Consider the following 242448-nt stretch of genomic DNA (forward strand, 5'->3'; position numbering starts at 1 on the left):
TTAATATGGAAATTATACTTATTTTGAGGAAAAAACACATATTGTTCTAAGCATACTATTTGTTTTAATACATCTGGAGGGGACCATTAATGAAGCATTTCAATACCCCAAAAAATATAATTCTTCTAAATTTGTCCCGGTAAATCGGTGTCTTGGTATCAATTCTGGTGTATACTTTGTAGATATTTGCCTCACTATACAACTGATGCCTGATTATTTAAAGAAAGACTGTAATACACAGACAATAGGTCAAGTGTGTGTCTGTGTGGTCACTTCCAGCAACTGAAAAGGAAGTAGGTAAAGTGTAGTAAAATAAAGCAGCTCAATGAGGCATGGCATAAGAATATTACTCATTTGTAATTTTAAATATTCTCTTATTTATATACAAATACATTTTAAATGTAGTATGTGTAAAATGTGTTAGACTCAGACTGAGCTAATTGAAAGCCAGTCTCTACTAATAAATACAATGTTAAAGTAGTGTAAGTATGCATTTTTAAAACAGTATTTGGGAGGCCTTTGCATTTATTACTTCTGGTATTGATATTATTTATGTTATTATGTATGGTAACCAATATTAACTGGAATTAATGGTTTGACAGTGATTACAGGTCAATATAATAATCCTTATTTATAGCAAATATGATTATAAATGCTGAACGGATGTAAAAGAGGGTGAGAAAAGAAAGACACGTGTACCAATGTACTAGCAGGGAGCAAAATCAGTATGATTTATTGTGACCCTATTATTGATCCTGATCCAAGAGATTAGACAGTTTCTCCATCCAAACAGCAACCAAAGATGGCTCCTCTAGCAGTCATAAATTATCATTATCAATAATACTAATATAATATAATATATATTGGTTTATTGGGTCACAGTTTTCCTGTCTTGTTTGTTCAAGCCACGTAGCCCAGTTACTGCTTTTTATGGCAGATGATTTGCATAATTGTGAGGCTGTTCTGTTCCTGGCCTTCATTGGTCATAAAAGACAGGAGGTTATACATAAACCCAAGACAGACGGAGAGCCAAGGGTCGGTGAGAGTTGATCGGAAAAGATACACAGAAAAAGTGATATTTTCCTTTTGGATCAACCATAATCATGTCATACCATGAAGATACGATCAAGAAAATGCTCCCGAAGGTAAAAAAAAAAAAATCATCAACAATCGAAAGAAGAATTATCTCTAAATCAAACATAAACAATGAATTGCATGTATATATTTTATTCAGTGTTTGTTTTTTATCCTTTTGTTTTGAAGGCATATCTTCGCAAACATGTGGCCCATGAAATATACGTTACGTTGACTCACTTCAAAAATCTTGAGCCTGTGATGGATGAATACGGTAAGAAGCCAAATAACAGCTAACAATCTGTTGCTGAACTTATTCAACATGTGGAAAATGTCAACAAGACCTCTAAATGATACAGTCATTGTTTCATTCTTTTTTTTGCAGTTTACAATGATGGATCCACAAAGGACTTGATGAGTCTCACCGGAACCATTCCTGTCATGTTTCATGGTAACAATGACTTAGCATTTTACATTGTGTGACTCTATTAAACAACTTTGGTCATGAATCCTGATCAATTCAAATCCAAACTGAGAAAGATAAAGCTCATAATCTCTCAGAATGTGCCAGATAAAATATATTTTTCTTATACGAGACCAGACCTACAACATCCCGGTGTGCCTGTGGATTGAGGAAACCTACCCCCAAACTGCTCCCATCTGCTATGTGAGACCCACGCGTGAGATGATGGTCCTCAGAGGAAAGTATGTCTCCAGCGACGGTGAAGTCGTGCTGCCTTACCTGGAGGAGTGGAATGTGAGAATTGAAACTTTATCTTGTATTCTTTGACAGAGCAGCATGTAAAAAGACACAGACAGTGGCATCAGGGTTAAGCACTGATATTTGCTGGCACCGACATCTACAGCAAGGTGTGGTTTAGAGTTTACAGCTGTGTTACGTTGATGTGCCTTTTTCTTTTGCCTATCAGGGCAAGTGTGACCTAGTGAGCCTACTGCAGGTGATGGTTGTCATGTTCGGCGACTTCCCTCCCGTATGTATGCAGCCTCATCCAGAGCCCGAACAAGCCTCTTGTAAGTAACACTCACACAGGCAGAAAGCCAGCCTCCATGTGTTTTCAAGACAACACTTGCGTCTATGCCCTAGATACAAGTCGATGTTGATAAGACAGATCCAAGATTCATTTCTAGGCCACACCTGATTTAAGTTTGAATGTAGGTTCATCCTAGGGCTGGAAATACCTTTCCCTTTTCAGCATGTTTATGTATTCATTGTGACTCTTCATTCTTCTTTTAGGTTGGCTGCAGTTCCACAGAGAAGCAGAGGCGCGTTCAAAGACAGATGGAAGTTTGTATCTGTATTTAGCCAGAGAAGACGGTCAACCTTTCCAGCAAGAAAATGAAACCAACTGTTAGTCTTTTGTGGAATTTGACAATGATTTGTGTAAAAACTGTTTGTGTGCTGCCTGTGAAGTGTTTTATCCACAGTGTCAGATGGTATCCATTGATAAGTTTCATTGATTGATCATTTCAGACAAATAAGATGCTGTATGTCTTATTTTTCAAATGATTTAGACTAAATGTCAAGCAGCACCTGATGAAAACATATTGACTGTGTTTGGTGTGAATGTATTGCATTTTTTTTTTAATGGTTTGAAATGTTTTGCAAATGCATATGAACATAACAAACTAATTTGGCGTTTGAATCTCTGTGTGAACAGACACAAATTGCTTTACAAGCAGCTCATAAAACTGTAGCTTAACTGCTCCCAAAGGCCAGTTTGTTGTGTTCTTATCCACAAATGCTTTGGACTTTTGACCAGGTGATACCCATTAAAGCATGCTATATTATAGAAGACTGCAGCTTATTTCATTTTGACAGAAACTATAGAACTGAAATTCTGATCTTTCATTGTCTTTCATTAAAAGTTTCAGTGGACGCATAACTAAAACCTACATTAATCACACACTTTCACATGGAGTCAAAAGTCAAAACACAAAGACAGGACTATTAATTGACAACACAATACATATAATAGTGACTCATTCATTGATTCATTAGTGTAAATAAAGAGCTGTATTAAACAAGTTTGTACATATTACTGTGGGAACCACTTTCAATAGAACTGCCAAACAAACAGTATTTTTTATAATTACTGAGTAAACTTTTGATTTTGCCCTATTATGTCATGTGTAAAGGAAACTCATCTAATGGGGTGTAGACATTGAATATCCTTTTCAGCAGATGTCCTGTGCTGTTTATCCTTCAACTCTAAGTGTTTTTACATTATATCTGTCTTTCTTGTTCTTCTGAGATGTGTCATTGCCGAGCTTTTTGGACAGTGTTCCTTAAATTGCTTTTTTTTTATCCAATCATCATAGTTTTAGAAATTATTTCTCTACTTTTATGTGGGTTAATACAGTAAGTGATAGAAATGGACTGCATCTGTAAAAAACAAACAAACATGTTTTTAAGGCCACTGTTGATTTTTATTCTGAATCATTTTTAAAACATACAGCAATACATCAGCAGGAACCAGGAAAGAAGTATGATATCATGATAATATGATGTTTATCAAAATAAAATACATTATTGCTGTACTTCCAGTGTAACTGTACTAGGTAACATAGTGGGCGTCACAGGTCCCCGGACCTCACCTTGGGAACCGCTCGGCTAACTGCTCACGTCACATGCTTACCGGAAGCAGTCAGGTGGAATGCCGGAAATTCCTTTTGTTGACTGTCGGATATTTGTTTTTCGGCCTCTTTTTAAGAACCATTGATTAACTGTTTTTGTCTGTTTTCTATTTCTTACTTAGTTTGTTTATATCGGCGTATCAACAACAAGAGCTTACTCGTGTTGGACTGAAGGGTTTCATGTAGACACCAAATCATTGTCTTAACTGTAGTCGGGCCCGAGACTGGGCTAACTTTAGCCTAGCATTCACTGTCCTGCGAGCTAGCGTTAGCTTGTATTAACGTTAGCTGTCACTCCGGCTGGCTTAAAATCAGCTACTCACTCACTTAACTCATTAATAAGAACGATTAAAACAAACACTCAACAACCATGGCAGTTGTCAATGAAGGTGCCCTGAAGAAAATGCTGAAGGTAAGCTGCCAAACTGTTGTGGCACTTGCTGATCAACAGTAGCAAGTAAGCTAATGTTACCGATACCAAACATGTCACTATACGTTAGCTTTAGCTGCTTAACATTTCCTGGAGTGGGTAATACTTTATAAACGGCCCGTTTTCCCTTCAAGTTTAGACCGTTAAGCATTTGGTTTTGTTATAAGTATCACTATTGTGATCCATTTAACCAAGAGCCCTCGTACAAATATTTGTGTTGTGTTTTACAATCTAGCATAACCACCTAGCTAACATCACTTATATATTGACTATAAACATAGATTTACATATGGCTGTTTTTCACATTGCGTTTTTACTACAATGATCCCACATGCTAATGCTGGTGTACAACCTAGTTATAGAACTGTTTTCGACGGTTGCTATCTTGTTGAAGAAGATGCTAATTTGTTGAGTATTTGTACTTGTATTAAGTATAAAATATGTATGTTTCTCAATGTAAAAGGCCGGTCACCGGTTCATGCTAAAATAGAGAATTTCTCTCAAACGTTAGAAACAAACATTACAGATGCCGACAGGATCAGAATGAAAATTAATAACTCAGATTCAGTTGTAAGTTTAAGTGACATATGTGAACCAGCCTGGGTAGATCTGTGAGTGATAGCAGGTTCCAGCCCTGAGTTTTGACGTTAATTGTGAGGCTACAGTTTTTCACATTCAAAACCACAGATTTTGCCTTTAAGGATCTGGTATAAAAGTAGCAAGTAAACAATTGCAAACTATGGGCCATGCCAAAATGACTAAGTAAATAACCAAAGTTTGTGTCAGCTCATTTTAAACGTGTTACCTGAGTGTCAGCAATTGTGTCTAAACCGTCAATATACTAACATACATGACTTTTTCTCCTCTCCTTTTGTTGTCAATGTCCAGCAATACAAATACAGAGATCTGACTGTTCGTGAGATAACCAATGTCATCTCCCAGTACAAGGACTTGAAGCCACTTATGGATGCTTATGGTAAATTGACTGACACTGATCTCCTGTTTTTGACTGTCTGGTCTCAGTTATATATTCTATGCTTATTATATGTTATATGTCCAACTTGTGATGATAGTTGAGATGGGATCTTCTTGTATTTCAGTGTTTAATGATGGCTCCACAAGAGACCTGATGAGCTTGACAGGAACTGTCCCAGTGAGCTACAGAGGTAAAGGATGTACATCCAACAAATGTAACATAATATCTTCTAACAGAACATCCTATAGTGAGCTTCAAGCCAAACCAATAGGCTTGGATATATTTGTTTGATATATAGTAATTTCAGTTTACAATATGTAGAGGTACCATCATGTTCTCCTGAAAACAGAATGCAAAAGTGTGCCTCGAAATAACAGTTAGAGTAGAGAGTAGAGTTATTACAAACAAATGTAAACGGTGGAGTGATGAAAATGTTGAGATGTCATATTATAACTGTGTGTGTGTGTGTGTGTGTGTGTGTGTGTGTGTGTGTTTCCTACAGGCAATGTCTACAACATCCCAGTGTGTCTGTGGTTGCTAGACACATATCCCTACAATCCTCCCATATGTTTTGTCAAACCTACCAGTGCCATGATGATCAAAACTGGCAAGCACATCGATGCCAACGGCAAGATCTACCTGCCATATCTACATGAGTGGAAGCATGTAAGTGTGACATCTTCATAGACGATTGTATTTTTAATTATAGAGTAGTTTATTCAGGCAATGACAAATTACTAAATGTGTGAAAAACATAGACTGAACATGGATAATAAAAAAAAAACAATACAAAAGCGTGGCTGTAAAATATAACACTACCTGCAGCATAACAGTTTGTTAAATGGTAGCTCTCTGGAATAATTTGGATGTCAGTCAGCGCAAACTGGTGCAATAATGAGGGCCATAAAAGGAACTGTGGGTCTAGATAATATTTGAACATTGGCTTGCCTGTTGATCATTTGATTCTGCATTTGTTGCCTTGGTTAATAAAACATTCCCTTCACTTTCTTACAGCCTCAGTCAGACCTGTATGGTCTGATTCAGGTGATGATTGTGGTGTTTGGAGAGGAGCCCCCTGTGTTTTCTCGCCCCACCGCACAAGCCCCCTTCCAAGCCTTCCAAGCAGCTGGACCCCCTAACCGTGAGTGGCATACATTTTTGTTGTAAACAGGGTGATCTAAATGGCCCTTTGTTTGGAAGTGATCCACAGACTGCTTTCATACAAAGTGATATGGTGCAATTTACATACTGAACACCTCATTACACTGAAAGGTGTTTCTAATATTTCACCCACCCCATTTATATCAATGATGGGAGACTAAATATTAGAAACAATGCAATCCATAAGCACCACACCTGCCTGTAGCTTACTATTTTGAATATTGTAATTCTTAAAACACTAGGTTTAGCATGGCCATATATGCCTGTGTATGCATTTACCCTTAAAGTAATTTTTAGACTTTTAGTTCAATTAATTATCTCTTCCGTAAGAAGTGGTGTCTCTTTTCATGTTTTTTTCTTATATGTTACATACCCACAGTAGTTTCAAGTTCTATAGGTCATCCACGTACTGTGTAAAATCAATAATCCAGAGTGTGCCTTTCGTATTGTTAACGAATTGTCAAGGCTAAACCACTGCTGCAGTATGAAAATGTTGCGGCAGTGGTTTAGCCTTTAGCTAGTTTCACATCAAAATGTCAGCAATCATCTTTTGACTTCAATATATTGTCTCAGTGGAGGGTTTATATTATTGCTGTTGTATATTGGTACACGTGCCTTGTTATTGCATCATGCTTTAAGTGATGCATTTATTTCCATAAGCACTAGATGGAGCTCATTTACCACTACAGCACACCATGGAAAAATGAAAGTGAATGTGTCTTTGTGATAACAAGAGAGATAAAGAATATTTTGACTGGCATGGCCTCAGATATGATTGTTTCCCTATTTCTCTGTACCTCAGCTTCCTACATGCCTGGCATGCCTGCGGTCTCACCCTATGGCCCAAATCCTAACCCAGGGTAAGATGTTTACCAAACAGTTTTCAAGCTCTCCTCCAGCTAACACTCGTATACTGTATTTCCCAGCAAACCTGTCCTAGCATGTTTGTTTTCGTGGTTTCTTCAGCAGCGTATTACACAGAAGCATATTTATTATTGAAACACTGCACAACTGGTTCAGTTACATTTATAGCTAAAAGTTAAAAATAGATGTCTGAAGGAAAATATTAAGCATTAGCTCTTTGTTATTTGCAGAGGCTATCCAGGATACCAGTACCCAGGGGGCAACTCCTACCCGGCCACTGCTGGACCTGCACACTACCCCACCCAGACTCCAGTTTCCACAGTGGGTATGTATCACATTCAGTGTCTGGGGTGCTTTATTTCTCTTTATCATGGGTACATTTGAAAGTTTAAAATAAGCACACGTTCCAAATGTTTTTTTTACAAATGGCACAAGCACAGCAAAATACTGATAAATATGCGATGAATGAATACAAGCCAAGGCTTAATCCAAAAAACAATACATTTCCTCCTTTCCATGGTCTTTAGTAAACCCTGAATTAAGACATTTGACCTTTTGACTCAAACTCTCTCACCCTCTGTGTGACTTCGGTGGCGCGCTGAGCCGCCAGTGAAAGGTCGTTAGTGTAACCAGAGTGGGGAGCATTAAAGGCCAAAGGGTAGGATGGACCTGAAGTGAAAGGAACAGTCCCCCCTCCAGCCCTCATACAGAAGCACACAGTGCTATATTTAGGATGAACAGTAATTCCACACAAAGACAGACCTATGATCAGGGGACCCATCTGCTGTCCCAACATCAGTTTGCACTAGTGATATGCTGGTCCTTGGAGGAGCTTTCGCTGTCTCCTATATTTAGTAAAGGAGAAGAAATGGGTTTGCCCGTAGACTGCTCAGCTCTCAAGGCTGAATCAACCCTGACATTTGTAGTGCTGACTCCAGACTGCACATGAGGTGGTCTGGACTGTCAAGACATCCATCAGTGCCATTTCACTTACATAACCTGGAATTCAGCTTTTGAGGCTTTAGTTTGTGATGGTGTTTTATTGACTGATATTTTATTATTGTCATTCCCATGTACATATACATTGGAACAAAACATTAGAAACACCTGAAGCAAAATACATGTGACAAATTTTTTTTTTATATATATATAATACCTGTCAGTGTCACACAATCCCATAAAACATCACCATAACCTACAGCCAAAAACTTCAGAAAGGTAGTGTTTACTGCTGAAATGTTCTATTGGATGGCATTAGTACAGTGTACAAGGGTCCCCATTTTAGTATAAAATTGTTAAATTGTGTCATAAGCATCCAACTTCTGTTTTCGCAACCACCAACTTTTTAGGGGCACTCTGATGACGCTTGTCATCTTGGATGCCACTCAAGCTAAAACCTAAATGAATGAGCATCTAATGTCAGCTAATTACTGATGGATGGTACATTTAAGGAAAAGCTCAATGGTTGGAGACACATAACAGAGGCAGATGCTTCCATACAGAGCACGAGAGGTCACTGACTGGTTTCAGTGTGAAAATGATGTGAATCATTTGCTATGCCATTCACATTTACTAGATCTCAACCCAACTGAACACCTATGGGACATTTTTGAGCAAAGTTTTAAACAACGCTCTCCACCGCCATCTTTAAAACATCAAATGAGAGAATATTATTTGGAAGAATGGTGGTCATCCCTCGTGTAGCAAAATTAGAGAATCTATGCCAAGAAGCATTGATACTGTTGTGGGGCCTCATGGTGGCCACTTTACAAAGACACTTAATGTTGGTTTTTCCTGTCATTTGTTACACGTCAGCTCATCTTGATGCTGGTGATGTCTCTGTGGTGCTTCTTTGCATTGGCTCTAGATACCTGTTGTCTAGTTCAATATTGCTTAATACTTCATATATTCAGTGGCTTGTCAGGAGATACGGGGTCGTACACGACAAGCATAACAATTCCACATTGTACAGCTCTGTCTGTATGTATTCCTCTTAAGGCCCGAGCAGAGATGGGACCATTGGTGAGGACACCATCCGCGCATCTCTGATTTCAGCTGTGAGTGACAAGCTTCGCTGGAGGATGAAGGAGGAGATGGACAGAGCTCAGGCGGAGCTGGACGCCCTGAAGCGGACTGAGGAGGACCTGAAGAAAGGACATCAGAAACTGGAGGAGATGGTCTCAAGACTGGACCAGGAAGTGGTGAGAGATCCTCCTCTTTTTCAATGTTATATCTGTATTTCTTTCTGTCCTCTATGGTTTTCTTCTCTCTGATACTGTTATTTTTCCATAATAACAAAAATTATATGATTGTTATCTTGTGTTTCCACTAGACTGAGGTTGACAGGAATATCGAGCTGCTGAAGAGAAAGGACGAGGAACTGAGTGAGGCCTTGGAGAAGATGGAGAACCAGTCAGAGAACAATGACATTGATGACGTCATTGTGCCCACAGCTCCGCTGTACAAACAGATCCTGAACCTATATGCTGAAGAAAATGCAATCGAGGACACTATCTTCTACCTGGGAGAGGCCCTCCGCAGGGGCGTCATAGACCTGGAGGTTTTTCTCAAGGTGACCACATCAACACAATTGCCACTATTGCATAACATAATGTCTACACAGCCTACATAGTGAAAGCAGCACGTTGGCAGAGCAGCAGCTTCAGTCGTCTGTCTGTGTCTACACAGGATGTGTTCAGGCACAGTGGTGAGTAAAAAGCAAATCTGCGCAGGCTGTGTGGACACTTGCTCGGGTTAAAATAGAAGCGTTCTGTCAGAAGGATGAATGAAAAACGCAGCTGAAGCGCCTCCTGTGTAGACAGGCCTTAAGAGACACAGACATACACTCACTCGAGTCCTCTGTGATTTTAGCCATATTGACCTCTTATTCTCTTTTGTTACAGCATGTACGCCTTCTTTCCAGGAAGCAATTCCAGCTTCGTGCCCTCATGCAGAAAGCCCGCAAGACAGCAGGCCTTAGTGACCTCTACTGATCCACAATGACTACCTGGAAACATTCATATCTTTGTGCCCTCTTACCCTCTTCTCTTCCTCCTCTGTTTTATTCCCTTTTTAATGTCTTCTTGTAGTTCAAACATCTGCCCACTTTTTAATCTCCAGGAAATCTGTTCTTGTGGGACAGAAATCTGAACAGCAACAAGAAAGAACCCCTCAAAATGCAACATTGAAGAATTGGGCTGTCTCGTTAAGCGCAGTGACATTTCTAACTGTGTGGCCACAGTTCTAGTAGGACATCATTTGTATTTTGATCTGACCAAATACTTCTTTGAGATCATTATGCATTCATGTCCCAGTCATGACCCATTTGCAACACATGGCAATATTATATTTGTGCCCCAGTATTAAATAAAAACCACTGTGGTTGACACAAAAACATGCTTAACACACATGCCATATTGGTTAAAGTGACGTGCAAGTCTATTCAGTTTTTGTAACTTAGTGTGTTGACCTGTATATGTTGCACTGCAGGGTAGCCCACAGGTTCATTTAGCAATCCCTTTGCCAGACAAAGTCATTTGGCTAGTAAGCACAAATTGTTGGGGGCTAGCAGAGAGGGGCTTTGTAGAGAGCCCCATATGTCCACACCCTTCATAATGAAAAGGTTAGGCTCTGATATGAATACCCAGGGCAACCTTTCAGGAAGGACAGGGGTTCAGCCTCAGGATTTAATGCTGTATGAGGTCTGGGTCATGTTCATGGAGTCAACGTAATCGCTTTTCATACAGTAGAGGTGACGATGAACATGGACCTGAACTGTGTTTCTTCACTGTCTATTCAAGAGCTAAATTTTGAGCTCCCATGCCACTTGTCCACACTATCTGTTTCCCCTGATCTGTGTATGTGTCTTTACAATGGCGTGAGTGAGTTTCTTTGATTTGTTGTCAGCTGCTCAGGTCTACCCTCCAGTCTGACTGCATTAACCAGTCAATCATGTACATTGGTTGTTTTACTCTGTACAGTGTCTCTGTTTAAGATGGACGACAGTCTTGACATAGTTATTTCTAAGGTATTACAAAGGAAATTCTCTATTTCTTTCTTCACTTTTCTGTTTTCTTTGTACTGTCGACTCATTCTCAGTCCTGTTGAGAGGTTTTGCTTTTCATTAAACGCAAGGAAAAAGTTGTGAATAAAGCTGGAGTGTACAAGGGTACAAAAATAAAAACTATACTAATCAAAACATTAACTTATGTAAAGTTTGCAAACAGGTCTCATTTAAATTAGCCTTTTACTAAATGCACTTTGAATTGTATGATAGAATATTTACTGTTATTTTTTCTTGTTTCCAATTCAACCATAGACCACCTGTTCTTTTATATCTGTAGATTTATGTAAATCAGTACAAATAAAATAAATCTGATTTAATGGATCTCCTTTGTGATCATTTCAGTGTTTTCATAGTTGTTTGATGGGTTATTAATCATGGAAAAGTAACATCTAGTGGTGTTTTCTCTGTCGCACGCCTGTTGGACTCAAAACTACAGAAAGTACTTCAGCAACATTTGTGACTAGCTTTAATCAACAGTATTTTAGTTCTCGCTGATCAAACACTTAAAATACTGGTATTCGTCAGCAGGTGCAGCAGTATCTACCTAGGTGTACATGTTCACCTTGCCATGATGTCACATAGAGAACCTAGTGACCACATTTTGATCTCCTGCATAAAAACCATGTGCTGACCCATAGCTGTGCACTGAGGGCGGCTGAGTCAGCTGCCCTGTAAACACATACGAACCGCCTTTCGCTAGGTTGGATAGCAAACACAGGAAAGGACAAAGGACAGACTTGTAGCATTATCCTGGCAGATTTATTTGATGTTACGGCAAATAAAAATCAATAATCCAGCTGCCATAACAGGTACAGTTCCTCAGTGAGTCAGGTGATTGATAGACCATATCTAATGTAGTAACATTAATACATAAACAGATCTTAACAGTATTAACAGTTATAAATAATACCATCATTTTTCTCTTGACCTTTTATTCTACTCCACCTGAGCCAGATGGAGTAGAATAAATACAAAACCCTTTGAGGGTATTTCGGGTGCGCAAGCAGACAGCACCTTCTTCAGGATTGTTACCTTCTGTTACGATTCATAACCTGGCCCTTGGTCATGATTGTAGCTGAATCTTTCCCATTGGCTCTCTGTTATCTCTTTGCTGAGTTAAATCATGGCAAGCCACCTTGGTGGCAACCCCTTTAATTCTCTCAGATGTAACCATTGTTGCATCTTGCCAGTTCTTTTAAGCCTTTTTAAGTTTTTCTGTCAGTGCACTTGTGGTTAGGTTTGTTTACAAAGGCTTCAATGCCAACAAGTAGACGTAGCATTGCTTTTCTCAAATGATAAGGTACTTTGGTATCAATGGATTTTGGCCCAGTGATATATGCAGCGGTGTTGTTATGACTGTAGGTGGATAGGAAGCCCTCCTCATAGAGAATGGAATGTCTCCATTATACTCCAAATAAAAAAATAAACAGAGATCACCAAGTGGAAAAAAACAACTCACAACAATCACAGAATACACACAATAAATACAAACTACGAACAAGGAGTGTACAGAAGCGGCAACCAAACACAGTAACATACAGTACATAGAATTTATACGCTCAATATGCAAAGGACTTACTTTTCTTGTGTAGTCAGGACAACAAATAGATTCCCCTCTCTCCAACACCTGCTAAGCTCAAATGCTAAAGGCATGAATTATGTTTCCAAGAATTCAGTCATGGAGGGAGGGGGACGGATGGGAGGCAGCAGAGGAAAATGACACCCATGTGTGAATATCTGAAGGTAAAATCTAGCTTTCAATGGTTTAGCTACAAACACTTGGCCTTTTTTAAGATATTCAAAAGGTTTCATTCGGCGGTCGCCGTGTGGGACACAGGAGGTACGGTAGAAGGGAGGCAACCACGGAGTGTTGAGTGTGGTTTTAAGAGTGGATTGGTGAATTCAGAGGAGCGCTCTTCACAGGGTGAGCTCCTTCTGTACGCCCCACAGGGTCTCAGCGCTCTTCACAAGCTGCTTCTCCTCTTCGGGCTTCAGCGTCATGTGAATCACATCTGTCAAGCCACTGTTGCCAAGGACACAAGGGACACTCAGGAAGACCTCATCCTTCACTCCATGCATGCCCTATCCAATGAAGGGGGCACAACAAGGTCAGGGTTAGCATCTCTGAATATTTGAACAATGTACAGTATGTTTGTACAAACTCATCAAAACGATGAATTTCATCATGTGGGATTTGCCAAATAGCTAGTTTGGCTTGCTCCCAATGCACTCACCTTGACCAGAGTAGACACAGGGTGCACTTTGTGCAGGTTCTTAATGACGCTCTCCACCAGGTCAGCAACAGACATACCAATGGCCCAGGAAGTGTAGCCCTTCAGCTTGATAACCTCATAAGCTCTGCAATGCACACACACAATAAGAAAACACATTAAAATTGAGAACAGCATGGACTGAAGAGAAAATCAAGCTGTCAGTCTGCTTTGGTATTAGGGACTGTGTCAGCTCCAACTTTGTCATTTTCCTCTAATATCCCTCATCCATCTTCTTTCCAGATATTTTCATGCTGAGAATCCAGCTGTTTATCACCACGACAGAAGCACGAAATTGATTGACGCCTGCATGTTTGTTCGGTATCTAATGCTGTTTTGTGGGGGAAGTTTATAATCACTCCCCAGTCTCTGCTGTGCCGTGCTTAGTGTATGCATGTATACAGAGTGACAAAAGAATACATCTGGTCCATGGGAGTTAGCTGACTGAACTTAAGAGGAAGGTAGTGCACCATAAACTCAAATCTATTACTAAATCTGGACATATACACTACAGTTTCATAAGTATGCATTCAAAATAACTCTGACGACAAATGTGAACAGACAAGGATGTCTTCCTGTTTCATACATTTAAAAAATGTCAAACATGTCTATTTAAAATAAGGCCTCTCCTCTATGTTCTCTGTTAAGACATCCATTGTGTACATTTACCCCATGTCTTTGTCCCTCTTTTGAAATCTTTTATTTCATACCTGAAACCTTTGCAAACATCTCTGATAAATCGGCTATTGTGTTGTACATGGTTGACCTCCCTAAACACCTAGCTATTGTGAGATTAGTGAGGTTAACTGGCTGATAATGAAATACTGGTACAATATGAACGTTTACAAGGCTTACAAGGAATGACACAACTTCATAACACAAAGTCTGACAGACATTAAGTAACAAATATAGCCATGCTGATTAGGTAACATGGAAAGGTCATTTAAAGTTAATGTAATTTAAGGCAAACCCGTCTTTGCTCAGGATTTAATATTGTAATTCATTAATGCAGATCCGGGACTGTAAATGAGGTCATGACAACTACTGTGCAGTATTATATTACAGGCAGTAGCATAGCTTTTGTGTTTGCATTGGCTGCCAGGCTCTAGTGAGCCCTTTACACCGTAGTGTTCTGTGTACCGGCCTCTGCTTGCCTTTTGGCTCAGAGCCCTGGTCAAATTCCTCACCAGTGCTTGTCAGCTCCACTGGATTCAATTGTGCCCATTGGGACTTTTAGTCTTTATGTTAATAGACGATGGTGCCGTGGGCCATTAAACCCCAAAGATCAGTTTCAATAAACCATAATATTTATGGCTCCCACCTCCGTCAGACAGATGGCCTGTATGCACATGGCTGATTGCTTTGCAGATTACATGATGATTGACTGAGTATGAAAGAGAAAAAGAGGTTTGCAGGGTAGTTCAGGGAATCCTTTCACCTCATTGGTGGATTACTGGAAAATAATTTGCACTCACCCATCAACCACCATCTTGTGAACCTCCTTCCAGTTCTCAGTGTCACCATCAGCCCCCATCTGTGGGTTGAGGCCCTGCAGGGAAACTCCGGCAACATTCACACCGCTCCACACAGGCACTATGAGAAACAGACAGACATATAATAGAGAGAAATAAGTTCATCTTGAATACAAAATGTATTCACAAAGGCAATAATGGCAACATAAAACATGCAACAATGCTGTATTACACGTCTTCCACAGACCAACAAACAGGTACAGTGGAAGGCTGGCAGAGATTTTATTTTTAGTCAGAGCTGCATACCACTGGAGTCTCCGTGCTCTCCGATGATCCAGCCGTGGCAGCTGGAAGGGTGGAGGTGGAGCTTCTCTCCCATGAGGTGGCGGAAACGGGCAGAGTCCAGGTTGGTGCCAGAGCCAATGACGCGGTGACGAGGGAAACCGCTCAGCTTCCAGGCCACGTAGGTCAGGATGTCCACTGGAAGGGTCAAGTATGAGAGGGGATAACTCTTAAAAATTATAATTTTAGCTACAGGTGTATCTATATATACATAGACTATAGTTTAGACATAGTTTTCTTCAGTACCCCCTCAATACTATTTCAAGCCACACCACACCTTCTCTCTTCACATTTCCCTCCTCCCTCACTCATTCACACCCCCGTCTGTCTAACCTGGGTTGGAAACCACCATCAGGATGCAGTTGGGGCTGTACTTGACGATGTTTGGGATGATGAACTTGAAGATGTTGACATTGCGCTGCACCAGGTTAAGACGGCTCTCGCCCTCCTGCTGGCGGGCACCAGCAGTCACGACCACCACTTTGGAGTTAGCTGTCACACTGTAGTCTGACAAATTGACAAAAGAAGAAGCAACAGAATAATCGTTTCAGCAAGGGTCACTCAGTGAGGGTCAAGTGACGTACCAGAATACAAAACACGTTTTTCAAGAATCAGAGGTTGTAGTTATTTTTGTGCGTTCTCACCTTTGTCGGCCACAATCTTGTGTGTCTTCAGGAAGAGGGATCCGTGCTGCAGGTCCATGACCTCACCCTTCAACTTGTCCTCCATCACATCAACCAGGGCCAGCTCATCGCACAAGTCCTAATCATATACATACAATAAGTAATTCTGACAACTCACTTTATTACGTGGTTGAAGCTACAGTGAGGCTGACCTCCGAGTTATTTCCAGTAAATAACATAAAAGCGAGGAACAACACCATTCATCCCTGCCTTGACTATTCAGCATCATTGTTTACTGTAAGACCCCTGACCTGGTTTCTCTTAGCCTCTGTTGTTCCTCAGCTGGCACAGATCAAGCTACATCATTGTGAATGGAGCAGGACAATATAGAGGAAGCACAATGTTTCCTGTCCAGCTTTGTATAATAAGGTAGCATGCAGGTCAACACAACCTCAAAGCCTCTTTGACCGCAGCTCTTGGAGGTTTCTGAGTTCAGAGACTATTTTGCAAATCATTATTATTCCATTTGTAACAGTATAATAGTAGCAATGCCCTGGATTTACTCATTCATATCTAAATCGGTACTTTTCAGTCTTCATCTAGGTTCATATTTTTCAAAGGTTTATCTAAAGGCCCTTATACCCACCCATGAGTTCACTTTTGCTTCTTGTACAGTAATAACTCTGTACTATCACCAATTTACCTTTTAAGCTGGCCTCCCATCTATCACCTACCTTCTCTTTGTTCATTCAAACACACTTCACTGATACACACACAACCACACACATCACCCCGGCTTTGTTTCTGTCTCACCTTGAGCAGCACACTGATGGCAGAGGCCATGCCCACCATGCCGACACCCACCACCGTCACCTTGTTCCTGCTGCCAACAGGCTCCTCCTTCATCACATGGCTGATCAGCTTTTCCTTGGTGGACATCTGTGGAAAGTAAAGAGGCGTGAGAAGAACGTGAGGTATAGACAAAGACATGTGCGTGACATGGAAGACAAGAGGAGAATGGAACTGAGGGGGAGGATGTGATGGGAAAGAGGTGTTAGGTAAGTAGGTAAAAGTAGGTAAGCAGGTACGTAGGGTATAAAGGGGAAAAAGGAGGGTCAGAATGGAATGAGAGAGGCTGTAAAGTAGTGCTGCATAATGCACAGACCCACACAAGGGTGTACGTGATGGCTTTCTCATCCGACAATGACTGAGCCAAACTTGGATTTCCCTTTTCATCTCAGTTACAGAACTGAAAGTGTGACCTTTTTCATAACCCCAGAAACATGACCTAACAACCACAAGTTCCAGTTTTAGTCTTGTCTGTCACTCTTAATCATGTTTGCTTCCATAAATGGTTTATGGACAGTAATTCTTGCTTCACAGCGCCTGACTGGGTCTCCATGGCAACCACTGCCTGGGAAAGAACTGCAGCCTGTCTCCGTGCAGCACAGACCATCCCCGGCTGACGTCACACACACTACTATTTATGTTTCCTGGTTGGGCAGGCATGGGAGCACTCACGCTTGCAGGCGTTTACATCACCAGTATGACTCGGCTGAGTCTCTGGGATGTGGAGACAAGCACGTAGTGGAGTACCCGACAGGATTAATACACTTTAATACCTTCCTTGAGAGGATATTTAAGACCTCTCCATGGCGAGTTTGCACACAATAGTAGGATATAGTAAGTGGGACAGTCATACCTAATATCCCTTTATCCAATTATCTCTCACTCAGAGGTGAAAGCTGAAAGCTGACTAAATACCAGGAACTGGCCTTGAGGTGAGCTGGGTTTGCGCTTTACAAGGGGACCCTTTGTTAGCTTACAGTAAAGGATTACTGTATATATTCAATACTGGCCAGTTTCCTTCTTTACTGTTGAAACATGCTGTACAAACAAGCCAAATTACTACTGTAGCATGACCGAATGAGGATTACAAGAAGGATTATTAGTATCTGAAAGAACTTAATGCGATATAGTTAGAAAGAGAGAGGGAGAAGGAAGTTTTGTTTCAAGCTTCGGATTATGTGAGCTTCTGGGACTAAAATAAAAATAAGTAGCTGTTGCACACAACAGGGAAAACTAAAAATGTTTTATGCATGCGTGTATTATCATATTTCCCAGTGCACTGTGACATTTACTTAATTTGATCACCAACAGGTCAGTGGGGGTTCACAGAGCTCTGATGCGGTGTCAGGTATCCCGGCTGAGGTTTAGTATCTGGCCTTTCATATTACAATTTTGCAGGCGCCCGTGAATACATCTTGTTCCTGCATTTCAGTGATCAGACAAAACATCTATCCTATTTTATTTGCCTTTAAAATTCCACATGCCGGACGAATTTTACCAGCAGGAAAAAAATGGAGTTTGTTTCCACTGTGCATTCATTTAATGTAGTTGGACAGCTGCCAACAGGATGCAGCTGACATATATTCATGTATTCAAGTATGGCCTTAGTTCGATTAATCAGAAAATGTAAGCTACACAAAGTTCAATGGTAAATATATATTTTGAATAGTTGATGTGATTGTAAAACAAGACATTCATGCCCACCAGGCATAGCACTGAAACACCAGTGATAATATATCTGCAGCACCAGCACTGCTCTCACTATGATCCTCCTCCCCATGGGCCAGCATGTAGATGCAGTGTACTTCCTGTGCCAGGTTCGCCAAGACTGCTGTCTGGATGATGGTCGCCACCAACAGTAGAGGGCATGCGTAACCGCTTGTGTAACACTGCGTAAATTACATCAACGCAAACCATCTGATGTAATGATAGAAACACATTGAAAGCACCAGCACTTTAGGGTTGTTATATTAACCTAATCATATTAGCACGCCTATATTTCCTCTATTGTGGCCTATTTTTTATTCGCGTGGGCCCCATGATAAAAGTAATTTCTTGTGCATAATCTATAACCTCAAACTTAAAACTCATTAATTTAACTAATATGAGTGTTATTGCAACATGTAGGAAACTAAACTTACAGGCCAACATCCTGTTGCTCCTGTTACTCTGTTTCACACCCTCATTTCACAAATGGAACAAATGGAACCTTCTATCAAACTGAAGCTGGTGCCAGTCTCATTCACAACCAATCAACACTATCGACATTGACCGGCGACACGCCCCTCTCTGTGTGTCCTCGTAAAATGCGCATCAGGTTGGCGAAGCCCCTCGTTTAACTACTGTAATCAATGTACACGGAAATGACTCAAAATGAATGATCATCTGGATAAGCCTGCAGCGCGCAGGCGATACGCTGTCGACTCTTTTAGTCAGACGGGCTGTCTTACCTTTAGGCTTCAGTTAAAAAGGTGGAAAAACGAGCTGGAATGTGTCTGCTCCTCCTGAGTGCAGCTTTTCCGCAGAAGTGGTGCTACGGAGGAGGCGTCTGTCGGTATTTAAAGACAGCCCCCTCTGTAGACGTTACGTGCGTACATACTAATGAGCTCGGGTGGGTCAGTGGCCGCTGCGCGTGTTGTGTGTCACGTACGAGGCAGGATGCGGCAGTGAGACCGTGCGCGTCTTGTGTGTCTCTACTTCCTTTTAATACTTAAAGCCTGTTTTTCTAACAGTAAAATTTTGATCCTGTCCTACCTGTCCTAGAGTCTTAATGTTCTCACCATGAACAGCTGTGTGCTCCATAGCTGCCCACGTGACAGTGTAATGAAATATTACATCAACAGATAGCTACAACTTAATTAGCAGACTGTCTGTCACTTAGAAAAGATGTAGTTCAAAGATGGTGGAAAAGATTAACGACGAACAAGAAGCTCTCAGAGCCTGTTTGCCGGTCTCTTCCGCAAGTCTACCGTCTACAATTACAGTACACGACCCGGATTTTGTTGTAATTTATAATTTTATTTAACATCACTTTGTATAATTTCGCTGTTACGGCTCAGTTGCCGGATACAAGACATAGTAGTGTAATAATCCACGTGTAGTGGGGATTTCTAACAGATGAGTTTTATGTGACTCATAGCGGTTTCAACTTGAACTTCAACTGCCTCATGTGTCACATCTGATAAAGTGTAAAATATAGCCTAGTGGAACAGTAATGTACAGTTTTTAAATTGTTGCTGTCCTATTTCGTTTGGCCGTTGATGTAAGACTAACACACCAGGTTACGGCTCAGTTTTACACTGACACACTAAAAGGAAATGGCCACTTCAGAAGAACATGGGGAGTTTGTATGTTACCTTATTATGTCATCATTCTTCCAGAGCAACAGCATTTTAGCGCCCCCTCCTGTCTAATTTAAGTTATTACAATACAAAGCCCTATTACTCAACTCATCTCAATGAGTCCCAGTCATTTGTGTTGCCTATCTGAGGAATTTTCTTGATAGAGCAGATTGGACTGACAAAAGACATGTTGCATATCTGTTACAACATAGCATTTCCATTGTTTTCATTGCTCTGGTTCAACCATTTGGCTTACACTGGGACCAAACATTCGTGCTCTTCGTGCTGTCCATTTCCAGTTATACTGTAGGCTACTATTTACACCTGGATGTTCTTTGAGCATCTCTATTCAGGGATACGTGAAGTTATGTGATTTTAACGTGATTATGTGATTTTTCTTTATTGAGTTATCCACCATTTACAAAAAAAACCTTTCACAGATGGGACTCTTTGTATTTGCGCAACATAAAGTACTGACTGTTTAGTCATGACTCACAATATCCTATATGATGAAACACCCACATAAATTGACAAAAAGGGTCAAAGCAAGCAAACAGTTAAATCAGCTCTCTGATCAGTTTAATATCTATGATACTCTGAAGAGTAAACCTTTGCCAGTAACTTTTTTGGCAATAGGTGTAAAATAACATCCCATTCCAGTCTGCTTTAATAACCAAATGTTGAAGTGAAACACTAGCTTTGTGTTTACTCTAATGTTGTGGGTTGTAAATCCTTTGAGAAGCAAATCCAAGCAGATTAGCACTTCCATCATGCAAATAGATGCGCTCAGTTTAGAGCAAACCACAGGTGTGGAGTTAAAAACCAGCCTTCAGTTTCAAATATTTTGCACTTAATTGAATACACATTAATGTCATAATAGATTCAACTCCCACTTACATCTCCATTCCTTCTGTTTTAATTCTTTGGTTTTAAATAGGTGATGGATATGTTTTTTAAGAAGTGTTTTTTTCAGAAACACATTCTCTTTGATTTGTCCGCCTTCACAGACAGGTCAGATTGCAGCCACAGATGGTTTGGCACTTTGCTCAAGGACACCTCAGCGGGCCAGATATTTACTGACAGGGTGGTTTGAATCCCAGTCCTCTAGATGATGTATATGATTTTCATACTCCATAAGACACCCTCCTGCACCATTATTAGTCATCATGATAGATTTCCTCTAATGGAGTCCAGATGTGGTGACTGATAGAATGCCCAAATCAATCCCATTGCTATAAAAGAAAACACAACGTATGTAATGTATTATATTTTCAAGTATACTAGTTGCTTATACTAAGTAGTGTGTTGCCTGCCATCCTAATGTACAAAAATGACAAAGGTGTCTGATATCATGAGGTTATTAGTCATGAGCCTTCAAACTACCATCCCTGCTTTATTAACATGTGATGATTTCACATCCTGCTATGTGCAGATGTCCCTTTTCATACAAACCTGTGTAGTGTTTGAGCATTCTGCAGTGGCTGTACATTAGGTAATCTAATAACATCTAATGATGTTTACCTAATCAGCTGGCATGTGAGGTTAGCCTTTGGCAGGGTGGGTTTCTATCAGAGCACAACATCCTGAACTGCCTCCCATTGTAGCATTATACTGATAATCTGGGCATTCTTCAGTCATATTCTGACATAAAATGCAATACAGTAGAAATGAAAAGTAAATGGTTGGATGATACAAATAAAACTACTTCCTTGCCTTTCTGAACCACTGCAAGTCTTCATTAACTCAACGTCAACTTGAGTCTATTGCTGCTCTCACGTGACACCCCTCGCTAACTCACAATATACATCCAGTGCACCCTCTGCAGTTTAGTGGTGTGTTTAAGGCGTCAGTGATGTAGTAACTCTTTTGCTCTGCTCCTGCGTATGAACTGCTCACCTGAAAGATATGCTGTAACAGCTGCAGCTGCTTGCTGCCGCTTCTGCTGTTCACAGAGTATTTCACAAGCTCCAACCTTTAGGAGTGATGAGGTCAAAGCCTAGATGCCAAATGACAATCCATCCCATATGATTTGGCTGACCGAACTGTGTCAGTCAGTTGTTTTGTTTTGTAAAACGAATCTTGGCTCTGATCAATGAGATTACCACAGAAGACTTCAGATCAGAATAAAAGCTATTTTAATAGCAGATACAGTTGCGGTTATGGTGAATTCCAGTTGATATGATGTTACACAAAAAAGAAGGGTCTGTGCAATATAATAAATAAATAAATAAAAAACTTTTCAGCCACTTGGTCAATACAAGCAGCTCACCAGCAGGAGGTGCTATCATAAAGGCTGTAGAACAACCTCCCTGCTCTTCTCTACACAGATAACATTGCCACATGGACTTGAATTCTAATTTGAGCACCAGTTTCTACTTGGATAACATGACGCATTACCTGATAGCGAAGGCAGTCAGGATTCTGCATCCCTCATCCCACAGTGCATACTGAAATCACAAAGATAAATCCGTCTAACAAGATCATAGAATATTTATCACATTTAAACTTAAATGCCAAATTAATCAATGACATGTACAGTGCGTACATATATACTGTGTAAACATCAGGCCAAGTAGTTGCTGTTGTAGATCCCCAGGAGTCCTCTAGGTTATCACAGTGGATGAAAGCTGAAGAAAATTGGTTTCACTTCACAGTTTTGAGGTAGACATAGTACTGCAATGTATACTTCTATATCAATGTATCTATATCTTACAATACTGTATTGAATTAAAGGTAGCAAATTATCCACTCAGATCCACAGGCCAATTCTCCTCAAATGGCAGCCCCAGCTCTTCAGTTTAAACAATATCTATCAGATGGGCCCTGACTTGAAAAATAATGAAAACTTCAGTGTGTGACCGTGACAGTATAAAACACTGCTGGAGACAGATGAAGTTTCATTAGATGTGTGTGAAATCATGCTTCATCTCCCGTTGTTTAATGTCCTCAGTTTGCCTACAGCGATGTACCGCAAACTTTCCCCCGACTCTAAGCAACTTCTTCTTGTCCTTGCTACTGAATTACTCGTCTTTGTCTCCATCTTCCACCAGCTCTTTCAATGGTCTCTGGAGCGTGTGCCAATTCAATCACTGCTCGCCCCCCAGTGGAATAAAGAAACACTAGTTTGTCGTGTAAGCTTCCCCTCTCACACCACCAGGTCAGTTGCCAACACGCTGTTATTGCACAGGGCATTGGGACCGAGGTGTGTCTGCTGTGGGTGATATCCTACCTGTCTCAGCCTGCCGCGTAATGGAGAGGAATCTAATCACCTCGCCACAGCCTCCTCCTCCTCCAGCTTCTGTTTAGAAATAGAACTGAGGCCGAGGAACAAGGCCACATCAATCATAAAAGGATTCTCAGGGGAGCGAGATCACTCTCACAACTCTGTCAGAACAACATCCAGCCCACTGCTGTTACCTTACTTTACCTCTGACAGACACATCCTGAACCACAAACATTTGAAACCCACAATCCTGTCTGATTTCAACTTTTTTCCTTGCTAACTTGTCCTTCCCTGTCTTTCAGCATGCATCAAACACGCTTATTCCTCTTTCCCTTTCATCCCACAGTCACTTCTCACCTTCCTTTCCTTCATATCTTTCCCCCTTTCTTTCCCCGCTCCCAGCCCTCCCTCTCCTTCCTTTTCCTGGCTTCCAGTTTCGCTCCATGCACACCTTCTGTCTACGATTGATAACATCCCTGATGGAGCTCCTTTATTAGCCACCCACAGGCAGATTAACCAGAGCAATAATACACCAATCAACAGCAATTATGCACTGATAAGCCCAGGGAGAGCTCTGCTGGGTGCGGGAAAGGATGTGCCAGTTGTAGAGTGATTGGGAGTGTTTTAGTACAGAATTAAAGGTTGTGTGTCTGTGCATACATTTACGTGTTATACAAGTATATCTAATTGAGTGTACTTTGTTTTTTTGCCTGCAGCCTTAATCTCTTCATAGGGCATATTATTATAATCAGATGTGGAATCAGTCCTAGTCCCATGGTCCTTATCAGGCACTAATTGAAGCCATGATCAGGCAGGCTGTACTTTCATATGTGTAGTCTCCAAGTTGTTATTGAAAGTACAAGCATGAGTGCAGCAAACCAGCTGAATGAATACAGGTTTTGAATCAATATAGTGTATCATTACTCTGTCTGAGTGTATTATGGTGTGTATTATGGTTGAAGACATCCCTTCTCCCATCATTACAGCATATTAAAACAATTCAGTTCCAATGCTGGCACTTGTTCATTTTTGGACTTGACTGCCTAAACAGCAGCCTGGCATTGTTATAGAGCAGCTAAATGATGATGAAAACGAGTGGAAGGGTAGATATGAGTTTCCGGCCTGCAGGCATCCACACACCAGCCAAGTCTGATTTCAAGAACAGCTGTGTGGATTTAACCTCCCCCTCCCTCTCTGTTTTTTTGCCCTCACAAACACGCATTTATGCGGATGCAAGTACACACACCGGTGTGTGCACACGCCTATGTGCTTGCACACACATAGAAACACACAAGCAGGAGCTACTTTTTAATGGCAGACCAAAGACCCTGTAAGCTGTTTACTGCTGTGCGACTGGGACGGCCACCAATCTTTCAATTCCAGATTTGCTTTATACCCGCGAACTTGCCAAACTGTGCGCGCATCAGATTAGTCCCCCCAACTGGTTTCAGAAACAATGATCCAACTCTCTTATCAAAGGGGGTCTCTAATTATACATTGCTTATTTCGTTTGGCTCTTTTAAGATTTCAAGCACAGCGCAGCAGATTTTGATTAATTCTTGCAATTTCAGTGTCAAAAGCCTGCGCATGTAATTCTGGAAATTGGCACAGAGAAACTCTCAGACACTAAATGTGTGTGTGTGTGTGTGTGTGTGTGTGTGTGTGTTTCATCATCTTCCTTTCGCCTTAGTTTCTCTGAACATGTATGTATCCTCCAACCTTGAGGTGTCTCAGCCCATGACCTCCAAAAGTTAATCCTGGTGCAGAAAATGAAGCAGACATTTACCATTTCTTCGAGCATGAAATTAAATATATTTCCGTTGGCTGTCCCAGCTCTAATTATTTCAGAGGATTTATGACTGTGTCTCTGTTATTTGTTTAAGAACAGTGTATACACTGTGTTGTAGACTGCGGCAGGTAGCCTCTCATGCTTTTACATGTCGCTGGAGAAGCTTCTGTCTCCCAGTCCAGTGACCTTAACACCTGTGATTGATACAGGAGGGGAGATGTGTGTGTGCAGGCATGGTCTACCCGGGGTGTGTGTGTGTGTGTGCGCATGTGCGCATGGATGCGTGTGAAGGGGTAAGGTTAATTGAAGTTGTTAGAGTGAAAATGATTCCCTCAGGGGAGGACATAGCAGGTGGAGGCGGTGGGTGCGTTTAGCAGTGGGTGACGGAGAGAGACCATGAGAGAGGGAGGAGATGGTGAGGTAAAGGGAAGGGGGGTGGGTGGGATGGTGGGGGGTCAAAGGGATTGCTCCTCACCCCCAGTGCTCAGAGGCAGTGATACATGAGGACGGAGAGATGAAATGATTCATCTAAAGGTCATGTGTGTCTGTCCTTCCCTCCCTCTGACCCCTCACCCATCTCAGCCTTTGTCTTTGATCCCCCGGTCTTTCGCTGCCTGTTTTTCTTCAGCTAAATTTCTTCACAGTATGTCCAATTAATTTACACAATAACCTTTACTAAACTAATCTGCGTGCCCCTTCCCTCTTCTCCCTGTCTCACACGTTCCTCTCTATCTCTCGTTCGGTCTGTCTGTCCCCTCCTGTGGCCTTTCCCCTCTTCTCCCATACTAGCCTTCATTTCACAGATGACAGGTTGGCCGACTGTAATCCAACAGATGCTGGGGCGGGGAGGCCTGACCAACTGTTTTAACTCCAATCAGCTTTTATTGCTCTCCGGAGGAACCCCACACAACCCCCTGCCAGCCTGGCATTTCAGAGAGCAGGAGAGAGTAGGAAAGAAAATAGCCCATACATATGTGTATATGTATCCGTGTGTACATGTGTGACTATGTGTGTGTGTTGATTAAGGCAGGGGGCTGATGGGAAAAAAAAGGGTGACAGTCATTACCCCCTGTGCCTGGTGTGGGGCCAAACCGCTGGCTTCAATCAACTTGGACGCATGTGTTTGTGCTCGTGTACATGTGTGTGTGTGACAGAGAAGAGAGTCCGGCATCAGCAGGGATGGAGATGTCGCTGGTAATGCATCTGCCACTGCTGCTCGTCCCCGACAGCCTGAGCCACCCCTGCATCGCCCACGTCTGTCGCCTCCGTCCTATTCTCCATCCATCTCTCTCTCTTCACCCCACCTCCATTCTCCACCCTCAGCCAACCCTCCATCCCTCCATCCCTCCCTCTGAGACAAAGACAACAGCCACCGCAAGTTACTACAGTATGACTTTGAAGCTGTTGTTAAAACAAGATGATGCTATATTGCTGTTTTGTGTCATCTGAACAGTCTCCGGTCTAAACTGCTGTGCCTCCAGAGTCTCCTGAAATGCCGTTGTACAAATAGTTATTATGAAGATGTTTACCACATTACCTGAAGTAGCAACAACATTGTTTTTGAATTATTATTATTATTACTTGAGGATCTTTCAAAGGAGGAGTAGCCACATTTCCTAGACATTATGCAGGCAATTTTATGCCATAATCATACTACCCCTGTGACAACTATAATGCAGTTATTTTAAACGATGAGTAATGGCAAAGGTGTAGGGGGGAGTAATTCAAGCTAAGTAATTTGGCTGAGATTTGTGTTTGGATGTAGCTTCTGGTAATTTAACCTAGTGTCCTGTGTGGACTGTAAATGGGACACCTCATAGTTTGTGAAGAAATAAATACAGTAAAAGCTATATAACTATAGCCATATAACTGTAACTAAATTCTCTGACACACAGAGGTGTTCAAATGGCGTTCTGCTCTCTGACTGTCAACACATCTACAAACCCTCATTTTGTTCAGTTCAACTGCACAATAGCAAACATCCAGAAGCCATCAGTCATTTGATAAAAAAGGTACCTCTGTTTGTCGGATGATTAATGGGGTTTTAGCGCTCTCTGTAGAGCTGTGGGCCACTTGAACTCTGCAGCCTGACCTGCAGGCTACTATTTGGTGGGGGGGGTAATAACTTTTACTGCTGCTGCCGCAAAGAGGTGATGTGACCTTGGCCGTGGCACATGCAGACATCTTTTCAAACATGTCCATGATCATGTTCATGTAAGAAACACACACAGTGCGTGCTGACACTTTCTGTCAACACTAACTGTACTTACAGTATGTCTGTCCAGCTTAGTGTACAATCAAGAATGATATGTTATATCTTTATGTAACTGATAATGCATAAACTAATGCATAAATGCACTCCCTAAAAATATGTTTTCGCCTACTACATGACTAATAACCAGAATATATGCCTAGTGCTGTTAGCTCATATCACCCACATTTTCTCATTTCTGAGTTATTGTATTTCTCCTCATAGATTAAACCTCATGAGATTCATGTCGTATACAGTAAAGGCTGTCCTTGGCTATCAGTGTCTTAGTATTTTGGCACAAGTTGATTAAATATCTTTGCGACTGGGTTCAACTCCAGATGAGAGGTCTGCAGCCTTGGCAATGAAGTGATTGGTGGTTTTCTCACTAAGTGTGTTGCAGTAAGTTTAAATTTTAATATTGCGCACTAATATTAACGTGTAGGCCTACTGATTCATTGCACCTCTCTAGACTTAAAATTGGCAGGAGCGGAGCTCAGTATTTGGCAGCAGCAGAGCTCAGTATTTTACAGTAGAGCTCAGTATTTGGCAGCAGCAGAGCTCAGTAATTTACAATAGCATTTAGTATTTGGAGGTAGTGGAGCTCAGTATTTGGCAGCAGAGGAGCTCAGTATTTGGCAGTAGCGGAGCTCAGTATTTCGCAGCAGTGGAGCTCAATATTTCGCAGCAGCAGAGCTCAGTATTTCGCAGTAAAGGAGCTCAGTATTTTACAGAAAGCTCAGTAATTGGCAGCAGCAGAGCTCAGTATTTTACAGAAGAGAAAAGAACATTAGCTATTTTTAGGAGCAAAGCATGGCTTTGGTCAAACTAAAGTATCAATGTGGTCTCCACACAAGTGACTGATGTTTTGAAGCGACCAGTAATAAAATACCAGTAATAAAGCTGCCTTCACACAGCATCTTTAGGGAAGATTCCTTGACTGGCTCATATGGCTCATAGGAACGAGGCCTGAGCATTGGAGGTTCTCATTGTGGGACAGAGGGGTACACAATCAGCCATCATCCCCTCTCTCTCTTTAGGAAATATTTTGCTTTTATTATCCTCTCAGTAATTACAAGACAGGATGAATGTCCTCAAGGAACATTTTGTAGGATATCTGCAAATGAGTCATGTCATATCTTCTGACGTAACTCATTGACCACCTCCCTTATAGTGATTCATTTTTGAGTGTAAAAATGGAAAACATTTTAGGTTATTGTTCTGTGCACTGCTCTGTTTCTTCAACATGTGTGAGCTGACAAGTATCCCTCGCAAATGGGACAGAGAGTTGAGGAATGAGTATAAGGAAGATGATTAGAGATGGTAAAAGGCTAGCGGCCTGGCTTTGGGAGTGGGGGAAAAATCAGGCTACATGCACTGCAATGTACATGATACATGATGTGTCATATGTTTTTCTCTCAAGTAAGTCCATTAGATCATGTAGCTAGCACACATAGGGAGGCTGGAGCGAATGACATTGCCGGAAGCAGATTTCAAATTGGCTAGAGAGGAACGCTTGCTTTAGTATGTGTGTGAGCCATTTTCAAGGGTACACAACCAGTGTACAACAGGGAAAGGTCACCTATGTAGCCAGTCCCACAAGCAACTGCTCTTAATAGTGACTAAATTGTTATTGGCAAATAGTCAGTGCTTTTAAAAATCACTGTGTTTTCTTTTGTCAGGTCAGGAATCTACAAAATATATGTAATAGGGTCTAAAGTAGGAGCGGTGGAGGGTCAGTTAGGGGATTAACTAGGGGTAAAGTGGGGAAAAACATGAATGAATGGTGCCTACAGTTCATATGGGTACAGTAACAACTCCAGCAAATGTGCAGGAGACTGATGCATATCTAGTGTTTAAGATACATGACACAAATGTACAGCAAAGGATGCTGCTGATATATTCTGATGCAGCTTACACCATGGAGTGATCACAGAAGAGGATACTGTTATATTCTTGTACTTCATATGTGTTGTGTTTCTCTAAACTCAGACTGATAATGAGCCAGAGACAACAGGGACTGTGTATGCTGAATGAGTGATCAGTGAATTTATTATAGCTAAATGTAGTTGTTTTAGTCCTTCACCCCACGCTGCCAATTATCCAACGCCACAGCCAAACCCTCTACATGATTACTAACAGTTTGCTTCCTATACCACAATTATGTTCTTTGCAATGGCAAAAAAAGCTATGATTAAAGAGGAAATGCTTGCTTTGTGTGTGCGTCTGTGTGTGTGTGTATTTCTTTTGTAAGTGTTCAGGTATCTACGTGAATGCATATGTGGATGAATACTAACAAATATGGTTTTGCTGTAATCTTTCAAAACCAACCACATCAGCTGCAGACCCAGTGTCCACCTCTCTCTGTGTCACTGTAAAAAATAAAAGTCATTTTCAGGGTTTGTTGGAGTGGGTCTTCGCCATGTGGTACAGGGATCCAATTTTCTGTCTTAAGACTCTCAACAGGACGGAGAAATCCACCTTTATTCTAGAGCACATTAATTCCTGCTGTTAACAGAGCTGTTCAGGGCTTGAAGGCTGCAGCACCACAGAGAAGAAACAGAAGTAAACTGGGTCAGATGACTGTGGTTGTGATTTCATGATGTCAGTAGAGAGAGGGGTGAGATGTGCGAGACTGTGTGAGATGTGAGAAAATCCAAGACGGGAGTCTCTGTTGCTCTGCCGAGATCTCGTGTGACAGGACAGAATTTAAATAAAAGTGTGTATTGTCATAACTGCAGAGCAACAATCAGTGTTTACATATCCTATTATTAGAGCATTATGGATGTCCCTGTGGGGGAGGTTGGGGGTTTCGGGAGTGGGGATGTAGTGAAAGAATGTGCATTTTTGTAACCAGCAGGGGGCAGTGGAGCTGCAGCTGTGCGCATATGTATCTGTGTGTGTGTGTGTGTGTGTGTGTGTGTGTGTGTGTGTGTGTGTGAGGGAGAAGCTTATTCCCTCTGGTGAGTATTCCCTTTACAGCCTCACTCATGGACATGTCAGTGTCCAACCAGCATACTGTAGTGACATTTGAAATGAACACCAGCCGACCACTGATGGTGAAACATAATATGTGTGTGTGTGTCTGTGCTCGTGTGTGTTTATGTGATCCCTCTCATTTGCATACAGAAGTGGCAAGGGCTCAAGTGTCCCACACTCCAAAGTCCTCATGCAGACTCGGAGATGTGCCCAAGTGTCCTCCAGTCTGGATAATTATGAGATTTTACCCCCACATACACGTGACTATAAGACACATTCCTGGTCTGCACATGGACCCATCCTTCTTGTCTTACCTTAAAAGCTACATCTTTGTTGAGTATGTGGATTTGATTACCCTTTCTATTTATGATGCACCTTTTGTTTCCTTGAGAGTAGCTTTGCAGACAAAACTTACATTTATTCTCACTTACATGCATGTGAGGGATGGAAATGAGAGCCCTGCTGTGTGACTATGGAAAGAGTAACCTGTCCTATTGTTTCCCTTAGGTGCGCCCTTCTTGACGTCCCTGAAACCTTTGTGTCTGCAGTGGGAGGGTAAGCTATCTGTATCATGAGAAACAGCATCACCAGGAAAAGTATGAACAGATCCTTTCTCTTTCTCTCCTTGGCTGTCACTTTTTCTGTCCCTGATGCCTTTTGCCTTTCTTTTAATTTTACGCCCCTTTCCTTTCATTAGTTTGTGTGTTGCACTCAAGCTCAAAAAGCCAACAGATGACTCTTATGTTTGTCGGGAAGAGGTCTGGACATCCCAAAAAAACCCACCTTCATTGCCCTCTCAGTCATTTCTCTCCCTGCCAGTTTTTGAAATGTTTGCAGATGAACACTAATAGTCTCCTCTGTATGTGGATGACACGCTAATTAATCAAGCACACCACGCTGGCCAATCCGCTAACAGCCAACAGCTTCCAGCACGCAGCTAACTGGCAATAACCAGTTTGTACAACCCTGATGGGCTGTGAGTTCACATGTACAGTATGTGTTTGTGTGTAGCAGTTGTTCCTGGTTGGAGACATTGTTAATACCACCAGTTTGTGGATTTGTGCGCGGCGCATGCGTTTTTGTGTGTGCACACATTTAGTGTAATGTAATGTGTTTACGGCCCCCTTGTTGAATTGGTCAGACTCTGCTATGAAGCTATTCATTATATGGTAGTATGGTGGAGCTATTATGCAGTCTGGGCTCCCTCTCACGTCCAGAGGTTATTGGGCTCTTGCCACACATCAAATATGTTCCACTTTTTTGGCAAATCTCTCTATCTCTCCCTCTGTTTCATTTCTCTCTAGCACAGCTCATTGTCATCACACCTCTCTCTGGCAAACAGAGTTTTGTTATAAAACAAACATGATAATAATCTCTATCAAAGAGGTCTTGCACTGTACACAATTATTCCACGGTTTCTAGCCTTTCATTACAGCATTGTTTAGTTTGATCAGTTGTTTGGGAAGAGACTATTAGTATGCACATCCTGTGGACACAAGACTTCTCATTAATTTCTTTGCAGGGAAGAGGGAGAGAGGGATGCACGTTGCAAAGGAGTGGAGAAGGATTGATGGGAAGCAGGGAGGTACAGGCAAGGTGATTAAAAACGCAGGCTACAGATGTTTCTGGAACACTTCAAAGTGGTGCGCCTGCCAGTGCCAGGGCTGGGCATGATGCATTATTGAGATGGTGCCCACCTGGCACCTGGCGCTGACATCACATGCCCGGTCCACCTGGCACCATGCAGTCACGTGGGTGACACTCTGGGTCACACCTCCCTGCACAAACCCAGCTCCCAGAGTGATGAAGGGCATCAGGGGAAACGGCACACATGCTCAACACAGACCTCAAAGGCACTAAACTGGGGCAGGTGCAGTTTGTAAACTTAGCTTCATGAATGAAAAGTAAGGGGGCAGGACACGTTCTTGTGAAGCATCGGAATGCATTTCCTCTCTCACTTTGCTTGTATATTGAGTAAGACATTTCTAAGCGTGAATATTTCTCTCCTACATATAGGACTGATGCCTTAGATAGAGTTTTATTTCCACACTTGGCTTGTAACTGCCTGTTTAAGTTTATAACACAGCACAGTTGTGTAATGTTTAAGCAATATTGTGTTTTGTTGTGTGTGCAGAGGGAAGATGAATGGAAATTAGATTATGCACTACAACAATGTAATTTCGTATCCAATAAATTATTGAAATGCAATGACGATAAGTCGAGACCGCATTATTAGGAATATTAAGAGGAAAGAGAGTCTTTCCGGAATGTCTTTGGCTGTGAAGTAGCTTACAGTGTGGTGTTGATGCAATTCTCTCTGCTTAATATTTCAGCAGCTCCCTCAACCTTGTGTTCTGTTAAAGAATATTTAGAGGTCACGTTGTGTTTTTGTGTGTGTGCATGAATATCTGTGTGTGCTTCTCCTGCATGTGTCCCCTGACACCTGTACTCTCTCAGGGTGTGAGGAACAGACAGAGGCCAGAGCCACAGTCACAGGTCTCAGACCAGTGGGGTGTGAAATGAATCAGAGGGGCCAACACACTCTCCCCCCGCTGCACACACACACGCAGACACACACACACTCTGTGAGAGAAAGAGGGGTAAGAAAGAAGAGCGCTGGGAAAGCACACAGAAAAAGAAAGACGAGGGGACAGAGACAAGAAACTCTCCCACAATTCTTTGCTGCAATAAAAGCACCTCAGTAAATAAAGTCCATATAAATATATGTGAATGTTCACTTTCACTTTCTGGTGAGAGATGGTGTTTGGCGTAATGGTGGTTTAGCTTCAACACTTTGATTTAGCTCTGTCTTTATTGTCCTCAAGACCGGATTACCAGCTGTACAAAGAGGGAACTGCCCTGGCGCTCCAGACCCCCAGGGTCACCAGGTTCACTGCATTTCAATTGCTTTAGGTAATTTGATTAATTTGGAATTTGCTCTACTAAAGTACAGGGACCTAGCTTAATGGGCTTTGTTGGTTTATTTCCTAATGTGAGCACATGATGTATATTCATAAATAAAGTTGTATTTAAACGACCACAAATTAACTCTCTTTATGGACTTTATGGGAATTTGGAGGCGACGGGGTACATTTAGATTGAACAGAGGGCAGTAGTAAATTTTTGCTCTAGGCCCCCCTAACAGGTTAATCTGGCCACAATTGTCTGACATGGGAAATTTGGCTTGCAGCATAGCAAAACCAGAAAACATCCAACAGTAAAACAGAATAAAAAAAGAAAAACTCACACATGGTAAAACTTTGTGCTGCTTATTGTTACTTCACTCGGATATTTGATCCTTCATTGTGCAGAATGATGTATGTGCAGAGTTTAATACTACAAAAAACCTATAAATAACCTGTTATAAACAAGATGAGTTTGTGACTACACAGCTAGTTTGGAAGCCAATGATGGTCCAAAAAAACTTGAAATGTGAAACCTGCAGTGCTCACACACTGAGAATGGACTTTTCAGTGAAGTAGGAGACATCTTATGTTCAGCAGTTAAACTTTTGAAGTGACGGTATGTGCATATTCATAGATTCTGGGTTTTGCATTGAGGGAGAAAGAGTTTTCTAGAATTTCTAAGAAGGTAATTTAACTTTTTTGAGGAAAAAACACATCAGCCATAATTCAGAAGAGTATTCTTATATGTCTTACAACACGTCAGGAGGGGACACATTTAAAAAAAAATGTGTCAACATCTCGACATTGATTCAACTTCTACTGGTGAAAAACAGTGAACAAAAAATCATTTGTCAAAAAGTCCTTAATTCATGATTCATGCTCTTGAATGTGTTATTGTCGACTTTTAAAAAATATGTTAAAAGTAAAATGACTTTGTGTGGGTTGAAACTCTCTTGAGCACAACCTGCAACTTTTTCTGGAAAAATCAAAAAAATGCTCCAGCAACAAGAAACAAGGTAGCGTGGAGGGTATTCGGCTCTCTTGTTGGCTGGATCAGCTGTCAGTTACCCCCCCCCGACGGCTCCGCAGCACCTCCCACAGACGCACAGCGGCAGCGCAGCTTCCACCGACGATGATATTCAAGGCACTTGCGGCTCGTCTGCAGCGATAGGAGAAAAGAAGAGAGACAGAGAGAACCTCACCTCCTCAAAAAGCGAGTGAGGTAGGGGGGAAAGAGCCAGAGAGCGGCAGAGGAAGAGCGAGAGGAAGAGAAGAGGCTCTGGAGTAAAAAGAAAAAGACCACAGCGGCTTGGACCTCCAGAGACGGAGTGTTTAATTGTCTGCGCTTTATTGTGAAGTGTCTTCCACACAGATTCGACATGTCATCGTCCGGTAAAGACAACAGCGGTGCCCAACACGCCAATTACGTGGGACCTTACCGTTTGGAGAAGACACTCGGGAAAGGACAGACAGGTTAGTTGGGACAGCTTGCTCACTGCATCCCTTTTAATTGCACTATTTATTTTCGGAGCGCTCCGCAGCGAGTTGAGATTTGGCCGGCTGGGTGTCTGCAGGTGATAAATAACTCACCGCTTAGTTACTAACACCTGCCAAGCCGTGTGGAGATTTTTTTTTTTGGGGGGTGTGTGTGTGTGTGTGTGTGTTATTTCTTCGATGAGCTGACATAATCATTGTTCAAACTGCGGGACGAGGGGGGCGATTTAGGTGATGTTGCTTTACATTGGTTTGTTGGTTGTGCGTTGGCGTTGGGCTGGGTGTGTGTGTATCCAGGAACAGAGCAACGTGGAAACCGTCCAACATAAAAAAAAAGACAGTGTGATGGGCTATGAAAATGAACTTTTTGTGTCCTGACTCTCCTGTTTGTGTGTGTGTGTCCTGTGATTGGAGCACAGCGCCGTTAATCCCGGTTTGCCTGATACATTGATCTATTCTTAGTCCGCAGGCAGGCAGGCAGGCAAGGAGGCAGGCGTTTCTCCTATAGGCTCTGACTGCAATACGTGGGTTTCCTCCGATATGGAGAAGAGGGTCCCACCTTGACAGATTACACCATGAGCTGCTGCTCACAGAGCTGGGAAATAAGGGCTACACTGATCTATATTCATATACCTCAGGGGATGTAACTGGGCTTCCTGAATAATGAGCACATGCTTTATCTCAGCACGGACAGCAATGACACTGCAGTTTGTTAAAGTTGCATAGCACATGCAGTTAATGGTAAAAGAGGACTTTCATTCTCTTAATATTTCATGCTATTTCAGGTGATGCTTGTATGTTGGTGCGGCTTGTTTGTGTGTGAGTACTGCACAGTAGTTCAGCCCTGTTGTTGTCAGCGTTGGTAACTGTACAGTGGGAATCCGCTGCAAGTCAACTACATGCAGGCAGTGGAGCCATGTGAAAGGAGAGGCAGGCACAGCCCTGTGTAGGCAGAGATGGCAGGAGTGATGCAGCATGCTCTGTAAACTCACCACCCCTAAAGAGAGAGAGAGAGAGAGAGTCAGAGACTTTTCCTCTCCTCTCTGCCGAGAGATTTTCCTCCCATCTGTTGTCTAAAACGGCTACAATAGGCGTTACTTCTCCTACCCGGTCCAGCTGGTCCTGCTGAGCAGCCGTGTGCGCGAGTAAATGTTTGTGTGTTCTCTCAGACAGTATGCTTTCTTGAAATATTCTCCTGGTCACTTCATTCACCTGGCGCGTCCCCAGTGTTCATTAATGGAGTTTGACTCTTTGCCTTCCGCATGGTGTCGGTGTATGTGTGCCTTCATAACTGGTGCCCCTCTTGGACTGCAGGACAGTACAGGACTTTAAAGGGTTTCAAATACATACACAAAACATGTTGCATCCATAGGCAGTGTAGGATATCTACTCTACTATCTGCAGGGTGATGACTGTAGTATGATCTAGCAATGAAAATTGATGTTGCAGGCTGTGTTCCAGTTGGTTCTCTCATAACAGATTAATATCAAATGCAGCATTAAAAACACCTTGGCTAGTCTCCCTTTCTCCTGCTACTCATATTTAATCATTTGTGTTTGCAGGAGGATCTCTCTCTCACTCACAGCCAGGCTCAGCTTCCTTTCAGATCGCTCTCAGGAGTGTCTAATGGCTGTTTATAGCGGTATAGAGCTGCTGCTGGGTACAGCCGTTTAATAATACGGTGTCTTTGAGATCATCCACGGCTCAGTATTTGTTTGTGTGAGTGTTGAGGCAGATTGGGATGCATTTTTTTTTTGCCAGCCTCAGATGTCAGCCCCATGGAAGCGCAATAAGCTACAGGTCAGCCTGGATCATGACTTGGCCCTCACATGTAAAACTCATTTGACTTTCAATTAGGAGCATTTTAACGATGTTTCACTTAGAGAGAAATTTCTAATTAAATGATATGTATTCATTTTGAATGCTTTTGGCCTGGTTTTTCCAATTACAATTTCATGTTTCAAATGTGCAGCAATAACAGAGCCCAGTGTTATGTGTGTGTGTGTGTGTGTTCTGTGTTAGAAAAATCATTTGGTTACTGGCGGCTGTGTAGCTAGTCCATGCCAAACCTATTTTAGATTAATGACAGTGCATAATATCCCATTCGCCCATTAACCATTCGTTAATCCGTCAGATCTCTTTCCCAGGCCCCACGGAAAGGGTTGGCCTGGCAACTGTGAGCGCCCAATGGGCCGGCCTCGATCATGAGTGGCAGCTGGGACCGTCCAGTGGGCTAAATCCCCCTGTGAGCTTTCCCAGGCTGCGGTTGGCTGGTATTATTAGAGGGGAGAAAGCGGAAGGCCTCTGGTTGATCTGGCTGTCCTGCTCAGAGGAGTGGTGCTGTTCCATGTTCATTAAGTGATTAGGCCTTGTCCTGACACACACTCTCACACACACACACACACACACACATGGCCACCACAATGGTTCTGATTTGGCTTCCTGATCTAATCCCCCTACACAGCCAAAGTCTCCTCGGCTCTCACTCACGCACTCACGTGGCCCAAAGGTAACATGGGCCCACTCTAGCTCATTAACATAGCAATTTATTAGTAGAAATTCAAATGCATAGGGCAGGTTACATGTACAGCTCTGCTACAATGTCACATGCACAGTGTAAACAGTAGGTTGCATCTTTTTACAGTCTGCTTTCGAGTCAGAACACATTGAGAATGTATTTGCTTGTCTGTCTGTCTGTCTTTGATATGACCGATATCGCTCTTCACTTGTTTTCCTTCAGTTTTATTGCTTTCTCTCCGGTTTCTGCAGATCATGTGCACAATTCCTTCTTTGTCAGGTGTGTGTTGGGTTTATAGATTGGGTGTGTAGATATGGAGTGTCTGCATGGCTGGCTACTGATTGAGGCTAAACTCACAGAAGCATGGAGTTATTGTGCTTGAATGGAGGAACCTGCCCAGGGCATTGTGTCTGTGAGATGGTTGGTATAAGTCTTGTGCTGTATAGGGTATCTGTGTGTGAATGCGTCAACAGCTACGTCTTAGCAGGTTCCTCATAACTCTTGCACTGTCACACTGCGAAATTGCCAATCTGCTTCTTTTTCCATCAAACACTGAATTAGTCCCATGTGTCGTCTGTTAGGTTGTATAATGTTCTATATTGGCCTCACAAGCCTCTAATTGACGTCACAATGTTACGGCAGCTTGACAACTGAGGTAACATGTATTCAGATGTAGAATTCCCTTCGAATGTCTCCTTCACAGTAGGGTTTTGGAGTAACATCCTTCTTGTATTTCAGAATCTTGAAGCTTTGTTTGACAAAGCTGAAGATTGTGGATTTGTGTTTTTGCCAGTGCAATGACTTAAGGCTGGCTGAATCACCGCTCTGTTCCACTAATGTGACGGAAAACACTGCCGTGCTTCGCCTTAACTTTGTTCCTGAAGGCTGTTGATTAGTGGAATAGAGGCCTATTGTCTGAAAAACACTGCCTGTTAATCCAGCGCAAGTCCTTGTTTTTTTGCGAGACTTGGATATTGACAGGCTACGAGTTGGAGGTTGATGTGTAGGCTCCTTGATTCTTTGATTGACGTTTAGAAAGTGAAATCATCTGTGCTTCAGGGGCTTTCATATTGACTGTTCAGCTGCCTGTGATGTTGTGTCTTGCTCTCTCCTTCTCTGTGTAGCTCTCTCTGTTTCTGTCTATCTGCTGGAGAGTTCTTGTTCTGGGTTCACCGGGCTCACAAGGCATTTAAGTGAGCATCCAGCTGTTTTTGTTGTCTCCATGTCAGCAAAGGGCTGGCCAGTTTGTAGCTCTTACCGTGGGTTTCACTGTTGCAATGTTTGGTTGTGTTTGTGTGTGTCCATGTATGGGAGGGTGAAAGAAAAGCTCTCATTTGTCTTTCTTTTCATATATTTACACATGCACACACACACACACACACACATTAACTAGACCTTTCTGGGAGTCTGGTGCGTTGCACGGTAACATAAAACCGTTAATTCGACGTTGATTGATAGCTGGTGAGCCAGGGGGTGGTTGATTCAGATCAATGGGCACTCCCAAAGATTTCCTGTCTGGTGGAAGAGATCCATACTGTTTCACAGCACATGATATTCCTTATGATGACAAGTGAGGAGGGAATGCTCAGTCGATGCTGTCAATGAAAAACCACTTGGCAAATCCACCGAAACTAAACGCATCTGTGTGCATATATACGTGTGTGTTGCTTGTGAGTGGTGCAGGTGCTCAAACTCTCGGTGACCCGTAGCCCCTGTCCCGTTAAAATAATCTTGATACCTGTGTTGAGCTCAAACACAGGTGTCTATCTCCCCTGTGGTCGCAAGATTACCCAGAAAAAGCTATGACCTAAAATTGGAGAGTGTGGGAAATAATGAGAGCCTGCGATGATAGACCCATGTTTCAGCGGTCAGAGGAGCCCCAACCCAATGGCTGTGCCGTGCTGCTCCCAGCTGGGTAGCGCCCTGTGTTAGCAAGCTGGATCAGAGCTGTGGAGCAGGAAGCCAAGCCTGCATGGTCTCAGCTGTTTGCTCCCTCAGCCCTGAAATGTATCCTAAATGGTGGGAGTGTGTGTGCGCGTGTGTCTGTGCCACCACGGCTGATACATATGTTGTCTATTTGTGAGCTATTATGAATATATACCTTCTAATGTGTATGCCTGGGTGTAGGAGCACTCTTGCATCAGTGTTAACGGTCATTTCTGGACAATACATGCAGGCACTGAAACTATGTCTTAAGTAAATCAACAGAGCCTGCTGTCTTTTCACCGTCTGTGACTTTGACTGAGGTTATATAATGATGATGGCCTCTGTCATTTAGTGCTCCTCTCCTCTCATCCGCCTCACCCACCCCTGTCCCTCTTCCCCTGGCCAGTCAAGATTCATACAGGGATTCAGCCATGTGGTAAATCAGACAAGACCTCGGTGGAATTGCATCGATTGGGAGGAATGTATGTAGCCAACGATTTTCAGAGATTAATGATGAGGAAAGAGGTGGAGAACTGGGGGGGAGGAGAGAGAAGGATAAAGGCAAGGAGGAGGAGGAGTAGTAGAAGAAAAGAAAAAAAAAAAACCTTGAGCTGAGACAGCATGAAGCAGTCTTGAACGTTGTGACTGCAGTGGAGGTTATTAATTAAGGCAAAGTATTGATCATTCTCTTCATTATTCTCCCCTCCTCCCTGATTTTCATCTCTCTATTGCTGACCCCCGGAGGAGAAAAAGGGCGCAATCTTTAGATGGGAGGTCAGTAAATAAGTGAGGGATTGCTGGAATAGTCTCTGTGGGCGATCATGAACGAGTGTGTGTATTTATGTGTGTATTTTTGTGGACAGGCCCCATCGCATCCTATTTGGGTTTCATCCTAACTCCACTGCCAGTGTTTCTCTGCCGTGTCATACAGCGTGGAGAATCAGGTTAGGTCGACATGGTTCTAGGGTCTATTTCCCCCCATTTATACCAGGACACAGTACACACACATCCATGCTCATACAAACACAATATTTTCCCCACACTGTGTCCATCTCTTTCTCTCTAGCGCTGAGGCTGCCCTGTTCGGCTGTTTCGTGTAATGTGTTATCGCCTCGTGCTATTTAGAATTTCATCGTGCTAGTTTCCCAGCGCAGCAGAGAGAATGCAAACAGAGACGCACCATTTCTCCTTTCGCCGGTGCTCCAAATTGTTACATTTATATATGACTTCACACTGTTGCTTCAATAAAATACATGTGTTGCTATACTTGCCTGTACCAGCCCCAGTCTTTGTGCACTTTTAATGCTACCAGTCAGCCTTCGGGCGGTCACTAAGTCAGCTGCCACGTCTTTTGGTCTTCGTCAACATGGGGCATTTAAGACGTGCAGTATAATAAACGTCTGTGCACAGAGCAGTAGGCTTAATCAGCCTGTTTCTGTCTCTCTCTCCTCTCTCACCCAGCTCAGATTAACCCTTGCTGAGCTGCCTGTCTGGCTCTGACTGTGAGAACGCTGGGTTGGTTGTCTGGTTGTCATGGTTTCCCTGCTTCTTGCTGGTTCCCAGTATGCCCTCATGATGAAAGAAAGGGAACGCTCTCTCGCTCTTTAAGTGGCTGCAGTCTGAAGTTAACATCATCCTCTGTCGCTTCCCATGCGTGCACAAGTTTGTCTTTATCTGACTTGTTTACATGTGACTGTGGAAGTGAGTATGTGAATGAATGTATGACACGTGCGCTGCATGAGTATGTGTGTGCATGCCTGCGCAGGCCGTGTGTTTGTGCGTGTGCTCAGACATACGGTCATGGATCAGACAGGCTTGCTCTGCTCTGTGCTCTGCGCTGTGTGCTGTGTTCCCATTTAAATCTGGGAGATTAGCACATGTGGGGAGCCTCGGCTTTAGTTGCTGTCAGCTCAGCTAGCCTTGGCAGGCTGTCCTCAGATCAGGGGGGAAGCTCTGTGCTCATCCCCCCATTGCTGTCTGCCCTGCTGTACCTTATCCATTAACAAATAGATGGGTGGGCCAGTGACCTTGACTTTGGTACAGTTTTCTAACTGCTGCAGCACACTTATAGAATTCACACGGCAGTATTTGTCACAGGCCTGCCTCACAGGTTACACATTTAAATAATAAAGTTTACAATGTGGTGAATAGATATTATTTTTTTCTTTCTCATTCTGTTCAAAAAACGTATTATGTCTTATTAATTCTGGTACTTAAACTGCCCCAATGGCTAATATTTCCAGTAAGACGTTCCAGTTGCTATATTTAAAATGGACAGCATTTTGTGAATGTTCCCCTTCCAACTGTTTTTTAAATTGAATATTCATTCACATAGAGGGATAACATGTTGTATTGAGAAAATGCACAATAAACAAACAGTTTTTGTTCTTAATAGATACAATGTAAATCAAGTGTACTTGATTTTCATTTTTAATGTTTAGTATCAAAGTATAGACCTGAAATTAACATATTTAGCCAAATTGGCCATTTCACTTGGGATGCCTTGCCATTAAGAAAATATCAGTCTGCAAAGTTTTACTCACTGAAGTCTTATTGCATTTCCAATGTGAATACAGTGAATGAATGACTTTTAATTGACATGAAACAGTGCCTTTGCTTCAGCAGACCTGCTGGCAACTCCCCTTGGACTGTTTTCCAAGAAAAAGTGCATGAATGAAAATGTGCGCTCATTTACTGTGTGCGGCGCATCCCAGATGGCAGGGACAGGGTAATTGTGATGCTTTCAGAGTTTTTGCTGCCACTCCGCTCTGTTGTCTGCACTTTAGGCTATGAAGCACAATGTCGCCCATGCCTGAAACACCTGAGATGTGGCTTGGCATGTGAATTGAAGCAGACAGCCCTCAATGAGATTAGGTTAGATGAGCATGACTGGTCACAAACCAACAACCTGTGCTGGCTGCTTGTGGCAGCGACTTCTGACACTTGGCCAGACTAAAGAGAATTAGCACTATGTTAGCCAGCTCGACTTATTTTATCTCAGTTGGGAACATCAAGGAGTCTGTTATTCATCGGGAGAGGAAGGAGGGCAGGTTCAGTTTGCTATTCTGATGACGCTGGGCAGTGTTGTTGCCAGTTTACAGAAAAACCACCTGGATCACAGGTGTTACTGCATCAGTTGTCCGGCCAAGACAAACAGTTTCTTCTGTTTGCTTTTCCTGTATTGCCACTTCATCAGAGAATGGGTCAGCGCTTTGAGTCTGCTGCCAGGCCAAATCCTCTGTCATGACTATGTATTAGGATGAAATCGGATCACAGGAAGATGTTATATTCGAGGCAGTGAGTCCTGAATCAGTCTTTGTGTTTTTTCCCCCATCTGGCCTGAATTGTAGGTTCAGCCTGTGCTACTTTCCTCCAGATCTCTGGCCTTGTAGTGCCGTACCGGTCTGTGAAAGTATTTCAGCATAAATCTTTTAATACGGCAAGCACGCTCTCCCATTTGGATTTTGCCGTATTTCTATTGGCTCACGGTTCGCCAACAGGCATTCAGCTTTCTGCCTGTATTGTGCTGCAACCCCTTTTTTTAATATGAGTCTGCAGTATACAGAGAGCTCTATAAACATCTAAAGATCAGGTGCTGGATTCATAATGTATTATGCATCACCAAACTATTTCCACTTTACTTCAAGTTCTATATGCTCTCCTGTGACCTGAAATATGACATCAGTTCTGCTATCATTCCATCATTTTGTAATGAATAATAAGTTTGCTCTTCCCTTCAATAGGCTAAAAATCTGACTCCGTAAATCCAATTCCATGCTATGCTTTAGGTGTCAAAACAAATTTGATCTCTTTCTTTCTTCCTTTTTATTGTCTTGTATTCTTGCTTTTTTTCTTAACTTGCTTTTTTTTGCTCCGTCTTTTCTTACGTCTTCTCTTTTTGTACTCTTTCCTGACTAATGGAACAGTTGATGGGATGATAAAGGGAACGAGTGACGAAGGGGGGGAAGGTTTCATCTCTTTATCCCAGATGGTTGACTTTTTTTTATTCATCACTAAAAGCTGCTTATTTCTGAGGTGGCTGCTGATGTTGCTGCTGTGTTTCGTGCTGCAGTGTGCGTGTGTGTGTATATATATGTGTGTATACTTGTCTGAGTGCTAGTGTGTCAGTGTGCACCACGGTGCTTCTGTTTTACGGGCTCTCTGCCGATACATAACAGCGACTGAGGGCTGTAACTCATGGGACGGGGATGAACATGAGAGAGACGGGGAGTGGCGGGGGGAGACAGTTTCTGAGTGAGAAAAAGAGTCACAGCAGTAAAGCATCTTTCAGGGTCAGTGCCTCTATTATCATTCAAATCCAGCACACACAACCACACAGAAGCACCGTTGCACCCTCACATGATGCAAAAACGGGGGCACACACACACACACACACACACACACACACACAGAGGAATGTGCTGTGCAGCAGTAGAGTGGATGGTTTTTAGTTTCTACAGGAATCCCAGCTCTCCCTGTCACTGCAGCAGAGCTCTGACGTCATCACTGGGGGAAACGCAGCCACAGCAGGAAGAAATGCTCACAGTACGGAGCCTGAGGACACACACACACACACACACACACACACACACACACACACACACACGCACCCATGCCTTTAGGACATTTAGGAATCTTGTTCCTCTACTCTTCAATCCTGTCCTCTGTTTAACCTCAGAAGAGTTTACCTGTCAATAGAGGAAGTTTGCAAAGAGTTTCATACAGTCAGTATATAGAAAACTTTTATTGATGTAGCTGCTGTAGTGACTTGCACATGTATGCGTTTTTTATAGTCTCAGTGCTTTGATGTTGAAGGGTCAGTAGCCATAGCAACACAGAGACACATTTTCATGTGCCGTTTTGCATGCTGAAAGCATGAGCGTGGCTCTGCTAAGAGTGAGTTGTTATTTTGGTTGGTCAGCTGCTGTCCTCAGTGCTGTTTTGATGTATTATGGTTTGTATAATGAGTGCATGAGTGTGAGCCAACAGTGTCCATGTCCATTTGTCTGTGTCAGTGTCTCTGCGCACACAAGCCTGTGTGGGTTTTAGAAAAACTGACGACATATGCAGCCCTGCGTGTGTCTCACCGCATGATTCATGTGAGTGTGTCATTATGATCATTATGACAGTTACTTTTCTCTATGTGTAATGCACTCTCCACCTGTTTGCTTTGTTGGACATGCAGTAGCAGCTTCCTCTGGGTTTATTTTGGAAGTAGGGCTGTATTAAAACATTTTTGAGCTGCATCTGCTCACTGCATCTTTTTGTGTTTTTTGTCTTTATTTCAGCTGAGTGCTTCTCTCAAGAAAAATATGGTCATGGTGCCTCTGGGAAACATTTAGATCATAGCTTATCACTCAAACAAACAGTAAAGACATTGTTTTAGGCTTGTGACTTGAGGATGACACTCATTCAATAGTTGATGTAACTGGCTTCCTGCCTTTAAATTAAGAATTTATTTAAATTTATTGCAGATCATTTGAATAGAAAACAGGTTTGATAGCACAAAGAACATTGAGAAGAACATCAACCATATTGGCTGGTATTCCTGGCTGGTACAAAATGACCTGATATTACAGCCAAACTACTTTCCTTTCTATGAATCTAATCTCTGAAAGTGTTTACTGTGGTTACCTTAATAGACACACCAAAACCTACTCCCTCTTTTCTATTTCTGTATCCATTACCCCTCTTCCTCCTGCTCCCCTGTTTCCTTGCTTTGTGTCTAATGGAGGTATTCCCCTGCAGCCTCCAGGCCCCGCACTGCCATTCTGCTCAGGTAGGGCTCATTTCATGCAGGTGAGATCTCACTGGCAGCAAATCAGGGCTTGATAAGACAATGTTGTGGGCCTGCACAATAGCAAAAGGAATTCAATTAAATCTTTACAAATACTCCCTAGCAGTATATACCATGCAAGGGCATAACACATACACTATGCACGCACACTCATTCAGTTTCTCACACTCACATTCACAAGTATGAATGTAAATGCCCCCCCCCCGTTCGTCTATCTCACATCTTTCCCACTGGGATGGAAAGGAAAAAAAAAACATTTGTAGCATTAAAAATAGTAAATCACACACATGACCGTGTGTGTGTGTGTGTGTGTGTGTGTGTGTAAATGGGCTCATTTAAATGTCATAGTATGTCTAATGGAAGAAGCGTATTTTGTGTTGGCTTTATGGGCCGGAGCTGGTAATTGCTTGTAAAGACTGATTTGAACAGAATGTATCATCATACCTCATGTAACCAAACCACAGGGGAAGATGGCAATAGTAATTGGAGACTGATATAAGTAAAAACTGTGTGTGTGTGCAATTTTCATGGGCTTCTCACATTTTATCATCCGTCATTACAAGGTAGAGAATAACATAATTGAAGCATTGGTAAATGCTACCAAAAGCTGCACAGGATATACCGACGCTGGTGCAGGTGAAAATGAATGATGAGTTTTATTGTATGTATCAGTGCTGCAACAAATTATTTTCATTTTCAGTAAATCTGTCAATTATTTTTTTCGATCAACTGATTAAGTCTATAAAAAAAAGTGAAAAATGCCCATCACAACTGTCCCAAGGTGATGTTTTAAATATCTTGTTTTGTGCGACCAGCAGCTCAAAGAAAGAAAGAAAAGCAGCAAATCCTCAAATTAGAGCAGCAAGCATGCTGGATTTGCTTGATAAAGCTCTTAAACGGTTAATCGATGGACAAAAGTTTGACGATTTTGTTTTATAACATTCGTGTTATGTTTAATTTGTCTATTACATGATGGCTGTTGTTTTCATGTTTGAAATTTTTAATTTAAATTCAAGTCCTTGGTCTTAAATACAGGTGCAATGCTCTACTCTAGTTGATGGGAAATTTAGAGGGATACCTGTTTTTTTATTAGGAAAAATAAAGATCTTTAAAAGTCGAACTGAGGAGATGCCTCGTATTCTGAGCTACAAATGGGGAACATTTGGTGTTGTTGGCTCATGTTTCTAATACCCTTAAGCTTGTGATTGTGTCTGTACAACTCGGGCTGAATAGGCTTGCATAGGACCTGAATTTATTACCCTGTCTTCGCCTGTGTCATTATACTTCAACCTCTTATATTCACTCCTTAATGAGACTTTATGAAATATTCAGACCTTTACCTGGAGGAGCTCCGTGTGTGTGTGTGTGTGTGTGTGTGTGTGTGTGTGTGTGTGTGTGTGTGTGTCTGTGTGTGTGTGTCTGTGTCTGTGTCTGTGTGTCTGTGTGTGTGTCCAGCTCTGTATTCTTGCATTTCCCTGAGTGTGTATCAGCACTTTTTGATCTCTCTCTCAGCACTGACAAATACAGCACGACAAGAGACAGACACAGGAATACATTTACACACACCTGCAGACAGACATGATTTGAGTTGGCGTAATGATTTGTTATTCCAGAATTCACCTACCCAGCTGATGATGAGTCCGGGCTAGATCAGGCTCATTAAGCCAGAGAGAGAGAGAGAGAGAGAGAGAGAGATGTGCTTATTGGCTGGGTGAGTGTTAGCCTTACTCTGGGCCTCCTCTCTTCTTATTTCACTCCTGCTCTCTCCCTCTTCCTTTCTCTGACTGTCTCTCCCTGAGCACAACATTAAATCAAGCAGGCCTTTTAATTAAAAGACACATTTTCTCTGCCCTAAACCCTCTATAAAGAGGCTGAGATGGACACAAACACAAATGCACGCACACAACACACAGAACCTGTCGCCTCTTCTTCTAAAACATGTACTGTAGACTGTATATCAAACGCAATGAAAGGAGGGCTGATCTTTGAAAACCACCTGATTCCTCCTTAATTCTCCCACTTGTCCGGGAGAGGTGGTTAATATACCCCCCTCGTCTTATTTGACTTTAGGAAAAGACCCTCCCTCCTGCCCTTGTCCCCTTTTGAAGAGCTCTTTAATGAAGTGCTCTTGTTCCCTGTGAATTATGCTGTAGCAGTTTCTATGTCACGTATGAGAAGTCCCATATATGAGGGCATAGGGATGAGAGATGAGTACAGAGAGCTCACCGAGGCCCTCTCCTGGGGCCCCGGGTTGTGTGTCCAGACTACGGAGTGATTCATTTAGTGAGTCCCAGGATTCACATCAGACCGCCCTCTGGTTCACACAGACTCTCTCTGCTCTATGTGGCCCTTGCCTTTACATGCACCTCACACACATGGCGACCTCTGATGTCTTACGGGGAGGCTAAGAGTGTTTGGAGGAGAGGTGGAGAAGGGTCCTCCATCTATCCGGCCTTATATAAGCAGTCCTGCATAAAGTGATTACTGATCTCCCTTCGGGCACTTTCACAGTTTAATGGCTAAAGCGAACTGAATGGTACTCTTTTGAAAAACAGCTTCTGGGCAGCTTGTGTTGTGTTTTTAATGTTGTCTGAATGTGTTTTAAATGTATTTTAACGATGGAAAAGGAGGGGGTTTGTATTAGCGTGGATGTCAGTGTGTGTATAGTGACTATTCGTTCTAACCTCAAACACAGAGGTTGCATTGCACCTACAGCCACTTTGCAGCCCTTTGAAAAATTCACATTCAATTTACAGTACACACACTCACATACCCCCCCCCCCTGCACAGATGTGTACATGCATGCAGATGCTTACTATGTGGGGGTTAATTAAGGCCGGATTATTCAGTGCTAGGGATCTGATAAACTGGATGAGGCTGCTTTGGCGGTAATGCTGTTTCCTAATCACACTCAGATGAGCCAAACACACATGCACAACGCTCCATAATGACTTCCGTGGCGCAGAGAGAGAGAATACACATATGAATATAGACATGGCACACATTTTTTTCAAATCAGTGTTAGTCTGTGTGTGATTAATCTCTGAGGGCCAGAGGTGATGGGGTCAGAATGGAGGTGCCTGTGGAGCTAATGACAGTGATTTAAGCTGAGGGGTTGGAGGGGCTTAACCTTCAACAGGATCTCCTCTTCAACATGCTGTCCCCCCTCAGGACATCAGTAACCTTATCAGTGATGAGAAGATGAGCAGAGCACTGCTGAGAAGAAACCAGCGGACATGTTCCATCTAAAATGGAAGCCATAATAACTGGACCTACAGTAGGAACAGACTTTCTTCTCCTCTTCTCTGTCCTGGAATCTCTGTCTCCAGGTTAATGGCTGATAACACTGTGACTGCATGGATGAGTGTCGTCGTTTCTTTCACACCAACCGTTCACATTATTTTGCATGTTTTAAGTGAGTCTATTTGAAATAAAGTGTGTTCTATAATACAGTAGCATGCTCCCAAAGGATAGCTCTTGTTAATTTTAAACTTGCACAGCTAGTTATTTAAACAGTCAAATATGTGGCTATTAGCAAAAGCATTAGGTGATGGATCGCCTCATTTAGCTGTGCAGTGTGTTGCAGGGCAAGTTTAAATGTGCCTTAAAGCCTCTGTTGGCTGTTCACCATATTAGTTGAAACTGCCGTGTTTGCTTTTATATATTTCTCTCATAATATATGAGCCTTTGTCATTTTACAAGGCTGTTATTAAATTCTATGACCCTAAACCTCAAAAATAGTCTCTAGTGACACATGACAATAGCTGCCTTGTCCGTGATGGGAGAGGAAAATCTTGTGTTTGCATTATCTGACAAAAGCAATGTTTAACTTCCAAAGTCGCCAACTGTTAATCATCTGGATGAGTGATTAGTCCAATTATAATAACACAAATAATGGTCTGCGTTTATATTAGTTCAGGCAGTTAGTAAAAACAAGTTAATTAAGACAAGCCACATTAGTCTACAAGATGTGATTTTATTTGGACATGTAATAGCTTTTAAATTGCCTGACTGCTCACATATTTCCAATCAAAAATTGCAAATGATCCCCATCATATTAAAATCACTGGTAGCCTTGCTTTAATAGGGGTTCCCCAAATTCCCCAAGCCTGTCGTGATATATGAGTTAAATCCACATCTTCAGCCCAGCGCCGGGGTGAGACTGAACTAAGAGCTGAGGTCTTTTTAATGGGTTTTACTAACCTCTTTCTTTTTCAGAGGGGCTTTTTGCTGCTCCGCTCGCTTTCCCTTTTTCCATCAGCTTCTTCCTCGCTCCCCTCACCCCTCCCTTCATTTTCATGCTCTGCTCCTGTCCTCAGCCTCTCTCATCACTTTCCCTGGGCCTTTTCAGGTTCACCCTGCTATTTCTTTCTTCCTCCATCTCTCTGTATTACCCTTTCTCAGTCTAATGGGATCACCAGTGAACATGTCTCCCTCTCTAGCTTTGCTCTACGATATCCTCACTTATCGCTGTGAAGTTAATGAAATGGAGTACAGGAGTGACCCCTTCCTTCGTTTGCTTCCTTACCTATAGTATCTTCATCCCTTCATCCCAACCCCCTCTCTTTCTAAACATCTTTATTCTTGTGTCCTTGCTGTACCGCCCCCCTGACTTTGAATCTTTTATTTTTTGTGGTTCAAAAGACTGAAAGATTATTTTACTTTTCTCTCTCCTGTCTCTGACTCTTAAATCCTATTCTTCACACACAATCAATAAAGCTGTAAATGCATTTCTTCCCTTTCATCAGTATTGTTATCTCCCACAATCCTTTTTAAATTTCTGTATTCTGCAGCCTTACCTAATATTGGACTTAATAAAAGTGGAAAGGCCTGGACACACATAATGTTGTGTGCTCGGTAAGCACAAACACCTCCTGCCTGCCCACTCCCCCGGTCTTCTTTTAATGCTTTCTTTTCTCTCGCAGGCAACATTAGGCTTTTATCAGTGACCCAGAGTCTTTTTGTATAGGCTGTAATGTACAGAGTGAGAGGAGGTCTGTGTGTGTGTGTGTGTGTGTGTGTGTGTGTGTTGGTGGGTGTGTGCTTATCATCTCAAACCTCTCTACCTGTCAGAAATGTCACATATGGTGCTGCCCACACAGATGGCTTTGTTGGTGGGCTGTGCATGCGTATGATGCTGTCACCGCTTGTGTGTGTGTGTGTGTGTGTGTGTGTGTGTGTGTGTGTGTGTGTGTGTGTGTGTGTGTGTGTGTGTGTGTGTGTGAGAGTTTTCGCCATCTGACTGGTCTCTCAGTGTAATGCAGAAATGCTGCCTGTAGCCTTGCTCATGGGTTAGTCAATAAGGAAAATACATCTGTGCTCTGGAGAAATTTTCTGTCACAAAGCTACTTTACTGATGCTGAATATAGTCACTGTCGCACACGCACGCACCAAGCACATGCAGGCATGCCACATGTGCTGGCACACCTGGTGAGTTCAGACAGCATGTCAGTATCTCACAGTGAGTGGTTCCAATCAAGCAAGAGATGCTGAAGTCAGACCCCCCTCTGCTTGTATTCAGTCACCCTCCCATGACCCCACCCGCCCACACAAACACACATGCACATTGATATATGTACTTGAGTGGAAGAAGATGCTGTTTTTGATATGTATTTTTTTGCAGGAGCATATGCTGGTTGGAGAGTGGGAGTGCCAGTCATTTATGTACCCTGTGTGTGTGTGTATTACTGTACCTGTTTGCTTCTGTACCTGGTTGCCCTCATTGGTGGACACCATTATAGTCACATATGGTCACCATGGTAACTGACATACTGAATATCTGTATGGTCATATGACTCCACTTGTAATCGCATAGATGCTTGCTGACGATCTTTCTACTCAAAATGCTTTCATTGCTCCTTTCTTTCGTTTCTTTCTAAAATGTCTTGATATTACCATACAGGGTTCATAATTTTTCCCCAATAGCTGTGATCAAAGAGAGAGGCAAAGATAGAAAGACCTCTAGAAGAGAGACAGGTGAGGCTGTTGCTCCGGGCTTTGATGATGCTCCTCATTCACTCATCCACTGCACATTTCACTGGGCCTTTGAAACTCCAGGCCACATTACACTGGGGGACTGCCTCTAATTTAAGGGAATGTTTTGTCATCAAAGGCCCATGAGGCAATGGCGCAGGTTCCACAGAGAAGATCAGAGTCCAGGGCTGCAGCTAACCTTTATTTTTTATTATCAGTTAATCCGTCATTTATTGGTCGATTTAGTGATAAATCGTTTGGTCAGAAAATTGTGAACAATGGCCGTTTTCAATTTCCCAGAGCTCAAGGTGGCACCTTCATATTATCCGTTTTGTTTGACCAACTGAAAAACCAAAACCAAAAGATATTTACAATGACGGGTGCTGGTAAAAATCAGCAAATTCTCACATATGGGAAGCTGGAACCAACAAATGTTTTACATTTTTTCTTGATAAGTTAAAGGATTGATCCATTATTAAATTTGTTGAATTAATTTTATGTCCATCAAGTAATTATTCAGCACTATCAGAGTCCATAATGTCGGTGAGGTCCATTCTGAGTGAAGGGAGATGTTTTTGGAGCATACGGGGATGAGGATCTGTGCAGTGTTAAAGGAAAGTGTGATTTTACTTTGGGAGAAGTAAGTGGAAGGAAATATATGGAAAAAGAAGAAAGCGAGTCTAGAGGAAAGGAAAGAATAGATGGATAGATAACCTATGAGAGAAAAAGAGAGGGAGTTTATCTACAAGGATTAAATCTCATTTTGGCCTGGCCCTGCGAGATTACCAACTTGCCCACTCGAGTGCTATGAAATCGCAGGCAGATTAGGCACACACACGTGTGTGCACACCCACGTGCATGCACATAAACACACAAACAATATAGTGGATTAGGCCTCACTGCTAACCCAAGGGCCAGGGTGAAGCAGATGGCTGCCCTTCGTATTATTATGTAATTTTACTGAGAACCAGTCCACATGCAAACGCAACGCTTTTTCCTGGCGCACGTACACACAAACTACACTGTACAACATAATATTTTATGTATACTTTCTCCAGTGTAAGTGTTTGGGTTGCCAGATTAGACTTTGAAAAAGTGCGAGGGATGAGTGGAGTAACAGAGAAGAAATGGAGAAAGAAGACATACGGACCGTCAAGTAGTGGGAGGGCAGTGGCACAGTGCCAGGAGGTTTGGAGAAGTGCCAGATAGGCATGCTCACACACACATACGTACACACTGAACACACACACACCCAAAACACTCCCAGTAGGGTGCTGGGGCGAGCCAAGGTGACCTGACTAGGTGATGGAAGGGTCACCATGCCAACGGGGCTGACTGATGTCACCGTGGCAATCTATGTCAGAGGCCACTGAAAGAGAGGGAAGGGGGTGAGGGGCCAGGGGCTTGTGTTTGTGTGTGTGTGTGTGTGTGTGTGTGTTATGGTGGCAGGACCTGTGTGTCCTGGGGAGTTGGGTGGAGTCAGGCCCTCAGAGTACTCACTGACAAGCTGACATTGAGAAAGTCTGTATTGTACAATATGGGGCGGTTGTAGGGCAAGAAACCCATTAACTGTGGTTGGTCTTTGTGCTTCTCTGAGACAGAGATACATAGGTACACCATACATATCAGGATCAGACCAGCACCTTTTTAAAGGAATAGTTCCGCATTGTGTGAAATACACTTATTCTCGCTTTCTGGCGGAGAGTTAGATGAGAAGATTGATGCCACTCTCATATCTGTCCGTTTGATACAAGGCTACATCAGCAGCCTATTAGCTTAGCTTAGCACAAAGACTGGAAACAGGTATAAAACAGCAAGTTTGGCTCTGTCCGAAAGTAAACATAATCCACCTACCAGCAACTCTGAAGCTTGCTAAATAAATCTTGTTTGTTTAATCCAAAAAGTGTAAGAAAGATTATTTGCCGTTTTACAGGTGGAAGGTGCAGGACTATTTCTTGGCTGCCAGACAACCAGCGGAGACTGTGCTTTAAGCCAAGAAATAGAAAACTGGAAAACTAGAAAAATAGAATATGCTTATTTCCCAAAATGTCAAATTTTGTCAAAGATTGCTGTAAAAGCTTACTACCATATTGTCTACCCTGAAAGTAAAATGTTTTTAATTTTGAATAATACGTATGTATGTAGTTTTACATAAAGAAAATATTGCAAACTGTATATTGTACATGCATAATTATTGCATATGTTATTTGTGGTGTACTGTATATACAAAATGGGGGTCAGTTCGAAAATCTATGCTTTTTTTTTTCTTGAAATTTTGAAATATGAAAACCTTTTGAGACCACAACAATTTGACAGTTCTCAGATGTCAAAACACGTTTTCTGTAATAACTCACTCCTTGTCAGTGTAGACTGCTGCCGTGAGAGACTTTTCTCTTTAGAGGAAATAATTTGTCAGTATGGGCCTCAGTGGTCGTTTGCTGTGAATCACCTATGTCTTTCTTCCACCCGCTTCAGCCTGTATATATTTGAAGCCATGATTCATTCAGGAAGGTCTCTGTCAGTCTTGGAGAGATTCTTTGTCTCGCTGTCACCCTGCTGTCCCTTGTATGCCTCATTATTAGCAGCTAGTTTGGTGGCAAGGGGCTCATAAACCCCTTCCCTCCTCAGTCCCCTGTCCTTGCTCCCTCAAGAATGAGACTGCAGACAACACAGGAAACTAATTACCCACAATGATTCACTGGTTTCCATTACACACTACAGAGGCAGACAGATAGACAGAAGGGTGATCTAACCAATCCCTCTGGGTCTTGATGACACCACACTCATTTGTATATTCGCACTAACACACATAACACAAAGGAACTCAAGCATCTATACACTCAGATGCGCATCATGTTCAGTGTCATTTTCACACAAAATAGTCGCTCATCATTTCTCCGAGCCTGTACCCTGTCATAGAGATATACACTACCTTTGTGCCATTTGAAGGAAATAATAAGGCACAGTATGCCCTTTTAAGAAGCTGCTTTACGTTTGTTGCACTTGAGCCAGGATTTCAGTCATTTTTTTGTAGACTTAAGTGCTGCATTTTAATCTGTAGTGTAGCGCCAAGAGGTGCGAATGGAAATTCAGCCATGCTGACAAAGTGAAGGATCCCAAGGGGGGAAAAAAAAAAAACAAGATATGGGGGGATAAAGAAGGCTTAGACAGAATTACTGTCAGAAGAAACCAGGAAGTAGTGTTTGAATGTGACCCAGAAGTTGGAAGCTTTCTATTGATTTTTTACTCACTACTAGAAGGCCTTTGATAGCTCATTGGGGAATGCAGTGTTTATGTGGAGTGCTTCTATGAACAAGCTCTAAGTAAAAGTTTACATATCATATTTTTACAAAGTTCATTGCCCAGCAGTTTTCAACAGCTGTAGTGTTTAAAGATATTGACTAAAACTGGTTTGGGTGATAAAAACCCTATGAAGTGATAAATCAAATAGGCCAGATTGAGAGAGGAGAGCGGCCATTTCTAGTGTTTTATAGAACCAACAGCTGACTGACGATACACTGTTTGGCCGTCAATGCAGCAAAGGTTACTCTAAGGTTAGCTCACAATCTCTGGCTCGTCTCAGTGTGAGGCTTTTCCTGGGAAACAAGTATTCAGCATCTGCTGTTTCTCTCACTCTGTCAGACTCGTGACTGCTATTAGTTTCTGGTTTTAGTTAATCTCTTATACTGTATGTACATATCTCTCTGGATGATCGGGGCTCCTATCACTTACTGTGGAGAGTGAAGGAGGGAGGGGGTAGCGCACAACAACCTCGAGGCAGCCAGGTGAGTGAGGTTAGCCTGAAATCTGGGTGACACTCGCACGGAAACATGCGTTGCATATATACACGCATATGCGCTCACATGCGCACATTGAAACTCCTTCGCAGACAGAGTGATGATAATAATAGCCTAGTATCCATTCATTTTTTTGTGAGAACAGTCATTACTGTCATCACTGTTCCTCTCTGAATCACTTACTGTCAGAGCGCACACACACAAACACAAAGACCCACTCTCACTCACGTTGGATGTTACTTACCCTTTCAACCTTTGCTTCTGTATTTCTATTTTTCTTCCACCTCCCCTGCTACTGGTGAATCCCTGACATGACAGAGCCCCCCTCTAGTTCGGCCCCCCATGGCTGCCTGTCAGCCAGCAGACAATAGGGACCGGGGCGCATTTGCCTTTATAAAGAGGCAGTGCTGCTTCGCCCTTCCCCTCTCTCTCTCCTTGTCTTCCTCCTCGCTCTATCTTCGCTTTCTGTCAGCTGTGATAACTCATTAATATGTCACAGACCTGTGTGTGTGTGTGTGTCTTCCTGGGTGTGTTACAGGAGGCCTATCAGTGTGAGAGAACCAGCGAGCTATGTGATTGGGTTAAACACAGGGACTCGAGTGAGGTAAAGGCCAACAATGTTCTCTCATGTGACCAGACTCATCACTGTGTATGTGCCAGATAACAAAGATAAAGGTCAGAAATAGGTAGAGCAAGCACCCACAAACCCAATGTTGTTTTTCTATTAACAGCATGTGTGACATGCTGAGGAAGGCAGAACCGTAATATCTATATGTATGTGGAGTTTAGCTATTGATTTCATAAAAGAAAAGCTGCAAGAGGAACATTTGTGAGTTCTGGCCCTATCTGTTCGTAAATTGTATGGATCTTTGTTCATGGCTGCTAGCATCTGAAGGACTTTAGTTTGACCATTTTGGGACATGCGCTTGTTCCCTGTATTTCCCAACGTTAGATGCGAAGATTGACACCACTCTAAAGTATGTAAATATGAAGCTACCGCTAGCAGCCAAGCTGGCTGTTTCCACCTGTTTCTAGTCTTTATGCTAAGCTAACCTTAACCTTCATGTTTGCCCTATAGACATGAGAATGATATGGATCTTCTCATCTAAAGCTCTGCAAAAAAGCGAGTAAGCATATTTCCCAAAATGTCAAACTATTCCTTTAATATAAACACAACAAACAGAGCCTGTTTCATTCTTTGTTTAGCATACAGTATGTAAAAAGACATGGTTTTCTACTTTAACCTCAAATATTTGTTTATCCAGGCACTTGCAAGAACATCTAGACTACATGACTTATTTTTTCAAGGTGTGATTTAGATTTTTATTGGGAGAATGAAAGAGAGGAGGCAAGAGAGAGAGAGAAAGGTTAAAACACACAAAGAGGAAGGCACATCGAGATGCTCCTCTAGCACCCCTGCCCCCTCCCCTGGGAGGACAGATTTATGTTTAAAACATCACTCTGACTGAGCCAGGTTCAGCTAGAGTTAAATGCTTTGATCAACATGCTCTTTGTGCCGTGCGTCGGACCTGTGTATGCCTTAACCAGGGATTCTGAAGGGTGGATGCTGCTCAGCATGGGGACTCGGCAGTCGTGCAAACCGAGCTCTGCTCCGCTTTAGGCTGGGTCTTGAGTGTGTGTGTGCCGCGGGCGCTTCTTCCTGAGTGGTCCCCGGGTGCTCCTCAAACTGACATAACAAACATGCACACACACACACACACACACACACACACACACACACACACACACACACACACACACACTCAAGCAGTTCAACAAGCACACCTGGGGATTGACATATGCATGCACGCGCAATACACACATGTATGCATGCATCGGTAATGCTTAGACAAATGTGCACTCACACACACACACACACACACACACACACACACACCCACACATAACAGACAGACAGGCATGCACAGTATGGCCCCAGGCAGTGGGGATCAGTGAGGTGCTTAGGAAGGCTGAGGGAAGGGTGAAGACAGGGTGAATACAACTTATCACTGCAGAGTATCATTTCAGGTCACGGCTCCAAACACTTCACACTCACCACAGTGGACTACTGATCTACACTTGCAGCATATATAGTATAAAATGCTCCTGCAAATGATCCAACAGATCAGATACAACTACCTTTTTTTCTAATATGGTGACTTGTGGCTACTGATTGACGCGTCATCCTTTTAGTGCACTTGAACCGATGATGTATTTTCATCATTAGACCGCAGTTTGATGGGGACGAATCCTCTTGTCGTGGATTTGCTTTTTTGGCCTAGATCAGGGCTGCCAGCGCTGGTGGAAGGGGGTGGGGATGTATGTGTGTTGGTGTGTGTGTGTGTGTGTATGTGTGTGTGCTACAGAACTGCAGAGCCCCAGTGAAGTTGATTCCTGTCAAGCCCGTAGCACCACACTCAGACAGGGCTTGACCAAGCATTTAAACACTGCTCTAGGATTTCCCGCTACTATGGGCTGAGTGGAAGTGTCAGTCAGTGAGATGTGTGCGTGTGTGTGTGTGTAGAATTGGCAGAATCGAGGGGTGTTGGCAGTTCAGGGACGCCAAAAAGGTTTTGAAGGCTAGCTTTTGGCACCAGAGACAAAGAGCATGAGAGAAGTCGGGTTTGATTAAAATCCCGAGGTCAATTGTAGCAGGGTGAAGCATGAACAAGAGTCAGGGCCCTATTTTGGTGGCGGTGCAACAACCAGCGCAAGTAGCACTCAGACAGTTTGGTATTTGGTATTTTCCTGACCTTTGAAATCTGTTTTGCCCATCTGTGTGGTATTTTGGCGCATGGTGCACAGGTGGGAGGAGAGGTGCAAACAGGTGGGAGGTTCATTCAAATGAGGCAGCGCAAAGCGAGTTGTTGGTATTTTGGTGGAAAATGTGACTTAGAAGTTGCACTGAGAATAGACGTCTCAGAACCACGTCTGCTTCTGCCGCAGCTTCCACTTTGGTGATTTTGTCAACAACAGCAAACTAAATAAACAATTTGAATGAAACACTTTCTAGCCAGTTGATGTGTTTAAATCAGCATCAAAAAATGACATTTTAATGAGGTTAAAACAGGAACGCTGGTTAAGCGGACTGCTCTTTTGGTCAGATATTGTTGGTTATCTTTTAAAGCCAGCATAACTTTCACAAGCTCAATTTTTACTGCCACTGAGGATCTGTGAGCCTGGCAGATTGATGACAGACTAATCAGTGGCCCATTTCTTACCAAAGTACATGTCATTTTGTAGACAATTTAGATGAAATTTATTAGTATTTTCTGAAGAGTTGGCATGTCCAGTTTGAAAACCTTAAGTAACGTAGGTGCAGACGGGATTCATGTTGTCATGTCATTTTACCAAAAGAGCAGTGCTTATTAGGCATCCATTGGTCGGTAAAACTAATTGCACTCAGAATGGCGTTATTACTTAGATTGACATTATTTCTAGTACATTGAATTCCTCATTTTGCTGGGAAAGCTCCGGAACCCACACCAGGACCTCTGGGAGTTTTTGGCTCCATTTTACAAACCAGTGCTTGAAATGAGCTCCCACATACAGTACGTACAGGCACACACACACACACACACACTTATATTGAGTCAGGTGATGCTTATGTCCACCGCTAAGCAATAGGCCTGAGAGATGGGTAATGGAAGTCTCAAGAGAGGATGCTGGTGAGCTGACCGGAGAGACAGAGGAATGATGGGATGAAAGGATAGTGAGGTGGTGAGAGAGTGATTGGACTGGGCAGATGTGGTGTTGCTATGGGTGATGGGCAGGGCAGGTGGTTAATGACTGGCAACACGAGCAGGGTGGCGGTGTGTGTGTGTGTGTGTGTGTGTGTGTGTGTGATGGGAGGTCAGTCTGATCTCTGTGGCTGGGCAATCTGGTGTGGGGCTTTGAGATTTCGAGGAAATGTGTGTATGTATGTGTGAGTCTTTTGTGCCTCTGTGTTCTTGAAGTCCCATTAAAGCAGGGGAGGGGTGGGGGGTGGGTGGACTTGTCACTTCAGAGGGGCGGCTGTGATGCGGCGGTGGAGAACGGGAGGGATTGACTGTGTGAGTTGGCCTTGAGGGAGCTGAAGCCTTGGGAACATCAGTCGCAAAGTGTGACAAAAGAACAGTTTTGTGTGTGTGTGTGCGTGTGTGTGTGTGTGACAAAGCTGATGAAAGTCCAAGCATGCAAATGTTTATTTGTTTTGTGTGTGTGTGTGTGTGTGTGTGTGTGTGTGTGTGTGTGTGTTAATGTGACTTTTTTAAATTGGGCTGCAACTGCAAGATTTAAATGATAATGGATCTATTGACCCTGAGAAATGCTGCATTTGCGAGTGTGCAGTTTTGTGACCGTGATGGGGGGAAAAAAGGGGGCAGCCAGTGAATTCACTGTTTTTGTGTGTGTGCGTCTGTGTGTGTGTGTGTGTGTGTGTATTTGTATATGTGGGCTTTCCTGTGCTGGTCTGCTTTGTACTCACTCCCAGTTGAAATGGACTGAATGAGGAGATGGGAGGTGAACTTTTTGTCTGGTGTGGATGTTTGTTTATTTTGGTGAAATGTGTTTTCCTGTTTTGACTGTGCGCAGGCTTAAGAAGGGACAACAAAACACACACACACACACACACACACACACACATACACACACATTCACACTCACTTGGCTTTTATTGGAGCAGACAAAGCACACAGTCAACCAGCTGGCTGCACGACAGCCACAATAACATTAATGAAACACTTATCTATCCAAACATATTAGCAGGCACTTGGAAATAGTGCGTTTGACTGCATCCTTGTGTGTGTTTCTGCTGCTGTTTGTGTATTGGTGTGTGTGTGGAGTCGCACAGTCCTATAGTCCAAGGTCAAAGTGTTTTTTCTTTCTCTCTGCCATCTTCACTCACGGTCTTTCTGTCAATCTGCCAATTTCTCTGGTACATGTACCTTCTCCGTCTCATCTCTTTTCCACGTTTGGCCTTTTGCGCTCTCTATTTCGCTTCCTCTTGTCTCTTTATCTCCTTTTTCATCTGTCTGTTTCTCTCAGCATGTCTTTCCATATGCTTCTGGCTACAGGACAGCCACCTCTCTTTGGCTATTCCTTTTCTTTATCTGTGCTGCACCTTTTTATTTCCTTTCGTCCTTGCCTCTTTACCCTCTGTTTCCCCCACTTCTACCTCTTTCCCTCTCTTTGTTTCTCTCCCTTTTCTCTCTCTCTTTTTCTGTCGCCCCCCCTCTATTGTCCTGGTTAATCTGGCCTGCTCTGCGGCTGTGCCCTCGTGTCCAAATGATGCATTAATCCAGGTTACCCCATCCCATTGTTTATGCTGTACACCACACAATGCTCTCTCTCTCTCTCTCTCTCTCTCTCTCTCTCTCTCTCTCTCTCTCTCTCTCTCTCTCTCTCTCTCTCTCTCTCTCTCTCTCTCTCTCTCTCTCTCTCTCACACACACACGCACATATACACATGCTCCCCTTGTGTTGTCACATCATGCAGGCTCAACACATGACAGACAAACAATAGCCCGATGATGCTCTTGACATTGTTGAATGTAATCTCAGATCCTTAAACACTAGGCGTCACTGACAATGAATGAAGCCATCATTTCAATTCACAGCCAATTGGAATCACCGTGATAAATTCATGGACTGTTTTTGTGTGATTAATCACTCTGGACGTGTGCCTCGGTGACCTGCGACCCATGTGTTGCTCAATGCATATATCTGGCTGTTATCGCACTGAAATGCTCATTGCCTCCAGGCTGCTTTGATTCAGTTTACTTTTGCCCTGCATCCTGAGATCTCCTTCCATAGAAATCCGCATCCAATTCAAAATACTGCATCAGTCTTCTCGATTTGGATTATAAATGTCTGGTGTGATAAACCTTGATAAAGGTCATATAGATCAGAGACTCTGGGCTTTGCTGTTTGATCAATCATAAATTCCACCTTCGCTAATATTCTCATTTAGTCCCTGGGGTATTTAGAAATGTATTTAACTTATATTATTTGCAACAGTGATTAATTTCCCTAGGAGGTAGATCTGAGACGGTTGGATGTTACTGTGTGTGTGTGCGTGTGTGTGTGTGTGTGTGTGTGTAAAAGACACTGTGTCCTTGAACAGGCTTATTGCTGCAGCTGGAACATCATACGCTCTCCCCTCTCCAACAGTTCTCTCTCACTGTTACACACACACACACACACACACACAAATGTACAACACCCCCCTACACACACACACACACACACACACACACACACACACACACACACATATATTACTGCCAGTCTTTCCAACTTATTCTCCCCCTCTCTCCCATTTTTCCCAGCTTAGCAGAAGATGGCGAAGGCGTGAGATGGAGGTTGGTGGTGAAGGAGGGCCACTAAAGAGTCGACACATACCAGAAGTTTATCCTCATTGCATTGTTTTCTCTTACAAATGGAGCAGAGATGGAGGGATAATGAGCCAGACAGAGTCGAGGATCTAACTGTGATGAGACTAAGACTTTCTTGTTACAATTGAGGAAAGACAAATATGTTTGGCAGTTTTTAGACCATCAAAAAGTCATTGGGAAATATCAGCAGCTTGATTGGGTTCTTAGCAAAAAAGCATTAATTTTATTCAGCTCTTCGTTGCTCTTAGTGCTCTAAATCTCAACTATTAGAAATACTTTTCGAAAAGATCCCCCAAAACAGAAGTGTAAGTGTAAAAAACAAAATCCCCTGCCAGACCCTAATAATAATAATGATCAGCACCTACAGATTTCACATAGTCACAAGTCTCACACACTCTCTGGTAAAATGTGTATGAACAGATTTGTTCTATTATGGTCTTGTTTCATCATTACATTTGGGTTTTACTTGCTCTTTCTCTCTGTTTCCTGTGCCTTTCCATGCCTGGGAGAGGTGCAGAAGAAGCCTGGGGCTGGAAGAACACTGTTCCCATTCTCTCTATCGCATACTCACACATGCATATACGTACACACACACTTGCTTCAGGCCCCTTTGCTTTTAGCTGCAGGTCAATCCTTACGAAATACTGTGAAATAATTTCTCAACTTCATGCTCTTTTACAATCGCTGCATAGATTTATAATGTAGTCGGGTCTGACCAAAGAACTTAAGCAAGTCTTAGCAAATTGAGTAACTTTTTATCCTTGATTTCTTTCTCTTCACCTTCTTTCTTACGAAGGTTATTATAAAAGTGATTTGGCTTTAAAACGACATTTTCAACATGAGCTGCTACACACAGCGTCTGGCACTGCCGAACAGCCGCTGTATCTCTGGTGTGCGTGTCTAACGGCGTGATTTCACTGTGTTTTGTGCACGCCGGGGTGAATTTCTCGTCTCTTGTCTTTCTTGCAAGCGCAAGATGTTCCTATGATTCCATTTTGCAAGCGAATCATTTCATGGGTGTCACTACAACTTGTGTTTTCTGCTTGAGCAAAGATATTGAAAAAATCTTCCACTACATCCATTTGTGGATTATTGTCCAATCTGTTTGATGTCAGTCTCCATTCCAGTCTCTCTCTAGTGCTTCTCCTTCCTGTCTTGCTCTCTTTCTCGCTCCCTCTCATGACACCCTGTCTTTACTTTTGCTGTTATTATCTCAACCCTGCATACCTTAACAACTCCCTCACTTCATTAGGTGTTCACATGGAGAACATCCTTTTTATTCATGCCTCAATGGAGGGATAAACCAAAGCGATGAAAGGAAAGGAAAAGGGTTCACGGGCCGTGCGTCCTCCACTAAAGGAAACTTGACGGCTAATAATTGTATGTCTGTTCTCAGCAGCTCTCCAGAGGCACTGTTCTTGGTATGGGCTGGCTGTGGCTTGGTTGGGCGGACAATATGAGCATGAGCAGGAAGGGGAAAGCCCTCTTAGAGCTCTGGCTGAACTTTGACTCTGTAAGGAAACGAAGGGAGGAAGAGGAGGTTAGTTTTACTTGGAGTCTCTTGGCTTGATGGGTTTTGCAGTCTCTCTTTCCAATCTCTTATTCTCTAACTCTGCACAAGCTTGCTGAGTAGCAAGTGAAACATTTTTAGAGTAAGACATAGCTATTTCTGCTTTGGCTATGCCTAAAAATCAATAGGAATATTCCTGAAAAAGCTACGCTGTGTCCCTGCGTAGCTTCCTAACCCTCTGTACCCAAAACCAGTCTTATCTGCCTCTCCCAGCTGGGCCTATGAGCATCAGAAATGTCGAGTGGTACAAAGCTTGGATAAAAAAGCTTTAGATTCTGTGTGCATGTGTTGTGTGAGTGTGTTTTTAGAGAGCGGGTGAGAGTGTGGGTGCACAGGTTTTTATGCAGCATATGTGTTTTTATATGTGTAGTATATCTGTGTGTGTGTGTCTTTACTGTATGTGTGTGGTCATAAACATGTCAGTGGCACTCAGGAATTGAAGGTGTGATGATCTTCCCCAGCTGCTGCTGCAGCGGCAGCTGTCAAAGTCACATATACCTTGTTTCCGGACCATGATGCATCGTGGTCTGAACAGTGTAGTCTCTGACAGTTCAGAACGAAGGATGGAGAAGGACAATTTGTCACAGACAAATACTACATGGTCAGTGGAGCCTACTCTAGAGGCTTAGACTATAGAGGCTGCCATTCTCCCTTAGTTTCAGTCTTTTTTTCTCTCTGCCTCCTAAATGAATTGCCTTGTTGTTATCTTTTATGTGTGTTGCCTGCAAAGTGGGTTTCCAATGGGTCTCAAAGAGAATTGACAGAAATAGAAAAATCCACTGGGACATGTTATACCCCCGGCGGTATGTACATTACAGGCACAATTATGTCAAAAAAGAGCAGTTCTGCTCAGTGTTCGACTAAACAGGCCTTCAAGTGGGAAATGACTCTGGTTTCAACAGAGGTTCCAGAAACAGCACAGCCAATCCTTATGAGGATGAAGCACTTCTTTGATCATTACTTAAGAGGCAAAAAGACCTTCTCTCCGTTTTAATTTCTGCCCGTCTTACCTGGGACCGGAGGCTAGAGCACAGCCAGGGAGGCAGCAGTAGAAAAGGCGGTGCACTTTGAAGTTATTGAAATGAGGGGAAGAACGGACGGGAAATACCAGGGAGAGCTAAGTAAAGAACTTTACTGAGAGCTGCTGGAGAGGTTCACCCAAAATGTCCCCTCAGCTCTCTGTCTCTGTAGTACTTTTTGGGACTTGAAAGTGAGAATATTTGATGTGATTTGAAGCTTTGTGTCTCGTCTAGTAAATATATTGTGCATTTTTCACCATGCGTCGGATGCATACCTGTGCTGAAGTAAAAACCAACAGTTGCAAATGTCAGAGCAGCATTTCTGTCATGGCCATGCATTCCCTCTAATGAGACATGTCTGCTTGTGTTAACCTGTTTGCTAACTCAATATGGTATGGTTTATTCAGCAGTCGAGTGAGAAGCTGTCAGAATCCATTGATTCCTTGGATGAGAAATCCAGCAACAGCCATCACCCTGGGAGGCGTGTTGCACTTCTCTTAACCCTTGAGAGAATGGCTGTTCCTGACAGGGTCAGACTGATGTCATCTGCGAGCAGGCAGGACTGACACCAGTGATAAGCGTAGAGAGAGCCTCTGAATAGAGCCATGGGCATTGATGATGTTCAGCCTGTCAGGTTGTGGCAGAACGTGGAAGCTTCTAGATCTGCATCCTCAAAGGAAAGAGAAAGGGAGCTGCGACGTCAGGGTCAGCTTGAGCCAGTCGTAACTGAGGCCTGAGAATACATAAAGAGCACGAGGGGAGGGAGACATGGAAAAGACAAGACCGTGGCTGACCTCCATCTGTCCAACAGAGCAGAATATTCTTCATAGCCAAAATAACAGTATTGGGTTTGTTCATTCTGTCTGTGGCATTTCTGTTGTGCATATAGATTGGACTTAAGATTAACTTGTGGTAGGTGAGGATGTGAATGTGGTGCACAGGTGGCACAGAGAGGTGTCTTATTCTTTTGTGTGCAGGTGGACCTCATGCAATTTTGAGCAGGGGACATGAATGATACAATTACCATGTCCCAGGGTGCAAGCCAAAACCTATTTCCACCATAACACAGGAAATAGCAGCTTCATCATTCAGAAAGAGTTGATTTTTTTTGTTTCATGAGCGTTGCACACTTTCTCCCTTTCGCTGGGAATGAAAGCAAAGTGGACTAAATGTATTCAGATCTTCGAATTGAATACAATATGTCATTTCTTTATGTATGCATGTAATACAAATTGGGAAAAAATACAATCCGTCCTTGTGTCTGCCTTCAGGGACGGAAAGAATATATTTACTCAAATTCAGCAGTTTTCACACACACACATGCTAGTATTTAGCACATGCTAGAAGACTAGGACTTGACTTGCTAATTCCCTATAAATTAGGGTGTAGATGATTTGCACCTCTCCCAGATCCCTTCATGGCTTAATTTGAGTACTAGATCTGATAAGTGTTCTCCCATTACTCTACTACTCCCTGCTTAATATTTTGTGTGTGTTTGTGCATGCGCCTGTGTGTGTGGAAGGGGCGTTATAGTGGCCTGGAAGGAGTTAGATTCGTCTATGAATGTGTGTGTGTTTTACAAAAGCCATAAACACCCCCCATCATTATGCAGAAGAATGGCTGCATACAGCTCTCAGGCAATCTATTGTGACTTTGCAATTCTACTCCAAATATTGGCTCCGGCCCGCATGATGAAATGCTAACACGTTTTTTAACCACTTTTCTGTTTGATTCTTAGCTGCGCTGACAGGTGCACATCACACAGCTGTAATATGGGGGGCATCAGCAGAAATATTCCCGGGCTAGATTTGCAGAACCTGAGGGTGCAGTAAAGACTTCAGGCGCAATTTACATGGTTAATATGCCATTGAAAGCTGCGCAGGGCTTCTGTGATTGTGTGTGCATGTGTGTGTGTTTGTGTGTGTGTGTATGTGTACATGTGAAAGCAGGATTGCTGCGGAACATTAATTAGTCCTGATATGTTTCCCATTTCATCCACAGCTGAACGTTCCCTGTTCACAAACCTTGATCAATGTTCATTCATTTTAGCCCATTACCCCCCCCCCCCCCCCCCCCCCCCCCCCCACACACACACACACAGACAAACACTCTCTCTCTCTCTCTCTTCCTTTCTGTCTGTCTGTCTCTCCCTTCCTCAGCTTGTAGATGTGTTAGCCATTACCCCGCTAATTTACACTGCGATGGGGAGCGGGGGGAAATGAGCGGAGGGAGTCGAGGAGGAGAACACAGAGCCTTGGCGCTCTCTTTCCTTGTGTCTGTCTGTTCTTCCTAATAGCTAAATGTTTTCTGCAGCTTGTTCATGTAACGCCAGCTTGAGAAGCTCTCGTTGACAAAGAGGTTTAAGGATGAAATATAGCAAATTAAGTATGCTTAATCTGGCTTTCTGAGTAAAATAATAGAACTTTAAATGATGGATCATGGGTTTTTTGGGAGCCTACCACCACATTAGCTGTCAAAATGTGTTGACGTTAAACAGCCCAGGTGTGCACTGATTGGGACTTATTCAAATTGGCTGACAATTGCTTGTTTCAAGTGTGACTAATCAGAGTTTGCTCCCACCCTAATTCTTTGATATGGCTGTTTGCTGTCAGTTATTTATTCTGTTATGTGTGTATGTGTCTTGGAAAAGATTACATTAAAATTATAATAGATTAAAGACAGTCATGCTGTTTTTTAAGTTGAGATGGTCCAAATGAAAAAGGAAAATTGTCCACTCCCATTTTACTGAAAATTACATTTCAGGCTCTTCCAGAATTATGTTGCTCACCTGACCTACTTGTACTGAGACCTTCTAATAATGATAACATGACTTATTCTGAAATTTTTGCTTCAGCAGATGTTTTAACAATTTCTTTGCCATGTTTTAGCAGTATGACACATACTAGGAAAAACAAAATTCAGCCATCATGAATGCTTAATTTGTGGTAAAAATTAATACTATTATTATTTACACAAGAATAGCATCATTAACAATACAATATTAATAAAAGAACTATAATAAAAACAACCACCCAGTGATAACATTATACATGAACAGCTTTTAAATAATTTGCTCCCTTATTCACAGGCAGAAAGTAGGCCATTGTGATCCTATAGAGTAGATGTAATTGTCACATTGCGCCACACACACACACACCCGCACACACACACACACACACACATACACACACACACACACACACATACACACACACACACACTGCTGTCCCAGTCATTCTCAAGGTCACGGCCCTCCCATCCTCCTCTCTGTTCGTCCCCATTTATCCTGTGTATAATGGGAAGTGCTGACTGGTTTAGGACGTTCATTTTACACCCCTGCCCCCCTCTGCCCATACAGGCTGTTGTATGTGTAAAAACCCCTGCATGGCTGCATTCACTTTTGTATTTGAAGTTTTGTATGTGTTTTGATTGTCATCCAGCAATAATCAATCCCATTCAGCATAAAACATAGTAGTGTGAAAGACTGAATACAGTATTTTAACATCATTGAAACTTAATTTCTGCTTTCAATTGAAACCATTTATTGTACAATGAAAGCATACTAGTGCAAAATAGGTCTGAGGGAGAACATAGAGGTCAACAGTAGTGGTGGATGTACTTGTGTTTTACCTCTTCCTTCCTCTTTCAAGGAAGAAAGAAATTAAAAATGGGTAGGTGCAGTGAGCCTTACCGACACATTCATATTTATTGTGCCTTCCTGGACTGAAACTGTCTTGCTGTGTGTGTGTGTGTGTGTGTGTGTGTGTGTGTGTGTTGGGCAAATAGTCAAGTCAGTTTTATTTATATAGCCCAATATCACAAATCACAATTTGCCTCAGGGGGCTTTACAATCTGTACAGCATACGACACCCTCTATCCTTAGACCCCAAATATAGGGTTAACGACTCCTGATGCCTGAGGTCTATAGCTGCCGTAACCCTGTCAGTTAGTGAGGCCAGGTAATTACCTGAGAATGACAGGTCTGGAGGGCTGTGTGTGTGTGTGTGTGTGTGTGTGTGTGTGTGTGTGTGTGTGTGTGTGTGTGTGTGTGTGTGTGTGTGTGTGTGTGTGTGTGTGTGCGCGCGCACTGGATGCACTTGGGTGTACAGTAAATGTGCACAGATAAGTGCATATATATGTATATGCTTGCAGGTTTGTGCTTGCATGTGTTTATATGTGCATATGAAAGTGTGCACATGCATTGTGTGTGTGTGTGTGTTTGCAGGTTATTTGGGGGGCGGGGTGGAGATGGGAGATGGATGGGGAGCGGCAGCATTTCTTATCCCATTCAATTAGACAGGATATATTGACGTGCGCAGAGGACCACCTGCTTGCGTATGCAAAACACACAGCAAGGGGCTTCACTTGACAGCTACACCCAACTGCACCCCTCCTCTAAGATCAGCACATATTGTTGGCGCATAGATATCATTTTCCACCAAACAGACCTCTCCTCTCCCCTTCTCTCCACTCCTCTCTGTTAGTTTTAGATGGAGTCTCAACACTCACGCTCTACCGATTTATTGAATCATGTCTTGAGTGAATACACACTGTAGTGTTACCGTAGTTACATACATTTCTCCCTCTCTTAGGCATTTTTCACTGTTCTTCACTGTCTACTGTTTGTCAACGGGCATTCATTTCATATAACCAATATACAGTTTTTCATCTACATGTGTTTTCAGTGTACAGTTTTACAGTTTTTCAGTGTGTATGCATTCATCTCCAGTTCTTGTGGAGCAAAGTCAGGCTTCCAGAGTAGCGGCCGTTGTTACAAATAAAGTGATGAGGCTCAAAGGGGTAGATGACAAGACAAGAGTTTTGTTGCCATGCTTCTTCTAATGATCACAGGCATTTCCTTAACAGCCTCTCCACTTATCTGTCCCCAGGGCGTTTGTTTCTTGTCCATGCTACACACTCATCTCATTTCTCCCCCTTTCTATGCATCCTCTGTCCATGTCAGTGGTGTTTTTCTGTACAGTGTGTGTGTGTGTGTGTGTGTGTGTGTGTGTGTGTGTGTGTGTGTGTGTGTGTGTGTGTGTGGGTAGGTGTACACCCCGAAATGTTTATTGTATGCGTTTGTGTCCCCGGAGATTTAAGCTACTCAGCTCCCGTCATGGTTCCACCACTGAGGTGGGATTTATCCAAGTATGTGTTCAAAACGACGCCCTCAGCGCAGCATATTACATCGCCTTAATCCTCAGTGGGTTATACAGAGGAGGAGAGGAAGAAGAGAAAGATTGAGGACAGAGAGGACAAGAATAAAGGTGCAGGAACAAAGGCAAGGAGCAGGATGTAGAGGAGGGGGGGGGGGGGGGGGCATAGAAGGTTGGAAGATTTGGACAGAATCAGAGAGAATAGCTACAGAAGTTAAAGCTGGATTACATGTTGTGTAGATCTAGTCATCAGAGACTGTTAGCGGCATTACTGCAGTACCACTACTCCAGACAGGGAAACCTCTATAAAGGGTGGGAAGTTTGAACTTTGAATTTGTTTGGTCTTTGATTGATAGTGTTTGGCAGAAAAAACATGTTGCTCAGCAGGAGCCTAAATATTTGGCTGGTTTTGGATCATTAGAGCAGTTTTCTAAATTGATGACAAGGTGTAAAAAAGAGGTAAAGGAACACTCATTTGACCTGTTTCGCAGCAGTATGCTTGTCTTTTTACGCACATGTGAGTGTTTGTAAAAAAGCTTTTTGTTCATTTTCTCATATCGTGGATTGTGGGGGCTGGAAACCAGATGTAGTCACTGATTTACACAAGCCACATGATATCTTGTTGGATGTTGGAGCCTGAATCTTGGACCTTGATTCAGAAAATAGGAGTGACAGATAATGTTGTGGACAAGTAATAGAGGAGCTTATTAGGTGTTCTCTAGTACAGGGAGTGTAGAGTGCTACTGTTGTGTGGTCTTTGTTGTAAATCTAATTTGGGAACAATATGGACAGAAATGGAACAATTATTAGGCTAAACACTGTCTCTTTTGAGGCTTTTAGTAGAATAGCAGCGCCTCTTCCTTAAAACATACAGTGCTGCATCATTTTTGTATAAAGATTTTAAGAATTGGGCCGCAGAAACTAAAGAATGAAGAATGAGAGAGAGAAAAACACCGGATTTGGAGGAGAGGTCAGGTCAGGTCTATAGGCAGAGATAAGGTGAGGCAGGGCTTTGTAAAGTTTTGTGTCCGCCTTCTTGCTTGATCCCACTATGTCTTTGCTCTCAGTCCTGCATTTAGTCCCATATTACTCAACACAGTGCACAGACAGAAGATTGATTTTGGTCGATTCTGCAAAACCAGAGATTACTTTCAATAAATGTTTTTGAATGTTCGGTGCCAATTTTTTAGTCCTACACGATCTATGCTTGGCGTTGGATGTAAATTCTGTGTTGAATAGTTGTCCAGAATATGAGCATAATTCCTGGGGAGACTGGACTGGTATTCCTCCTCACCCTCCTCCATCCCCCATTCTCTCCTCCCTCAACCCTCTCCCGTCTTCATCCTGTCCTCTTTTCTGCCTGTTGAGTTTGTGAGAAAGATATCTCTCCTGACCACACGTCATGCTTTAATCTCATTCATGCTCCCTTTTTTCATAGCAGCTTCTGAGTTGGCAGTCACTGGTCTGGAGTACTTGCAGTACTTTTGCAATTCCCCCTGGGCTTGAACTTTTTGGGCTCAAATTCTGTTTGTCACCACCTCTAGTCTCATGTTCACAATAAGGGAAACTCATTTAAAGTGCTTCCAAGTGTAATCTTTTAAGCTACACCTCTACTCCATAATACCTCTCTTGTGATTGCCTTTGAGGGGGGCTATTTAAGATGCTTGTTTCTGGGACTTAGACATTTCATAATCACTCTATGATCTTGTTTCATGGGCTTAGGCTTATTTTATTCAGTGGGGCTCTGGCAGGGTGGAGCAGCAGGTTTCATATCAATGTTTAGCATCAAGCACAAGAGTGGTCTTTAATATATAAGAATGCAAATCTTGTAAAAACAAACAAATAAACAAACAAACATGGTCTATATTTACAATTTTACTCTCCTCCTCCATGTTTTCTTGTCACTCCTGCGGCCCATGATTCTGACTTTTTCTTAGCTGGGAGCAGTAACTTCCTGAAGTCTCCACTGGCACCATCACGGTGACAACAGCTCACAAAAATTAGTGCTCCCAGCCAAGAAATGCCGACAAACAAATATAATGTGTTCATTAGTGAACTTTAGAGGTGCTGGTAGGCAGATTTTGTCACCTCTGGACAGAGCCAAGCTAGCTCCCCCCCCCCCCCATTTATGGTAAAATATGTCTTTATGCTAAGCTAAGCTAACTGGCTGCTGGCTGTAGCCATATATTTACCAGACAGACAGAACAGTGTATTCTTAACTTTCATCTAGAATACAAATAAGGGTAAACCCCAAAATGTCTAACAATTCCTTCAAGTTTCATTTTCCGAAGAGCTGAGAAGATGTTATTATGGAGACATGTCATCTGTTAACTGTAGAGTTGTGGGATTTTTGTCACCATTTGTTTATGATGACTGTAAATGCAAAGATGTATACATAATCGTTGGGGGAATGTGTAAGCTAGCTGCTTTCAGTGGGGATGAGAGGTTGGCTTGCTGCAAAATGAGTCACATCACATCCTGTAATAAATGTGGGGCCGGAGCTGAGGCAAAGAGAGAAATGAAAAGGGGGTTTTATTTTTGGAAAAAAAAGAGAGGGGATCTAATCCAGTGCAATACTCCCCGTTCTCACTCATTGCTGCTTCCCCAGACAGATTACTTTGAAGGCGCCCTCTGCAGAGGCAGATTTTTAAAATGGGGGCCATTGGATGGGATAGAGAGGGGGGTGTTGGATATAACTCAGAGAGGGAGATTAGTATTGCTGCGGTGAGTGTCCGTGTGTGTGTGTGTGTGTGTGTGTGTGTGTGTGTGAAGGGTGGGGCTGTCAGACAAAGAGTGACAGAATGAATAGTTTGAGTCTTTATCAGTGTATGTTGGAGTACTGTATGTTCCCATGTGCAGGTGTTTATTCAAAGTGATAAACGTTTGAATGGTATGACAGCGCAGTCTCAGCCGCTGTCACCCATCCCCTCATTTCTCTTCACCGTCCTCATCTTCCATCTCCCCCCTTGCTTCTTCCTTCCCTCCTTCCTCCTGTTCCATTCCCCTGTGACGTGGTATAGTTATAATCCACTCAGACATGTTCTGATGTTTTGTTTTTTTCTTGCTTTCTGTTGAGTGTTGGCACTCACCCACACACTCTCTTCCACTCCCTCTCTCTAAATCCCTCACTCTGACCATTTCTACTTTCCCCAGAGAGAAAGAGAAAGAGAGAGAGAGGAGCTACTGTATGGTCTGCCGTTTCTGTGGCAGCCATTATGTGAATCTGCTGTTTGTTTATTTGTTTGTCTTTGTTTGTTTGTTCATCTCTGTATCTAGTAAAGATGGCATGACAACGTGTGTCTGTGTGTTTGTGCTGGCACATGCACATCCATCTGAGTATATGTATTTTGTCAGATAGAGAGTAAATATTGTATCTCTGTGGTGTTATGTTCATGTATGACTGTGTATCCTTGTATGTAGGAGTTTGTCTGTGTGTCTGCTGGGTGCTGTGTGGTCCACAGTGGGTGCTCCTTGTTCACTGCAGGCCAGGTGTCTCTCCTCTCTGCTCCTTTGCTTCCCAGAGCTGTTTGATCTCAGGACGAGCTGCGAGTGTGTTCTGACGGTGCATACGTAGTGTGTTTTGCCTGCCAGTTAAATCCAATAGAGTATCAGGAGGCCAATGTTGAAGGAATACACTTAATTGATAAACCAACAAACACCACCATCATCCACACGTGTTTCTCCAGTGATCAGTCCTAACAGATTTTATGATAACATTATATTGGATTTAGGGCTGGGTGGCAAACCTCAATACCAAATACCAAGCAAGATCTGTCTGTAGCACAGAGTAGACTATACTACTATAAGACTATATGTGACTATAAGTCCAGCTGTTTTTGTGCAGCACATTGGTAAAACCTAAAATATTATTACCTGGTTCTTCACCTGTTAATGTACGAAGTGACTGTGATTGTTGATAAGGAAACCCTTTGGAGCTACAATAAGTAATGACTTTGTGCCTGTCAACATGCCTACGAAGCATGCCTATATTACTGTACTGTAACCTACATTTACCTAAATCTATGAATCTATGGTCCATATAAATGAATGTCACTGTGAGGTACAGTATTTTCAGGATGCGCTATAGTATAGAGCTATGGTACCATGTATTCTCTGTTGTCATGTTTAATGTTTTTCAAGCCTCTGCTGCCATTTTTGCATCTTTGGATGCAAAGTTAGATTCAGCCAACAGTCACACAATAGATTAGACGTGTGTTGTGGGCGCTGACGTCATGTATCTGTCCGATTGCAAATGTTTTCCTTTTATTGCTGTGTGATCTACTGTGTGACTACCAATGAATGGATTAGCAGATTTAGGTCACACTTCAGTTCTGTCATTTTGGGTTCCGTTCTTGTTGGTTATCCATTCATTGTGGCTGAATCAAATCTAAACACCAATGTCTTGCTTTACTGAGTGAGCCATACCTCCCAGGCGTGAGAATACCCACAATGCAGCACTCTGCGTTGCTAATCCTATTGGCTGCTGACGAATCACAGACATTCTGCAGTATGCGTCACTGCCGAGCCGAGTGCCAGAACAAGGAGAGGCTAAATGCTTAACTACACCTTAAGCTTGTCAGATATGAATGAGCTGGAGGACACAGAATGGAACTGGGCCTAGATTAGTGGGTTTTTGTTCGTGTGTGTGGTTCCCTGCACATGTGTGTGTCTCTGCAGTATGCTAGTATGAGGGACTGTGCGGGTGCTGTTTGAGGGGAGAACCTCCTCTCTCCTCCAGTGAAGTTGAATTAGCAGAGCTTATGGAACGATTTCATGTTAATGCGGCCAAATACAGTTCTTTAATCTCCCGTGATTCCCTATGCAGCATGCTCTTACTGCTTAAGAATACTCTGATTACTCTTCTATCACATACATACTGGAGAGCTGAACAGACCCAAAGGGAAGGGAAGTTAAAGAGAGACACTGTACTACAGAAGAAGAGAATAGAAGGATGGATTGCAACGGAGAGACCGCTGCTTCAAAAACCATTAATAAACTAACAGCTAATTGGTGGTGGTGTTTTTTTCCCCATAGTAATAAACACAACAGTACCCATGATCTGCACTAACTGCACCAACATGCAAAACCCCCAGAAAGCAGCCAGGCATTATGATTCCCATTTAAGAACAAACACATGAAAAAAAAAAGCATCATTTACCTCCATTGACTTGGTTACATGGGTATGGTGGTGGTGGGGGAGGGTGTGAAGAACAAGACAACGAGGGGCAGAGGCGAAGGAAGGGGTTCAGGGCCCAGGATTTAATTTCCGCTTTGCAATGTGAGATAAGTCAAACTTAATGAGCTGACAGAGAGAGATGGAGGGAGCAGGGGAGCTATGAGAGCCGGGGCACAGAGAACAGGGGAGTGAAGAGGAGAAGGAAGGGCGGGAAGGGAGGAGGTGGCGGAGGGTAAGCGATTGTGGAAAGAGGGGGTATCCTGCAGTTTCTGTCTGGCTGGATGCACGAAGAGAGGAGAGCAACAGAGGGAGAGTTGATGAAGGAGAGGGGGGTAAAAGTCAAGTCTTCTGTCAGCCCTGAGATCCTTTTCTCTCTATATATATGTGTGTGTGTGTGTGTGTGTGTGTGTGTGTGTGTGTGTGTGTGTGTGTGTGTGAGAGAGAGAGAGAGAAATGCATTATGTCAAAAATCCAAAGTGTAGATAGCCCGTATTCACGCAATCCTCAGGAAGGTGATGAGCGATTTAAATGTTGCTTGTCTGTGTGTGTGTGTGTGTGTGTGTGTGTGTGTGTGTCTGTGTGTGTGTGTGTGTGTGTGTGTGTCTACAGAGACTCTCAGATGAATCCTGGTGATCCCTAATATGCTGACAATAGCTTCAGGACTTTTGCTGACAGCAGCTTATTTACTCAGTGTGTTTTTTTTTTTTTTTTTTCTCTTGTGTGTCTCTTGTGCTTGCTTCTGTTCTTAAGAGATTTTATGGTTATATAGTTCCTGCTTGTAATATTGATTGAAATTATACACAAATGTTACATTGGAGAGAAATGTAAACTGACTTGGGACACTGTGTTTCTGCTCTTTCCTTTATCAATGTGTCTGTGTCTACTCAGCTGGCTGATCTAAGCAATCCTGGCTTGGGCTGAATTAGTTTTTCCTCCTCTGCGATTACTACTGGCCTGTTTTTTTTTTTTTTAATCATGTGGAGGGCAAAAATTCTAACAGATAGGAAATGAACAGGTAAAGACTTGAGGCTAGAAGTTGACGGCTGTGGGGAATTAAGGAAAAGTACTAGCTTGAAAGCGGGTGAAAGGTCACTTATGGAGACTTAAAGGGAGCTGTCCCGGTGCTGTTTGCATAAGCTGACACTAGGAGCTCTCCGTGGTGCTGAAGGGAGCCTCCACTCACAGTCCTTCCCTCTTTTAAGACAATTTCTGAGCTGTATTGACGTCGCTTCACATTATTGCAAGGTGCCAATAAATCCTGCCTTTATTAGACCTCGTCTATTGATCCATTTTTTTCCCTCCCCTCAGATCTCAACTCTCTCTGCCCATTGCTGCTTAATCCCTGCTATTTTTTCTCCCTCCTGTGTTCTCCTTCTTCTTCATTCAGCAGGAAATGTCAAGCTCTATCTCCCTGAGCTCTGTAGAGAAAGGGAGGGGGGCAATCTGAGGGGGGAGGGGTGGGGGGATGTCATGACCCCCTTCTCTGGGGCTTAAAGTGAGAGATTTGCCTAAATGCCAGCAAGGCTTTGAAGGTGGTATCGATATGATTGAAGCAAAGGGAATGATATTTACGTTTTCACTATTATGGTCTCATCATAGTCAGACAGAGTTGCAGCTAATTATTGCTGGGCCAACAGTGTCGATAGTTTGTGCATTCATGCTGTGTGATGCTGTGTGTCTCTTTGAACGCATACATTTGTGAATAAATGCTTTTCTTTGTGTTGCTTGATACTGATATGATGCCGCATGCACACAGGCACGTATCTGAAAATGCTAAACAGGTGGGAGATAAGCTTGAATGATTTGCTGTGTGCACACGCGTGTGTGCACCTGTGATAATGTTCCCCCAAGATGTGACTCCCGATGTGTGATGATTTGTGGAAACGTGTGTGTGTGTGTGTGTGTGTGTGTGTGTGTGTGTGAGAAGGTGTAGGTGTGATGTTAATCAGGCTGTCACGCTAAGACAGAGTCCTGCAGGGAAAAGCCTGTTGTGTCTGGAGTTCTCCACAGGACACCCCTTCACAAACATACAGAGCACACACAAACATATATACACACACTCGTTTTCTCTTTGGCTTTGTTTTCCCTTTTTCTCCCGAGCCTGTGTGCTGAGCTGGCCTTTGTAGTACACAGGAACTCTGGTCTTGAAAGTTAACGCCAAGTATCAGAAAGTGTCGGTCAGGTCTTTCTGCATAAGTAGGTCTGTAAGGTTGTCTGTTGGTCCACCACTTTGGTCCAGACTGTATCTCAACAACTATTATATGGATTGATATGAAATTAATGATCCCCAGAGGATGAATGTTACTGACTGTGGTGATCCCCTGACTTTTCCTCTGGTACCATTATGAGGTTGACATTTGAGGTTTTGAGTGAAATATTGGATGGATTGCCATTCCATCTGGCAGAGACATTAACGCCTCCCTTGAATTGTAATAACTTTGGTGACCTTGTGACTTGTTAGCACTTGTGAGCATGTTAGCATGCTGATGTTAGCATTTAGCTCAAAGCACCGCAGTGCCTAAGTACAGCCTCACAAAGCTGTTATCATGGCTTTAGGCTCTTAGAAACACGTCAGTTTGAACCGATTTTACATCCCCATGTACAGTATTCAGATGTCTTCTTGCTGTCAAGAACACACTGACCATTGTAGTAAACAAGGTCACTTGTAACAAGTACAGGTCAAAATATGATGAAAGTGAGGAGAAAAATGGGGAAACAGTTGTAGGTTAAACTACAGAATAGCAACATCACAATGGTATTATTAAATCTTCTTGTAATTGATTTGTTTAATTCTATTTTAACTTGCATTTATTCAAATTACTAATAAAATCTCTGATTTTTCAACCAAAAATAATGAGCCCTATGTTCATATAATAAATGATTGTAGTGAATGAAATATGAAGATAAGAGAAAAAAGAAAAAGAAAGCAAGTGAGAAAAAAGAGGAGGAGGGGAGAACAGGGGTTCACCACAGCATGTTATAGAGGAGTTACGGCTTCTTTCACCACCTATTCTCACACGTACCACAGCTGTCTGCGATTTTCACGCTGTGCACATCTGTACACACACACACACACACACACACAGAGCCCAGAAGGACTTTGTCACACATGTAGTTACACATGCTCTAACTGGTAAAGCCACTCACACACTAACACTCCCTCTAACACTTACACATCGTACATTTTTCTTCATGGTCACGCAGGCACAAACACATGAACCCTCACAATGTGCACACAGACTCGCACACTAACTGACCTCAGGGCTGTAATTTGTCTTGTGTTATCCATTAGTGCAGGTGGACTGAGCGAACGGCAGAGGCGGGAAACGGCAAAAGAGAGAGAGGAAGTCAGAAAGAGATATAGATTGTTGTCGGTAGCTGCAGGATAGAGAAGTATGACACAGAAAGAAGATATCATAGGATGTCTGTGTGCTGCATATGCGTTATCCTCAGCATGTTTTCATTTTTTTCACTCCGTGTGCCCTCCTGTGTAAAAGCGAGTGGAAACAGACAGCATGCCCTGAGGCTGTAAAGGCCAGTGAACCCTCGGCATTTGCATTATTAGATGTCCGCTTGTATCTTCTTTACAGCTGTCAGGGTTACGCTGTCGAGAGTAGACCGTGGCATTTCTGACTGTCCAGTTAGCCTTGACCTCACATATTTTTTTCTCGCTTACTGCATCCCTACATCAACCGCACGCACACACGCACACCTGGTAGGGGACCATTTCGGCTCCAGAGAAGACTTCCTTTTGTGTTTAGCTTCAGTTGTTGGAGTTGCTTGCACCCTTGAAGCTCTGTTTGATTTATATCTCCAGTGGGAATGTTCCACATAGATATGCAGCATTCTGTTGGGCAAAGAAATATCAGATCAACTACGAAAGTGAGCACATTTACATTTGCTTTCAAAGAGTCAACAACACTGACATCGTTGTCATCAAAGGGGCTACTGGGACGGATTCGCACTCCGGAGAGCAGTGCATGGTGGGAGAAGGTCACCCTGTTCTGAGAATCGGCTGCTTCATTTCCCAGAGTGCTGCTTGAGTGACTGTGTGTGTGTGTGTGTGTGTGTGGATGTGAGTTGTTGAGTGAGTGATGTCAGGGCCCTGAGAGGACAGCCTTTTTTCAGCTGCTGTTAATCACACTCCATCTCTGACAGAAGAAGTGCTCAGGCCTTTACTGTACTCTCTGCCTTCTCCGTCCAACTCCTCAGGCAGCTCTTTGTCTGTTCCTCTACTGGGCCTCCATTCCTCAGCTGCTTGTTTTTGTCCCCCACAATCACACGGATCAATGATGGACTCATTCATTTATATATATATATATATATATATATATATAAAACTAGATACAGCGTCACTCTTTGGGGACTTCTGTTGTGCCTTTTTTTGCTATTTTATTACATTTTATTAACTGAACAATTAGGCGGCAATGATGATGTTTGTATTTTTAACTTGACTTGTTTCAGTTTTTCAGGGATGTCTTTCCCTTTCTCTTTCTCTCCAAACACTGGCTCAGACACACAAACAAACATAACCACACACACACGCACACACAGGTTACACTGAAGACACTGCACTACTGGTCATGAGGGACGACTACTTGTTAACTTGACAGGCTCGTAGAGCAGCTGCCCATACGCCATATGGCACCGGGACACAGACGAACACAGTTACAGAGGGAGGGATTGATATATAGAAGGAGATTCAGTAATAGTGAGCGGGAGAGAGAACGTAGGACTTGATAATATCATTATAGCGCAGCGAGTCTCTCACAGCAATGGGCAGCAGCACACGTAAAGCTGATAGAATGTGATGGCTGACCTTCTCAACAGTTAATGCAGTTTAGATACACATTCATTCACACGCAGTTAATACGCCCACAGTCCCCGAATAGCTACATGCCCAAATTTAATTTCTCTCATGCACTCATTTGTAAGGAAATGAACATTGTCCGCTATTGATATCACGAAAAGGTCACTGCAACGTCTCAAAATAGTTTTCAGATGTTTTTTTTTTCTTTTTAAACAAAGTTTTGTGTATTACTTCAGCTCCACACTTTCTGTGAACTCCCCCCCCCCCCCCCCCCCCTCCTCCTTCAGCCCCAGCCCCCGGCCTCTCTTTAGTGCCAGATGGTGCAGCCCATCACTGTTAACAGGCAGAGATGGGGAGAAGGAAAGAATAGTGAGATGGGGATAGCCGGGCAGGCAGTCCATGTATTATTAATTATGAGTAATAGAGGCTTGTATGGTTGTATACATTATTGAGGCCAGGTCCTTCCGAGGGCAGTTAAGCTGAAGTGGCGCTTGGTTTAATGGATTGGGACAGAGTCAGGCTGAGAGCACATTTACCAAGTGCCTGGTGTAAAGTTAACACCTGTTTATGCCACGCTGCAGATGTATAATGCTGAAAATTCAAATGACTTCACACCAGTGTTGGGCAAATGTGTGGTGAAACAAGCTGGCAAAGTTTGAAGATACACCACTGATTACAGTTAAAAATAAGAAATGTACACATTTAACACATTGTGGATCAAATTACTATGTCTAATCTAAAAAGCGTCCCTTTTAGAGACAAACCAAGAGAATTATCATCCGTCTCTGCTCTTCAGAGACTTTTTGTGGTTTTCCGGCCCACAACTTTACCGTTTGATTCAGTCTCATCGCTCTCAGATTAACCAGGCAGCCGGTCTCAGCAAAAAGCTCCAAAAACCCTCTGTACAGTACACTTCCTGCTCAGCACTAAATGGCAAAGAGACAAAGTTAGCGACAAGCTGGTGAACATAGTGGAGCATTTATCAGCTCGAGTCTAATGAATAGAAACACGACTCCAAATGACTGTCAATGTTGCTCTGTTTCTGCTGGATGTGTAAATTGGCAACTGTTTGCTTACACGTTCGCCAGACCAACTTTAAGGTACTGATATGTCAATGTTGTGTTTTCAGCTTGTTACATTGCCCTCATGCAGCCAAAAAATAAATTAATGCAGCTGGCAAAATTCTGTAGAGGCTTGTATGTGGTCTGCTGCTGATGTGCTCTCATGGAAAACTGGTACCGGTATTTTTCTTGTGTGTGTGTGTGTGTGTGTATGTGTATGTGTATGTGTGTGTGTTAGCTGGCAAATGCTGAACCTGAAGCCGGGTATTGTTGAAAAAGTTTTGAAATCAGTGCAAATACCATACCAGAATTTTGGTATTGATACAAAAATCATCAAGATGATACAAACTTCTCAAATACATTTAGCCTAAATAAAGATACAGATTACAATGAACACAATTCTACTTGTTTACAATATGTAATTATTCCGCCTCTAGGCTATGATTAAGTGCCAACATAAGTACTCTTTGGCCGACACTCAGAAAGGACTGAGGTTTGATACCCAGCACTAGCTAAACCTGAATCACAGCACACTTGGCTGTCTGTCAGCTCTGCATGAAGAACCCTATTCATATTGTGCTGCTCCTGAACGCACACACAACCACCTACATTGGAATTGTGTGCTCTCAGCTGAAGTACACATTCAGGGCCGCGCATTACGTCTGGATAAATTCTTTACATGAGACTTGGCGAACTGTTGAGCTGTAGAGATAATCTGTCATATTTACCGTCTGATACGATCTGTCCGCTGTTTATATTGTGTGGTCTTAATATTGCTGCAGATATCTGCCTACCTTTCACAGCAGAGATCTAATCTGATATTATTAGTATTGTTTTCTGGCCTGCATTAGCATGCAGTGTCTGCTTTCCTCCTGCTTCATGTGTAGGTGTATAAAAACATGACACTGATACAGACAATCTGATATGAGGGCTGTTGAGAATCTTAATGTGTTTGCTGTTGCATAAGCAATCTTATACTTCATCTGTATCGGCTGACTTCACACACACACACACACCACACCACACACACACACACACACACACACACGCATGCACGCACGCACGCACACACACACACACACACACACACACACACACACACACACACACACAGAGCTGTTGGACTGTGCAGCTTGGAGAAGTGTGAATGTTGGTTTGAGTGGGAGGAGTGTCGGGTGATCCTCTCAGCTCGGTGGCATGTCCTGTCATTGGAAAGAACAGTATCACTCTGCATTTACATTGATCCTTATTAGCCCTGGAGATTAAACCCCTTGCAAGTGCGAGCTAGCACAGCGCCTTGGAGTTTCACCGTGTGCCATTCCTACATACGCCTAAACACACACACACACACACACTCTCAGTCACTCAAGCAGTCATGCTTCGGTGTTAATCTAGGACACAGTCACCAGGAGACGTTTCTCTGTCTGAACCTTTTTTTTCATGTGGATATTCTAATTCATACTTTCACATCAAGTCACTGTTTCTTGTGATATATTTGGCTTGCAGGAATTCCAGCTCATGCGATTCAGTTTTTTTTGTAATCAGCAAAAGTTGACTTTAGAATATTATCAATTAATGAAAGCATCAGGTGTTTTTTTCACATTCATTCTCATTTATCCCTTTTTATTTCTTAACTATCTTTTATTTCTACAAGTAGCAGCCACCAATCATAGCGCTCCATCCTTTCAGAGAGGAGGAGGTGTGTGCAGCTGAGTATGATGGGATGGATGGAGGTCTCCAGGGTAACAGGACAGGTCATGCAGTGTTGTCATGTCGTACACTTTCCAATTATATTATGGGCTGTTTGTTTCCTAACCCTGCGACGGGGTGTCACCCTGGCAACTGGCCAGCGATGCAGAGCACAGGACCGCAACATCCAGAGCACCTGTGTTTGTGTGTGTGTGTGTGTGTTAGTACTTGTGTTTGCGTGTGAGTCACACAGAAGACCAACATGAGAGCAAAGAATAGTGAAGGTGTGGAAAGGGACCAAATACACTTATAGATACACACACACACACACACACACACACACACACACACACACACACACACACACACACAGCCTCAAGCACAAACAACATCATTTTTGACCTTACAAATTTCCATATCCATTAAAATTCCTATGCACTCTGCGACATAAGAGGCTTTAAAAGTGAGATGACTTTCAATTGACAGTTAGGGAGCCATCCAAACCTGCCTTTGAGCACCTTTCACATTATCAGCTCACATCATATTGTCTGTGCTGTTCCACTGAATATGGATGGAACTGCTGGTGCTGTTTAAGCAGAGGAGATATGTGCACACCGCAAATAAATGTGCATGTGACTGCTATTAAGTGTTATCTGTCTGCCTCTCAGAATACCTCTCTGTACTGATAATGTAGGGTTTATACATTCCCTTCCGCATAGGGACAAGAGACTAAAATCACAGGGAATATACTGTATATGCACACTTACATCACAGGGACATGGAGAGAAATAAAGAAGGAGACTGACAAGAGAGAGAGGGAGAGCGAATATCATTTGCTGGACATCTCACGTTGTGTATTCTACAGAGGAGCGGAGAGATAGGAATCAGGGTGTGTTTCTGTTCTGATATGGACGAAGAGCCGCAGAGCACAGACCAGAGCACAGATAGGGGGTGGGAGGGAGGGGGAGTCATGAGGGCAGGGAAGGAGGGGAGGAAAAGAGGGAGCAAGGCGAGGGAGAGCGTCGGGGAGATACAGATCAGGACCTGGAAGCTGTTCTCCTGTGTCCTGTCATAGATGAGAGGCGAGGTGATAAGGAGGAAGAGGAAAGGACAGAGAGAAGAGGGCATGGAAACGTAGGGAAGAAGAAAGGGCAACACAAGGGATTTTACTACTTGTTCTCAAATGGAGCAGTGGGTGAAGGGGATGAGAGCGAGGGAAGAATGTCAGAGTCGCTACAGTGTATAATGGAGAACAAGAAAGTTCAGCGGAGACACATTCGGTTCAAATGTTCTTTTTCTGCATCATGCAACTCCCAAATGGTGTTTCTCTATTGGCATAGCTATTTCAGAGCAATGTAAATGTGAATGCAGCGTGAAAGCAGCAACATTTAAATGCAATGATCATCAGAAGATGCCTCATTGACTACCATATAAGCTCATGCAGAATGTTTGCAGTTTAATGTGACATCTTTTTCCTACAGCTCAATTCAAAATGTCAGAACTGACTTAGAAGCCACACCGAATACATATTTGTTTCTTGACATACGAAGTTTTATCACACTTAAAAATATAGTGTAGCATTTGTCCCTAAGTATAGACATTCCTTACAGAATCATCTTCTCTGTAATACATGGTAAGAGTGTGTAGCTGAAGTGTGTGTGACATTTAGCATTACACCTCTCCATAGTGTGAAATCGGCCATGCTGTTGCCCGGTAACGCATGACGCCTGCTTCGTGTTTGCTTTGACAATAATGTTGCTGTGATTGAGCTGTCCAGTGATGGACCAGTGAATTCATCATCCATCCATCCATCCTCCTCTCACCATGTGCTCATAGGCACCTAGTGTGACGGCAATGAAGTGGCACAATCGGCCAGTAACGCCTAGCTGTATTTTTCTCTTAGGCAGTAAAACATTTTATGTTACTGCCATATTGGATGTGGGTGTGTTATGAATGCATTTCTTATGATTTTCACTAATGTATTTCTGCTAACTGATAGCTGAACAGGATGCACAGATTGACCTTTCAAAATAAACTGTAATAATATTTCAAAGAAGCCCAATAGTGAAAACATAAAATGTTGAATATAGCTACAACAGATAGTGTATCACTATATGATATCATGCATAAAGAAACGATGTACTCGGAAGTCACAAGTTATAAATGCAGTGCTTTGTGACAGAGAACTGTTATGCATTTTGAATGTACACTGACAGAATAATAATTAGACAGAATAAGTTTAAATATGAAAATGTCCCTGTAAAGTCACTAAACCCTAACAAATACTGTCTAAGTCCTTGTAAGGTTCTTATAGGAATATTATACACAGCTTGAAATGATTCACCAAGTGAACATAGTGCTGTGGAATTATTTCTTTTAATGTTTCAGTACTGTTAATGGCATTTCCCCACAGCATATTGCTTGCCTCTAACACACACTGAACCAGCAGGCTATAAAGTTTATTCAAGTGTAGCCACTTTGTTTTGTTTCTATAAAAACCTCTTTACATCCTTGATGGATAAATCAAGTAGTCTTAATAGCTCTCCATTATTTGGACATTTGGCTATTAAGGTTATGGGTTAGTGATGGTGAGTGAAATTAAGTTTTTAATGCAGTTCTGCTGTATAATAGAATACATCTCTTGCCACTTTCAGAACACAGAATCAAAAATGAAGTTCACACTTTAATGTAATTCTTTATACAGGATGAAATGGAATTGGTTACATAAGATATTTTAGAAACAAATAAATGTAAATGACACAATTTGAAGGTGCAAGAGAGACATTTCCTCGTTTTTAAGATGACTACTGGAGTCTCCGCTGGTTGCCTGGCAACCTCATGGTAATGACAAGACTTCAGGAAGTCACTGCTCCTGGCCAAGAAATAGTCTCACAACCCCTGCAAAACCAGAATTTGTTGTTGATTATGTTACCTTTGGACAAAGCCAGGCTAGCTGTTTCCAGTCCTTTGCTAAGCTAAGCTAACCAGCTGCTTGCTGTAGCCAGGAAAACAAATACCTGCATTTCCCAAAATGTTCAACTATTCCTTTAACCCATCGTCCCCCTTGGATAGCTGTCCAGTAGTTGTTTAATTAGTTCTGTCCAGAGGCTGATAGATGCTGATAGACCTCATTGATGGACTGATGCTTTACCTATCCGAACGGAGAGGAGGTGAGAGGTGACAGTGGAATTAAAGACAGAGCAGTAAATTGAGAGCTTCTTTTAGTGGCTTAGGTTGATCCAATACTTGTCACAGCGTTTCCCAAGGTTAAAAAGTGTGCATAGACTATTTGTTGAGCAGTGAGAACATTTTTGTGATAATGACATTTTCCTTTCCAAACAATGTGCATGTGTGTTTCTAACTCAATGTGTTTAGAACGGTCCTTTTCTATTGGTAGAGCATTCTCATACAAGATTGGATTTTAAACAAACATTTGAGAGCATGAGCCATGCACAATACTGCTTTTATTTGCATAGACACACACACACACACACACACACACACACACACACACACACACACACACACGCACACACACACTCTCGCATGAAGAATCAGCATTGCTGGGTATCACCCTGACACCTCATTGCTGTTATTATCAGCCTGTTGCCCAGGAGACCGACAGCCTGTAGCTGCAGGTGGGTGCAGAGGTGGGTGTTGATGCCTTCCTGCCTCCCGTTGGAGCTCAAGGTCTGAAGATCACATGCCGACATCAAACAAAGGATTTGTCCTCAGGCACAGTCACAGGCTCATAGGACTATACACAATATGGTACAGTGGGTCGTGGCCGAAACATTGGTCCTCTTTCTCAGCTTATTGTCCCTTGTCGCTTCCTGAGCCAGTTTTTTTAGCAGTACATCATTCTTTCTCTCTGTATACCTGTTAGGATCCCTCACTCTCTTTTTCTTTCTCTCTCGCTCGCTCTCTGCCTCTCCTCTCTGTGTTCAGCATGATTATGTTACTAAGCAGAAGTCTCCTATCAGAATGTTCATTGGTGGAGCTCATCTTTGGCTGGTATTACATAACAACTCCCTTCTCATCTCAGCGTTGACTTACTTGGATCGTAAGATAAACGCCAGTTAAGTGGAAGCAGGAAACTCTGTGAACATTTTCTCTGAGTTCACCAGTCTGGTTCTTAGATCTCCTGCTAAAGAGTCAACATGTCGCTGAGAGAGGGCAGCAGGTGAAAGAAAAGACGGAAAAAAAAAGACATGAAAATAAGCAGATTTTTTAAAATGGAGTTCAGAGTCACCAAAAGAATTTGCTGAGCACTCTGGGCATGTCTGAGCTGCCACTCTTCATTTGAATGCACTCCCCTTTATTCTTAATGTTGGATAAATATGTATTTGGTGTAGACAGCTGGAGAGAGGGAGTTCACAGAGAGGGAGAAGACGTGGGAGCGAGAAAACATAATTCTTTCTCGGACAGCGCTGGCCGTCATGCTTCTCTGGACTGCTGGAGCTTCACAAGGCTTCCCTCATCTGCCTCAGATGTGGAGGGGACAGTTGCTAAGGCAGGGGCTGTGACCCAGCTGATTCGTAGGTTTTGGTTGCTAAGGCGTAGAAGATGTGATCCATCTGTCAGGTTGTGATCTGGCTGCGGTGCTGCTCAGACAGAGAGGGAGGAGAGAATGAAAGAATGGTATTGTTTGGGGACCGTTTTTATGTACGTCTGTCTACCAGTGTCACTATCTCTTTCCGTGTTTACGTGTGTGTGTGTGTGTGTGTGTGTGTGTGTGTGTGTGTGTGTGTGTGTGTGTGTGTGTGTGTGTGCATCAGGTGTGTGTTGTAAAGGGAGGGGGGCAATACAGTTAAAAGCCTCTGAACAAAGCAGCCTTAAGGCTGGAGGTGTAAGTCACATCAAACAGACCGCTGCTTCAAAGCAGCTCTATAGGTTATGCTTCATAGGAGAGAAAGACTTCAAACATACACCTAAAATACAGGACGACCAAGACATCAATACAGGCATACTGTTTGAATACTACTGGTATCAGCTTTAGATGAATGCTTTCTCTGTGTATTGGCATTTAAGGTCAGAGATTGGTTTGATTTACAGGTAAGTTAGATGAGTGTTTTTCGGCTTGTTTGATCTCATGTGGGAATAGGGCTTTTGTCTCAATGAGAGCCTCCTCTTACACGCAGATTGGTAAAATTTGTTTCGCAGGTGTCTTCCCCTGTGCTGCAGAAGACGTGTACATCCTTGCGCACCCTCCTTCTTCCTTCTTTTCCTCCCTTTTCTCTTCCTCGCAGGACCCTTTGAAAAATAATAGCTGTGCACTGGGAGCGCTATTGATTTGGTCTCACCGTGCTCAAGGAAAAAGTGAGCTTTATTTTCTCTAAAATACAGACCAAAGAGGAAAAAATTGGCCATGTTTTAGAGGGCCTTTCACATCCAATTTATGTCTGTTTTCTTTTTTCTTCCCCTTTCTTTTGTTTGTCTACTTGTCCACTACTGCATGTTTTTCCTCCACTTTGTTCTGTTTGTCTTTACTTTTTTCTTGCCAGTCGTCTTTTTGTTTATGTGGTTTCTTTCCCAACAGTGTCTGTTTTATACATCAGGCACCAGGTAAAGCCCGACACTGGCCACACACACTCACGTACGCCACTCCGGTATCTCCAGGTGCCTTTGTGACCTGAACCTCTGTGTCTATACTGATTCTCCTCTCAGGTGGTTCACAAATCTTGGCCATAGCTCTTGCTTCACACTGTGCTCCAGGCAGAGTGGCACAAACGCACACCCACACAAACACACTTGCATGCCTTGCACACATAAACACACACATGTCTGCATGTGTATATACAGAAAGACAAGCACAGACATGCACAATTGCACAGAAACCCATAGATAGGCACAAACACAGGGAGCACATGCGCACATAGTACACAGTGTTGGTGAATGAGAAGTAGCTGTGTGTTGTGCGCCTGAGGCACTCCTCCTAGCTACTGATGTAAGTTTGAGCCAAGTGGCTGCTCTTTCATGTTGCTGAGACAGTGTGTGACCACCCATGCTAAATGTTTGCAGACATAAGGGATGAATGCATGATCAGGTGGAAGTTGAATGGATAGATTAATCAATTAATTGATCTGCAAGTGTAGATAGGAGGTTGAATAGGAAAGGATAGCCTCAACAAATTAATGAATAGGTTGTGACACCCTCACATGGAGTACTGCAGTGAAACTAACCACAGCGCCACAGTTCCCATGTTGACTTTGGCTGCTGGATGTTAACCCTGCTACAGCTATAAGTGAGCTATATAGTCTAGTGCTGAAACAATTCTTCCATTATTTTTTTTTAAACTGAAAATTTATCAAAACCTGTTAATCACTCAATTATTTTACTGGTTCCAGCTTCCCAAATGTGAAAATGTGTAGCACTTTTCCACCTTGTCTGTTTTCTTTTTTTTCTTTTACCATCTATAACAAGATGCGTAGAAGGGTCACAACCTCTACTCGATTTTATACCATAAACTATTCTGGTCACCTAAGAGTAAAGGTCACCAAACCACTGTTTTTCATCCTTGAATATTAATAAAACAAAAAGCTTTGTCCTCTCCTCAGTGTGATGCATCAATACTATATTGTACCAGGGATCTGATGCATATTTCACACAGTAGCTGTTGGGAATCAGCAGATGTGTGAGTGTGAGATTTTGTGTGTTGCGAGCTATAATGTGAGGCTCGATAAGGTGCCAGTACGCCAGACAGTCGATGATGTGTAGATGTGCGCTGCTCGTAGATTTGAACTCATTTTTTTATTCACATTTGTATACACATTCCCTGGCTCACTCTGTCATGACAGCACCAAACATATTGTCGGGCAGAATGAATGGGAATGTGAAGGAGGATGCATTGTGCAAGAGAGGGTGTTCTTTGTGAAGAATTTCCTCCTGCTCAAGAAGCAGCCACCAGCGTCATCGCTCTGATTAAGTCTCATAAGAGAAAAGAGAAAATTTGGCCTCATTTACTTCCCCTGGGAAAGACAAAGTGTGGAGAGGGGGCTGAGGAGAGAGTGAGGGGGTGTGAAACAGAAAGCAAGGTGTCCTTGTGATCACATTGCAGTACTGTGAAAGTGTTTGTCATTTGATTGCTCAGAGGTAGAAAAGCTTTTAGAGCACGTGGGGAGAAATGATCGGGAGGTGGGAAGAAAATGAAGGACGAAAAGAGGGAGGAACCGAGCTCTATAAATAGTGTGTGTGTGTGTGTGTGTGTGTGTGTGTGTGTGTGTGTGATCCCTGCAGCCTCATTGTGGCAACTTTGACTGTGGACCTCAGATTACGCAAAAGGGATTTAACTTGTGGCGTCACTCCAGGCTGCAGCTTATACCTGTGGTGTGTGTGTGTGTGTTTCTGCCAAACACAGTCATTTTCACCTGTGTGAATGTGTTTGTCTGTGGATCTGTACATGTAAACCCTTAATTTTGTGACCAAAAGCAATCTCTTTTATAGGTTTCTAAGTACATGCTAAGAGCTCAGTCATACAGCATTGGAAACAACACAGTATATTCCCAATTGTGTTCTGCTTGAAATATATTCTTTTCCCATGAGGGGGTGCACACAGTGCCACTCGTCTGCCTCTCCACTGGTGTTGTTTTCTCCCTCCTGTGCGGCTACATGGGGGGGGGGGGGGGGGTGGTGTGGGTCTGTCACTGTATCCCAGAAGACACCAGCAGGTTGGCTGTCGAGGAGGCTGCTTACATCTACATGATGATATGAACTCAGCAGAGGTTTGACAGACAAAGAGGTTGACCTGGTAGGGAATCCAAGGAGAGTGATTCCTGAGCAACACGAAAGGATGGAAGGAAGACTTGAATGAGTACAAAGGAATGATAGAGTTTGTATCAGCGTTATTGTACTTTTTAAATAATACAGGTCGCTTTAGGTTGCATTGGTTTAATGTGCGCTTGGGACACATAAGGTGGTGAATAATTAATAGAGCTTTGTGAACCCTAATTTTATGTTTCTCAATTTTGCACTTTGTTTTATAATAAGCTTTCACTCCTTGCACTACATTGCTTGGATATTATTTTGCTCTTTTGATGTTTGACTTTCTTTTTGGTCTTTTGTAGCTATGGTATCACTGCTCGTTTTAACTCTTCTTCAGTTTATTCCACGCATGACTCCCTTTACATCAGTGGAATTAACTTTCACTAATTTGACACATTAAGTTTAGTTTACTCATCATGTGGAGTACTTCTCAGCCATAAAAACATTTCATATGCGGCTCTGGAAGGTGCTGTCTAACAATCACTAGGGTTATCTTGGTTTAGGCTTGAAGACTACAGATTTATACCAGAAAACAAAACCTGCAGTAGAAACTGTGGCACAAAGTTTTAAAGGACTTGGCATGTACCAGGCAGGGGAAGTCTCATGAAAGAATTGCATTATGGGACATGTAGGACCCAGCGTTTGTGGAGCTCGACCCATATCAGAGACCAGTTTTCCGTGCTGTACCAAACCGTGTCCCCAAAACAGAGGTACATACCGAACTATGAATTTTGTGTACCGTTACACCCCTAATTGATATATTGCAATCATTGGTGATTTGTATTAATCTCTCAAGTGCCTATATCTCCACTAATTTGCACACTTATTTATAGTAGCTCCAACATCCACAGACAATGAGCCGAAAACATTTTGTCCAAATAAAAAGTTGGAATGAAAACTACAATCCACCTCCATGACTGATTAAAGGACCCTCCTTAAGGGAGTCTGGGTGGATGAGAAGGAGGTGGTAGCTTGGTTGAAATCCAGTCTCACTACAGTTAGATATGAGCAGTGCATTTAAAGGAATGAGATATATATATACACACACAAATGCCATGGGAATACTGGCTCAAAAACACAGGTGAGTACACTATGCATAGACACTTTACATCCGTAGAGAGATGCAGTGGATGAGGAGGCTGTTTCTTCTTTGGAAAGTTTGACATTTATGGACATCAATCCCCAGAAGACTTTGCTCATCCACGGCTTAAATACCATTACAGTAAAGTGGAGAGGGGGAGTCAGTTTGCTGTCTAATGAGGTGATGATGGAAACGGGCATACTGTGTATGATGAGAGACAGCAAGAATTGCAAGTTGTGGATGAATTTTGCTTGGTACAGTAAATGAGGGCACAAGTGTGTTGGCTTTTGCTGGATTGTCATGCAGTACCACAGAATTTTACGCCAATGCTTTGATTAAGAATGGATGACTATGCTTTGCTCTTCTCTCCCTCTTTCATATTTTTATTTCTCTCTCTTTCCTTCGCTCTCATTCTCCCATGTTTTCTGAGGGAACCCAACACAGAGACGTAGGAGGAGGAAAGACAGGAGAAGACAGAGAGGGAAAAGATAGGAAGAAGGAGAAAGTGGAATGATGGAGTAACAGATGAGAGACAGGAGAGATGGGGAAGAAAGAGGGAGAGATAAGTAGATGAAAGGAGAAACTGGTTCCATCTCTAGCTTATATAAATGTTTGAATTTTAAAGGTGCTTCTGCTGATGTGTGGCTGTGGATGTGCTGCACAACCCCCCCCCCCCCCCACCCCTGCTCCTCTTAGCCAATCATCACACCACACTGCTGTATTTGGGTCATAGCAATGTGTTGCTGCTGTCTCCACTGGCAGATGCATTGTGCTGTAATCTCCGAAAAATAGGCTGGGAGGAGGAGAAGAGTGAGGATAGTGGGAGAAGGGAAGGGGTAGTGACAGAATCGAGGAGCTTTCTCCCTTCCAAAAATTGAACCTCCTCTTTTGTGATTTTTCTTCCAATACAGTATCTTTGCTTTCCTCCCTCTCTTCTTGTCAGCTCTCCCTACATCCTCATTTTCCTCTCTGTGAGCTGTGAAGGGTTTGTACGTCCTGCAGCTGCTGCAGGAGCCTCATTTCCCCATCGGCGTCTGTGCTTTCCTCGCTTTTATTCATGAGTTGATTCACACTGTGCCCAAATCATCAATGAAATCTTCTCAAAACTCCTGCACTTAAAGTGGATCTGAAAATCACTGGTGTTTAAGGGAAACGACTGAGCCATTGGTTTTTCCCACCACTCAAAAGCCCTGCTGATATTTAATGGATGGTCCATGGGGAGAGAGAATGAGGGTGAAAGAACAAGTAGAGGGGGAGAAGCAGATCCAGGGCAGACTGGATGAGAAGACATTTGGATTAAGACAAAGACGGAGAGGATGAGGCAGAAATAAACAACTAAAATAGTGGAAAAACACCTGAGGCACATAGATCACATCTCCGTGGTGTGATGAAAGAAGGTGAGATTGAGGGCTGTCGCTCATTCACCTTTAAAATAATTCATATTCTATGATACGCTGACCGATGCTGGAGAAGAATGTTGGAGTGACCTAGCACATTGTCAGCCCAGTGTTACGCTGCTTCCCCACAGAGCTGTTATGTACATGCTCTTTCACCTCTCCACTTGCTTTTTGTCTGAGGGGAGACTATCGGACCTCAATCTGACACTTGATCTGCTGAGCTGACCCTGAACCCCTTTCCCTATACACTATACAAGTGTTGTGTGTCAAGTGTGCCTCGTCCTTCCAAATGACTGACTCTGGCTGATGCTTTAGATGGCACTTCTGGCTGTGATTGCAGTAATAAGTAGATGAGATTCATGCTGTCATTGCCAGCTTGCAAAGCAATGGAGAAAGAAGACCCAAATCTGAAAAGTAACTCAGCAACAGCAACTGAGAAGTGTCCGTTATTCATTCTACCTTCATTGTGTTTAGGCGCAGGAGGGAAAGTAAACAACAAAAATATAACATTACATACTGGAGTTGCCTTGAAATGATGAGGATAGATTACTGTTGCATAGCCTGTTACAGCCTGTCCCCGCTGCGAAATATTTAAAATTAAACAAGTTTCCTCAAATTAAACATTTGAGGCTTCACTTCACTCAGCTCAGTTTAAACCTTAGTGACTAACATTACTAGACATATGCCACAGAAACCCCAGAATGCATTGCTTCATGTCACCTGCAGGTGCCCCCTAACTGTTTGCAACAGACATTATTAATCAGCCAGCCTGGCACGGTGGAAGACTTCACCAAACTTGTGTTTATCGTGCAGTCTGCAAGTGTTTGAATACTCATAAATATGAATAAGGTTATGAGTCACATAGAGTTCAGAGTCTTACGTGTGTGTGTTTCTCACGTCTAATGTGTGTGTGTGTCTGTTCTTCTTGGAGATGGTGTGTTGAGCTAGAAAATAATGCTTCCCTGAAGGCTCCTTCATGCAGTTTATTACACATCAGTCCCATAACGACTACCATCTCTCTCTCTCCCCCTTTCCATTTATTCCTCTTTCCCTCCCCTCCATCTCCTTCTCTTCATCCATCCGTGCTGCTCCCCCACTCCCAGCACTCAGCACTAACAGCCGCTCCCTCTCATTTCTGTATGGTGATTTTTCCCTCCTTCCTCACTGTCTATCTTGCTCTCTTTCTCTCTCACTGGTTGTGGGTGTGGGACGTGGGGACCACTCCATGGCTTTCCCTGCATCATTGCTATCTGGTGGCAACGATAATGACGGCAGGAACGAGGGATGGAGGGAAGCGGAGAGATGGAGTGCTCCTCCACAACGGCTGCCAGTGACTGCATTAAGCAGCCCTCTTGCACTGCAAAGGGTCTGATGAGGGACATTGTCATCTACCCTCTGCTGCTTTGTGCTTTCTCCTACACATACAGAGAGATAAATGAGAGTTTGTGAATGTTTTTTTGTTCGCTGGTGCGGTAAATTACCTGTAGGTGTGCACATGTGTAGGCGTTTGCACATCCACATGGAAATGCATTGCAACATGTGAAAACTTGCCATCTGAGTTTGTCTCAGGCTTCCATCCTCAAGCAGCCACAGTGGACAGAAACGCCTCCACAGATTCTCCTACTACTACTTAACCTCACCAACCTTGAGGTGAATCGTCGTCCTTCAGACACCCTGAGGGCCCTAAGGACTCTATTCAGACTCCTCACCCCCACATATAATAACTTATCCACCAATGCGAGAGAGCCCTTGGGGTTCTGGTCAGTTTTATTGCTAGTTGAATAGTTACCAATTCATTGCAGCTTGCACATTTTAGAAACTGTTATTTTCATGTCCTCTTTATCTTGTGAACTGCTTCTATTCTAGCTCCCCTAAAATGTTACAGAGGTATTGTAAAAGGAGATGCTTGACCCCATTTCACCACTTGACTGGCACATGTTGCACCCCATGGGGTGAAGTAGCAGAAGAGTTAGACGGGTTAGTTATTTATCTCCCTAGGCAGAAATAGGTGTTATATTTTAGGCGGAGGGTTCAGGCTTTAAAGGTTGTTGAAAACATTCTTCTCTTGTGGAGATCTCATTTGTAGGTGTGATTTTATTAGATTTTTACAAGCTCTACAGCTCGCTCCCAATGCTGCTTCCACCCCCTCTCTCCTTTTTTGTCTCTGCAGTCATGGGTGAAGTGCTGCAGCAGTTTGGGAATGAACAGAGGAATGCATGATCAAATTAAATATCTCTATTTGTATGCAGTTGTGTGTCCTTTTCATTTTTGTAACAAGGGAAAGCAGGAGAAGCAAAACAAAACATGCCGTGACATAAAGTTGGGCAACGATGTCCGGGGTGTTGTGTTTGTTGTCACAACGGCACCGGAGATACTTTTGAATTAGTCTGCTTTATTTTGTCACATTTGTGTGTGGCGCTTCGCTGCTGTTTATATGTTTTCTGCAAGCCATGAAGACGGCTTTATTTGGTTATTTGGATGATATAGCAACATTACACATCTAAAGGAAAAATAAGATGAGAGTAATTAATTAAGTCCGCCGTGGTCTAGAATGAGCAAATCTTATCTGCATTCCTTATTGTGTGAGACTTTCTTCCATCATTTAATAATTGATGGAAGGAAATTTTGCCCCGTCTTCTACATGTTCGCTCTCCTTCCGTCTCTCTCTTTTTGAGTCTCTCGGTACCCCATTAGTTGAGCTCTTTTGCTTCCTCTTCTCTTACACCACTTAAGCCCATAGCATAAGTACATCCACACATGCAGAATATGTACACCAAGTTAAAATGGCCTCTAAATATCCTCCAGTCTTCACATTTCCCCATTCTCTTTGAAGGATGTGTTTTGTTAGATGCTCTGGCATGCTGTGCTCAAGTCTTCTTTGGCGTAAATATCTGATCTTTTCGTTCTCCTCTCCTCTTCCCATCTCATCTCATCTCCTCTCCTCTTCCTATTTCTTCTTGTCATTTTCAATACTCACTTTGCCTCTCTAGCCTCCTGCTAGGTAAACCCATTGACCCCCAGCTTCCACTTCATCGTACATGGAGAGCTGGTCCTCTTACTGGCTGACCTGGCTTTTGCTATGACAGTGTGGATGCATTTATAGAGCTGAGAGTTTGCTCTGAGTTTGAGCTCTGGTCTGTTGCTTGACCTAGCTTTACTTTAGTACAGCATCGGATGTGTGTGTGCGCGCACATGTTGTCACGCACGTCTTCTTCTGCTTCGTGTATTTTGTGTGTAACAATGTGACAGTTCTGTTTCCCAATGCAGTTTCCCTGCCCTGTTTCCTTTCCATTTGACTCCAACTAGTTGAGCCCCAGCCTCCGCGGGCTGCCGGTCACGGCCAGCCAGAGTGTTTTAAGCCTGGGCAGGAGGACTCGTTGGAGGTCCAGACTGTGGTCAGGGCTCCCAAAAGGCCTTTTAAACTGTGTTCAACAGGTGAACAGGGAACTAAACCATCATTTTCAAAACTGAATTGGGCTACGAACCCAACAGCGCTCTTTCATGCTCTCTCCTTCTCATTATGTCCCCACTCTCCACTCTCTACTTTCTATCTCTCTCCTCCTATAATATTCTGACCCTTCCAGCCTCTCTACTAACATCCTCTGGCTATGGGAGTTGAATGGTGCTCATTATTTAGGCCTTTAGACCAATTTGGTTGGAAATGTGGCTCTCTGCATGCTGTGAACCAGCTAGCTGGCCTGTTCTGACTGGCTCTTTGTGTTGCTGCCTAGGAAGCGGGGAACACCCTCTGCCGTCCTGGGAGGGCCGAACTCAGACGCAGCTGCTTTAGAGCCGGGCACAATAAGCACAGTTCACTGAATGATGGTCGTTGAAAAGAGAAAAGAGGCAGAGGGAGTGAGAGAAAGATGGGAACGGAAATAAAGATGATTGTAGAAGTGAATGTTTTTGGGAGAGAAAGAGAGGTTCAGCAGTACTTCACGCAGATTGCCACAGGGGTACCTACACACACCAACACACACACCGCAGATCATTAGTGTCACCTCTACTACAGCCATCACTTTTGATGTAACATACAGTAAGCAAGAAAAAATAAGCGAAAACGCAAGAAAATAAATGAATCTGTAATTTGTCACCAAGGTGTCAGTATTGCAGCATGTGATCTCACCATGAGTAATGAGGAGGATAGTTCATCAGCAGAGCCTGTGCGGATCACATCTGCCTGATGGCTCCATGTTCTTTAAGTCTATCGTGATAAATGCTAAATTAAGGTTGTAAAAATTAGTGGAGCAAGTTGAAGGATAAATGGTGTTAGGTGCACATACTCAACATCAGGTCCACACATGTACACACACACACACACACACACACACACTTGCCATTTGTTTGCGCGGTATGGTACTGTTAGTGCTATGTTTTCTCTGGAGGCATACACCTGTTTTCTTGTCCTCAACATCAGAGCTGTGTAAAAACATTAGGTCTTTAACTCTCTGCTCTCTGTTTCATGTCAGTAACTCTATAGCCTTAGTGTTACTGTATTGTTTGATGGCACAGTGGGTTGAAAAATCAATAACTTTATTTTCTATCTGCCCCCCCCCCCCTTTTTGTTTTGGTGGCAGTGGTGGTTGTGGGGTTGAAGCTGCACTGTGCAGCCTTACAAAGGAAAAAAAACAGAGAAAATTTTATGAATGTTTTCATCCTGAGAGAGAATTGAAAAGGTATCTGTGTCTTTCAGTACCAAAGATGCTTTTTTTTTTATGTGTCCACTGATACCAGGGTTGGAAAAAGTACTGGAAAATTGCACTCAAGTAAAAGTGCTGTTGCTTTAAAGACTTTTTACTCAAGTAAAATAACTTGTATGTAAAATGTACTCAGGTAAAAAGTAAGTCCGTTAAAATCAGTGATGGAAAGTAACTATATACATTTACTGAGATGCTATACTTTTAGTTTTGGGGGACTTGTACTAAGTATTTCCATTTTATGATACTTACTACTATGATACTACATGTCAAGAGGAAAATATTTTTCCATATTTTTACTCTACTACATTGATTTTACAGCTATAGTAATATTTCACCTAAAACAACATATGATGTATAGACAATATCAACTCCACAGCAGCCACAGCCTACAAACACACACATTAAAACAAAGAGAGATGCACAGTTTTTGCACACCACGTAGCACACTCACCAACACACAATGCTATGTTGCTAGGCAACGCAGTCGTTATTGACATTCTCCTCTGGAGAGAGAGTTGCATCCATTTGTGAGTTTGTTGCACTAACCTGCCTGAATGGCTTTGGAAGCCTTGTGCACCACAAAGTCCCCCTCAGTCTGATCCAGGTTCAACTTCTCTGCTTGTTCATACGTAATGCTTGCAATTGCTGGAAGGGTAATTCCAGTATTTTTAAACGTGGGCCCTATTTGTTTTACATATTTTGGGCTCTAAATGACAAAAAGTTTTGGGATTGCTCCAGTAGATCCAGTAGACGTTAAAGAGTAAGATCCTTTTTGTTTATCCAGAAACTGAAGTCTCACTCAAGAAGTCTCACTCTGAAATTTTGCGAGAGGTGAGTTGTTGCAGGAAGACAACAGTGGAAATGTAAATCATCTTACTCTTTAACAAATAGGTCTACCTCTGAAGGGATCCTTTCCATAATGTTGTCAGACACTGTCAGTGGCAAAAACAAGCACTGTTAGTGGACCTACTTTTCACAGGCGCAGTTACCCGCAAGGATTGCGTTGCTGCCATTGCAGCCCATTTCGCGGCTGCCGGTTGAGGTTATCTACTGGACCAGTTCCAAAACCTTTTGGTTTAGGTTTCAGGTTTAAAAATACCGGAATTACCCTTTAATATGAGCAGTCCACTCAGCCTCTCTGTCCTACTGCACTCCTCAAAGTTTTAAAAACGTTTGAGCTGCTCGGCAGTCACAACTGCAAACTGCAGGAAGGCCTCACACACCTCACTGAAGGTAAAAAGTTTCTAAGTGAATGTAGAAGTCACTGCTGGAGGATCCACCATGAGCATTTTAGCTGAACCCAGCTTGTACCTGCAACATCATGGGTGTGTTTGATTTGGGTCACTCAGCCTGCTTGACAGGTGGTGCATTAAATGATTAATCAAGGTAGATGCGACCTGGTATCTCCTCTTATCTGGTCGTGGTTTATGTCTGTCAACACTACAGTGGAAACAAAGCCAATTTAGATGTGAAAGCGCAGCCAAACATTCAGCCTGAGAAACTCAAGTGGCCAATTTATTTTTCTGTACATGCACACAAATATTGATTAAACAAAAACCGATGTGAGCATTACATAGATGGGTTGCTGTTTCAATGTAAATTGTCCTTTTTCCATTGATTTTAACTTTCTGCTGCAGTATCCTATTCTTTCAAGACCCCTTGGTAGAATTTTTCATTTAAGAAAAAGCAGAGTTTTTTTTCAGGCTATTGTACGGGTGGATTATAGTTGAATTTCACCATGGGGGCCGAGGCAACGCACAGAGAAACCTTTTTTTTCAGCTCAGCCACAGTTTCTTCCATCTTCTCCCTCTGCTTCCCTCCTTCAGAGCTCTCTGTGGACAACATGAGCCCTGCTCTCTCTTCAAAGAGGTGTGTGTGGGCAATATATGTGTGTGTGTGTGTGTGTGTGTGTGTGTGTGTGTGTGTGTGTGTGTGTGTATGTGAGAGAGAGTGAGAGAGTGTTTACTCTAAGAGCAATCCTCCAAGCTGTGGGTTAATACCAGCAAAGAGAGGTCTATATCACTATTAGCAAGGGGCAGGACTGCCTCTGTGTGTGTGCAGGGGTGTTAAGGTTGTTGGTGGCAATCTAAAAATGATGAGCTGATTAGTACCCCCTGTGGAGATCACACTGGTTTAAGAGGAGTGGGACACACAAAAATACTCATTGCAATATCTGCCAGTTTGTGTGTGTTTGTGCACCAGTATTCATTCACTTTTTTTTTTGCATTTCTGGGGGGTTGTGTGGGTTTGTTTGCGAGCATGTGCATTTGACTGAATTCCAGCAGGTTGTTTGTTCTCTGTGTAGAGCTGTGTTGGACTACATCCCCCTGATTCCCGTTTTATTACGAGCACTTTCTCCACTGGAAAACGGCCAAAACTTCACCACCAGCCCCTCAGACTGGGAGCTGCCCAGTGCCAAATGGACACCCTGGCTCAACACATCCTCATAGATATGGAGGGAGTCAGTGAAACAGCTCTGTTTAGGTGGAATTTGTGGAGTTGTGTAAAATAGACATGGGAATACTGGTCTAATAGTCCTCTGTATCTCATATACATCTGGGTTGCAGTTATATTATGTGTAAGACTCGGTAGACAAGGGCTGCAAGATTATGAAAAATTAGAATCCTTATTTATACCACTGAAAAGAACAGCTTGCAGCACTCAAACAAACAACATATTTATGCTTTTTTTTCTAGTGCAGAATTTATCAAAGTGTCAAAGTAGAAGGAGCGATACTGTATCTTCTTTCTACTGTTATAATCTTACTCTTGATGTGGCCCAAGATTCATACGGCTCACTGCACAGATTACATACCTGCTTCAGTTGTCTGGTGTAAGTGTATTTAAAGATGCTCACACTTCGACTGAGGAGAATGATTTAACTCTATCTTTGGGCCACCGGGGGACATGCGTGGCGTGCAGGTTACGATTGGTCACACATAAATGAACCTCCAGATATACAATATCAGTATCCTCGAGAGAACTGAAAATGTGCTAATCACCTCAATATCGCCATATTTACACGACTATTAATGCTGGAAATTGTAATGTAGAGTAACCTGTGACTAATTATGCGGCCCTAATGCCCAAATACCACGAGTGTTACATGAGTGATTGCCAGAATTAGAGGGAGAAAAAATGGGTGGAGATAAAAGACACTGACAGCATGAGACTCGTCTGGATCCGCTTTTGAGATCCAATCTGACTGCTAGCGACACACTCTCACCTTTATCCACAGGCCTCAGAATAACACTCTGGAGATAAAAGTGACAATATTTGGTTTCCTGCAGTGATTCAATCAATGACACTAGTAGAAATGTAATTATAGTCTTGTCTGTGTTTCACATTGGTTACAGTTGTACTGCAGGTTGAGAAGCTGGGTGACCGAGTACAAGATTATACATTACATCAATAATGTATATAGAGATATGATTGTATTCTCTGTGTTATTAGATTGTACTCACGCAGAGTACACATGATTAAATAGAGGATTTGTTGAGATACTGATTTGGTTTGCATTGTGTTTGCATGGCTTACAGTGTGTATGCTTTCGTGCCTTGTCAGTGTATACAGTAATTTGCATTGGACTCTCTTCCTGCCTCTCTCTCCCCCCTCTGTGTCTACATAATTCCCCTCATTGATTTCTGGCTGGACTATTTGTCACCCACTTACTCAAGTCAAATTAGAAAGCGCTGTTCATCGTATCCACAATTCAATCGATTAGAGGGGGGGAACCACTCCCAAACTAAACGTAATGAATATAATGCTTGCTGGGGGAAAAAGCCTTCATGGACTGTGCGTATTTGCGTGGAATTAATGGGAAATTTCCAGCTTGACAAAGCATGAGTTATCCGGTATGCGTGTGGATGGAGGGACGCTGCGGTGCAAAGCTGGTAGGTGTAATTTACATTAGTGCGAGTCACTGCTTCTGTGGCCCTTTGCAACACACAACCTCCACTAAGCCCCTAGAGATGTACTACATTGAATACAAACATTCATTTGGAAATGATGTTTAAATATACAGTATTGTCACCTCTCTTCCTCTCTTGCTTCAACACATACCAGCTTTGTGTACCATAACTGAAAGGATATGATAGCCTTCCATTATTCATTGAAAAGACTTGAAATTCCATTTCTCTCTTACCTGCTCATTTGCCTAAAATGCTGGATACTTCTCCTGAAAAACAAATGAATGCCTTCCTCAATTAGAGACATTGACTGAAAATGGGCTTGGCTCAGTGCCTGTGTGTGTGTGTGTGTGTGTGTGTGTGTGTGTGTGTGTGAGTGTGAGTGTGTAAATGTGTGTGTAAAAAGGTGAAATGAGCTCCAAGGTCCCTGTGTTGTCACTCCTCTAGCCTCATGTCGTTCTCCTCATGACTCGGCTGTCTCTCGCAAGGAGCAAGAAAGTTGACATGGAGAGAGAGAAGTGCAAACAAATTATTTTGGTAATAGGTAACATGCAGCAGCTGCACACCCTCATATCCACACACACACACACACACACACACACACCTCCCTCTCTTTCTATGGGACAGTGAAAAGTTGTGTTAATGAAGCCCTTTAGTGGAGTGGTCTTTGGAGAAGCTGCCAAACATGAGCCCCATAGACCCCTTCATCAGTCCCCCCCCCACGCCCACCCCCAACACCCCAGCACCCCCAGCACAAGAACTCATTACTGCCAATTAGCCCAGCACTTAGAGTCCTAATGGACCCCGTCACAGATACACACACACACACACACACACACACACACACACACACACACACACTCCGATTCACACACAGCTACTCCACCACTGGGAGAATAGCAGCCTAATTTTAGCTTGAGAGCTGGATGGCTGTGACTCAAGCATAGGCATTGTGCCATTGTGATGTAAATCCAGATTACAGTATAGATGTTTTTGGTAGTGGATGAAGTAGCTGGCTAAAACTCATATGAGAGTCAAAGCAAAACTTGTCTGTGGTCCCTCTTCCCACATACAAGCTCTACTTATGTAGCTGTTTTCTTTCTCTAAGTGGCAATGCATCTCTTCAACAAAATGGACTTGTGTAATTGAAATCTCATGTATTGCAAACAAATACCTTTTCAAACATGACTTTACTCGCACTGAAAACAGAGCAAAATAAGCAAACACTTCTGTGTATATGCATTGATTTGTAGTATGCTGTGAAAGTCCCTCCATTTTCTGCCCAGGTTGAGAGATTTTGTGCTGGATAAGTCAAACAATCTTCACTTGCTGTGTGACGTGACCATGTCTGATCAAGCCACTTCACACTGAGTCACTGAAATGCGTGTTGCATTAGCTATAGTTGAAGTTGAATGGAGACTGGCATTTTCTGCTCGGCTCAAAAGCAAGATTTATTTCCAAAGATTTGTCTCTGCGAGGTTATCTGGATGTCAGTTCCTCTAATCATGTTGGAGGAAAAACACGTCTCATCTCACAGAAAACAAGGGAAACTCATCTCAGAGAAGAAAGCGCCGAGCGTGAAGTACACACCGAATAAACAGTGAAGATAATGTTGCCTGTACAAATCAATTCAGCGTTAGACCCGTCAAGTATTAACCCAGAATCTTAGCAAGGACTATTATACGGTGCCTGCGTTTGGGGAATCTAGTGGCTTTAGAAATTTGGCTACCATGTTATCCGTGAAACATGATCATGCACACTTTCTCTCTTCCGTGCGTCATGAAGGAAAACTTAAATCAGAGATAGACGGAGATAGCAGCAAAAAGAAAGTTGAGGAGAATGCGAGGTGGGGGGGGGGCATAAAAAGACAAACTGGACAAGGTCAGTATGCTGGAGTTTGAGGAAATGAGCTCGAATCAGAAGAAGAAAGGGGTGAAGATTGAAAAAGAAAATGGGGTATTGTCCCACACGGCAGAAGTAGTGCATGAGATAATAGAAATATGATTAGCGAGAAGGGATTGTCATGGGTTTTACAGTGTGTGTGTTTGAGTGTGGTCCGGGCGCAAATCTGTGCATTGTCTCCATATGACCTTGACTCTGTTGTATGCAAGTAACAATTGACAATAGTGAGTTTGAAATTATGAGGTGGAGCAGTTGAAAGAGGTCAGTGGGTTTCAGTCCTTTCTCAACCAGCTTTCGCCTGGTGTAAATGGTGTGAGTGTGTGAAATAGCTGCAACTAATGATTGTTGTCATTGATTAAACATTTAATCTATAAAATGCCAAAAATAGCACAAAAATGCAGAGTTCCTAGTGCTCAAGGTGGTGTCTTAAATTAGCTTTTTTTTGTCTAGAAAACCCAGAAGTATTTAATTTACAATCAAATAAGAAAGAGAAAAGGGACAAATCCTGAAGTTGGAAGTTGGAACCAGCAAATGTTGTCATTTTAATTGATAAACAACAAGTAATCAGTTATCAAATTATTGTCAGTTAATTTTCTGTCAATCGACAAATCGATTACTCTGTTTTTCTCAAAGGAGACAAAAGAAAGGTGGATGGATCCATGTCTATGTGTCCACAGTATGTTCTGTGTGTGTGTGTGTGTCTGTCTTCCTGTGCATACTACCCGGTGGTGCAGATGGAGAGGGGACACAAGCTGAGTGGGAGTGTGTTGCTGTGCCTGGGATTGATTTATACATGGCTCCTGTGTGCACCTGCTTCTACCTTAAAGTCACTTGTGTGCGTGTGTTTGGCGGAGCAGGGAATCCCAGGTCCCTGCGGTGTTCTTCGCATTTCAGTGGAATGCACCTGAGCCCCACTTTTGACCAACCAGGTGCTTGTGATTCAGATCAGGTGCCTCATCTCAGGTGGCACAGCAGTAGAGCTGGACACACGCATACACACAAACACACATGCAAACACGCAAACATACAGCTATTATTGGTGTTCATGTACCAGCACACATCTGGTAAGACCTCCTCTTTCCACACATTTCTTCTTTTGGTCAAAGGCAGTGTTGGGGATAATGTTTTTTTATGTGACAGTGAATTCAACTGTTAACAAGACACTTTCAAGCAAGACAACTATGGAGCTTTACAATAGCTCAGATGGTTTCCCTTCCTGCAGTGTTTCTGTACGTCATGTACAGTGTATACACCTATAATACTACTCCATGGGGTTCTCTGTGTTGTGAGGGTCTGGTCAGGTCAGTGTGAACAGCATGTCAGATTGTATGGACTGGACAAGTGCCAGCCTCTGACCTCCCCTCCTGACAACACACCACAGGACGCAACACGGCTCAGAGGCAGGAGGACGATCAGATGGGCAGAGCAAGGGAGGGGAGGAGGTGATTGAAGGTGTTTGGAGGAGAGAGGAAGCAAGGGCAAGAAGAGGGGGAAGACAGGGGGAAGACTGGGGGGGAAGAGGAAAACAGACTCAGGGAAGAGCATGGGATAGGGGAGGAAGTGAAGGGCGGGATGAGACAGAGGCAGCAATGCTTTTAGAATCCAAGCACACAACAGTTTCAGTTTCTGTGAGTGAAGAAGCTTTATTACAGTCTCACGGGTGGCCAGACGTGACTTCGCTGGAAAGAGAAAGAGAGAGTTGAAAGAGGAAACAGAAAGTTAGAGCTGTTTTCCACCCTTGCGGTTTCATTCATTTCTGGTATGGTGTGTGTGCTGCTGTTATATTAAAGACTCTCTATCACACACACACAAGCATACGCACATACATGCTCACACTTAAAAATGGACAGCCAGCAGCTCTGTGACCTCCCTCTGTGAAAAGTATATGTTTCTGAAAAATTCAATGCTTTTTAGACACAATGAATGACTAGAAATAAAGTATAGTAGTTGTGGCGTACTGTGAAGAAAACAACACCAAACCAAACTCTAACGATAATCAGTCGACATGTCTGATTGTTGTCTTGTGTGTGTCTTTTAGCATGGATTTTGTATTGTGTACATATGTATATATGTTTTATAGCTACTGTAGTAGCTGTAATGTAGCAGCACCTTAAACTACTTTTTAATATACAGACTTGAACCAGTGGGCGTCATGCCAGAACATTTTCGTAGTCTTATTCTGAACTGCTCTTATTTTTTTTCTGCAAGGCTTGCATGTAAGTGTTCCTTTCAGATTCACAAAAACTCTCATAACTGCACAAACTTGGGGTCAATGGTTCGCTTCAATCTGGTAAATTCCACAATTATGAATAGGCGTGTGTTCATAGGAATTGATCATGAAGCATAATGATTGCCCCCAAATTGCTATGCAAGGCTACCTATTCCACGCCATTTGTGGTGCAAGTTTCATTCACAGAAATATTAGCCAAGAGTATAAAAATAAAGAATTTCACACATCAGAGCTCTTGCTGTCGGAAATCAGACAAAAACAGAACAAATTTAGCACTCTTGAAACAATTAGAAAATATTACCACAGCTGCCAGCGATGTGTCATCAGAGCAGTGCTGTAATGTGAGAGAAATAAAGAAGAACAAAGATGAAGTTAATTGCTAAAGCAAAACGGTCTGTACAGATCTGTCTTGCTTTACAGCGCTCTCCACCACCATCATCAAAACACCGAATATAGGAATATCTTTTGGAAGAGTGGTGCTCACGCCTCCTGTTGAGTTCCAGCTTCAGGAGCTGTACTAATACCCCTTTCATACAACAAACTCATGTATGACTCATTTCTGCTGGAATGCGCTATCAACCCTTGCCATATGAGACAGCTTAATCTCTGGTTGTTTCCATTAGCAGAGACTCCATACACTTTACTACTGTGGATTACACAGAATTACATATTGTTAAATGCATTGCTGCTTATGGCTTATGTCCCATACTGCTACCACACCTGATCTGACTGTACACACTGTATCGACAGATCCAAATTTGGTGGCTGGTTGCTGTCAGGAACCAGTTGCAGAGTGCCGCTTGTTTTACCCTGATGGATTAGAGTGTGACGTCCGAAGCCAGGGTTGGATTAATCTCTAAAGATACAAGACTCATTTAGATTATACTCTAACACGAACACACACACACACACACACACACACACACACACACACACACACACACACACACACACACACACACATATACAGTACACAGACACTGTTATCATTCCACCCACTGCTCCACAGTGTCCCTCTGTGTGTCTTTTCAGGCCATTCCTTCCACCCTCTGTGTCTGCCTCTTTAGTTTTCTTCACTTCTATTCTATCTCTTTCTTCTCCTTTCCCTCTCCTGCTGTTCAATCAGAGAATGCCTCTCTTCTTTTAATTAGTAGTGGTGTTGTTCTCCTCTTCTTCCCCTGGCCAGGACCACTAATATTGCAATTAGCTCCTGTAGGAAGCTTTCAACCACAGCCTTTGTTCTTGGCTCTCCGACGCTGTACAGCGGCCCACGTTCCTGCATTGCTCCACAGAATATTATATGTGTGTGATGCAGAGCTCCATTTTAATAGAGGAGAGAGGCATAATCAAAGCTGGCCTCATTTTACTCTGTCAGAATCATAACACGTATCGTTCTTGTCGGTGGGGGGGTGAATGGTTCTCTTTTCTCTCTGCTGGGAAGGTTTTTTATTTTCTGCCTCTCTTTTTCTCCTCTGCTTCTTCCACTCATCCTTTTTAATCATCTTCCTTCCACATTTCTCTTCTTCACTTTCCCTTCTCTACATGCAGCATCTCTCAGTCATCTTCCTTCTGTTTCTTCTGATATCTCTCACAGGCCCTCTCCAGCCTGCCCTTGGGGACAGATAGGTACGGTCGTAAAAACCGATTGAATTTAACGGTGTGACACTATACTGTTAACCTATGAGTGGACTGACGTTGTACTGCGGTCTGGAGCCTGACAGCTCGAGAGGCCGACGGTTGTTTAGGTTGTAAACCTTCTGACACAACCGCTCTCGCTGCCCCGCTGTCTGGCTTTTAAAGCCAAACCTTCTCACATGAAATAGGTTTTATAGCAAAGGGAAATGTATATCATTTAAGAGTGTTGTTTAAAGTGCACATGGCCTCCACCGTAAAGGATAATTCCAGGTTATTACAGAAGTTGTAGCACCTTTACAATTAGTTCAAAATCCTGCTGCACGATTACTAACTACAATAAGACTCCAGAGCATTTACATATGACCCGGGATGGCTTTCTGTCGAATTTAGGACGTCTTCAAAGTTCTTCTCATTAATTTTAAGTTGTTACACAATTTGGCTTCATTAGATGTCAGACAGTATAAATCTGGTTTGTTTGCTAATCAAAAAATGTAAAAAGGACAATTATAACTGTAACCTCTTAAGGACTAAAAGATGGTGAACAGTAAAATGATTTCCTTCCAGGAGAGACACTCTCAGACAGTTCCTCCTCGAAGGCATTCATAGTGTTGCACTTGGTTGTACATATGAAAAAAGTGCCATAAATGGTTGCTTTCTGGTAACTCACTAACTAACTGCGTGAAGTGAGTGTGAATGTCGGATCGTCGGTTTCGGAAAGTTACAGAAATGGTTGGACAAACTTCATTGTAGCGATGTCGCCATGTCCCCAGATCTCAGATGAGTACAATATATTCATAACTGATAGAAATGATGACCAAAACTACAAACTAACACCCAGATTGTAATGAATAGAATTATTCTTTAAAGAACACTCCTCAGGATGCATAAAGTCAGGAACCAGGATCCATGAAGGTATTTTAAAGCATCAGATGCTTTGTTGCAGGCAAATAGAAGGGAAGAGATGTATTTATGTTTCGCCTGTCATAATACCGTGAAGGACTCAGTTTGATTGTATGGCAGATGTTAATCTATTCTGGTCGTGTGTGTGTGTGTCTATGTGCTCTCACACACATACAGAGGTTAGCATGCTAACTAAACATCTGCCTTTCAGGTTCAACATCTGATCCCCTTTCCTCTCCCCTCTACTGAGACTACCCCGACAACTTTTCAAAAGATGCTTCTCTGCCAGATAAAACTTTCTCCCTGTGATCATGGGGACAGAGATGGAGGGATGGGGGAAGGTTGAGGGAAAGTGAAAGAGTGTCACACTGTGCTGAGTGAGGTGGGGGGAAAGAGCAAGGGGAAAAATCTCTTACATGAAATAAAAATAAAAAAAAGAAGACCGCAACATCTGTGCGGGAACTTCAAACACCCTTTGAAAGGCAAAATGTGATTCCGTTCGGGATTCTCTGGCTTGGTAAACAGCCGGGTTTTATTTTGGAAGTCAGTTGGAGTGTGTGTGCGTGCATGTTTGAGTGTGTGTGTGTTTAGAAGAGGGGTGCTTTGTAGGGGATGAGGGACTGTCAGAGCTGGGATCGGAGAGAGAGAGAGAGAGAGAGAGAGAGAGAGAGAACACAAGAACACATTGAGAGCAAAGTCCAGTGATTGGCAGGGATGTAATACAGTGTAAATCCACCCTAAACCCAGTTAACTCACTTTTTGAGGCTGACATGTATGCCTTCTTAATCACTTTATTGTCATTTGTGATTTGATGGGATCTGCTTGGTCATACATTTGAGTAAAACTATTCTGTTCTGTTAATCTTACAGTATCTTGTCACTAACCTTGATTCATGTTCTCTCTCTTTTCTCTCTTTCCTGCCTCTCCTGGGTGGAACCACAACACCTCGTGTCAATGTCCTTCTTATACTTACCAGGTAAGATACAGTCAGCTGTTAATAAATGAGTGCTTGCTTTCTGTTGAAATGTAATTTAAAACTCTTTCACGTAAGCCTCACTTTTGTGAAACCCTTCCAAACATGGTTTTGCCATGAGTACACTCTTGAAATAAAGCAGCAACACAATATATCCGTTTCTTTGGGTTTTAGAGTTAAGGTGACCTACGTATGTTTTTCTGTCCAAGGACAGAGGCGGCGAGAAACCTGTAGCAGGCATGTCAGGGCACCACCGTGCAATTCTGCTTTCAAAAGCAGAGTCCCACTTGCAATAATTGAAATGGAAAGGATACAATTATTATACTTTGGAGGAGAAATCATTTGCAAAGATGTCAAGGCTGACACTACAAGCTGGACTCGGATCATTTTATATCTACTGAGTAATTCCTTTATTATATATGAAAATAAGAGTAATCAGGAAATCTTACTCTTTGTGGAAAAGAAGGGTTTGAATGAAAGGTTTTCATTATGTTTTGCAGTACAAAAAGGCATCTTGAATTGATGTGCAAAGCTGCTGGCTTACCTGTTTTTAGACAGTCTACTCTAGCTCTCAGGGTTGGAGTGAAATAGTAACACATTGCATTAATAATGAATTCTGAAAACTCTCATTACATTTTTCACTCTGATCAGGTAACACTTTATTTTAAAGACTCTAAAGGGGAAATTGGGTGCCATAAAATGTCTTGAACTGACTGCTGAAGAGTGAGGTTTTTCATGCATTAGTTAGGCTTCTGTAATGATGAGGGTGCTGTTCGTCAATTTGTCAGTGTGGGCTTCCAACAGGGTGTCTGGTGTACTCGCCATGGCACTTAGATGGTCTATTGATAGACAGGGCGGGTGGGGAAAAGTATCAATACAGCAACTTTTAGTTGTATCACTTCTACCCAATCTCTGTCTACTGTATGTACCTCTCTTTTCTTTCATTTCACATGACTCTCATTAGCCTCTTTTTTTCTCCTGTCTTGTTGTACATAACTTATTCTCTTTCCCATCTTACTCTGCTGCTCCAATCAGTTTTGTTTCCCTGCTCCCTTCTTCTGTGTCATTCTTCTCTCCCACTGTTCCTCTTCATTGGCTAAGGCTATAGCTGTCGTAGAGTGTGTGTGTGTGTGTGTGTGTGTGTGTGTGTGTGTGTGTGTGTGTGTGTGTGTGTGTGTGTGTGTGAGATGGAGTGGAGCGAGGCTCTGCAGTGAGGTGATGGTATGTGAAATCACTGACATTACAGACGGGGGGAGGTGGTGGCGTTTCCACTACGCCGCTGTCCTCTAATCGGCAGGGGCACCATCCATGTACCACATTCCTCCTCACCTCCGTCTCCCTTGCTCTCTGTCCAACTGTCTCTCCATCAACCCTTCTCTTCACTCCCCTTCTCCTCATCCTCATCCTCCCCTTCTCCCCATCTTCCCCTCCTCCCACCTCGCTCCTCTCCTAGCAACAATAGCGCTGTCTTCTCATGAGTGTCAGCATCCCTGTGACTCTATGGATCAGTTGGTTTCTGAGACACATGTGCGTTGTGTATTTGATGTCCATATTTATTATTTTTCAGCACATTGTTTATCCCTTACACCCAGAAAATCATATCCCCTATTTTCTCTCTCATCTCTTTTTTTTTTTATCACACTCTGTCTCTTTCTGCTTATTCCTACATCTCTAGCATCTTATCCATTTTCTCTCTGACTGCCTTGTTTTGTTGGCTATTCCTCTTTTCTGTGTGTCTCTGCAGTAAAATCACAGTGGCTGGACAGTATTGCAGTGCCTGCAAAAAGAGACCACCATAAAGATAGAGAGACAGAATGGGGGTGAGATTGAAAGCAATAGGAAATAAGGGCAGAAAAAAACTGAATCACAAAGAGAGAAAGAGGGAGAATAGTTGAAAGGCATCAAATACAAAGTTACGAGACAAATGTAAAGAGATATGAGGAGAGTGTGAATGAAAAAGAGGGAGAGAAAATAGAGAGAATGGGGGATGAAACGTGCAGGTGAAAGGGAGCCCCCAATTGGCTGGAGCTGGTACTGGCACACACCTCCTCTTTCTCATTCTTTTACTCAGTCTGGTCTATCTTTCTCAGACTAGGAGAGTCGTCACTTTATAAGGTCCCAGACGATTCTCATGCAGATTAGTAGTAATCTGACCTTCCCTGATGGCCTGGGCCACAGTGTGTGTATGTATATGCTTGTAGGACAGTTTGTATTCCACCTACAGACACAGCTTCAACTCCGCAGACTCCTCAGACTCGACTCCTCTCTCTGTTCTCCGTCCCTCTTCCTCTCCCTCCCTATCTGCACTTGAGGGCTGCACCAAGCCAGAGTTATGAGGCTATATGCGTCATCAGCTCCGGGTTGAGTGTGTCTTGTGTATGTGTATGTGTGTGTTTGACCTGAACTCTCAACATACAGTGGTTGAATGTTAGTCTCTGACTGCTGTGGCTATTTCCCCATTACTGCAGCGGTGCAGAGGCCTGGGACGCACATATGCGCGCGCACACATGGAGGATAGAACTGATATGTCATTTTAGCATGTATGCAAATTCTAGACAGCACGCTCAAGAAAACACACACACACACACTTGTCTCCGTTCACTTTAACCTCTGTTGTGGACTACCCATCAGCGTCCATCATAAACCACTTCTCCCTCCGCCTTGTCTCCATAGCAACCCCTTGCTAGCAGAGCCCTTGACATGAACCCAACCCGCCCCTCTCAAACCTCTCCAGCTGTCATCAGTGGCTGAGAGGATTGTCCGTCAGCCCTCCTGACATCTTGATTGGCAGTGGCTGGTCAGACATGCACGGAGAGTGCATCTCTTCAAAATGAGACAGGCCTGTGAAGGACAAGCACAGGAATGCATAGATTGGTTTACTTGAACTTGAATTTTTTCTATCATGAGTGGAGGCCTGATGGAGGGCGGCCCTTCGCCATTGAAGGATAAGTGAAAAGATGTTTGAGAGGTCGTCAGTCAGATCTGTGTTTCTGTCTTTGATTGTCAATTGATGTAGCAAGTGCAAGCCGCCTCACACACATCCATCACAGGAGTGCAACATACGTCATGCCATTCTGACAGACTCATTCATAGCCGTTATGCCAGGACACACATCCCAGTGCAGTGATGTACAATATGTAATAAGCATGTCAGGGATACCTCCCATGTCTGCAAGGTTCCTGTGGCAGCTTCATGAGCATTAACATGATATATAAAAGCCATCATCAACCCTGCAAACATGACTAATGTTTCAGTACTGCACTGACACTGGGCATTGATACTGCCTGTCTGTGTGTGTGTGTGTGTGTGTGTGTGTGTGTGTGTGTGTGTGTGTGGTTTGATCACTTAACGGTACAAATTGACTATGCTTGGAGTGTTTGAGCGATTCTTGCATCCTTATGTTCAGCAGTAAAGAGCTCTTGTATTATCGACAATACACACAATCGCGCATTATATATACACAACAGGCAAACACACACGCAGTCCTATTCATCAGAGGGCTGTGTGTGTGCGACAGATGGGGGAGGTGTTGTGCCTGATCAATACGTCGTCAGTGGCTCTGACTGTATCATTATCATTTTAATGACTGCGGTATTTTCCTCATTGATGGCCCTCGAGATGAACAAGACAACGCCAGAGGTCTCTAGAAGTTCACTGCTGTTCTCAGCTGCAGTCAGGTGCCACGTAATGGCCGAAGACATTTTGAAAACGCCAATAAGACAATACAGAGTTTATTGATTTTAATGCTATAGTTCAACAAAAGGCTAAGAGTCTGTCCTGTCTTGGTGCTTCTTAAATTTTGTATAGTTTAGTAGTGGTGTAGTTCTTTGGCTATACATGACAAAGTGATATTGATGCTAATGTAATAAATGGGTTAATGTTAGGGGTGAGCTGCCCTGCTCTGGTTTATATAATATGAGGCTTTATGTAATATCATAGAGTGCTTAACACTGAGTGAAATCCTATGTGTGCTTATGTTTGCTGCCACTCTGCATGACAAATTCGCTGTGTATTAGGGCTGCAGCTAAGCATTTTTTCCATTATTGATTCATTTCATGATTTATTTTTCCGATTAATTGTTAAGTCAGAAAAGGTGACGTCTTCAAATGATTTGCTTCGGCTGAACAGGAGTCCAAAACCCAAAGGTATTCTATTTATAGTGCCATAAAATGGAGAAAAGCAAAATATTCTCACATTGGAACCCAGAACCAGCAATTGTTTTTGCATCTTTGCTTCAAACAATTAATCGGTTATCAAACGTGTTGCTGATCTTATATATATATATATATTATATATTTATACTTTTCTGTTGATAGAACACTTGCAGCACCCCTCTGGGTAATCAATAAACAAATGAGAAGCTGAGGGGATGAAGCAAGCCTCCTAGTCCTGAGAGACAAGTATCTTTCTGAAGGTTGGTTTTAGTTGGTTGGTTCTATGGGTTTTCATAGAGGAGAGTGAGATAGAGAGAGAGGGAGAAGAGGAGAGACGATGTATGCTATATGGTGTGTGTGTGTGTGTGTGTGTGTGTGTGTGTGTGTGTGTGTGTGTGTGTGTGTGTGTGTGTGTGTGTGTGTGTGTGTGTGTGTGTACTCTAAGCTCTCAGCATGTATCTACTCCTGCGGTCCTGTATGTGGTGACAGGCTGACATCAGAGTAAAAGCCCCCTGAAGTTGTGTTGAACAGATGTCTCTCTGCTCTCTCAGTTTCCCTGGTGGTGGAATACATAGACCTGGCACTCTGACGTCTCTCTCTCTCCTCTTTGTCTGTCTTTCCCTTTTCAATCTACTCTTCTATTAAATTTCGTTCAGTTCTTTCTGCAGTCAACATACTTTTCAGACTCTCTTTCCTCTTCCCTTTTTTTTCATTTTATCTCTTTTTGCTTTTTGCCGTTCAGGCAGAGTTTTCCCTTGGCTTTGTTAGACATCTCACTATCTGATCAGTCTTTGTTCAGTAAAAAGGCCAGGTGAAATGGACTCTTGGTGAAGTGCCCTTGGTGTTCTGCTTTGTGTACTTTCTTTCAGTACTTCCCTTGTGTGTGTGTGTGTGTGTGTGTGTGTGTGTGTGTGTGTGTCCAGTTTGTGTGTATCTGCACTTTTTGTGCAAGGCAATGTTCCAAGCCCTGTGACGTGAATCTCTGAGAAAGCAGGCAATCTGGGCCTTGGCTTCTCTCCAGAACCGCTTTCATTTCCATTCAGCAGTGGGATATTACTCACAGGAACACACGTGTGCACTGCTCATGCGCACACACACAGAATCACTGATAATTACAGGGAAGCTGAAGAGTGTTCAGACGGGGCGGTTCCCAGCTTCTTTGCCTTAACCCTAACCCTTTTCTCTTTTTGTCTCTTGTCTTTTGAAATTGGACATTTTCTTACAAACTCTCACTTACGCATAAACACGCACACAAACCAATGTTGTTATGGTAGGAACGTATGATGCAACAGCAGAGCCATCCCTCCTTATGTCCCCTGGGAGAGATGGGGGTGGGGGGGTTGCAGAAAAGAGAACGAAAAACAAGGGGGTACTGAGTGGGAAGGAAGAAGACTGATTGACTGAGGAGAGGGATTAGGGGACAAAGTGAAAATGATAGAGGGACTGGAGCTAGAGGGGGGAAAGGAAGGGAGAGAGAGAGACAGAGAGAGATTGGTCTTTCGGTGGCTAATAGAAATTCCCATGTTGCCTCATTGAGATGCAGCGGTGGCTTGGGTAATGAGCTAGCTGCCGCTGACGCATTGATTTAGCCAGAAGACTCATATTATCCCACTCCTCTAGAGAGATGTCAACAACTCCGCCAATGGCTGCCGGGGTAATTACCAACACATCCTCCCACCACGACACCTCCCTCAACTCGGCATGTATTCCCAACAACAGTCTTTCTCCGCCTCCATCCCGCCTCCTTCTGCAGCCCCTCCCCCTGGGATGTTCCATGGCCCAGTGTATGAGGTTGTTATGCTGTGAAGAAGCAGGGCTCACTAGTGGCTTCAGTTGGAGTTCTTAGTGAATACATGCTTGACTGGAAGAAGCAATAATGAAATAGCAATAAGAAAAATCTAGATTTTATTGAACAACTCCAAGCATAAAAGTATAAAAGCAAGCCTCTGAGCAAAAAATGAAGTCCTGTCCCTTTAAGATAATATGCAAATGAGCCTGTATGACTTTGTGTTATCGTGCTCTGCAGAGTGTGCGTTTAACATGGATTATGCATAGATGTAAAAATAGAGAAAACAGGAAAATGTTCCAAAGCAGATGAGTCATGTTCACTCATCTCAGCACTTGTACTGGTGGTGTCTCTGAAAACGGGTAAAAATAAATGTTTGTAAATGTGTAGATACACAAGAGAGCTTTTGTAAGATTGAATATACTGTATCTTAGTTTGACTCAGCAGTGATTCAGCACCACAAGTTTCACCCACTCAACTCGATGCAGAGCATTAATCAGAGAAGTGACAAATATTCTGTTAAAATGTTTATATTGTCCCCAAATCTACTAATGATTTGATCTCCTGGCCAAGCATGTTCAACCGATACGGAAGAATTCAAAATGCCTTCAATCTAATCGGTCATGTCTAATCATGTCAGTATCTGCTTTTATCACACAGGAGAATGAACAGAATTACAGTCAAGTGTTTTACTATCTGCATGAGATCATAGTTCTAACATGGATGTTTTGTTGAGATATTTCATGCGCGTTGTTGTAATAGGGGATGTGAAAACCTTCTATGCTGTACTGGCCGGCTGTTCTCTCACACAAACAAACCCACACATCGGGTCTTCATTGTTTGCGTGCCTGGAGGTCTTTCCGATTGGACCGACACTAATGGTGAAGCTTTGACACTTTGACCTTTCTCCTGCGCAGCGTTTGTTCTATGTTGGTAAAGAATAAAGGCTGTACAAAGACATAGGAAGGAGGAAGAAAAGCTGGGAGAGGAAACTACTTGTCAGTATTTTTGAACCTGTTGACTTTTGAGCTGGAAAAGTGTGTGTGTGTATCAATGTCACACACCGGGAGGCGGCTCCCTACCTTGAACACACACATACACACTCTCCTATAGAAGATTGTTCTGTCCTACATCCACACACTGCTGGTGCATATACGAACAACCTTGTGCATATTGATTATAATAGTGGGGTTTATGCTCACCTTGGACAATCCGTCCTGCTGTTATTTTCTTTTTTCACTTATTTTTGAAAGGGCTGAATGTCAAAAAGTTGTATAAAGCCAATTCTAGCTTATCGTCTTACCATTTTATAGAAGTATGAGTCAGAAAATAAAAGAAGGATGCCTCATTTAGTCTTTTATCCATTTTAGTTTGATGTGTTTTCCTTCAGCTGTGTGAAGTTTGTACCTCTGAGTGGGTGCTTCTTGCTGTCTCTGGTAAAACATCATAGCGGAACTCATTTTCCGTCCATGTTCTCAAGCTGTCATCTCCCCTGCCTGCCCCAAAGTGGGAACGCAGCACCCTCATTGCCAATTAAACTCCAATCAGCAAACCAAGATGGAGCGAGACATCGAATTACATCCAATATCCACTCCCATACTCAAGCCTGTCTTTGCCAGCCACAAATTAGTTTACAAATTAAGGCTCTGAAGATGGAGAAGCCAAGTTGCCAGATAACAACCAAATAACATCCTGCCGGCGTCTTGATGTGTCGTTCCAACTTGGATCCAGCTTCCGGGCCTTCTCTTGATGTGTGTAGAGTTTAGTTCAGTTTTTCCTGAACTTAACTATTTCAATCTCCATTTGGAAGAAAGCTGGTTATTAAGACGGGTTGATGAGAACTCATCTCACTGAAGTCGGTTCCGGCTTGATCCACGTTTGATAATGAAGATGTGGCACAGACAACCCAAACACTGTTAATTAATGAAATAACTCAAGCTGAATTATAGATGAGGAAGGTTTGATTAATTGCTTCTTTGAATCAGAATTCCTCTCCCCTGTCTTTCCTAGCCCACACAATTGGCCTCTCTGCAGGGCTTGCGTGCCAGAAATTGTGTGTTTTTTCGTGCTTGTTCAAGTGTGCATGTGTGTGGAAAAAATACAGAAAGAGCGCACTGCCTTTCTATGGTTACAGCGATTGAATTTTGTAATATTATCCAGTCAGATGTTTAATAATTCATACTCTTATATTGGGGGTTATCTAACACATGACAGGCAGACAGTGTACAGCTCCTCAAGTGGTATCTAGGGGCTCCTCTCGCTGTGAAGCCTATCAGAGAGTCATCACCAAGACACCAATCCTTAGCTCATCATTTCGCCTCTTTATTTGACTCCCGTCTCTCTGGAGATGTGTGTGAGTACATGTTTGGCATGTACACACATATGTTTCCAAAGTAACACACATATGCACACCGGTAACAGCATTTTTTTGAGGACATCTGTTTGTGCGCACAAGTATGTATATACTGTAGATGAGAGTGTGTGTATGTACATGTGCATGTGCACATGTTTGTCCCGTCTGCTGCGGTTGCTGCATTGGGCCTGTTGTGGCTAATTAAAAGAAGTCTGCTTGCATTATTCATGAGGCTGTAATTATACATTCCTTTTGCTGATCCCCGTCAGAGGCATTAAAAATAGATCTGAGTCTCCGTGCCCCGCCCTCCTAGGCCCCACTTTCTCTCTGTATTTGGACTACGTCTCTCCCAGCATCTCTCTATTTATCTATCCTTATCAGTATTTCTCCATCTCCCTGTCACTGGCCTCATTGTCGCAACTTTCTGTTTTAAATTTGTTCTTTCCATCTCTCCCCTCTCATCTCTCCCATATCTGCCCGCCGTGTCTTCATTCATGTTTGCTCTGATGTTCCTGTTTGGGATTCGGGCAGAACATTCCTCTGACAGTGTCGCTCTCGCTCGGCTTTGTGGCCCGAACTCCAGTCACATCAGGCCAGAATTCAGAGTGGAATATTTTGAATCTGTGGCGACATCTCGGCAGATTCAGAAGAGAAGAGATATCACTGCCTCTGATCAACTTAATGGGGAGACTATCTCCTCACAAGAGGCAAAATCTCAGCCCAAAACATTCTCCTCCACTTTTTTTTTTCATGTTTAATCCACAAAATCTGCAGCAACATAATTCAGTTTTTCTCACTTAAATGTTAGATGGCTTCAGTATAGATAAACTTGAGCCTGGATATCTGGCAAACATGAGAATACCTGGTATGTGTGCCATATGTTTCCAGCAAATCATCAACATCCAAGCACTTTTGGCACAATCAAACTAAATATGACAAAAGAGTGTGTGAAGCTTGCGTCTTCCACCGTGCAGGTGATGAGCTTCTGAGGACGTAGTCGTGCATTTATTTGCATGCGGATGAGGCTGATGCTGAGAGGGGTGGGGATTTTGTAAGACCTGCCAATCAGAGAGCTTGTTAGAAGACTAAGTGGATCGCTCAGTAGTTGCTGCCTTTGGGCGACGCTCTCCATCGTTCTCATACTTGTTTCAGAAAGTGAAAAATAGATTACTGCCTTGAGGCCACCCAGAATTTCATTGCCCTACGCCACATTTTATTCTGTTTGGGGTATATTATGCAAATGTGGTCGTGTATATGGAATTGGCTTCCCACACCCATGTAACCCCTCTCCCTATAACCCAAACAGCCAAAAACAAACATGCACTCTGAAATACAGTTCATACACATATAACCACACACAGTGAACAGATGCTAGCTACTGCAGAGAATACTTGAGTAACGGGAGAAATGCTAAGACCTGTGCACTGGGTCTTTCAGCTGTTTTCGGGAAAATTGATCATATCAGAACCAGTATAATAATCGAGTGCACTTTTTATCACTTTCAGTCAGTCAAAGAACTCATTGTTAGAATACAGGACTGTATTAATGAAGTGAGAAATGCCCTTCAGCTGCAGGTTCAAGCACTTTTGAGCAAGGCATCGAATCCCTACTATCTCCAGGATGCCCTTGAAAGAAAACATGATTGTTATTGTAAGAGACCCCTGTTTTGTGCAGGGAGTTAACTTATAAGGGAGCTGTTGAGCAAGTGTCTTATTTCACGTAGGCCAAATAAACAATTTTTCTGTATGCATGCGTCAATGTGCCTCCTTCCATGCTCCGGCGCTCCAGGGCTAAACTACTCTTCCTGCTTTTGAAGCTGTTCTGTTGGTCTGGGCCTCTGTTGTTACTGATGTTGTTGCCGTTGCTTTGGCTGGTAGGGTTTAGGGGGTTGCAGGGGAATTCAGACAGGGTAGACTTACATCACGGCTGACTGAAAATGCAAAAAGAGCGAAAGAGGAGGTGGAGAGATTTGGTGAATGGAGAGGGAGGAAAGAAGCAGTGGGAGAGAGACAGATGCAGAGAGTGCCTTCATTGAGTAGTGAGTGAGCATTGTTTGATCTTCGACACGCCGTCTCCCTCCTGCACAGTATGACTCAACGGCTTTCTGCTGGTGTCTTCCCTCTTTCTGTCTTTTCTTTTTCTGGATAGATGAGAGGATGAATAGAGAGAATGGGAGATACATGAGTCAGAAAACACTGAGGGTAGAGAAGGAATGAGGGAAAGTTGGTCGGAAGCTGAGAAGTGAGAGAAAGACAAGTATGTGGAGTAATTAGATAACAAAACGGAAGGGCAAAACTGATTGGAAACAGAGAGATGACAAAAGCATAGATTTTGTGGCAAGGATTCATGTCTGCATATCTGCAGTCATGTGCTGCATAATCTATAGTGATGTGGTCATGCCAAACATTAAAATAAATCAATAAACCAACATCCAAAATGCTCATTTTTTTAAAATAAATGCATGTTCTTATTTATTTTGGTTTTATTTACCTATAATAGATTTGTATCTTGAAAACAGTTGCAGGATTTCTTTCTTCCTTGCCATTCTGGGTTGGCAAATACATTAATATTATGTACAAGTACATTATGATGGAAACAGAGAAATAGTTGGCAGAAAGCAGATATTTTGTGGGAGGGATTCGCTACATTTATCTTATATAATTGCACACACTCTATGAAAACAATTAATTTGTCCTAACCACTTGTGTTTAGTACTTTGTCACCACCAGTACATCCAAACCTATAATGAAGAATAAACTGTCTATCTACCAGGGAAACATGTATTTCTATTCTAGTCACCACCCACGTGTATGTTTGACTTTATAGAAAGTCTGTATTTAGTGTAGTAATCTACTGTATGTAGAGAAAATTGAAGAGAGCATAATTTAATTTGACTGTTAGACATTCCTGCTTATTCAATCTGTGTGTGCTTGTGTATGTGTGTGAAAAGCAGAGAGAGAGAGAGAGAGAGAGACAGTATACAGAGCTCTGGTGGTTCATGATAGGTCTTCAACTCCTGTCCTTTGCCCTGGTGGAGGGGATTCCCACGCCCTGCTGCAGGGGCACTCTATATAGCCAGAAGAAGCTGGAGGAATAAGCTCTAACACACTGTGTTTCCTTTCAAACACTGATCCCAGGGCAGAGCTGTAGCCTCCACGTAGAGCATTCAGGGTTAGAGAGCAGAAGTGGAAAGCAGCTCACAGATCTGTGCCTAAGGGCAACGAGCTTCTCAGAGCCAGCGCCTCGGGGAGAGAAAGCTAAGCCAGCATAAGCTACTACCATCTGCCAGCATCGGCTTAGGGCTTCTGAAAGATCAAGTTTGAAAGTGAGAGAGGTGCGCAATTGGAGACATCTCTTTTTCATCCTTGGTCTCTCCTAGTAGTTGCTTCCAGATGGAAACTAAACTATCCAGTAATGATCTTTAACTGCATGGATGCCAGTGCTGTGAGGAGGATGAAGCTGAAAACATTGTGTGTGTGTGTGTGTGTGTGTGTGTTGTTAGCAGGTAGAGATCATAGACTCAAGCAGGGTGTTCCTGTCCTTTCTGCCCGGCTCTCTTCTGTTGCCTCTCAGTGACTCAGATCGATGGCAGGGGAAATCAGGCTCACAGTCAGGGTCCTTCTCCTCTCCTGCCTGCTCCTCCCTGAATGTCCCAGCATTGCCCAATGGTAAATCGACCACTGATCGGCGTGCTTTGGAAGCTGGAACAGGAAGTTAACACAGAGGGAGATAAGGTTTCTCTCACTGGGAGTTGGGGTTTCCTGGCTGCTCTGCCAGGCTAAACAGCTTTAAAGGAAGGCAAACATAAACATGCCAACAAAGGACCACTGGGAACTCCTATAAGTCAAAGGATTTAAATAAAGTGCTATACACAGTTCTCACTTTAAAGTCTACTGAAGCTCATTCAGATAAACTGCCCTACTGCAAAATCTTTTGGAACTCCCCCTTTCCAGATATTTCTTTCAACTTGGTTATGGCATGTGTTATTGACAACATCTTATAGTAGAAAAATAATAAGTAGGACTTTCCTGACCAAATAACACCACTCTGTTTGTCACTTAGCTTATGTGTGAGTTGGGGATAGAGTGTGTCTTTCACCCACCAATACCTTTGGACTAATTGCCATATGTAAATGTGTCAGTTTTGTTCAAAAATAGTCTTTTAATCCCAAGGCCCAAAAAGTACATGTCATGTAAATATTTGGCAGCTCTGTTCAAAAGGTTCAAATACAGGCTCCCATAATTAATGTAACCTGACACTAGTTAGAAATGTTTTCAGGGCAGATGTCAGCAAGTTCAGCTGTGATATCATGAAACACGATCACTTATGAAGAGACAGTGAAGTGAGACAAAAAGCTCATTACCAAATCAGTGCTGGCACATGGCTCAGTGATGCAGAGCAGCAGACAAACAGCCAGAATGTTCTTTTAGTTTTTGAAATAGAAGTTGATTAATAACATTTTCATAACTCTGTGCAGTTGTTTTCATTAATGATGAGGTACTGCACAGTCATAGTGTTTTTCCTTTCTGTCTTTCTTCCTTTGTTTCTTCTTTTTCTTACAGTGACTCTTTACTTCTGACCCTCAGTTCTCTAGCCCTCTTGTATGATGCTCACTGAGCCGTGGACCAAAGTTCTCATTCTGTGTCTTCCTCCAGCGGTCCCTTCGCATTAGATCATTAATCACAGTACGGCATGGAAAGTAAAGAGTGCAGACCCGGGATGGAGGCCTGGGGTCAGTCGATGGTGGCCTCTCCAGCCCATAAGTCCCTGGCTGGTGTCATTATTCTGACATTGTTGTGAAGGCGAGAGCTTTTGATGCTATTGATTTGGGAGGAGGACGAAGGAGAGGAGAGATCGATGCACTTGCTGATTCAGTGGCGTCGCAAACTCCGGTCAGCTGCGCAGCCAGCTTTTGTCCATATGTGTTAATGAAAAGTATGTAAGTGTACAGTATGTGACAATACCACTCTGCATGCTTGTCCCTGGTCCAGTTAATAAATTACATTTATGTGGCACTTAATCACATTACAGTGCTCTCCTTCTCCCCAGAGAGAGAATACAAACACATCAGCTTCATACTCACAAAGATACCAGCTGTATGCATAGATATGCACTTGCATGCATGTCCGTAGACACACGTTTGAAATAGTTGTTTTTATAGTTTCTTTTTGTGTAACGGCCCAATGCAACTACAAGAGATCAAATTCAAATGAAATGTAATCCATATGCTCACACTTGCTCAGACACTGGCAACTGCAGCGGGAATCCTCTCCCCTGTGAGGCTCTGATCCTTGTGCATTCAGTCAAAGCCTTACGTTTGAAGCTATGTTCAAAGACAGCAAACCTGCTCAGCCCAGCCAGATCCAGATGAAACCCTGGTGTCTTCCAGGGCATCTCCTGAACACCCCTGACACACACACACACAAACACACACACACACACACACACACCTCCTCGCCTCACCAGTCCAGGTTCAGCTCAGCGTGTGTACCCTGAGTTGAGGGGGGTGAAAGGGGCGCAGGGAGTATCAGGCAATCACCCTCATTACAGGACATTAGAGAGAAGGGGAAGGAGGGTTGTTTTGGGTCACGGAGAGGCAGAGGTTAATTAAATATTGCAACATACTTGAGACAAGTTAAGCCACAATGCAATTATTGTGAGAAAGTCTTATGTAGTTAATTGAATGCACCTGCTGTTGGTTGAGGGTGTTGGGGTTGGACATTAGCAGGGAGGAATCGCTGAGAAGTATAAACCATTAGGATATCAGTTGGGGAGTTTATTTTAGATGTGCTGGTGATGGTTTAAAAATGATTAAATTGCTGTGATGGTGTTAAGGTTGAAACATGTTTCTGTGAAGATACGGTACATGTAAAAGTCTTTGTGCAGCAATGCCGAGAGTGGAGTTTCTGGGCAACTGCAGCTGCACACCCAGGATCTCAATGGCATGTCTCTGTATCCACAGTCCTGTGCTTCAAACTAAATACTGTTTTGGGGCCAAATGAAAAGCCAAAAAGCCAGCAGATTTTTTTATTTATTCATTGTCTGATTTGTTTTATTAATTATTTTGCTTTTTCTATTCTGGGTTGCAAATAGTTTCTGGATTCCTCCTTTCGCTGTACATTCTTGTTTGGTAAATATGTGTCTGGTGCACACACATTATGTAGAGGGACTGTGTGTTGGCAAACAGCTGTGTGGATGCACTCTACTCCCACACATGATGACATGCTCTAGTATGTTTTAGGTTCTATGGGTGGAAATATGTATCTCCATGCCTGATTTTGATATAAAATACAACCAGTTTTAGGGATGGCAATGTCTATCAGTGCAGCACTTTGGTCCAGATTGAAATATCTCAACAACTATTGGATGGATTACCATGACATTTTTTACAGACATTCATGGTCCCCTGAGGATGAAGCCTACTGACTTTGGTGATCCACCATCAGGTTGACATTTTTGGCTTTTAGTGAAACATCTTGAGAACTACTGGATGAATCGCCTTGAAGCTTGGTACAGACATTCATATTTGCCTCAGGATTTGTTTTAATAACTTTGGTGATCTCTTGACTTTTCATCTAGCGCCATCACCTGGTTTCAATTTGTTTTACTTACTTTGGATTATGACTAAATACTTGCAAAGCTAACACATTCCCATCAGCTTCAGCTGTATTTTGTATTTAGTGCTAATTAGCAAATGTTAGCATGCTTACACACTAAACTAAGATGGTGAACATGGTAAACATTATACCTGCTTAGCATCAGCATGTTAGCATTGGCATTGTGAGCATGTTAGCATGGTGACATTAGCATTTAGCTCAAAGAACCTAAAAGAACATGACTAAAAGTACAGTCTCACAGAGCAGCTATAGCTGTAGTCTCTTCTTACGATGTGTTGCTCAAAAAGCATATTTTGTGGGTTTGAGTATTTAAGTTTGTAGTAATAATGAGTATTTTGTGTAAATTGACAACAGGTTTATTACTTATTTATTAGTGTTGCACTGGGTAGCCTCACATGTTGGCAGGTTCTACTGAAACTTTCCTCTGATATTCCTCAGGTGGGTGGTGAGGAATATAGTTTCAGTGTTTTTAAGGAGACCTGATCTCCAGGACACAACATGTGCACGCTATTGTTTCACCACCAGTGACAAAACACGACACCAAAAAAATTATAATTTGCCCCTAAAGACAAATATGCATTAATGTGGGCCAATGGGGCCGAGTTTAATCTGTCGCTGGCTCATTTTGTGATTTAAACTGGTAAATTGAATGCATTGCCATGACCATTAGTTCTGTTGTTGTTAGTCATGATTGAAAGTCATGAGGTTTGTGTGTGTGGTATAAAAGAGGCTAATGTCTTATGTCCCTTTGTATTATGTACTGAACTTTCTTGTAAGAGTTCATTTCAATCCTTACACAAAGCGGTTGTAAAATCATAATGTGCTGTCGTCCCGTGCACATTTCCCTCTTGCTAATGCGCCCTCTTCTCACAAAAACACAGGCATTGGAGGAAGATGGATAGTGAGGCAAATAATCCAGTTAACTTTTTACGTGTTTGCGGGCAGATATTTTCTCTTTAATGCGTTTATCATGACTTATGAGCTTCTCTATAGCAGCCATTAACATATGATTACCATCACAAGGCTAATGGTTTGTCTGTTATTCCCCCTCCTGCTCAATTGCTTCATCCCCTTTTCCAAATCTTTCTACATTTTTTATCTTCCTCTTTTTAGCATTTGCTAAATCTCTCTCTTCCTTGCTCTCCGTCATTCTGTCCCTGTCTCTCTTTCTCTCTCACGCCTCCTCTCCTCCATGTGTCTCCACTCTCGGCCCCCGCGGCCCCTCAAGTCCCAAGCCAGAGTCTCACTCCCACACAATGCTCTCCATTATTGCTTAATTATCTGTGGCCTGTCATTTAAATAATGATTCTCGATCTTTTTCACTTTTCCCCTTCATCTTTCACATGCTCTTTTTCTATTTACTTCTTCTCTTTTTCTCCTTCTCCATCTCCCACTGCTTCTTCCCCTCCTCCATCATTCTCTCGCCTCCTTGACGTCTCTGTGGGGTCAGAAGACTTATTTCTGGTTTCCTATGTTTCATCGCCTCCTCAAAGCCCATTGACTCTCCTCTTCTGCAGGTTTATATAGAAATCAAACTGTCTGAGAGACAGTGGGAGAGTGAGCCAGAACCCCGCGGAAGTCTCGTTCATGTCAGCCAGCCAGTTTGATGCAGGACATTACTTCTATCCATTCTTATAATAACTGCATCATTTCTGCACATTATAGTAACATTTATCAACTTAATTCTGCCACCTTCATCCCTGCCAGCATGAGAGTGGCAAGAATTCAAAGCCTTCACATTATTCCACTTTGGTGTTTCTGTAAATTCTGTGTGCCAGCCATTAGATAGCTCAAATGCTGTAGTTTACAAAGTTAAAAATCATCGTCGTCTCCAAATCCCTGCAGCACCATGGGGCCATTGGGGAAATCAATAATAGAGAGCTGACATTTGTTTGTGCATGGGCGTGTGTTTGTTTCAGTTTGTAAGTACATCTAATGTGTGTGCAGCTCTGTGGTCCCTGGCATAAAATGGATTGGTGCTGTCGTCATGGCTCCCCTGTATCAAATACACACAAACGCACCACTTTGTTCCACAATAACTGTACATTTATTGGGGTATTCCTGCTTGTTTTCTGGATTTTTTTGTGCCTGATCATTTAACTAAGTATGCCCGGGGACATTTACTGAGGCAAAGCAGGGGAGATGCTTTTGTGATTCTGTCGCGAATCGCAGGATTTATTATGTGTGAGTTTTGATTCTGACACTAATGCCAATGCCGAAAGTTTTAGTTTGAACTGGTATACTGTATCACACACTCAAATGTCTCCTCATGCATGGGTTGTGAAGTAAAGGGTAGTGTTTTCTGCTAAGGTGTTTGAATGCGACATCCTAATTTATTCTCCTACAGTTTGATGCGTTGTTGTTTCATTCTTGTCATTGGTCAATAATAAGTCCCATTCAACAACTGACCTTTGTCTTTGTAATGCCTCTGTTTGTTACCTTTTTTATTGTCTGTTTGAGCTAACTGACTGCATCACAGCAGTTTAGTGCTTTATAGAAATCAATAACACAAATGGCCGACTCTTTACTGCATTTATGACTCAAATAAACCCCCAAGGGCAGTTTATTTAAGGCGCTGTCTACACTTCAGAAGTCATTATCAGCGTTCTGTACACACAGCCACGAGCCATTTCATATCAGTCTAATTTGACAGTGCATTTTAAATGTTCTCGCGTAATGTGTTATACACTGTACTTTCACTACAGTGCCATAATAATGCATCACTTCCTTTCTTGGTGTCATCTGAACACACATTGTCTTGCTATTAGTCCTAAGTACAGACATCTAATAGTTTTGACCTATTTGACCTAATAAAGTATGTGTTTCCTGTTTATTTTTGCAGGTTTGGTCAAGCTTGGAGTCCACTGTGTAACATGCCAGAAAGTCGCCATAAAGATTGTCAACCGTGAGAAACTCAGCGAGTCAGTACTAATGAAGGTACGTTTACACCGTTCAATCCTTTCAGTGTTTTTTTGATTTGCAATTGAGGTTGTTTTGTTTTTACTCTGCTAACCCTTTTGTCTCTTCTTCTGTTTTTTGTTTACTTTAATCTTTCCATGTATATGTGTGTGAAGAAGGCAAACAATAGACTGAAAAAAGTCATTTTCAAAGGGCCTTTATTTTGTAGTTTTCAACAATTGTCCCTCTTCAAGTCTGGCTGGGGATCTACACTATATTGCCAAAAGTATTCACTCACCCATCCAAATAATTGAAATCAGGTGTTCCAATCAATTCCATGGCCACAGGTGTATAAAATCATGCACCAAGGCATGCAGACTGTTTCTACAAACATTTGTGAAAGAATGGGTCGCTCTCAGGAGCTCAGTGAATTCCAGCGTGGTACTGTGATAGGATGCCACCTGTGCAACAAGTCCAGTCCTGAAATTTCCTCGCTCCTAAATATTCCACAGTCAACTGTCAGTGGTATTATAACAAAGTGGAAGCGATTGGGAATGACAGCAACTCAGCCACGAAGTGGTAGGCCACGTAAAATGACGGAGCGGGGTCAGCGGATGCTGAGGCGCATAGTGCGCAGAGGTCGCCAACTTTCTGCAGAGTCAATCGCTACAGACCTCCAAACTTCATGTGGCCTTCAGATTAGCTCAAGAACAGTGCGTAGAGAGCTTCATGGAATGGGTTTCCATGGCCGAGCAGCTGCATCCAAGCCGTACATCACCAAGTGCAATGCAAAGCGTCGGATGCAGTGGTGTAAAGCACGCCGCCACTGGACTCTAGAGCAGTGGAGACGCCTTCTCTGGAGTGACGAATCGCGCTTCACCATCTGGCGATCTGATGGACGAGTCTGGGTTTGGCGGTTGCCAGGAGAATGGTACTTGTCTGACTGCATTGTGCCAAGTGTAAAGTTTGGTGGAGGGGGGATTATGGTTTGGGGTTGTTTTTCAGGAGCTGGGCTTGGCCCCTTAGTTCCAGTGAAAGGAACTCTGAATGCTTCAGCATACCAAGAGATTTTGGACAATTCCATGCTCCCAACTTTGTGGGAACAGTTTGGGGATGGCCCCTTTCTGTTCCAGCATGACTGTGCACCAGTGCACAAAGCAAGGACCATAAAGACATGGATGAGAGAGTTTGGTGTGGATGAACTTGACTGGCCTGCACAGAGTCCTGACCTCAACCCGATAGAACACCTTTGGGATGAATTAGAGCGGAGACTGAGAGCCAGGCCTTCTCGTCCAACATCAGTGTGTGACCTCACAAATGTGCTTCTGGAAGAATGGTCAAAAATTCCCATAAACTCACTCCTAAACCTTGTGGAAAGCCTTCCCAGAAGAGTTGAAGCTGTTATAGCTGCAAAGGGTGGACCGACATTAAACCCTATGGATTAAGAATGGGATGTTACTTAAGTTCATATGCGAGTCAAGGCAGGTGAGCCAATACTTTTGGCAATATAGCATCATTCCTCTCTCCCTCCCCAAAATCTTAGTATGCAGCAGCAAGGTAGACTGAAGCAACTAAGAGCTGGACTGTGACTGAGTAGTGACGTCCCTGAAACAGCCTCCTCTTTGACACATAAAATCTGGGCTGACTGCCAGCCAGCTTTTCAAACATCCAAATTAGAAGGACTGGACTGCTTGAGTGGATTCTAAATTTTTACATAAATCAATGGCTGATCTTGTGAAATATGTTTGAGTACGAGTGATTTATATCATAATAAGCCTCATGAAGAGTGGGATCACTAGCTGAGTTAGTGACAGTGGGTCTTTCAAGCAGCTGATTTTCCTCCTTTTCAAATGTTCAGCTGAAGGAGTCAGCTGTTTGGCCCTCCTGCCAGGAGTCAGAGCCTCCAAGAAAACCTTGGTACTATACCCTCACTCCAAAACGCTTTTAAAATCTTCTGGGTGAAACACTTCTATTTATAATTTTGCTGTTACCCACACAGCCTCTTTTTGAAGGATGCGGTAGGGATTTCTTTTTTCTTATTTCGTCCCAGAGCTCCTGCTGGGCAACTCTATTCAGTCCCCACTCAAAATTGGCCCTTGTGTTGATGGAATAGTTGTAAAGAAACTGAACAGAGCGGGAAGATGGAGGACAACAAGATACTACAACCTGAAAATTGTCTTTCACAGGACACATGCAGAGAGGAGCGCTGACTGTAATTGTTTGCTTATGAGCTGGAAAGCAGGAAGCTGGTGGGATTGCTCACAGTACAGGTTATCTGCAAATGGAAAATCCCTCCGTTTTGCATCACTTCTGTGGCAGCATCATTAGACTTGCGATGAAAAGCTTTCTGTGCTCGGATATTGCTGTTTGATAAACAGTCGGTATTAATCAGCTTCTCGCTGTGTCAGTGTCTCCCTGACTTTTTCTCACTCATTGCCGTCTTGCTCCGGAAGTCGCGCTCTCTCTGTCTCTTATTCGGCTCAACGTGCAGTCTAATATTTTCATGAGGGAAAGACAGGTCATTTCTGTTGCCTCAGCACTGACAGAAGTATTATTAGTTGCAGAAGAAGTAGTTGCTGGAACCGTTGTAACATGCGACAGCAGAGGGGAAGGTAGCAGGATAATGTCTCAACCCAGGTGTTTCACATTGTGCTGTCCTGCAGAGGAAAATGATAGTAACAGATGCCAAACACTGACAGTTTTCCGACAGGACCGAGGCTTTTGCTGAAGCTGCAGTTCAGAGCCAATTACTGAACTCAGCCATTGTCACACTTCTCTCAACTGCTGGCCCCTGGTGTGTGTGTGTGTGTGTGTTTGTGTGTGTGTGTGTGTGTGTGCGTGTACGTGTGTACCAGCAGGTGTGTGTTCATGTATGTGCCTGTTGGGATTGAATTGTATGGAAGCCAGGGGCAACTGAGTTCCTCTTAAAGAGACAACTTTAATGTAATGTATTTTAATGTTTAATGTAATCACCATTATTTCTTGGATCACATACACGCATCTGTGTGTGTGGGTGTGCTTGTTTTAGCTAGTCTGGGTATACATTGTGATGATCAATGTTTGTATGAAAATGGTATGTAATTGATATACTGTAAATATGCACTGCTGTTTTTATGTCAGCATTTGTGGGTGTTTATGTACAGTGTGTGTATTGATTTGTTCGTTGGCCTCTGATATGAAGCAGCTTGAGGCCTCAATTATAATTCAATGCCTGTGTGCCAATGTAAATTATGAGGCATGACCCATTTGACCACACTGTTGGTGAGGTCATTTGTAAAGTTCCCTCTAGTTGTGGGACACACTTGACATAACATTGGTCTCCGATTACAAACCCATTCTCCCATTCTGAGGTTTCTAGTGTGGCTGGACAGGTGTTTTCTGACTCAAATCCAGCCACTTTCCCATATTCACATTGTGTCACACTCCAGTCTTATGTGTCTGTTCTCCGGCCCGCCTGTGCGGCTGTCAGACTGTCAGAGTGATCGGACTGCACTGTACTGCAAGGCTCAGACTGTGAAATGTCACCTTTTAATATGCTAATGTCTTGGGTCCCCATGGTGCCATTAGGGAGGAATTTGAGTCTCCCGGACAGGTGTGTGTGCGCGCAACACTGCTCATGACACACGTATCTGCATGCATACACACATACAGGCCATACACACACACAAGAGATTGTCAGACAGACACACACATATATTCATATTTATGTGCACGAACATGACGTACGTCATCCCTCTTCGTCTGTCCTTACCCTGACTGGCCTTGGGAGTCAGGGGTCTGCGGAGATGAGGAGACGGGTTGAATTAATTGTCTCAGAATATCTGGCAGAGAAGGCCTTTCCTCCTCTCACCCACTGTGTGTTGAACTTTATATAACTAATGTTGAACTCTTTAGTCCACAGCCCCACAGGCTATGACACTACGGACCAGAAAGACATTGAATTGTCTTGGATAATGAATTCGTCTTGGACCTTTGTGTCAGTTTGTTACCAGGGAATGAGCCTTGACTACTTCAAAGAGCAAGTGCAGCTGAATGTTGTTTTTTTTTAGTTCACTTCCAAGCAGAAAAACAATGGAGTTAGTTGAATAGTAATAAGAGTGTCCGTCAGTGGGAAGTGGCTGCCTGTCATGTTTCAAATGATGAGAGAGAAACAGACAGAAAGAGAATACACAGTATGTGCACATATGACAGTATGTCAGCAGTCATTGGCACTGAGGCCAAACAGAATGGAGCGTGGCGATCCGATACAAAGAGAAGCCCAGAATCAACACTGTATGTGTGAGCGTGTGTGTGTCTCTGTGTGTGTGTCTGTGTGTGTGTGTGTGTGTGTGTGTGTGTGTCTCTCGAGGGAGTAGTTAATGTTTCTGAAACTCAGCCAGCCCTCGCTCTCTCTCTCGCTGCCATGTCTCTGTGCCGTGGGGCCGTGGGGTTGAGACAGAGCGAGAGGGGGAGGGAGGGAGGGCAAAAGACAGCAAGGAGAGGGAGAGGGAGATGGACATGCTGTGAGAAACCCTGCTGAGACAAGATAACACAGAGGCCTTAGTAGGTACACCACGTCTCTACTCACATTTCCTGTCTGCAGTGGGTGTGTATTTGTTCTTGAACTATTAATGTGACATGTACACATGTGGTATGGCCAAATCGTTTCCACACATATGATCACAAAGAACGATGAGATTGAAATGATGATTAACGATTTTTAGATATGATGAGTAAGAAGAAATTCTCTTTTTGCACATTTCCCACTAAAAGAAGGTCAAAGTGCACGGTGAGCCAAATGTATTCCTAACATATCCCCGTCTGTTGTGATACTGGGTTGTTATATAAGATGGGGCTGCTTGCACGCTCTTGAAAATAGAGTACAAAAATAAACATAATTCAAATTCACACAACAATGTGACAACTCTGTAATTACTTGTTTCATGAGAGTTCTGGGAAATAAAACTGGGTCACAAGCCAGAGAAATGTGAGAAACCGGTACGATACCAGCATTTTGGTTCCAAAACAATCATTTTGTTTCTTGCAAAAAATAAAAACAAGATTACAAATCTAATCCAAAAAGTGATGAGGTTTAATACTCAGCCTATTGATAAAGCAGGTTAACATGTATCATTTGAACAAAACCTAATGTGACTCACCTTTGTAGTGCTGTTTGTAATGTTCATTTAGTTACTTTCATGAAGTGCATGTATAATTTTGTATTTCCCCTTCACTTGTGTGACTTTCATTGCATGGTTAAAGCATACACTATTTCTTCTTGGCCTGGAGAGCATATTGTAGTGCCATTCCCCTGTGCATTGGAAAACCATGAGTCTGTCATTGCAATGCTTCCTACTGTAAAGCTGATGGTCATATCGATGACGTGGTGAAAAAAAAACTGACTGAGAGAATCTTGCCACTGCAGTCCTCTATGGTCTGACAAGCTTTCCCTGGGAGCAGGGGATTCGCTGTACCCATATTTCATACCATATTACCTATCATTATGCTGAGTGGAGCAACTTCTCTAATCCGCAGTTTAGTCTCGGGGTGAGTTAAATTGTTGCTAGCCGCTAGCACTAACAACTAGCAGAGGGAGAAGGGTATCTTTAGCATGCAGCATTTGGTAGCTGCTGTTGATGCCTGCTCTGTTTCTCCCTCTGAGCCAGTGAGCTGGTGGCGGCTGCTGCTGTTGGGATAAGGACAACTAATTAGCCAGAGTGACTCTCTCTCCTCCTGAAGCAGCACAACTTCAAAGTCACTCTACAGTCCCCAAGCCCAGAGAGAGAGAGAGAGAAAGGAAGAGAGGGAGAGGAGGGATGAAGTGCAGGATGAAGGGAGATAGAGGGGAGGGAAGAGTGTGTGTGCGTGTGTGTGTGTGTGTGTGTGTGTGTGTGTGTGTGTGTGTGTGTGTGTGTGTGGGGGGGGGGGGGGGGGGTGAATGTGAAGTTAGAACACTTTGGATGGATGTCTTGTGAAGTAGAAATCTCTACATAGCTACGCTGTTTTTATGGGGGTTTATAGTGCTGTGAGGTTACTTGTCATTTGCTGACTCTGTCCATGATGTCAGTCACAATGTTGCAGATGAGAAATGTGACAGTGAGAGTTTTTGGAGATGGAGGAGCCTGCAGTATAATTGTACCCTGATGCAAATACATGAAGCACTATGCGAAGGACAGGACGGAAGAGAGAGAACAACAGAGCAGTGCCACAGCCAGGATAGACAGCTGCATTACCTACAAAAAGATGGCCTGAAATATAAGGACAAGATCAAAACACGATACGTGCCGTTTAAATATGTGATGTTAATTTGTGTAATCATGTAATTTGTGTAATCTGTAGAACAATTTCATTCAGGACGACTGTATGACACAGTGGTATCCAAGTTTTAAATGCACGGCATCTAAAATAACAACTCAGGACTATAAAGAGGCAGAGAAAAGCAAGGAATAAAGGTTGCGCACACCAACCGTCAGGAATTGTGGTGGGCGGGTGAGGAGCAGAATGCCACGGCCGCAGATGAATCACACAAGGTCTAATCTTGTTATCCCGACACCTCGCTGACAGCACTGTAGCTTTCTCTCTCCGCCATCTCTACTATTCCCTCCTAATGATTATAGATTGGCCATTCTCCCCCATCTCTGTTGTGCCGCGACTGGGTTGGATATAGAAATGCCTCCGACATGCGCAAGTCCTCTTTAACTTTATGTTGTGTGCATATGTGTTTGTGTCTTTGTGTGCACGTGTCTACGCGGCTACAGAGACAACGCAGACACCCCTTGAAATAAATGGGTTTCATATGTTGTGCCCCTGTGCGTTGATCCATCAGCTTTATATGGTGCTGAGCCAGAAGCCAGGGCTTAACACACAGTTTGAGCTTAACAGGCTGGCTGCACAGAAAGACTACCAACTCTGTTTCTCTTCTTCGTTTACTCATTTTTGACCCTATGTTTGCTTCAAATGTTGCGTGAATTTAAATTTTTGCAATAAAAAAAAGTGTAGTTGCATGCTATTGTTTGGGTTAATCAAATATGTAGATTATAGATATTTTACGGAACAAAACCATGAGAAAGTCAATCTTTTCAAAGCCTTACAAAGCCCTTTTATCTGTTATCAGTCAATATGAAGGTCACTCAGCATTCTACGTCCTAATTTGGTTTCCAATCACCACTCCCAAATCAATGTGCATCTATGTTTTTCCCCAAGTCTTTATTGAGTGTCGGTGAGGCTCTGGTGAAACGGACATGGGGGATAGATTTTTGCTACAGGGCACAAGATGTTTGGAGATTGTGAAGAAATGTCAGCTTTTAGCCTTACCTGTGTCACATTATGTTCCATGCTAAATACCATTGACTAGAGACACCAAACATTGGGCTTTACACAGTTCTGCCTGGTACTTTGGGATCTAGCACATCCCGGAGAGACGTGTAAAAGCGTTGCTCACTGTGGTAACAAAGCTCATCAAACGCACACAGTGTTGTTTGACTGATTTTACCTCTCATATGTCTTATCGAGATAAAACAGAGATGGAGTGCAGACAAAATAATGAAATGGAGGATAGCAGAACACAAGATGTAGCGGGATCCCCCATTGAGCTCGACAGGAGACAGACAGACGTCTAAACCGATGGCATTTGTTTCTCCTCTTCAAAGGCAGAAGCTGCTGTGTTGTCAGATAGATGAGAAAGCTTTCTTTGCTTGTTTTTATTTGTTGTTGCTTTGGTGTTGCTTTTCCTTTGTGAGCAAAGGGCACATTTTATCCAATTCTTCTAACCCTTAAGTGGAGTGATGCTTTCACGGGGAGATCAGCAAAGTTCCCCTTCAAAGTTTAGTTTTCTTTTTTATGCCTTTGTTTATTTCATTGTTTTGCACTGGGATTTCTTACCTCTTTATGTTACCTGTGGACCCACTGAAGTGTATTTTATGTGTGCTTCTTTTCAGCCACTGGGTATTATGATCATCTTTTATCTGTCTTGTTTGAGTAGGGACGGATAATTGAATAGGTACATCATGTTCCCTTGAGAGGTAAAATGTACTCCATTTTTACTCCAGAATCTGTCTTTTTATATCACGCTGCTTCCATTTAAAGACACAAACTTCCAGTGCCCTGCATCTCAACATGATGCCTATCAGTATGTGTTTGTGAGGGATTTTATTCGACTGTATATTGGCCTGTGCCCTGGCTTAATGTGAGATATCCACCTGCAGCACTTTGCCCTTGTCTTCATTAACACTGAAAAATGCACAAATACATACAAAGTAGCTCTGGAGAAAAAAGCTTTACTGGTACAGTGTTGTGGAATTTTAAACATTAAGAAGATGCCTGTTCAGTCTTGGTTCTATAATTTAGTGGGTGCGTGTGTGTTTGTGTATGTGCAATGCTGTATGTGGCATTGTAGCAGAGCTTTGCCGCACTATAACTGATGGACAATGAAGTATGTCACAGTTTCTGACAACTGTCATCTCACTGGCAGCAACAATGCTGTGGTATGTCTACTCATACACCCTGCCATCATTGTAACTGTGCACACATGTATCTCTGTGTGCAAGGCATACGTACCATAAATGACACCATGATTGACAGCTCCATGACCATTGTCTAGTTGCTCAACAAAGACTCACACACACACCTACCCAACCACACACTTACACACACACAAGGTTCTGTCTGTCTTCTCACTGCAGGATTTGGTCTTTAATAGTCTCACATCAGCCAGGCAGGGTTGTGGGCTGAATCACAGCATGTAGACAAGCATGCCCCAAAGAGCACTGCCAACAATGCTACTTACTTGCACACTTACACACACACACAGACTATGTAGTCAAGTCAAAGTTTACTACAGCCCAATATCACAAAGTATGTCTCAAAGGGCTTTACATAAAATAAAACAATGATAAACAACATAAAAAACGATAAAAAATGAGGTCGAATACAACAATATGCACATAAAAACTCCTGTGCATTCATACCTGGATACATGTACAAAAATGTATAACATACGGTACATATATGTAACCATGCGCATTGGTTATGGTAGAGGGCTATGCATGTACTCACAGAACTAGAGTTACATCCATGTAACGCCTCTGTATTCAACACATCTCTTTATCTCTTGATTATGCTGTTAGCTAACTTCCACAAGGCTTGAACATTGTGCACAGGCTACATTAATTTGTGAATCTGGCATAAATTTAGCATACATTTTTAGCTGTTGCAAATAAACATGGAAATTGGTTAAGACTTGGCGGTGTTAATGAGTTTGGGACAGATCCTGATGTATATTTGGGCTTTTGCGGTCAATGTGTTGAACATCTAAAGCAAGACACTTTTAACTTCATCAGCTCCTTCATCTACATCCCCACGGGGATTGTTTGCTAATGACTCTGTTGTGCTAACACGCGCTCAAGAACAGGCTCTCTCCCTCCCTTTCTCACACTCATACAAACACTGTGCATGCCCACAAAGCACAAGCACATGCATGTGAATACATTCAGCCACAGTATACTTTTTGCACATGTTGGTTTGCCAGACTTTGGGTAAGTTAGTATTCATGCACAGTGCCATCAGAGCACAAGATTCTGCCTTTTATGCAAGGCATGCTCAGTGTAAGACCTAATTAACAAGTGCGGAAGCTGAAAGAACTCCCTGATTACATTATTAGAGCTATTTTGAACTTATTTACAAAGTTTCAAACTCATTTGGGTTAATTCAGTTGACCAGTCTCACCTACTGACCTGTTCCATTATTGACTCCTCTGTCTGGCTAACTATTGACCAGGCTCATGTGTCAACGAATAGGCCATGTATTCATATGTAGAGATAATTAGTTGAGTGAGTGAATCACTGTTAGCTCATCACCACTATCCCCCTTAATTATTGCACTAAATAATCTTCATTACTCATTCAATACTCACTGTCTGTGTTTAGGTTGTTTTCACATAACTTTGCATTTATCAAAACCAGCACCAGTGTTCAAATAGGTTTGCTTGTGTTGTATTGTATAGTCAGGTCACATTTCTTCTATTCTGAGCAATTAATTGAATGTCCATTGGTTTAATTTTTTGATTCATTTACATCTTGTAACAGAACCTTACTTTACTGTAGTTTGTGTCCACTTTACATGCCAAAATCACATCATGTTTTCTATAAATGAACGTTTTTCAAAATGCACAAATTCTTTAGTTATTTCTTTAATTTTGTTATTTTTAAAGTGTTTTTTGTAAAGGAGTGCTCTGGAATTATACAGTAAGACAGTCAAATAGACAGCAGCATTTTAATCACCCACATTTACATCATCGGTATTTTAATTTAAAGTTGGCAGCAGAAAAGGAAAAGATGGCATTTAATACAAATTTCTCCAGAATCCTCAGAGGATCCAATTTTATCCTCCTGTGCCGTACTTCAGAAATAATTCCATCTACCTCACATGCAAATATAGGCGACTGTAGGTTATTAGATTTACACTCTTATAACTGATATAGATGACCTTCAGATCTAATCATTACATTCTGTTCTGCGCTCTCTTTCCTGTCTGTGAAAACCAGTTCATTAATCCACATTTCACATCTCCACACAATCCAAGGTCACCTCAGCAATCTTCTCATATGAAACATCCCTCGCTTGTAGAGCGAGTGACGGAATGTGTGAGTTGACGAAAAGACACTTCAGACGACCGACACAAAAACATGGCTGCCAAAGGGATCCACTGCCTGCCCGTCACTGATAAATCACTCATCCTGCAGATGGTTTTTGTACAAACACATGCTCGGCCATTCACGTATTCTTACACACACAAACACACACCTTTTACCCTCTCCACCAGCCCGTCCCACTCCATCCCACCCATCAGCCCATGCAGTAGATCTGAAGAGGTTCATGATTATACACTTTGACCCCAGGGTGTGGAGGACCTCTGCCATTAGACTCTATTACGACCAAGGTTATCCAGGGACATGTCTGTTAGTGTGAAATGATGTGGCCTGCCACTGGTCTAAATGACAGCCTGATGGATCTGTCAGCAGCACAGGCATACATCACAGACATGATTAGAGAAACAGAATAAATGAAGGATAGGAGAGAAGGAGGAAGAGGAGAAGAGGTGTCAGAATTGGTCTTGGGTGGGAAGGGATAATGAGTAAGATTTGAAAGGGTGGGAGATGGATAAAGCTTAAGGACTAGCGCTAGCAGAGACTATGTCCACATCGATTTACATGTCTCTGGCATTGATCAAACTCCCCCGTGTAGGGAATTTACCTCCTCTTCACAAAGGATGACTGATACAGTGATTATCAGAAAAACCTGCTGCACTCACTGTTTCCACGTGTGTTTACATGTGTGCACATGCGTTTGTGTATTTGTGAGGTCCACAGGGTGGAGGGAAACAAGAAAAATGAAAGTAAGAGAGATTCCCCTTTTTTTTTTAGTTCAATGACTTTGACTTGAATAAAATCATACAAATATGATTTTATTTGTTTTGCTCTCAGTGGAGACTTGGCTCGGTAGTGGGAGATAACACAACTACCTAACGCACACACTCCCTCACCAAATACTGGAAAATCCACCGCCCCGAGCCTGTCTCAGTCAATTTATGAACCAATTTTGGATAAGAAGGTTCTCCCAGGAACACATGTTAATATCATCTTGAAGGGAGTGGCCATGCCCTGCACACCAAGTAGAGGAAGAGCACATGAACACACACCTTGGGACAGACTTGGCTCTTTGTGACCAATGTTTTTCTACCAGAGTGTAATAAGTAGACTGTGTGTGTGTGTGTGTGTGTGTGTGTTTGCCCTTGAAACTGATACCTCCTGCTTACAAAGACTGACATACAGCACTCTACAGCCACTAAACGCCTTACCATTTACATGCATGTGTAAGCACGTACACAACTATACACACATGCATGCATACACACCAGCTTGGCTACCCTCTGTTCCTGGCAGAAAACACTGATTCTGCCCTACTGGCTCACTGACCGACATATGGATGGATGGAGGTGGCTCATGGCTTGCCGTGATCAGTGGTGTGTGTGTGTGCATCATGCGTTAATGTGTCCACATGTCACAAGTATGAATGGATGACAAGCTGACTGGTTTTGTCTGTAAGCCAGTGGCCAAGCTGTGCTGTCTCCTCCCCTTCTGCTCACTGACAGTTGGACCCACGTCCCCTTCTCTCCAGCCATTACCCCATCCATACCTTACCTCTCCGTCGCCCATATGTCATCTGATCTATTTATCTCCTACGCAATTCTATTCTTTTTTTTTGCTAAAAAAAAAGCTTTTTTTAAAGCTAAAATGAAACAAATGAGATACAATTAACGGAAGGAACATGAAGAAATTCACAATGTCAAAGATAAAAATGATGACAGAGAAAAGAAAACTTTTCAGAAGATGTAATTTTACCAAATGAGAAAAACTTAAGTTTAGACCACCGTATCTTATTCAAAGTTGACCTCTGCTAGTACAATGGTGAGGAAGATGATGGAAAACAGTAATATAATCAATTGTGAAAAGCTGAAGTTTCTGAAATAAAGCTGATGGGGAGCAAGGGTTTCACTGGCTTACGATTCTAACAAAATGGTTTTGGAGGAAGAACATTTTATGAAGTGTTGTAGAAAATATAATATATATATGTATATATAATATAATGTTATTGTATGAAAAGTAAGGACAAGCTAAAGAATGATAAGGGGGATGAAGAGAGTGTTTGTCCACATAATGTCTTACATGTCAGAATGGCAACCATTTATACTAACAAATAGTCTTCTTTTGGAAATATGATTATTTAACTATGAATACGGCAAGTCATAAAACCATATTTCAGGAATTTAAAATGTTGTGATTCACTATATCGAAAGCTTTTGGAAGATCTAGCATTGTGGTACAAATAAACTCACTGTTGTCAACTGCCCTAGATATTTTGTCCGTCAGATGAGGCAAAACCACGTAGGTGGAGTGGTGTCTCATTACCTTGACTGTCAGATGCTTTTAGCTCCTCACATTGCCGCCTCATCACCTTACCTGTTATCATTTCACTCTCTGTGGGCTGTTTGGTGCATGGCGCTGCTAAAAAGGTTATCTTTTCCCCGTGTTGTGTTAATTAGCGACAAAAGAGGCTGCAAGACTCAGGGGGGCACGAGCTGGCACTGCCACTGTGCTCTCTTTCTGTCTGTCTCCACTACACTTCTCTTTTAGTCTTCTCCATTGCAGAGAATTACATGGCTAATGCTTCATTCCTCTGTCTCTCTTTTCTTTTTCTATCCGGCCAACAGCTCTTGCATGCACAGTGGCTCCCATGTTAGCATATAGCCACCCCCGTTTTTTTTTTTTATCTGACACACATGGCTGCCCTGTTGACTTTGATACTCAGATCTCAGTATCAAGGGACCATTCACTCGCTCGCCTGGGGGAGGTGACAGAAATGTCTGTGTTTTCCTTCTGTGAGCGAGAGAGAGAGAGAGAGAGAGAGAGAGAGAGAGAGAGGCGAGAGAGAAAGAGAGGCGAGAGAAAGAGCGCTAGATGCAATAAGTGGAGAGTGAGAGATGACAGAGCCTGTGATCCAATATTTTCCCCTCTGAGATTTTGGGCTGGTTTCTCTGTTCAGTCGCTCAGTGACATTGTGACATGAATCTAATCTTTTTGCATCTTTTGTTGTTGCCTGGCTGTCTTGGATCCTCTGTCCTCTATCACCGGACTCTTAGCCATGGTGATGAAACTATTGATGTCGCCAGTCATTTGTTTGCTCGTCCATTCAGCCATTCAGATGCAGGGCTGTAATTTAAAGAATCAATAGCGAGCTGATGGAGCTATGCTAAACTGGCTCTCATCCCCTGAATTTGGAGTGACAAATGTGAGCACCAGTGACTGTTTAGGCCCAATCTTCCCAGTCCCCCTCTCTAGCACCAAGGCTTGTTCCACTTTTGTATTATAAAATACCATCTGCACCTGCAAATTACACCATAATTACAAGTAATAAATCACATTAGGCGTACTTTCAAACACAACAACATCAAAATTAAATTCCAGGGTGAAGAAAACGGTGCTCTAGCTTTTAATTTGGAGGAACAGAATGCAGTTTCTTGGAGCCTGGCAGTAGGACGTCATGTTTTATCATCAATCACACAGCTTCAACCATCTTAGTTGTGGTTAACACCTTAACCGCAGTGCCAACCTATTGATCCATTTAGTGTGGCAGGATATGACACTGATAGGAAACCGTGTGGGTCAAAGCATTGCCAATTAGCCCGTCCACCAACAGGCTCCTGTTCTGACGTCTTCTGCTAATGATGTCCACTCCACAACGATAACCACCGTACTGTAGAAGACAAATTATCTCCCCAGTCAAATAGCCAATTTGGATTAGTGTCAGTCTTGCGCTCTCGTCCGACCTCTTGTTTCCGATGAGATGCTTTTTTCGACCTTCTCTTCCTCTAGTAAAACTTGTGTGGTTTTCGAGAAACAAGAAAGAAAATGAAGAGAAGGTGTGTGTTCATCTGACCACCTGTCCATCTGTCCATGTGCTTATGTGTATGTGTGTGTGTGTGTGTGTGTGTGTGTGTGTGTGTGTGTGTGTGTGTGTGTGTGTGTGTGTCTCGGTGAACGGTGTCCAAGCGACTGCTAATAAAGGCTTAATGAAGTGCCATGGAGATATGGAGAGAACTGTCCACGCTCACAGATGTGAAACTTAATGAGAGAGTGTGGAGCCATGTACAGGAGCCAGGCCAAGAGAAAGGATGGCCACCTGGCATTTATACTGGCATGAAGTTGTGGAGGTGTTGGGTGTGTGTGTTTGAGGCTTTGGTTAGGAGTGAGAAAACAGTTGGTCACTGAGTGTGTGTATAAATGTTGTTGTTTATATTCCCCTACCTTTCTTTGTGTTATGCATGCATTAATAATCCATGCAAGTGAGGTGTACATGTGTTTGTCCGATCATTTCTTTTGACTGATAATTGTAGGCTATTTAATGAAACTGTTGTACTGCTAGAAAGAGCAAGGGTTGCTCCACAGATTTACATTAGTGTGTTAATCAACAGCTAATCTTGCAATAAGCAGGCAGTTGTACGGTTAAGTCTTCACATTAAGCCTCATTTCTCTTATTTCAATTAACTAAAAGGAGGCGTTTAGAGGAAGCTTAGGAAGCCAGCTGCTGGCTCTGTAGCATTTCGACAGCTCATCTCTTCCTGAGTCCTGGGTAGCATTAGTCTCTCTGCAGGGAGCCCTGCTGCCAGCTAGCTAGCTAGCCACAATGGGCCCATTCTTAACAACACACCTTAGCCTCAGGTGAGAAAGTGGCATGGTGTAGCGCTCATTAGTCTCTGGATTAGCCCTGATTAGCCTAGCCGTTACTCCCACTGACACTCCATGCTAATGTTAATTATGCATTTACCACTTTACCCTTTTAGACAAGCTGTGTGCCTAGCTTTATTAGCTTTATATTCTCCCATGACTCTTTCTTGGCCACAGCTTCAACACCAGTTGCACTGCATTGCATTTTTCTCTTCAGTGACTGAATATAGGCCAATTCAGCAGGTTTTTATCATACACTTTTCGACATGTTGCTCTTGATAAGGATTGGAGATGGGGACACTGCTGTTTGGGCAGAATAATCATCAAAAGTGTGTCGAGAGAGGGTACAATACCTACCTCAGAGCATAATTAAGGGGCAGGAACTTGATTTTATGCCCCGTCAAGCAAACAGCTTTGTGGGAGTTTAACAATAAACATAGTTAGCTGGCAGATCAGAGCTTTTGACTTTATTTCAGTTGAGTGTTCATAAGGCAAAGCCACAATGAGTGTGACATTAAAGCAGCGTGAAGGCTGTCACAGGCAAGTGACAAAGTGAAATTGACTTTGATGAGATTGAGATGAGGCAGAGGAGCCTTTAACTCCCACTGTCCTTTCATCCCCATCATTGTCAGTCAAAGCTAGACACACAGAGGGAGGAGGAGAAGATGGACAAGAGAGGTGGAGGGGGATGAGCAGATAACCGCAAGCAGAGCAGGAGAGGAGCACAGGGGGCTGAAGATTAGTGGTGGCTTCTGTCGAAGTAGGTCCCATGCTGATTTTCAGTGGCAGCTGTACATGCTGACTACCACGTCCGGGAGATGCTGACACAAATCCAAACTGATCTGCTCGATTTCGGTGGAATTCAACTCTCACCGGTCTCGCAGTAGGCTATATATGTCTCTCAGCAGCTCTGTAAGCAAAAAGAACTTAGAGACTTGTGTGAACTCAGCCGTCTGCTTGTTGTGTTTATATGTACAGCCACTGTCTCGAACTGACTACAGTTGATGTACCTGAGTGGACATTTTGACCCCATTTCACCCACAGGCTGTACTCTTAGTGGACAGAAATGTTCAAATGTGGGATGTCTGACTGTGACAGGTTATTCTACTTCATGTTTCTTATCTAACCAAGCTGATTTATGTTCACCTCAAGCAAACCACCGGATTACGAAATGTGATTGCAAAGTATTCAGCAAGGCTTGTTTTGTGAGAGAGGAGAGGACACAGTTTTTGTAAGATAAGACAAACGCAGCCTGTTTTCCTTCAGTTTTTGAAGCAAACCATATTTTCCACCTGAGATAGCAGTGCTTGCTGGCCTGGATGCCAACCAGAGTGTGGTCAAAGCTTATCTCTTGTCCTTTCTGCCAGCAGAAAGTGCCAGTCAGCTCCTTTTATTGGTTTACTTATTCTTCTTAAGCCCTTGTGCTGGTTGTGTGAAGTGTTATTACAGATTGCTGCCTCTCAGATTTGTCTCTTCAACAGTGACCTTCACAGGTAACCTCAGAAAAACGATTGGTAAGAACTCATCACAGGCTATTTTGGGGTCAGTTGGTTTGTCTCCTGAGTACTTCAGTTTTGGCAGCAGTGAGAGGAAAGTTGCAGTTTAAGAGGGCAGATTAGGACAATTGGTCCTAGAGTGCCTTTAGGAATTTAGGAACTTAACTCTGTTGATGTTACACTAATCAAATCTCCCCCCTCCCTCCCTTCTCCCTCTTTCCCTGTCTATCCCTCTCTCATACAGGTGGAACGAGAAATAGCTATTCTGAAGCTCATAGAACACCCGCATGTTTTAAAGCTACATGACGTCTACGAAAATAAAAAATACTTGTAAGTATCACCAGTGAATTGTGGTCCAGTTCTGATTTATGTAAAACATACTGAATCAAAAATATACTGCACACACTAAATGTTTGTAAGTTTGTATTAAAAACTTTAGTGGCTCACAAATATCATTACTATCTATTACTGAGGGCCCTTTTGGGTGCCAGAAGATTGGATTAGCCCGCAGAGCAGTTTTGATTGGTGTATTATGATCGGAGAGCAACAATGATAGCCTTGGAGGGGCGGAGGCTCCATTAGTATTGGCATGAAGCATTTAATTTGGTCGGGCACGCTAGGGGACTGCTAATAGGGGGGAGGAAGTCTCCGTAATGTAAACACCATGACACGCTTATCAGAGGCAACACCATTGCATTAAGAAACATTAGCCGCGGAGAGTGGCAGCCGCATTAGTCTGCTGCAGCGGCTGCACACACACACACATGCTCGTGCAGGCACACACATAAATCTATTTGCTAACTTTAACAGTGGTGTGTGACAAGCCCATCAGTAGTTTATAGGAGCCCTCTAGATCTACAGAGGAGTGTTTGTCAACTAAATTGAATTAGTTCTCATCTTGAGGTTACAGGCCAAATGGGATTGGACATGCAGTACTGTACATGTCATCCTTTAAGATGATAGGAATAGCAGAATATTGTGATTCATCCTATAATTGGATTATTAAAATCACATTTTGTGCCCATTGCTTCATCACTTTTGACAGTTGGTCACTGGCAGCGTCACAGAAGACGAACTGCTTTACATTTGTACCACCAGTGACTCGAGGACACTCTTCACATCACTGGTGTCATTTTAAAATTGATATTTCACTTGAAAGGCAATAATTGTTAAACATACAGGGTGTTATGAGCTTGCTGTCCCAGAGCTTTTAAGATTTATTATGCTGCTGGCTTTTAAACTGGTGTGGTGTGTGTGTGTGTGTGTGTGTGTGTGTGTGTGTGTGTGTGTGTGTGTGTGTACAAGAGGTGAGGGAGAAGTGGAAGGAGTTTGATACATAGCCCACCAATATTTTATTTATGGATATTTCATTGCTTGAAATGAATGAATGATCACATCATGATGTTGATATAAATTATGCTTTTGAGAATGAAAAATGGTTGCTGAAAAAATGCTCAATAGTCTGAGAGACCATAATGCATATGAGTGCACTTGATTTGTAAGAGTGTTGCTATGAGCTGTTTTATTTCAGATTTTTGCTGCAGTGCTGGAAAGGTAACAAAATGATTAATTGTAACACATGCAAGACAAGTTCTTTTAAAGCTTGCCAAGCTACCAATGGGAAACAATGAGGCCAAAGCTGTTACGGTACTGTACAGTATTAACAGTGAATCATTAAAAGAATCTTAGAAGCAATGCAAGAGCAAAGTATATAGCAGTTCATTTTAAGTGGTACTACAGTGATTTAGTATGGCACTTCTATTAAATTGGGGTACTTGCAAAAAACGGATTAAAAAAGGATGAATCAAAATCTGTGCAGCATAAGATATCCTGACCCAAGTGTGGGTCAAGCTGTAAACATGCTGGATCCTAGCCTCTCTTTATTAGACCAACCCAGCCTGGTAAAAGCCCACTTAGTTCAGCCCTGCTTTTTAACACAGATTTTCCACTTGTAGTCTCTAAATTGAGATAACTGACATAACTAGTTTTCTTTTTTTAGAAAGCTCCCCCCAGAGCCACATAAAATATTTGAATAATTGGCAGAGTAGTACTACAGATGAAAAGCGAACTGATCGTGAGAGAGGGGTGCCCCTTTAAAATGCTACAATTATAAAACAAATAACAGAACAAACAACAGTATTTGGTGGAATTTAAACCATGGTGAAAGATTATATGAAACTGAGTTCATTCTGTTCGTGCAATTCAAATATGTGTATGTTCATGTTTTTGTAAATGTATCAATGTGTGCTTACCTACTATGGTCTGGTTGTGAGCTATTGAGGTTTTGCCACAGCCAACGTTCTTTGGCTTTGAGGGTTTAGGGTTGTTTAGTGAGCACACACTTTGCAACACTATAGTGTAATCAATAAAAATGAAGAGTTGCATGTAGACGCACAGCAGGCAGAGAGAGAGGGAGAGGGAGGGAGAGAGAAGAAAGAGAGTATTTCACCGCCTGTCTGGGTTTCAATTTGTCCAAGTGAAGATGGAGGGAGTTTCAGCACAGGATATACGAGCAGGCCAGTCCGGAACAGGGGCAGGGCCCTGCTGGCTTTCGGCCCACAGAAGCAGCTTTAGGTCTGGGTCAGCAGTGATTCATCTCCTGCCTGTCCCCTTGGAGCCCCAGAACAGACAGACTATCTCCCTGACTGATAGTGTGTATATGCATGTCTGTGGAAGGTAAAAGAAGAAAGAAATTACAACAGAAGTATATGTACAGCAAGGAACCTTAGAGGATTTTCCAGTATCTCCCTATCGCTTGATTTACCGAGTGCTGGGACAAAGACTGTCACACAAGCTCACAGCGTCTATACCTTAGCAGAATTCACAAACTCCTAAATCCCTGATGTCTACGAGCTTCTCCCACAACTTTTCCATCTTTTCATTGTGTAATGCAACTATATCATCCCTCCGATGCCTCCCATTAGAGGTCAGAATGTGGAGTATATCAGAACCCTTCACATATATCGTAATATACTGTTGACACACTTCACTCTCTGACTGTGGGGACAGCTTACAGATGACAAAATGAAAAATAAACAGTCAACATGATATGACTTTGGGGAGATCAGATCATGGGCATTTTGGGCATTTTGTCTGTGTAGAATGGCTGTGAAGGAACTATCTTCTCCACATTGCTTCAGTTCTTACAGACCTCTGAGGTCAGGAGCTTTTTCCATTTCTTCAGGGCCCTTTCAGGGGGCTCAGTGGAGAAAACAAGTATTTGTTCATGTCCCTACAAGTGAAATCTTTCTTTTCTATATGTGTGTGTGAGAGTTTTTGTCCTGCTGTTCTTCACCTTGTTTTATCTTTATTTCTTGGACTGATTTCCCCTTTCTCTATTTCTCTCAGGTACCTTGTGCTAGAACATGTGTCTGGTGGTGAGCTGTTTGATTACTTGGTGAAGAAAGGCAGGTTAACACCTAAAGAGGCCCGGAAATTCTTCAGACAGATCATGTCTGCTCTGGATTTTTGCCACAGTCATTCCATATGGTAAGTGAAATGATCCACATGCAAAATGACTTGTTTTAGCAGCTCGTAATGTATATGTTGGGAATGGTTGGATTATACTGAATGAAGCAATCCCACCTATCCTCTATTGATGCTATGCATAGATGCTGGTCCTTGCTTTACGACATTTGGAAAACAAATATAATTTGACACAAATAAAGGAAGGCGATATTTAGATGTTACCATGCATTGATAAAGGTACATTAAAGTATAAAAAGCAAACACATAATTTGATTTAAGAAATTACAATAGTATGTTAGATCTACATGCAGACAAAAACATACCTAATATATGAAATGGAATCGCGTCTACATTTACTCTTATATTTTTGTAGTACAATAAAGTGGACTCACAGTGCAGTACACGTTCTGGTTCTGGTACGGAGTCACACTTTACATTAAGACAAGTTCACCGCGCCATCATAGGTTTCACAAAAATATCGGAGGTACTTAAACACCACATTCACTGTCTGCATAGAACCATCACATACATTTAAAAAGATAAAACAACCAATGAAAAATACCCAGGAGGTGTAACAAAGTAAATTTGGTTGTCATACAACATTGAACAAATAATAGTTCCCAAATATTGAATTCTAAAAAAAGATACCAATTCTTCCTGAAGTGAATCTACAATCTAAATTTCAATCAGGTTATTCATGGCTTTGGAGTGCTGTTTAGTTTTCAAACCAATGATTCGGTATGGAGATTACAGAACTGAGAAAACTTGATATTGCTTGTTATGAAAGTGTTTTTATCTCCTCCTTTAACATCTAGCTTAAACAGCTGAGCATGGTTGTATAATAGAAAGAGTCACATACACAGACACATATCGCCTCACATCTAAGAATATAAGTGACAACACACAGTACGAGCTATATTTCTCATAAGGAGCTAATAGGTTGCTTTGTAGCTTTGCAGCACAACATTGTTTAGGCTTTTGCATGACATATTGTAGATAGATAGATCTTTCAATATATATGAATATATCTACACATCTCTCTTTATGGTTTGGGCAGATTGGAATACAGATGGTCCACTTCTTTTCCAGATAATAGTGCTCAGGTATCATTGTTAGAGCTGAGCAGAAGTGACTCTTTTGTTAGTGCACAGTACATTTCTTTACTGGGCTCTGCTCAGCGTTGAAATATTATTATATTTGTTGAAATATGCTTCCAGGTATAGTTACTAATGTGACACATTGTGTTTGGCTTCAAGGGGTAATCTAACTGTTCATAGCTCTTAGACTAGAGGCAATCTTTTGTACTAAAGAAGTCAAACATGTCAGCAGGGACTGATTTGGAACGCTAATGTGTTTGTGTGTTTCTTGTTCGCGTGTAACGTGTGTGTTGTACGTATCCATTTGTGATACTAAAGCAGAGAGTGAGGCTTTTTTTTGTTCCTCTCCAGAGAGTGTATGACTTTGCTTTACATTTTGTCCTCATCAAGTGTATTTATTTTTACCTTGGTCACAAGTTAATCTCAGGCGATTTTGCAGAAGGGGTGGGGGGGGGGGGTGGGGGGGCAGAACTGCAGTCAACTAATTAGTAATCACATACCATATACTATACCGCTTTATTCTCTCAATCCTATTTTAATGCTGTTGTATTTCCTATTCAGTTACTAGTCATTGTGTTTATTGTACCCCCTTCTTTTACTTTACAGCTGGTGTATAAAATGTTTAAAGCAGGCAGATTTTTCACAAGTCAGATCTGCAACTACTTTTTTTCTGGTAGAGAAGACCAGATCAAGGGTGCAAATTTACTTGCATTTTTTATAAGAATTTGGAGGTCACCAACAATTAAAACATTGCCATTAGTTTGTGTCCTTGCTGCTCACACCACTATAATATTCACAGGCAGGGGCCTCAGATTACAAACATTAACATATCACCATAAAACCTTACAACTACAATTGCTCCGACTGCTACCCAGCCAGTCGACCCATGATAATAATTTATGTGATTCCATCATAACTTTTGCGCCAAGGCTATTGTGGCTTAGAGTGCTGGAGAGAGAGAGAGGCTTTCCTGCTCTTCTGTGCACACTCTACTATACTCGAAAGTTTCCTGAACAGCTTCCTGCTGATGATGAAGGGGAAAACCAAGCCGTTGAAAAACATGTTATTATGATATAATATTCCCTGGAACCTGGTGTTGAATACTACAGTAAATGCCTGGGAGATAGATTTGCATAATGTTGCACAGGCAATTAAAAGGAAAGAATTAAACTGATTTTTCATGCAATGATTAGGTACAGTTAAATGTCTGTGATTTGATATGCTTTGCATTTTTGCACAATATAGTTTATAGACGACGCAATTACATTTTGGCTGCTGCTATTTAATAATAAAGCTATTGTGGGAGCTGTTACACACAGGACGAGCTTGGGTCAGAACTACTTTACATTTTGCTGATTATCTGAGGATGGTGCGCTTGAGTTTGTTTTATTGTTTGAACTATCTAACAGGTAGTTGATGGATTCCATCTTGAATAAAAAAAAAACAGAAGATAACTGTTGTACCACTGGAAATTGAACAAAACTGTCCTACCTAAGGGAATGAAAGTTAGAAGTCTTTTATCAGTCTGTGTAAATAACTGACTGTGAGAACAGATTAGGCCAATTAGTAGAAAGCATCTGGGACTGACATTAAGTGCATGCACACACATAGATTATCACAGCTCTTCAGAAGATTCACGAGCAGATTTATCTCTCCCTTCCTGTTTTACTTTGCTGCTGTCTCTCTGTCTTAGCTCCTCAAATCCCCTCACTAACACTCTTTAGAAAATGATGCCTTGTAAATTTATCATGAGGAGGATTATTTGGGAGTGTTGCTGCGCCGATTCGCCCTCCTTCCAACCTCAATTAGGGGCAAACAGACTGACAGATGCAGACCTTCTCACCTCCCTTCCATACCCACTAATGAGATCCCAGCATCCCCTCAATAAAAAAGCGTTTCTGCAATCATTTCTTCCATTTCTACTTGTCTGCGCAGGGGATCTACACAGGCCATTAGAAGTGCTGCCTTTTCTCTGTGATTCACCATGCAGAGGGGGGTAAACACATGCTCTTCAACCCTCCTTTTCTGCACACCTCCCATATTCGCTTCTTCTCAATGCCTCGTGCTTCCGCCCTCCGCCCACGTCCTATCCCCAAATATCTCTCTTGAGCCAGATGGATGTAAGTCTGGATGTGAATGAAAGAACGTAGAGGGCTGTTTATGACTCAGTGTTTCCTCTGCCTGATTCAGATCGCGCTCTGATTTAGACAGAGTTTTCTTTTTACGTGGAGGAGGAGAAAAGGGACAAAGTGAATAGCTGACGAGGGAGATGAGGCAAAGATAGGTAAGGGTAGGATAAAAACAGACAAGGGAGAGGAATCGTCAGTAAAAAGATATTTATAATGAATGCTGAGGCAGTGAGAGAAAAATCTTCATTGTATGTTAATATAGATCCAGTGTCAAACTATTCCCCTCTTTCCTCCTCACGAAGACTTGCCTTGTGTTTGGATATTATTTCTTAAGTCTGCCAAAGCGAGATCTGCAAACTTATGATTCAGATACACGGACAGACTGACTGACAGACTAGTTAGAACAGAGATGAGAGCAAAACCCACATATAATGTTATGACGTTTTATCAATCCTCGTGAAAACTTCTCTTCCAAACCCTCTGCAGGGATGTAAAAAGTACAGCTAGGAACAACTCTCCTAGAGCAAAAGGTCACAATAACAAAGTGGATGCTTCGAAGATGTAGGATAATATTGCAGGTAATTCACTCCCACGTTTACCTGAGCGGGAAACCCAACAACAGCTTCGGCTGCATCTTGTCAGTTTTGACATTCGACAAAATACACACCTGCTACACAGTATAGACTCTCCAGAGAAGTCGATGTGGCAGTCTGCCATAACTGCAAACACCCAACAGAGACACAGATTGATTACGAAGAGTAAAGTTTATTTTCCTTGAACACTTGACAAGCTGCTCGTGCTTTCCACCCAGCTTTTGAACCATATTAACAGATGATGAGAGGTTAAGTTTGAACATAAGAAAGAAAAATAAGAGAATGTCATTTAAATGACATTTGTCAATATCTACGCATTTGGCTACCTTTTTACTACACTTACCATAAAAAGCATTGTATGCTCTGATTTCCTGTGATAAACCTAATGCACAATGTTTCTATTCTCATGTGAGCAATGTTTCTCAAGTTGCAGTGAGACTTTACCCATGATAGAAGGTCACCCCTGTATCACTCCCCAATCATTTCAGTCATATGCTACATGCTTCACCCACATTTGCATGGGCATGAGCAAACACACTTGAAAAAAAACATCCACAGAAAAAGAGGCACAATTTCACCCTGACCACAGCACACTCTGTCCTCTTTCTCACCCCAATTCTGTTTGTTTAGTAATGACTCTGGTCTTTCACTTAACCCTGTAACCCCGCTAACAACCCCATGTCTGTGTGTTTAATAAAAAGTGGCTGTGTGTGGGTAAGAGATAAAGACTATCTGTCACATAAAGTGACTCCAAGGATCCCACCAAGACAGGCAGAGATTGCTTGTGCACATTGTCCATAAAGCTCGTAGCTTCACCACACATGCTCTCTCTCACACACACACAGACACACACATTCACACAGTCACACATCTTTTTATCCCCGACACTGATGTGCACATTATTACCGCCACCTACATGTGCACAAACAAACACCTGGTCCAGAAGTCACATTAAACCCACGCAGTGGCATAATCATGCACATCATCCACATCCACCTCTCTCTCCCACAGTCCTTCTGTCATTAGCTGCTTTATTCCTCTCTTCCAGGGGCTTAGACAGCCACATGCATCTGTCCATGTCATCACTTGCTTATAGCTCCACAGAGGAAAATAAAGCCAGCCACAGGTCCTTTTATTTGATCAACATTTATCTGACTTTTAGGGTAGGCAAAATTGCTGTGATAAATATTGTGATTTAGTACATTTTCTTTGTAGATAAAATAACCAGATGGAAATGCCTGTTTTTGACTGAACTAGTGAATTCAATCATTGACAAATAAAGGTATTTTATCCCAGTGATCCACAAAAGCCAAGTAAATTCAATATTGGTAATGTAACAAAAAATATTGAAGTACATCCGTAAAGACGGTGTAGCAGAATCTCCACTGTTTGTTCCCGTCCACCAGTTTTTATGCGTTTGTTGCTTTCTCTTTTTCTGCAATGGTTTAATGGCACCAGACCTAAACATTTGTGACACCAGCTGTTTACCTCGATGCTCCCAACTCCTAACATTAGCATTAAGGTAGTGGTTAAGTTCTTTTTTTATCTTATCTTTTTTTTATTTATTGTATTTCTATTTTATTGTAATTTTTATGTATTGTAATTTTTACAGCATGCTGCTCATGTTAGCCTTTTTGCCTTCCTCCATCCACTGTACATCCATCCCTCTATCAATAGTCGCCCGTGCCCTTGTGGCTGTTTGTGGCTGTGTTTGTTGACATTCTTAGGAGAGTTTCCCCAGATGACAGTCTGTCTGTCTTCCTCCCTGCAGAAAGCCTGTACTTATAGCTTATCATCATTACGGCTGATGGCCGCTAACAACACAGAATGGAAATATGTTTTCCCTCTCTCTGCTTGTCTTTTACATTTTTTTCCTCTCCAGTTAAAGCATTGAGGTGTAACTGGGTGAGAGGAGGGAAGTTGCTGTTGAGAGTAGGTGGAATGGAGAAATGGAAATGGGATGGGTAAAATGGGTATGGAAAATGGAGTTGGAGGAGGAAGAACAAAAATAGTAGGTTGGTTTATGGTGCTTGATTTAGGGGGAATGGGCTGGTGGTTATAAGGGGCAGTTTAGTAAGAAAGTTTGTTTGAATGAGGAAAGTTAATAATGAAGTAAACGGACGGAAACATAATGGGTTGTGAAGGTTATGTGGAGATTAAAGGTGAGAAAAGATAAACAGATATAGGTAATCTTTCTAATTTTGAACTGGCATAATGGACTATTTTAAGAGAAATTATGCACCACCATGGCTGCCTCTACTAGATGCCTGATGTTGTTATGGGTTTTTAATATCTATGCCACTCCTTCACTCCAATGCTTTTCTGACAGCATGTCTGTTTATTCTGCCTTGAAGGTCCGCTGCTCATCCTATCTTCCCCAGTCATACTCCTCTGGATTAAGAGCGAACGCTGGGTTGCACACACAGATTTGGCACAACAAACCTAATAGTTTGTTTATTACAGATCTAGCCAGCATTGTAATCCCACTTTTTAGTCACTGCATTACATGCAACAATGCATTACTTCCCCTGTGTTGCTCAAAACCCCATAGGAATAGATAGAAATGCCCCAGATGGCACAAGGAATGCTCTTGTAACCAGTCACTGGAGAGGCAAATCTTGAAAAAATCGCTGTGTGTGCCTTCATCTCAATTCTAATCCAGTTTAAATGCAAATTATATGAGAGGAGACTACTGAAATGTGTAGGGCACCAGTGTAAAGAGGCACTAACTGTTGTACTGTAGCTATCCGAGTGAACCACAAAGATCATGAAATGTGACCAAAGCTGGTACGATGTGAGAAAACAAATAAACAAACAATAAATAGTCAATGAGATTGGATGTAGCCTATACGGAATTTGCTGGTGCATGCTAATACAGTCAGGACAGTGTAGTGAAGGCCATTACCAACAATCAGTCCTTTCCTTGTCATTATCTAACTATAATAAGTTAAAGAAAGAGTTTCCTTTCTAAAAGGGATGAATAGTAACTGTGACCACACTTGAGTACCTTGCTCCCACTTGCACCCACCTGGCGTTGCTTTTTCATCTGTACCTTGAACAAAGTGTGTTCCAAATGTGGTACATGGATTTTTAACTTGGCTACTTTGAAGAAGAAAAATAAATTAACTAGTACATTCACCAACGACTTGCTTTAAGCAAAAATGCAAAAAACAGACCAATTCCATTAGACAGCAAAAAAAGAGTGAAAAAAGACAACTTCCCTCATTGCTCTTAATACACAATTAACCCCATTGGCTAATGAATGATTGTGCCTAGCACATCTAAGTCAGCAGTCAGAATGTTGTCCTCTTTTGCTAATGCGATAGAATATTAGCCTAAAGCATTTCAGTGAATGTGCTTGGTCTCTCTCTAATTGGGTCAACAGAGGCCTAAAAAAGTTTGAGAGAAAAAAGGAAAGATAGAAAGAGGAGGATGACACAGAGGTGCGCCGGAGGCTAAATGGCTTCATATCAACTCAACGATGGTTAAAAACCCCACTCCAGCTAACAATAATGGTACCAGGATAGCTTTAGTTCTTCATGAAAATGCAAAACAGGTGTGCTATCTTCCATGCATGTTAATATGTCAAAAAAGATGCATTTGAGCCATTAGTGTTAGTTTCAAGTGTTCTGGTTTAGCTAATTAGTGCCACATATCTTGGTGCGATAATACAAGCTTAACAAGAGGCAATATCAAACATGGAGCATGTAAAATGTCTCATGTTTGGAAAAGTATATTAAGTATTTAATTACAAAGCTGCTCATCACCATAAACATGTCTGGGATATTATAGGGATGTGAGCCCCAAGAGGAAAGACCCATTACAGCCTTCTGTAAAACAGAACATATCAGCATGGTACGTGTAAATGGTCACAGGCAATTAAGAGCTTGGTGTTAGATGGCAAGAATCGTGTCTAACAGCCCCACTGGGGCGTAAACCTTGCTCAGACAGCTTGTAGACACACACATGTGCCCTGTAAATTACACTGAAAGGCATCGAGAGCACTATGAGGCCTGTACCACACATCAAGGTAGAACTATGTAATAGGTAACAATATAAGCTAGCGCGATGGATGACAGTAGTCGGCCTTCCTTTGTTTTCTTTCGTTTTTCTGTTCCTTTCCTGTCCTGTGTTCCATATGGGCAGAGAGTACAAAACCTGTGCAAAACAAACTATGCACTTGTGGCATTTAGAGTATTTTGTAAAAAGCGTCTCCCCCAAGACTTGCCTGCAAGCTAGTGGTGCACAGCTTCCACATTTCTGCGAAGAAAAAAACATGGTTACATTCAAGTTATTGCAGCTGTTGAATTAGTTTTACAGCATCTCTGCCAGTATGACATATGAGTGCAACGCAGCGATATCCCAGCTGCAAGGCCTGCTGTGTGAGCAAGATTACAGTAGCAAAGTGCAGCCTAATGTGTCAGAGAGGCAGTTTAATGTCCTATTATTGATACCAGGGTCCTGACAACCAATGAAGCATCCAGATGCAATTTGTCCCATTGATGTTGTGTGCTGCGTTCTTTCTCTTGAGGTTTGGCTCTTTGTGTTTTACATGTGATAGGCCTGTGATTACACAATGTTTATGCCATGTTCATGGGTCTTTTAGGTAATGATTTAGGGTGCTTTTTTGTGTCAGAGGCTGACAGTTCAAGAGTACTTCGATATTTATGACTCTGTGGTTAAAACCAGGAGGTTATCTCCCCCATGATGTCAATAGGAAAACAGCGTCTGAACACTGGCTTAAACACTATCAGCGCCGCCGTTGCCATTGCTTTCATCACTGATGTCACACCAAATTATTTAACATCCTTCAGGCCCTCTCTTCTGGTGCCTGTATCTACAAAGTTACAATTTGACCTTCTGTCATATTTAAACTCCAGTCACAAGTGATTTGTAACTTTCAGCTGTCATTTTGTTGCCGGGAGAAGCATAATTTTTTTAAGCATTATTCCATCAGGCATGTTGATGAAGAGCACTTTCCTGGCATGGCGGAATAGAAGGAGACTTGTACATGTATTCGTACAACCACAGTCTCACATGGGGGGCCCCTTAGCGGTTCGATAAATGTTTGTTCCTTCCTCGTGTGCTTTGACGGTATTAGTTAAAAGACTAACTCTCAGGCTCCTGACATCACCGCCAAATGATGGTGGTGGGAATTGATAAAGGTTTTAGCCTAGGGAGATCTGTTTTAGATGCTATCTGTGTTTTATTTCAATTATAGCAGAGATCACAGAGACTGCCAGTGTGATAACAAACCAACTGACAGCTAATCCCTCAGGACAGGAAACGAGTTGTACAGCAGCTGATGTCATCTAAGGTTAAACGTCCATTGTGATGAGGCACTCTTCAAAGGCAGACGCAACCAGCTATTGTTCCTCTCCCCTTTCCATCATTAGCCTAAAGAGAAGATGAAAGTTGAGTTCATGACATCCTGACAGCCCCGTGGCACTATAACTCTCCCCCTGATTACAAAAAGCATACAGGGAGGTAAGCAAGTATTCACATATGTAAGAAAGATGGATATATATGTGTATGCATACATGGTAGAAGCCTTGGTAGAAATCACAAAACATCACAATATGATGTAATACCCTAACCCAAAGCTAACGCTTAGTAGCTAATGCTTTTGAACAGTCTCTCATCAAGATTTTAACCGAGGTTTTAACCTCCGCCACAGCAACAGCATACGTGATATGACTAAGATCTTCCTCTCAGAGGTCCCTTTTAAGGAGGGAGACGATGTCCGCTGGATATTATCCCCCTTGCTGTGTTTAGTGGTAATGAATGGCAGCTAATGAACACCTCCTTTGCGGCTGGCTCCCCTTGACGCACTTTGCTCAGGCACTTTGCTGGTGGCTGTCTGGGAGATGAGAGGAAGGGGATGAGGGGCGAAGAGGGGAGGAAACAGAAGGAGAAAAGGACACAGCAGGAGGCTGTCACACCTCGTACCAGCCCAGCGCTGAGGTGAGAGCCCCTTAGTTTCAGCATGGACAGATCAAAGAGAGAGGTGTTGCAGAGAGGAGGAGGGCTCTCAGTAACAGGTTAAGATGCTGTGTTGTTCACAGTTGCGTGCATGGATGTGGATCCAAGCTTGATCCACAGGTGTTTGATAGATCTTGCTTCACACCTCTCGTTTCTCTTCAGTTTCACTAGTTTATACAACTTATGAGGAGCTCTTTTCATGTTTCATTAACTGTTTTATGTTTCTGTCTCAATATCTTTCAGCCACAGGGATCTGAAGCCTGAGAACCTGTTGCTAGATGAAAAGAACAACATCAGGATAGCAGACTTCGGCATGGCCTCCCTTCAGGTTGGAGACAGTCTACTGGAAACCAGCTGTGGGTAAGTAATATAGAAAACTTTGTGATGCTTTCTAATGCAATGTGTGACTCACATCCTCTGCGGTTGAAATTTAGATGATTCTGAGAATGTAAAAATAGGTCATCGTTGGAGGGCACATGGAGTTGCCCGTATGAAAAAGAGAGAGAGGAGAGATGATAGAAAATGATGAGTGGAGCTATCAAGCCCTCTGCTAGGTGCCGTGTCCTCAAAGCCTCCGTTATCGTGCAGTGTTGATCTCTTAAGGGTCGGTGACGGTCGGTGTCTCTCACAGAGTGTGCTATCTGGCTGTGAGCAGGGCCAGGGCCATGGCCACACATTACTGCTCTCCGTCTCCTCATATCTGAGGCTGAGTTTTATGATCTGGCAGTCACGACCATGCCAGGCCCATCAATCCCACAACGATTGTAATGAATTCGCTCGCAGGAAAAGTCACTTTCAAAGTCTTTCGAGTACGCTCATCCATATTGTGGGAGTGTTTTTATTTAACCCTGAAGTGTAGTGACAGTGGGCAGGGTCACATTCGTCAATAAAAGAAGCAACGGTGGTTTACTTTTAGGTACTGGGTCACTCTTACCCGAAATTCACGCTGGAAATGAGATGTCAACGTGAAGCAAATCAGCATTGTTTTTATTTATTTATTCTTTGTTTCCTGTGGATATTATGCTTTACAAGGCACACAAGGGGGAAAAAAAATCAATTTTGGAGCATAAAATGATGGAGGGGGTCACATATTGATGTGTCTGTCCGGGTTGGTTTGGATTGATACATCTGTAGATACAGGAAAATATCTGCTCAGAGAGAACAACACGACAGACATCTAAATCACTGTGTGGTATGGATAGCCCATTAGACGTAAACCAAGGGGTCTAGGGCTGTTTTTGCAGATTCTTGGGGAGAATCTTTGCTCTGTGGTTACACATGACACTGCGTGCAGGGCTGGGAGATAGAGAGGCCCTGTGACATCTGTCCCCAGCTCAGACCTGATTCTGTCCAGATTATACCTCCAAATCAGCCGCAACTGAAATTACACCCACTTGCATACACGCAATTTGGCAAACACGCATGCGCACACTGTGCTGGCAAGGCTTAGTTCATCCCTGACCTCTAGGACCCTTTGTCCTCTGCTTGTTTGGTTATCTCTCTGTCTGTCTCTGTCTGTCTCCCTCTCTATAATGCACATGCACGCACATGCTTAAATGTGTGTTCACACACACACAAGCATGCAGTTGAAACTGTTGCATAAGGTTTCCAGCAGTAGCGCAGTGCCTAAGCTCTCATGACTCATCGGTAGAGATCAGTCCGACTGAGAAAAGGGTGCATTGCTATCTGCAAGTAAAATGTGCACAATTGAGTCATTCTGCAGCTGTGATGACCACATTGGAGTGTTTCCTTTTCCTAGAAAGGCCACAGAATGCGACAGCTCAGCTTTTTTTGCAGTATCCTTTAGACCAACCGTATCTATATTTGATTGTATTCTGCTTCCACTCTGAGCAATTCTGCCATCCCATCCAGGTGCAGTGCATCTGCTTAGTCCCCCACACACATTTACAAAGTTTTAAAGGTACATATTGCAGGTGGGAACACAGAGCTGTCTTTACGGAGACACAGGTGCACAAAACACAAACTCCTACACACAGCGGAGAAAAGTTCTGTTGCTCCAATCTCAGCCCCATCACCATATCCTGCTCTGTTTGTGTGAGTGTGTGTGTGTGTGTGTGTGTGTGTGTGTGTGTCTCTATGTCGTCAACCTAATACGTATGAATGTGCCATACCCTGTGTGCGTTATTGATTATTCATGCTCTTCTGACTGTCCCATCTCTAAGTGTAGATATGACAGTTTTTAATTAAACGCATTTATCTGGGCCCCTTCTCACCATGCAGTGCAGCCTGACACAAATGTATTCCATTTGCCACGGGTAATGGAGCTGAGTGAAGATGAGACTCGCCCCAGGTGGAGAAGGGAGAGCTTCAGATCACATACATGCAGACATACAGACATATGGATGAGCAGAGGCATGGATAGGCACATACCAAGACGGATCCAGGAACGCACATACAACCTCTCTCTCTCTCTCAGTCTTCATGAGCCCAGCTGCAAGTTCAACAATGCTTTCTGTTTGTTTAGTTCTGTCGCTTTGACTGATGAAAGCATGCGAATGCAGTGAGGAGACGCACAAATGGTGGATTTTCATCAAGATGAGCTGCATGTCAGCTTTTTGTGTCTCCTCAATATTGCCGGCCCATACTGCTCATTCTGTCACTGCTCCATAGGAACTCGTGTCTCTTAAGCTCATGATACTCTCCTTGCAAACGGTGTGCAATGTAGTGTATACTGTGTGAGGGACATGGTAATCTTGTGAATACTTTTTTGTCCTCCTGGTCCAGACATCTCTCTGCAAACACACTGCAGACACTGATCGGCCCTTCTGTGTAGATAAAGACAGCTTTTCATGCATCCTGCAGTCTGCTTGAGTACAAACTTAGGTCCTTAACCAAATGCATTTTCTGTCGTTATGCTGTCGGGCAAAACCACATACAGCAGCATTTTGTCCCACTGCACTGCACTTTGTTGTTGTTGAATAAAGACAAATGTCCCCTTTCTGTCTGGGAATTCTATTTATGTGATATTAGTGGTGTTAGGTAGAGTAAATGAGCTTTAGCAAGTAGCAAGAAAAGACTGATGTTATCAACCCACGCACAACTGTTCTTCAAAAGACTTGTTCATTTTTCACTCTGGTCAGAGGGAAGTAGCTCTTACAGCTTTCTATTTATCTTCAGCATCTTCGTCTAATAATCTGAGCTTCTGGTGTGAGCAGCAAGGGATTTTTTCATCATGATATAAATTTCGTGATGTATGTGGCCAGCATTTTTATGTGATGAGCTATGTGTAAAATAGTCTATAGAATTATGTTAAGTTAAGGATGAGAGATGAGATCTTGTGAGTACATACTATAGATGATATGGTTGACTGATTTAGTGTTCTAATATTTACAAATTAGCATTCAACTCAAGCAGAAAGCTGAGGCACTTGTATTCCAGTCTTTACCTTCGCCCTGTGTTTGCCAGCTAAAGCCTCTGGAAATAATTAGTTTATATTCATGCTGATTCCAGCTGTGGCTCGTGTGTTGTTGAGGCATAACTAGAGCAAATCTCAGGCTTGTTTTTTTTTTTTGTTTTATTCCTTGCTCATCTGCATAATGCACTATGAAACTTGCAATCAGGGAGGCCGTATTTGCATAGGCTTGTGTTTGAACTTCCCCCGTTGACATGGTGGCAGTGTTTGTTATCGGCCAGTATTTTGACAGTGAGAGGAAGCCGCGTCGCCAGGGCTCGTATTCATGAGTACACAAGACAACAGCCGAGCTAATGGGCGCCATGTTTACAGACTTCAGATAGTCTCTCATTAGAGCCAAATGTCCTGGTTTTAGATAAGACTGAGCGGGAGAAGGAGATGGAGGACATACCGCCAGGCTGAGAGAGTTGGGGAGTCAGGTGCCTGATTTGCTTTCTGTATGTAGTCACACGTAGACAAGTCGAGCCCTGCCCAAAATCAAAGAAACATCCTGTAATTAAACGGTTGATTTGAGATTGATGTGAAGCATTATTACCCCTTTCTTTTTACTTCAGGGTACTGAATTTGGCAATCTGGCGAAGACAAAGTTCCGCAAAAGTGCCACAGTGTATATGATAGAATAGCAAGTCAGTCCACAGCCACTCCGCTCATCCATAGCCACTGGCTTATGGAGCAGCCGTTGCGAGGAAGCTCCATAAATCTTCATACGATATTGATGTGTCAATCTAGTCATTGGGTTTACTGTCAACCCATCCAGGTGCTGTAAAGATTAGTGGGTCTGTTCACTGTCTGCTGTGAGAGGATGCCCTTGAGTGAGCAAGCGGGAGGACATCCAAACACCCTCAGGATGTCTAAACTCTCGAAGCACATGCTTGATCTATGCTCACTGGAGACATTTATTGTCTGCCTAAATTCCTCTGTTCACATTTTTATACAGTGGTGTATGCCTGTTTAATGTTTGTTGTGTCATGATTGTACAACCCTGACTTACTTCGCAGTACAGCAGTAGTCCTTAAATAACCTCTATTTTTTCTTTCTTCATGTTACTTCCTTAATTCATGCACTGTTTGCACTTTTTTTCTGTTTTCCCAACAGATCTCCGCACTACGCCTGTCCAGAAGTCATCAGGGTAAGTCATTTTTCACCGATTCATAATATTGTTTCTGCTCCACCAGCTTCTTTTTCATAGTTCTTCCTCTTATTTGAACCAACCCCAACACTCTGCCCTAAACCGCTAACAAACACTCTCTTGTCCTCAGGGAGAGAAGTATGATGGGAGGAAAGCAGACGTCTGGAGCTGTGGGGTCATTCTCTTTGCCCTGTTGGTGGTGAGTGTCAGCTTGTTCTTTACTAACTGATGGTGATTGGACTGACATACAGTTTAAAACTCTCCAGAGAAATATGCCATAATACAATCTAACCGTAAAGCGTTGCCTTCCCTTCATAGCCAACAGTATGTGTAGCCTTCATACCAGCTGCACAGTAGGAAGCAAGTGAGCCTTATGACAGGACATTCACAACTTTGCACTCTGACTCGAGGTTTGCTCAGGGTTCGGGGAGTTAAATTTGAAATCCGAACATTTAGAAGGTCTTACCAGCAAAATGTTGCAAAAATGCCCTCAAGCTGATCCTCTTGCGCAATAGAAGATCAGAGAATAGAGGCATCTTTTTATTCATTATCCTGTATCCACACACAACGCTGTATCCATAATCAGGTCTATTCTCCAGCTACATTATGTCTGTGGTTCCCCAGCCATGCAGCCCCGAAGCTTTGTTTCATCAACAGCTGTACTGTAGTTCCTACACTCTCCTGCTCCATGAATAATTCATGCAGCCAAACTGAAAGAAGAGAGCCCAAAATAAATACCAACGCTGACAGAGCGGCTTTTGGCCACAGGCCCTGTGTATTTGTCTCTGTTTTTACCTCTTTCTGTCTCATGTGTGTGTGTGTTCTTGTGTTAAGGACAGTCTCCCTTGTATTTTTGTGTTGCGTAAACCTGATGTTGTTTACCGCTGTCTCCATCGTGACCGTACTTCTCTCGCTCCAAACAAAAGTTTCTCCCCGTCGCCGTTTGACTGCAGATGAATACTGTCTTCCTCCCGTTTCGTCCTGCTGTCTGGCTGCGAGATAACCATTTGTCTGATTGTGGGAGACACGCATACTCCCCAGCAGTTAGGCTGCACTCAGATCATCTGTTACACAAGCCAACCCCCCCCCCCCCTCCCCCCACTTTTTTGTCTACCTCTCTTCATTTCTCAGTTTTCTTTCTCTTTTCCTCTTTCTCTCCCCCTCCATCTTGTCTTCTGGTAGAGGTTGTCATTCATCAAACAGCCACATCTGTGAGGTGTCAGCTTGCTCTGATAAATGACTCTGATGAGAGAATGCTAAATGAACGAGGTAAATGAGAAAGCTGGGTAATTATTAGAAAAGCCCTGTTTTCAGCGTACCGCTGTTTATTATTTATTTTGCATCGCGGCTGAGGGCAGAATGCTCTAATTGGAGAGTTGAACAAGTTGAGAAAGTGCGGCTGTTCTTCAAGTCGTGCAGGATTAAGACTCAAAATGTGGTTTTGTTTCTTCTGGCGAGCCTTGTTAGTCATTCATATTCTCTTATTTTTCTTTTCTGCCCTCGATTGGGTGAAGGCTTATTTTCTGTTCTAATGCTGCCATTTAAACAAGAGCGAACTGTTTCTTCTCTACTCATCTTTTCATTCCTACATTCTACATCTTCAACATTCCCAATTTATTTTCCCTTTTCTCACGCTCTGCTTCTTTCTTTTTGTCCCTCCAGGGTGCCCTGCCGTTTGATGACGACAACCTGAGGAATCTGTTAGAGAAGGTGAAGTTGGGAGTGTTTCACATGCCACACTTCATCCCTCCAGACTGTCAGAACCTTCTCCGTGGCATGATTGAAGTGGATGCCACCAAAAGACTAACGGTCAGTTCAATTAAGAGGCTGGATGATAACACCCCATTATGATTATCTCCATATACTGTTGTGTGCTTTCGGTCTATTCATAGTCCACGACTGGAAGTGTTTACTAATGATGTTGTATAAGCAGCAAAACTTATTTAGATGTTATTTGAGACAGCATTCACAGAGGGAAAAAAGACCCAGACACATCAGGTCTTTGTAACGAGAGGAAAATCTTTTGCAGATTCACAGCAAGCTGGGAAAAACTTGTAATTCTCCAACGAGAGAGCAAGATGGCAGAGATACACATTCAAACTAAAGTGACTAATATCAATTCAACGCTGCCGACCATTGTCTTTTTCTTTGTTTCTTCTTTCCTCCCTTGTGTTCCAAATGTGTTTGCCTCGCCTCATCCCCAATTCTGTTTGAGTTCTTCCTCAAGTACAGGATGTGAATTCAGGAGAGGACTGCTGTTTTTGTACTCTCCCTCTGCACTGTTTAGTGCACTCATCACAATGCCAGTCCCCTCCAACACTGCAACTGATCACCTTGGCAAGGTGGCTGGAGGAGAGCACAAGAGCAGATAGATGTGAAGGGTGGAGAGTCGGGATGGGAGAGAGAGAGAGAGAGAGAGAGAGAGAGAGAGAATTAGAGTGAGATGGACAAAGGGAAATGTAAATAAAGAAAGTGGCCAGAGATGTCAAAAAGTGCATGCCTCACAGAGAGACGGTGCTGCCCTTTGTTCTTGTCCTGCATTTCACATTCAGACGACACACAGGGATGCTCACAAGCTCCCGTGTCTGCACACGCACAAAATACAACCCCACATTTTCACTCTCTCCATTCTACCATGCCTAATCTATCTTTCACAGTGTCAGAATGACTTTAATTAACAGAAATGTGAAAGACACCAATAAAACAGAGAAAGATCAGAAAGCTATGAAGAAAAGGATGCTCATTTGCAGAAGAACCTTAAGGTGCAGCCCTTCAGATGGGCAACAGTGTTGAAACTTGAACTTGAAAGACCCCACCTCTTTGGTATGCTGTATGTACACTATAGGCTTTATTTTTCTGTACTCTCTGCCCGACGAGGACAGGTCACCCTGAGATCCCCTAGATATGTCCACCTGCCTCCGGCGCTGTCCTCGACAAAGGGTTACACACAAGCCGTGCTGCTGGGAGAGAATATGTTACCTCTCCGGCCCCCTCTCGTGCATGAGGACTCCAAACAGAGCTCTGGGGATGTGCTGTAACCTCGCAGAATGTCAAATAGCCCAGTTAGATTGAGCATTCGTGCAGTTTAGTGGTGACCACGCGGTCAGAGAGGAGACAGGTGCACCCAAGGGTGTCAATGACGTCACAAAGGAACATGTTATTCTTTTGCAAGGGATTATCTTTCATAATAATGTTGACAGTAGTAGAATCAAATCGATGGGGTAATCAGACTACAACTGCTGGCTGTGTTTTTATTAATTAGATTGTGCTAGTAGATGCACATGAGTACACGCACAAAGCCAAGGCCCCTCAGAGTCTGAGTGGGAGGGCACGTTGCCGGGCTTAAGGGGCTTAGCCCAATAAAAGCCTTTCTCTTCATTTCCTGTCTGTGTAGTCTGGGCCCCAGAGGTGACCGGGCCAGACACCTCAACACAGTCATCTCATCTTCACTATTCAAATGAACACAGACACCTTGGAAGGTTCTGCCTCCTCGTGATCCCTTGCTAATGAAGAGCATTGGCTAGCTTATTATATTAAAGAACAGTTCATCACAGACAGACAATGCATTGATGGGGACGGCAGAGATGAAGTACCAAGGTTGCTGGAATGAAAATAAAGGAAGTGTGTGTGGGTTTTTTTTTGTGTCTCCGTAAATGTGAAATAAAATTGACTTCATTGAGAAATTACAATGTAGTTAATCATGTGTACTCCACCAGAGTCAGAGGCTGCAGAGACAGCATTTTCTGCTACTCTGCTAAGCTAGGCTTACCTTTTAGCAGGACTAGTTTATCTTGTGTTACTTTTTTTGATTTTTTACTTTTTTATTGGGTTTAGCTACTGCCTCATTAATGTGGTGCTCAATTTCAAAGATATTGGAGCATCAAAACTAACTTTTGCATATTGCACAAACATTTGCAGCACCCAGTTAAAAACATACCCGAACACATACACTCATACGCACACCTACCCAAACCAGTATTACAGTAGCATTCCCCTCTGCCTGAGTGAAAGCAGCTGGAATTGGTACTGTCACATTTGGAGACTGATTGATGCGATACTGCATTTCAAACCGCATCACTTCTAAAGCCTGCGTGTTATATCAGCCTCTTGCCTCCAGGCTTCCAATAAAAGTGGGAGAGAGTAGGTCACCCACTGGCCTGTATCTGACAGGAATGGTGTCTCTGTCAATACGATGACCTCTGTGGAAGCAAACGCGACTCACCTATAGTCAGTAACCGCACTCTGGCCAGCTCTGTGATTGAACTAGCGTCACATGAAGGCATTCATCAGTGCTGGAGCACAGAGGTAAATCCTCTGGGATTGAGACATTTATGGAGGCAAATACCCAAGAACTAAACCTCTGAATAAGTGATAATAATTAGAGCTGCTATGTGTATCTCCCGTGGTTCCACAACAACAGCAGGAGCAAATTAAAAAGTCCCAACAGTGACATTGATCCTGTTTTCCTCTGTGGGCAGTTGAAACACTGTGGAGTCATTCTAACAGACATCTTCCTTTGTTGCCCTTTTGCTCACTGCTTCTGTCGCTTTGCGCTTCTCCTTTCTTGGCAAAAGACCACGTTGACAGTGTTGGTGACAAAGTGGCCACATTAAAAGTGTGACGACAAGAGTGGTATTGAGAGAGCGAGTGTGTGTGTTTGTGTGAGTAAGAGAAATGGGAAGAGAATGAGAATGGGAGATTCCCTTTAGACCAGAGGGCTTGGCAGGGTCAGCAGTGTGTGTGAGGGAGATAATATTCTCTGTTTATAGCTCAGTGGTATCACTTCTCTCTCATACTTTTGCTGCACCTCTCTCTTACTCACTCTTTTTCTCAATAAGTTTTTCCTATTGGCAGTATTAATATTTGAATGTCTCATTATTTACTTCCACTGTTCAATCTGGCCGTATTGTCCCATTGTGTTTCCATTAAGCCAGTAAGCTCAGGGCTTACTGAAGCCATACTGCACCAAACGTTTCTATACACAGGACAAATACTATTGTTCTTTGCATTTACAATTTTTCCTCAATGATCCTGTTGCCTTTGATTATCTTTTTAGTGCCAAAAAGATGATAAAATGATTCAAATGTCATCAATCATGTTGCTTGTGCTTGTGTACTGACCTGTCATTTTCTCCTGTCATGTCTTTTACAGTTAGAACAGATCCAGAAGCACACATGGTACATGTAAGTACTCCTCTGTCTTTCCTTCCTTTTTGCACCCTCCACTCTATCTCCTCTCTTCGTCTATTCTGCAGGGGTTGTAGACCTGAGGGGAGCTACCACATGATAAATGGCTTTGAGTTTCAGCCCTGTACACGAGAGTACATTTGAGCAGGGCATGACTCCACTCTCGGGGATGTGGGGGTAAATTGGTAGTGCATGAAAGAGGATGTGCAGCATATGGTCAAGTGAACAGGGAGCAGGGGAGAGGGAACAAGCAGGCATGTGACGGAGGATGAACCCACCTAACCTCAGTGCACCCATCGTTTAACTTTCATAACAGAGTGTCCCCACCTTTTCAAACTAACATAAATCTTTTGAGAAAATGTGTACAGGTAAATTATGTTAGAGTTCATTTATGGGAGCAGGTTTTTTAATGGGGAACAAAAGCATGAATAAATGTTTTTTTTTTTTAATGTATGTAATATACACTAATTGATGTTTGTAAAGGCTTATATCCACCATCTAATAATCAGACCATCACCATTTAAAAGTTGTAGTTGACTCGCTGAAAAAAGTGACAAAGATTTTAGGATTTTAAAGGTTCTTACAGTACAAGAGCAAAGATGAGTCATGGGAGTAGGTTGTGAGTCCTGAAAGGAGTTGAGTTATGGTTTCTGTCGTGTACTGAAAGATCATGCAAACAGACAGGGAGGCTGATAAAAGAAACGAGAGGAGACAAGAGAGGAGCTGGGAGAGAAGACTAATGTAATGTGAGTTTTGTCAGTGAGGAAGTTGCCTGGCTGTCTGTCGCTGCATGGCAGGCTGGCTGGCTAGCCAAGTGACCAGCTGAATGAATGAACGTATGTATGAATGAATGAATGAATGAATGAGCAACAAGATGAACAACCATGTATCCAAATTGCACAATCGTTTTTTACAAACTCAAATAAGGCCATCCACTCCTATTGTTTGTTTAATAGCTTCATTAGTTTGTGAGCTTACTACAGTAACAACCAGCAGCAGCTGAGCAGAGCAGTGGTGGATCACTAATGATGGGCAGAGAACAAACGTACACTCTGTTCCCAGTTGATTAGTTGATGTGTTTTTATTAAAACAGTTCAGAGAGGTGTTGATTCAACCTTTGGAGCCTTTAGGTTGTGGTGCATCTTTCTAAAACAGTTTAAACACAAACTGGTATAACCTTCATTAAGGTAGGATTTATCCCAGGACTGTTGTAATAGACTGCATTAGTTTTAGCAAGGTGGACCTAATAAACTGACTTCACTGCGATTGTACCTTATGTGATCACATGTGACAAATAAACTTGATTCATTGATTGATTGAAGTTTTAAGGGGGCAACGTATAAAGGAATGAAACGGGTCCTGTTTCTATTTTTATTTTTTCATTACCCCCACCACCAAATTTTATATGCACATAGTGAAACAGGGGGTGGGGGTTGCGAGGGGTGGGCAATGACTGTGGATCCAGTTCACAGCAAATAGAAAGGTGGAGGTGATTTTAATAGCTGCCTATGGGGTTTACGCTTCACAGGGCTCACCAGAGTAAAAAAAAATAGATTAGTGGGGAAAGTAGACGAGGGTTTCATATATATGTGAATCTGTGAGAGTCTGTGTGTGTATTGGCACATTTGCAGAAATTGAAGATGAATCTGTTCTTTGAAACAGACATCCAGAATGTTCCAGAAATCCTCTAGAAAACGGTGTCAGTGCGAATTAGCCTTTCATTTTGAATCCGGAAGAAGAAGCTCCTGCTTGTGTACTTCCTAGATATATAAAGCCAAAAGAGAGACAGAGAAAACTGGCATAACTAGGAGAGTGTCTGGAAATAAGCGAGGGAATAATGAAGAAACTAAATTTGGAAAACAAGCCAGAAGGAGAGAGGGAGATGGCAAAACTTAACAGCATGACTCAGTCGTCTGTCTGCATCTTGGTGAGCTTGATGACCTCTGTTCACCCCCCGAAGCTTACATGCAATATGACTAAACCTGGTGAAAAAAACATGACTATGAAAGTTTCATAATGTGAACCAGGGTCATAATGAGGCAAACTTCTTGCCCCAAATGACCAAGAGGCAAACAAACACTGAAATTCTATGCACACACTGCATATTCTATTTATAGTACATACTCATCAAGTCTTTAAATCTGCGAAGTGAGATCCATATCCTCTATAAGCTATGTGAAAACATTAATGGCGATGTGTTCCAACATACTGAAAATGTAGGGTAAGTAGGGACCAAAATGGCTGACAGTGTCCTCATTTGTGTTGTAATTTCTTTGCATTCCCAGAGGGGGGAAAAACGAACCAGAGCCAGAGCAGCCTGTGCCCAGGAAGGTGACCATCCGCAGCCTTCCTTCTGCAGACGACATCGACCCAGACGTACTGGACAGCATGCACTCCCTGGGCTGCTTCAGAGACAAAAACAAACTGCTGAAAGACCTGCTCTCAGATGAGTGAGTGGATTGAGGGGCAGAGGGGGGGGCAGGGGGTGACGACAAAAAGTAGAATGGGGGTGTGGTTCAGGGAAAGAAAAGGTGTTAAAGAGGAGAGGAAAAATAGTGAAAGAGCGTGTTGAAAAAAATAGAAAATAAAAGCAGCTGAAGCCGGGGAGAAGAGAACGAGGCTGTGTGGTGGTACTGCAATGGAAGGACGAGTGTGTGGTGTCCGTGTGCACAGACGGCTCTTGTGAAATCCTGTGAGGCTGTCACTTTAGATGTCAGAAGCTATAGATCACTTAACTGTTATCACACAGTGCTTACACCGCTTGCCACTGGATGCATTCCCCCCAAACTGATCCTGGCCTGCACCACGAAAATGAGCTCCTGGGCCACATCGTTTATGTTCTGCCACTAATGTTTGTGTCTGAGTTACACATGTGTTTGTGTTTTTGCTCCTGTGACTATGCATTTACACTGAGGAGACTTACCCTGCAGTCTTTCATGCACTTGTTTTTATTAATATGGCCATGCAGATGTAGTTTTTTAGTTTCATTTTGCTCTGCTTTTCCATCTCCTTTCCCTCTATTTTACATTTGCCCGGCATCATTAATTTAATACTAAATGAGCATTACTCTATCACTTTCCCCCACTCCCCATCTCTTCCGTTTGCTTCCGTTCTCCTGGGAGCATCCCATAATAGTGCTGGACTGCAGGAAAATCTGCGGTCTCTATCTCCCTTCCCCTGGTTCATTTTAGCTGAAGTTGCAGGTCCTTGTCTCTTTGCCTCCTATTGCTTTCCAATCTGTCTTTATTATGGAGGGCCAATCCCTGGGCCTCTTGCATAGTGAGTATTGGCCTAGAGGCTAAAGATATTAGGCTTCCTGATTTACAGGGAAAGAAAAGGACAAACTCATAATGTTTTGATACTTTCATAAACTTACTAGTAGACTCTGCGTATGGAGGGCATATCCTAAAAAATATATGCAGAATATTATATGATGGCCTAATGAGCTATAAAACTAAACTTTTGTTTTAATGATGGAAGCTATTTAGTGGCTGTTTCACAATGAACCCTAGAAGATTAAAAGACATTAATCATAGTGAGGGTTGTTGCAGTTTAATGTCTTGGTTTTGAGCTCTTGCAGGCATATGCTGGTGTATGTATATGAATGCTTCATTAATCTCTACACATGTATGTGTTTGTGATGACCCAGGTTTGTTTAAAACCATTGTATTTCTTTTCCAGATGTCTCAGTAGTCTTTTTATTGTCTCCTCTTGGCAGTGACAACCAAGAAAAGATGATCTACTTCCTGTTACTGGACCGTAAGGAAAGGTACCCCAGTCAGGAGGATCAGAACCTTCCCCCTCGCAATGAGATTGGTAAGGCTCGGACGGAACAGACACATGCGGATAAAAAATGTAACAAAATAAAATGTGATTAAAAAACCAACTGAAGAAAAGAGCATAGCGGGAGAAAATAGAAATAAATCAGTAAACACAGTATGGCACACCGTATGTCTGAACAATACCACTGTGTGACTAGTGTCTAACTTTAAATGGCTTGTCACCTAGTCATTGAATAGTTTTTTACACAGACAAAACAAGCCAATTTAGACAAAAATAAGTGCTACAAGAAGGTAACTCATGAATGTCTGTTTTCCTCACTCAGAAGAAATTGGATCGGCTCCAGAGGCGGTGGATTGGCTCTCCAGTAGAAAAAGTGTTCTATTTATTGAATATAGACAAGCTTCTCAATGAAGGCCTTTTTTAAACTGTCAGCTCCGACTGCTTCGGTTCAGATATTAACTCATCAAAAAAAAAAAGGTGTTCTCTCGTTCGTACACCACAACCCAGCACAGATTTCCACCCACAGAAATCTGTGCAGAAACAGAGATGCTCTACTTAGACTTCTGCCAGAGTTATTTCCTGACAAGAGCACTGCAATAGGAGGAGTATTATGTGCAAATGTGTGTGCGCGTGTTTGCTGTGAGATACCGACATTTTGATGAATAGACTCCCTCTTCAGTGAATGCGATACCGTCAATACAGTGGCCATTAGTTCAAGGTCTGGGAGGAAACCATTACTTATTCACTATCAGTTAAAGTGTCAATGTGATCAGCGCTAAACGTCACCCCAAAACTCACATATGCAATGCACAAAACCACTCGGTGTGGACGCATTAAAGCGCACAGACGTCAGGTGCATTGTGTTGATTCTGAATCGATCTCTTTGACACAGATCCTCCGAGGAAGCGGGTGGACTCGCCCATGTTGAACCGTCATGGCAAGAGGAGACCAGAGAGGAAGTCCATGGAGGTCCTCAGTGTCACAGATGGAGGCTCGCCCGTACCGGCAAGGAGGGCTATCGACATGACACAGCATGGACAAAGGTACTCATGGAGGTGAAAAGAAAAAAAAAAAACATTCATACAATTTTCAAATAGAGATAGACATAGCTGTGTGTGTGTATGTGCGGAGGATCTCACAGCCCAGTGATGTTGCAGCAGGTCTGACAGCGAGTCTGGCTCTGGTGTCAGCAGGCTAGATTGTGGACGAACATGAACAGAGACTGACGCTCTGCTCGCTTTGTCTCCTGTCTCACTGTAGTAAATCAGTGTACAGTAAAAGCTTGGATATTCCTGACGCCAGTACAAAATGCAGCAAAGAAGAAAGGTATTCACTTGCCACTCACTCCTCATGCTTTCAACCTCCTCTTGCTCCGTGTCTCGCCCCCATGCAAGGAGACGTCCATGGCTGGAGAAACATGCAGCGGCGCTTTCTGTTTGAAAGAATGCTTTGTGTAAATGGTGGTTACATGTGCAGCATGATGTTTTGCGGCTTCACAAGTTTATTTTAATAAGCTATAACTCATCTGAAAAATGAAAGGAGCTGGGTCCAACAGAGTCAACAGTTATGGGATGACAGTCCCTAAAGTTTGATTTAACTCTCTTAATTAACTTAATTTTCAAACGCAGGAAGACTGCGCATTTGCAATTCATAGCCTTAATATCTACAACCCCTCTTTTCCGGTTATCACTTCTTTTCATAATCTGAATGCATTGATAATCAGTTCTCCCATACTGTGTCCCACTTTCTTCGGATGCTGAACATTTCTCCATTTCTCTATTTTAGAAATGCTTGAGTCAAGCCAGAACCACACCCCCACAAGGCACAGCAGACTGATTTTAAAATCTATTCCTCATCTTATTTCAACAACCAATATATCATCACGCCACACATTTCTGCTCAGAGGCAGTGACATTTGTGACAGCGGGGAAGATTGAATCTGAGGGGGTGATAACCTGATCTGCCTAATGATAGGCGGATTGGCAGAGTGCTGGAAAAAGCTTTCAGATGTATAGGACATAAATGCAGAGGCAGCAAGGGCGTATATTATATAGGTAAAGAAAATATATAGTTATACAGCTGAATATTCATCCAAATGTCAAATGCATTAATAACTCCTCACCATAGTGCTTTGCCAACAACAAACTATCAAGAATTTATTCCCCGCTTCATTTCACTGGAGGAAGCCACTTCAGAAGTTTTAAACCCATTTCAAGAGTTCCCACCTCTGAACACTTCTGCTTAATTCTTTCAGTCCTCTGGTGCCTCTGAATTTCAGTTTAAGATTCATCTTCTTGTGTTTCATCGCCTCTACTCCGCTCCCTCATCCCTTCAGGCGATTCCAAGTCTTATCTCTTCTTTATTTAAAGGTTGCGTTAGTTTAGAAGCTGTCTTCTTCTGCCCTTCGCTCTGACTCATCTGTTTCAGTCAAGCCCAGAATCCCAAAATAGGCCAGTTTGCAATGACTTTATCGAGCATTAATAATACTTTCCCCAACACCAGTTTGTGAATCATACACAACTGAATACAGCACATCATAAAGGGCACCGAAAATGAGTGTTTTGAACCTTTATTTAAAACCGGACCTTTAGGTTTACTCCTATGAATCTCAGCACAAAGTCACATCTGCACATGGCAGCATATGAAATCGGTTGGTGTCTGGATCCTACATATATCAGCAGCCGCAGTCATTGAAAAAGCTCCGCTGCATCTTTCCTCCGTGCTACTTTAAATCAGTGTGTTTGTTCTTACCCCTCCACCCAAATCTCTTTCAGGGGCTCCTCCCTACCCTTTCATATCTCCCCTCTCTCTCTCTCTCTCTCTCCTGTGGTCCCTTGTGTGCAGCTGACCTTCAGTCCCAAACGCCCCCCTCTGTTTGTATGGAATTGCTATGCTAATTTGGAAATGCTGCTAGTTTCTCTCTGTCTGGCTTCCTATCAGCTGTGGTGGGTTGGAGGTGGGGGGGGGGGGGGTGTCGTTTACCACAGCCCCTCCGCCTCCAAATCAAATCAAATCTCTCTTTCTCTGGCTATACGTCTCTTTTCCCCCCACTGCAATTCATAGCTCTCCAGCTGATCAGTGGGGGGGAAAAGTAACGAAGTCTCTGTGAATCTGGATTTTGTTGTGTTTTTGAACTTTTCTGCCTTTTATCACATCCTTGTTTGCGCTTTGTTTGATCATGTGCGTGCTTGTGTGTGTGTGTGTATATATATACACGATGGTGTTGGGGAAGCACATACGTAGCAGAATAACGTCCAAAGATTTGACTGACTTTCTCTGAACCTAACCTTATCTTTCCCCGACAGCAAACTTTTGTCGACAGCACAGAAGATTCGTAGAACTTCAGATCAGAGGGTGTCAGGGAGAGGACTGACTTTGAAACATGTGTTTTGACAGGATACATTTCCACCAGCGTAAATGGTGAAAGACAGGGGAAGCGGTTTTATCTAAAATTACACAACGAAAACGCCTGCACCTCAATCCTTATCCAGCATTTTGCCTCACCTATCTCATGTAGGCAGTTACGATCTGATCACCTGTCCAGGCTGCATTTTCATACGTGTGATTGGTGACTTGACTTGCTTCTGTGAAGTAGAATTGAATAGATTTGGGATAAATGCTGCAGTAGCCATGTTGCAGAGAAATACGTATGGAGACATTCTCACATGAATGCCCATTGCATTCTTTATATACCCAAAGTATCTTAAAAAGACATTTAAAGCTAAATTCAAAGCACAAGAAATCCCACTGATTTAATTTTAAATCTTAACATGCCAGGAGAAATGAAGGGAGGTTAATGATATGTAAATGAAATATGGAAAAGTGCTGCAGTGTGAAGAAGAGAATATCAATTTTTTTTCTATACAGATCTGCTCTAGTTGCTTCATGCAGTTTAAATGTGTTGGGTTAGTCAGAGCAATCTTAATAAATCAGGCTCTCATGCTAATTATTGACTCTAATTTATTTAAGAGACTCAAATGAGCACAAATAAAGCACCTTTAACACTGATCTCTACAGCAGAAACTGCAGGGGTCTTACTACATTTAGAAATTTGAGGAGCTGAGCGGTGAATATTAATGCACCGAGTCCTCTGGGAGTTGTCAGGGTTCAGGAAAGGAAATTAATTTAAGCAGTGTGTTGATTTATATGAATATCTACTCTTCTGCGTAGAAGAACTCTATTGGCAGGACAAAGTCAATATAGAGGAGGGACAGAAAACATTTGGAACTTTCTCCACTTTCCTTAAATCATGCTAGCAGAGCTGCAGCATTGTGTTTTGGCTGTGGCAGTGTTATTCATTCGCTGTTTGACTCCTGGCACCATCCATTTCATTTTGCTTCACTTTTGTTTTATTTCAGTCCATGCCCTCATCCCAGAACCTCTTGTACTCTCTCCATCCCCTGCAGCCTAACATTAGACCCCCACGGGTGCTTTGGATGGGTCTCTGACGCAGCCGGTGGTCCCACACTGAGGACATGGGCCCCGTTCCAAAACAGGCTTATGGGAAATGTTAGCTTGAGGACTAATGGATAATAGAAAGACAACAATGGGCAGCCACACAAATACACAAATAGTGCACGCATAGACCATCGCACGCACACATATGTGTTCAGGTACACACACACAATAAAAGGTTACTTCACCCAAATTGCAAAAGTAAATAAATAAATACAATTTAAAAAACATGTACTTCCAGTGGTGTATAGCAGTGCAAATAGTTTTGGTTTTACTTGTCCAGATGAAATTATATCCCTTTATGAGATGAGGCAAATGAAATGTTTCTGGTGTCCTGCATTCAAAATTTGACCTACTGTACAGACGTATTGGCAGAAAAACATGCTTTCTAAACATACTCAATTTGCAGATATTGTATTATTATTATTATTATTATTATTACTGATTGTAATGTTGTAGCTGGTGGAGGTGGAGCTAGTCTTAACTGTCTTTAGACTGTCGCGTAGTTGAATCTATAACAACGCATTGTAGTTTATGAGATTATCACAGGTTTAGAAGGTAAAATCTTAATTTGAAAACTGGGGCCCGCAGTATTGATAAATTCAACAGCAGCAGTGTCCAGAAACAATATTGTAGTACTCTGGGTAATCCACAGACCACACTGTCAACAGTTTCATTGAAAATATTTTCTATGAATACTACTGACAGTGTCTTCTGTAGATTATCCAGAATAACTGGGACCGTTTCTGGAAAGAGCAGTTACAAATTAAATTCCACTTTTGGTGGAATTTGCTTTTGCTTTTTGGGGTGGAGGCAGAAATGTCTGCAGAAAGAGATCTCTCAAAACATGGACAAATAAAACCTAAACTCTCTGCATACCTAAATACTACCAGAGAACACGTTTTTTGTAATTACGTAATGAACTGACCCTTTAAAGCAAGCATCCACACAGAAACACAGAGGGCTTGGCTGGCTTCAGCAACTCCTCTCCTACTGATTTAATAACGTGTCTATGTTTCTATATGATAAATGAAAAATGATTGCTTAGCTGTGTATGCTGTTCACTATAAATAAAACACTTGTCAACAATAATTCATCGTCTCTCCGAAGCAAGGGTGAGCCTCTGACAGCTCATTACTGTACAGCATAACCATCTGTAACATTAGCTTTATGGACCTGCTGGTCCAACACTAACAGACGCAGAGTGCCTCTAACAATATGTTCATAATGGCCCAAGGACGCTGTGGTTTGGCCATGTTTAGATCAAGTGCAACTGGTTATGTGCGCACAGGCGCTGTAGTGAGAAACTGCAAGCATGTCTCAGTGGACCATAGGACTTAAATGTAAATGATAGCAACTGTCTGGTCAGCTGCTCTCTGAAACAAGAAATCCTAGCCAACATGGCTTCAACATCGCCTACTCATGTGTGCACGAGTGTGTGCAATAAATACACTCACAGAAGGGGCAGTGAGAGAATTACATAAATAGCTTGAGAGTGGGTGTTTCTATATTTTCCTCTCTCCCACGGTAGCTGTTAGTGTTGCCTCTCTTCTGTTCTGTTTGTGTGTCTGTGCCTCTCAGGAGAAGGATTCCTGTTCTGGTGTCAGATCTTTCTTCAGATGGTTGTAAATGAAAAGGGGGGGTGGGGGGGTGACTGAACCCAAGTGCTTCTACCTTTACAAGACTGATAAATACAGATCTTAATTCCGGCTTGTTGTTAATGACAGCACTAGTATCATTTGTATGGCTACTAGCTGCAACTGTGTACACAGTGTTGTGTCCACGTACGGATGCCTCTGGTCCCGTGAGACTGCTCGAGCATCAGGAATGAACTTCATTCTCCATTACCCCCCCCCCCCCCCCATCCTTCATTCTTCCATCCCTCCCTCATTCCTCTGTCACTCCTCAACTCCCTCATTGTCGCCTCACATTTGTCCGTGAGGTCCTCCTCTACAACCAAGCGAATTGAAAAATGCTAGTTGTAGTGTGTTTATCTCTTCATCTTTTCAAAGAGAGACAAAAGATCTGTAGGCTCTGCCACATGTTCACAAATGCATCAATGCTGAAATGGAGAGAGAAAGAGAGGGAGAGGAAGAGAGGGGGGGGTGTATTATTAGATTGAATGACAAAAAGGAGCAGTGTTGTGACAGTGAGCAGCTGGTGTTTCCAAGTGTTGACAGGCCCTGTTTTTGTGTGTGTGTGTACATATGTGTGTGCGCGCTTGATGGAGACAGATTGTCCTGTGATTGTTCATTTCTGAGCAGGGCTCTGCTCATAGGGGTTAGTGACGGCATCTGCGGGGGGAAAAGAAAAAAAATATGACAAATGGCACTCAACCAAATGTCCCACTTCATTTCCCCCTCAAGATATTTTCTACTGATCCAAAGGCCTAAAAGTCAACATGTTTGGTTTATTAGAAAACTATAGATGGAGCAGAAAGCTAATTTGAATGCTAATCTGTGGAAAGTAGCCTATAGATTTGCAGGAGAAGCTGCAGTCAAATCGGCATGTTTCAAACAGAAGTTTGAGCTTAATTGGTTTGAGACTAATTGCAGGGAGTTGATGCTAGTGATGTCTGTTGTCAAGTCGGTGCCGTCACTGTGTTGTAATGCCTTTGCCTTCTCTGTGTGAATAGGTGTTGTGTTTGCAAAGGGCTTGATAGCAACTACTGTGCTTAGTATGATGGTAACATCTGCTGTAGTGCTTTCTAACTGTGTGCAACATGTAACCTCCAAGCTCTCACCTCCACCTGTGTTTACTGGAACATGTAGCAGGTACACATGTTGATCCCACAAATTACCTCTGCCCCTGTGTGTGTGTTCTTGCGTGTTTGTGCCACAGGTCGCGGTCTATTAGTGGAGCCTCCTCTGGCCTCTCCACCAGCCCCCTCAGCAGCCCACGGGTAAGTCACAACCCTCTGTGCACTTTCAAACACACGCACACACACATGCAACACACACCTCTTGACCCAGTTCTCAGGTATCTAGTTGTTCACCTTCAGGGATAACGGCCATCCAGCTACTGCTGATCCCATCTTATTGCTGTCATCTTATTGCTGTTTATGTCCGCTAGAGAAAATAAAGACAGTCACTACAGCTACATTGCGGGGGCATCTGACCTTTAACAGAGCACAGTGCATGCACTATGAAAGCAATATCACTGTATCTCTCTGCACATGCAATATTGTTGCACTGTTCTACTTTTTTATTAGTCTGAGATGTAGTATATTTTTCCACTCCTTAAATTTGAATCCACAGTTCAGATCTACCTTTGTGTTTTGAGGAAGCGGGGATCCACTAAGATAAGCGCTTCATATCCGGTGTCAGATCAGACTTGAGTCGTCACTGTGTCCATATAGCTGGACCTTTCTAAGTAAAACATACTGATGAACTTACAGGGGGACGTGACAGCACAGAAAACCTCCTCCTCCCCTAAAGCCTCTTCTCTCTCTCCATCCTTTCTGCTTATTATCCCCCTCTCTCTGTTTTCTGTGCCCTGAGCTCTGTGGAAATCCAGCTCAGGGAATGCTTCAGAAAATCCCACTTTTCTTGCTCAGAGCTGGGGAGCTTGTAGTAAACTTTTCCAGCTGACTAACCTGAGAAGGCTCGAGATTAGCCAGGATCCTAAGACGAGCTCCTCAAAGCCACACAGGTTCTTTCAGGCTGATCTGAAAGGGAAATTGATTTCTCAGACCTACCCAAAGCCTGGATTGTGCTCACAGCAAGAGGCACCGTGTGGGGTGATTTTCTCAGATTTATGTCTGGAAAAAAGGGCGAGGCGTCCAAATAGTTTATCAGTGCGCCATTGTGGCCCGCAATTTCACCATTACAAATGAATCGGATCAATACAACTATCGAGAAACAGGAAATACAGCAGAGATACCAAAATGGTGTTCCTCCTGTTATCGAGACATCCCAAATTGTCCTCACAGCTGGCCTTATGTCTCTCACACGTGTTTGTGTCTGCTTACCTGTCTCTGCTAACAGAGCCCTGCATGTTTTATTCAAGTGAAGTCCATCTTTTTTTGTGTTTTGTTTGCCCTATTTTAAATTATGTTCATTGCTTGCTGTTTGTGTTGTTCCCATTTGATTTTTGTTTAGCTTTCTTTTGACATGAGTCACTGAATGATCTAACTGCATGTCTTCTTTTCTTTCCTGTCTTTCTTATTTTTGCAATACCTCCATCTCCCCCATTTATGTACACATGTCACCTGCCTCTACTTCTGGCTGCCTGGTTGTTTGCTCTGCCACACTTTTTGTCTTGCTTTGTGTGCCTGCATGTGTTTGTCTTTGTTTTTTTCCTCCTCCTCCACCTGCTCTGGCTCTTGGCTGTATTGTGCTTGCGTGTCCTCTAACTCCAGCCTGTCAGAAAGTTCTGTGTACCGCCTCAGTCTCCAGACTTGTCGCAGTCCCCTAACACAAGCCCCTGCCCCTCCCCTGAGCCCGTCCCCAATCGCACAGGCCCCCGTATCTCCACCCCCAACTCACTGGCTCCAAACAGTGAGCCCCTGCCGACAGCACTCAACAAGACGCAGACACTCCCAGCCAAGCCCAAAGTTGTCCCCAAGCCCCTGCAAGCCACGCGATCCAACCCGCTCCCCGAAACCTCCCCAGATCCAGCAGCCAAATCAGAGCCCTCCACTCCCTGCCAGCTCCCACTGCAGCCACCCTCTGCCTCTGTGCCCCCCACCCCTACTTCTCCGTCCTCCCCATCCTCCCCATTTTCTCCATCCCCCAACCCCTGTGCTCCCATCTCAAACAGCCCCCAGGTACGGCGCTCCCATTTTGCTGCCAACCCCCAGCTCTCTGTGCCCTTCAGCCCAGTGGTGCCCCTGTCGCCCATCCGGCTGCACCACTTTCACCCCGTGGCGCCGGCGCCTTCTTCATTCACTGACCACCCGCCCAAATCTATCCCCCTCATACAGGTTACCCCTCACCCCTCCCCTCGAGGCAGCCCCCTCCCCACCCCAAAGGGCACCCCGGTGCACACTCCCAAGGACAGCCCGGCCGGGACCCCCAACCCAACGCCGCCCCCCAGCCCTTCCATCGGAGGCATGCCTTGGAGGACGCGCCTCAACTCTATCAAGAACAGCTTCCTGGGCTCACCACGCTTCCACCGCAGAAAACTCCAAGGTACTGACGTTATAACACTGAATTATCTTGTAATTGTGTTAATGTCGTCCCTCTTAAAATCTTACTGTACCCACTACTGTGATCTACTTGTTGTCTTTCTCTGAACCTTCCACCTTTGTCTGACCTTTGACCCTGCTTCTGCAGTTCCCACACAAGAAGAGATGTCCAGCCTCACACCAGAGTCTTCCCCAGAGTGAGTAGTACTTTTTGAAGCCACCATTCCTATGCATGACCTGTCAGCCCCTCAGTCATTGGCTCAAACAGGCTCGCTCTTGATAGGATGATGTTTTGGAAAGTATTACATCCATGAATGTTTGATTTTTGCCTGCTGAGTTCCCTGTAATGGCCTCAGGTCTAGTCTGGGTTGGAGAAGCAGCACCGTAGCAGGAGGCAGTTGGGTTGTTATGAGGGAGGGATGGTAGCCCGTGTGATGTTGCTGAGCTCCCAGGGGCCTGATAACTCAAGGTTGGCCTAGATATGCCTGTTTGGTTGGCTGGCTGTCTGGCTTGGCCATCTCTATCTTGCTGGGAAGAACATCCTGGCTGGAAGGAGTTGGAGAGTTGGCTGGAAAAGACCATCTCTTAGCTGGGTTAGGCTTGATCACAGGCATACACAGTCACACACCAGCTGTAACCAGCTTCTTACTGCTGAACAACAGGCCCCTTAATGTCTCTGCAGACATTATAGCATTATGCAAGTCTGTATTCATATTTAAATACTTATTTATTTATATTTAAGGTGGAAATTGGGGAGTGTTTCTCTTTTTACTGAAGTTTGAGTCTTGCTAATCCATCAACACTTTCAAGAATCTCATTAAATATTAATATGCCAGAAAACAGGAGTCCATATGGCTTATTAGTAGGTGCAGGTACATCTGGGCTGAGGCCAGTGGTGAACCTCTTCCCCTTCTGGACCTACAGTTCTGTTCACAGAGAGGCTCAATTATCTCTCTTTCCTTCTCTCTGTCTCTCTCTTCTCTCTCACTCACTCACACAGTTGCACAGGAGGTGAAAAGTTAAAACTTTCCTCCCCTGCACAGTTTTAGCTCATTTCCCTCGAGGTATCCTCTGTTTGCTCCTTTCCATTTCCCCAGAGCTGCAGAGCTTCACCTTCTCTCCATTTTTCTGGATGGATAAATAGATGGGTAGATGGATGGGTGGGTAAAACGAGGAAGCAAAAAGGCTGGAAGGAAGACAAAGCGCTCTCTAATATAAGTAGTATAAACTTACAGCTGACAAACAAGTTTTTTTTCTTCTTGTCTTTCCCCACAGACTTGCCAAAAAATCCTGGTTCGGTAACTTCATCAACCTGGAAAAAGAGGAGCAGATCTTCATTGTCATCAAAGACAAGCCTCTCAGCTCCATCAAGGCAGACATCGTTCAGGCCTTTCTCTCGGTACACACTCCATTTTCTTGCTTCTACTGACCCCCTAAACCCTTCTCACATCTGATTACTGATCCCTCCTCGCAGCTTTTCTCTGTACATCTGGACATGTGTGCATGCAGCAGTGTTGCCTCTGTATCTGCTGTCTGAAGCAGGACATTGCCTTTTCTTTGATGATTGGCTATGTCATAAGGCAGCATCTCTCTGTGTTTGCTAACATGCCTCTGGTTTATGTAGCAATTCAGTAAACTGCTTGTGTTGAGTGCTTCTATTTTCTCTTTGCAGACTCACTCGAGGTCAATAGAAAATCAGCAGAGAGCATTGATCATTAGCATATAGATGCTTTGCCCTCAGTACCATGTATTGAGCACGTGTTTGTGTGTATATTTAGACGTGTAGTGCGAGAAATTGAGAAATAGTGCAGATTGTGTATGTGTGGTGTGTGTTTTGTAATAGCGTGGATGTACAAATACATGCAGGAATGCAGACGACATCAGGGTGAGCGCAACAGAATCTGTATCAACAAACATTCAGCAGTGGTAGTTGATATTCAGTGTACATAATTGAACAGAACCTATCCTCACCCCAGTTAGATTTAACAAAGTCTAAGTAAATGCAAACTCTGCCAGTGCAGGTCAATGTCAAATCTTTTTCCCCCGTCCCCAGAGGTAGCTATTTTCCCCTGTGGGTTATGCTAGCTGGTATTCCAGACAGGAGATTGGCACCTGAATCAGTGGAATTATACCTCTCAGCACACTCACATTAATGGAATGTCAAACCCTCTCCAGCACTATGGCGAAACGTGACTATTTCAGAGCTCACCTGTTCATTGGGCATACAAATTCATTTTAGGTGGTAGAGTGCAATGTTGTTGGATGACTCAAGATTACATTAGCTTAAGTCTCCCTGGCATGCATGGCTACTCCCCGAGGCATTAATCTCCTCAGAGTTTCAGCTGTGGCTCTGGAGTATGTGGAGGGTATTTTAATGAGGGTTTACTCACCTTGTCATTTGCAAGGTGTTGGGAGAAAAATTAAACATCAATGCTCCCAATGTATAATCCCATTACTTGCCTATTTTCACCGCCTATTTTTATTCCTATCTCGGCCTCTTTGTCCATTTTTCCTTTACCGTCTCTTCTTCTTTCTTTTTTTTCTCCCAGATCCCCAGCCTGAGCCACAGTGTGATCTCTCAGACAAGTTTCCGAGCAGAGTACAAGTCCACAGCGGGGCCCACAGTCTTCCAGAAGCCGGTCAAATTCCAGGTGGACATCACCTACACGGAGAGCACAGCTGCCACCAAGGAGAATGGCATCTACTCTGTCACCTTCACCCTGCTCTCAGGTCAGGACATTAACCATCTATTAATTTTTCTATACCCACTTATCCTGCATGCATTGGGCAGGCAGCACGATGCACTCTGAACAGATCACCAGTCTACCACAAGACAGCCCAACTGTGCACCTCACACCTGGACTCTCTTCCCATTGGCTAGCAGACCTGTGGGTCCCCAGACATGAGGTCCACAGTTGGACCCTTCTCATCTGTGTTCAAACCCAGGACCTTCCTAGTGTGAGACAACAAATCACAGAGATACATGCAGTATTATTTAATCTTGAAAAGCCAGTCCTCCATCTCATCAGGCTCACAGAGGTCTTGGGAAATTCAAGCTCACAAGTCACTTTGAAAAGTGTGGAAAGGCACAACATTTGTATCCTTCCAACGAATAAAGCAGAAATGCTGTTTCCAGAGGTGGGTGTTTTCAAACTTGCTGCCAAAAAGAATGGCTGCCTAAGGATTTTCAAAGTTCTTGCAATCCTGAATGCTTGATAAGATTTCCCCCCCCAAACCTCCCAGCACGTTAACAAGATGAGGCCTGGCTATGCAAGATTACATACTATGCAATCATGCGTGTATGCTTAGTCTTGCAGAAACACATGCATGCTCTCTTTCTGTCTCACACACATTCTCACATGTCACATACCCACACACACACACACTCAAGTGGGGAGCACATATGAGCTGAATGGGCTGTAAAAGTGGCTGTTTAGAGCGTGCTGGGTCTTCCATGTCACTGACCATATACTGTGTACAACAGGTAGACAGCAGGAGCTTACAATAACACTCATCTCTGGCCTCCATTTAGTATCTCTGGCTTTCTGCAGCTTTTCCAGCTCACATTGCAGTTGTGTGTGTGTGTGCTTCTCCTCTCCTCACGCTTACTTTTTTCCTCTCTTAATTATTTCATCTCCATGTTTTCGACACACTCTGCTGCCTTGTCTTTGTGCTGCTACCTGTGTATTGTGATGTAACTGATTATGCCAATATTTCTGTTCGCCTGTGTTTAGGACCCAGCCGGCGCTTTAAGCGAGTAGTGGAGACGATTCAGAGCCAGTTGTTAAGCACACATGACCAGCCTGGGGTCCAACAGCTGTCTGGTGAGTAAGAAGTCTTTTTCTCAAAAACAAAAGAATTCTAAATCTTTTCCAATACCTCTTCACCCTTACCGCCTCATCCGCCCATCCCACCCCCTGACGAACCACTCTCACCGCTGAAGCTAAGCCAAATCCTGCCCTCCTCTTCCCCCCGTGCTTGAAATCCTCCGAGCCACTCTCCGCTTCTCGAAAACGGCTTCCTTTGCATGCCCACGCCTCACTGCCGTGAAAGGGTGGGAGTTGCTCTCAAGCACCGACTGTGGGTCAAATGTTGTCTCGTTGCCCTGGCAGTGAAGATTAGACTAGAGGTAGGGTAAGCTGATTTGCATTCTGTTACTCCTACTTCCAAGACTGATCGTCGGAGCTTGTCGCCATGGCAACACCGCTGCACCTCAACACACTCCCACAATGCACTGCACCGCACAGCGACACCACACCTGACAAGCGCTCTCTCTTTCTCTCTCTCTATCTGGGTGCTTGTACAATAGGACCCCCTCCCCCTGTTTTCCCCCCATCCACCAGTCTCTTTTGGCTCCTCCAAAGGCACGAAGGAGATACAAAAACCTCTGACGGGCAACCTTAATCACCACCTTACTGTTCACCTGTGAACTTAAAACCTCCTCTCTTCTTCCGTCTTCTCATTAGTCGTAGGGTTGATGCTGAGTCCCTGGACACGTACAAGCCTGTTCTTTCCCCACTGTGGCTACATCCCATTCGCTCAGCGCACAGTCTGGATGATGAAAAGGAAAAATAAGAGAGAAATAGGAATCCCACTCCTCCTCTTCTGCTCTCAGCATGCCCTTCCTTGTGAATCACTGCTCTTGTTTGTGTGCGTCTCAGTCGCCATCATCTTGACAACGGCTCCACCTGCTGGTCAGATAGGAAAACAACACCGCACTGAAATACAGCATTTTTTATCAGGAGGGGGTGTGCTGTTTTCTTTGGATGTCAATTTTATCCCATCCGTGAATCGTACTCTCGGTGTCTGTATGTTTGTGTCTTTCTTTATCCTTTTAAACCCATTTCCAATTCCATGTCTGACGCAGGTTTTTGAACTGATACTTAGCCATCATATCGCTTGGAACTATTCTCTGTTACTATACTATAAGTTACAAGTGAGTGAGCTGTATCTTTTGCTCTGTGGCTTTTTGTGCCATATTACTCTCACTGGCACTCACAGAAATGAACAGCTGTCATCACAGCTGTTATGATATTTAACATAACAGTCTATTATCATTGCTGTGCCTCAGTTTAACCATTAATTGTGCTCTTTTGTATTGTAGAGCTAATTAACAGGCTGAGGTATTGGGAGGATAAAATTAGAATAAAGTACATTAGATTAGTTTTAAGCGACTGCTCTGGGTTGTTTCGGCAGCAGAGATGACATTGTGAGAGTAGAATTCAGTCTAAGTATAATGTGAGAAGCACTGAAAGCAGTAGAAGATACTGAGGATATCACATACATAATACATAAATAGATAACAAAGTACAGTATTATACTCTGTACCCACTATCAGAGCTTTTGACCAAGGTCAGTCTAAATTAATTTCTTTCTAAATGTCTTTACACCGTCAGAGTATCTCACACTGCAATACAAATCCTCCACCTCCCTCTTTCCTTTGACCTCCTAACACACATTTGATGCTACCTGGCCACAGGGCCTTTGAAAGAAAGAAGCCAATGGCCGTAATTAAGAATAGAGATGGCTTTGCATACCAATGTGTGTCAAACAAAAGGCTTCATCAAGTCTCGCTTATTATGTTCCCTAATCACTATTAACAGCAGCATACCTGGGAGCTCAGTTTAGGAAGACAATAGAAGGTTGGAACAAGAAAAGGAGCATGGAAGAAAGTAGCGAGCATACTTTAGGAGTACAGAGGGGAACCATTCACTTAGAAGGTGGTGTCTCTGCTTTATTTAACAGTGGACATCATTAAGTTTCATGAGTTTCCTGCCATTTTTTTTGAAAATGTGCAGATTTGGGTGGAGTGTAGTGAGTAAATGTGGAATTCTTCACACATGAGGAAGGAAGAGGGAACGTTGGGGAGAAGTTGGCGGCAACCATTTTCCAGCTGGATAATGGCACAGGCGAAACCAACTGTGGCACATTTACACACACACACACACACACACACACACACACACACACACACACACACACACACACACAGACAAACACAACCACAAACACACATTCACTCATTCATGATTAAATGAAGTTTGACCTTATCTCCAGGCTACTGCAGGCAGTCTTCACACTGCAGTATGCGCATATTGTCAGTCTGAGTTTTGAAATTGAGGCTTTCCAACAGCCTTTTATCAAGTGCAGATACACAGACACTCTCCAGTCCAGTGTGTGTCTTTTGTCATCTGTGCAGCACCCCTGCCTGTTTTTACTGATGTTGTCACTGTTCATTTGTCGGCCCACAGGACTCTGTTGTGCAAATGGCTCTTCTGCAAAGTATTCAGAGGCAGTCCTGTGTGTGACTGATAGTTCCCAGAGATGTGCTGTGTGTGCGCCATTAAAGAATACTGCGTCTTTATTTGCTCCATTTCTCATGTTTGGTGTCCTTACCACTCCACCGACCTGCAGTGGGACCATTAAAGCCCTGCAGAAAGCAGAGTGAGTGTGTTTAGCTGAAGATCATTTGCATGCCTACTGTCAGACGCACACACACACACGCTCTGCAAGTGTGATTATAGCAGTTAGTTGGAAGAAATAAACTTTCATTATTTAGCATATCCAATTTTATTCAGCACACATTAAGTTAAGACTATTTATGTCTTATATGCAACTTATCACAGTTTTCTGTTGTAATGAAATCACTTGAGTTGGACCTTTTTCTTACTTCAAAGAGTTGGCACAATGATGATACAGCCTCCCAGTGTGTTTGATGTCTTTTGCCTGGTTTTTATAGTTAGCTGAGGAGTAAAACTCTGAACTCAAGTGTAGAAATGTTCAAAGGTTGTCTCTTTGCTCTGGGCAGACTTGAGTCTAAATATTACTGTGTTAGATGCGCCTCACTTGGTACAATAGCCACAAGACAGGCAGTCTCCGTCATCTGTGCTTTGCCGGGGTTCAAGTTGCCCTTCAGTGCTATAATGGCATCAGCAAAAACTCCACAAACAATTAGTCTTAGCTTAAGGAGAGGAGACACAGATCCTTTAGTATCCCTCGTGGGCAACTTGGTCTTGAAACGCCGAGCTTTCTCACCATCCTTCCTCCATCATCTGTCCTGCTTCTGGCTGGCCAGACCTGCTCGGGCACCAGCTCATACAGATGACACACCACACTTTACTCTTTCTGCATCACAGTTTATATGTTAACGACATTTTCTTTAGTCTCAGCCTGCAGAAGCTGCTATTAGCTTCAGTCAGCCCCACAGTTTGCTTCAGTTTTAGAATGAATGGCTACTTGTGTGTTTCCATTGGTTGTGCTGCGACATGTGCATGGTTTATGGGAGCTCATAGTCTCGACATGGCTGCTGCAGCAGTTTTCATCCTCGCTGTGTCTGTCAGTCCTCCTCCTCCTCCTCCTCCTCCTCCTCACTTCTGCTTGCTCTGTCTTACCTGTAGCCGCGTCTCTATCCTGTGGACCCCATTGTTCAATAGTTTGTTTGTTCTCTTTCTTCTCTCTTTCCCTCTTTTTTTGTCCTCTTTTCTTCCCGTCTGTGTACCTAGGCAGCCCATTGAGTAACTTCTTTGACGTAATAAAACAACTTTTTTCAGACGAGAAGAACGGACAGGTGCCCTACCCCACTGGCACGCCCTCCAAGCACTGCCCCTCGCCCATGCACGTCCGGAGGCACGAGCCAGAAAATAATGACACCAAATGCCCCGCAGCGGGCCGAGACAGAGCCAAGTTGTCGCTGGCGTCTGTGGGGACACAGGAGGAGTCTTAGGCCGAGACGCCGTGTAGTCGAGCCAGTGCTAAAACCCATCCCAGTATCACAATAAGCCAGTGGTGCAGAGAGAATACTCTCTCTGTACATAGCTAGATGTACATAATTTATGGACATGTTTTGTATAAAAATGACTTTATATAGATAGAAATATATTGAGAGAATCAAAGTGAAATTTTACAAAAAGGATACTGCACCTACACAACAAACACACACTTCTGTCCTTCCATTCCCCTTTTCATTGCCCCTCAGTGTGCACCATCATAATCCACCCCTCTCCCCCAACCATCTAATCGCCTGTGGCCCTTGCTCTGTTTTTTGCTCCCTTGCTGCTAACCTGTGTGATGACCTGACTTGTTTCTGATACCAGGAATTATCCAGAAAACCTATTAAGTCCCTCCTCCTGCTCCCTGCTCCGTTCGCCCTCCCTCGACCACCACCCCCCCTTCCCCTGAGTGTGCTGAGAGACGGACATTTGTTGACGGAGGACTGCTTTTAGAGGCGCGCTGACAAAGAGGGGGGGGGGGGGGTAACCATGGAAACAGACCCTTCATGCAGACTTCTACCTTCATATCCCTGTGACCCTTCTCCACCTCTGGCAGCCATCAGTAGAAGTAGATGAAAATACCTTTAGTGTTCCCCATCTTAGAAAACACACAAACACACACACATGCACAACTAATCCACACGAATCCCTTTGAAACAAGAACGCACACTCCCCCTCACCAACCGGCCCCTTTTCCTCTCTTCGAGCTCAAGGAGCATTCATCAATTGGAAAACGAACATTTTACAAAAAGACACTGCAAAATATACAAAACATATACATGCATACGTGCACAGGTCCAGTATGTGCAGAAAACTCTGGGATGTATTAACAAGAACATGAACAACAACAACAACAAAACGAAGAAACACTGACTAATTCAGAGGAGGAGAGAAGGGGGAGGAGTTTTGTGGAAAGCCCAAACAGCCGACGCGGATGCTTGCTGGATTGTATTAGTTTGCTTTTTAATGTACTTTCTTTGTGAAGAACTGGGTTTAAAATACTAACTGACTTTGTTAGACTTAATACTATTGCTGCAAATGGACTGGAATTGTGATTTCAGAGAGGAGTGGGGTGTGAGCAGAACAGGGCAGTGGGGGAAATGGTACGATAGTATATGGTTGGGGGGGGGGGGGGGGGGGGGGGGGTATGTGGGTATTTAAAATGAATGATCTATTCTGTTGTACAGACTGATATCATTTCTTATGTAAAAAAAATGAAATGTCTAGTTGTGACACTATGTTTAGATACCATAGGGTCAGGTTGGTAAACCTGCGCCTGCCACATACTGTTATTTTAAATTCTTCCGTGTATTTTTGTTACATGATCATTTATGTCTTTGTTTGATTGACCTAATAATGATCCAAACATTCCTGTTTGTGTTCTCTGCAGCACTTTGTCTTTGGTTTTCCATTCATACCTCTCTCTTAGTCTCACTTACCAGCAGTAGGAGTAGAGGAACAAAAAAATGATGACGTGATAAATGCAATTGTGGATATTTTTGTATTTTTGTCCTTATTTATTCATGTTTGTTCATCTCACTGTTTGATTTCCTAATTTATTATAACTTGGCTATTTATATGAACAAAGCTGTTAGGTCAGTTGAATGTTATTTATTACCCTCTTGTGTGTTTGTAAATGGGGCAACATTTGAAGAAAAAATACTTTTTTTTTCTCTTTTGTTTTGGTCTGAATTTAACAGAATTATGTGAACATTGACAAGTCACGAATTCTCTTTCCCTGACCTCTCTGAAGAGGGAAAGAGAACTTGTGGGAACTCTTGGAAAAAACGATTTACCAGTAATTTAAGAATGTAGACTTAGCCTCTTTTTGGAGAGGGAATATGCTCTTCTATTGATATTTGTCAGTTTCATATTATTGTGCTTGTAGGCCAGGCCTGAGGAGAAGGACACCACAGATCCCAATCTACTTCTTCTCTTTGTAAATACAGACAAACCTTGGGGGTTGATTGTCTTCTCAACCATGCTGGGGATCCCTGCTCTATGCTTTTAGCTTGTATTGCTGTGTGCATGTCAAACATGAGCTTTTCTTTGCATGGCTTTAGTGTTCATGTTCCATGCCAAACTCACTCCTTCTCTCAGCCTTCATCGATTCTCTCTCCACAAAACTACCTTTTAATGTTTTCAATTCCCCCTCTGTCCCTTATTTTTCACCCTCTCTGCTTTTATTTCTAGCCTTCTTCTTTTTTCTTTTTTTTTTTAATTGTTCCCTCGCTCCCACTGATATTTTCCTTCCTCCTCCTCTTATCTTGTGCACAAAGTTTTTGAACGATGCTTCCTTTACTCTGTACCTCTCTCCGGAAGGCTCGGAGGTCTGGGCTCTCTCCACCTGTTGGTGGAAGAGGCACAGTGAGGGGATATCAGTACACAAACACAAAGCAATACCCTATTGTTCACCCTCCTTTCTGTTTTCTACAATGGGAAACTAGCAGCACCAAGGACATCCAGTGATTCTGAGGCCCAGAGCGGTCTTTTGACAGAGCAGGAACAAAACTGACTGATGTAATCCCCATATGAAATAACTGTGAGCATCTTCAGTGCTGAAACAAATAAACTCATTAAGTTATGGTGTGTTTGTTTTTCTTCTTTGTGCCTGTACATGTATGGCAGAAAACTGCCATATGGTCTGCATTTTCTCCATACTAAAATACATTAAGAGCTACAAAGTTAAGATTAATGTAGTGTAATTATATTCTTCCAGTGTAATTTAAATTTTCTTACTTCATGTTTCCAGCATTTCCTGTAAGAATTTGTTTCATTTATTCATTTTTTTTATTACTTTCATGTTGATTTGTGCATTTGCAAGTCTGAGTTGCCCTGGATTTCAGGTAAGTCTACACAAACCCACACAAACAGATGGCAGTGAAATGTTTGGAATACTTGTTTACCAGGTTTATTACAATATTCAGCATTAAAACAGACTTTATGTATTCCAAATCCCATGTTGGATTCTGCTGCTGTACCTGTGTAGAAGCATTAAACCTCAGCATACATAAGCTTAATTAACTGTTAGAGTGTACCTGGAAAAACAACAGCTACACAAAAGCAATTTTTCAACAATAATATTAATAATTTGCTTGGATTAAAAAACAAAATAAAAAGGGAACACCCCATTAAATACTCTCACATCTTTTTTTTTTCTCATTAAATAGAAAATGTCCATCCCACTCTTCAGTAAGTGTTTTGTTTCTGCTGTCATAACTTTTTAAAAATACAACATAAAAACATAGTTAGATAAAAAGTACATTTGTTAATCCAAAGCTTACATCAATGCTGGAGGCACTGTGTCTACCTCCTTCCCACTCTGCATCATTAGTTTGAACGGGACAAAGCCAAAAGTCCAGCATGGCCGCCTCACATGACTCTTTAATAGATGCTTCAGTCTATTGTCATTCAGTCAGAACCAGGAGGGTGCCTTCGATCCCAATCCTCCAAGGCAATTTATTACGTTACCAGTTTTGTCCATTAGAGGGCAGCAGTGTTTCATAATTCAGGGTTCCCACCTGTTGTCTCCATCTGTTGCTTCTCCATTTAAGCTTCCTGAGCCTTGGAGAACAAGCATCACATTGTCCAATTGTCGTCTTCATAAACATGCTGTACACTGCAATACATTTGACGATGGAGTGCTTGGCACAAAATATGAAACAGTGAATTGTCCACCGAGCGAAGTCACTGTCCGCTGCTGCCACTTAACTCGCTGATCTGTATCCCGGTGTCAAAGCACTGGAAGTTGCTTGTTACCAGAGATAGGATCAGATGTTACACCTTCTTAAGATCTGATCCTGTATCGGTGATGAAACTCCCGCTTCAACTGTCTTGCATTTAATTTCTGTCTTCTCTCCTCAGCAGCTGTCCCTTGTTGCCCTCAGACTCTGGAGGTGACGTAGAGAGAGCGTAGTCGTCGAGCCAGGGTGGCCTCCAGCTCCTCCAGAGGTGAGTCTCCCCGGCTGTGAACCAGCGTAGAAGTGGAGTTGTTCCCCTGTCGGGCCCCAGGGGGTCCCAACAGCAGGCTCCTGAAGCCCTCTCTCTCCAGTAGAGCAGGCATCTGCTGCAAGAAGTAACCTTCACAGAATGAGCTCAGCTCCATTGAACCATGGGCCTGGGGAGAGAGAGAATGGTCATATTTTATAGTACAAGTATAAATGTGAAGTGCTAAGAAAACAGCTTTTCAGTGTAGAATGTAGGCCATTTATCATGTAACATGATGTCTTTTGTGCAGTAAATTGGATTTCCTGGTTGATGTGTGGGATTAGAATCATGTCATGTCAATCATATTATTATACTGAGGTTTGTATTCATGCAAGTTTTTTTCATTTTAACATAAAACGTTTTCCTTCTGTGAGTCACCTTCTTTACAGAGGCACACAGTGCACAGCTCTGCTATATGATACAGCGGGCTATTCTTATTTGCATAGTTCACATAACAGTACAATATGATTCAGGTGTCTCACTGTGTGTGTGTGTATGTAAGCGTTACCTTGGCTGTCTTGTAGATGCTGACTGCATTATCCAGGTTGATGTGCTGAGAGCAGATGAGTTCACAGTGTCTTTGGAGCACCCCCAGCTGGAAAAGACTAGCAGCTGACAACAGCTGCAGGAGAAAACACAAGTAAATGTCAGTGACACTGGAGAAATACTGCCTGATATCTTATAGTTCATTCAGTAACATAAATAAAAGCTTAGATACAGCAGTAAAGGACAATTCTGTTACTTTGCTGACTAGCATAACACTGACAGAGAAGTCTCCAGTCAAATGATCCAAACCACATATCTGGAAATGCAAAGGACGGTGAAAGATGAAATTATTCAACGTGTCAAACATTTGCTGCCTTTTACTGCTTTTCTCTACCTTGACCTACTGGAAATAGTGTTGCTGTGCACACAAGCAGTTTTACAATGTAAAGTTTTAAACCATTGTAATGGATTGTATTTGTGGTATGTTCACCTTTGTTTTTAGTTCTAAATAGAGTTTGGGTTTGCGTGATTTCTTTTAAACACTTTACAGTACATCTACACTGCATTTACAGGCTTTAATGGAAAATCTAAGAGGTCTCACTGGGAATAGTACAGAAAAACATTGCATAGATGCATGTGGTGTAAGTTGCTGTTTGTTGTGTGTACCGTGATCATACTTGTCCCATGCTCATTCATTAGATTCTTCATCAAAACATGCACTTTGCTGTGCCGACAACCGTATGTCTCCACAAAAAAAGTTTTTGTCTAATTTTAATGCTTTTATAGAATTGTTGATTTTAAAGTTAATTGTCTCCATTGAGTTTATCACGTCGTCACCAGAGTTGTAACTGATGAGATGTGATCATTTTATCTTGTGAACATGTATTACTAATAACCCCTGGGATCTAAGAAATAAAATGGTTCACACAACTACCCAGATTAATGGTGTGTATTTATTTAGTGATTCTCACCTCCAGCAAGTCAGGCACATTAGTTCTCAGTGACTCTGTTCCTCCACAGTACAGGTATGACATCATCATCTGCAGAGAGGTCAAAGGTCTCATTAAGGAACATCTGTCTCCAGTTTTATCATCATCAATCCTGATTCACTGTGTCACTAAAATAGTAAAGTATTTTTCTTAAATCAGGCAATACAGAGTATATTTGTTACCTGGAAAATGCTGTACTTGACGTCAATGATCTCAATCTCCTTGTTGGGGCTTCCATCTGGTCCAGAGGATGCCAGCATATACTTTAATCTAAAAGAAAACAAATATCTCCGTCAAAACCTGTCAGGAAAATGTTTTTCTTTAAGAGACCACTGTCTCTCAGTAGGTTAATGTATCTTTCTGTCCAATGTGCACCTGTCTGCACGCACCTGTCAGAAGCTGTGATCAGCAGGACTCTGTGGCCGTAGAATGGTTTCCCCTCCAACACAAATGTCACATCTGACATCTCCTGGTTATTCAGGAAATGAGGGTCTGTAGGAAAACAAATCCAATGCAACTCCATTCACAAGACCGCTTTTTAGTGACAAGGAAGCCAGCCTGAACAGTGGTCCACCATTATATTAAGGAAGCTAGAGCTTTGTTCAGACAGTGTCTCGTATGTAGGTGTATCGTGATTCTGTTTAGATCCTCATCTTGAAAGTGTCTCATACTAACCACGTGTGTCAAGAGTTTGCCTTTTTAATCACATCTTATTGTATCTCTGGAAAACTCTTACTCCTGCTAAACAGAAAAATACTCATTTGCATTTGGTCATATAGCCAGAGAGAATTGCCTTGGCTGTTTGATACCTTGCCTCGGATACAGACTTCAAAACCTTGTCCAACGTTAACATTTGGCAGTCCAAAATTAATTTGCATTTACAGAAAACTCAATCTATGTTTTACACCACCTCTAAATGGTCAGGTATTGAGAGCCCAAAGCTTCCTCATTTCATTTTGGTGTAAACAAAACCTCAATTTAAAACTGTGAACTGGTAATCTCATCATGTAAGATGCAGTGATGTGTTGTGTTGTGTCTTAATGTACAGGGCTTATCATGTGTTTTTGGTCAATTCTTCTATCTGGGGCCACAACCTCAACAAGCATTTGTATTATGCGACTATTGACTATTCCAGCATCTCAATTGTGAGGAATTACTTCCTGTATTTGTCTTATGTAAGAGTAAACAGGCTATTTTGGGGTTTTGGACTGTTGGTCTGACAAAACAAGCAATTTGATAACTTCACCTTGGGCTTTAGGAAATAGTGACGGAAGGGGGATTTTTCACTTTTTGTGGTATTTTATAGACCAAACAATTAATACGATTAATCAAGAAAATAATTGCCAGATTAGTCAATAATTAAGGTAGTCTAAAAATGTCAACATAAAGCCATCACAGCCTAAAGACTGAGCTATATGTGGTCATATACATGTAAAAATCATAGTTTCCTTACCCAACTGTGCTGAAAGAGTTGCCTTCATCTCAGGGATGGCTGGAAGAGGTGCTGGGCCGAAACAGTGACTAAAAATAGCCGCCAACTGCTGTATAATGGCATCATTCTGGAGTGGAAGTGAAAGAGCCGAGAGGAGGGCATTATATCACACATCTAAACTCATTTCTTGCCGATAACATGAAGAAGAGGACAAGCAGACACATTGAGGTTTGTGTTTTATGATACCTTGGTGGTGCGTAAGATACTGAACATCAGGGGCAGGCCTATGGTGACCAGCTCCTCACAGTAGTCCTCTTCTCTGATGGTGGTGAACTCTCTGAGGAGTGAGAGGGTGACCCCTGCCCTGGACTGCTGCTGGGCACAGCGCAGAGATTCCAGCCACACATGTAGTTTCCATGGTACACCTGGGTCAAAAGGAAAGAAATGTTGTTTGGTTTTCAAACCAAGCTTTAAAACTAATTTGAAAAGTACGCAAATCCTCCTGTTGACAGCTGATAGGTACCCATAGCTCGTAGCTCCATGGTGACATCCAGGTAGCCATGCTCAGCGCTGTAGTAGCTGGCCTCTTGCAGAGCCTTCATCCTGGCCTTGCAGAGCCTTGCTATGCCCACCTCTGGCAGGGCCCCAGGGCCAGAGGAAGGGGTGGGGTGAGGGGAGAGGGGGAGGAAAGGGCAGATACCGGCCTCCTCACCCTCCACCCCCTCAGCTAAGATCTCCTCCAGAGACAGGACATCCTCTTTGACTTGCTGGGGCTGAGTCAGTAGCTTTCTCAGCACGTTCCTGACAAGATAAATAGGAGGAAGAGGGGGGGGGGGGGGGGGCAAGGAAGCAAGGAAAGAAAGCAAGCACAAAAACATTAATGTATGTCCAAACTGCAACACATACATCCATTTCTGTGACCCTCCTCTCTGCTTACATAATCTGTCACCCTCACTGTGGAATGTGACGTGTTGAGTCTACATTGTGTTCACACATACACACAGTGAACAGGTGGAGAGGTTTACGCTTCCAGTTGGTGTTCAGAGACAGATGGACTCTGAATAAAAGGAGACCCTGAATTTGCTTTATACTTTCAAGGTCTTGCATTTCTCTGCATCATAAAAGGGAAGAATCTGTCCTCAAAACTCAAATTCTTCTCTGCAGTTAAGAGGCCAAAAGCGGGCAGTCTGTCAGAATCTTCCAGCAGCATCTGTTGGCAACATGCCGTTTTCAGACTAAGGGACACATACCTGTGTCCATGTGCGGCAGCATGACTGAAGCAGTTCATGTCTTCATAAAGGGATGACGTGAGGGCATTTCCATCGTGGATCTTTGATAAGGGGTCTGCGCCTCGTGCCAGGAGCAAACTCACCATCTCATAGTTGCCTGGGAAGCACATAAATGTCAATTACCTACAGATACAGAACACATTTAAATGGGATATTTTACCAGTATCATAAATATCTTCACTGTTTGCACAGCCATACTTTTAGTAATCTATTCTCCTTGTATTTTTTCCCCACTGGTGTAGTTAGTATTTTTGAATTGTTAACATATCACCCCACTCCATTGTTTGTTGTGTTTTTACTTCTTATTTTATAATTCATTGGTGCACTTATATTCTAGATGTCTTCTTTCTTCGTTTATGCTGCTGCAACGATTACATTTTACCACAGGGATAAATGAAGTTTTATCATTTTATTTTGCATTTTCAAACAAGCAAACACATTCATATTCGGCACTATTTACGCACTGTCATTGCTGCTATGTAGAGCATGTGTCTCTTTTACTATAGCTATGTGTGGCTTTTGAATGATCCCACAGAGGAATGCTGCCCAGCGGCTTCTAAACAACCACAGGCAGCACTCGGCTGCTTTCACTATGCCTTCCTTTACCCTCTCATTTCCTCATTCCTCCAGCCGATGTGTCATTCATAACTCAATCCTGTGCTACCCGTGGTGGTCTTTTGGGAAACTACTGTATTGGAGACTGATAATTATGAGAGTTATTGTTCACTGATTTGCAGACAGCGGCTTTAATTCATCCACCTCTTCCTTTGCTTGACCCTTCTACAGACTTCCTGCCTGTATAATTCAGTAGTAAGTAGTAATTTAGCTACCGTAAATCAGATCTGAGCAGACCTACTGTAAGACCAACAACATCGGCTGTGCCTTGTGTTGTACTGTGTGTGTTTTTGTGTGTGTACACGTGTGCGCTTGCCCACCTGCTGCTGAAGCCAGCTGCAATGGGGTGTCTGCTGTACTCTCCTGGCCATTGCGGACGGCGGCCCCCTCTACGTTGGCCCCTGCATCCAACAGGAGCTGGAGATACACACCACATCTGTTATACTCTGCAGTGTTTGACATCCTGTAACTCATTTATGGCCTGACCTCTGACCTCATATTTGTCACTCAACTTTTTAAGGTCTCACATCACATCCACAGTTAGCTCAGGACTACGTAGGACAACCTGCATTTATTGTTCCTGTATAGCGGGACATTTCCCCTCGAGTATGTCAAATTCAGGGCTAATACACTATCTACATCTGATGGTGGTGACAGCATGTGTGTGTACGTGTTTCCAACCTGCACTACTGAGATGTGTCCGTGCAGCACAGCGAAGGTGAGGGCTGCCCAGTGGCGACTATCAGGATGCACAGAGGGGTGTTTTGGGGAGCATGGTGGAACCTGGCAGCACAAGATGAATCAGTGTTACACACCAAGATCGATATCATACTCTCAAGAAATTATATATTACATTCACTGCAGCCTCTGTGATATTTAGCTATGCTTTAAAGCCGAGGCATCCCCTGTGGGTAAACGCAGATGTTTACACAACATGCAACATTTATATAAATGTGTCCATATGTTGACATTGTTGAAGCATATGTACCGCCACATCAAGGTTGGCCCCGGCATCGATTAACATCTGGACTAAGGCCTCATCTCCAGCTGCGCAGGCATACATCAGAGGGGTCATCCCCTGAGTGACGAACAGAAAGGAGTGCAATGGACACATGAAAGAGGAGAAACAAATACAATACTTCTACGATACAAGTGCTGCTTAAAATCTTAATACGAGCACCAATGTGTAATGCTGTAATGTTCCTCTCAACACACGTCAAACATGATAACACACAAAGAGACAGATGTTCAGTACCTGGTCGTCCATGCTGTTGACCCCATCTGGCCCCAGCAGATCGATGGCTTGGCCAATGAGATCTGTGCGTCCACAATTGAGCATCCGAAAACCCAAGTCTAGATGGAACTTGTCTGTGGCAGCTCTGGAGTCCAGACGCTTGAAAGAGCTAAAGCAACATTCAGGCCTGATGACGGAGACAGAGACACAAAGAAAAGAGTATGTTAATAAATGACCAGTTCATGTTCAATTGGCTGAGTCGGAAAAGACACACCTCTGTTCTCCACTCAGACATATAAAACATAAGACACTGAGAGCTACAATAGTTTGTTTCGAGCACCTTGCACACTGTACATTTGCATCGGTTGGTTTTCTTTTTCTTTTCATGACAGTTGAATCAAGAAAACAAAATAAAGCTCATATGTGTGTGTAGTTTTATGCAACCAGATTCAGCCTAGAAATCCAGCAGGACAGCCCCAGTGAGTGTGTGAGTGTGTGTGTGTGTGTGTGTGTGTGTGTGTGTGTGTGTGTGTGTTCTCATTTACTTCAGCTGTCTCGGTTCACAGTCCAGTCCAGGGAGGAGTAGCCTTGCGGTCTGTCTGACATCATCACTGTCCACCAATAGACTCTTGCGATGCTCAGCATGAACTATGGCCACTCTCATCCACTCCATCAAAGGTGGCAGCAACAGGAATGGCCTGTAAAAAGAAAAGATAAATAATTCCACTTCTGTCCCATCTACATGCTTGGTACAGAAACATTTGTATAACCCAAATAAGGAAACATTTGTATTCAACTGTAATGTAGGTATTGTACACAGCAACCTCTCTGTTCTCATCAGCTCTCTGTTGTAATGAACCACAGCTCACACAATCAGGCTCGGTGTAAGACGCACTGCTCTAAGTGCTGACTGGAAGATTTCTTCACTCATGATTCAGTCATGTTGAGTGGGAACTCATAAACTGTCTTCAACGGGATGACTTATGTATGTCTGGCAGTACTTCCCCTCACCCTGACCAGTGCACAGTGAGTCACACACACTGCAACACTGCACAGAGCACCTCACCTCCACTAATCACACATATTTGCCAGCTTTTACACACCATATACAGTTCACCTTTAAAGTCGTCATATGTGCAAGCACACTGAAATAACAGATGTATAAATATGTGACTAATCAGTTTATATGTTGGTTGCCCGGTTGTGCCGTTAAACTTCGTCGATGTGATGGGAGATGAGAACAAAACTGTGACTTCGTTTGTGTTGTGGTTTTGATAAACAAAATACTGCAGTGGCTTCTGAATAATCAGCCTATTTTTAAACCAGCTGTAGCAGAATAAACTACCTAAGGGAGCCGAATGACGGTGCAGCACCCTGACATTGTTATAGATGGTTTCTATGATCTTAGCCAAAAAAACAACACAAGGAAAAGAGAAGTGAAACTACAAAGGCGAGAAAAGGTTTAAAATAGAAATGATAGACAAGATTGACCCGAGCCTGAGGGACCAAGAGAACATTAATGGTGGAGAAGCAGTAAACATCAGCAGAGGAATAAAAGAGAGCAGAACATTAGGTCTGCTGTGGTATTTGTAAACGTGGCATTCTGAAAGTCATCTGGATTATTCGAATGCTCCCCTTTTCTTTCTTTCTTCATTGTCCTCCTCTCACAACTATTCTTCTGAAACCCTTTAGACACCACCGGTGATATGGCTATCTGCAACGCCACGTCTAGCCGGTTATCTGGTATTAATCCCTTCTGCTCTGTGCCTTTCTCTCTCCATATGTGTGCCTGTGAAACAGTGACACATTATTGGGAATGTTATTGTTGTTTGCCTCAGTCAGAGTGTGTGTTAATGATTGTTTGAACACTGCCTCTGTGTTATCACGAGTTACTAAGCAGCCTTTCTCCTGCTGTGATGTTATTCTTAGCAGTGGCTTCACCTTTGTTCTGAGGAGATGCAAACACTCCAATGCATATCATGAATACAGAAAGCATGAGCAGTATACAAGCATATAGCTCTGCAGTGTGCATGCTATAGGGATTGTAGTTATTGTTAATGAGCACTGGGACCCCTGAAGTGCCATTCATTCTCCTCTCTGTGTTTACTTTAAGCAGGTACTTCTGCTCTCCTATAGAACAACTCTTTCTGTCTCATTCATCAGTGCTTTGTTAATCATGTAAAGTGGATCTTCTCCGTTTTATCAGAAGGTTTCAGAGAGTGAATGAGTTTTTAATACCTTACTTAATGTAACTGTACCTGCATTCAACAACAATTTAACAACCAAACATATACCCAAACTTTCTGACTGAACATAACTGAAATCTTTTCATAACTGGACAGTATAAGAAAATCAATTACCAGTAAAACAGCTGTTGAATCCAATTGTGGTTAGCAAAAAAGATGTGATGATGAATAAAACCTGTTTTTCATATTTTATTACTAAAACTGTTCTGTATTAGTTTTTAGCATTGCAGACATTATATTATAATTAAGGCCTTAAAAATAGCTTAAATTATTATCTAAATCTCAGACTTTTCCAGACTTTTAGGAACCTGCAGATACCCTGCAGTCTCCTGTTTCTGTCGATTTTGTCTTCTAGCTATTCTGTCAGATATTGCTTCAGTACTTTATCAGTCAGTGATCAGTCAGGAGGAGGGACTCTGCTGTCACCCAGGCGTGACAGTTAACAAGCAGACAAAGGGCTCATGGGATGGAAGAGAAATAGGAGGGGGATGTTAAATGGGTCTGATAGGTGCATATAAGGAGGTTTTGAGTGTTTGAGAAACGGCTGGGAGGCAGGTGGGGTATGTCATAATGAAGACGGGGGTTGGGTGGCAGTTTGGAGATGTAGAGTGTGTAGAGTGATAAGAAAGTCATGTTTCTAAGGTGAGGAGGGGCAGCAGGCTTGGGAATCAATGTTATAGTCCTCTTAATGGGATTCACTCCACACAAATTGGGCTGTGCGTGAGTCCGTGTGTTCATGTGTCTATGTCTTCCTGAATGCCACAGGGCATCCACCCTTCTACTTTACTGCGTGCTTGCACACGGCACTGGCACTAAACCAGAACTAAAGCAGCTCCAAACAACCGTATCAAGCTTTTACCACTTAGGGCTTATTGATCCATCAGAGAGATTTTCTCTGTCCTTCACTTTATCAATCAGCCTTTCACAGCCTGTGTTTTAGTGAGTAAAAAAAAGATGAAAATTCCAGACTAAAGTTGTGTCTCCCTTTCGCGGCCAGAAATAGTGGTTTTCCAATTAAATACTTTCAGCTGCATTTTATACCCAATTAACCTTTAATGTAAACAAAAATGCGTATCAACACAAATCAACTGAGGCCATATGTGTGTACACACCTTTGCCAGTGGCCCACGACTACAGACAGCGTGTCTGTACCATCACCCACACAGCTCTGGCCTCTATCCCACAATGCATTCCTTCTTCTTTCCTCAAATCTTTATCCCTCTATCTGAACTGCTCCCCCCATACACCTCCCATATGACCCCTGTGTCTGGGTTATGCCCCTCAGCCTGAAACACAAACTTCTGCTTCGTCGGAGAGTCAGTGCAACATCAAAGCTGAGCCGCCTGTTAACACTGAAACTAGATAGCGCTTCTGGCTAGCCTAGTGACCCGACATGCTAAGACTACACACTGAGAACAGCAGGGTGTAGACACACACAGATATCCATACACAAACTCTCCCACGCATGTTCACACGCATGCACATATAAACGTTTGCTCTGATTCATGGCGCCTCTCTCACCACCACCTGGCTGGTCATAAAAAGACAGTCAGCTCACACCGTGGTCAGGTGTGTTTGAATTCTAACCTGTCCAACATGAAAGCAAAGTCTTTTCTCCCCAGGAGGCAACATCACACATGCTACACTCGTCCCATATGCCCTGTGTGCCCTATATCCTCAAGCCCCAAGATTGAGTTCACATTGTAAGAAACTTCAATCAGGTCTTAAAGCAGACCCCATCATGCGCTGAAAAGGGTCAAGGTTAACCACTGATCTAGAGTCAGATTACTCTCATAAAGGCTCCATAAGGGAGGATGTGACCATATCTGATGTATCTGTGGTTAGAAGTAACCTCCACTGGCTACTTCTTATCACAGTAACACATCTATCCATTAGTGCTCCCTTCCATCCGCTGACGGAAGCAGAAGGGTCGGGGTGGTCTAATCAGCAGAGTGTTTGGAGGTGCTCGTTTTTTGGTGGAAAGACTATCAATGCAACCATTAAATACATTGATTAATAACTTTCAGCACTAATAAAACTTGTATTTTTCTATGCTGTGGCTTGAAGAGTGGAGTGTGACTGCAAAAATAAGTAGACACCCAGACAAATGTGTTTGCCCTACCCAATCTAATACTCCAATACAACATCATCAGTAACCACTACAGCTAAGCACCAGGTTTAAAGGATCATAACAAAAAGGGCGTCTCTCATAGTCTCGAGGATTCTGCAATAAGGCTCTCACCAGGCTCCCTATAATGTTTGATGATGTGGCCCACACAGATTTGGTGGTTTTGGGTTTCCACCAAAGATTTTTATAAAGCTTTCAATAGAGGGTGAGCCAGAGAGATTGAGAGGCCCATTGAAGGAGAGAAGTCTGTATCATTACCAGGCACTCACATTGTAATCACTTCCAGGTTTGCACTGCCCTACTCTACCACCTGAGTCTGTCATGCATGCTAACATTTGCAGACACTACACATAGTCACACAGACAGGCATGTAGGCAAACCAGTAGATTTCTAGTAAGAAAAAAAACGAATGTTGCAGATGTTCCAAAGTATACAGTATAACAGGATGCTAAATCATTTCATCCTGCATACATGAACCAGGCTGATATACACCCAACATTAAAAACATCTGAGGACTTGGAAGAAACAGCCAGGATAGGGACAAGAGGGGCGTATATTTGCTGTTCTGTTCTCTTTGATGCTAATGAGGAGCCCACCTTTGCTCACTCACACTGTGTCTGCTCATTATTAAATGTATAGGAGCCAGCTGGCTGTGTGTGCACACGTGTGTGTTTAGGTAAGAAAATATGTAGATATGGCTGATTTCATCACAAAACCTTTCATGTAACTATGGTCAGGCCCTCATCATAACCTAACAATCACAAACACATGAATTTTTAGAGGTTAAAACATGAATTGATGAAAACAAACACACAAACATTCAACCCACTTACCACAGCAAACTGAACACACACACTTTAGTGGGAGCTGCATCCCATTTGTATGCTGGAGTGTTACCTTTAGACAGGCCTCCACACATCAGTTTAAAAAGTGTAATTAACCTTTACACATACAAGAGCACTTTTCTGTGACATTTTTTAACAAATAGTTACTCTGGGACACACACACACACACACACACACACACACACACACACACACACACACACACACACACACACACACACTGTGAGACCAGAACACAGATGTGTGGGCAGGCTGCAAGTACTTTTCTCTCTCACACAGACACAATTGTAACTAATAATCTGACTTTAATTGACGGCACATAAGTGAGAGATTATGTGCTGTCAGTTAAAGTTTATTTGAGTTACTGAATATCACCATTACTGAACTGTAAACTGTGAGCACATATTGTTATGCAACCCTATGTTTTAAGAAGTTACATCAATTCATTTTGGAGGAAAAGAAACATGCCACAGTTCAGGGCTACTCATTGCTTTCTGTTTTCTTCCCAACAACATGAAACTAATATTGTAATATTAGCCAAAACATGATCAGGTATACTTCTAAAACCAAAACATTACACTAAAATATAAATGTGATGTGCTACTTTGCATTAAGACTGTCCAAATATTTGCATGCACTTGTCTCAGGCTGGAAAAAAGGACAAGAATTTCCATAATTGTTCTACAAAGGCAACCCAAGGACGATCTGAGGAGACTCCAACAGAATTACAGACCATTAGTACCTCTTAAAATCCCTTAAACCACCAGTCTTCAGCCTAATTTACACTCTAAAGGTGCAATTCACCCTTCTCTCAGACTAACATTAACACCTGGAGTCTCTTGCTTACCTGTAATTTGCCAACAGAAAATTAACACTTCAATGACCAGAGGGCAATGGGATTAGGAATGGCTGAGAAAGGAAGGTGGTCTGTGAAAAAGATGTTCACTTGATTAGAACGTATTTGCTAATTTCTGAGGGTAGATGTTTGTGTATTTGAGTTTGTGTATTTGCAATGGCTAGAGTGCTGGCATTAATCACATTTCGGTCAACCTCATCAGCCAAATCAAACCCTTTCTAATGACAGATGTAATCAGGAAAACAAAACAAAGCACCAAATGCATGAAAGGGGACTCAAGAATACTACGAAACTAATTTTCTGAGGGTGGCTCCAAAACCAAAATGGAAAGAAACATCACTGTCTAAGATTAGATCTGTTATTTCACTGCCTGTGATACACTTTGGAGAGCATCTAAAACGCTCTTGTCCGGTCATGCATGACTCCCACCTCTCCTTGCTAAGTGCCATGCGTGGGGGATCTAAGTTGGGATTCTCCATGGACTCCATTTGTGGGCAGCGCAGGAAGTAGTAAAGGGTGTGGAGGGCGTCCGGCGACCAGGACACGGGCTGCTGGGGACGGGCGTGGCGGGCTGGGCTCAGTCCTGGGCGCACTGAGCTCAGGCGCTGCATGTGGTGCATTGCACGGGACACCAAGTCACCTGGAACAAAGGAAATATGAGAGAGAACAGAGTTAGATGGTTTAGTAGATATTTGTTCTAATAAATACATGAAGCTTGTTCATTTCATTTGCTCAGTATCAAAGATCACTGGAGTGGTATGTGACAAAATGAGGCACATTAAAAAAAAACTAAAACTATAACAAGAGTTCTCAGTGCTCAGTGTAAACCCTGTGGGCTCTTAATACTTTTGGATTTCCCCTTTTTCCTTTTTCCACTTACATTCAACCCTCCTTTACTCATTACTCTCCCGCCATGTCTCTAGTGGTATTTGCCATTAGCAGTGTCATTATCAGTGAGCACAGGCAGACGGCCAGTCTAAATCACTGAAGGAGTTAATGGGCTATCAGACAGTTGACCACAGGCTCTAATGAACCGTTCAACTGTTTCGGTATTGATGTAGTTCAATCATTGCACTCAGCCTGGAAAGGTGAAAATGTGGGTGTCAGTCACGTGATGAAAGCAAGGTTAAGATCTGTGCTTAATTCTTGTAAAATGTGTCTATATTTGTCTCAACTACAACTTGCTGTGCTGAGATAAAAACATAAGAAATATGCAGCTTATCAGAGGATTAATCCACCCACACTGGAAGCTAGGTGACAACCATGTGCAGTTGGATAAACGCCAATTCAGATTACTTTATGAAACTATATTAACCTAAACAGACATGGAATGATGCACAGAACACAAAAAAGAGGGTATAGGGCTGCAAGGAGTGGAGCTTGTAGATAACATCCTAGTGTGTGACCATGGGTGTCGTAGCAGGACTATAGTGGAGAGACAAAATATCAGTTATCACAGGGAGAGGATGTGGAGGAGGGGCAGAGAGAGGCAGAGTGAGGGAGGGGGGCCAGGTTGAACTTGGGATCATGTAACGCTCATTTAGCATAATTACCCCTGGGTTAATTTCTAACCAGATTACCCTGAGTGGGAGGGCTGCACTGGGGGCCAAGGCTGGGGAGCCCCGCAATGTGAGTATGTGCCTATATTAAGGGGTTTGGGGTACTCTGAGGGGGGTTAAATTTGAAGTGGCCCTCCCAAAACAGACCCCACTTCAAGCTGAAGGGCCTCCTTTGTGTTAACCACCACCAGCAGTCCCTCCAGGAGGTCTCCTAGGAATTCCTGCCCAAGATGGAGAGCCTCTCCCTGGCTTTCCAGCCCATATTGTGCCCCAAGGCTAAACCAAGCTCCAGGGGTCAGAAGGATATGAAATCCTTCATTCTTAGATAACATCTTATATTGGAGCCCTTGTGGAAGCCTGGAAGTCAATAAACCTCTTTTTGAATACATATTGATGTGATTGTGTGCCTCATAGGTAAAAGTTGCAAGACAGTGAAATGTTTTAAAGAATAGGATAATTAGAAGATGTTGACTAAACTGTCAGTCAATTCAATACAAACATGTTTACACAAGTTTTTATCTGGACTCTGTGCAACCCCAGATTGCTAATTGGCTTTACAGGCCTTAGCACAAATCTTCTTAAATTTGGGTTAGTCCAATCCTGATCTTTAATATTTCCCTCAGCTAACTGGATGTTAGTAGTTTCCCATAGCTGGTGAAGACCACCACAGAGCTGAAGATTAAACATTCAAATGTGTCTGAAGCTAACTTTCAGAACCAGTCTATTGCTTACACTATATTTTCAACAATTTTGGACATTTAGCTGAAATGTCCAGTATCCTGCCATCCATTATCCATCATGTTTATGCATGCTGTGTGTTCGTGTGTCTGGCCAAGTCCAGTCCAGAGATCCAGCAGGACTGAAAGTACAGATGCTCCTGTGTCTGCCTGGTCTGTTGGGCTCGGATCAGAGTGCCAAGCCCTCTGTGTTTTTGTTGTGTGTATGCGTATCGGTGAACACATGCCTGCGTGTGTGTGTGTTTGTAGGCGTGAATGAGTCTGAAGGATGCCAGTCCTGCCCAGAACAGCCCAGCTTCACACCACCAGAGAGATGTGGCACAAAGAGACCACTGAGGAAGTGAGAGAAAGAGTGTGTCTGTGTTTGGGAGTGTGTGTACACTTTCTTAATGCCTCACTAACGGCGGCAGCGTATGAACGTGGCCTTGTGCGGGAGAAACAAATGGCAGAGTGTTAGCTCATTTGGAGAAGGAAACCTACCCCCTGGCTCTCACCAACACTAATCTCCATCCCTCCTCCTCTCTTCCTGCCCTGACAACCTCACTCTTCACCTCTCTACCTTTCCATCATTTCCCCTGACCCCCCACCGCCCCACACATCTCAACCCTGCTTTAGCCACTATGTATACCGTCCTTAAACTTAATCCCCTACCTTTCCAACCTCCATCCACTCCCCCTCCCGTCTTTTTCTCACTTTTTAATGACCTGATTCCAGCTCTCCATCATAGCCTCCAGTTTAAACAAACCATATGTACAGTAGAGTACAGTATGACTATGTCAGTGCGTGTCTTTATGCCTATCTGTTTACCTACCTAAGTCCATCATGTGTATGAAACATGGACAACTAGAAGTGGCAATATTTCAAGAAATTCGTACAATCATTCAAACTTTAATGGTTGGAGAAAAAGATTGTCCAAGTCTTTTCCCATGTTGACTAACTTGACTTAAAAAAAGGTTCAGAGCACCAGATAGTTTGTGTTGACCTGATGCATACTACTTAGCAAAACAGACCAGGGACAGATCATACAGTCAGAGGCATTATCACTTTACTCTCCAGGGCTCCATGTGTAGATAGGTAGGTAGATTTTTATAGAATTGCACATTAGACGACTTTCACAATAAGGCGCAAGACAGGGCTTATCATAAGACAGAAAGTGATAAAAAAAGAAAGTAATTCTATTATCTCTGCTTGGCACTTGGCTGTATGAAATAACAGCCTTTTTGGCAGAAGAAAGGTTTCCCGTCTTCCAGAGCCAGTTAACAGTGTGGAAATAACAAGGTGTGTTTAGAAAGTGTTCAGAATATGGTCATGTATTTAAAACAATATGACAATTAGTTTACATCTGGGAATGTTTACATGTTTGTAATAGCAAGAATGTTTTGTAAGGTCATTGTCGGTCCTTGATTTATGATTGTTAAAAGACTTCAGAGGACAAATCTGTGAATATTAAGTAGATCCAGGACCACACACACATTATTCTGAACTACGTGTACTCACTGAGTTCAGAGATGCTGCCCACACAGGTAGCCAGCAGGGACTGTTCCAGCGTCCTCAGCTCCAGCTGGGCATAGGCATCCTCCCTGCTGTCCACAGACGTCTGCTGGTTCTCTGTGTAGGGACTGAAATGGGCAGGGAGAGACAAAACACCTATGGAGACAAAAACAGAGAGAGAGAATGTTATTCATGATTAATATGGTAAGTTTGTGAACAGTGCAAACAAGCCTCCGTAACTTCTGCAACACCATCCATCCACACTGCTTCTACAGAAGTCCCAAAACAATTGCTGGCTGTATTTACATAGTGTATTTGTAATCCTGGTAACATGTAACCCACACCGCTCTGGGCAAATAAACACACAAGGGAACGTGAGCCTTGCTCTCAACACATTCAGGAAAATAAACAGAGCGAACAGTGACATCAGGCTAATACAAACAAAACAGATGCAAGTTGCAAAAGTCAACAGTAAAATAGGGATGGTTACAGCAGATAAATGAGAGTTAAAGCTGATATGACTACAGTATATTGGAACATTCAGAGTGCTGAAGGGGTCAAAGACTACCAGCAGCCCCTACTCTGACCTTTTCTTACACTAACACACCTACAGATGAAGAAACAAACTAACAAATCTGGTCACCAAATAAGGGGGCTTTCTAATTTCGTAAAACTGTCTGGATTTTCATAGAAAACAGCATGTAAGGATGAGTTTTAATTCTTGGTTCTGCACGGGAAGACCTAGTGTTTGATGTTCTGGATGTAAATACTTTAAAAGAGGTGGCATGATTGTTTCTAATACACTAAAATAATATGATTTCATGGCTGATTTGATGAAATCCCTAATCTTTTGCAGGGTACTCAGGGTATCTACTATCATGGCTTGTGGTGTAACTAGGGTCAATCTCAGACACGTGTGGTATTTCCTCTTCGAATGGACCCTCTGGAGACCCAGTCAGCCCAACCCAGCCATCTCTGATGCGTAATATTGAGGAGAACATATGGAAAACGCATTTTTTTAATACAAGTCAAACTGAAACAACAAAAATAAATAAACAAATAAAAATGCACAATCTGTCAAAGGAGTTTCACTTACCTCCATTCATAAAATCAGATAACAGACAAATAATGATATGTAACAGTCTGACACCAGGTTTGCTCTTTCATTCTGCATGACAGCCGGTTGTCAGACTAATTGCTTGTAAGGAGATAACATCGTTCTTACATAACCCAAAGATGTCACCCTGCTCTTTAACTACTGTAACCGCCTTGCAATTGTTTTCCAGCTAAAATGGATAGAAGTTGGAACAAGTCAAGGTGAGAACACAGATTGCTGTTTTCTGCTGGCTGTTAGCTCTCACACCTTCATTAGCTTTGTCTGGAGCAATATATGGTTGTGTAAGAACCAGTGTGCTGTTAGCTACTGTGTAGCTAGTTGATCTGGGCGAACACATTAAGCTGCCCAGAAGTTGACCTTTATTTTGGCTTCAGAATCTGAGGTGAGTTCTCTGCCAAGCCAGAGGAAATGAGTGGGGGAAGGCTGGAGATAGAAAAGAGAAAGGGAAAGAGGAAAGATGATCGGTGCAGGTTTGTGATTTATTTACAAAGCCTGAGGAAAAAAAGCCTCCTCATCTCAAACTCTCCTTACCCTCCCAAAAGGGAAAAGATGGGCTACCATCCCTAAAATGACATTCCCATGTGCTTCCGGCAAGCAGTGTCCTCTCATTGGAATCTGAGAGTGATGCTGAAAAGAAAAAACGCTGATGTGTGTAAAAAAAATTCCCATCATCTTACTCTGAAGTCTCTTCTTCTCAGCACCCCATGACACGAGAGGAGATTGAACTTTGGAAAAACTCTGAGCAGACTGAATCTAAGAGGGCAAAGGACAGACTATTTTAAAATCAGTGGCTAACCAGTAAGCCTTTTCACAGAACATTTTTGTCCTGCCTACAAACATCTTTCTGCATTGTAAATGATGTGCGATACGGCTAAATGTTCTTACAGTAAACATTTACTGTGCCTAAAGCTGGAACTAATTTCCACAAGATATACTTGCTCAGACTTTGACTACCTTTAAATTCAGGTTAAAAACATTTATGACTGAACCTTAAATATCCACGTTATTTATCCACCTTGCACTCACATGAGCTACCTTATATTTGTTTCTCTGTTTTTCATTTCTTTTATAAAATGGTTTCTCCCCTTTTCATCTATATTTTCATTTATGCTGTATCTGAAGGTTATAATGCATTATGTAAAGCACTGCATGCAGCCTCTGTGTTATGAAATGTGCTAAATAAATAAACTTGCCTTTACATTTCAGTCTACTGCCTCATATGGAAACGATTTATTAGTATGGACACAGTTTATAGTTAGCATCTAGTTTTTGATCTTGTCACTCACTGCAAGTATACACAAAGCTCAGCTGAGGCAATATTTGAGAGTGACAATTAAAACTTATCCAGATCTCCCACCAGCAAACTTTGAGTCAGAGCTTACAAGTGGATGCAAGGGAGGAGGCTTCTGAGATGCTAATATAAGCAGCAGTGATATCAGCACTGTTTGCAAGCAAGCAGTGGATACTAAATAGACTGCCTTATTGAAAATGTGTGCTGGATATAAAGTACATTGCAGTGAGCAATTTGTGTTATGTTTGTGTAACAGCACAACTTGAGTTGTCTGTCTGAAATGGCTAGCAGGATTTGTTCATTTTACGCTGCAAGGTTTATGTCCAAGGGTGAGGACTCATTGCTGCATAAACACACCACTTTGTCACGCACACAACAGTAGCCATCACAGTCTAATTTGCAACATGGTGTCAACTGTGTATGGACACAAGCACACATAGTATTTCACAATAAAGGAAAGGTAATCTATGAGACAGGTACAGTATTAAATCACATGTGCTGGATGTAAACAGCATCCAGTCTATACGGCAGGCTGTATATCAACTGCTCTATAAAGACAGTGAGAGGGAGATATAGCAGAGAGAGAGCTGGATTTCTCAATTGAAAGGTACAGGCTACATGATATGTTGACTTCCTAAAAAAACAAAGCCAAGCAGAGAAGGAGGAAGTCACATCACTCTCAAGTAGTGCTTCATAAATGAAAACATATTGATAGAATTACAGATATCTTCAAACTGCCAAAGGGAATCCAGTCACATACAAAAAGTGTAACTCTCTCTCTCTCTCTCTCGTACTTTCTCTGCACCATCTGACTTGTATAACATGTGCTGACTCCCCATTCCAACACAATGGAAACGGCTGCCTCTAGCAGAGCACCACTGCTACAAAGAACATGCACGTCACACAGCCAAAATGTACACAAGCTTCAACACATCCCAGTTCGCTCACACAGGCACAAACATATCCATACACTCACATCTGTGCTTATAAAGTATGTTTGCACTTCTTTGATGTGTCACTTGAGATATTTTAGTAATTATGATGAGGGCCTCCTCCTCAGAGAGAGAGAGAGAGAGAGAGAGAGAGAGAGAGAGAGAGAGAGAGAGAGAGAGAGAGAGAGAGAGAGAGAGAGAGAGAGAGAGAGAGAGAGAGAGAGAGAGAGAGAGAGCGTTCTCCTTTTATGCATACTCTCCTGAACTGCCTCACTGTATATTCACCTCCATGTTTTATGGCCACCATAACTACTGTGGCCTCCATGACAGAGTAGTAGGTGTTACTGTATGTGACATGTCATGTGATTACCTCATTCAGAAATGGCTTGATTCCAACTTATGTCAGAGAAACTCATGCCTCCTGAGGTGTAAGAGCCATTTGGAGAGATTCTGTCTCAGCAGTGTGGGGGAGGGTGTATTCAAAGATGAATGTGTCAGCAGGTGTGTGTCTATGGGAGTGAGCAATGGTCTGCAAATCAACAGTTATTCTGACTCCCTGTAGTGTGATTCACCAAGAACGTCACATTGACGTTATTCCAGTTTTGAAACTCTACCTACTTGCATAAAATATATTAAACGGTTCAAAATAAAAATCTAATAATACACAGAGGACTAATTAAACCAGTATAATGAACTGGTCAGAATATATCACATTTTTGCTTCTTTACAACAGGCACTGATTTGAGGTATCCTGGAGCTTCTTGTTTTTACTTTTACAGAATAATCTTTAGCCTATATTTAGCATGCTTAAAATAGACCTGTCTTGAACAGAAGCAAAATCTTTGGAAATGTTAATATAGTTTCAATTGATTCTGTCATATTCTTTCAAAGCTGTGGCAAATATTCGCACACCACCACACTCTCAGCAGTTCCCACAGTCCCACCCCATTGCTTGCCTCACCGCTGAACCCCAGCCTGCGTCATTTGGGCCTGATGTAGGTCCGCAAGCCAACCAGGGCCTGTCCCCACCACCACTAATATCACGAGCACCAGCAGCTCCAGCACTAGATGCATCATTTTGCTCTGGCGCTGGGAGAGGCTGAGGATAAGACAAAGAGGAGGGGGTGAGAGGAGGGGAGGGACTGCTGAGGGTTGTAGAGCTTTGGTGGAAGATGAATGAGTCATGCAGAGAAGGGATATAACTGAGGAGGGATGGGGGGGGGGGGGGGGGGGGGGGCAGGAATATCTGAGACTGCGAAAGGGGTGAGGCTGGGGAAGACAAGTGGCACAAGGGATTCATTCTTTTGCAGCCATTATGGTTCAATTTCTGAGGTTGACCCTGCAAATGTCATGTGGGAATCCCAGCTACAAATCACAGCTGAAACTTACCACAAAGCCTGTGGCAGTCCCCGGCCCATCCAAACTATCTCTCAAAACAGCTCCCCCAGCTCAGCCAAGCTATCACTAACTCAATGATGTTGGACACACTGCCATAACAAGGTCAGAAAAATCCAACAACTACTTTTTGTTATGCTAAAAGTTTCTGAAACTTTACCCAGTCTGGCTGTCACTCTCAATTAGGTGCTATTATGAGCCACATAACATTAATAATATTGCTGTCAAATCACATTTCGACATTTAAATTTCAATCTACTGTCAGGAAATCAAAACAACTTTGAACTTTGTCTTGCTGGTAAAAATGTGCCAGAATGAGTTAAAGCTGATGGAGCTGAACGTGTCACTGCCTTTCCCACATGCCTCGACTCTCACTCTTTGTTGCTCTTGCAATACGTTATCTCCCAATGTTACAAGTTGTTCTACTTGACTTTAAGTTTGTTTTTTTTTGCACACGCTTGGTAGCAGCATTAGGGCGGAAAATATTTGGAGGACATTGTTGCTTCTCATGTCTACTTTTTCAGCGAATATTTGGAAGATATTTGGGTTTCACCTTCAATAACAGGCCAGAAAAAACAGCTCTAAATTATCAGACCACGGTAAAACCGCACACTATGAATAAACTTTGGTTTGAATTTCCAATTTTGAATCTGTTTAGAACACACGTTTCACTATGCCAAGCCTTCATGAGTAAATATTATAAATCATTAACATTTTACTGCTTATTTCTCTTCAAAAACATCACTCAAAGGTCACTTTAGATACTTCATGTTTGACTATCAGTAGGAAATGACAGTCGTAATTGACAAGACCAGAGAAAACTTAACAATTGTAAAAAAAGTTATAATATATATATATAGATATATATATATATATATATGGTTATATATAGTTATATAACTACTAGCATGTAACAATAATGTTTTGTGTGTTGCCATATTCTTTCACAGTTTTTAAGTTTCATTTCTGTTTCCACCAGCTCAGCCCTGATAGAAGTACATTCTTGGATTTGTTTTGTCTACCATAGAGAGTATGTGAAAGAGAGAGGGACATGATCAGCTTTGCTCCTGCTGTATGCTCTCAGTAAAGTGGACAGAAAAAGTCAAGACTCAGGAGAGTGTGTGCACACACACACACACACACACACACACACACACACACACACACACACACAGTGAGTGAACACCTGCCATGCTTCCTTTAACAGCCTCTTCATTCATTACAGGGTGGATGGATCAGAGAGTCAGGGAAAGGGGGCTTCAAAGACACTTCCCCTGCCCAGAAAGGAGCTCTGATTCTGGGCCAGGAGGATATACGTTAGTCCCTGTGTGGAGGCTAGGGGGTGGACAGTCACACAATAGTACAGTGTTTGACAGGGCTGTTTTATTGGGTGTGTATCTCCCCCACAGTATCCTGATCTCCTCTGTCTTTCAGAGAGTGTGTCTTTCACACAAAAAAAAGACACACACATGCTCATGCTTCATTTCATGTCAGTGGAAGCCATAGGCCAGATGTGATGCTTCACTCATAGGCCTGGCCTCTTGTTTTCCACACTTAAAGGCTCCCAAACACCTGTTTTTCACACATCCAACATCACCCACACACAAACATTGTGTTTTTCTCATTCTTCTCGCTGTTTTTACAGAGACATGCAGGTCTTTTGTTGGAGGCGCTGAGCACGTTTTCTGAGAGAATAACAGTGAGATTGATGAATGAACTTCATTGTGTATGTCTCTCTGTAGAATCAGAGGGATAAGCTTTGTTCAGCATACAGGGTTAAAAATATCCATGTGTTTGCTTGCTCTGGCGGTCCCTCATCACATTCCTTATCTAAACAGAATTCAAGTGGGACAGAGGGGCATTTAGAAACTTAAAGTGGTCTATTAGTATTTGGGCTAAAAATAATCATTCATTTGACCAGTTAGCATATAAGCGTGTCTTTCAAAATACAAACTACCTATGTGGATTTGGGGGCAGACAGAGAAGCATTCATAAGCTGAAGCTGCTTAAAGTACATTTCACTGGAATATTCGCGTGAGCGCTTCGAGATGTTTCTGATTTAAAAGGCATCGAAATTACTGATCTCACTCACATACAACCACACACACACGCCTGTCAGAACCTGATAAATCACAGAGCATGATTGACAAGTGAAGTGGGGTCTGGTTGATGTCCCCCGACACCTCTGGTGACCCCCGGCTGCAAGGGGTCACGGGTCAGAGGTGACGCTCAGCTGGGGCTAAAAGAGGAAGTAACCTTATCAGCTGTGTAAAAGGGGGCTTCCCTAAGTCACTGAGTGAGAACACCCACACACATCATTAATCACTGCATGACACAAGCTAAGATGGAAATATTTGGTGAATGTGAAGGAATCACATGTAGTGTTAAAAAGGATTTCATGTGCCAGCTCTGCCTGCTGTTCTCAGACTGTTGCTGTTATCCAGACGTAAGCTTTTGGCTTGTAAAGATGTTTTCCACAAAGACGGTTAAAACTAAGATTTGAAAGTTTAAAACAAAGATTTAAAGTGTGAAATTTAGCTCCGGCCCACAGGCTGAGAGTAAGATTTTTGGATCTGTCCACTGTCAGAAGTCTGCTCGAAATCCCAGTGTGCAAAGCCACAAAGATTAGATATGAATCTTCGAAAGAAGTATGTTGACTGTAACATTGCAAATATTACACTGCAAACTTTAAGGAATATACAGCTGTCACTGCAACCACGAGCTACTGCTCTGCATTAAAGTCCAAGTGAAATCTATTTAGTCATCCTTTTTTGTAGTCTGTAAATATTGTTTTGTAGCTGTAAATATGGTCTGCAATAGCATACCTACCACCACTCCCGAACAAACACACTCTTCAGGATCAGAAATCAGGATTCAAGATGGCTTTGGTTTCTCACAGCTCTGAAAAATAACGCCATAAGCTCCTCTACACAACTAACCCTAATCCTAAACATGACTTCAGCTTTCTCCCCTCCTTTACTCCCTCTTTCTCTCTCTAATCATGTTTTATATTTTACATTCCAGGCCAACTGTGGTGCCTGTGGCTATCTAGTCTCATTCAACATTCCCCGTTTCCATATGTGACGCCACTTCACAGAGTGTGCAGGAAAGGGACAGTATTGCTCCATTATTGGATAACTAGGTTTTATAGGCTTCACTGGCTTATTGTACCGTACTGGGGCTGGTCTGGAAATACACTATACTGTATATGGAGGCTGGTTTTGTTTTCTCCACGACACAGGAAGACGGATATATTACATGCACGAACATCTAACCTCAAAACCGCCCCCTCATAATGAAATCCACTTTTGCTGTTGAGATGATGTCACCTTCCACAACACTGCCAGGAGGTGATGTGTTTGACGAATAAAAACACGGGAAAAACTCTCGAGGGCAAAATATAATGGTGGCAATACATGCACTTTGGTCTAGAGAACAATTCTCATTAGTGTCAATCAGCTGTTGACATTTCTTTTTTGGGACCTTATTGGCTGGAACAGATCAAGGGCTGGCTGTTTTATTTGCCCATTTTAAAAAGAAAGAGTTAACCTCCCTTTTAAGAACAAGATGCCCTCTATTCAGCTCTCCAACAAATAACACTATGGGCAGCAGGCTGGGCAAAGAAGCACAAAGTGTGTATGTGTGTGTATGTGAGTGTGTTTGCATTAATTGCTCCCATTCTGTCTGTGTGATCAGCTCATTTTCTCTCAGCTGGACCCACCAGAGAGCGAGAACAGAGAGCCAGTCAGTTTGGATGGCAGACAACACGCTCATTGAGGAAAGGCCTGAATCTGAACTCTAGATCGTCGACGTCCTCAGTAACACACACACACACACACACACACACACACACACACACACACACACACACACACAATTAACATTGGTAAATCACAGTACTCAAGACTGAGTTGGAGGTTCATATTCTTTTCAGGAGAGGAAACTCCAGTAAAGTTAGTTTCACTGGCCAGTTGGCTGTGTGGATCTCTTACTTTCATAAAGGGAACCAGATGCCTGAAAACACTTCTGACTTTTTGTGTGTGCTGTGATGGATGTTTGAAACCACTTACCACCAAATAAACATGAACTCTGGCCATTTGGTGGTAGCCAGATGCTAAGTCTTTTCATTATTAAATCAAATAGTTTCAGCCTTGAACTTATAAACAATGTGATTCTCAAGTCATTTCAAATACCTAAAAGGGGAAGTTAATTAACAACAAAAACTGAGCAAGCACTAAACATATCTGAACAATGATCAGTCTGCAAGTAAAGGTTTCAAAGTGTGGAGGGATTCCTAAGCAGAACACAGAATTGTAATGGTTACAGATGTTTTGAGTTGGCAGGACCAATTCACTAGATCTGGGCAAGATTTTCACAGTTGCTCACTCAGTTTTGTCAGGTAGTATCCCCTGCATGCAAACTCTAGTAGCTTAAAATGCATTCAATTTTACATGTACGTGACTCCACTTCCTTAGTGACATCATGCAACTTCCCAATGTGGCTCAGCTTTTTTTTATTTTTCTGAAAGCTTTCACACAGTTACACCTTTAAAATTAACATCAAGATAAAGACTGAAATAACCTCAGCATTAGACACGTCTGTGTCTGTGTGTTGCATGTGGCACTGTTTCATTATCACTTCAACCCCTGCCTGAATAACATCCATAAAAAGCACATTTTGTGACTCACCAACTACTTAGATAAAGCTTCCCTCTATTGCTAGCTCTCTATCTAACCCTTTCTCTCCTCCCTAATTCTTCTCTTACACACAAAATTGAGCATTCACACATTAGCCCAGACATTAATTAACACACTTTTAATAAACACACCATGATGAGGTGCCTTTCCCACCTGCATGATATACACATACAGTCACAGGTATTTCACTTTCAAAAGCTCAGGGAGAGAAATTAACTGCACTAAAACCATCCCAACTTCTATGTTCGGGTATAAACTTCCAGCAGCAGCATGGTTCTCACAGTCCACCAAGCGGTTTTTTGATAGAGGGACTTAGAAGTTTGACGTTTCAAAGAACTGGATCCAAATTCCCCCTTGTAAATCTAAAGCAGCTTTCTGCTGATTAACATTCCGTGTTGGGCTGGGTAGAGAGCAAAATCATGACGCAGAACGGAGTGAGTCAAATGGAGAAAAAAAAAGGGGGGGGGGTGGATTACGATTAGGACTGGAGGTTCAATCACTCTTTTCCTCCTCTCTCTCTCTCTCTCTCTCTCTCTCTCTCTCTCTCTCTGTGTCTCTCTCTGTCTCTCTCTGTCTCTCTCTGTCTCTCTCTGTCTCTCTCTGTCTCTCTCTGGCTCTCTCAAACTAACTCTTTGGACTCAGTGGAAAAGAAGCTCAGGAAAGGAAAGGCAAACCACTTTCTGGGCAGCCACAGATTGTTGTTCACTCACACAGACATGCAAGTGTGTTGTACAGTATGTTTGTGTGTGTGTGTGTGTGTGTGTGTGTGTGTGTGTGTGTGTGTGTGTGTGTGTGTGTGTGTGTGTGTGTGTGTGTGTGTGTGTCTCTGAGTGTGCAATGAGGTGTGGCCTATACTTGCATCAGCCGCAGACAGTGGCAGAATAAGTACCACAAATTAAAAATACTCCATTACGAGTAAAGGTCAAACATGCAAAAATTATACTTAAGTTAATGTACACAAAATGCAACATAAAATGGAAGTACTTAACTAAAGCAAATGCACCAAGTTACTTTCCATCACTGGCTACAGACATCTTAGTTTAAGTGATTAAGACCTGCACAGTCAGCTCAATAAACAAGAGAGGCTACATTTACTTTGATAGACAGAAAACTTTAAAATTGTATTTGGATTGTTGCAACAACCTTCTTACTACTATCACATTTCAATTAAGCCTGCGTTAAGAAGGAACAACCACCCACAGACTCACTGCATCCCAGTATAACCTGTCATGGATAAGATAAAGAGAGAAGATGGGTATGCATTATTTCATGGGCATCACAACTCAGCAGCGTTTTACGGCAGCAGGCAGTAAACGGTGCAGAGCTTTGTTCAAAAAAGGCCCACAGCTCTTTTGTCTGCAGTAAAGAGTAGGGCTGGTCTGTCTGACTCGTCTGTTGTCCATGCCATTGTTGACAACAACTGTCCTCACTGTGAGAGATAGAAGAGAGGTGAGAGTTCGATGCTGGGAGGGGACACTTATCGGTCATAACATTGGATGGTTAGAGTGGGCAGAGCGCCAGGAAATCAATGCCACTGTTGGAGCATGTGTAAGAGCGACATACTGGCAATAAATCAATGGACCACCCAACCTCAGACACACATGACATGACATTCTGATAAATATGCCCGCTGCAGTCTGACCAAACAGATATCAGGACAGAATTACATAATGGTATGCACCAGGCTTTGAGGTGTCATCAAAAGCGCAAATCATGTGGCCATGTGTCAGTCTCGCAGATGACAGCAGAGCATAGATAGCAGCTCTAAATATTCTGAGTGTGTGTGTGTTTGTGTGACCTGGGTGTGTTAGGGACCTGCAGGGCGTGTCAGGATGTCCACCTCTTTAGCGCGAGGCAGTAAACTACCTTTAACCAGACCAGTCACCTCATTCAACTGGCTGTATGACCCATCTGACACTCCAGAGGGTTTTACAGCTCACCCCTGACCCTCACACACACCCTGTACACACCCCTCTCACACACACACACACACACTGAACACAGAGGGAGTGTCCACACCTCAAAAGGAGCCTGCTAAAAAGGACCATCCTCTTATGCAGTTATGTCACCTTCTGAGCCCCAAATCTTCACACACACAAAGCACCACTTACACACACAAAGTCACACACTCGCATCCATGCCACCCTCCTCTACGTCCATGAGCTTACAAGTGACCATGTGGTGGTCAGCACTATGGGGCGCACTAAACAGTTAAACAAAGCCTCACTGTGTCCACGTCATCATTACACAAGTACTCACACACACCTACAGTACAATGGTCCTGGACCTGGGGGTTGGGACCTCCCCAATGGGTCACAAGATGAATATAAAAAAGGGATTACAAGATAGTGATAACAAAATAGAAAATAAACCTTTTTGATCATTTTCCAACTTTTCTCAATTATCTTTTTCTTTTTACTAAATAGTTTTACCTCCTCTCTTTTCCTTCCTTTCAAAAGCGGCTAAAAATGAAACAATCTGAGAACAGTAAATCCCTCCTCATACGTACGCTCAGAAGTACGCATCATTTTAACCACGGCAGTACACAACACAGACACACGCATGCCCACGGTGAAGTATGTTCGACCGAGGCTTACAGAGCCATCTATGTTGTCCTTCTGTGCTCAGGCTGATAAAATGATCACTCTTTCCTCTTCCTGTGGAAAAGATGATTGTGCTTGTGTGACCGTCTCTGAAAAAACACAATGAGCAAAAGAAATGATAAACAAAAGGAAGAATTAACACTTGAAACAACAAAAGACAAAAGAGAAGATCAGTGCCTGCCCGTAAATATGTGTCAGACTGTGAGTGTGTTTTCTTGGCGCTTTGGTTTATTTCTGGCCGGATTAGAATTTAAAAATGAGGAATGAAGCTCCATTTATTCCTGTCTGATGGACACATTGATTGCTGAGTGTGTATGAATGAGTTCTGACTTACTGTGAGCTGGCCGCATCTTATGTAAATCCATTATCAGTTTTAAAGCTCTGCCCTTCGGCTTCAGTAAAAAAAATAAAGAAACGGGTCATTGCTACAGTATAACCCATCCTCCTGAGTCATCACTACTGTAGTCTTTTTCTTCAAACACAAAGCGAACAGTGTTGCGACTTCAATGTAAATAACTCACGTACCCAGTGTAATGAGTATTTGCTGTATCTTCTCTGCATGGGGCACCTGCTCACACATTCCTCAGCCCAAGCACGGCAGCAGCACAAATAAAGTTGTGGGAGGTGAGGGTGTGTGTGCATATGTACAAGGGGTGGTGTTTGTTGCCGTGTGTGTTCCCAGCTGTTGCCTCTGCTGGTGCTGCAGGCAAGCTTTACTCAGTGTGTGTCTTTGAAATACTTTATACGGTCATCTCAACAACTTCATTCAGGTTTAATCTGCGTAGTCTGCTTTAATGTGTCTGTCTGTCTGTGTGTGTGTTTGTGCCTCTCAATGTGTATATATTTATGAGTGTGTGTGTGTGTGTGTGCTTGTTATGCAGGTCATAAGAGGCTACTGTTCCAGTGGTCTCTGTGGACCACCCACTGAATCCCTATCCTCTAAGCAGCAGATGGAAAAAGGAAGACAAGCATCACAGGCAAGGAGAGGTATCACCTCAAGAGAGACTGTTGTCTTCCTCGATCTCCTCCATATTTCTTCTAACTGTAAAACCAGAGCACTTTAACAAACAGAACACTTTAAGAGGTACAAGCAATGTCAAAGCCAAAGGCCATTTTCCTTTTAACTGCTTAGGAAGCTGGGCAATTCTCACGAGTGTGTGTATGTGTGTGTGTCTGCGTATTAATGCATTTCTTCCTGAGTATCACAGAAGACCCGGTCAATTCACTTCAACTGACGTTCCCACAACGCTTCCCAAGCCACAATGGCTAAATAATAGCTGACAGACTTTAAGCCCTTCCTCACACACAAACACACAGAAACACCCTGGCACACACACGTATGAATTTCAGACTGGCCACATTGTATATTACCAACTACGCCCTTTACAGAAATTAATAAAAACCTAGCTTGGCAGGAAACAATCGATAAATCAGGAACGACACACACGTATTGAGTGAGACTGTGTTACAATGTGAACAAAATCAGGGAATGGGAGACTACGGAAAAGTCTCCAGATCCAGATTGTTGTACAGTCAACCCACTCAGACTTGTAATATGTGCTGAGTGTCATGCTCTAACCACCATGGGTATTGTTAGTAAATCATGACTAGTGAGAGGTGCTAGCCACATCCTGACCACACACACTAAAACACACAAACCCCTCTACCCTTCCCACAGAGACCAGACTGCCCAGCAGAGACCCTTTAAAGGAGTGATGTGCGTGGGTGTGTGAGTGTTTTGGAGGAATGTTTGTGTGTAACAAATTGGGGGAGAGGACAATTCTTGCACATACTCACACAGCTCCTGTGCAAACAGCAGACTGAGTGACAAATCTGTTTTCATTCTCCTTTCCCCACTGTAGGGTCTGTCTGGGTGCGATGATGACGACTGAGTATGTGTGCGGGCCCTGCTGATCTTCATCAACTACCCCCTCCTGCATTTGTACCATGTCTGACAGGTTTTCACTCTTTTCTGCTCAATCCTTCACCTTTTATTTTAATTCTTGCTCCAACTTTTTAGTTCTTGTACTTCCTGTCCCATTCCAAGATAAACAGCGGCCCCTGCTTTGCCCGCTCGGGAAACCCCATGACCACAAATGGCTAGACAGACAGAAGAAGAGGCTCGTGGGATATTTCATTCAACTGCTTGCCAAGTGTTCAGAGTTGGGGTTTGGACTACCCTAAGCTTAAGCTAGGAACACACACACACACACACACACACACACACATTGTTTCCCTACCCTGGGACAACTCCCATTCTCCAATTTCAGCCTGTGAAGTCTCAGAGGGGCTTACAAATCCTGCAGGGTGATAATTAGCTACGTTTTACCTTTTGCCTCTTGAGAGAAACATGGGAAGAAAATAACACACAATAATGAAGATGGGAAAGAGCTGGGGAGAACTTGTGCAAAGAAGCAATTCTGCATGAGGGCCATGATGGTATTTCAAGAAGCAAATGGAAAAAAAAGAAGAAGACGTCTTAAGTCCCCTACCGAAAGCCAGAGTGAGCCCAGCAGCCGTCCTCCCAACAATTTGATACCCAGAGATTACTGTGCATATTTAAAATTGAGTTTCAGCCTCCTGGGGGGGAGGTGGGGGGGGGGGTATAATGATGCCTTCTCCAGCCGTCTTCTCTGAACTACAGGTTTCCCAGGAGCCTGACTCCAACAGCAGCCCTGTGCGGGAAGTCTCTGGCTGACCAGGAGAGAGGCGAAAGAAGGAGAGAAGCAAAAGAAGGACAGAGGAAGTTTGGAAGAAGGGAGACGAGTTTTTCTCTGATTCGATTTTCGGACTGCGGTGACACACAAACCAGCTTGCAGACAGGCACACACTCCTACATGACAAAGATAGCCCAAATAGAGAGCCAGAGAGTGTTAGATGGAGAGTTGCATCCAGAAATGCACAAGCCAGAGCATGAATAGTACTTGACCTCATTGTGCTAGCCAGATAAATGCTGACCTCACCACTCTCTAGCTACCAACATGAGTCGGTCACAGGATAATTATGGTCTTTAGAACAGAAGTGCACTAGAGCCAAGAACCACAAGGCAGGTTCATCTCTTGCTCTGTGATTTTTTTCTCTCTGTGCTTGTCACTGTCCCTCAATGCCATTCATCCTCCCTGCTCTGCTCCCTGTCTGGATCTCTCTGCACTGAGGCAGGCAGATACATTAGACCTAATTTCAGCACCTGCGAAAGTCTTAATCTCCACATGTTCAACCATTTCAGAACACATTAATAAGACTTCCCTCTCCTCTGCTGGCAAAGCTAAGGCGTGCCACACCTTGTAAAAGTCCATGATGTTTCAAGTATAGTTTTTTTTGGGGTTTTTTTTTAAATCAGGGCCTCTAGCTTTTCTCTATCCATCTGCGGTTAGGAATTCATATGCAAATGCATGCACAGAGACATACAAACATCTGTCTTTCACGGTCTCATAAACATATATACAGAATACCATATTACTGTCCTTCCCTCCGCAGGAGATGATGATGGCATTTCAAGACTCGTGTGCGGAAGACGGGGAGCAACAAAAGAGACAAATAGTGGAACGAAGAATGAAGGAGGCAGGGAAGGAGAGAGAGATCGAGCTCTTGGGAGGTTTCCACGGGGTCAAGACAAGAAGAGGGGCCTCCACTAAAGTTTGTCTCTCCCAGCATGGGGCTGCAGATGATAGCTAGCCATCCAGACATAATGAATGTCAGGTCTCTCTCTCTCTTTCTCTCTCTCTCATATCACACAGACATCTTAATGAGGTTAAGAAGCACTAGTTGTCACACCTGCATCCAGGGAAAAGGCCCACAGCATGCTGATAGGGCAAATTCCTTTCCATCTTTGTCTGTCTGGTTGCTACTTATCAGTCGGTGTCTCTATCTCAAGTGATTCTTGATTTTCTTTGTGTGTGTATGCATGCGAGTGCTGCTCTGTGTGTATTATCTTTGTCTATTCAGACACTGGGATAGAGCCACAATGTTATCAGAGTCACAGAGACGCATCAAGACATCTCCTGCTTGTGCTTTCACATGTGGGCTTGTCTCTCTGTTAACTGCCATATTCGCTCCATTGTTCTCCTGACATCAGATTGCCTGTTCTTTGGATCCTGTCTGCAGACCTCATGTCAAAACAAAACCTTTCGGCATACCGGAATAAAACAACTATGTCAAAATGATGGTATGAAACCACCTCGATGAGTAAAAGCTGCTTACACTGCACATTTGGCTGGGGCTCAGCTGACCGGCTGGGTGGGTGTTGCAGTATTTATGACTTGCTGACCCTCAGGCTGACTCCCTCCCCCCTGCCCACCTGACACATCTGCCCCCTTCAACACCATCATGCAGACGCACACGCCCCTTCTTAGCACCTGACTGGACAGCTGAAAGGCTCCTTCTGTAGGGGACTTCACTGGTAGAGGAGGTCCCTGCCAAACTTAAAACAAAGCATAGACTTGTTGGTGCGTTTGCTTAATGCCAGAAAGGTGTGTTGACCTCTTCGGCACAACTTCAGAATCAGAATCAGAATCAGAAATACTTTATTGATCCCCGGGGGGAAATTGTACAGTACCGGTGCTCCCATTCAAGAGTAGAAAGTAGCATAATTTAGAACTAAAAGTTTGTACAAAATATAAAAATAAGAAATACAAAAAACAAAATATACACATTTACAGTATTTAAGTGAAATGAGGTGAAATGAAAAATGAAATGAAAATACAAAATATACACATTTACAGTATTTAAGTGAAATGAGGTGAAATGAAAAATGAAATGAAAATACAAAATATACACATTTACAGTATTTAAGTGAAATGAGGTAAAAATATATACAATAACAATGTATATGTATGTATGTGTTGCACTAAAGTGTGTGACTATATATGTATTGCACTTAAACATTTTGCATAAATAGTGAGGTGGTGTATGAACAGGTGAGGTAGATACAGATACGGATTCCAGTCTCTTCCTGAGTGTCTGACATTCAGAGAGAGGAGTTAAACAGTCTGATGGCCACAGGCAGGAATGATTTCCTGTGTCGCTCAGTTGTGCATTTGGGAGCAATGAGTCTCCCACTGAAGGTGCTCTTGTGTCCGACCAGTACGTCATGGAGAGGATGTGAAACATTGTTCAAGATGCCCCGCAGCTTAGACAGCATCCTCCTCTCTGACACCACCGTCAGAGAGTCCAGCTGCACCCCCACAACGTCACTGGCCTTGCGGATCAGTTTGTTTAGTCTGTTGGAGTCCGCCACCCTCAGCCTGCTGCCCCAGCATGCAACAGCATAGAGGATAGCACTGGCCACCACAGACTCATAAAACATCCTCAGCATAGTCCGGCAGATGTTGAAGGACCTCAGCCGCCTCAGAAAGTAGAGACGGCTCTGGCCCTTCCTGTAGAGGGCATTAGTGTTCTTTACCCAGTCCAGTTTATTGTCTATGTGAACTCCCAGATACTTGTAATCCTCTACAATGTCCACACTGGCCCCCTGGATGGAAACAGGGGTCATCGGCGCCTTGGTCCTCCTCAGATCCACAGTCAGTTCCTTTGTCTTTGTCACGTTGAGCTGTAGATGGTTCTGCTCGCACCATGTGACAAAGTTGTCCACAGCAGCCCTGTACTCCTCTTCATCACCCTTACTGATACATCCAACTATTGCTGAGTCGTCAGAAAACTTCTGAAGATGGCAGGTCTCAGTGCAGTAGCTGAAGTCCGTGGTGTAGACGGTGAAGAGGAAGGGAGAGAGGACAGTTCCCTGCGGGGCCCCGGTGTTGCTGACCACTCTGTCTGACACACAGTGTTGTAAGCGCACATACTGTGGTCTGCCAGTCAGGTAGTTGACAATCCAGGACACAAGGGGGGCATCCACCTGCATCTCCGTCAGCTTCTCACCCAGTAGAGCCGGACGGATGGTGTTGAACGCACTGGAGAAGTCAAAGAACATGACTCTCACAGTGCTCGCCGGCTTGTCCAGGTGGGCGTAGACGCGGTTGAGCAGGTAGATGATGGCATCCTCCACTCCAAGTCGGGGCTGATAGGCGAACTGAAGGGGGTCCAAGTGTGTCTTGACCAAGGGCCGGAGCTGCTCTAGGACGAGTCTCTCCAGGGTCTTCATGATGTGGGAGGTCAGTGCCACGGGTCTGTAGTCCTTGGAGCCACTGGGTCGCGGCGTCTTTGGAACAGGAACGAGGCAGGATGTCTTCCACAGCACGGGGACCCTCTGAAGACTCAGGCTCATGTTGAAGACGTGGTGAAGTACTCCACATAGCTGGGGGGCACAGGCTTTAAGCACCCTGGGGCTGACACCATCGGGGCCTGCAGCCTTGCTGGAGTGGAGTCTCCTCAGCTGTCTTCTAACATGGTCGGCAGTGAAGCACACTGTAGAGGTGACCGGTGGGGGAGGGGTGGTGTCGTCAGGTTGAAGAGTGCCGTCAGCCTGGGGACTGGGGGACGAGGTGTGAGGAAAGCTCTCACAGGGGGGTGGGGGGCTGTGAGGAGCAGGAGGGGGAGGGGGGAGTGGAATAGGTGAAGGTTGGAGGCAGACAGCAGAAGAGTCATGGGGGGGTTGAGCAGGGCCCACAGAGTCAAATCTGTTGAAAAACAGATTAAGTTCGTTGGCCCGGTCCACACTGCCTTCAGCTCCTCTGTTGTTGCTCGGCCTGTAACCCGTGATGGTCCTCATTCCACTCCAGACCTCTCTGGTGTTGTTCTGCTGGAGTTTCCACTCCAGCTTCCTCCTGTACTTCTCCTTGGCCTCCCTGATCTTTACCTTAACTTCCTCCTTCTTGACCTCTGTCAGAGTGAATGCTAGGCTGGGTCTTACATTATATATTTAACTACTATCAGGCTGCCTTTACAACCCCTTTTAACAGAAGCACCATAAGGCCAGGGGACTGACACGCACACACGTGTATATACAGTATGTGCACTGTATGGACTGTTACCTAATGTGAAACATATGGATAAAAATGAGAATGCTTGTTCAATAGAGCTGAAATTAGTCACACCTGTGTCTAAGGGCCATGCGGGTGGAACAAATGTCTAATCCTATCATGTTTAATAATCCCATTGGCCTTACATAGAGTTAAACAGAATCAGGTTTGATGAGCTGATGAACATGTTGGCATTGTGACTGTTTTTAGAGGCTGTATTTTGCTCTTTGAGGTGGAGAAGAGGGGAAAGCATTGAGGGGTGCTTTGCGCCTAGCTTAAGCCATGGTCTGTTTAACTGCTGTCTGACTGACTTCCTCTGCAACCTCCACTCCTCTGCATAGACGGAGACACACTACCAGCAAAGTCACACAAGATACTAACAGTCTAATTCACACATTATGTACTGACAGACAAAAGGCATGCGGCAGAATTAATAAATTCAAGTAGAAAAACAATTTGAAGAGCAGCATCATCCTCACGGATTTAGCTGTTTGACACAAGTTGAACCAAAGAAATTTCTGTTTCTCCGCCCGTTAAACAAGGCATCCTTTCATCAGTGTGAAATTCCACCACATACCACCCTATTCCCTCTTCTGTCCTCTCCCTCCACTCCTTTAATGCTCAATAGGCAGATTATCTCAATGTTGGAGAGGAAACTTGGCCACAGTCACTGGAGTGTATTATGTCCAGCACTGTCTGTGACCCTGCAGTGGCACACAGATGGCCGACACAACACAGATAGACAGAGACAGAGAGAGAGGGAGGCCAACACAGAGAGGCACACAGCAGATGTAGCTGAATAGAGAGAGTCCGTTCAGCGAAAACATTCAAATACAAAGTTGAACAAATACTTACCTGGACGTGGGCCCACACATGCACACAGTTATACACAGATGTAAGCCAAATTAGTGGGAATATACCCAAAGAGACATATCCTGTGCAGACACACAGCAACACAAGCAAAGCATCAGGTCAGAGTTTTCTTATCTCAGAGCCTTACACGTGGGCAGTCAAGCCATGCAAGTTTCCCCCCGCCACACAAACACAACATAGACTCAAACCCAAACATACTCCTCAGCATTTTCACAGGAAACACATAGACATGGTGATTATGTGTAATAAAGGAGCCTCTTAAGTCTGCAGCGGAAATACAGGCCAACCTGATGATGACTGTTTCAGCTCCATCTGTGTCCCCTAAACATTATCTAAACCTTTATATGTTTATGCACACCTAACTCTTAAATCACTGTGTGTGGTAGGGAGTCACACCTCCATAGGTTTTGTTACTAATTTTCCATAATAATACACATCTTCTTTTGCTTACCTATGGGATCTGGACTGTTTATTTTGGTTCCACATGTGGTGGATGTGCTGCGCAGATCTTATCAACAGAAAGAGACTAAAGGCTACGGGGAAAGGGTGTCCTGTCTTGACAGAGTCTGTTTTCCTGTGCCCACATGTGTTCTCCATATGGCCCTGCTCTAAATGTGCCCCTTCCCTCCACTAACCACGAGGGAATTCCAGGAAGCCTTACTGTACATGGTTTTGGTCTAAATATGCTGTGTGCGCCACTGTGGCTCTTTTAATCACCACATGTCTATCCAGATGACCTTGACCCAACAGGTGATGGTTTTAGGAGATGGCACTGGTTGCAGGGTTGCAGATGGAAAAGCAGAAGTTTTGGAAAATAAAATTGAAATGTAGGCTGGGTTTTGCTGCAGAAAGCAAGAGAGAAGTAGAAAGGGGGCAGGGTAAATAGGGAAATAGGATAGATGAACAGACAAAGTTCCAAAGGTGAGGGCCAGAGCCAGAGATTGCAATCAATGTGGGTTGAGAACAAGAACGGTAAAAAGACACTGATAAAAAGTACAGAGTCTAAAGGAACTTGGATGAGCCTGGTGAGGTTGGAAAATAGATGCCCAGGTTTGATAGCACACAACAGGAGAAACACTCTCAAATCAATGACTTCAGACCACAGCGGTTTGGCTATCTGCACAACTTGTTGGAGGGGCGATGTATCCTGTGATGAGGGCAAAAAGGGATTCAAAAGAGTCTCGATGTTTACGCATGTCTTGTTGCTGACAAAGCTGCAGGCTCGAGGCACAAACAAACACATTCCAGTGTCTGATGGAGAGCAACGAGACAGTTGAGAGAAGAGAGGGCAAGAGGGATAGAATGAGTTTTAACCCCTATCTATGGTAGCAATGAACACGTATGGAAACACACTGCATCAATTCCTGTCACTGGAGGACTTTTCAAGAAAGTAAAAAAGAGCAAAACCCTCTCATCCTTGTGCTTTCCTTCCAAAGAGAGCTGCATCTCCTTGGGTTCAGACGAACAGGGCTAGACACCCACTCCACTCATCACTCTCTGATTGGGTGCCTGTGTTAACAATCACTCAGTCAGCCCTCAATCAACCACGATTTCAAAAGGCAAATCCAGGCCAACACACAGACACAGACACAAACATTATGGACACTTACACACTGTCCATTTCAAAAGCACAGATACCATCAGTGTCAGAAGAGAGACACAAACATGGGAGAGACAGCAAAACATCAAAAGCAAAAACATGCAGAAGAAATGTCAAAGGAAGTGCTGGCCTACTTATGACTGTAGGGCAACATACCACACACGCGCACACACATGCACGCACCTCCGTTAACCTGTCATGATGGGCACTTTGCCTACTGAACCTGGCACACTCACCAACAAACTTGTCATAAAAGCTGTGGTTACTTTTCCTTCTCTATCTGACTCTCTCTCTAAATTCTCCTTCTGGAAAGTTGGCTGGCTGTTTTGGGTGTTGGAGAAACTGTTTCCAAACATCTTGCAAGCTGTAAACTCTTGCTCAACCTGTAGAAGATGTGTATGTGAGGCTGGTCCTGATTTCACAGTGTAAGCCGTAGGTATATGAAGTACTACAGTTATTCCAACTGATGTATTTTTATTCAAAAGGACTTTTGGCTCCAAAACAAAACTGGAAGACACTCAACAGTAAAGAAGCAGGGATGGAAGTTCTTAACAGAGTGTCTTTGTCCACTGATGCAATGTTTGCTTACTCCACCCTCTGTACACTTACAACCTTGGTAGTCATGCAAGTCTGACGGAAAAGCATCTTCTTCTGTTTGTCTGCTTCTCCTCTGCACTCTCTTAGTGTGTTTTCATGTATGTGTGTGTGCGCAGGGGGCAGTTACCAGCGTACAGAGGTGTTTTCCTACCTATGGATTTCAAAATGTGTTTTTGTCTGTCTCATGTGTCAACTATAGTAACAGTAAGATAGATAGCCAAAATGTCTGCATCTTCCTTGTTTTTATCTGGATTATGACAGATTGATGCGATTATAAATGTGTAAATGTACAAATCTACTTCTGTGTACAGTAGTGTATTGCATATGTAAATTAATATCTGCATGTTAATAAGCGGGAAAAAGAGAAAGGTGGCCAGAGAGGGGGGGAGTCATGTGTACTACAGTGTGTCTACAGACGAGTGTGTTTGCTTTTCCAGTGCAATATATCTGAGCTTTTCCATTCATGCTCCACACACTGCTGCTCTGACTTTGCTTGACAAAGAGGTCACTGACAGCATCACAAAAAGCTCCCTCTTTTAGCCCGTTTACAAAAACAACAATTTAGACTTGAAAGAAAAAAAGAAAAAAGAGAAAACATAACTTTCCTAGCTTGGCTGAAGAACATCCAAAAGAAGCTGTGTCCTTTTTTTTCAGTGCCCGCTGATGGAAGTGATCGTAGCCCTTCCTTTGGCACACATACATGCGTACGCAGTAACAATCCTGCACGCACACACACACACACACACACACACACACACACACACACACACACACACACACACACAGAACACACACACACAGAACACAACTCTTCCTCAGCTGCAGAGATTTGGCTCTGGCCAACCTGGCTACATAGATACCAATCAGAGAGGATATGTGGGATTGCAGCTTCATCTCTCTCTCCATGGCTCCATCCAGCCAAGTCAGTATGACTCCAACAGATTTCACCAGAGAACACAGCAAGAGGTTATTATATCCAATCCCTGGTCAGACAAATCTGTTTCCATTTAAACTACACACTCCCTCATCCCCCTCCATACTTTCTCTCCCCTCACCCCTCCAGTTTGCCCATCTGATCTGTTTGTGTGTAATTAAATATTACAACCAAATCACCCACAAAATGGTTCTGTATTGACTACAGTAACTGGCTTCAAAACTGATGCATGCCAGCTAACGCCTATTAGCAATTAGAACTGCGATGGTTGGAATTGATTTTTCAGGGGTAGGGAGCAGGAAAACTGATGATTTTAGAGGGGTTTTGTGGTTTGACACAGACTCAGAGAGTTTACGCTGTGAGATCTGTGCAAATGTTTAAAAGCAAGGGGTAACGGATCTGCATTGCCACAGAAACAAAACCAAATTAAAAGACTGAATGGAGTACTGTATATATATTTTTCTTTGCTAACCATGTGCTGTAACAGTTAATCAAACCATCTCTGTGTTAAATAGCTGCATGACAGGGTGGTGTAGCTGTAAGATGGATGGTCTTTTAGTAGCAATGACAGCTTTCTTACAGTGACTGGCAGCACTTGGTTTATGTCTGGGATTGGTATAATAAGAGACAGTTCTCTGTTTACTATAACAGAGTAGCTTTTCATGCACATGGTATTTTTTGCATTTTGAATATCAGATTTAGACGATGTATTTTGCAAAAAGACAGTATCAAGAAATGTCAAGTTTTTTAAATGTAATTCATTAGGTAGATTTACTAAACTAGCTTTATTTTTACTTTTGCTAACCCTAACCCTAGTCGGGGGGGGGGGGGGGGGGGGGGGGAGAAATATGAGCTGCAGGAGCCAAATGTTATGTGAAGAAAAGCCTTGATATTGCTCTATCCTTTTAGTCTTGATCCTAACCTCCTCACTCTGTCTAGGCAGTAAAGCTAGACAGCATTATTCTCTTTCACCTTAGCCTCAGTCTCTCAAATTAAACCCAGTGTTAAATCATTATTGGTTAGGGTGCAATCCTACCCATTTTTTTTTTTACCTTTTTGGCTTGTGTTGCTATAGCTACTGATTAAGTGGGCAAGATGGACAAAAACGACTCTGGTAACTTGTGGCAACCAAGGCCAATATGATCGAAGGAAGCATAAGCACTGATCAATCCTGTGCATATTCTTGTCCATTTCTCATTTCCACCTTAATACAGGAAACAGCAAATAAACATCTTTTAACTTCTGACTCTCAACACTCAGATTTCAGTATTACAATGACCAAGTCAGACTCTAACACAGGTGCATGTGGCAGCGCTGTCTCTAAGCCAGAATTCACGTGGGGATGATGTGATGCACAGTAGCTTTCAACAAAACCCTTGCTAGCATCCAGGCAATGCACTAAGCTGCCTGGTCCAAGATTCCAGCCATCTTCCAGCCAGTCCTCCTGCTTCCCTCATTAGCTAATCCGGCTGCAACCCCAACCCAACGTGCAGGACAGATTCCCTCAAGAACCATAGCCAGGACTCTGTGGTAATGCATGTGACACACTGGCTGCACATTTTCCAATTTAAACAAGCCAATTGAGCTCAATACCACTCTGAAATCTCCTGTTCTCTCTGGATAGAATAAAGACTAAACCACTACTCTCCAAGAATGTGATTAGAAAGCATAAATCAAGATGCAAAGGCACGAATGCTTTCAAGTTTGCTGTCACTATTTCTGTGTGTCTATTTGTGTCTATTGCCCTTTTTCCCTTGAGTATCTGTCATCCCCATCTTTCTTTGCTTCCTCCCTATCAGTGCTTTACTGTAAACAGTGTTAAGAAGCATGACTCATGCAGCTGTAATGTAATAGGAGGAGCGTGGTGGAGATCAAAATAATGACTGTGAAGTTTCAAAGAAGAAGAGCGAGTAAAGACGGGAGGATACGATCTGTAAAGAAAGTTATATGACTTTGATTGCTATTAATTTCACAAACTAAATGACCTGCATCAAAGGAAGGTTACTGAATCAATGTCACTGGTTTTGTAATAGCCAGACAAATCATTTGTGGTGGCATATCTGTGAAAGCATTACTCACAGTTTTCCAAGAATAGTTTATACCCACACAAGTACATTTCAGCACCCACAGATGAGCACATTGAAACACATGTGCACACCAGCACTCTAATGGGTCAGTGTTTTTACAGCTGGGACCAGACAAGAAGCCAGTGCAAACAGTGACATGGACCATCAGTGTGTGTGTGTGTGTGTGTGTGTGAAGCCTGAGGTGGTACATGCACCCACACACATAACACTCTCACACACACAAGCATAAAGTGTAGTGTTTTGTGAAGGATTAACCCTTATTATCCACTAAAGCTATATGACTTATGGTCTTAGCTCTAGACACACACTGACCTGCTGACAGTGTTCACAAGGTTAACCTAAATTCATCTGTACAGTTATCCGGGCCAAATGCAGGCTTGCTGTTTAATGCTAGGGCAAATTTGCAGCATGCCTAACATGCAAGCATCACACAAGGATGAACTTAAGTCTATTTCACCACAATATTAATGTCCTGATATGTTTTCCAAAACTGTTTTTATCCTGCTCCAGATTTGTGGAGCAGGGAGCGTATTTTCAGAGTGCTGGTTTCCCCATCTGTGTGACCACAGTGCTGGGCTGCTCTCCCTGCATCTTTCTGCCCGATGTTCCCACGCCTCTTTCTGGGCTAAATACATATTTAGGGAAATACTGAGCTGCAAATCATATGCCCTGCTCTCTCAGTGCACCCCAAACCCATTACTCACAGCCTTTTTAACTACTTTTATAGAGCTGGAGCAGAGAAACTGAACTTTGCTTTTTGTTAGTTCTGAACCAAATCAAAGTTTATTTACCCAGGTAAATTTTGCTGAATGAATGCTCTCTTTCAGATATTTCAGACAAGTACAGCAGTATAGATTCAAGCCATAGGGCAGCCCCTTACAACCATCTTCCACTGCGAAGCTTGAATGGAGCTGCTGAGAGTTAACAGCCTTGCTCAAGGCAAAGTCACTTGTTTGCATATCTAACTATTAGACTACTGCTTCAACAGCTAACTTGGGAAACAAATAAAAACACAAAAAAGTCTGAGAACGTTGCTAAAGTCCCACAAAAACTCAAATGGGTTTGTACTTGGAAAATTGTTCTGTCAGTCGGACCAGAGTTTAACAGACATCTGTGTGCCAGTCATGAAGATCAATCATTTTATAGCCACTTCCACTGTCCATTAGTAAAGCTACTACTCTGCACTTTAAAATGCCCCACTGTGCTATCAATACAAATTACACTGGGAAGAACTCGCTCGTGCTATTTCCTTGTGAGGAGAAATGAATGACAAATGGATTCTTCTGTATAACAGCACTGTGTAGTGAGTGAGTTCAACCAGTGCTGTGGAGCCATTTGAACACATGCAAAGCAGACTAAATAGGTTTCAGGGTATGTGTGTGTGTGTGTGTGTGTACGCGATTGTGCTCATGTGAGTGTGTGCATGAGTAATGAATAAGATCCTGGCACATCACAACCGGGTTCCTCTAATGCACTCCCTGTAGACCAGAAGAAATAAACAGATAAAGATGAAATGGACGTGAATGCAATGGCAGAGAAAAAAAGAGAGAGCCAAGAGCGAGAGTGAGCAAGAGAGGGCAAGAGGAGAGGAGGGAGGGAGTTTTCAGAATTGTTATTGGAGCCGTAGAAGTCATTTCTGACTTAAAGAGTTCCAGATGTGGGCCAGCCCCTGAGAAAGAGAAAGAGTTGAAGAGATGGAGAGAGGGAGGGAGGAATATTTATCAGACTTTGCCCTTCCATATGATCAGTAGTCTACACTCCCTCTCTGGACTTTGAGAACGTAAAGTGGATCTTTGCTTTTGTGTACACTGATGGTTATGGTGGCGGTGTGTGTGTGTGTGGGGAGGGGGGGGGCTGCTGAAGGGTGTGGGGTGTCAGGTGGTAAGGTGGTAGAGGGGTATGTGGCTTGCACAGGCCAGTCTTGGGCCTATAAAAAGCAAGGGTGGTCAGAATAATGGGCTGTTGTTATTACACACACACACACACACACACACACACACAAACCAATGACTGAACTCACCAAAATAGGCCAGTCGAAACCCAACTGAAAGACATCTGGTTAAACACTGGGACAAGGACTGCACGCTGCTCTTTAACTTATTTTGCAATGAAATAGCTCTAACTCAAGTATATCAAGTCCAATGCACTGCACTCTATTGTTGCAGGCTCACACATTACAATGAAACCAGTGTAAGCTGCATGAGTGGGTACACACATGTGTGCAAGTCCTGTATGTTAAGTGCTGATTGATCTCAAACCTTAAAGAATGAAGTGTTACAGCATTATCCTCTTCTTCACACGCATGTCATGCTTGCACAGAAAGGTGCTCCTGCATGATAACGTCTTAACTTAGACCAACTGTGAGCCTGCAGCCCTGTAATGGCTATGTCCAGTTATTTTCTCTCTCTGTTGTGTATGTACATGGATGTGTATGCCCAGCTTCCCCAACATTTGTTTTTGCTCCCTCTGCATTGGGCTAAGCTGCATGATCACACAACAAAAGGCTATTGTCCTGCAGTAAAAAGCTCTGCTCCAGGGAGCTGGTATTGGGCCACAAACAAAGCCTGGTTACATTGTCCCAACACAAGCTCATGAATCAACTCAACACTGGGCTGCCAAAACAGCCACAGAAAGAGCCCTATGACTCTACCAGGGTTTGACAAAGAGGGAAGCGAAAGAGAGTTGATTGAGGAGGGACGTGAGGGTGGAGGAAACAAGTGGGCAGGGAGCTGGATGCACAGCTGGAGCTGGAAGAGAGAGGAGGGAGAGTGGTGTAAGATATGTAGAGATGGTGGTGGATGAGAGGGAACGGTCCAACAGGAGGAGAGGAGGAGAGTGGGATAAGGAAATGGAAGAAGGGGAGGATTTGAAAGGAGTGCAGCCAACACAGCAGGAGGATGAGAAGTGAAGTCAGCGTAAACAGAGAGCTGTATCAACATACAAGCCTCCTGCCTGTGCTCTAAAGGCTCCCTGCACCTCAAATCACAACAGCAGAAAGGGACTCAACTGACCAATGAGAGTGAAGCAGTTAAAATCAAATGCCCCCGTCCAACACAGAATCCTAACAGTAATTTCTCCTCATACGACCTTGGTCAGAGAGAAAATGCTTTCTTTGTTCGCATCAGATGCCTCTCTGCACTGTTACTTTCCTATTCTGACAGGTCAAATTAGCAACGAATCCATCACACTCTCATGCACAAAGAGCTGCTATTGTATCCTGCAGCAGGCCACATTTCACCTTTTCCACACTGTGAGGGAGTGGAAAGTGGTGACCAGAACTCTGGAAGGAGAGTGTGTGACAGAAAAAAAAAGTTTGGAAATCAATCACCACACAGCAAAACACACACTAAAAGCTGTCATTTGCATCAATTTACCCACAGAACAACTGGACATTTGTTGATTATAGTGCCCTGAAAAAAAAGACTACTTAAAATATATTTAACCTACCATTGGCGTTCTTCCCGCAGATCAGGTGCTCATAGTGCTGCAGGACTCCCCACAGCTCCGCGTCATTGTTCACCACCCCCTCAAGGGCCTCGGCACTCACTGGGGCGCATGCTGACCCTGAATCCGGCCCTGAATGACCCCTCTCGGCCATCAGCACCCGGGCTCCTATCTCCTCCACCAGAGCTTCCATGCATGCGGTCAGGCATATAGCTGCATACTCGTGGATGCGCACGGAGATGCGGGTATCCACCATCCAGCGGAAGAAGCGTCCCACGGAGAAGGAGAGGCCGCAGCGGGCGGACTTGCCCTTCCTCAGCAGCTCCCCGGCGCTCATACTGTACATGGAGATGGCCTTCACCGTGGCAGAGACGCAGTGGTCGGCCAGGGCCCAGCTGAGCACCAGCCTCATGGCGCTCTGCACCTCGAAGCGCGTGCAGCGGCAGTGCATGACGCTGAGCCGCTGAGCCTCCCTGGAGATGCGGATCAGAGCCCTGCGGAGGAGAGCGGACAGCCGCCTCACGGCCTCCGGAGAGAACACAGGTGTAGGTCCCCCTTTCAGGCCCCCACTCTCGGCCACTTTGCGCAATATCTTGGCCACCTCCTCTTCGTTCCAGGGGAACTCTTCCAGCTCAGGTAAGCGGGGACACTTGGAGAATATGTCCTCCGGGTCTTCCGGGAGGACAGTGTTGACCGTGTCCCAGCTGTTGTTCCTGCTGTTCATGGAGCCGGAGTAGTACCACCAGTTGCCCCGGTGAGGGGCCGTCATGAAGGCCTGGGAGTTGGACTTGGAGGAGGACAGGCTGAGGGATTTGCAGGAGTCCCCCGCCCCGTAGCCAGAGTCCAGCGTCAGGTCCTCCAGGGTTTTCATGTGGACATTACTCAAACCAGCCATTATTGTGAAACGGTTTTTACAGGGGTGCTTTGGGATAGCCGTTTACCTGGAAGTCAATCAAGCAGCAGTCGAAACTCCCCCGCAGAGCTGGATGAACTGGTTACGCAGCGCAACACTTGTCAGACATGCTGCTAAACAGAGTTCAGTGCAGGACAGCGAAATAACACAACTGCACACGCAGATAAAATCCTCCTAAATGGGTGATTTTTAATCAAAAACACCCAATATTGTCGTTAACAAACTGGACAGCCAGGAAAATTAAAGTCGCACGCGCCTCACCTTTCCTCCGGTGCAGCGCAGGGATTTAAACTTTTCCCCAGTATACACAGTCTTTTAAAACACGACGAAATGTCTCCCCACTCTCTGAGCACAGCCAGACCCCAGTTCATTTATCAAAACATGTCCCGTGTAGCCACTGAACTGTCCGAAACGGTCTCGTTTTCGTTAGACAACCGTGGAAAAGTCCGAGTCTACCTCATCTCTCTCCCGTCCCGGTGCTCGGTCAGGAACAGCCTGACGGAGATACTCAGCCACAGATGCGTGAAAGGAGGGACTGCCGCTGAATGGCAACACGGAAGCGGCTCGAGCACCAATCAGGAGAGGGCCGACTTTTTGCAGCAGCCAATTAAAACCCGCACCTAATCCTCCCTAAATTTGGGAGAAGAAGTAAACTTCGTTTTGCCTCAAATGAGCATCAAACAAATTCCCTTAACATGTGTGACCTACATATGGCTGCATTCGCTCTCATTCTCGAGTTACATACTTTTTTACACATCCACACAAAGTCCGTACAATAGCTTCATATTACTTCACCTGTTTTACACGTGTTTACAGTCTTTATTTGTTTCTTATTATCAGTTTGCCACAAATTGCGATTGAATATACTATTACCAAATTAACAACTGACACCTTTCACTGACATATCCATGACAGAATAAACCCATGACTAGGTATTCCCCATTAGTTATTATATTGATGGGTCTGGGGAAATTCTTGTGGTTAGTTACCTGTAACCAAACTGCACACCAAGCAGTCTTCAGTATCTCCTCATGCTGGCTCTGTGGGACTTGGCTTGCTGCCTGGCTGCACATTAGCTAATCTCTCACCTGCAGCCTGTAACAGAAACTGAATCTGTAAAGCCCTTGGTAATGGTGTTAGAGGTGGAGTAGTGTTTACTTTGATTTGATGAGGCTTAGGGTTTTCACTGAAAGTGCTTTTTAAAAGCCTATTTGGGATTGCAAGGGAGACAGTGTTGTAATCGATTAAACAAGTATATGCAATTTTTCTTTTTTTCTTTTCAACTAAGAAACTGCACACTGTACACTCTAAGCACGTTTGAACAAACCCATAGTTTGCGCTCATTCATTACCAATTCAGCAGAGGCAATGTCAAAAAAGTGGCAGCTCTTAAACTTTCAAAACAAAGTTTGAGCAAATCCTCTTATGAAACTTCACTTTTGCATCATAGTGCGGCCCTGTTTGTTGTTTCTGGTTAGGTGCTGTAACATGCTTGAGGTAAAATAAACATGTCGAAGAGGCCTGTGACTACCTGCTTCTCATCATTCTGCACTCACACAAACAGGTAGGGTGTGTCCAACGATATTACATAATAGGTTTATGGCACTAGCTTACCTTGCATGCCTGTGAGACTGCAACACATTGTGAGAGTGGCTGTAATGAATGTTTTCTTGCACATATATAGACCTGGATATTACAGGACATACTATACTATGTATGTACTTAAAGTGGAAAAACTGACTCTCAAACACACACATACACACTCACACATCATGGTCTATGAATCACTCAGTGAGGGGGAACTGTGTAGGGAGTCAACCTTTCAGTCCAGTTAACCCCCCCAGTTTTGCGCTGTTAGTCAAAGCTGCTCCAAATGAGATCAGAAGACACACAGGGCGTAGGGGAGATCACAGGAGGTTAGCACTTGCCTCATCCAGACCTCATGTAGCTGTGGTGTGTACAGTACTTACCTCATGGTCTCTGTGTGTGTGTGTGTAAGCTCAAGGCAGACATCGAGCCAGCCCACCACCCAGGGCAAAGTGACACATCCAGGTGGGGTGGTCAACATCTCAAAACAAAAAAAACTCTGCAAATGATTAAATGTGGTCCCGAAAACACGTCAGCTCTGTTGGAGTTCAAAATGTTATTTTCATAATGTTTGCTTTTCTCTCTGCCTTGGTCATAAACTCAATGAAAGTTATATTAGATCAATTTAACATAGAATGGGAAACTGGACAGTGATGTCAGTCTCGGAGAGTGAAAACTGAGTGAGGGTTTTAACATAATGTCATATTTACTTTGCATTTGTTGCTAGTGATAAAAGTGAATCAGATTCAGTTCAAATCCTGGCAAAATGTTCATTATGTAATCAATTTGAACATTTCTTAATCTAGCTGAATTTAGTGTATTTATTAAAAACAGCTCAAGAAATATGTTTGACAGGCCAGTAGGACCGGAAAACCCGTTGCTGGGGCAAAAACCTTTATCATGTCACTTAACTGACATACTCATATGTGGTCAAGAACGGTTGAATTGTTTTCATAAAGGAAGTTATCTGAGACACTGCCTGTGTGTGTGTGTGTGTGTAGGAGGGGGATTTTGAACTTGAGCCATGTTCTTCATCTGTCTACGCATTTGTGTAGTGTCTTTTCTCCTACACTGAATCACTGTTCAAAATAAGTATTTCTTTTTTTCATTTTCCTGTATTTGAAGCCATTCAACCACTGTACCTCTGTAGGTATGTATATACAGTCATGGAAAAAATTATTAGACCACCCTTGTTTTCTTCAATTTCTTGTTCATTTTAATGCCTGGTACCACTAAAGGTATATTACCTGAAGAATACAATGAACACGACAAAAAATGCAGCTGATTACATAATACTTTATGTCCTATTTGACATGCTTAAGCTTAATTGTATTCCCAGGGTATATAAGAGGCCATTTCATGTCATGAGCAGCACTGCACATGCAAAGGCCTGGAGTGGTTTCCTGCTTACATTCAAGCCGTAGCACAACTCAGAAGTTGTCAGCTCTCACATAATGCCTAAAACAAAAGAATTATGTGAAGCCACAAAGGCAGCCATCTTGGCACTGCTGGAAATTGGCATGAGTGAGAGACAGGTAGCCAAAAAACTGAAGATCTCCAAGACAGCCGTTCATTACACCAAGAAAAAACAAGCCGAACATGGTACCACCAAATTGCTAGCTGGTCGAGGCAGGAAACGTCTTTCTACCCCACGAGATGACCGTTCACTCATCCGTTCCTGTGTCAGGAATCGTCGTCAGACCTCCAGGGACCTTAAAAATGAGTGGGCACTGTCGAAAAATGTGACTTGTTCGGCAAGGACAGTTCGAAACCGACTTCTTGAAGCTGGTCTGAAGTCACACAGGGCACGGAAGAAGCCCTTCATCAACGAAAGGCAGAGGAAGGCCCGGTTACTCTTTGCTAGGGATCACAAGGATTGGACTGTTGATGATTGGGCTAAGGTTCTCTTCAGTGATGAATCCAATTTTGAGTTGATGCCCACTCCAGCCAACTTACTGGTTAGGAGGAAGCCTGGAGAAGCCTACAAACCAGACTGTCTTGCCCCTACAGTAAAACATGGGGTGGATCAGTGATGATCTGGGGTTGTTTCAGTATGGGTGGAACAGGGCAAATGCAATTGTGTGAAGGGCGAATGAACCAGGTCATGTACAGGGCTACTCTTGAAAACAGTCTTCTTCCATCAGCTGGAAAACTCTTTCCTGCCTCGAATGACTGGATTTTCCAACAAGACAATGCCCCTTGCCACACGGCAAGGTCAGTTAAAGCCTGGATGGAGAACCAGAACATTCGAACCATGCCTTGGCCTGCTCAATCACCAGATCTAAATCCAATGGAAAACCTGTGGAAAATCATCAAACTCAAAATGGAGAACCACAAGCCCAAAAACAAAGCAAATTTGTTTGAATTTGTGCAACAGGAATGGGCTGCTGTGACAGCAGAACAATGTCAGAAGCTGGTGGAGAACATGCCAAGACGCATGGCTGCAGTCATCAAAAACAATGGTTATGCAATCAAGTACTAACTCCTGTGTGTATCATGTGACTAAAACAGACAGAAAAGAAAACATGGAATGCCTAAAAGCACTGTTTTTGGCAGTACAATGCCAAAGCTATTGATGTAAGAACTTAAGTGATTTTGGTTATTATCAAGAAAACCATGGAAAATGGTTAGATATCAGCTCTTAAATTAAACTCTTATGAGCTATTTTTGTTGTTATCATTATATTTGTCCAAACAAATGTACCTTTAGTGGTACCAGGCATTAAAATGAACAAGAAATTGAAGAAAACAAGGGTGGTCTAATAATTTTTTCCATGGCTGTATATGGGTGGAGCACCACCATGTGGTCACATAGGGAATAAGGTTTCTAAGCTTTACTTCTCTATACTCCATTAGTAGTAGCTGATATTTTGACAAATGACAATAAGAAACAAAACAAAAAAAAAACAAAGAAAAGAAAAACATCAGAAAAATGATCAGGACGTAAGCATAAAATTTTATTTGCAAAAAACCAACAAATCAAAATAAAAGTACAATACATTCTTAAAACCTTTTCTCTACAAAACAATTTCACAGAAATTACCTTGGAATGTATATTCCTATTTTTCATTTTTATGTTTCTTATATATATAGTCTTATATTTAATGTGTTTCTTTTGTTCTTTAAATAGTCCCATGTCAGTGTTAAATGACGTACAGTATAGACCTTTTTCCTGTAGAGGCAAAGAGAGGGTCTTGGCCGGCATTTTGACAATCATATAGTCAATAACAGATCATTAACTCTCATCCATATATATATATGTCCAGCCTTGAGCCCTCCAGCCACTCCCTATCAATTTAAGTACCATGTTGCATAAACAGAGGCATTAAGAGCCCGGCCAAACTAATGGGAGCAAGTGGGGTCCTGTTGGACTGCAGCTGCCAGTGAGTCTCCATCACACCTCCTGATTTCACTTAGTAGTCATTAGTACTATATCTATCTAACCAATGGGGCAACTTGGCTTGCAAAGACCACTCCTTCCTGCTTCTAAGGTAATATAACAAACACACTGACACGTCTGTAATCCATTGACGAGAACCACATTTCCTTCTTTTACAGTGTATCTGAATTTACAGTGACATTACAGCCTGCTGATAAATAACGGTGTGTTTCTGTCTGTCCCTGCCCTCTTCTGTCATTAGTAGTAGTTTCAAAACTGCCTGCAGCCAAACCCTGATAAAGGCACACATTTGTGAAACAGCCATGCCTTGCCACATTGTGTCCAACACATGAACTGGTCTCCCTTCTGTTGGAGCTTTATGCGAGCTTAAAAGAAGAGTGACGATGTTTTCGATAGCTAAGCATCCCCTGTCTCTGTGGTACTTCAATACGAGAGATAGAATTTTAACCCCCCAAATCCAATATTTGAAATGCAATACCCAGCTCAGGAAATGCGTAAAACATTGGTGTGATAACGTTAAATCAAATGTTAGAAACCTGTTGTTGTCCTCTGCTCCCCTCCTTTTAAAGTTTTATGTTCTAGTTGACAATGAGGTTAGAGATCTGGAGGGAACGGAGGATACCATTGGTAGAGTTAAAAGGTGTAAACAAGTGTTCACAAGTTCAGTGTTTTAGAAGAGAAAATAGCACCCCAAATGTTAGTGCATCCATACTGAGTCAGGACAAATGAAAACCCCTTTGAAATAACTAACAGCAGAACAAACCCCAGTTAATGAAACAAAATGAATCAAGTCATAACCATTAATATGGGTGTAGTACATAAAAACTGATATTACAAAACAGCAGATGGGCTATTTATAATGTTTCAACAGATAACAATTAGCCTGACATTGAAATGAGGCAGAAATTAGTTGAAGATAAAAGTGATACAGAAGGAGAGAGCAGGACAGAAAGAGATGATGTATCTGTCAGTATCTGTTTGGAAAAGGGCTTTTCTGATTCAAAAACTTTCTTTGTTTCATAATATCAGATATCAGAAGAACTTCAACACCTCGGCCATACTGGTTAATGATATATCCCACAGGTAACAGTTGATGTATTTAGAAATACTGTATACCAAAGACAGAGTTCCTCTACTCGAGCTACGCCACCATGTCTGAATCTACACATTCTATTAGGCTCCCATGTGAGAGTGTGTTAGAAAAAGAGATCTTAGGTTGTCTTCACATCTCCTTGTTAGAAAAAAGGTGCTTCCTGTCATCATAAGCACACACAAGCGGCAACACACCCACGTACACTTATATATATATACAGACCCACGCATACACGCAAACACACACTCCCT

At 42.9% G+C, this 242448-nt stretch overlaps 4 protein-coding genes across 6 annotated transcripts; 2 read left to right on the forward strand and 2 right to left on the reverse strand.

Annotated features, from left to right (window-relative positions):
• Positions 1-1103: 1103 nt before the first annotated feature.
• On the forward strand, positions 1104-11547 carry tsg101a (tumor susceptibility 101a). Of its 2 annotated transcripts, none has more exons than XM_070907288.1 (10): positions 1104-1145; positions 5048-5135; positions 5260-5325; positions 5638-5801; positions 6150-6276; positions 7099-7156; positions 7391-7485; positions 9159-9361; positions 9493-9732; positions 10064-11547. In XM_070907288.1, the coding sequence occupies exons 1-10, from the start codon at positions 1104-1106 to the stop codon at positions 10151-10153; spliced, it is 1173 nt and encodes a 390-aa protein (XP_070763389.1). In that variant the 3' UTR covers positions 10154-11547. The 2 variants fall into 2 exon arrangements, with proteins under 2 accessions (XP_070763389.1, XP_070763387.1); XM_070907286.1 differs by lacking the exon at positions 1104-1145 and adding an exon at positions 3820-4141.
• A 416-nt stretch (positions 11548-11963) lies between these two features.
• On the reverse strand, positions 11964-19306 carry ldha (lactate dehydrogenase A4). The gene is made up of 8 exons (XM_070908097.1): positions 19233-19306; positions 16747-16872; positions 15955-16072; positions 15644-15817; positions 15275-15448; positions 14972-15089; positions 13461-13584; positions 11964-13308 (listed from the first exon to the last, which is right to left on the reverse strand). The coding sequence occupies exons 2-8, from the start codon at positions 16870-16872 to the stop codon at positions 13144-13146; spliced, it is 999 nt and encodes a 332-aa protein (XP_070764198.1). The 5' UTR covers positions 19233-19306; the 3' UTR covers positions 11964-13143.
• A 15341-nt stretch (positions 19307-34647) lies between these two features.
• brsk2a (BR serine/threonine kinase 2a) lies at positions 34648-186782 on the forward strand. The gene is made up of 19 exons (XM_070906877.1): positions 34648-34741; positions 125866-125960; positions 142921-143006; positions 146025-146165; positions 156189-156305; positions 160474-160507; positions 160638-160706; positions 162170-162316; positions 165659-165690; positions 167979-168143; positions 169412-169509; positions 170369-170519; positions 176773-176833; positions 178856-179063; positions 179208-179256; positions 180335-180458; positions 181609-181789; positions 182794-182883; positions 186562-186782. Exons 1-19 carry the CDS (start codon positions 34648-34650, stop codon positions 186780-186782), a joined length of 2163 nt encoding a protein of 720 aa, XP_070762978.1.
• A 2927-nt stretch (positions 186783-189709) lies between these two features.
• abtb2b (ankyrin repeat and BTB (POZ) domain containing 2b) lies at positions 189710-236101 on the reverse strand. 2 transcript variants are annotated; one of them, XM_070908184.1, is made up of 17 exons: positions 235210-236101; positions 206729-206878; positions 203365-203575; positions 197406-197558; positions 196882-197047; positions 196615-196704; positions 196308-196409; positions 195947-196043; positions 194973-195108; positions 194246-194523; positions 193969-194147; positions 193744-193849; positions 192680-192782; positions 192473-192560; positions 192273-192341; positions 191324-191437; positions 189710-190945 (listed from the first exon to the last, which is right to left on the reverse strand). In XM_070908184.1, the coding sequence occupies exons 1-17, from the start codon at positions 236099-236101 to the stop codon at positions 190712-190714; spliced, it is 3168 nt and encodes a 1055-aa protein (XP_070764285.1). In that variant the 3' UTR covers positions 189710-190711. The 2 variants fall into 2 exon arrangements, with proteins under 2 accessions (XP_070764285.1, XP_070764286.1); XM_070908185.1 differs by lacking the exons at positions 194246-194523; positions 194973-195108.
• Positions 236102-242448: the final 6347 nt, after the last annotated feature.

Source organism: Enoplosus armatus, chromosome 6, assembly GCF_043641665.1.
Source record: "Enoplosus armatus isolate fEnoArm2 chromosome 6, fEnoArm2.hap1, whole genome shotgun sequence".
NCBI classification, from domain to species: Eukaryota; Metazoa; Chordata; class Actinopteri; order Centrarchiformes; family Enoplosidae; genus Enoplosus; species Enoplosus armatus.

Bases quoted from the DNA above. Each gene is read 5' to 3' on its own strand.
- tsg101a (XM_070907288.1), top strand. From the start codon at position 1,104: ATGTCATACCATGAAGATACGATCAAGAAAATGCTCCCGAAG. The intron at 6,277-7,098 runs GTGAGTGGCATA...TCTGTACCTCAG, and splicing joins AGCAGCTGGACCCCCTAACC to CTTCCTACATGCCTGGCATG. The intron at 7,157-7,390 runs GTAAGATGTTTA...TGTTATTTGCAG, and splicing joins GGCCCAAATCCTAACCCAGG to AGGCTATCCAGGATACCAGT.
- ldha (XM_070908097.1), bottom strand. From the start codon at position 16,872: ATGTCCACCAAGGAAAAGCTGATCAGCCATGTGATGAAGGAGGAGCCT. The intron at 16,073-16,746 runs GTGAGACAGAAA...GTATATGATTAG, and splicing joins CCATCAGTGTGCTGCTCAAG to GACTTGTGCGATGAGCTGGC. The intron at 15,449-15,643 runs GTTAGACAGACG...TGACCCTTCCAG, and splicing joins GATGGTGGTTTCCAACCCAG to TGGACATCCTGACCTACGTG.
- brsk2a (XM_070906877.1), top strand. From the start codon at position 34,648: ATGTCATCGTCCGGTAAAGACAACAGCGGTGCCCAACACGCCAATTAC. The intron at 146,166-156,188 runs GTAAGTGAAATG...AATATCTTTCAG, and splicing joins TGCCACAGTCATTCCATATG to CCACAGGGATCTGAAGCCTG. The intron at 160,707-162,169 runs GTGAGTGTCAGC...TTGTCCCTCCAG, and splicing joins TTCTCTTTGCCCTGTTGGTG to GGTGCCCTGCCGTTTGATGA.
- abtb2b (XM_070908184.1), bottom strand. From the start codon at position 236,101: ATGGCTGGTTTGAGTAATGTCCACATGAAAACCCTGGAGGACCTGACG. The intron at 206,879-235,209 runs GTAGGTTAAATA...TTGTCTCCATAG, and splicing joins CTGCGGGAAGAACGCCAATG to GTGTTTTGTCTCTCCCTGCC. The intron at 194,524-194,972 runs GTATGTGTCCCT...TTATCTTGTCAG, and splicing joins GCTGCCGCACATGGACACAG to GAACGTGCTGAGAAAGCTAC.